The following is a 288,358-nucleotide window of genomic DNA, read 5'->3' as shown; positions in this document are numbered from 1 at the left end:
GAATCCTGTGATTGCTATGTTTCTATGAACTCCTTTTTTTTACAACTGAAAACAAGTCTCAGGGGAATGAATTGACTTTCATAGGATCACACAGATTGAGATCATTAGGAGCAAGATTTGAACTCAGGTTTCTAATACTCTATGCATTACACTACTACATTTTGCTGTCTCTACAACCCATGCAACTACTTTTACCAAATTTGAATATAATTAATCATCCTCCATTGTTGGGCTTCATGAGCTAGAATTCATGCAAACTAAACTTGACAATATGAGCCCTCTGAACCCATGCATAAATAACATTACATAACACAACACAAAACAACATGATATAAATTTGATTTATATACATATATATAATATTATAGTGTTATTCTGCCTCTAAGATTGTATGTGAATAGTTTCTTCTTTTTAGGAATGGGGTAGTGGTTGGAATGTTATTTCATTGGTGTAGGAAACTGCAGGTGAAGAACTTCCTCTACCAAAGCAAATTGGCTACTTACTTGTAACTAGCAGTTTTAAAGCTAGACAGCTTTACAGCTGTTCATAGGTAATATTTTGAATCTATTTTGAAACAATCTACTCTCTCAGGGTCAGTTCTCCTGACCTTCTTGCTCTAGATGTTTTTGGTTTTGTTTTAGTTTAACTTTCTTAAGGTCAGATTCTTCTGTCCCACAACAAGACACATTTCCCTGATCAGCCAGATGGATTCCTGACTTGGGAACAGAACCCTGAAATCAACCCCTTATTGCATCTCTTTCAGGAGATTGGTCCTGATGAAAAAAATCTTCCTAACGTCCTTTGTTTAAGGAGTGAAACTTTTCTACCTCAGGTAATACAGTAACACAAAACAAGACATACAGTAGCATTAGTAGGAATCAAATGAGGGGTAGCTAGGTGGTGCAGTGGATAGAGCACTGGCCCTAGAATCTGGAGAACTTGAGTTCAAATACGGCCTCAGACACTTGACACTTACTAGCTGTGTGACCCTGGGCAAGTCACTTAACCCCAACTGCCTCACAAAAAAAGAAAGAAAGAAAGAAAGAAAGAAAGAAAGAAAGAAAGAAAGAAAGGAATCAAATGGAAAGACACTGAACAGAGGAACGATGGCTGTAGTAGAGTCATAAAGGTGTGGAAAGCTGGCACCAAGTGAGAATCCCCTTGCCTCTCCCCCACTATAGGCCACCCCAGATCTTGGTGCTTAGAGGATCCTAGCAGCAGCTAATGTCAATCAGGATATCCCCTTCTCCAACTTTTTCTTCGCTCTAGGCTACCCCAAATCCCATCCACAAGTTCCTAGACAAAGCTGGTACCAAACAGGACCAACTTTCTCCTTCTCCTTCCTCACCCCATGCTATTGTAAAAACCCACCTCAAATCTTCCTGCCAATATCCTCAAACTCTATTGTCCTCTTAGCCAGACACACACCTTCATCTCCTTCCAAATCCACTAAAAGGAATCCAGAATTTCTATTCCATTCCAACCCTTCTGCTCACTCCCCCATTTCAAATGGTAATTGAACCTTCCATTCTCTTTACCATGAGGGACAGCCACCCCAAAACATGCTAAGGACCCTGTTGCTGCACTCTTAGGATAGCTAGGCCTTTCCATCCACCCCATAGCCACACCCGTCTATGAATGATTTTCCCCCAATTAGAGTGTGAGCTCCTTAAGGATAAGACCCTTTGTGGGGGGGCAGCTAGGTGGCCCAGTGGATAAAACACCATCCTGGATTCAGGAGGACCAAGTTCAAATCCAACCTCAGACACTTGACACTTAACTAGCTGTATGACCCTGAGCAAGTCATTTAACCCTCATTGTCTCACAAAAAAGAATAAGACCCTTTATTTATGTAATTATGTAAAAAAAAAAGAATAAGACCTTTTCTATTTATATTCCAAGTGCTTAGCACAATGCTTGGCACATAGTAAGTTCTTAATGAATGCTTTTTTATTCATTAATTTATATGAAAGAGACAGAGAGCAAGAGAGCAATTATCCCTCATTGATTCATTTAATTATATATTCATTAATTTGGATCCATTATCATTCAAAGCCATGATCCACTGAAAACAGAAATGGTGCTCATGACACCATAATTCCCATTTCCATCTGAACAGCCAAGAAGGCAACATGCAATGGCATCAAAATAGCTTGATCTCAAATCATAGCTCTCCTAATACCTGTGTGACTTTAAGTCATTAAACTGCTTTAAACCCCAGTTTCCTCATTCATGACATGATAAGGTGAGACTACAACCCAACCATTGGCTCCTTCCAAGGAATTTAAAGCTTCCCGGTCATTTCTCTATTTGTGATTCCATGGTATCTAGTATTTAAGTCAGGTGGTTCATCTGTTATCTGGCTATTTCATGAAAAGGTTCACTCATTATTACTCCAGTTAAGCAGGGCACCTAAGCCACCCATCTCTTCATTTCTGCTAGACTCTACTCCAGACTCCTCCATCATGTCCTCCCACATTGGATACCTCCTCTCCAACTCTCCTTTTCAGTTTTCTTTTATGTGTTACATTTCCCTATTACAATGTAAGCTTCTTGAGACTGTGTTTCTGTTTGCTTATAGTTATATTCCCAATGCTTAGCACAAAGTCTAGCACATAGTAAGTGTGTAATAGATGCTTGTTGACTGATTCAGTGTCTCTTCAAAATAAACTGCCTTTGATATGTCAGTGCACTCATGACCTGCTTCAGGTCTCTGTCATATAATCACCCAGGAAGATTTGGTACACTGAAAAATGGAAACTCATTAAGGCCAGGGACTGTCTCACTCTTGTATTTGTATCCAAAGCACCTGACATATAATAGGTGCTTAATAAATACTTTTTAGTTCATTCATTCCTTGTTCTTGGCTTTAGCCCTAGCCATTTATGTGGATTAGGGTGAAAGGATAAGAATTCATTACTATGTGCCAAGCACTGTACACTGTACAAAACTTTACAAAGATTATCTCATTTGATCCTCACAATAACCCTGTGATGTAGGTGCTATTATCATCTCCATTTTCAATGGAGGAAACTGAGGCAGACAGTGCTTAAGTGCCTAGTCCAGGATCACACCCCTAATTAAGTATAGGAGGATGGATCTGAACTCAGGTCTTCCTGACTCATCCACTGTTCTTTCTTAATTACATGTACTAACTTCTGTTCTAATTTCATCCATCTGTATTTTCCTGCTTTTTAAAAACACACTTGAAAATCTCAAAGATGATTGAAATTCCTAGTTTAGAGTATAATAGTTACTAACTACAGAGTTAAGAAAATTATGTGTTCCATTTGAAACTATGCCCAAAGGGGGGCAGCTAGGTGGCGCAATGGATAGAGCACCAGCCCTGGATTCAGGAGGACCTGATTTCAAATCCAACCCCAGACACTTGACACTTACAAACTGTGTGACCCTGGGCAAGTCACTTAACCCCAATTGCCTCACCAAAAAAAAAAAAGAAAGAAAGAAAGAAAGAAAGAGAAAAAGGAAAGAAACTGTGCCCAAAGGGCTATAAAACTGTGCATACCCTTTGATCCAGAAATACCACTACTAGGTCTATATCCCAAAGAGATCATAAAAAAGAGGAAAGGAACCATATGTACAAAAATATTTTTAGCAACTCTTTTTGTAGCAGCAAAGAATTGGAAACTGAGGAGATGCCCAACAACTGGGGAATGGCTGAACAAGTTTTGGTATATGAAGATAATGGAATACTATTGTGCTATAAGAAATGATGAGTGGGCACATGTCAGAAAAACCTGGAAAGACTTGAATGAACTGATGCCAAATGAAGTGAGCAGAACCAGAAGAACATTGTACACAGTAAGAGCAACATTGTGCAATGATCAACTATGATAAACTTAGCTCTTCTCAGCATACAATGATTAAAAACAATTCCAAAAGACTCATGATGGAAAGTACTATCCACATCCTGAGAAAAAACTATAGCATCTGAATGCAGATTGAAGCATACTATTTTCACTTTCTTCTTGTTTTTTTGTTTTTTTCTTTCTCTTGGTGGTTCCCTTTGGTTCTGATTCTTTTTTTTCATAACATGACTAATGCAGAAATATGTTTAACATGATTGTGTGTGTATAACCTATATTAGATTGCTTACTCTCTTGGGGAGAGGGGAGAGAAAAGAGAGATGAAAAATTTGGAACCTAAAATCTTATAAAAATGATTTTTAAAACTATCTTTACATGTAATTGGAAAAAATACGATTAAGTGGGGGTTGAAGTTCTTGGGGGGAAAATTCTTTGTGTTAACATAATAGCTCTTATGATTACCTACAGGAAACTCAATATACATTTATTCAGTATGTATTTATTAAGCATCTACTTTGCATAAGAATTATGATACTTGCTGGGAATAGAAAGAGAAAAGGAATATAACAGCTCTTGCCCTCAAGAAGCATTTATTCTATTTTAACTTTTTTTTGTTTATACTTTTGAAGCAATTTTCACATGGGCAGTTGGGTTAACAAGATCTTCATATATAAGTTACTGTCAAATTGCTGGCCACTGATTTAAATTCTGTGAATGCTAGAAATAATGTTGATCATATCTCTTAGTAGTTAATATCAAATTATGGTACTTTAGTTCCCCAAAATAAACATTACATTAACAATAAATTCTGCTTAGACATATAATGATTTGTGCACGCTCTTTTATTAGTAGTTGTATGGCCTTTATAAACTGATACGAATAGATATGTTGTCAAATATGGCAACAAAAAGAAAAATACAGTATATACTAGCTGAAAATACCAGTTAATTAGTATAATCCTACTGCAGCTTATTTGGCAAATTGTTTAAGTATGTCTCAAGGTTTGTAATCTTTGGGAAATGAGACTTCTTGGAATATCATATGTTCTTGCATTAGTCATCTCCTTCCCTCTAGATTTACATTTCTCCATTGTATCATTCTATGATTAATTATTTTCTGACTCAAACAACTTAAAGTGTTTGTTTCTGGATGGAGTCCAGCACTGGATATAGCACTTCACAGTTTAGTTTATTAAAATTCTTTAACATCTAAGACCAGACTTGTGCTTTAACTATTTTGAGTAACATGATGATCCAGACTAGAAAAATAGCCGGTGAGACCAGTCCAGTGGTTTATTTTCATGATCTGATCTTTTGTTTGACTGCAATGAACAAATATACTGACTCTTTTATTCTCAGAGAGGCATAGATTTTAAAAGCCTGGGGTGACTTTTATGGATACTCACAGGTGATCCTCAACTATTGTTCATTAGAATTTTCTGAGACAGGACAGATTTGGCTAAGTAACTCTGTGGCTATTAGTACTATTGGTAATAAGATCAAAATCATTCAGATCCCCATCAGCTCTCTAATTCAGAAGTAGCTAAGTAACAATTTCTTTTATTTCCATTGAAAAATAAGTATCTTTAGACTTTAACATTTTGTCCCAATTACAGAAGTGTAACTTTTGTTTAAAATAGAATAAGTATAAGCCATAAACTCTTAAGTAATAACTTCTAAAATTTAAGCATTTTAGTTCTTAATACTCCATATTATGAAACTAATACCTCGATTCATGTTTTAAGAGAGGCATTTCCATTTCAGAGTTAAGATTCTGACTTTAAAAGAAAAAGGTTTGTGAAATATTTTTAAATATTGGCCAATCATAGGAGACCAACATTATCTGATTGTCAACATAAAAACTTAAAAGTAGTAGGGCAATATATAAACTTGGCAGACAAAAAAATATATATAGGTAAACTTAATCCAGGAGAGGAGAAGAGAAAGGGGAAGTGCAAAGAAATAGAAACTATTCAGATAATTCCATACAATATGTAAAACAACATATATAACAAAAAAACAGAAAACTGAAACTCAAATTTTCACACAACTAGTAATGATAAGAAGTCCTAAAAGTACCAAGAAATTATGTTTTATGGGGGGAAAACAGTTCATGATATTAATGTAGAAATGTTACCTTGGAGTTCCAAAGGCTTCTGCCTACTTCATGTCAACATAAAATCCTTTATGAGTATAATCTAGAATCTGGAAAGAATTCAACCAAACTCTTAACACCCTGAAAAGTATTTTTTTTCTTTGTACTTAAAAAATTTTATTTTTAATTTATGGAATAAAGCAAGCATTTCCATAACATAGTTTAATTTTTTTTAAAGATGGTTGCATAGGACATCTCTATTATGTACAATTTACTAATCCTTTAAAATACATAATAAAGTTACCATGTAAATTTTTTTCCTTTTTTTCTTCCCTGTGCTCTTGCCCTAGAGATGGCTACCATTAGACATAAATATGTAAAAATCATTATATATGTGCTTCTATTTATCATTTCTTTCTCTGAATATAGATAGCATCTTCCTTCATATGTCTTTTGTAGTTAATTTGGACATACTTTCAAAAAATATATAGTCAAGGGATAGTTTTGACTATGCTCTGAGAAATCAGAAATAATTGTAAAACTTATAATGATCTTTACAGGTTTTTAAGTCTTGATACATAAATTGGAAGTGTGAAATTGAAAATTCTGGGTTTTGTTTGAAGTTTCTTTGACTCTGAAAAGAAAACACATGCATATCACACTTCAGCCTTGTGGTTTCAGTAGAAATGGTATGTACTTTTTTTCTTTCTACCTACTACATACATATCAAATAAATTATAACGAAAGTTTCAAGATAACAAAAAGAGTTTGAAGTCCTACATCATTATACTCTTCTGTCAATCAATATGTAATATGACATTCCAGTACTATATGAGATCTTAAATAAGTTCTTGAGTTTGCTTTAATAGATAGGACAAGATAAGGGCTTATGTGGGAACAGCACAGAACTAGAGTTCAGATTGGTATCACTCAACGTTTTCTCTTCTTCCAAATATCTAATCTTAACTGAGACACTTAGCAATCTGACCCTGGGCAAATATTCTAATAATTCTGAGCTTCAGTTTACTCATCTATAAAATGGTAATAATAAGAAGAACTCACATTTACACAGTGCTTTAAGATCTACAAAGTGGTTTAAAATATCTGAGAGACTGCATGACATAATGGATAGAGATCTGACCTAGAAGACTTAGGTTCAAGTTTTGCCTCTGACACATACTGTCTGTGTGACCCTGAGCAAGTGACCTCTCGGTGCTGTACACAATTCTCAATAATTATATGTCATGGTGAAGGCGCTAACCTTACATTGCTGAGGGAGTCCTCCAGTCCAGAGTTCCCTATATGAATTAAATCAGAGGTATGGTTCTTTTCCACCCTTTCTAGATCACAGAGTCTTGAGGTTCAAAGTTCTAAGTGAAGAGTTGTAAGCCCCTTAATGCCAGGGTCTTTAAGTCATCTTTATATCCCTAGTCTAATACTCTACCTTGCCCCCAATCAGCATTTAATAAATGTATGCTGAACCAAATTTAATTGAAAGCATTTTTATACTCTAAAACATCACAAAGAAGAATGGTATTATTTGTTACTCTTGCCTATTGAATATCATTTGATAAACTGAAAACTGTTGTCTAACTCTGACATATGATCTCCAACTTAAAAAGCCAAGTTGCTATAACAGCAACATTCACATTGTCCAGTTTCTTGAGTTACTCAAAATTAGCTAAATGATCAGAAAAATGATATTATTTTATAAGCACTAACCACAACCTTTCAGCAAGACCATCATTTCCTGTACTCAGTGACTCTGATTTCTAATAATAACTCCAGTGCTATTCTGCTGCTTATGTCTGGCATACTCCTCATTCTTATTTGGGAAGGCATGCTGCCTTCTGCAGCTAAAGAAACAGAAAGTCAGGAGAGCCGACTGAAAGTGCTGGCCCCTCTAGGTTGCTGGAAAGGACCCACTTCTGTATGTGGACAAGGAATGCTCATGCGCAGTGTGGGCAACACCCTACAGACTAAGGAGGAGAAAAAATGAGGAAACTATTCATGGAAAGAATGGAGCAGAGACATCTAACTACATGTTGCTCATATTTACAGCCAGAATCCAAACAGTGGCATACAATTAGAGATGGAAAAGGTCTAGTGATGGCCAAGGCTATACCAGGATGTTCTCCTGTGGTTTTTTTCCCCAGCTTACTGTTAAATCACTAGAAGAAATAAGATTCAACCACGCCTTAGTGCAAGTTGATCCAGTACACTCCAAACTTGACAGAAGCTGGATTAGTGTCAGGCTTAGAGTGACCTCATACTCCACAGTTGAAAGATTTTAGAGCCAAAAACCCAAGGATTTATTTTTTCAGCAAACTTAATTTTGAGTGATTATAATGATATACTGAAGACATAATAAAACAGATACTTCCCTGCATGCAAAATTTTCAAAAGGTGTTCCTTTACTTCAGGGATTATTAATCTGGGGTCTATGCATTTTTAAAATATTTTGACAATTGTATTTCAATATTATTGGTTTCCTTTATAATCCTATGTATCTTATCTCAAACATTTAAAAACATTATTCTTAGAAGCGATGCATAGGCTTCACCAGACTGCTGAAGGGGTCCATGTCACACACAAAAGTTAAGAATTCCTGCTTTGTTTAGTAATTGCAAAATGAACTCATCTTCTGTTCTTCTGCAGTGCAAACTACCTCTTATAATATAGGAGAGTTGGCCAACAAGGGACCAGCTCTGGGAGCCTAACAATAGATTCCATGTAAATGCTTAGGAAACCCATTTCTAGAAATTTGTAATAATGAGGAATCCTGGGTCTCCACTTCAGAACATGCTCAGATATTCTGTGATTATTTCTTGTCGGCTTACTAGTAAAGAAATTTCTTTTAACTGACTTCTGAGCCAGAACTGAGCATGCATATAAAAGTCACCAACTGGTCATGATGAAAATAATGACTACTATAAGCCTCCAGGTATGGAGTAAATTGGAGTACCAGTTGCCTATATACATTCATTATCCTGTCTCAGGACTTCATTATCCCTTTCTTGGGCTATGTGAAGTACCCAAGTACCCAATGATCTCCTTGCCTTTAGCTTGTCCTTTCACCAATCCATGCTGTCGGTAGCTGCCAAAACAACCTTGCTAAAACTTACTTCTGATCATGTCACCCTAACCCCTTCAAAGACTTTCATTGGTCCTTATTACCTCTATGATAAAAACTCCTTAGCTTGTCATCTAAAGCCCTCTTCAACCTAGTTCAAAGCTATCTTTCTGATCATATTTTTAGGCTCCTTGAGGATAGAGATTATTTAATTCCTTGTACTTATATCTTTAGCACCTGGCATAATGCCTAGAACACAGTAGGTGCTTGATAAATACCTGTTGATTTATTTATTGAATTCAGGGCTACTTGGATGTTTAAGTAAGTTAGTTCATATTAGTTCAATTCAATAATTATTAAGCTTCTACCAAGTATAAAGTATTATGTTAGGGATACTAAGTTGAAAAAAACTACCTAATCTCTGGCCTCATGAAGCCTACTGTTTACTAGAGCAGATATTACATATTTAAAGATAAGGGTTTTTTGTTGTTGTTGTCCGGTTGTTTCTTTTGTATCTGACTCTTTATGATTCCATTTGGAGTTTTCTTGGTAAAGATACTGGAGTGGTTTGCCATTTCCTTCTCCAGCTCATTTTATAGATGAAGAGAGTGAGGCAAGTAGGGTTAAGTGACTTGCCCAGGGTAGCACAGTTAATATGCTTCTGAGATTTGAACCCAGGAATATGAGTCTTCCTGACTCTAAGCCTGGCATTCTATCTACTGTGCCACCTAACTGCCCCTATCTTCATTTTATGGATGAGGAAATTGAGGCAGACAGAGGTTAAGTGACTTGCCCAGGGTCACACAGCTAGTAAGTGTTTGAGGTCAGATTGAACTCAAGTCTTTCAGACTCCAGGTCCAGTGCTCTATCCATTATGCCTCCTACCTGCCTCTGAAAATACAGGTAGAGAGAAGGCCTAGGACAAGTCATAAAGGGGCAGAGGCAAAGACAATCATATTTAGGGAGTAAAAGGAAAGTAATGAACCAGTAAAGCAATGGTTAGACAAAAAGAACTGAGAGGGAGGGAGGGGTGCCACAGATACCAAAGGAGGAGAACATATCTAGAAAGAGGATAGTTAGCAGTGTCAAATGCTTCAGAAAGATCAAGGAGGATAAGGATTGAAGAAAAGACTATTAGATTCTCAACTAGGTCACCAGTAATCTTAGAGGGTGCAATTTCAAAAGAGTGTGGACTCTGAAGCCATGCCATGAGGGATCTTCATCAGGATGTTCTATATGGATCTTAAAATCAACATGTTCAAAATGGACTTCATTAAATTTTCCCCTAAACCCAACCTTCCTGCAAACTTCCCCATGCTTCTCTCAGGCATCATCAATCTTCTAGTGACCCAGATTTGCCACCTTGAAATCATTCTTACAAAGTAGAGAATTAGGAAAAACTTTTCGTAGGAAGAGGTACATGGAGCAGTGCTTTGAAGGTGCTCCATGTACCTCTTCCTATGAAAAGTTTTTCCTAATTCTCTACAGTGTAAATATTGTTTTTCAAAATTATTTTGTACTATGAGCCTGTCACATTAAGTAGGTATTTAATAAATATTTGTTGACTGACTATATACTTTTCTGTATCCACTTTGTCCCCAGTGGAAAGTAAGGATTTGCTTGGTTTTGTATTCCTGACATCTGGCACAATGTTAGGCATTCAATAAATGTTTGTTGAATGGATGGTGAGGAAGTAGAGGCAGTGAATATAGATGACTGTACAGACAACTAAATTCCTAGGAATTTTTCAGCAGAAAGAAAGAGGCAATATAGGACAATAATTTGAGAGGATCTCAGAGTCAAGGGAAAATTTTGTAAGGTTAATAGAGACTTTGAATACTTTTATAGACAGCAAAGAAGGAATTAGTAGAAAGGAAGAGATGATAGACTTTTAGAGAGGGAAAGGAGAGCACCAGCTGAGGCAAACTTCCTTTCTCTGATAGTCGTATGGGCTGTGTCTCTTTAGCTGTGGGCTCCAGAATCTCTGGGTGGTATTTCCCCAATCACTGTCATTACTAAGACATTTCTAGTATAACTTCAGTGCCAATATAGCCCTGAATGGCTAGCTGAGCAAAGTAAATGACAAGAAGAGGAAAGAAGTTTGGTACCAAGGTCAAGGAGAACAGAAAAAAAGAAAGAGAGGGGAGAGGGAGAAAGTGAGAGAGTAGTTAATGGGTTCAGCAGAGCCCCAAGGTTCCTAATGGGGATGTTACTCTGGCTTTAGCTTGAGTAACACTAAGGGTCTTCTCCCTCTCCCTTATTCTTATAGTTACATAAGACTTTGTCATGTTGAAGTGACACCTTTCCAGTGCCTTGAAAAGATGGTAGGAAACACCAAGCTGGGAGTGCACCAAGGAGAATTTGAGTTTCTGGGACCATGGAGAAGGAAGCTGGTCCTGATATGTATAACTACTCACCCAGTAGCTATACATAGGAAAACAACTGACACGTGTACAATGCACCCCAGTTCCTGAGTGGCCATCCTGCCACTAATGATTGTGTTATTTCCTCCTCCCTTCCGGGAGGAGACAGAAGGAAAGTTTATGAAGGATGCACATATGCTGATTCCCTCACCTACAATTCAGGATGCGAAGGCAGCTGAAGTTTGGACTTCCTCAAGGGGAATGGAGAAGACTGAAGTTTATGGACAATATAAAAGTAAGGGGTGAAAAAAAACAGTTGGGTTCCTTATGCCTGCTGCTTTTCCCCAGGCAGACTTTTGTTTACTATATTATGCATCTTGAGTGATTTGTTAATACATCGAAAAGGAGAGTGGTTCCAAAGAGGAGAGGATGAGGCAAAAGTGAATTAGAACCTACAGTAACAAAAAAAGGCAAGGCTGGGGATATTGTGGTACCAAGATCCTATCCCCATACTTGTAGTATTTGTTTATTCTCTTTAATTCTCAATAAATCGATGTTTAGTAAAGTAGAGAGATTGTTTACAGACAGCATCTGGATTCTTAAGGAAAGGTACAATTTGAGGTTAAATTCATTAGCCTTTCACAATTATCTGAGATCCCTAAGATTCCACAAAACAGTACCTTCTTATTCGGTTAAATCTCATACAAGTAGCACCCTGCCTCCTCCACTGTGGGAGGTCTGGTGATCCATGTTGCAACCAATAGAAGACAAGGAGCCCTTTCTTAAACATTTGTCATGGGCTCATACAACACTGTGCTAGAATACCAGTGTTGGGCAATGTGTGGGAAAATACTACTTCAGGCCAGAGGTTTCCTGTCTTATAAATTGTCAGATGATCTCAAATTCCATTCATTTATTTATTTATTTCCTCTATCTATCTGTTTATTCATCCATCCATCCATCCATTCATTTACCCATTTATTTATTTGCTTGTTCATTCATTCATTTACATATTTGTTCGTTTGTTTGTTTATTAAGTGATGCCACTTTCAAGGGAAAAATGCAAGGATATTTTCTTTCATCAAAAGATGGGATCCTGCATCCTAGCCTTTATTCCCTATTTTGTCTTTTCTGGTGGGAAATTCACTCCCCACACTGGCCAATACAGTCTGGCACACAGAAATAGTTTTGGCATGAAACTAAATTTTACTCTACTGTGAGGGAATTTCATAGTATAAATTCTCTTCAGTTGAGGAATAAAAGTATAGTTTCAGACTATTCAGATTAGCTCAGGTTTAAAGCATTTAATTAGTCTATTGTCTCTACAAGTGACAATTTAGGTTTAAAAGTACTTGATCTTCTATGCTAATCATCCTCCTTCCAGGTGTCACCTACTATCACTTTCTGCTCCCTTAAAAACATGCTGTTTGGTTCCCAAATCACCAGTCTAACCAAGATCCCTGACTCTGGTCCTTCGAAGTCCTAGCTTCTCACTGTGGGGACCAATTTTTAATTGGGGGGTGCTAGCTAAGCAGCTCGCCGCAATATTGGGGCAAGAAAGGAGACCGACAGCCTCCCTCAAAACAGAGCAGGATTTATTTAACAAGAACGAACTTCAAAAAAAAACCCAACAACACACAAACAGGATCAGTAGGATCAAGGGAAAGGAAATAAAATGGGGAAAGGGAAATTATACAACCTGAAAAGATACCACCACCCAGGAATCAGCTGAGAATACGCAGCAGAACTCCTGTCACCTTCCAGCATCCAGCTAGCATGCCCCATTCTCCTCTCCCAATCCCAGAAAACCTCCATACATCCCCAGCCAATTGGTTGGCCACTCTGACAGTCACATGATTGCCCTCACTAGGCTTCCAATCATTATAATTTTGCCAGGCTCATGTAGGTGTCAGCGAGTGGTGATGATGTGAGGTGCCAGTGCCATGGCGACGGCTACAACCAGTGGGTAGAGCACCATGCCATTTACGGAACCCTGGAGACCAGACTGAGGTTTTTTTTTTTTTAATTCTAGCCAAAAGATGGGGTCATAAAAACCTCAAATAGCAATTAATTCTTTACATCACCAATATTCCAATTTTTAAAAGTTGAATGTACGATGACTTTATGAGCCACAAATTAGGCAAAGTAAGCAAGTACAAATGAAGTTGAGTATTAAAATTAAGTAGAATTTCCAGCAAAGTTAATTTTGTACTGTAATGTGGGAAAATTATTGGATTTAGAGTAAACAAAACTACCCTCAGATCCTTGCTCGGGCACTTACCACCTGTGGGATACTGAATTACTTAGCTTCTCTGAGATTTCTTTTCCTCAACTCCAAAATTGAGTTATTAGATAATCTCTGGGGTCCCTTCTAGTTCTAAATCTGTGATCCTATGATATGCATTAGCATTGTTTTGTTGTGATTACTAATTATTTTGTATGTTATACATAGAAATAAATTTGGTTGTGTGGGTCTGATTTCATCAGTGTGGAAGAACTCCCTTTGTAGAAATTTTCTCCAATAACGGAGGGCAGAAGGGCAATACATCTACAATTAAGGAATGAATGGAAAATCATTATTATTTTCTATGTGCCAAGTACTAGGTTAAGTGATGAGGATACATATACAAGAAGCAAAAAAGTCCCTGTCCTCAAGGAGCTTAGGGGAAGACAATATAGAGGAGGGGTGATGACCAGAGAGGTATGTTTTGGTTTGAGAAGTCACAAGATAAGTGATTGACACATCCTTTCCAGGAATACTGATATTAATGAATTACTTTTTCCAGAACTGGAGGTAGAGGGGTAGAGAGGTAGTGAAAGAAAGCTGATATCCATAGGCAGGGGATGGAGGAAGATGGGCAAAAATCGGTATGCTAGGTCTGTGTTAGATTAGCTATGGAGAACTCTCATTACTTAGGAGCCCAGGGACTCAGGATCAGAGCTGGAGAGCTTCACAACTGTGTCAGACTGCTCATAGTTTGCCTGAGGCCATGAAAGGTTAAACGACTTACCTGTGAATACAGAGCAATTAATTGTGTTAGAGGCAAGACTAGGACTAATGTCTTCTTGGGTCCAAGGCCCAGCCTTCTATCCACAACAGTCATTTCCCATAAATGAAAAAGATTAATATTATTTTAACAAAGTCAAACCAATCCTTTCTGATATTAACTAAGAAAAGAGGTGTCCCCCATCAAGATATGAAAATCTTTTTTTTTCTGTAGTATAATAATCTTATTAAAGCAGATTCAAGAAGTTTCCTTCCCTGTTGTCTAGCACCAGGGGAATGGAAATTTGTGGGGGAAGGGTTTTGGGAAGGAGATAAAAAGTAATTTTGGAACACTGGTCCCTGCGGAGACAGAACTAGGGGAGGTGGGGAGGTGTTTCAGTAGGAGGGTTTAGACAAAAGGAAGCATTAAAGCACTGAGCCATGGGTAGTGGTACTGGGGGAGAAGTGGGGAGGGTGATGTTGAGGGCAGAAGGGAAATTTGTAGAAGAGGGAAAAAGAAAGATAAATTTTACTTATTTTGAAATTTTGCTTATATAGCCTTTACCTTTCAGTGGGAAGGAGTATACTGGGTGTAATGAAATAAATTGAGGGGTTTATGCTTGCTGTAGCTATACTTTGTCTTTTCTATCTTACACAATTAATGTGGTAAAAGAAATAAAACAATTGTCTTATACTTGCTATCTGTATGGTACATTAAGTGTCTTTTCTAGAAGAGATCTAATTCCCTAAAAGAGAATTAATACCAATTATCCGAATTTTAGGGAAACCCTAAGCTTTGATGTAGAAATTTCCCTGGAGTTACTCGAGTAAAAAGTAAAAAGCCAGTGAGAGAAAATCCTGAACCCTCTCTTAGGCCCCCTTGGGATGAACCCAGATATATATGAGGCCAAATTTAGGGTACATATCTATGATATAAATCATCAGGTCTTCTCACCTACCCACCCCCCATTTACTCATCCTTCCTTCTATGGTCTGATTGAATGGAAGGGGATATAAGATAAAGGACAAATTTGCCAGTGAGCTGGATCTGTGATGATGCTGAGAACAGGCCACCCAGGCTCCAACAAAAAGAAGCCAAGTCCAAGGTAGTTTATGCTTTAGTGTAATTTAGTGTAACGACTTCCCACCAGCTCCCTTTTCTGGTCACAGAGGAGATTCCTTTTCAGGTATGGGTTTAATAAATGGACACTGAAATTCCTTCCCACTCCAAATTCTATAATTGTCTATGCAGTATATTCCTGTTATTCTTAACCTCTTCACCTTAAATTCACCATCTTTAATTTCCCATGCTGATCTCTCCTTATCTTCTCGTTTTATTTACTGGCGTTTCATGTCTATCAATCATTCTTATGATGGTGGTGTCCTTTTCATGAAGGCACTTAGCATCTCCTGAATGTCTTCAACACACATCTGTATCTCCAAAGTAACTTCTATTAACCCATTTTTTAAAAAAATGCATAAGAGCTCCACATTTAAATATGAAAAAACTCGGATTTTTATCCAGAATTTTCTCCCCCAAATTCATAATCACTATTTTATGAAGGAAATTTTAAATTATGGTACAATGAAGAAATTTAAATTGTGTTATGTCGTCGACATAGAAAAGAATGGGTGGTAGAAAGGATTAGGTTCCTGGTGCCCATGAGACAAAAGGAAAAGAATGTACCAAGAAGTGTTCCTGGGGGGGTTGTTTCAATTCAACTCGATAAATATATATTAACCACCAACCATTTGGGATTACAAAGTCAAGAGGAAAACAGAACAAGTCTTTGGCCTCATAGAGCTCACACTCAACTATGAGGGTAAAATGTACACAAGTATGTAAATAAAAAAGCATATACAAAGTAATTCAAAATGGAAAGAATGCCAATAACTAGGTCAAGAAAGGTCTTGTGTAGGAGGTGGCACCTGAGGTGGGGTTTAATATAAGGTGGAGATGAGAATGGAGTGCATTCCAGTCCTACCAACCACTTGTACAATGGTAGGTGGAGTAGAAAAATGGAAAGCCATTGTTGGGAACAACAAGGAAGATAGTTTAACTAGAACAGTAAAGTGAAATAAGACAGGAAAGCTAGATTGGAGAAGGCTTTAAATACCAACCTGAGAATTTTCTATTTTATTTATAAGGCAATGGGGGACTATTAAAGATAGCAAATCCTGTGACTAGAATCTATCACCACAAAGTTTACCCTGCTATTGAAATCCTATTGGATATTATAGATAATTTAGACCACTTACACAAGACAGTGGATTGTATAGCCTTCTATTGACAGAATTATTTTGCATTTGAATATCAAATATGTAAATGCAGAATACAGAGCATTTAAAATTCTGTTTGACATTTTTATCAATGACTTGGTCAAAGGCATAGATGGCATGCCTACCAAATTTGCCAATGATAAAGCTGGGAGAGGGGTAGCTAACACACTAAAAAGTTGTCAGGAACCCAAAATATCTCGAAAGGCTACAGCATTGGGCTGAATCTGCATTCCATAGGAATAAATGGAAGCTTTATTCAGCCTCACAAGTACAAGATGGAGGAAACATAGTTAGACAACAGTTGATATTAAAATGTTTGAAAGTTTAAGTGGACTGCAAGCTCAGTATGAGTCAGTAGCATATCATGGCAGCCAAAAAAGCTAATGAGATCTCCGGTTGCATTAAGACAGGCATAGCTTCCAAGAATACAGAGATGAGAGTTTCACTGTACTCTGCCCTTGTCAGACCTCCTCTGGAGTATTGTATTCAATTCTAAGTACCACCATTTAAGTTGGATATTGAGAAGTTGGAAAGTGCCTAGGGGAAGGCAACATTATGGTGAAGGATTTTCATTCCACATCATATCAGTCAGTTAATAAACACTTATTAAGTATTTATTATGTGTCAGCCACTGTGCTAGTCACTGAGAATACAAATAAGGAAAAGAAAGATACTTGCTCTCAACAAGCTTACAATCTAATGGGGGGGAGACAACATACAAAAGGAAGCTGAAAAGAGGAAAGTAGGGGAATGTCGGGGAAGGAGGTACTGTGAGAAAATAATTATTAATAATCAATATGGGGGGCAGCTAGGTGGGGCAGTGGATAGAGCACTGGCCCTGGAGTCAGGAGAACCTGAGTTCAAATCCAGCCCCAGACACTTAACACTTACTGGCTGTGTAACCCTGGGCAAGTCACTTAATCCCAATTGCTTCACACACACACACACACACACACACACACACACACACACACACACACACACACACAAATCAATATGGGGAACTCCAGATTCCTTTTTGTGTTACATTGTGCCAGCCAGACTCACTGTCCCCCTCAAGACCATACCCAGATAGAAGCAAGAATGCTGGTTCAGTCTGGGTGGGGTTGGAATTATTTGGATTGATTACCATATATAGAGATATTGTTTGGAATCAAGGGAGTCCTGACCTGATGTAATCCACCTTTAATTATGTGAACCAATTAGATTTGATTATCAAAAACGGATTAAAAACCTGAAAAAGTAGCCATGTAGTCTCTTTGGACCATGATAGGCTAGGGAGCCTACTTTGTTATTCCCTTACTGGTAGAGATTGATAAATTGATAATAATCTTACCCAAAAATGTGTGTCTCTCACAATTATTTTCACCATCACAGTACCCTGCCTGTGGGAATATGGCAAAGTCTAATCCAAGGAGTGTATCTTATAGGAAATGAAAAGTTGTTGCCCTAGCATCCCTCTTTTTTTTGTTTTGTTTTGGGTTTTTTTTTGGGGGGGGCAATGGGGGTTAAGTGACTTGCCCAGGGTCACACAGCAAGTAAGTGTCAAGTGTCTGAGGCTGGATTTGAACTCAGGTACTCCTGAATCCAGGGCCAGTGCTTTATCCACTGTCCCACCTAGCTGCCCCAGGATCCCTCTTAAAGGATGCTTTGAGAGGAGTTCTTTGTTCTGCCCTTCAATCCTCTAATCAGAGGGGCAGAAGGTACAGATGATATTGAAGAGGTGAAAGGACCAAAGCTAATGTAATCTTACAGAATTATGAGTCTCCTGGTGATGAGGTTTTCTGAGAGCATCATCATGGTAGAGTTCAGTCCAAGGAGCGCATGTGATAGGAAATGAATTGACGGATCCAAGGAAATGGACATGTCAGCCTGAAAAAAAGACTAAAGGGGACATGACAGCTGTCTTCAAGTATGGTCTCATGTGAAGGAGGGATTAGACTTAATCTGTTGTCTATAAAGGGCAAAATCAGGAGCAATGGATGGGCATCATAAAGAAGTCAATGCTCTTCTTGACTTTTTAACTTATTATGTGTTTGTTAATGGCCCTACCTTTCACCTAGCTGCATCTAGTCAAAATCTCAGTCATCTTTGACTCCTCTCAACATTCTTCCATCCATAATCCAATCAGGTATCAAGTTTTATTAATACAACCTCCACAATATCTCCTGTAGCCATTCCCTCCCTCCATATGGCCAGTCTTCCTGCTCAGTGTCCCAGGGGCAATCTAACCTGCACTCTATTGCCAGATTAATCTTCCCAGTGGACAAATACGATCAAGTCACTACACCACTTAAAAAAAACAAGAACAAAAACAAAAAACCTCGATGGCTACAATTTGCATGCCAAATACAGTCTAAATGCTTACCCCAGTACATAGTGCTCTCCACAGTCTCCACTATGTTTTCAGTCTTATCTAATGGTCCTACCCTTCACATACTCTAGGCTCCATTAATCAGTACTAGTCAATAACCCAGAATCATGTTCTTAGCCTTCCCTCTTCTGTGCTTTTTACCTATGCCTGCAATGCCCATTTCTTCCATCAACAACCTCAGCTGCAGCAGATTGAACCTGATGGCTCCTGATCATTCAACTTTTCAGTCTCTGAAAAAAAAAAATCTTTCGGATAGTAGTAGAGGAAAAATATACATACACATATTCAAGTACACTGATGTGAACACTTAGACCTGCTGGTTAGCTCAGAGTAAGTACTTTGTTTTCCCCCTAAAACTATATTTGCTGATCTAATTAAAGAGGATAAAAAATGAAGGAGGGGAGTTTTGATATAATTTATTTTAAATGACCTAGTAAGCACTGAAAGATGAGAAAAAAGGGTTGGATTTTTTGTTGTTTTTTTTACAATTCAAAAGTTAACATGGTAGTACTGGGTAAAACATGAAACTGAATTAAACTTTAAAATACAAACATATGATCATGTTACTAAACTTGAACTTCCACCTGTTTTGTGATATTATGAAAGGACTCAGTGGTGGAAGAGTATATTTCCTAATAAATTTAAGGGAAGAAGAATTTGTGTCTGAACTTGTTGAGGTATGAAGTCCTCCTTTCTTCATGCTTAGTTGTACTCTCAAAGTTTTAAAAAAGGGCACAATACATCAAGAGAGACACCGTGGCATAATGGAAAGAACATTGGACTTGGATTTAGAAGACTGTTCCAAATATAGATCTAAATAATTGGAAAAATATTGTTTAGGGTAGGCTAAATCAATATAATAAAAATGAAAATACTGCCTAAATTAATTTATTAATTTAGTACCACACCAAACCAGCAAAGGATTACTTTATAGAGCTGGAAAAAATAATCACAAAAGATCAAGAATCTCAAGGGAGGTAGGGAGGGCCTAGCAGTACCAGGTCTTAAACTATATCACAAAACTGTAATTGTTAAAGTAATTTGGTACTAGTTAAGAAACTGAAAGGTTGATTAATGAAACAGATTACATACACAATATAGTAAAGTAAAAGAGCACAGTAGTTTGATAGACTCAAAGACCTAACTATTAGGGTAAGTACTCACTACCAAGCAAAAACTATCAAGAAAACTGGAAAACAATCTGGTAGAAACTAGGTGTAGACCATCATCTCATGAATATTAAATATAAAAAGTGGTATCATATATAAATTAGAAGAGCAAGGAAGAAATTATCATATCTATGGATATGGGGAAAAGGTCATGGTCAAAGGATAAGAGAAGATCACAGAAAGTAAAATGGAGAATTTTGATTACATAAAATGAAAAAGGTTTTGCAAAACAAAACCAAATCTGCTAAAATTAGAAGAGAAGCAGGTAAATAAGGAAAAGATTTGCAAGTTTATGTGATAAAAGACTCATTTCTACTATATATGTTTATATATCAATTATATGTTAAATGAATATATTTTTATGTATAAATATTTCAAACGAGCCATTTCCCAATTGATAAATGGTCAAATGACAGTAATAGGCCATTTGCAAAGGAAGAAATCCAAACTATCAATAACCATATGAAAAAAAGTTTTAAAACACTAATAGAGGGGCAGCTAGGTGGTGTAGTGGATAAAGCAACTGCCCTGGATTCAGAAGGACCCGAGTTCAAATCCAACTCAGACACTTGATACTTACTAGCTGTGTGACCCTGGGCAAGTCACTTAACCCACATGGCCCTGCAAAAAACAACAAAAAACAACAAAACACTAATAGAGAAATGGAAATTAAAACAATGCTGAGGCTTTACCTCACACCCATCAGATTTGTAAAGTTGAAAAAAAAATGACATGCTGGAGGTGTTGTGGGAAAAAGATACAACATCCTTCAGAGCAGGCCCAGGTATATTGATGTACTGTTGGTAGAACTGAGAACTGGCCCACCTATTCTGGAAAACAATTTGGAATCATACCTCCAAAGTACTAAACTGTGTATACCTTGTGAGCCAGTGATACCATTGCTAAGTCTATAGACTTATAGACACTGTAGAGATCAAAGATAGAGGGGGAAAGCTCATTTGTACAGAACTATTTATAGCAACTCTTTTTGTAGCAGCAAAGAGCTAGCAAAGATCCATTACCACTTATAGACAAAAAAATGCATAAAGGGCATGAACTACTGATCTCAGGGCAGTAGAATTATTTACTTGTATGAAACCTAGTAGCACACATATGCATGCAAATATAGGTTTCAGTAAATTAATACATCTACACACTAATACCAAAATTTGCAGAAAGGCCTGGAAAGACATGTATGAAATGATATATAGTGAAGTGAGCAGAACCAAGAGAACATTTTACACAGAGACAGCAATATTATTTGATGAAGAACTGTGAATGACTCGACTATTCTCAACAATACAATGATCCAAGACAATCCCAAAAGACTATTGATGAAACATACTATCTACCTCCAAAGAAAGAACTGATATTGATGGAACAGACTGAAGCATGCTATTTTTCACTCTTTCATTTTTTTTCTTTTTCTTTTTTTAAGTGAGGCAATTGGGGTTAAGTGACTTGCCCAGGGTCACACAGCTAGTAAGTGTTAAGTGTTTGAGGCCAGATTTGAACTCAGGTACTCCTGACTCCAGGGCCGGTGCTCTATCCACTGCGCCACCTAGCCGCCCCCATTTTTTTTTCCTTTTAATCAAGTTTTCTTGTACAAAATGACAAATATGGTAATGTTTTACATAATCTTGCCGCATCAGGGAGGGGGAAGGGAGAGGAGATATAAAAATTGCAACCCAAAACTATAAATAAAAATGTTTATTACAATAAAACGTTTTATAGAAAAACACATAGTTCTTTTAGAGATCTCAACAGTTTTCAAGGGTGCAAATGACTACTAAATATAAATATTTAGCTTTAATTTCTCCCCTGAACTTCCTGCTAGAGATCTTCTCTTGGATGTCCAGTATTTGTCACAAAATCAACACATCCAAAATAGAACTTATTTCTCCCCTTCCCAAACTTCTTTATTTCTGTTGGGGAAACATACTCCCAGTCATCTAAATTCTCACCACAGAGCCATCTGTGATCCTTCCATCTCCTTCATATTCAATCCACTGCCAAAGCAGCTCTGTCTCCTATAGCCTTGACTTTGCACAGAGCTATACTGTATTTCCTCATTACAGTCCTCCCTTCAAAGTTCTGATGAAGTGCTGCCTCTTCCATGAAGCCTTTCCTGATCCTGTCTTCCTACTCCCTGATCTGGTTGGTGCCCTTCCCTCCAAAATTTCTTTTTATATGCTTATCTGTCTACATACTGTCTCTCACTACAGAAGGGAAACTCCTCAGTGGCAGATAACAGGGACCGTTTCTTTTTGTCTTTGTTTTCTGAGTGCCTTGAATTTAACAAGTGCCTATTGATTCTACCTGCACCCCTCTCTCCACTTACAGATCAACTATTCTAATTCTAGACCTTATTACCTCTTTGTTGGGCTACTGCAATGCCCTCCTAATTGGTCTCCAGTATTCTAATCTCTTTTCCCTTCAATCCACCCTAAATATAGCAGCTAAAATGATCTTAAAACACAACTGACTTTGTCACTCTCTTGCCTTAGGAAAAAACATATATTCCTCAGTCTGGCATTTAAGACCCTCCACAAATCTGATTCCCACCTACTTTTCTAGCTTTACTTCATACCACTCCCCTTCAAGAAGTCTGTTCTTTGAATTCTCCAGCTTTCATACATTACTCATTCTTACCATGCCCTTTTCCATGTCTAGTATATATGCTTCAACACTTCCCTTCTCAAAAGCTTTCTTCTTCCCTTCACAGCTCAGTTCAGATACCACTTCGCCCTTCATGATGGTCTCCCTGATTCCCTCGGATTGTTAGTTTTCTCTTCCTCCATTCTTCTTTGTCTCAGACTTATTCATGTACATCCTGTGTCTCCACAGTAGGCCTTGCACTTTAGGCCCATGACTTTCCCATTTTTTGTCTTTTGGTCCCCAAGGCCTTGAATGTAGTAGACACTTAAAATGGTTGCTTGAATCAAAAGTGCTAAGTAGTTGAAGGAGCACCATATTCAGTAATATGCCCTTGGTCAATCAATCATAACATACAGGTTAACACAATATATGTAACACTAGATAATTCTATTTTGCCAACATTAAGTTATATTTTACTCATTATTTGAAAAATGAAAATCTTTCAGATTCTGAAAGGTCACACTTCATATAGAGAAATTTAAATCTAGTTGTCAAATAGCAACAATAACCAACCTGAGGTTGAACGTAAATTTATTATTTCCTATTTTTAACTGAACAAATTAAAAACAAATGTTATAGTTGAATGTCACATGTCAATTGAGCAGGAATCGAAAAGTTTTTTTTTTTAAACATGGCTAGCTAAAAGGGTCAATTTGTTTCATAACTGAATAAACTATAAGGTTTTCCTATGCTGTTAGTATTGTTGCTAATTTTGTATAACAGTACAATCGTCTTTAAATCCAAGGATCCATGTTCTGGTGGCTTTACCACTAGGACATATTTTTGGAAATGCCATTTTTTCTCTTCTAATAATAGCTGATATTTAAGAAGCTAAGGTTTGCAAAGCACCTTGTATACATTTTCTCAATTGTTCCTCAGACAAGTCTCCCCATTTAATGGTGAAAGAAACTGCTACTTGCACATTTGGTTACTTATTACACATGAGATTAGAACCTACATCTTTCTAAGACCAAGTATTGGGCTCCAATCATTACACCAATGCTAATTTCAAGGAGTAAAAGTAATTCTCACCACATTAGGGCAAAGAAGTAGATTTCATTCTGCCAGTGCCGTTAAAATTCCCATCTTTTGATGCATTCAAGCAAATGCAGCCACATTTCTTTTTGTAGGATTGGTTCAAACTGGGCTGCAAAGCATACTCACCCCACCCCCCTCCATCTTCTTAAAGTCTATAGTTTAGATTCTGCCCAAGAAGGCCACAACTTTCCAAACAGCCGAATCTTTGGTTTAACCAGATGGCATCATGCAATATGTTTTGAGTAACTGGGTTTCTATATGACCTTGGTATTCAGTTTCAATGCCTTTATCTAAAATGTGCCCAGCCCGTCCAGAAGTTTCATAGTGAATACTATTTCCTTTCTTTTTAATTAGCCTAAGGCTTTACAAAAATTTCTTTGGGCTGAGAGGAGAGAGGTAGATCAGAATAACGGGGATACAGACCTGTTTTTTCTTGGAGTCAATCAACAAAGTATTTGTCAAGCGCTTGCATTTTGCACTCCTGCTCCTAGGGGTTTATATTCTAATGGGAGGGGCAGGGGGAGACAAGTACATAACACACAACATAACTACAACATTAATGCACACAAAATGGTTAAACACAAGGTAGTTTGGGAGGGGCGCGCGAGCAGTTGCTGCCTCTGGCCTCAGTTTCCCCATCCTGCCTAAGGGCTGGAGGAGGCCTGGGAGAGCTTGGTCTAACCCACGCCAAGTGCCTTTATTTACCCAGATTAAAAGGCCCTCCCAAGTCTTCCTCTCATTTTTTAAAATTCCAGACCCTCTGCCCGGTCTCTCCTAATTCAGACAGTGCCACGGAGGCGACGGAGGCTTGGCCCTGGGCCCGGCTGGGCCGCTGGGGGTGCCCCCGTCCCGGGGCTGAGAAGGGCGGGCGGGACCCGAAGGGGTCCGAGGCCCCAGAAGCCTCGCTTCAGCTCGTTCACCTGGAGGGAACCCAGCCGGCTCTCACAGACAGGGAAACTGAGGCCGGGAGGCGCGATGCGGAGAGCGGCCGCTCCCTCCTGGCCCTCCCGCCTCTTCCTTTGTGCTCCCTCCCCCGCCCGCTGGCTCCTCCTGGTCCTCCTCCTCAGCTGCCGGCGGAGCGGCTGACGCGGCCCGGGAGGAATGCGTTTCCGGAGGGAGCGCGGGGCTGGGTCCGCGCGGGGAGGGGGAGAGCGGAGGAGGCAGCGACCAGAAGGGGGACGAAAGGAGGCGGGAGGAGGGAGGGAGAGGAGAATGGGGATTGGCTGCTCGGAGGAGGAGGGCGATGCCCGGGGGGAGGGGCCTCGTGCCCCGGCCGCCGCGGCGGCTTCCTGAGTGGGAGGCGGCCGAGGGAGGGGTTCGCCCTTCCGCCCGCCCTGAAGGAGGAGCCGGAGCTGGAGCCCGAACGGTTGCCACCGCCCGCCCGCCCTCCGGGAGAGCCGGGGAAGCAGCTCGGAGCGGCCGCGGCAACGAGAGAGCCAGGCCGGGCCCGGAGCACGCGGCCCGCCGCCCGAGCGTGCGCGCCTCACAGAGCCCCGCGCGGACGGCGGCGAGGTGAGCGGAACCCCGGAGCCGGGGGGCGGCGGGGCGCGGCGGCGCGTGCGGCGGCCCCAGCGTCCCGGCTGGGGCCGGATCCAGGGAAAGGCAGCCCCGGCCCGGCCCCGCTCTTTGTGTCGGGACGGAGCGGGCGCGGTGGGGGTGGGGACTGCCGGGCCTCCTCCGCATAAGGCAAGGAATTCCTGCCCTGGGGCCAGAGGGGAGTCAGCCGGGCGCCGGGGCCGGATCGGTCCTAGCCTCGGCGCCTCGCGCCTCGCCCTCCGGGATGCTCGCCCCCCGCCCTCCTCCGGGCGCTCGTCCCCTCCTCCTTCCCCTCCCCCTCCCCCCACTTTCTCCCTGGCCTTTTCCTCTCCCACTTTGCTTCCTTGCAGGCTCCTCTCCAGCCCCTCTCCCCTGCTCCTCCTCCTCCCTCTTTTCCCCTACTTTTCCCCACTTTCTCCCTCTTCTGCTTCTCCTCTACTTCTCCCTCTTTTCTTCTACTTTTCCCCACTCTCTCCTTTCTGGTTACTTCTTCCCCACCTTCTCCCTCTTTCCTTCTGCTCCTCCCCCATCTTCTCCCCCTCCCCCGTCTTTTCCTTTATTGAACCCCCCCCCACTTTTCTTTTGGTCTTTTCCTCTCTCTCACCTCCGCCCCCCTTTTCTTCCCGTCTCCTCCAGCTCCCACATCATCTCCCAGTCTACTCCTTGGTTCCACGCCCATCCGTACCCCCCACCTCCCCGTTTTTTCCTCTTCCTCTTTCTTCACCTCCACTTCCCTTGGACCAGAACTCTTGTCAAACCCCCATGTGCCCTGCCTAGGGAATGGAGCCGCTGCGTCATTGGCCCCGGGCTAGAAGGAACGGGACACTCGCCTCCGCCTTTCTTGCGCTGGGATGTGTCCCCGGGCCGGGCCGGGTTGTAGGTGTCACTTTTGTGGCATCGAGAAGGCGGTTCGCTATGAGCATACTGTACAGAAAGAGGCTTGCCATTTCTAGAGATCTTTCTGCATTGACAGTTCTACGGTTCTGTTACTTACTGGTCTAACTGGACACCCTCGGGATTTAAAGTAGGGTTTTTTGGATAGGCTCAGGTGAGACCTGAAGTACAATGGATTATTATCGAAGGACTTTTTTTCTACTTGATATTTCTGTGAACTCGGTGGCTCTGTTGCCTTTTAAAGCTTGAAGTTTAAGCAGCCTTAGATCTTCTTGCTATACTTTTCATTGTCTCATGCTTTTATGATTTAGGAAGTTCTTCAGCCAAGAAAATGTTGGCAATGTTGGGGAAATGTTTCTTTTTTGTTTTTGTTTTTTACCATGGGCCCTGAGTGTGTGTGGCTATGTATATAATGGGTACAGGACTAACCCTGCCACATAAAAAGTTGGTAGGTACATGAATATAAGCAACAACTTGGGCATATTTCCCCCAAATTATTTAGGTCTTTGTGTCAGAACACAAACTTTGCTAAACTATAGGCGATATTTAAATGCATACTTTTGTAGCAATAATAGATTGTTATAACCAAGATTTTTGTAGCACTAAATTTTATTTTGTTTTTGGTTCTGGTCTGTGATTTCATCAGTGTGGGGACATCCTCCACTGAAGCAAATCAGCAACTTCTCTGTAACATAATCTTAAAGTGTTATATGGGCACTGAGACTATTAAGTGACTTGTCTGTAATTGCTGAGCCAGTATGTGTCTGAGGCTGGACTTGAACCCACGTCTTCCTGAAGACAAAGCTGTTCTAGCTCTCTGCACTATTTATTCCATATTGCCTTTCCAATATCGAACTATACGGGAGTATGGAGATTTAACTCTGCTACTAGCTAGTTGTGTTACTTGGGTCACAAGGTTTTCATCCATAAAATTAAGTTGGACTATATGATCTCTAAGGATGATCTTATTTGTATACAAATCTTATTTCATTCTCCCACTCACCCCCCCCATAGGTTATAAATTCCTAAAATTGAGAACAGCTTATTGTATTCTCAGTGTAATCTATTCATTTGTTGTCAATTGTATGGCAACCAAAATTGCATACTTAAAAGTCACAAAATTTGACAACCTTTTTTTTTAGTTCCCAATCGGGTTTATGAAATTTCAGTACATCAATTTAAAAAAATATATTAAAGTAATTCTACCATATCTAGTGAAGTTTTCCTGAGTATACATTTTACAAATTAAATTTTTTGAATGGGAGGGAATTAACTGGATTGTTAGTGTTCGTTGTGTTTCAAGACAAAATGATACATTTCTAAAGGGATTTTTACTGGCATTGATTTTTCTGTGATGAAGTCTCTGCACTAATGAATTCAATTCAATAATAAAAATATTAATAACCAAGGCACTTCTAGGCACTGGGACTACACAAAGCAGTCCCCAACTTTAAAAATTTTATTATCTACTGGGAAATGAGGGATAGAATGAATTGAATACATACAAAATGTAGGAAGGAATCTTAGAGATCAGGTAGTCCAAGCTTTTCTTGAAGAAATTGAGAGCCAAAGAGGTTAAATGATTTGCCCAAGATCAGAGAGCTAGTTTATAGACAGGTCTCCTGGCTCCTAGCTCCTAGCTCAGCTCAGCTTCTTAACTTTCACAATTTTGGCCATTTAAAATAATTTTAAATGAATGACTTAAGGAAATGTTTAAAGTAACAAGTTGACAAGTACAGTTATAATAAATACATCCTTTTTTAAAAAACTATGTACTTAGGTTACTTTTTAGGATCCCAGTTAAGCTGATTTCTCTAAGACTTAAACTAATATAGAAATGTCAATGTTTGGTTTTGTTGGAATATAAAGTGGCAGATAGAAAAGCAAAAAATAAATTTAATTTCAAATTAATTTTTAAAATTCAAATAAAAATAATTTCATTTAATTAGAAATGTAGGAGAATACACTTAGTCTTAAAAATCCATAAAGAACACAAGGCTTGCTTCTAAAAATATAGAAATATTGTTAGTACTGTTAACTTTACAGAATAGACACTTGATTTGCCTTGCCATATTTCCCCTTTAAAAGTTTAGGTCATTAGAAATAATATGAGAATTAATAACTATGAATATCACCTAATTTAATTATTATAATAGTCATGTAGATTTCTTCATTCCCTTCTATTATAATCAATCTTGGTCCTCAAAATTACCAATACTGAATGAAAAAAGTAGTTCCATTTCTATGTTCTTAGAATGGTAGATGAAAGGGGCAACCTGCTTGTTTTACTGAGGCAACTGAATCTGCTGATTGAACTGTTAATTTATAGGTATTTGCCCTATAGGAATTGATCTGAAATAATGGACTGATTTCTCTATATGTTCTGAACAAGCCAAAAAATGGAAATGACTTTGTAGTTAGTAACCTGAATCGTTTTAAAATTTGGATCTTGAAGTCAAGAGTTTATATCCAGGGCAGCTAGGTGGCGCAGTGGATAAAGCACCAGCCCTGGATTCAGGAGGACCCGAGTTCAAATATGACCTCAGACACTGGACATTAGCTGGGCAAGTCACTTAACTCTCATTTCCCTGCCTTAAAAAAATGAGAGAGAGAGAGTTTATATCCAGCCTAATTCATGTAGTACTTTCTTTAGATTTAACCCTTAACTTCTCTGCTTGAAATGATTTTTAGCTAAGATTGTTATTTTGTAGAAAATTGGCAAGCTATCAGAATTAGAACTAATCAAATAGTTTCATTTATGGCAACATATTCATGTACATTTAAGCTCCAGTTTAGTTTTGGGACAGTATTCTTTGTTTAAAACACAATATCAAAGGGAAAGCTATTGTACACTGACAAAACTGCTTTATTTTTAGAAGTCATCCCCCAATTTAGGAATGAGAATTTTTCAGCTTCCAAGAAATTAAAAACAAAAGGGGGCAAAAAAAAAGACACTCTGGATGCACAAAACAATAGTCTCTCAAATCAAATCAAGATCCAGATTTAGTAGTTAGCTAAGGAATACAAAATGTACATATAGAGGAAGTACCTTGTGGAAATACCAGAAAGAGAGAGAACTGAGTAGCTAAGGTACTTTGAAGGCCTTCCACCAGGTAGGCAGAAGCCTTGATGGCTGTTAGCCCTTTTCCCTACATTATCCATTTCTTTCACTTTTTCTTTTTTGATAGTCAAGAAGTAGAGTCCAAATTAGAACAATTGGGTTTATGATGCTTAAGGGTTTCTACTACTGCTCACACTGTGGCACTGTCTAATGCTATAAATATTTTCTTTTTTCCTTCTTTTTTTTTAGAAAAGCATCTTAGAAACACTAATTTGAATATGTATACATAAACAAGATATTAAGTAACTCAAAATGAAACCTTAACATTCAAACTATTGACATTTTTATTAGAAAAATTGATACAGATTTCAAGAAAATTACAATACTAATTCTCTGCTCCATGGATAATTTTGTTGTCTTTATTTTTGTTTATATGATCATATCTGACTTCATTTTCAAAAAAATTCCCATTATCTTTTCATTAAAATCTTTACATTTACTTTTAATATGCTATGATTTTTATCCATTTCCCAGTTATTGGATATTTTGATTGTTTATAGTTTTTTACTTTTATAACCTTAAAAATCTGTGAATTTTTTTTTTATATGTAGTAACCTTTTTCTTTTAATTTCTTTTTGTTAATACTCTTAGGTTATTGTCCACTCTTAGGTTATTGGCCCAGAAATGGAATCAGTGAGTCAGAGCCTATAATGAGTTGTGTGAAGAAAATATAAGTCTTCTAGTTTAACAAATTCTGTGGAAAAAAATTTTATGAAGTTTCACTTAAGAAGAGAATAAACTGCTTTCCATAATTAGATCTGTAGTTCAATAAAGCATATATTAAGTGCTTAGCATATGCTAGGCATTCTGCTAAGTGCTAGAGATACATATAGTAGCAAACAAGACAGTCCCTGTTTCTCAAAGATCTCAGTTTACTTCTTACAACCATGTCATTCCTAGAATCCAAATAACTTATACCAGTACTTTTATACTACATTAACTTTTTTTTCTTTAAGGCAGGGTAGTGAGGGTTAAGTGACTTGCCCAAGGTCACACAGCTAGTATCAAGTGTCAGGTTAAATTTGAACTCAGGTCCTCCTGAATCAAGGGCCAGTGCTTTATCCACTGCGCCACCTAGCTGCCCCTACTACATTAACTTTTATAGTATTAATTATATACTTAGAGTGCATACAAGATGTTCCTCACACTTTAGAAAGAATGTTTCTCAAGAACTGTTGGGGATCAAAGTAATAACTCAGGTTTATAAAGCGTTTTGTTCACAACAACCTCAAAAGAGAAGTAATGCAAGTATTGTCATTTTACATATGAAAAAATGAAGAAAAGACATAGAATGTCTTGGCCTAGCTCACCTACCCAGCTAGGTATGTCAACCAGAACCCTGGGTCCTCCTGCTCTATGACTAATGCTCTTTCCACTCTACCAGAAACCATGTAGATTACAATCTAACTGAACACTTTTTAACTGAAAAATAAGTAGGTCTAACTATATTTCAATAAACAACATGTAGCATGCAGTCTATATTTTTAGTCTGTAGAAAGAAGTTAAACCTTGGGTGAATATCTGAAAAATAAAAGCACAAGAGAACATGTCATCACACTTGAAAGGTCAATGTTTTCAACTCTTGCCTCATAGAAAAATGTGGTTATTAAATAATTTCTCAAGATCTCTCCTTTTGGGCAAAACAGTATCACTTATAAGCTTACATCAAAGTCCTTTAAGTTTAATTAATGGCAATCAGTTTGACAATGTATATGCTTTAATAAGGTTATATTTTCACACAGTATTCTGCCTTAGCTTGCTAAGTGTATTGGGCATTTTAATTTAGTAAAATCTTGAAATACCATAGGGGGAGTGTGTAGTATTTTAAAGTTTTGACTTTATAGAACATAATATGTTTCTGAAACATTATGTATCATTGAGAACTACCATCAGAATTCATTTGAAATAGCCCTCCACTTAGTCAGAGGAAAATAGAGGAAATATTCCTGAAGCTTGTGCTTAGGATTTTTTTTCCTCCCCATCTCTTATTCCCTCTTCATCCTCCAGAGCTCTTGCTCAGAACTGCCCACTTCATTCAGACCTCAAGACCAGTCCAGAATAAGAGTCTTCTTCTCCTAAACTCCATCCTTACAACTTTCCTTTCAGTTTCATCTGTGGCTCCTTCAGCCCTAGTACCATCTTAGCCTCATACCTTACATTTCCCTCCCTCTACGCCCACCCTGAGAAATGCATGGTCCTACTCTTAACTCCAGAGTTCTGTCCTATACCATAATCAATGAAGGGAATGGCCAGAATAACCTGGGCATGGGTTTATTCTAATATATAAATAAATCTTTAACCCTTTACATGCCAAGGCAAGGTTTGAGAATTTCTCTTGCTGTGGATTACTGTCCTCCAGAAGTATTGATCATTCACTAAAACATGTATAACTTGACTTCTACTTTTATTGATTCATGATGATCTCATTGGCATGGCTATTCCCTCCACTGATATAGATCAAAGCTTTGTAAACTGTGAGTTGTGATCCCATTATGGGGTCATGCAACTGAATGTGGGGATTGCAAAAAATTTGGCAAAGTAAAAGGTTATGTGTATCTTTTATATACCTATATACCCAGGGTCATGTAACAATTTCTCGGGCAAAAAGGGGTCGTGAGTGGGAAAAGTTTAAGAAGCCCTGATACAGATAATAATCCATAAGTGCCTTTTCATCCTCTAGGGTAGATTTTTGTCCATATTTTTCCTTGGATCAATAGCAGGCTAACAGAATAGATGTGCTTCTTCTGGTTCTTTTAATTATTTATCACAGAATAAAGACCTACAGACCACAGGAAGCACAGCTTTCTGGTATTAAAAGCAAGTGCTTTTTGGTTAAAAATAATGATGGCAAAAGGTAGAACTTAGATGGCAGAGGAGTACTAAAAAGTACAACACAAAATTCCTCCATAATACTCCTCTAAATAGCTATAGAAAAGTTCACCAAACCAAATCCTGATAGGGAAATACAAGAAAAAGTCACAGTGAGTTATTTTTCCAGTCCAGATCAATAAGGAGACAGAAGTCTATGGAGACAGGGTCTGGCCAGCAGTATGGGACCCTATATGTGGACCATTCCAGCACCCAGGTATTAAAAGGACAAGAAGCTACCCTTGATCTTTACCAGGACCTTGTGTAGGAAATGGGAACAGGTGCCAACTAGTGGTCTTGTTGCTTACTACCAATTTCTGAGTCATAGATCTAGGGTAGACTGAAGAGGGTATCTGTGCCCAGGGGTGACATTCCAGAGAAGGAGTGGTTGCAGGTCCTAAGCTGTGTACCAAGTATGGAACAAGTGCAGAAGCAAGGAGCAGTTTAACTATATGGCTCAGACCTCAGCAGCAGTGGGGCCCAAATTCTGGTTCGTTCTAAAGCCAGAAGAATAGCTAGAGTAGGAATAACAGACCAAAAAAAAAGTCTATAGTCCCATTACTCTGAACCAGCAGAGTTTTCTAGCTGGCTCATTAGTGGCTGAGTACAGTAGCAGTCTATTAATACTCCAAAGAAGATAACCCCATAGGTCTGTTGCTCAGACCTACACCAGTGGGCAGTGATCAGATTTGAAATGAAAGCTCTGGAAGGAGGAAATTTAAAAAGATAAGAGAACTATGGAAGAAAGGATTGGAACTTAGAATAAGAGATATAAAACATTGCCCAATCAACAAATTCCCTGTAAATTAAAATGGACCAAATAGAACTAATAAAGGCATGAGATGACAAATATTAAAACAGTATGAAAAAATAGAAGAAAATGTAAGATCTTATAGCAAAAACAACTGACCTAGAAAACAGATTGAAGATAGAATATTTAAGGGTCATTGTACTACCTAAAAGTCATGACCAAAAAAAGAGCCTAGACATCATGTTTAAAAGAAATCATGAAATAAAACTGCTCAGAACTCTTAAAACTAGAAGGCATGGTGGAAATAGAATCCATCCATCGCCTCCTGAAAGAAACCTAAAATGAAAGCACCCAGAAACATTGTAGCCAAAATCCAGAGGTTCAGATCAAAGAAAAGATATCACAAGCTACCTGAAAAAGAAAAAAAATTCAAGAATTGTGAATGAGTTAGTAGCCATCACTCTAGAGGAACAGAGAACTTGGAATGCATATTTCAGAAGGCAAAGGGTATAGACTTTAAAAAAAAGAATAACTTGGGGCAGCTAGGTGGCACAGTGGATAGAGCGCCGGCCCTGGAGTCAGGAGTACCTGAGTTCAGATCTGGCCTCAGACACTTAACACTTACTAGCTGTGTGACCCTGGGCAAGTCACTTAACCCCAATTGCCTCACTAAAAAACAAAACAAAACAAAACAAAAAGAATAACTTGCTCAGCAAAACTGAGTATAATTCTAATGTGAAGAAATGCTACATGGTTTCCCCTCTGAAGCTTATTGTCTTGGGTCATAGAGGAAATTTAATTAGAAGGCTTGAGTGGTTCTGTTCTATATTCATGATTTTAAAAGAAGAATGGAAAGGGAAGAGATGATAGTAAGGTTCAGATCTTAGCTATTCCCTCTACCCCTTCCTCCTTTTATGTATAGACTAATACTTGATTACATGAGATAATTTTCCCTAACCTCACTGTCATTTGAACTGGTTAAGGGAAGGAAGAATACATTCCTACATACACACATATGGACACATGTGGGTTCAGAATTTTACTCAACAGGGAAATAGGAGGGGAAAGGGGGAATTAGAGGGAGAGTAAATTAAAGGAGAAATAGCAAAACAAACTCTAAGGGTATGTGTGTCTGTGTGACTGTGTGTATGCATACATATATACGTATATGTATATCCATATAGCTCTTTTATCAGTAGCAAAGAATTGGAAACTGAGGGAGTGTTCATCAGCCGGGGAATGGCTGAACAAGTGATGGAATATAAATATGCTATAATAAATGTTGAAGGGAATGATTTCAGAGAAACCTGTAAAGACTTGTTTGAACCGATGCAGAGTGAAGTGAACAAAACCAGGAGAACAGTTTATACAAAGAAAACAATGTTGTAAAGTCAAATAACTTTGAAATTCCTGGAAACTTTGATCAGTATAATGACCATCTAGGATTTCAGAATACTATGAGTATTAACATACTACTCTCTCCGGAGGACCTGAGTTCAAATCCGGCCTCAGACATTTGATACTTACTAGCTCTATGACCCTGGGCAAGTCACTTAACCCTTATTGCCCTGCAAAAAAACCCCAAAAACCAAAACAAAAAAAACCCCAACATACTACTATCCACCTGACAGAAGTGAAAGATTCATAGTGCAAAATGAGATTTTTTTAAACTTTCTTAATTAGTGGGGCAGGGGAAAGGAAAAAGGGATTTTTGCTGATAGTGAATGGCAGCTTACAGTCTAGCTCAAAGGAAAGAATAAATGCATAGGGAATGGCTTCTAATGTAGGCTTTATGGAAGGAAAAATTTCAAAATAATTAGAACTCTCCAAAAGTGAAAAGACTTAACCTTGAGAGGTAGCAACTTCCTTTAAGAAGGTCTTCATCAAAATGCTGGTTAACCATTTGTCAGGTATATTATGGTAAAAGGGATTTTTATTTCAGAATTTCTTGGGCTAAATGATTCCTGGGGTCTCTGTCTGAGATTCTAAGATTTTTGAATGTGCTCTTTAATTTTAGTGAGTTAATGCTAATGTCCAGTTTTTTATTGCCCTCATTTGTATAGTCATGGTGACTGTATATTATTATTCTTTTGATTATGCTTTCTTGACTCGGATACCCAACATTTAGCAAATATGTGTAATAATTTCTACTGTAAACTGACTGAAATAAGTTTATGATCTCATCAATGTCGATGTTCTTCTAATGATGCATATTCCAATCTATCTGCGCCTGCCTATCTACCTATGCCTTCCTATAAGTTCACCTGGGAATAGTGATCCACTAGGATGCTAATAATGTTTTTTTTCTCCTTTTTTCTGATATCTTGTGGATAACAGTGGAGCATAAGTTAGTCTCTCTTGTTCTCATTGTCCTATCTTCTTTTTGAACATATTTTTTCATGACACTCTTTACTCTAGTTCTTTTTACTTTATTGTATATTGCCACCTATTTACACTTTTAACATGCCTCTCAATTTTAATTTTTCAGAGATTGTAGTATTAAGTGAATTGGAGTCATATAGCAACTGTAGAATTTTAGTATTAAAAAATATGGGCCTTTGTTTCAAGAAGTTTGAGGTTATTTTAAAAAAAAAAGTTTCCCATAGATAACCCAGCCTGATCTCCTCCTTCTGTTTAATTCTGAGCCCAATTTGTTGAAGATATGTGTGTACTGATGAACTAGTTCTTTTCATGGTCACTATAACAGCACATCAAGGATTAAGCATTCATTCATCTGATGGGTTTGTTTTTGTTTTTGGTGTGGGATTTTTTAGGTATTAAGAAGGTCCAAAACTTCTTCCATCATCTTTGGTATTGTCCCTTTCAGATTCATTATGAATAGATTTTTCATCACCCTCACATTTATCACTTTCAGCTTAGATCTTGTCTAGCTACACTTCCTTTAATCTTGCTGCATTTCCTTTTTTGATTCTGACTAGTTTTACTGCAGTTATTCCCTTCTGCTTTATTAGGAAATACTACTCATAATCTTTTACTATCCTCAGTAAGATTTTATAAATGAGTTTTAGTTTGTGTTTTCTGTAACTACTATAGCTTTCCACTTTGGAAGTAAGTTGACTGTCTGCTGAGGCACTTTTTAGAATTTTGGCCTATCTATATGAAGTTATTATAAGTATTTATGTCATCTGATCATAATCCATTTTACATTGTCAATGTGTTTAAATAGGACAGGTTGTAGTTATTTTAATTGTATACTATTTCTTAGTGTTGTTCTAGTCTGACCACATCAAAGCCTGAAGGAAGTAAAGGGACTTGCCCAGGGTCATGCAGATAACTAATGGAATAGCTAGGATTGAATTTAGATTTTTTTAACTCTAAATTCAGTGCTCTTTCTGCTTCCCCATGATGTCTTTTCTAATTTTCATTTTTGTTTTTATAGTTTTGTACTAATTTTGACTTTTTCTTTAACAAGTCAGTGGTCTGACTATAAAATCAGTAATGAATGGTTTTGTTTGTGAAAATTTAATCAATTTCAATTTTTTTAAATGCTATTCAGTGTTCTCCATTTATTTATGTTTTTTCCCTTCAAAGAAAATATTCATTATGTGTAAGCATTTGCCTTCTGAAATCTAGAAGTCTTTGGCCTCTTTCATACTTTATTTCTTTTTTTTGTTTTGATTTGTTATTGCAGGCCAATGAGGGTTAAGTGACTTGCCTAGGGTCACACAGCTAGTTAAGTATCAAGTGCCTGAGGCTGGATTTGAACTCAGGTCCTCCTGAATCCAAGGCCAGTGCTTTATCCACTGCGCCACCTAGCTGCCCCATACTTTATTTTTAATCTATATTTTTCACCATATTTTCTCCATCCACACCTATTCTCAATCTTTGCATTGGTGTCACCAAGTAGCAATGTTGATTTAATTTGGAGGGGTTATTGAATTCTTTGTAGAATTTCTTTATTTCATCCTTTACAATAGATCTTGGTATATAAGTTACAGTTATTTTCTCAGTAGTGTTTTTGTTAATATTTATTTTTGAGTACTGCAATATGAGATGGTCAACTGTGCAATGATATGATGTTTCTTCTTGTCTTTGTACACATGATAAAACCATCTGCTTACTCCTTTGCCTCACAAGGAGAAAATACTATTTCCAAAGTACTACATTTACAACTAATTTGCTATGATAGGAATATACCGCCCTTCCTCTTCCCCCAATCTGTTCCATCCTTGCCTGTCTTTTAAAGTGCAGCTCAATTGCTACCCATTCCAGGAATCCTTTTCTGATTCTCTTCATTGATAATGACCTTCCATCTTCAGCACTTGCACCACTTTTATACTTACATATTTTTTATTATTTTTGTGTCTCATATGACTGTAAATAGATTGTAAACTGAGGTAGGGGGAGCTGTGTCTTATAAACTGTCTTTTAAACTTTGTATCTTACACAGAACCTAGCACAGTGCTTAATAAATGTTTGTTGAATTGAATTTCATATTATAAATTAAAGAGGATTTTGTGGGTTGGCCTAAGAACCTAACCATTACATATAGTATTTATTTTGGAAAATTATGAATTCCATATCTTATTTTTAAATGAACTTTAAAACAGTTTTTTCATCAATTGAGGACTGACTATAATGTGGTCTACTTGTCATTAGCATATGGAAGCAAAGATTGAAAATAAGTTGGAACTAGAGGTGTTTGAGAAGACGATAAATACCTTGGCCATTGTTTTCATAAGATTTAGAACTAGAAGGGACCTAAGAGGTTCTTGCCCAAGCCTGCGTCCCCTTGATGGCAAATCCAGGGCTTTTCCAGCCATTCCATGTTACTGAAATTTGTTTTTGTTTGTGGGTTGTTCCTGAAGAGGCCGTGACATCTGTCGTGACTTGCGCTGAATGGTTTTTTGGTGTTGTTTTTTTTAAGTGAGGGGCTGTGCAGGGTCACCAACCTCACTCTCTCCTCCAGAGCCATCTGGATCCAGTGGCCAGTTATATATCAGGGCTACTGGAGATGGCCCTGGATGTTCTTTAAGGCAATTAGGGTTAAGTGACTTTCCCAGGGTCACACAGCTAGTGAGTGTCTGAGGTGACATTTGAACTGAGGTCCTCCCAACTTCAGGGCCACTGCTCTATCCATCTGTGCCACCTAGCTGCCCACTGAAATTAGTAAAGGGTGGCCAGTGTGCGATAGTGGAAGGAATGCTGCCCTGGGAGTATGACCTGTTCATTGTTGGACCTTGGCTAAGTTACTTACTCTCTTTCATGGAGCCACAGTGACATCTTTAAGATAAAGAGTTGGAACTATTAACTTTCATGTCCTTCCCATGAAAGAGTTAAAGAAATTTATCTACATCTTTTTTTTTTTTCCCCAGCTAATTAGGAAGACCCATTAGAGGAGGTGGGCTTTCTCAGGCTCTTAAATTTCTTAGACTTCTTATTCCTGAGAGTTACATAAGGATATAAGATACATGATCTAAGGGAGAGGACTTCTTGATTCTCTCATTTTCTCATAAATCAAGCAAGAAAACTTTGCTGCTGAAGGGAAAAAAATTGGCAGCTTTGCATAAATTATGCAGATAGATGATAGTTTACATTGACTTTCTGTCTTTTATTGCTTTCCTAGATTAGATATGGGGGACCTGAAGCCTTCAGCTTGAATTTGTTTGGCTTTTTGGGCAAGGGCCAAGAGAGCCGATCCCATTTATACCTGTAATTTCAAAAGTACAATCTGGCTTTATAAGTTACATAGGGTCTGGAGCTATAAAAAGGACTATAGTGAGCGTCTACTCACCCCCTTCCTTCCCTCCCTGCATTTACAGATGAGAAAATTGAAACCTAGAAAGGTTTAAGAAACTTGCTCAACATTACATAGGAAGTATCAAAAAGAATCAGGATTTGAATTCTTGTTTTAACTCCATTCACTTACTGATTCCTTTTAATGACAGTATTCAAAAATGCCACAAGATGGTGATATTAAGCCTTAAAAGTCAAATAAAGTAAAACCTTTTTCTTAAAATGATTTTAAACACTAGGCATGAATCCCAGATAAAACCATAGGATACAGAAGCAATTTATTTTCTGTCTTCCAATTCCTTTTCTATGTCCTTAAGAAATTTTGTTCTTTTGGTGGTTTTATATACATGTGCACATAGGGATATGTGGATTTACTTCTTTCTCTGCAAAAGTCAGCTGTAACATTTCCCAATTTTTCCAGAACAGGGTTTTTTTTGGGGGGGGGGAGGGGAGGAGAAAGAGCAGGGCAGGGTAACAAGTTACCAGTGAAAATGAAGGGGAAAAAATAATTTCAAGATGCTTCCAAAGGTTACATAGAAATCAAGAAACTTTTATAACATAGTCTGTTCTTATCTACAAATTATTTAGACCAGCATCAACATCCTTTGGAACTTGTGCCATCTCCAAGGCACAGCATAGGAGATGATAAATGAGTAACACTGAATGGACCATCTCTTTGAAATATTGGAGAAAATGCAGGATTTCAAATGAGAAGTTTTACATTTGGATGGCCTTGCCACTTGTTAGGAAATAGGCAGACATGGTTAAGTAACTTGCCCAGGGTCACACAGCTGGTAAGTGTCTGAGACTGAATTTGAACTCAGAAAAATTTCTGACTCCTGGCTCAGTGCTCTATCCATTGTGCCACCTAACCACTTAGCCCTTAATTTAGGTCACATCTGCTGTGTTATATCACATAGTTACATATGATAACTGTCCATCTCTCTGCCATGCCATTGTACCACAGGCTTCCCTTTTCACCTCTTGCTCTGGGAATAGTAAAAATAACAGTCATTCCTCGAAAGGACATGTCAATCCATTGCTCTTTGATTCACAATCCTTTCTGTGACTTCCCAGACCAAAACAGGTTTTCTCTTATTAAATATAAATTCCTTAAAAACAGAGACTACCTTGCTTTTTGTATTTGTTGCTCCAAAACTTAACACAATGCCTGGCACACAGTGAACAGAAATACTTTCATTTATTCATGCAGACAAATTCAAATAAGTTATTGAATTGGGGTTGAATGGATGAAGAAAGAATGCATATGATTCATTAAAAATTCTCTTTCATTGGAAATAAGTGGATGCAAAGTGATTAAGAGCATTGACTATGAATAATCACTAACATTCAGAAAAACAAATGTAAATCACTTAATTTAACATAGCATTGTACCTAATTAGCTTATTAGAACTTTCATGTATTAATTTATTGATAGTTTATTTTACATAATCTTTTCTATTTAAGCTATTATGAAAATCAGTGTTGTTAAGAAGCACCCATTTCTTTTCTTTTTTTTTTTTTGGGGGGGGGGGCAATGGGGGTTAAGTGACTTGCCCAGGGTCACACAGCTAGTAAGTGTCTGAGGCCGGATTTGAACTCAGGCACTCCCGAATCCAGGGCCAGTGCTTTATCCACTGCGCCACTTAGCCGCCCCCCCCATTTCTTTTTTTTTTTAAAGATTTTAATTGCTATCTTTTGTTTTTGTAAAAACAAAAGTTCCTGCAAACAAATACCTTATATTTTATTAGGGGGTATATACAAAATAAATGCATAGTGGTTGGGGGTGGGATCCCTGGCAACTGGCAGAATCAGGAAAGTTCTTGTGAAGGAGGTGGCACTTGCTGAACCTTGAAGGGAGCTAGAGTTTCAAGAGGCAGAAACAAGAGGAAAAAGTATTTTCAACATGGGAGGCAGCTTCTTCCTGCAAAGTAATTGAGGCATGAGATGGAATGTTGCCTTCTAGGATGTCAAGTATACTTCTTTGGCTGGACCTTAGAGTATGTAAAAAGGCGTGATGTATAATTAGCTGGAATTATAGGCTGGAAGCAGTTTGTGAAAGGTTTTAAATGACAAACAGAAGAGGTTTTGTTTTATGTAACAACAATGGAGAGCCACCAAAGAATCAATTACAGAGGAATGATATGGTCACACCTGCTCTGTAGGAATATCAATTTGGCAGGTGCAAGGAAACCAATGAGGAGGCTATTTTAGTAGTCCAGGAGAGAAGTGAGAAAAGCCCAAACTTGGCCATTGATTGTATGGGAAGGGGGAGCAAGCAGTGACTGAGGGAGAGTAAAGAGTGTAAGGATGAGTCCTAGGCTTCAAACCTGAATGGCTGGCAGAATGGTGGTACCCTCAAAAGAAATAGGCAATTTAGAAGGAGGGATAAGCTTAGGGGGCAAGATAACAAGCAATGTCTTGGACATACAGTTTGAAATGCCATAGGACATCTCGGTAGATGTGATGCCAGCAAGTAATTGGATACGTAGTCAAGTCAAGAGATGAGGGATGAATCTGGGAATTATCTGCATAGAGATGAAAGAATCTTATGGGGAACTGATGAGATCAGTGGGCAAGAGAATATATAGAAAGAAGAGTAAAGGGCCCAAAACATCTCAAGAACATTTAACCTGGAAGAGAAAAAAGATCTGGGGAAAATGATCTCTTCAAGTACTTGATATGCTCCCATAGGAAGAGGGATTTTATTTTTTCTGTTTGGCCTCAGAGGTTGAAACTTGGAAGATGTAAAGAAAAACCATTTAACACTAAACTACCCAGTGGGGCTTTAGCAAATAGTGGGCTTCAAGCAAACGGGGAAATGTGCAATGTATACTGGATGAGATTGAGGCAAAGATCCCTTCCAAATAAAAGATTCTGTGTTTCTCTGATTCCCCTGGGTTTTTCAACTCAGGTTTAAAGGTTTAGTCTGTGAAATTCTGAGTTTTACAGCATGGGAAAGAATGACTTAAGTTTTAGAAATTTACTTTTTTTTTTTTTTTTGGTGAGGCACTTGGGATTAAGTGACTTGCCCAGAGTCACACAGCTAGTGTCAAGTGTCTGAGGTCGGATTTGAACTCAGGTCCTCCTGAATCCAGGGCAAGTGCTCTATCCACTTCGCCACCTAGCTGCCCCTAGAAATTTACTTTTATACTTCAAAGGTGCTAGTTAATCATTAACTGACAGTTACACTGACATGCAAAAGTCACCTAATATTTGTTCCCAGAGACAACAGCATCAACCCATTCTACAATACTAAAAGGTGGGTTTGTAAAGAGTTTTGAGAAATTGTCTTGTCCCCCGCCAATCAATCTAAGATTTTTGCTTAACAGGATCTTAGTTGAGCAACATATAGGGGGAACAAAGACAAAAACAATTCCCCTCCCCAAAAATCTAAAGAATGGAGGAAAACCCTAAAACATAATAATCAAACTACCGAACAATTCATCAATATCACAAAGATCAATGTTAACAGTTTAAGTTGATGCCAACAGCTTAAGCCAATAGAAAGTTATAACATGAACATACCCAGCATAGAGCCTAATGGCACTTTTATAACTCCTTTATTCTTATACAGTTTTCTCCATCTGCCTCTCTCTGCTCCCCTTTACATCACTTCTGCCACACTTCCTCCCACCCGTGCTGTTAACCACCACCAGTTTTTCTTCTACAGGTCCCTCTCTGCCTCAATCTGTTTCCTCTACATCCATCTCCAAATCCTCTGTACATTTTCACCTATGTGCACATATATGTGTATACCTGTCTGAGTATATGTATCTATTTGGGTTTCTCTGTTCTTGCCTTTCTTTTATGTTTTTGTATCCTTTTTTAGTCAAAATTCAATTGCTTTTATTTCTTTGACTTCTTCCTCTTGGTTTTTTAAACTTTTAATTGATAATTATTAATGCTGTGCTACAATAAATCAGTCCTGTTATTCAGTATTTGTTTTATGTTTAGAATAAAGTGAATAGGAAGGAACCTCAGGCTACTACTTAGTAAGCTAAAGACAATATAGTCAATGAGTTGTACCTTTACAGAGTATGAGAAAAAAAATAATAAAGATTAGTAGTCTTGCCTAAAGTTTCTCTGGAATGTTAAGGGCTAAAATTCTAGCTAAACTGTCTAAAATATCTAATGAGTGGTCGCCAATAAATTATAAGCTTTAGCAAGAGTTAGACTTTTAAGCATTTATTAAGGAGAATAAGAATTTGGTAAAGAGAGAGAAAAAGGCCTAGATTCCTATCTATTAAAGGGAGAGCACATTTCTAGCTCCCTTCTCCGCCAGAGTCCAGAGGAAAGAGAGCGAGACTGAGCGCCAGTCTCTTCCTTCCTCCTCCCACTAGCCCGCGTCACTTCCTGACTCCTGGTCTTGCCCTCAAAGACCTTCCCTTCATGGGCAGAACTCCTCTACAGTAAGTATCCAGCAGGTGGCGTTATTCCAATCGTTACAGGAAGTTAATTTTATTTACAAAGTTATTAATGCATAGCTAGTCTAATATACCAATGGACATGAGAGAAGCCAGTAAACAAAGAATGTTTATATAAGTATATTTTATTTCATTGTAGAAATTCTAGCAAATGTGAAAAGCTTAAATTGCTTTAAATAACATTTTCTGCCATGGGGAACTTTGGGGGGGGGGAGGCGGGGCAATGAGGGTTAAGTGACTTGCCCAGCGTCACACAGCTAGTAAGTGTCAAGTGTCAGGTCTGATTTGAAATCAGGTCCTCCTGAATCCACTGCGCCACCTAGCTGCCCCTGCCATGGGGAACTTTTAACAATTCAGGACCAGCATTAATTTATCCTGGGTAAAAAGGCTTTATAGAGTTGAAAGAGAAATCAAAACATACCATTTCAAGTTCTGTGTTAGTATTTCCATTCCACTCTCAAAAAAAAAAAAATTCAGGACCAGCATTAATTTATTCTAGGTAAAAAGGCTTTAGAGTTGAATGCAAAATCAAAACTTACCATTTCAAGTTCTGTTAGTATTTCCATTCCACTCTCAAAAAAAAAAATCACAGCTTCTTATTTTAAGACCTGACTAAGTCATTCCTAGTTGAGTTGTTGCAGTGATGTCCAACTCTTCATGACACCAGTTGGGATTTTCTTGGCAGAGATATTGGAGTGGTTTGCTATTTTCTTTTCCAGCTCATTTTAGAGAAGAGGACACTGAGGCAAAAAGGGTCAAGTGACTTGCCCAGGGTCACACAGCTGGTAAGTGTCTGAGGTCAGATTTGAACTCATGAAAATGAGTTTTTCTGACTCTTGGCCCATTGCACTACCTATCTGCCTGCCCTCCCAGTTGAGGAAGATTTTAAAAGTTGTTGTTAGTCCTTTGTTTTTGAAGAGGACCATTGAGATTACAGGTTATATCTTGACTTTCACATGAATTGGATTTAAGTGAAGCAGAGCTTCACAAAGTTCTCAGCCTTACTTTGTCTTCCGGAGTCATAGAGGTCCAGTGGCAAAACAAAGTCAATACAACTGGTGATGGCCCTGGATGCAGTGGATGACCTTGGTGTCTTGGGTGTCCAAGCAGGCTCTAAGTGCTACACAGCACCTGCTTCAGCTGCTTTAATAGCTGTCAAAACAAGTTGTTCATATTCAACCATTCCACTAGGGTGGAAGTCTTCACATGCTTGGGGTAGACACCTTCCTAACTTGCTGATGGGTTCGAGACCTGTTGGTTACTCTCAACCTGGTTTAGCCCATCTGCTGAGACAGTTTTACTGGGGTGTAGCTACTGCATGTGCTACAGCTTCTTGGAGCCACAGGTGAGAGTTGGGTGAAGGCGGACTCCAAAGGTGAACTTATTGTAGTATCACAGGATCACAAAATTTAGAATTGGCAGGAGACTGGGACCATCAAGCTGAGAAAAGGGAGTGCCACAGTGCACAAAGCACTGGATTCAGGAAGACCCATCTTCCTGTATTGAAATCTGGCCTCAGACACTTGCTGGCTGTGTACAAACACTCCAGAGTTTCTCCCAAATGCTGTCAGTGATTGAATATATGCATCAGGTGGAACAAGAGACATGTATCTGAAAAGTTGCAGGTATCCCAAATCATCTTAAGTACAGCAAGAGCACTTGGTATTTAAAGGAATCCTATAGTGAATCCCATATCATTTTAGAGATGGTTAACTAGGATAGTGAAAGGCCTCAAGATGATGTTGTGGGACCGTTGTTTGAAGGAATGGAGGATAAGATTGAAGGATGGGAAGGGAGACATAACAGCACTCTTAAAAGTTTTGGAAATTTTGTCATGGGGAAGGATTAGGTGTAGAAAAAAGCCTATTGTGTGAGTGAAGAGTAGAAATAGGAGTCATAAGGATTGAGGAGTTTAAGTTACTGGGAGAACAGGATGTTAGAAATGTAATATTTAAAGCCATGTGAAGTGTTATTATTTCCATTTTACAAATAAAGAAACTGAGGGCAACAAAGAGTAAGTGATTTGCCTTTAGTTATGCAGCAATAGGTGTTGGAGCTTGAACTTGTGAGTGTTTTTGTCTCATACATATTGCTGTCTTCTTTCCCTGTCCCCTTCCTATCATTTCAACCGTCTGCTTCAGAATAAGAATTTAAAAGATTGTTCTTTAGACATATATACCTGGCCAGGAAAATGATTCTTTCCTTCTAGTCAGCAAACTAACCAACTGTTAGAAGCCAAGTTTTCATTAGCTTTTCTCAGCACTTGCAAGTGCTGAGAAAAGCTAATGAAAACTTGGCTTCTAACAGGAACCTGTCTTCACTGGCAGGGATTTTCAAATTTAAACATTTTCTGGGGTGTTTGAGGGCTCTGTAAAGTTGATTTCAAAGAGCTAAATATTCACTGTAGACTAGGGAGAGGCACTGGAGTAATAAGCGTAGTACATTTTCTATTGTGCACTTAAAAAGCTTTCCTTTAGTCGTATTCACTGGAATCTGAGGAGTGAAAAGGAGCTGTACAGAAGAAACATTGGCCACTCCATATATGGAGCAAATATTTGTTCTGTTTGCTTTAGGTGGAAGCACAGTCAGAAACCTCATCCATCACAGCATTGCATTTCCTCAGGAACTTTCATGGTCCAGGCCATTTTATCATAGCTCAGGAGCTGATGTCACCTTTTTTTATGGATTGTGTTCCTTAGCCTAAAAGGATCTTGGACACGTCAGACCTTTCAGGCAGTCCTTAAAAGGTGAACTTTTGGCCAGTTGTGTCTAAGGAATGACCATCAGTAGTGCTCTGTAACTGAACAGTACTAAGGCACAGTGCTTTTAGGGATGCCTGTGGACATAGCAGAGTCGAGATTGTTTCATTTGTGCTTCACAGTGCATGGCACTTAATAAATGCTTGTCAGATGATTTATGTGGGAGAGACTCACCTGACAACTCAGGAGTTGTCAAACTATCTGCACAGCAAGAATCTGAATTGGAGCAAAAGCAAAACTTGATATAATCTTGGAAAGCCAAAGGATTGGAGAAGTGCATCCAAACCACCGGGGAACAATTCAGAGCATTGTGAATGATTCTATTAGGACTGTTCACGAAATTAAAGGCAGATTGCAGAGGCCCAGCAAGCTCAGGGGGAGCCTCCAGGCTATTCAGACCAAGGTAAAATAGTAATGGATTATCAGAATTTACATAAGCACGTAAATAAGCCTTTCATCTTCCTATCTGGAGTGGGGGAAGGGTTATAGTGCCTGAGCTCTCCAGAGCCCTTTGTTCTGGTGCTAAACTTGTAGAAAGGCCCAGTGGAAAGATCATTAATTCCAGAGTAAGAGGACCTGGGTTCAAATTTGCCTTCTGACACTTATTGCCTGTGTGACTTTGGACAAGTAATAATAATGATAATGATAGAATTTATATAGCTTCTACTGTGTACCAGGCACTATGCCTTACAAATATCTTTACAAATATCTCATTTGATTCTCACAACTATCCTGGAGGTCAAGCACTGAGACAAAAGACTTTCCTAGGGTCACAGAACTGAGAAGTGATTGAGACTGACTTTTCTTTTTTTTTTTTAAATTGTAATTAATTTATTTTGGGCTTTTCCTTCTGACCTAATGGCTGCACCCACAATGAGCCACCCAGTTGCTTGATTCACTTCACCTCCTTGAGCTTGAGCTTCAGTTTCCTTATCTGCAAAATGAGGCTGGCTCGGGATCTCTGAGATCCCAGGCAACTCTGTGCCCATCCCATTATCATTTTACACAGTAACAAAACAGGTCTAGAAGCTCAGGGGCCTGGGCTCCTTGTCCCATTATTTGCTTTTTTGTGTTTCTAGGACATGAGGAGGCAGATGTCCTTAGCCAGGAAGAAGCAGTCATAATCTTAGAGATGAAGAATCACAAGGCAGACTTCATTCATTCCTCAGAGGCTAGGACAGAAGGACTAATAGTTGACTTTTTCTCTCTCCCGGAATTGAAATACTTAAAAAAGTAGGCAATTGAAACACTTAGAATATTATATTCATCTTAAATTTCAAGTTTGCCCACTCAGAATTGTACTTTCAAATAATTCAGACAAATAATTGTTTTCAGTTAATCTGCCCTTTGGGTATGTTGTGATTTCCAGGTTTTTGATCACTGTGTTACAGAGAGAAGGAATTTGACCATTTTTAAGCCCGATTTCTTTTCCATGCTGTTACTGTGTTTTGACTAATGAATGTTAAGTAACTTATTTTTATGAATAGGTGTTTTTTTATTCTTCATTTAGAAATGTTTAGGAGCAGAAATTAGGTTCTTTCCATATGTGTGTAGAGGTACCAAATAGTTTTTTAATAGCCTTCAAAATCTTGATGGAGAGTAGTCAACAATTCTCTGTTTAACAATCATCTTAAAAAAAAAAGTAATACATGTTAGCTCTGAATTCATCACAAATTTGTCCTGTCATTGAAACAACAAAAAATACTTGTTTATATAACTTAAAACTAATCATGGAAGTCTTCTCTAACTTTTTGGGAAGAATAAAAATATGGGAATCGATGGGAGATATAGTGGAATGGAAGATGTTAAAATTTTATTTTAGTCTACTTTAATACTTAAATTGTGTACATTTTATTTTCCAGATGAGTTTACAACTAATTTTCTGGGTTGGACTGGTCAGTTGCTCAATTTGTCAAGTATTTGCCCAAACAGGTAAGCTGATCTATTCTTTATGTCTCTCTGATAATGAACACTAGACTTTTTTCCTCTTCTTTTTCTCCTTCCTGCCTGACTGCTCTGTCACTTCACTTTCTCCTGATTGTCAATTAGCCAGACTTTTATTGACTGGCCTTCTTCTTAGCTCTCAGCCTTTCCTTCGCTCCATTTGTGACATACTAAGGGACTTGAATATTTCAGTCTTTTCCATTTCTCTCATGATAAAGTGGAAAGCATACTGTCTCTGGAGTCAGAGGATCTAGGTTCAAATTTCACTTCTAGTACCAACCTCTTTTTACTTGCACAGTAAAAAAGGTCACTTCTAGCTCTAAATTCATGACCACAAGACTCTAGCTTATTCATTCAGATAACTGAATTCCTAATAGCTCAACCATTGCTTCATTAATCCAATATTCTCTCCCTCTATCGTAAACTAACTAGCCAGAGTGCTTCCTAGCCTCGCCCAGCACAAATCTAGAGGCACTATGATGTAGTAGAAAGCATACTGGCTCTGAAATGTGTGAAAATAAGGAAATAAAAAAGCATTTATTAAACACTTACTATACACCAGTGCTGGGCATACAAATACAAGTAGAGAGGCAGTCCCTGCCTCCAAGGAGCTCACATTTCATTTCATTTCATTTATTTTTGCAGGGCAATGAGGGGTAAGTGACTTGCCCAGGGTCACACAGTTAATAAGTGTCAAGTGTCTAAGGCCAGATCAGATTCAGATCCTCCTGAATCCAGGGCCAGTGCTTTATCCACTGTGCCACTAGCTACCCCCAGAGGAGCTTACATTTTACTGAAGAAGACAATACATGGTGAAGACATAAGAGGAGCAGGGAGAAATGAAGGCATGGCTACCCTGGACAGCCTTCTTAAATTGGAGCTTAGGGAAGGCACCAGCCAATCAGAATGAAGTTTCTGGGACATAGCAAATAATGTCCAGGAGTGCAGCCTGGAGAGGAATCGTGTATGTGGAGGATATTAGGATAAAACACTAAAATGGCAAGAAAGTAAGAAAGAAATGTGGAAAGAATGTGTATTCAGGAGGAGCTGTCTATGCAAGAGAGGAAAACAGCTTTACAAGAGAAAAAAGAATTACATCAACTAGTTACTCAAAATGTAGGTCAGAGAAAATAGGGGGTGTTTGTACACCTAAGAGTAGGAAAGTAGAGACCTGGAATATGCCCATGTCCACAGATAAGATTAGAAATTCAAATCTGTGACTATAAGTATGGTTTATTTGGAATTTTTAAATATCCCTTTTCTGCATACACACGCGTGCACGCACACACACACCCCACCTCTCTGTAGAGGATTTTAAAAGCAAAATAAACCACACTTATAATTATGGAAAGCCAGCATTTCTTTCATTAAGATAAACTTCCCAAGGCTTACTTTACTTATAGAATCACTTATTTGAAAACAGTTTTTCTAGCAGGCGAAAAGTTGAATCTGTTTTATAAAGTGTAACATACCACTGAACACTTGAGCAATAGTAACCTTCTGGGGCAAAATATGTCAGACTAACCAATGGGAATTCTTTGAGGAGACAGTGTAAAAATTTGGATACAAGCCTCTCATCAGGGGCTTTTTAAAAAATTAATTTATCAAAGAAAGGATTGAGGAGTGGCATTGGTTTGTTTACTCATAGGAACAAGGATCATAAGACTGATAGGATTGTAGATTTAGATGTGACAAATACAATCTGTGAACAAAGACAACTGACAGTGACTACATCTGACAACATATGCAGTATTTTGTTCCTGTAATCCCCCTCTTTCCAAAAGGAAGCAATCATATTTTATTATCTGTTCTCCAGGACCAAGATTGATTAATTCAGTTACTCAGAGTTCAGCTACCATTTAGTGTTCTTTTAATTTACATTATTGTAGTTATTGCATATTTTTTTCTTCTGGTTCTATTGACTTCATCCTGCATCAATTTACATGTTTCCTCAATTCATTTCCTCCTATGCCAACCATTTTTCTCTGAATTATTCACATTTTGTCATTTATTATATTCCTATGCCACAGTTTTTTCATCTAGTACTCAATATCCAATCCTCAGTCAGTGGGCACCCCGATTTTTCTAGGTCTTTGCTACCACAAATAGTGTTGCTATGAGTATTTTGGTACCTCAGGACCTTTGTTTCTTTTTTTGACCTCTTTGGGGTCTGTGCCTACTTCTTCTGGAAGAATGTATTCTTAAGGCAGCAGGTGTCTGTAAGTACCTCTTTAGTGTCTTAATCCTGAACCAAGTTTTTTTCTATCTTCTGTGCCAATCTTCTCACAGAATGAAGCTGCTAAGTATCAGTGTATATGCTCATTGGGTTTGGAGGATCTTAGTTCTTAAAATAATTTCTCTACCTCTTTGGACACTGAGACAGGTAATGCACATAAAAGGCACTTATCTTCGTGCTGTTCTTTTTGCTTATATTCATCACTACGATGAGATGAACAAGTATCCAATGAAATAATATTTTTTTCCTTCTTTGGGTATACAATGAAACCAGCTCCACCACTTCCTCTATATTGTCACAGAAACAAATCTGCGAAGCTTTCCTACGTGTTTGTTTTTCTCAGGTTTTGACAAGATCCTACTGTTTGCTTATTATTTTTTTAAAAATCTGAAACTAAATTCTGCTTTAAAGACTCTGCTCTCTAGCACAGTGGTTCTTAGGCATATGTTCAGATCATACAGGACTTCCTGATAAATGCGTCAACGGAGATAACTTTGTTTAGTAATTCCCCAGTTATCCAAGGAAAAAAAAGCAGAGAGGTGCTGGCCAGGGTCCACACTGAAACAGGATTTATTAGAGATGGTGATTTCTTTCCCTGTCCCCCCATATTAGCATTATTTTTATTGTTGCTATTAATGACACAGAGAATTTGAGACTCTTAGTTGGAAGATACCTCAGTGACTATTTAGTTCAACCCTGTGCTTGAAAGCAAATCCTTAATACAACCTACTCACTCAACAAGGGATTGTCCAACCTTTGCTTGAAGAGGTAGGTCCACTGAGGTAGAGTTCCCTACTTCCTGAGGAAGGCCACTCTACTCTGGGGAAGCTTAATTTAACATTAATTATTAGAAGGCTGGATGGACCCAAGATGTCATTGATTTGAAAGTTTCATCTTGAAACCTATCCATACCTTTTTATCCTATGTGCTCCTAGAAGTTCACAGCAGGGAGTCATCCCAAGGCTCTTTTTTTTTTTCTAATAATAGTCATTTTTTATTTAAAGTTTTGAATTCTAAATTCTATCTTTTCTTCCATCTCTCCTCTTCCCCCTTCCTGAGGTAGTAAGCAAATGGATAGAGGTTATACTTGTGCAATTATGTAAAACATTACCATATCAGTAATTGTGTATAAGAAAACTTGAATAAAAGAAAAATAATGAATGAAAGTGAAGTAGCATGTTTCAGTCTGTGTTTAGTCAATATCAGTTCTTTCTTTGGAGGTGGATAGTATGCTTCATTATTAGTCCTTTGGGATTGTCTTAGATCATTGCTTTGCTGAGAACAATTAAGTCATTCACAGTTCTTCATCAAACAATATTACTGTCGCTGTTTACAATGTTCTCCCAGTTCTGCTCACTTCATACAAGTCTTTCCAGGCCTTTCTGAAATGAGGTGGTGATTTCCTATAGATACCTACTTGTAAATGATGATGAATTCTTGAAGTATCAAAAGACTTCCTGGGGCGGCTAGGTGGCGCAGTGGATAGAGCACCGGCCCTGGAGTCAGGAGTACTTGAGTTCAAATCTGGCCTCAGACACTTAACACTTACTAGCTGTGTGACCCTGGGCAAGTCACTTAACCCCAATTGCCTCACTAAAAAAAAAAAAAAAAAAAGACTTTCTAGGGCAGCTAGGTGGCACAGTAGATAGAGTACTGGCCCTGGGATCAGGAGGACCTGAGTTTAAATCCGGCCTTAGACACTTAACACTCACTAGCTGTGTGACCCTAGGCAAGTCACCCCAATTGCCTCACCAGAAAAAAAAAAAGACTTCCTAAGTGAAATCAAGGATCATTTATGAGACACTGGCAAAGGACCACCCAGCATGGCATATGCTCCCATTAAAGAGTGCTCTGTGCCCAGTGAGCAAAGCCGGATTGCAGTAGCTCAAAGGAAATGTGAGATGTGCAGATTTAGAGACATCTCCACTCCAAAGATTCTTATGGACTATTTGTGCCCAACTTATGGTCAGACCTTCAGAGCTCATATTGGTGTGATCAGCCACAGCTGGGCACATGCACCCAACATAGTGATATCATTTTGGTTCTTTCTGAGGACAAAGGACAACAACCAGCCCAGTGCCTGGCACATAGGTGCTCTGTAGAAGCTTATTCCCTTATCCCTCCTCTCCCTCCTCATAGTAGCCAAAACCTGAAAACTAAAGGAGTGTTCACTTATTACAGAATGGCTAAATAAATTGTGGTATATGAATGTAATAGAATACTTTTGTGCCATAAGAAAGGGGGAAAAAATAGACCTTTTCTGAGATATTGTGAAGACCTGTGATCTTATGCAGAGTGAAATGAATAGTTTACACAGTGGCATTACAGGGAAAAACAAACTTGACTTCTAAAACTGATTAGTGTAATAAACCATAAGCCCAGAAGACTAAAATTAATCACACCACCACCTCCTTCCAAAGAGGTGATGGACTTAAAATTCCAGAATGAAGAATGCATTTATGAACATGACCAGTGTCGGAATGGGATGCTGGACAATATTGTGTGTCTTAAAGTTTTTTGTTTGGAGCTTCAGTGGAAGGAAAAGATAATAAAACTTAGAGAGCTTTGTGATTTTTTTTTTGTGGGGGGGGGGGAGGCTGGGCAATGAGGGTTAAGTGACTTTCCCAGGGTCACCAGCTAGTGTCAAGTGTCTGAGGCTAAATTTGAACTCAGGTCCTCCTGAGTCCAGGGCCGGTGCTCTATCCACTGCGCCACCTAGCTGCCCCCTTAGCTTTGTGATTTTTAAGGGCTTGTATTCATTATTCCTTGTTCCAGGATTTTATTGAATTTTCTTCCTTTTGGAATCTTTAGTGTTTCAGCCTTTTTCTTTGTATTCCCTGTTAGTCATTTCCTGATTCTTCCCCCTTTGTCCTGGTCAGGATCCCCCCAGGACTGGACTTGGTTGCTCCTTCAAGCTCCTCACATGGACATAACAGCTTGGATACCTGTGCATAAGATCTGCCATGTAGCCTGATCTCCCTGTTCTAGTCCCTCCTTAAGCTTTCTCTCTTTCTTTCTGTGTGTCAATATCCTATGCAAAAAAAGTCATTTTTTTTTTTTTCAGAGTGGGAGGACTCTGGGGAGGGTGTTTTGGAAAAATCTTCAGCCTTGGAGATCCAGAGGCAGAAGGCAGCACACGTTGTGCCCCTCTCTCTTATTTTAACCTGGTCCCCTTCAACATACACACTTTTCCCAGTGTGGCCGAGTAGGGTCAGCATCTGTCCATGTAGATCTAGGGGAGCAGGCAAGGAGCATGGTACAGGAGGAGACTGCAGCATGGATCCAGGCCCAGGCTTTCTACTCAGCTTGTATTTCCCTACCTGGAGGCAGAGGCAGAGGCTGATGGAGGCCTTAGGGATTGGCATTTTCTACTTTATGTTGTCAGATTTCACTTTTTTTGTTCTGGATTTAGTTGTACTTGCTCAATATCTGACATAATTCTTTGGGGGAGTAAGGGGACTGAAAGTTAGTAGGGCCTGGGGAAAGTATCCAAGTTCACTATCACATTGTGACAAATATCAATGTGAACTAAATTCATTTTATTAGAAAAGCATACGATCATAGATCTTGAGCCTGAGGAAATTCAGAGACCATCTAATTTAAGCTCCTTATTTTATAGGTAAGGAAAATGCGGTCCAGGGAGTAAACATCAGAATTGGGATTTGAACCCAGATCTAACTGCAGAGACAAGAGTAGTCTTTCCACTGTTCCATGCATAATCAACATTACTATAGCTTATATTTTATAATACTTTAAATTGAAATAACTCGGGTGTGGTGGGGTTTTTTTGACAGGTGGAAATGACTGCTTAAAAGCAAATGCAAAATCATGTGGAGAATGTATACAAGCAGGACCAAATTGTGGATGGTGCACAAATTCCGTAAGTAATATGTATATGGGTTTTGAGATGAATTATAGTACTTTCATATATATTCATTATGCTCAGTTTTAAAATTTTTCTTTTTGTCTTGATTGCTTTGTTGGGGGAACAGGGAGGCAGGTTCCTACCACCATATTCCTTACATGAACATTGTAAATCTCTCTGTTCCAGGTTTGTTACTCATAGCTTTTCTTAGATTCGTGTGCCTCTAGAATGACATCCATTCCCTGTATCTTTTGAATATGCTTTCTGTTCTTCAAAATGGTTCATATCTAATATATAATACCTGCCCTTCTAACGAAGTTGTGCACTCTCAGAAGTTCCCAACTTGGCCAGCAAAATTACCCATAAAAATATGTATCCATATCTGGTCAGTTAATTAAGTTTTCATAGAGCAATTTGTTTAGATCTCAGCTTTGCCCCATCATTTTCTATATTGCTTTATACTTTGTACATGGCATATCCCACTCAGATAAATATAAAGCTACAAAGGGAAGAACCTTTTCATTTTTTTAACTTTATATTGCTAGTACCTAACACAAACATTTTACACAAAGTAGATGTTTGATAAATGTTTGTTGAATTTTAACTACCTAAGCTAATGGGAATATATAGCCCAAGCAGCACAAAACCCAAGATTCACTTGTATTTGATTTTGAAATGCTTTAGATGCTTTGACTTTTGTTACAAATAGAATGGTCTTAATTACATTTGATTTGATTTAATTGAAAGTTTATTTTCGTTTTCTGAATATGCAACAACTAATAATGAGAGAATCAAGGCAGAAGTGGGGTGAAGCAGTAGGGGAAAGTTCAAGGGTTGACCATGTAGAGATAGACTATATTACACAAGCAGATTACACCAGACTGCATGCTCTGACTGTTGTAAACATAGCCACTAAATAACTGAAAGTATTTTCTTACCCTTAGCTCCACTTGGTTAAACTGGGGACAACAAGGAAGATAGAGAATGCTGCAATTTTCTCTAACCAGTCATCCCAGTATACTTGTGAGCATGGAGTTTGGTTTTCAACTGTGCTGGCTATAAAAGACTACTTCTGAAGCAGCAGTCCTTATTTTCTAAACCTCCAGCTATCCTAGGCATGGATAATTGGAAACTGCCCAGAACCCTCTCCCCACCCCCCACCCCCTTTTAGGAGCAGTTGTGCCGACCAGCTGTTGATCATTCAGAATGATGGTTTAAGAACTGAGCACACTGACACAGCTTACTTTTTTAAGTAACCCGTCTTTTTAGGATGTAGATTATCTGTAGAACAGGGAAATCTGGAGTTGGAGATTAGCTCTGCCAAATTATTTCTGAATTAATTCACACTTGGCTGTTGCTGATGATATTAAATCATGTTTCAAAGAAGAAGGGTTAAAGATATTGTCACATGAGCTCTGTGTACAGTCTTAAGACTTTTGCATGATGGTCAGTGTTTTGAAAAGCTTACTTCACTAGTGTGCTTTTTTTGTTGTGGAGGATAGTTTTAGTATTATAATGCCTAGAAGAGTGGAGGTTTGGTTTAGCTGACCTTCTGTTTTTTTAATTATGTGGATATTCTTAAACCATCTCTTCTGTCAAGTGCTATTTATATTCAGGTTCTGCCTCTCCCACAAACAAGCTTGTGAAGGCTAATCTATTTTGCCTTTCCTGTTTTCTGTGATATCTTGGCCTCACTGAACCTTATGCAATATGATATATTTTATGGATATTTAACAAATATTCTTAATGGGATGAGGATAATGATAATCAAAGCTAACATTTATATAGCTTACTATGTGCCAAGCACTGTGCTAAGTGCTTTATACTTAGTCTCATTTGATCCCCTCAAAACCCCTGATAAATAAGGTGCTATTATCCCCCTTTTATAGTTGAGGAAACTGAGGCAAACAGGTTGATTTGTCCAGAGTCATACAGCTAGTAAATGTCAGAGGCCAGAACCAAAATCAAGTCTTCTTGACTACAGGCCCAGAATTCTTTCTGTTGTGCCACCTAGCTGGCCCATTGAATTTTCAGGTATTAGGAAACAATGAATCTAAAATTTCTCTAGGGTCTATATTTCTAGAAAATAGAGAATGGGGATAGGATTGTTAAAACATGAGCCAGCCTTTGGAATAATATTCTTTAATTCCTATTTCCTATGGAATGACTACAGTCATTTTCCCTTTTTTTAAGGAAAAAAAGGTTTTAATGATTTTTTAAAATAGTGCTGTCATTTCCCAGTCCCACCTACCAAATTAGATATTTTTTTATGTCTGTCTGACATTATGTGCCTCATTTAACACCTCTGTTAATTGTTTCTCTGCTGAGAGGAGGGTAGGTCTCTTCATCAGTCTTCTGGAGCCAAGATTGCTCAGTGCATTGGCCTGAGTTCTGATGTCTTTTCCTGTTGCTTTTTAAAAAAAAAATTATTGTTGTTGCACAAGTATATTCTCTTGGTTCTGCTTATTTAACTTCTTTTTGGTTCACCTAAGATTTCTCAAGGTTTTCTGAATTTTTCATTTTCATTCAAGTTATTTTCTCTACTTTAAAGTACAAGTACTTATATCTGGGGAGGGGAAACTTGTTTGAAAACCAGAGAATTAAGTAAATACCTATAAAGTGTTGAATATTTTGTGTAATGAACAATTTTGCAGCTTGTTATTTTATCATAATTTCTTATGTATTTGTATATGATTTAGTCATTTTTACAAGAAGGAATGCCTACTTCTGCCCGGTGTGATGATTTAGAAGCATTAGAAAAGAAAGGCTGCCGTCCACAGGACATAGAAAATCCTAGAGGCGACAAAACTATCCGGAAAAATAAAAATGTGACAAATCGCAGTAAAGGTACAGCAGAAAAACTCCAGCCTGAAGATATTACCCAGATCCAACCACAGCAGCTAATCTTGAAGTTACGCTCAGGTACGTGAGTCTTTAATTCCAATGTCATTAAGATTCTCATTGTAGTCCCAATTTCACAGGTGCTGTTGAGTACTGATTTTTATAAAGTGACTTGGCATTCACTTACAAAGAACATATTGAATTTTAGGAAGTAAATCATTTTTAGCAGATTCAGTAAAGAGATATCAGTAGCTCCTTAATTTAATACTTCAGAAGAATTCTATTTTATCAGTAGTGCTAGTGCTCATGCTCCAGTGAAATAGATCACCTCTCCTTTAGATACAGCCCTACCACCATGCCCTTTTTTTTTTTTTTTTTTTTTTTTTTTTGTGGGGCAGTGAGGGTTAAGTGACTTGCTCAGGGTCGCACAGCTAGTAAGTTTCAAGTGTCTGAGGCTGGATTTGAACTCAGGTCCTCCTGAATCCAGGGCCGGTGCTTTATCCACTGCGCCACCTAGTCACCTACTGTGACAAAAAAATGTTGTCATTCACTAAATTAGTTTACTGGACTTATCAGAGCTTGTGTTCTGCTGATAAAACTCCCCCCTCCCCCCAAAACAAACAAACAAACTAAAAACCTTGGGCTATCTTCATACCACAGTGAGGTGTCCAACTCTGTAGATAGGGCAGTATATAGACATTACAGGAAAGGTATAAAAGGAATGAATGCGTTTTCCCTCAGGGAGCTTGTGGTTACTAAGTACTAACTGTCCTGTCACAGTCATTATCTTAAGATGTGTTTTCTAAACAATGTGTCACTATGTAAAATCTGATGGCAAGATAATAGGGACATTTTTAGGAAATAAAATGAAGTAGAGCTAATACTTGGCATCTATTATTTTGTTGTAATCCTATTTAAATATCTGTATTAGTCAGTCAGTGACAGTATTAAAACCATAAACTTTCAGTAGTGTGAGATTTAAAATTTGATATATGAGCATTAAACTCCCCCTTTTAACTTTTCCCTTATATATATATATATCTCCCAGACCATTAAGAAAAGAAGCCTCTGAGCTTTAATCAGTGAGGGATTAGTTTTTATTGCTTGGGAATTAATTAGACAAACAAAAGGTGATGCCAATTAGGGAAATAGGAAAGTAGAAATACAAATGAATAATCTTAGATCTAAGCTTAGTCTATTTTCCTTTATAAAACTCACCGAATCCCAAACTGCCTGTCAGGCCGAGAACCAGCACTTGTGCGCCCTGCCACAGCTAAGTTTAAAAATAGAGAGAGCCCACTTCCATTCCTCCCTCAGTTTTTAAACTGGCGTCCCAGAAGTTGGTGCCCTCAGATACAGCGTGCTTGGCCAGCTCTCCAAGCAGCAGCAGGCACACGACCCTTTGTCGCAGTCTTCTCCCCAAAAGGGCAGTCCTTCAAAAGCCACTTCAGTAGCATGCGCTCAACTCTCAAATGATTCAGCTAAAACTTCTGTTTTTTTTACCACAGTAGATATAGTAATATATTAGATATGAAGTGAATGTAATGTTGATCAAATTATTTTTCTTTTTCTTGTTGTTATACTTTGGGTTTCTAGTAAGTTAATTTGATTTCTTTTTCCAACATTTGTCTTATTAGGAGAACCACAGACATTTGCATTGAAGTTCAAGAGAGCTGAAGATTATCCTATTGACCTCTATTATCTTATGGATCTCTCTTACTCCATGAAAGATGACTTGGAGAATGTGAAGAGTCTTGGAACAGATCTGATGTATGAAATGAAGAGAATCACTTCTGATTTCCGCATTGGTAAGAGTGTTGGGAAAAAGAAACAAACAATTTGATTTTAATTCCACCACATAGAAAAAATGCTTTTCATAGCACAGCTACAAAATCTTCCCTATTCTTTTTTTTTGGGGGGGGGGGCAGGGCAATGAGGGTTAATTGACTTGCCCAGGGTCACACAGCTAGTAGGTGTCAAGTGTCTGAGGCTGGATTTGAACTGAGGTCCTCCTGAATCCAGGGCTGGTGCTTTATCCACTGTGCCCCCTAGCTGCCCTGTACAAAATCTTAAAAATGAGCAAATAGATGTTTTCTTTCCCCAAGACCAAAATCCACTTTACCATCATGCTCAGAATTCTTACCTACCAGACGCCAAACTCATTTCAGACCCAGTCTTCCATTTCACAGAAATCTCATTTTGGATTTGTCCATATTTTCCACAACACATTTACAACTCATTTCATGTCTTCCTTAGATCCTTACCTCCTTGTACATACTACTGGTGCACCATATCTTGAAATTGACATATATCTTTTAGAAATCTCACAATGGCTGTTTCAAAAGACTAATGTGTACTCTCTCTCTCGCTCTGGCTCTCTCTTTTAAAAAAAAATTTATTTATTGAGGAAATGCTATTCTTTCAAAAAATTTGTCCTGCTTAAAAATCTGAAGAAGTGGGTATGGGAGTGGGGCTAAGCTGAGAAAATTTGGAACTAGCTATCCATTTCTTGCTTCGTATACCAAGCATTATTGATACACACAAGAGCTAAACTAAAGCTCTTTGTGATGAGAAGATAAAGATTTTTCCTGGTTTTCTTGAGTTGTCTTTTCAAAGTGTTTAGACTCAGAACATCACACATACCCATATTATAATTTTAGTGCAGAAACATATTTCACAGTCAGTACACTAGGAAAACAAAGGTGTTGGGGTTTTGTTTTTTTTATTATGGCATAGAAATGCTGACTTTAATTTTTAAAAAGTTATTGCTGGTAATAGAAAGTTTTAAACCCACAAATTATCATTTTTCAATAGGATTCGGATCCTTTGTGGAGAAAACTGTGATGCCGTATATTAGTACAACACCAGCTAAACTCAGGAACCCTTGCACCGGCGACCAGAATTGTACCAGTCCCTTTAGCTACAAAAATGTGCTCAATCTCACAGATAAAGGGGAAGTGTTTAATGAGCTTGTAGGAAAACAGCACATTTCTGGCAATTTGGATTCTCCAGAAGGGGGATTTGATGCAATCATGCAGGTTGCAGTTTGTGGAGTAAGTAGTTAATTCTTTACAGTTGGTTATTATCCCATTATCAGTCAGCAGAAATAATAAACATATACCCATATCATACTTTAGCCTTCCAGAATTGTATAGTTTAATACCATATAGATACTAAGTCAGAAAAGCATTATTATAGTAAGAATTATAATTATTATTATAATTATGCTTATGAGAGGAAAAAGTTTGAAGTCCTCAGTACATAGCGTTTCAAAAATCTGTTTTTCAGTAATTTTGAAACAATAGAGGAAACCAGCCAAGAATTCTGATTCTTGGGCTCATGTCCTCTCCCCCCTCTTCCATTTTTAAAAAAATAGTTGGCCCAGGCGTTCTGATATTGTGGTGCTCCTTCTTTTCTGGCTTTGTGGTATCAAAGGAGCTTTGGAAGAACAAAAGCTTTGGGACAATCCCTAAGATTAATTTGTATTTGTGCGTGCATATGTGTGTGTGTGTGTGTGTGTGTGTGTGTGTGTGTACTATAAGAAGGAATGATGGTACAAAATAACATTTCATACCTAATATGTTAGTAAATCAATAAAATCTAATTTTAATCTTTTTATATGTTATGTGTGTACCTGTTAGTGTATTTAGTAATGTAAAACTCTGGATGGTTTATATTTTAAATGGTTATAATTTATCCCAGAAGATTAATTTTTTCAGTTAGCATTTACTTATAGATGTCCACAAGGGCACTACATTACATTCATCACTTGGGGTCTATGTTGGGCAAGGGACTAGCAACAGCGTTAGAGTTGACCATAGGCAAAATTTTGAAATTGATGAATTTTGCCTTTAATACATTCCACTTTTCTTCCCTTTGTTCTCCATTCCCACCTTCTATACTACCTCTTCTAGAAGCCTAGTATGTATCCCTTCCTGCTCTCAGTCAGCTAAAGTGTTCATTAAGATATGGTTCCATTCCTCGTGACCCCATTCATAAATCTTTGTACTTCCCAGGGGGACTCTTTACTGTTAGTCTCATTTAGGGTGATAAATGCAGAAATACTATGGCTACAAAACTAAAATGGGAGTGCATTTATGTCTTAAAAGTTGTGAGGAACCTCAGAAATTATTGAATCAATTCCTTAATCCATAGTGGTGACTGCACTTATATCTCTTATTTCCTTCCCAAAGAACAGTGCTGTCTATTGTCAACTTCCCTCAGACATAGGAGAGTTAAAGACTCCCTAAATGGGAACAGTCTTCCCCTTTAAGGAATTCATACTCTGATTTTCTAATTAGGAAATAAGCTGAGATAGATTTATTCAGCAGATCAGGAAAAATATATGAATGGAATAATTAACCCTATGAAGAAGTCCTGAATCAGTAATTATTCTAGTAGGTTAGAACATAAATAGGATGCATCGAAAAAAAAATTCCTAGAAAATGTAGGTTTTGAATTATAAGCTCTAAAGAAAAGAGTGACAGTTTAGGTAGAGGAAGAAATGTGAATTATAGTTTGAGGACAGAATATGAGGGAGGCATAAGGCCTGATGAACCTTAAAGGATAGTTCACAATCAGAGATAAAGAAAATTGTACAGAGTTAGGTCCTGGGGTTAAAGAGGGCATTCCTTTTTGATGGTGTTAGACTTTTTTTTGATCATCTTTTAGATATAAGAGGATAGGAAAGGCACCCAGAAATGATGGGGAAAGAGTACCATAGAATTGGAAAAGAAACTAAAAGAACTGAAAGTTTAGTATATTGGGTTATTTTTCGTTTTATCTTTAACATGCCTTTTTTCTTTCTAAGTCATTAATTGGCTGGAGAAATGTTACACGACTATTGGTTTTTTCTACTGATGCTGGGTTTCACTTTGCTGGAGATGGTAAACTCGGTGGAATTGTTTTACCAAATGATGGACGATGTCACCTAGAAAATAATGTGTACACAATGAGCCATTATTATGTGAGTACTAAATTCCTTATCTATTAGATTTGTTGACATTCTATTAAAGAGTGTTTGCAAGTATTGTGGGCAACTAAGTTGTGGGGGGTTTGGGGGTTTGGGGTTTTATTATTTTGGTAGGTACTCAGGAAAGCTAGTATTACTGTTTTTAAACATGTGGCTTTATATCCACTTCCGCCCAGACAGTCATGCTGAGCTTAATTAAAGAAGATGCTTGCTACTCCTTCTCCACTTTCATTTATTCACTTGTAGACTACTGTCATGTGGAGTATAATAGAAAGAATTTTGCTTTTCCTTTTTTATCTCAGTCCAGAACTTGCTAATTATTTTGGATAGTATGTTTAACTGTAACATGAATTCATATTATACTCTCACCTCCTCACTCTGAATGTTGCTAACTACTGTTTAAGACTCATAGCTTAAGAAAACAGAGTATTTTGTCTGTTTTATGTTTCCTCTGATTTTCTCTTAATCTTTGAGTCACCTTTAAGAGGTGAAGTTTTTGTCCATATTTTTAGTGGACCGTTTGTGTTTTCATGTGCTTCTCCTTGTTCCTGCATATTGCAAATTATTTGTTACTTTGAAGTTTAGAAAACTTCATAGCTTCTTTATTATTAACTTTTCATGGATGTGGAGCGGCTTTTTAAAAGATATTTGTTTTTGTGATATAGTCATGTGAAATGAGAGGCCCTAAGCATTGGTCCATCATATAGCCATTCATTTTTTTAGATAGTTTCTCTGAAATTAATGGTTCATACTCCCCAAAGCCTTCCATTGATTGAGAAAATGGTTCTGAAGAATCAAAGGAATGCTGTAATTGTCATTCTTTATCAGTATTTCAGAAGATCTGTTATTTTGCTTTGGTTAGGGCTACTCCTTTCATTGACATATATCACAACTACTCTGTATTTTAGTAGATAGCTTCATAATATACTGTGGCCAAACCACCTGGCGGCCTACTTTGTACTGCTATCATTCTCTGTACTCATGTGGGTCAGTCTTGGAATGAGAGGCACACAATTGGTTGCCAGATCAGATCTCGAAACCCTTCTGACTAAGTATGGGACCAGCTGGGGCTTTTACTCCATTGACATTTAGCCTTTGAGAAGCTTCGGAGCAGGAGTTTAGTGGAAAGGTTCTGTCTCACCCAGTGCAAACTGATACAAAGGCTATGAATGTTAGAGTGCCCATGACATTCATGGTATATTTGAGTTGGGCAGGATCCTAAGAGATCATCTAATCTTCACTAGCACGTTATATTTCTGATTCTTTGGAATGCATATTAGAGAATTTTTTACAATAACCTACATTGAGCCGATAAGCTTTATCATACCAATAATTTCTAAGTTTCAAAAATTATTGGAAAACCAGTATGGATCATTAGATTATACTTACATATTAACCAAATACTGATCCTTTATTTTCTAGGATTATCCTTCTATCGCTCACCTTGTCCAAAAACTCAGTGAAAATAACATTCAGACAATTTTTGCAGTTACAGAAGAATTTCAAGCTGTTTACAAGGTAAATATAGAGTGGTTATCTTTACTTTATATAAGTTAAAACAAGGTATACATGCATAGATGTTTATTTTTGAATGAAAAAGCAAAAAGACGTGTAAATTGTAGGAAAGTACTCTTAAGGCAGACTGGGTAAAGTTGCAAGTTATATTAATCATCTTTTTAAAAATTCTTTATATCTGGCTCCCAAATATTTAGGCTATTCATCTAATGAATTCACCCTGGCATGTAGTATTCCAAAATTTAGTATGTATTCAAAACAGGTGTTATATATTTTTAGTACAATGTGTTTATGCTTTACATGTGTTTCATATTTTACATTCTCTTTGTAAAGGAACTGAAGAATTTGATCCCCAAGTCAGCGGTAGGAACATTGTCTGCAAATTCCAGCAATGTAATTCAGTTGATCATTGATGCATACAATGTAAGTAATTGAAATTAATTTGTCTTCATACCCATTTACAGTATGTCATTTCAAAAAAGAATTTTCACTCATCTCCTGTGTATAACTTAGCAAGTCTATAGACTGTGGAAAATTGAGAAGCTGAAAAAAAATTATAATCTCCTGGGCTTCATCAGTATTTCCTTAGCCTAACTAGCAAAAAAAATGGACAAAAATGTCTTCTTTCGAGTCATCCCTAGGAAAAAATAAAACTGAATATTTTTTTTCTTTCGTTTTTTTTTTTTTTTGGTGAGGCAATTGGGGTTAAGTGACTTGCCCAGGGTCACACAGCTAGTAAGTATTAAGTGTCTGAGGCCGGATTTGAACTCAGGTACTCCTGAATCTGGGGCCAGTGCTCTATCCACTGCGCCAGCTAGCTGCCCCAAAACTGAATATTTAAAGATTGGTCTTGTTGCTGTTACCCAGATACTAGAAAATACAACTTTCATTCATGTTCAAGCTTTGTTTCAGAGGATGCTTGCCTTCAGCTTGAGACAAAATTCACTTCCTGACTCCATTGAAAGGAGACCATGGAAGGGATCTTTGTCCAGTTTTCCTTTGCTATTTACAGAGGACAGAGCTCCCTGTTTCAAAGAATCATTGTTTATGTCTCACCTGTACCTTTAGATTTTGCCTTTGGAAGAGGGTTGCTTCAAAAATGGAAGAAAAATAATTTTCTCCTTTTATGGTTCTGTTTACATTCTAGCTCACCATGTTCTCAAGGACATAATAAACATGGTTCCTTTACAAATACTTGTTAATTAATTCATAATCATTGACAGAAAACAACAATAAAATAGAAATTATACTCTTTCAAGGAATCCCATTCAGTTGGATGTTGAAATAACTTATGAAAGAGGATTATTTTTGTGAACCAAAGTCCAATAAATTGAATAGATTTAGATTTTTTCACTTATAGATTAGAATTTATTTTTTGGCTAAAATTCATCTTTATTTTAGTCTCTATCTTCAGAAGTCATTTTGGAAAACAGCAAATTGCCAGAAGGAGTAACAATAAATTATAAATCTTACTGCAAGAATGGAGTGAATGGCACTGGAGAAAATGGAAGAAAATGTTCTAATATTTCCATTGGTGATGAGGTAGGTGAGAATCACTCACTTAAAGTCGGGTATTGGGTAGGGGATAAGGCAGACAGCAGTGATGTAGCTATTTATTCCTTACCTTATAGGTTCAGTTCGAGATTAGCATCACCTCCAACAAATGCCCTAAGAAGGACACAGAAACCATCAAAATTAAGCCTCTAGGTTTCACCGAAGAAGTAGAGATTATGCTCCAGTTTATCTGTGAATGTGAGTGCCAGAGTGAAGGCCTTCCAAATAGTCCAGAGTGTCATGAGGGAAATGGAACATTTGAATGTGGTGCCTGCCGGTAAGCAGAGGCCTGATCACGGGGTGGGGTATACATGTTTCTTGAAAGGAGGATATTTCTCATTTTTGTCTTTGTATCTCTGGTACTTTGCATATAATCAGTACTTAATAAGTGCTTGTTGAACTGAATTTGCTTGTTGAATTATTACTTTTTTTTTTTTTTTGGTGAGGCAATTGGGGTTAAGTGACTTGCCCAAGGTCACACAGCTAGTACTTGTCAAGTGTCTGAGGCCGGATTTGAACTCAGGTCCTCCTGAATCCAGGGCCGGTGCTTTATCCACTGCACCACCTAGCTGCCTCTGAATTATTACTTATAAAGCTTTAATAGCCCTCTGCCTATTTCCAGAAAACATAAAGAAAACCCCTCAGTGACAATAAATACTTTAATTGGCAAGGAAAAAATACTGCTACAGATAAACCAATTAAACAATAAAACTCTGTGTTATAGTTTTTATATCTTTTCCAGCTTTTTGAAAAATTGCATTTCATTCAAAACAAAAGGCTATGGGGAGAAGCTGAAGATTTATTTTGGGGTAGAAATTAGTATTTTCTCTCATAAAATAGTAAGTTTATTTTTTTAAGCCAAATATATATGTATATACTTATACTAATGAAAAGGAGGCAATAATTTTCTTTTTAATTTCATTTTCAAACTTATTAGATGTTTCTCAAATTAAAAAGGTAAAACTCTTAGGAAAATGAACATACACTGAAATCAGTCTTTATCTTTAAAATATAAGACATTGGAAGCATCAGTAAATCATCAAGCATTTATTAAGTACCTAATAGATGCCAGACATTGTATTAGGTGAAATTAGGTGAAATAATCGTCACTCATAAAGATCTTATACATTCTATTGGGGAAAACAACAAGCACATAGAAAAGAAAATAAAGAGAATACAGAGTAATTGTGGGGGAAGGGCACCACTAGCTGTGAGAAGGATGAGAAAAAGCTTCATGTAGATGGTGATGCTTTAGCTACTCTTTTTTTTTTTTTTTTGGTAGGGCTATGGGGGTTATGTGACTTGCCCAGGGTCACACAGCTAGGAAGTGTCAAGTGTCTGAGGCCAGATTTGAACTCAGGTACTCCTGAATTCAGGGCCGGTGCTTTATCCACTGCGCCACCTAGCTGCCCCCGCTTTAGCTACTCTTGAAGGAAGACTGGGGCGGTGGGGGGAGCATCACAGGCATAGGGAGCCTTCAGTACAAAGGCATGGGATAGAGATGGAGTGTGGTCTGTAAGGAAGAGAAAGGCTTGTTTGCCTAGATCACAGTGTGTGGGAAGGACATCAGTTTTGTTCTAAACTACAAATGTAAGCTGAAAAATAGAAAGAAAAAAATTGCTCTTTTACAATCTATACTATCTTTTATAATCTTGAATATGTTATAAATGCACTTTAAATTTTCAGAAATAAGGTATCTTGTTTCCAGTGACCTATAGGTATTAGAAATTTATTATTTATTATAATATTACTTATTTATAGCAGGCAGTCACTTAAACATAAAATTGTCTTACTTAGGAAATTTCCTTTTTCCTTTTCATATTTACCACTGCATTATGATCAAAACTTCCAGTGGTTTTGAGCTTTGGTGGTCTGAAAATATATATTGTTTGATTTTGTTTTCTGTCTGAGTTTAAAATGCTGATACATTCTAAATTTGGTTTCCTTCAGGACCAAGAGTAAAGACCTGTGTTTATAAGACAGGTCTAAAAAAGAGAGGATCTTTGTTATCCAAAGTTACTGTTAGTGTTATTTCCCACCACTATAATTTCCATTATCATCAGGACTTCTACATAACTCATTTTTAATACTTTTTTTAAAGAATTTTTTTGTTTAATAGTATTTAATCATTGATTATTGCTCTTCATTTAGGTGCAACGAGGGACGTGTTGGTAGACATTGTGAATGTAGTACAGATGAAGTAAATAGTGAAGACATGGATGCTTACTGCAGGAAAGAAAATAGTTCTGAAATTTGCAGCAACAATGGAGAATGTGTCTGTGGACAGTGTGTTTGTAGGAAGAGGGATAATACAAATGAAATTTATTCTGGCAAATTCTGTGAATGTGACAATTTCAACTGTGATAGATCCAACGGATTAATTTGTGGAGGTAAGAATGAGTTTTGAAATTGTACTGTATACTTGGTGAAGAAGTGGTAGGTTCTTCAGAATAAATGTAGCTTTCTGCATTGGTGAATAACTTACTGGCTGATTTCCTCTATAAGGAGGCATGGATAGAGATTTTTAAAGTGCCTATGAAAATGTGATATTATAATGTGAAATATCAAATTTTGAATTTCAGGAAATGGTGTTTGCAAGTGTCGAGTGTGTGAGTGTAACCCCAATTACACTGGCAGTGCCTGTGATTGCTCTTTGGATACAACTTCATGTATGGCATCAAATGGGCAGATCTGCAATGGCCGAGGAGAATGCATATGTGGCTCCTGTAAATGCACCGATTCTAAATTCCAAGGGGCAACTTGTGAAATGTGTCAGACTTGCCTTGGTGTCTGTGCTGAGCACAAGTGAGTGTTTCTTAATAACTGTTAGCTCTCCATGGATTCTATCACACGCTAAGCCGGCCTCATTCTTATCACTTGGAATAAAAGGTATACAGTTCTAAGTGTGACTAAATGTTAGATCCTGTAGAAGACCAATCTAGAATGTTTATCTAAAGTATTCTTCTTAAATTATTTCCCTCTAATTTACATGTAAAGTAACAGAATAACAATGTTAGCATTTTGATTCCTTTTCCCATTCAATCAATACAGCTATTTAAACTGAATTTAACTCTTTTTACTTATACTCATAAGCTGAAAACTAACTTTTCAGATTGAGCTAGGTGATCATGTCTGCCAACAGTCTGGCAGCCATGTAACCCATGATCCCCTTTTAAAAGTTTGCATCATTGGCTTCCTTCTAGACAAATGTTACTTTGCTGGTCAAGGAACCTACCTCTGGATGTTGTAGTGCCTACCTCTTTTAATGCTCCTTTTCAGATTAAGCTACTATTTTTAAAATTCAGAAATTTTAAATTAATTATTATAGTTTTACATGTTTGGGAAATTATTTCAAACATATTTAAAATATTACAAATTTGTCTCCACAGAGAATGTGTTCAGTGCAGAGCTTTTGATAAAGGAGAAAAAAAAGACACATGTGCAGAAGTTTGTCCAGACTTCAACATTACCAAAGTAAAAAGTCGAGAAGACTTACCCCAGCCTGGCCAGCGGGAGGCCCTGTCCCACTGTAAGGAGAAGGATGTTGATGACTGCTGGTTCTATTTTACATATTCAGTTAGTGGAAACAGTGATGTTGTTGTTCATGTGGTGGAGACACCAGGTATGAATTCCATGGTTTCAGAAGGTCTTCTTCATTGCCTTTCATCATATTTGTCCTTCATCATATTTCTCAGTATTCAGAAAAGATTCCCAAAACCTAGCTTGAAGGGGATTTGTAAGAATTTTTTGAACAATGTACAGTTAGAAATAAATTGTAGGGCAGCTAGGTGGTGCAGTGGATAAAGCACCAGCCCTGTATTCAGGAGGACCTGAGTTCAAATCTAACATTGAGTTCAAATCTTGACACTTACTAGCTATGTGACCCTGGGCAAGTCACTTAACCCTCACTGCCCCACCAAAAAAAAAAAAAAGAAAGAAATTGTACTTGATTTACAAAATAACAAAACTTATTATGACAGCTTAAATAGGAAAAGGAAATCTTACATAAAATATATTTAGACCAAAATTTGACCCTGACTTATCAGAAAGAAAACCCTATGCATTATGTTGCAAATATGTTATGAAGGACCATTATGAATGATTTTTAACATTTTTTTTTTGAGAGTAGTATGCTGGAGTTTATTTAATAATTTTTTTTGCGGGCTAGTAAGCGTCAAGTGCCTGAGGTCACATTGGAATGGAGGTCCTCCTGAATTCAGGGCCAGTGCTTTATCCACTGCACAACCTACCTGCCCTGGACACAGTTTAGATGATTCCAATTTTGTTGGCAACATCCAAAGCATCATAGACTAGAGCCAGTCGGACACAGGCCTTCTTCTCTCCATTGGCCAGATCAGTGTGTTGACCTTGGCCACATCGATGTCATAAAGCTTCTTTACAGCTCGCTTCATCTGATGCTTGTTGGCCTTGACATCCACAGTGAAGACGAGGGTGGTGGCATCCTCTGTCTCTTCAGAGCAGACTCAGTGGTCAAGGGAAACTTAATGTTGGCACAGTGGGCAAGCTTGTTTCTCCTCGGGGCACTTTTCTGAGGGTATTTGGGCTGCCTTCAGAGCCTTAGAGTCTTGGGTTGCCGGAAGGTGAGAGATGTTCGGATCTTCTTCTTTTTGTGGCTGTGCTGTCTTCTTGGCCTTGGCTTCCGTCTTGGGGGGAACAACCACTTCCTTCGGCGCCATCTTGGGGAAAAGGCAATTTTTAACATTCTTAACTCGTCTCCATTCCATGTGTGGAAAAGCCCCACTCCCTTCCATGCCCCAAACAGGAAGGCGCCATTGTTAGTGTGCCCTGGCACCAGCATTGATTAGACTGGTCTCATTCTACCTTTCTGTCCATACTATATTGCTAAGTATGCATGCTCAGATATGGGCTGGGGACTGGGAGAAGGGGGATAAATATTATTAGATAAATTAGATAAATCTTATTATTAGATACAGAGGAAAACTCTCCTATTCAACCACTTGAATGTTTCAACCCCATTGTTACAAATTCTCATCCTAAGAAAGAGATTAAAATTCAGACAAGGGATTCATTTAGCAATCAAACACTACTGAAAATTTTGCCATAGTGTGCAATTTCCTACATTTTCTTAGCCCAATAGAACAATTAAAATTAAGAAGGATGAGTCTGTCGGAGGAGTTTCTATTAGTGATGCGTCTCTTTCTGTAAAGATTTTTCATTGTATTTTCATGTCAGCATAATATCACTGCCTTTTTAATCTGGCCTGTTCTCACCTTGCAGAGTGCCCCACTGGCCCGGACATCATCCCAATTGTAGCTGGGGTGGTTGCAGGAATCGTGCTCATTGGCCTTGCGTTATTGCTGATTTGGAAGTTGCTGATGATCATTCATGACAGAAGAGAATTTGCTAAATTTGAAAAGGAGAAAATGAATGCAAAATGGGACACGGTGAGTTGAAAAACAAATCAGAAAACAGTGCTATTCATAAATGGAATCTTAATATCTCTAAAATTGTACTTTACATATTTTGGTGTTTTAAATATGTATTTTATTCCTTTTAAAAAAATCCAGAACTTTAAGGACAATTTATATTTAGAAGTGACCAAAGAATACATTGTATTATAATAAACAATGAAAGTATGTCTTCTGATTTTTATTGACCAAGTATGCATTTGATTTCTAAGTTATCTTATATTGTACTATGTAATAATACCTTTTTTTGAAAATGCCTAGCATTGAGTACATTAAAATTAAGAGGGATGAATGTGTGTTGAGTAGTATTCTCAGAGATCTATCTTTTCTAGGGGGAGGAATAAACAAAATTGGGTTTTGATGCAGACCATATGGAAAAATTACTTATTTATGTTCAGGAAGATGCTTATATATTTGAAGGTCTAGGAGGAAAGTGGCTATCTGGTCTTTCAGGCCTGCATTCAGAGCATTGGGTGGGGAAAGGGGTTAAATCGACATCTGCCTTGACCTTCTTCCTCTGCGGAATATGCAGCCATCAGTTATAGAGGGTTATAATGTAATTTGCATTTCATTATATGTTAGAGGGTTGTTTTTTCTTATTCTCACTTTCTTCTGTGTGTGTGTGTGTGTATAGAGAGAGAGAGAGACTTTTCTTTTTGTGGTATTTGAGATTATCACTTCATTTTCTTATTGTTGAAATCATTAGAAATTGACTTTTTTTCACTTCAGCAAGAAAATCCGATTTACAAGAGTCCTATTAATAATTTCAAGAATCCAAACTATGGACGTAAAGCTGGTCTCTAAATTTCCGTTCGTATTTTCTCTCCATTTCTGCCTTTTCTCTGCATGTGAAATTGATTCTGACTTTCATTGCACTGCGTGTCGTCCCATCACTCTTCAGGCCTTCGCCAGCGTGGCTTTAATGGTCCTGCTTCCTTTCTTTTGCCCTTTTTGTAAGGTGTGTGTGTGTGCCAAAAAGTTCTCACAGCCTTTATTCCTAATTGCAAATTATAATTTAAAGGCCAATAATATTACCTTATGTAAATGAAACCATAGAATTTAGAAGGGAGCTTCACGTAGTTCTACGCCCTTATTTTACAGATAGGGGCAGCCAGGTGGCCAGTGGATAAAGCAGTAGGCCTGGAGTCAGGAAGGCCTGAGTTCAAATCTGCCCTCAGACACTTAACAGCTGTCATTTAACCTCTGTTTAACTCAATTCCCTTGTCCGTAAAATGGGGACAATAATAGCACTTACCTTTCATAGTTGTTTTGAGGATCAAATGAGATATTTGTAAAGTACTTAGCACCATACCTAGCACATTGTAAGCACTATATGAATGTTAAATATTATTATTATATAAAAATTAAGGTGAAAGAGTCAAGATTTTAACCCAGGCCCTCTGAATCCAAATGCATTGAATTTCTTTCCACCATTATAACAAGGGCTGCATTCAGAAAGAAAGCCTGAATTTTTTAGGTGGTGTTGTCTCTTTTTAGCTATAGAACATTTCTTTGAGTTTGACATCGTTTTTTAAAAAATGTCAAGTTGGAAGTCTTCCGTTGGAAGTGCTTGTTGGAAAGGAACCTTAATGATAATAATTTGAAAACTTTGTATTTGTATATATATGGTTGAGATGAGTCTCATTTGACACATTCTTTAAAGGCAGGCAGGACCAAAGAAAACTCTTTTAGTGAATTTATTTTTCATCTGGCTGGCATATTTACCAAATAGAGTGCTTTTAATGTAAGATTTCAAAATTCCTGAATATCCATAGCTTGCTTTACACAGTATTAACTTTATAAGCCATGAATAGAAGTTATCTTGAGGATCTCACAATCTGTTGAGAAAGAAAACATGCAAATTATTGTACAAACAAGCTATATATACAAGATAAATTGAAAATCAACCAACAGAGGGAATTAAGGATTGGGAAAGACTTCCTGTAGAAGGTTGGATTTTATCCAGGAAACAGATGAGGAGGAAGAGCATTCTGGGCATGGGACAGCCAAGGAAAATGTCCAGAGTCAGGTGATGGAGAATTTGATGTGAGGAACAGCAAGGAAACCAGTGTCACCAGATAGCAGAGTCACATGGTGGGGCATAAACGTGTAAGAAAAGTAGGAAAGGGGAAGGAGGGAGGTATTGAGAGTTCTGAATACCAAACAGAACATAGGATTTTATGTTTTATCTTGAATGTGACAGGAAGCCATTGGAGTTTATTGAGAGAACAGTGACACGGTTGGCCGACATAGGAAGATTCCTTTGACAGACAACGAAGTGGAGAATGGGTACAATAGGCAGGAATGCCAACCAGCAAGTTATTGCATGAGAGTTGAGGCAGGGTCAGAGGAGAGAAGGGGACATATGCAAGAGGAGTATTGAAGGTAACATTGGCAGCCTTGGCAAAAAGTTGGATGTGTGGAGTGAGAGGGAGGGAGGAGTTGAGGGTGATACCTAGATTTTTAAGCCTAGAAGAATGGTGGTGCCTTTGACAACAACAGGGAACTTTGGAAAGGAAAAGATAATGAGTTTGGTTTTCTTATTTAATCTTCATAATCACCATGGGAGATAGGTCAAGGGGTAGTTGTTATCTCCACTTAGGGAGAAATGGGCCACAGAAAAGCTGTGTTGCAAAGCCAAGTTAATAAATGCCCAAGAACTAGAATCAAAATGAAAACTTGAGCCTAGTGGCTACTAGTTCAGGGGTCTTTTGATACTGCCTATTTGAAAGGACAACAAAGATAAGTAACAGTGCTGAACAAAGATAAGGCTTTTTGTTCTAACTGCAGTACAAAGAGTACTTAGGTCCCTTCAAAATTACTGTTACACAGTAACTTTTTTCCTCTTTAAATCTTGTAATCCTTTGATTAAGCAGCAAGCATGTCACTCTTTTAGGCCAGACAGTGCTTAAAACAAAACCAAAGGAATGGGAGTGGAAGAAGATGGGCAAAGTATCTACATAATATGCTAAGCACACAATAACAAGACATTTCATGATAGACATTTGTCATGTTACTACTGAAGCTAAGATTTCCCTGTTATGTGCTCTAATGTATATAATAATCAAAGTATAGCATATCCCTCAGATACAGTATCTTGGCCCAAGATGTAGGTGTTCAGACCTTGCACATTGTTCATGCCTCTTCCCTGTCTTTTCCCCCAACCTATTTAAAAAAATCAGTTAGGGGGCAGCTAGGTGGTGCAGTGGATAAAGCACCAGCCCTGGATTCAGGAGGACCTGAGTTCAAATGTGGCCTCAGACACTTGACACTTACTGGCTGTGTGACCTTGGGCAAGTCACTTAACCCTCATTGCCCTGCCCCCCCCCCAAATCAGTTAGCAAAGACTTGCAGAGAAGAAGTGATCTACCAATGGAATCACAAATAGTAAATAGTAGAGCTGTGACTTGAACCCAGACTCTCTTATTCCAGTGCCAGTGTTCTTTCCACTTCACACTCCCTCTTATATTCAAGGACAGACAAGGTATTTTGTCATACAGTATTAGATCTGTTGAAAACTTGTAACCAGATGAGAAAAACATTTGATGTGGCAGCCACTGAGGCATGTAAACAGTTTTCATATTTGTACCCCCCTTTGATGGTATTTTGTACTATAGTGAGTTATTGATTTACCTATGGAATGATAGAAATTATCATTTAATAAATTCTTAAGAATTTTTCACCAGGTACATTAAAGTACCACCTTGTAAAAAATAATTATTTCCTAGGTGTTTCTTCAGTTCATGAACCAGTTTTAGAATTTTTCAAATGACTAATCTTGGTAGTAGAGATTTCTTTTCAAGTCCATAAATTTAAATTTTCTTTTTACAAAGTACTACTTTTGTTAGACTCCTGCTGGCTCACATACGACTGTTAGTTTGAAAAAAAGCATCATGCTGGGACTTAGGAAAACTAAATCACTAACCAACATTGTTCACTCGAGGAAAATCACCAAATTCCTCTAGAACTTAGATTCTGAGGGTCTTCAGATCAGATTTAGAGCTAGAAGGGACTGGATTTAGAATACTTAGTAGTCAATACACAAATTAAGACAAAATTGTTTAAAATACTCAGTCTGTAAAATTTCAGAGCTCTATGGTTTTCTTGATTTGTTAATGAAGTCTCAGCAAGTTACTGTAACAAGATATTCCTAGATGTCATTTCTCCGAGCAGTAGGAGCAACAGTAGAAACTAGTCGGGAACATCAAACAAGAGAAGAGGGTATTGTGAAACACTTTGTACTTGTGGGGCCAGGCTGCCAAGGAAGCATTGAGTGCTTTGAGAGAGTAGTGAAGCTTCAGGAGAACCATGTAGTATGAAGATTCATTGTTAACCAAGACACAAATGTCTAAGGCTTGGGGGAAGCTGAGGTCACTAATTCCACCTGTATTTAGACTATATTTAGATAGGAAAACAATGTAAATCAACCCAGATGGCTGATGTAACTGCCCTTCACTTACCTATTCAAAGAAAAAGCCACCAAGGTGATATTTCATTCAAGATGAGAATCTTTTAGTAGATTGCCAAGAATCTTTGGTTTAATTTTTGTGATATTAACACCTCACTCACCATTCCTACCCTTCTTCTTTCCTTTCTACCTAACAGAAACTAGTCTGAGTTATTTTAGTTTCCTTTGAATTAAAACCAGGCCTAATGGTTTCATTTGGACAGGCATGTGCTCTTAGTTTAATTTGACCCGCTAACTTTGCATGTTACCTTTTTTGCTTATTTGGCTTTACCTTGAAATTACTCACTGAAATGTTTGACTATACAATGAATTTTTCTCATAAGGTAAGGTTTTCCATTAAGCTGTTCCATTTGAGCCCATCAATATGATCCAAACAAGATTTCACTTTTTTATGAGAAATTATGTCAAATGACCAATATATGGAAAACTCACGAATGCAAACTCCTTTTCATTCCTTGTATGTAAATACATACTATAATAACCAATAATAAAATTATTATAAATGGGCTGGAAGCACCTACAAAATCAGTTTTTTGCTTTGTGGTCTGCCATTTTTAAAAGCTAGTATATTCATACTGCTGAACTATATTTTTCTCTTTTTTATTAAAAGAGATTTTAATAATATTTTTTATTATTTAAATATCTCCTGTATCTCTCACCTTTTCTGTCTCAGAGAGCCATCTATTATGACAATGTTTTTAAAAAAAGAAAAGAGGAAGAGGGGGAACATCATTGTAAACTCATTACATTAGAAAAAAATCTGACAGTATATTCAGCATTCCGCACCAATGGCCCCTATGCCTCTTCACAGAATGGGAAGGGGGATCAAATTGCCTATTTGGGATCAACCTTTGAAACTTATTTTTTTTAAATGAATCATCATAACTTAGGTTTATGTAATGTTTTTATCCAAAAGATCTCAAAATGCTTAAAATGGGATATTATGTTTATTTTCACAACATCTCTGTAAGAAAAGGCAACCAACCACTCTCCTTTTTTTTTTTTTGGTGGGACAGTGAGGGTTAAGTGACTTGCCCAGGGTCACACAGCTAGTAAGTGTCAAGGGTCTGAGGTCGGATTTAAACTCAGGTCCTCTTGAATCCAGGGCTGGTGCTTTATTCACTGTACCACCTAGCTGCCACCCACTCTCCTTATTTACAAGAGGAAGAATAAGAGTAGAACAAATTTAAATGAATTACCCAAATTAGTTTGATAAAATTTGTGGTAAAATCAACAGTACTACTTTGGTTTCCTAATTCCCACTGTGTAAATTCCTGCCCAACTCCATAATGTCTTTGTTAAATGTAAAGAATAATACTTTTACAGGACCTTATCAAAATACATGGTTTGTCTCTGGATGTCTGTGTGACATCAGATTAAGTCAGTTGAGTTACTGGGTTTATTTCATAGTCCACTACAGACAATTTTGATGACAGTATACAATGTATATTATATATATGGAATACATTACTATCTCCTTTATTATTTTCCTATGCATCTAGTAAATTCCCAACTTCCTGTGTAGTTACATGATATGTGTCATCTTGCAGATAATTGTCACCAAAAAAGACCTGCATAAACACTTCACTGATATAGGTAGTTTACTATGTAGGCTTTGAAAATGTATGTGTGGTTTTAGATCTATTACCAGGATATTAAGTAATACATTGTTGCCATATTAAAAATGAAACCTTAAATGAATTTATGAAAAATGATACAATTATCTTTTTACTCACCTTTCATAATTCTGTGACATTACTTATTGAATCACTCTCTATGATTTTTATATGTAGATTTACCCTAAAATCTTTTGAACTCTCTAAACATATTGGGGAACTCCCTTACTGTCCCCCCACCCCCCAAAAGGAGAGTTCTTACCATGGAGATGGAGGAACCAAGTGATACTTTAGATGTCTTAACAATCATTCACTCAACAAAGTGAGTGCTTCCTATGAGTAGGATTCTGTGTTCAGTAATAGAGTAAGCAGTAATACTCAGGCAAACTGCAGAAGAATCATGCTTTCCTTCAAGTCATACATAAAAGTGGCCACTGACAAAATAGAGGTAGGAGATACATTCCTTATGGAAGAGTGAATGAAGCTTGAATGTGTTTGAAGTAACACTGATATGTTTGAATGCCTTTTTTCTAATTGATCTTTTTTTTTTTAAAACCACTGTACCTTTACTTCAAAAGCTCAACCCACCCACCCCCAACAAAACCCTCCCTTGAAACAAAGGAACAGTTAAGATAAATCAAACACAGATGACTAGAATGCATCATTCTATGTCATTGTCTGTCTCGTTATTAGGAGGAATTAGAAGTGTGTTTCATCATTAGCCCACTGGAATCAAAAATTGTCATTACATTAATCCGAATTCGGATATCTGTTAGTGTTCTTTATATTTTTGTGATCCTTATGTATTGTTCCACTGTTTTTGCTACTTTCTTTGTTCTGCATCAGTTTGTGCCTCTTACCAACAAGTTTCTTTGAATTCTTCACATTTATTAGTTCCATTCTGTAGCTTGAGAACCTTTTTATTCAGCCAACAGAGAAAAGCTTTGGGTCTATTGTGATCTTTTATTAAGGAAAAATTCAAAAGGCAAAATGGATATAGTAACTTACTTTATGGTAGTTTTTATGTGTTTTACTTTACAATATGACTAATTTATTTTTCCCCCTTTCTTTTTAGGGTGAAAATCCAATTTACAAGAGTGCAGTGACAACCGTGGTCAACCCTAAGTATGAGGGCAAATGAACATGCTTATGCAAGTCTACAACCTTGTCAACAGGAGCAGTTTGTTGTATTTTCACAGTAAAATAGCTTTAAGGCAATACTGTAGTGGTTTTACTAACTCATTACATGGATGTTTTCCTATGCAGGTTTTGAAAATGTACAGTATGTATAATTTTTTGCAAATAGAGTTATAATCAGTGCCATGGACTTGCACTTGAGGTAGGATCTTGATCCTAGTCAGCTGAGGTCACATTGTGCCTTTTTGACCTTTTCCCTCTTGAGCTATAGATAATAACCTAGAGGTTGTTAGTAAATATAGGCTACTGCTAAGAATAATTTGAGAGGGAAATGGTTAAAGTAATCAGCATGATGAGGTCTATCCATTAAGTATTAAATGGAATTTTAGCTTTACAAAAATATCAGGGCTTGAGTTTGCAAATACATTGAATCCAAAGTAATTGCTTATCCTATTAGCTTAGTTAGAAATACTGCTTTTAAAATGATCTTACTGAGGTTTGCGTGTGAGACACCTCTGATTGATTACATTGCTGGAACTTAAGCAAATTGAAAATTAAACATGTAAAAAGTTTTTAAAATATTTGATTAGTATTTTCCTACTCTCTACAGGAGGACTAAAAAATGTGGAATGAATTGAAAGTATTAGGAGTGGGGGAATTAGCTTTAAACCAATCTATTGCCGTTTTCAAGGGTTACTAGTCTCTTGTAACTTTTATGCCTTTATTTGTAAATTCAAGCCAGGGCCTATAATACTGCAAACTATCCTGCAAAACAGTCCTTGAAAAATATTATTTACATAAAGGCCTTAATTCATGTGGTATCTGCTGACTGGGGACTTTTTAGTTTAAAATGCTTCTATTTTATTTTATTTTGTTGAAAGCCTGGTGCTTTTGGTCACCGTTTCTAATCTTTTAATGTATTTGATTACCATTTTTGTAAAATTTTGTATTGACACTTTTCTTTTGCCACCTGAGCTGTAAATTCTGCCTTTTCAGCAAACACAAGAGGTTTTACTGTGATGCATAGGACGATCCTAGCTCTACTCTCTTATTTTCAACAAGTGCCATAACAGAGCATTGTACATTTGCCTCTGGCCATTTGAATTGCCCATCTTGTTCCCTCCTAGTCACATCCTTGTTTTAAGTGCCTTTTTGTTTAACAGTTGTTCACTTTTTACAGTGCTATTGAAGTTATTTATTGAATAAAAATGCCTAAAATAACCAAATTAGATTTGTTCTCTTTGTATTATATATGTTCCTTTCTCTCCTCTACCCCAAAACTTTTGACAAGTTAATCATGGAGGTGGGGAGGTTAATGCATAAGGATGCAGACTAATTTTCTAAAAATGTTGGTGTGAGGGTCCTCCAGAATAATGAGTTCCTCATTGGTTGTTTCATAAGCGTTGTGTAGGCCTGGGGCGGGGGAAGAAAGGAGCAGCACTTAAAGATGGAATAGATGCACCCCCAAAAGGAGGAAGAGCCCCTTGGACCCTGCAACAACTCTGATAACCCTTTGCAAGGTATACAAATGGAGCACCTTGAGGAAGAGAGGAAATGGGGAGAGAACCCTGAAGACAGAAGACTCGGCAAATGGGAATAGTGAGCCCATGTGTCCAGGAATATTATAGAAGACATTCCTGGCATTGGATGGGAGGAAAGGATTCTTTCCATTTCTGAGATTCTTTATAGCAGCTGTTCTGTATCCAACTGTCTTCCTTTCCTTAAGTGCAGCCCACTTGGCTGATGTTAACAGGGCATACTGTTCATGAAGTATGGCATAAGAAGTCCTGGTGAAGGGCTCAGAAAATCTGAGCAGGTGATTGATAAAAGGAATCCCACACTATTGGCAATGGAGCATGTGGCAAAAGATGTCACTGAAAAGCCCTTTCTGGCTGTCTTACCAACTAGTTCTCCCTAATCATGTTTGTTAAATATTAATTTCTTTGCCTATTTTTTATTTGTAGGCTTATCAAACACTAATCTTTTTACACATTTGTATCCATTCATTTGGTATGTTTCTCTTTTTTTTCCTCCCCAACACAAATAGTCTTGATGCTTTATATGTTACGTATGGTAGATAAATTGCACCTCACAGATTGGTATTTTGTTTCCTTATTTTTCTATGTAAATGTTATGATTTTGTTTAATTCTTGAATCTTCTCCTTATTTTTTAAATTTTTCATTAAAATACAAATTAATTTGGGAAATGTAGTTTTTTACAATATTCGCTTGACCTATGAACATTGAATGTTAGTTATTTAGATCCTCCTTTGTTTTGGGTAATGTGATTTTATAGATGTACTCAAACAAGTCCTGTACATTCCTATTTAAGTTAATTCCCAAATACTTCATAGTTTCTATTGTTATATCTTCATTATTTTGTATCTTTATTAATAAGAATGTATATGATTTATGGGTTAATCTTATGTTCTGCAACTCTCTCTCTTGATTTTCAGGTTTAGATAATTGGGTTTTCAAGACTATCCAGTCATCTACAAACAGTAACATTTTGCCCCTTTATTTCCCATACTAATCCCTCTAATTATATTCTTACTATAGTTGATAGAATTTCTAGTAGTAGGTCAAATAAAAATGGCAAGTTGAGGAATCCTTGCTTTGTACTTTTTTATTGGAAATGCTTTTAAAGTTTTTCCAGTCCATATTGTATTGATTCTGGACTTGGGGTAGATAATCTTTTATGTGTTGAGAGGAAAATTCCTCTATTGTTCTTTTTAGGGTCTTTATCATAAATAAATGTTTTATCAAATTTTATCAAAGGCTTTTTCCTGTATCAATTGATATATTTTCAGATTTTGGAATGATATATTTTATTATTACTTATGTTTCTGACATGAATTAGCATTGCAAGTTTATTTCAGCTAATGCTAAATCATTTTCTTAAATATAGCTTCCTAGCCTCATGTACTAAGTAATCTTGTGGGAAAGGCTTCATGTTTTGGGCAGGGGGTGGGGGGTGGGGGTAAAGCTGGGTCAGCTTCAGTGGATGGACAGTAAGTATGCTGTGCTCCTCCATCAGGTCTTGTGTCTCAGCTGTGTGGGGAGCTGGGAATGGCCTGGGATCAGCCTAAATAGTGGTGGCTGGTCTTGTGCTTCATGTAAATGGAAGGGATGTGTCCTGAGCTTATTTAAAAAGGACAGGGTCCTGTCCTCATAAAAATATCGGTCGGATCATGTGCTTCAGCAGGTGGGCCAAGCTAGAAGCCTTGCTGAAAATAGGTCTCCTGTCTCAGCTACCTGAGTTTGGCTGCAAATGGATGTAGAGAGTGAGTCAGATGATTTGGCCCAGGTCCTAGCAGTTGCAAGGTTGCCTTGGGGTCCCGGTCAGCACGTAAGAGGGAGGAACTCCTGATGATCCCTTGAGGAGCAGAGGACATGTAGAAGATGAGCACGATGTAGGTTTGTAATAAATGGATGGTCAACCAGTGGTGGGCCCATGACCAGTTCTGATGACCAGCTGGGTGCAGGATTAGGCAGGTGATCAGCATCTGAAGGACACTGGTCAGCCAATAGGTTCCATGTGTGTTCTGGTGCTGAGCACAACACTTACATTGCCATAGCGATTATATGTGGATGTTTTTCTAGTGTTGCTTTCCTCACTCCATGTACATTTTCCTGTTTCCCTGAATTATGCCTATGTGCCATTCATTATGGAACAGTAACAGTCTGTTACATTTAAATACCACAGCTAATTCAGCCATTGCCCACTTCTGAGACACACCTTTAAGGTGTTTTTGTTATTACAAATAATGTTGCTATGTATGTTTTTTTACATATGTATGGATGGACAGTACACTATGCTGCTCCATCAGGCCTTGTATCTCAGCTGGGTGGGGAGTTGGGAAGGGCCTGGGATCTGCCTCAATAGTGGTGGCCGGTCTTGTGCTTCATGTAAATGGAATGCAGGTCTGACCTAGTCATCCCCTACTAAATAAGTGCTAATGGTTTCCTAATGTTTCTAGGATCAAATATAAACTAGAATATCCTGTTTCGATTTTAAGCCTCTTACAACCTAGCCTCAGCCTTCCTTCCTAACCATATTATGCATTACTCCCCTTCCCAAATCCAGCCAGACTGGCCACCTCATTTTGTTCTCACACTTTGGGCTTTCGTGCTGGCTGTCCCCATACCCGGAAGGTGCTCCTGCCTCCCCTCTACTTCTTAGAATCTTGTTTAGTGAACATTTTTGCTCAAGGAAGCAAGACTAACGTGTCTTAGTCACCAACCGTGCGGCTGTTTGCCTGCGCACAAGTTCTGCACACCCTTGAAGTGACTGGGCAGGAGACCGTGGCCCAGATCAAAGGCCCATGTGGCCTACCCTACAGGGCATTGCTCCCGAGGATCAGGTCCTGCTTCCAGGTGGCTCCCCACCAGAAAATTAAGCCATCTCGGGCAGTATGGGGTAGTAGAGGCACTGTCCACTCTGGAAGTGGCTGGCCAACTGCTAGGAGGTAAAGGCCATGGCTGTCTGGGCCAAGCTGGAATAGTGAGGGATTAGACTCCCAAAGTAGTGGCTGAGGTGGGGGAGGAGGAGGAGGAGGAGGAAAAGGAGGGAGGGTCAAGAGGAGGCTGCAGTACAACCCAAGCTTTGTCAACATAGTGCCCACCTTTGACAAGAAGGGATCCAACGCCAACTCCCTGGTAGTTTCCATCAATCCCCAATAAAGCTGCCATGACTATGCCAATACCATCCCTCCCACACCCCAGTCTACCTTGAATCGTTTTTGTCTTTCTCATACTTCGGACTCTGCATACTGTCTCTCCAAAAGAACGTGAACTCCCTGGGGACAGAGTATTCATTTTTGTCAGAGCATCCCCAGCATCTAGCACAGTGTTCTAGTATCCAGCACATCACAAGCACTTAATCAGTTCTTATGAACTTACTGATTAACTCTTGGACCCTCCACAATTACCATGAGTGATTCAGATACTCCAGGCCGTATCAGAAGGATGTTACCTTCCTAGCAATCCCAAGTTGATCTTCCTTCTGTAGAAGGGGTGATGGAGTTCAAATCTTTCTGTAGGTCTCTGGGGTGATAACATGACTTGCACTCAGTGGAGTAAGGGAATGAGACATACAAATAATTACACTGCAAGGTAAAACATGGTAGATACCATGATAGGATCATAAATTTCGACCCGGAAGGGATCTTAGAGGTCATTGAGGCCCTAATCAGAATGTCAGTGTTGTCTACCTTGCATTCTCTTCCAAGAAAAGTTCAAATGACAGACTAGAGGGACTCCATTAGACACTGAAGGAAAGTGAGACTTGATATAGAGAGGGCGAGTTACATTATTTATAGGCTACTATGATTATATTTTCTTCCTTTTTTCTGCGGAGTGAAAAAAAAAAGGCTATTCTGTACCAAATAAGCATTGTTGCTTTGAGAGCTTGTGTGAGTCAGTGCTCTTTTTTACCCATATCTGTGGAACCCTGAACATGAGCTATAGTCACAGCTACTTTCTTAGATTTCTCAGGAATAACTAGATTGGGAGAAGGAGTTACAGTCAAGAAGAAAGAGATTTTGAGAGTTGGGGCAGAGCTAGGATATCGGCTACTTGTTTATAGACAGAATTGTTATTTCTCTAACAAGGATATTTGAGAAAACAGACCTGGCATAAAGGGAAAGTGGCAGCTTTTTTCTATAGTCTCAGAATAATAAATATTACCATTATATTTTTCTTTAGATAAAGAACAAATTAATTTTCAAAAATGTCATTTGGAAGCCTAGGTAAGGCTTCTTTTTGTCCCCACCTGAGTATGATGCAGTACACTTTATGGGGTAAAAAAAAAACAACAAAAACAAAACAAAAACCCAGGAAAAAAAATGCTTCCACATCCCTGGCATCAGGAGTTCCTGAAGCACTGATTGATGGCTTTCCCTTTTTAAGGATTTCCTTTTTTCTTCTAAATGATTATCCCCACCATTTAATACCATTGTTTTCAATGACTGTTTCCACTTAGCCTGTGAACTCTTTCAAACAAAAATCCATGGGTTTCATAGTTCTCAGTTTAGGAGGGTGCTCTGCAAATGCAAATCGAGAATTTAATAAGTAGCATGTGAACAAAATTGGGCTTCTGATTTGTGTTTTTTCCTCCTCAAAAAAAGGGCGATAGTCCTAAGAATTCAACACAAGTTTCATTTGATTGATAACTTGACACTGAAAATAGTGGCTCTTCCCAAGATAGGTTTTCTCAGATCTTCTTTCACAATCACATCTAAAAGCTTTTGTTTAATAGTTTATACTTCATCAGAATACAGCAAATCTAGTGATATAAGCTAAGAAGAATTATCATTTGAATGGCTTTTTAACTGTCGTACGTCTTGGCTTGTGTGGCATGAAAATTTTTCCTGGAGGTAAATTGTGATCCTAAAAATAAAGCAAGAGGTAGGTAGTTGTGATTTTTGAAAATCCAAAACTCCAGTATTTACAAACATTTAAGTGACTTATTGCTCAGTGGGCAAATGCACTGGTGAATTGGGCAATGTTTCCTGGGGTTTTGCAAAGTTCTAAGTGAACTTCCACTCTCAACAATATATAACTCCCTTCTTTGGAAGCTACTCAATTCAAATGTTCCTGTTGGATGTGAATGCTGATAGATGGAAAATTAACTACTTTCACCTTGTAGGTAATCACAAATCTGCCAAATGGGCTACCTAATGTAGAACTGGTCAGTAACTCCTTTAAAGTCCTATGAACAAGTGCCATGTCAAGCAAAATTCCTGTAGATCCCCTGCAATCTACTACCTTCTGATGTTCTCCTGGACACTTTTATTGGTATAATAAATATAAACCTTATCAGATTGTATAATTATCTAATTTTTGTAGCTATTTGCTCCTTTTCTTTGTGCTATGATATAAGTAAGGGGTCTACTATCATTCAATAGCTTGTCTTCGAATGGTGCCTAGAAGCTACTTGCATTTATTTAGAAGGTGCTCTCCAAGTGTTTCATGAATGAATGAATTTCCTTGATAGAGAGCTCTGGATTAAGAGCTATCTTCTAAATTACTTTTTTTTCTTCTGGAAATAGAGAAGGAAAACTGACCTTTATGCTCACTGATAATCTAAATTTTCCTTTTTAATAAAGGCCAGATTAACCTGGACCTTTTTAGTCTGGGAGCTGAGGGGGTTACCTCTAGCCATCAACTGTTTTGTCTTTATTTCATTTTTTTCTCCTATCTTCTTAGCCTTAATCTTCGTGTGCTAATTATTCATGGCCTTTCCCTTTCTAAATACTCTCAAATGACCCTGCTACAATGCATGTGAAGTTGTCCCAAATGTCATTTAGAAGAGGCAGTTGTACAGTGTGGTGTCAGAAACTGAGGCAGGCAGAGGTTGTACTAGCAAATCCATAAGAGAGAAGCCTGGCTCATGTGGCAAATAAGCCACTTCAGCACCACTCCCCACCCCCACCTGGCATTCATTATACTGTGCTGCACTAAAAACTTGTTTTGTAAAAAGAATGATGGGGGCAGCTCTGATGTTTGTGGTGAGGTGTCCACCCCTTTGTAGTCTGGGTGCATAAACTCAGTGTGGAAATGTCTCCCACTATTATTCTCTAAAAAGCTAAAGTTTTTAGAGACTTTTTCTGGAGGCATTGAAAGGTAAAGTGACATGGTCACACAGCTAGGCTATATCCGTGGTGGTATTTGAATCTCTAGCCAATAGCTGTCTCCCAAAAGAATGATAGGGGAAAGCATGACATTACTCAAATTCTGAACTTCCCCCCCCCCACCCCCAGCCCTGCACCTTCCTCTCACCTACACCCTCCCCCACAACAGACACATTTTTTTTTTTTGGTCTCGGCCTTTGGCTTAGTTGTACCCCCTAGTCCTCCTAGTTCTAGTTTTGTTAAATGCATTTACATTTTTCTTAGGAAGGAGGGTTTTTTATCGTTATGGGAGATACACAGAGACACACATATATACCCACACAAGAAATTACTAAAAATAATAATTTACTTGCTTTAGAATGTTATATCTCATAATGGATGCATAATTTTCTTCCTGAGACTAAATGTCAAGCAAGAGAACAAATTAAACAAGGATTAGTTATAAACCCATTAACAATGCACATAAAGACAAGGCTTAAATTCTAATTATTCTTGAGAATAGTTAGAATTTAAGCCTTGTCTTCTTCCCATATTTGATTGTAGAAGGCATCAATGGTCTTCCAAGGTTGGATAGAATTTGTTCTGCTCTATAATGTAACATGAACATATCAACTGGTGGCAATGAATACACACCCACGTATTTACATAATTGCTTGGGACCTAAGTAATACTTCAAAACGTAACTATTAAATGTCTAAAAGAGTGTTAAGTCCAAAAAAAAATCTAGCTTGTATTCACCATAAAACTATATAAAAGCCATTTTAAAATGTGGGCAATTTATATTTCATTGATTATACCTACTCCAGAAAAATAGTTGAAGTGGAAAATGTTTTTTAAAACTTGACTTAGAAATACATTTTTTAATTCTTTGCAAAAATCAAGTGAGGTATTTTCACAAGTTATCGCCATCTACTTACCTGCATTTTTGGCACTGGCGAAATGGTCCAAGCATTGACAACACGCATAAACCCTATAAAAGGAACATTTTTCATTTCTTTTGTAACAATGTAATTTTAACATTTCAGAAATGTAAACTAAAAGGAAAGTCATTTCTAAGCTTTAATACTGGATCACAGGGCCAGGTAAGTGATCCTACAGTGGACAGAGACCTGGACCTGGAGTCAGGAAGACCCAAATTAAAATCCTATCTCAAATATTTGCTGACTGGGCAACCCTGGAGAAGGCATTTAACTTCTCTCTGCCTCAGTTTCCTCCTCAGTAAATTGGGGCTATAATAGCACTTAACCTCCCAGGGTTGTTGTGAGTATAAAGTAAGACACGTGTAAAACATTTTGCAAACCTTCAATGTATTATATAAATGCTAGCCATCAATATCACCATGCTTAATGATGAGTATGCAGTGAAGTGTGATGGAAAAGAGCACTGTCTCTGGACACAGAGGGCCTGGGTTCAAAACTCCTACCTCTGAAGCTTACTCCCTATATGATCTAATTAGTTCACTTCTCTGGGCCTAAGTTTCCTCATTTGTAAAATGGGGAGAGAAAAGTTGAGCCAGATGCCATCGGATGCACCTTCAGCTCTACATCTAACTCTACAATGATAATATGAATATAGTACAATACAAAAATCTTGGGGAGGATGCTTAGGGATCACATAACCACTTAGCAACAACACTAAAAGCTATAATCCAAACTCTCCGACAGACTTCCCACTCCACTGTTTCCTCCCTTCTGAACTTCAGTATTAATTCTATAAATAGATTTATATGTATGTGTGAACATCCATCATTCTTTTGATCATAATACTTAGTCTTGCTCCAATGTAATTTCACCATTGTTACTGCTAATCTCACATGTGACTGTAGCTGTACTCACCATTTTCTATCCATCCATTCCCTTAACTCTTCAGAGTCCGGCTTCCTTCATCTATCTTTTGAAACTGAGCTCTCCAGACTGATCCAGGACATCTTTCCAAATCTAAAGACCTTTATAATTCTTGCTCCATCTTGACCTTTCTAGAGCATATGACATTGTTAACCTCCCACTATATTTTAAAGTTTCTTTTGTCTTCACGTGTAGAGCCCTGCATTTCTCATATTCTCCTCAACACCTCTGTGGGTGTGCTACAGGCTCTGATTTAGGGGTGTATGTGTGTATATATACATATACATATATGCACACACATTACATGTGTATGTATATGTATATATGTACGTTTGCATATTTTTTTCACCAATTCATCCAGTCTCAGGGTTTCCCTCTGTGCACATGACTATCAAATCTGCTGGCCATAAACTGTCATTTGTGCTACCATTTTTATTTGCAAATTGCACATTTTGTATCCAATTGGATGTCCCACTGTAATCTCAAACTCAATCTGTCCCAAAGTAAAATAATCAACTCCGCACTAAAACTGAGTGGGCCATACTGCCTCACTTTATTTATCTATGAATATGTTGTATCCCCATAGTAGAATGTAAATTTCTTGAAGGCAAAGGCTGTCTCACTTGTATAATGGTATCCCTAATGCCTAGCACATAGTAGGTATTTAATAAATAAATGCTCACTGATTGGTTCTTCTTCCAAAGTACACATTTCTTTTGGCATTACCACCATTCTTCCTGGGTATCCATCAAGAAACCTTGGGGTCATTTCAGTTCTCCTTCTTGTTTATGATGTACATAATCTGCACCAAGTACTGTCATTTATTCCCTTGAAATGTCTCTAAGATTAGTTCCTTCCCTTCTGTTCTCATGGCTACCACCCTACTCCAAGCCTCCATCATCTCATGACAGGTTATTTTACCAGTCTCCTAAGTGGTCTTCCTACCTGTTCTCTTTTACTCAGTTCTTCTCTTCCATTATGTTTAATTCTTTTTCCCCCATGTCCTTTTTTATCCCTTGACAGGATCCCTCTTTATTTATTTTGTTTGTTTGTTTTAACCACAGTGAGTTAAAACATACATATAATTGACATAATCTTAAGAACTCAGGTCACTTTCATGTGTTAATGAGGCACTGGAATAGGACTTTGTGGAGGATATTTCAAATTGAGAAGAATGTCTTAACTCCCTAAAGGTTAGGAATTAGTGTATTTTATAAGCAAAATTATTTTGCTACAATAAGGAAATTTGCTTCCAAATGTGAAACCTCAATATGCCAATAAAAAAGTTTAGTTTTTAAGGGTTAAATTTTCAAGTTGGTTGATGCTTTGTATTACTGATAAAGTCTAACCAAAAAATAATTCTGCCCGAATTATATGATTCAATGAAAAGTATCATAAAGGGACTGGAAAAAACACACAACCTAGATGAAAATAGGTTGATCGAAATACTAATGCTTCAGATTACATGACTTAGTTTAAAATTTTCATTAGTATATTTACCAGCAATATGTGAAGCAGTATTCTGTTAATAACAAATTAAATGTAATTACCTGGGTATATCTCCTTTTTTCTATTAAAGGGACTGGTCACAGAAGTAAAATATCTCTCTTGCTGACTCTGTAACTTGGATGATAATTCACTTTCCTTTTCTGCTTATATTAAAAATAAGCACAATGTCATCATAATAAAAGAGAAAAACATTAAACCAGTAACTGGGAAGAATGCTCAAATAAGACTTTAATTCCTTTGCAATTAATAGTCCCCTTTTTACTATTTCCAATATATCTCATGCTTTTAAATTCTCTTCAATAATTACAACTCTAAAGAATTATATTGATAGTAATTTTAAAAACAGAAAAAAGCCAAAATATATCTATGTATGATGAAGACAATGCCGTGCACAATCCGAATATTTATTACATAAATTAAGTAATCAAAAATTTCTAGCCCTGAGTAGTATAAAAAATGCTGTATAATTTGAAAGACATTCAAATTAAGATAATGGAGCATTCTAAAGGTTGGAAATGGGGATAAAATGGTCTGCATGATCCCATAAAAAGAACTGCAGAACAGTTCAGAAGAGCACAGTGCTATAACCATTTTGAGCTATGTAGCAACAATTCTTTTCTTTTTTAAATAATATCTTATTTTTCCCTCAATTACATGTAAAAACCATTTTTAACATTCAGGTTTTTAAAAATTTTCAGTTCCAAATTCTATTCTTCCTTCCCTCTCCTCCCCACTCCTTGAGACAGTAAGTAATCTGATATATTAGTCATTTTGTGGAAGAAAACTCGAACCAAAAAAAAATGAAAGGAGAGTGAAAAATAGTGTGCTTCAATCTGCATTGAGACTCCACCAGTTCTTTCCTGGGAGGTGGATAGCATTTTTCATCATAAGCCCTTAGGAACTGTTTTGGATTACTGTATTGCTGAGAATAGCTAAGGCATTCACGGTTGATCATTGCATAATATAACTATTACTGTGTACAATGTTCTCCTGGTTCTGTTCACTTCACTATACATCTGTTCTTGTAATTCTTTTTCAGGTATTTCTGAAACCATTCAGCTTGTCGTTTCTTATAGCACAATATTCCACTACAATTGTATGCCACAACTTTTTCAGCCATTCCCCAATAGACATCCCCTCAATTTCTATAGCAACAATTAGCACAGTATATCTCTAATTTTATGTTTAGCCTATTAATCTAAATGGGGCACCTAGGTGGCACAATTGACAGAGTGCCAAGCCTGGAATCAAGACAACTCATCTTCCCGAGTTCAAATCTAGCCTCAGACACTTAGTAGCTGTGTGACCCTGGACAAGTCACTTCACCCTGTTTGCCTCAATTTCCACATCCCTAAAATGAGCTGGAGAAGGAAATGGCAAACCAATGCAGTATCTTTGCCAAAAAAAAAAACCCCACCTAAATAGGGTCACAAAAAATCAGGCAAAATTGAAAAACAACTGAACAACATTAATCTGAATGAATAATAAAGGACCAAACTGAAAAGTAAAATGCATTTTGCTGAATGACATGGCAGAGCATTTCTTTCTGTTAGGAGACAAATTTCCCATCAAGATGTTAAAATCTATAGCATAGATAAAAATCTATCTAACCCTTCACTTATTCAAGGCAAATAAAATATTTATATCACAATTTCTAAAACTCATAGAATAGAAATTTGAGTAGATTAAACACTCATAGATTCAGTGGCTTCTAAGAAAGAAGACTCCTGACAACTTTTTGTATTAACCAGTGCCTAGTCATTTAAATTGTGGTACATCAGTTGCTTCTCCTCCTCAGCTTTGGTGAATATTGTTTGGTTATTTCACTACTAGCAACAGAGAGTGTGGTGTGGTGGGCTATGACATGGAGGAGGAGACCTAAATTAAAGTCATAATAACGGAGGTGAAACAGTAGCATGTATGACCCCATATAGCAGATAACACAAAAATCATTTTATGTGGGATGATTAAAACAGTGTTTTGGTATCAGATTCACTTTCTCAGTTGTGTTCTACTCAGGCTAACATTTAAATCAACTTCATTTATTGATGACACTCTGCCTGGAGAGTAGCCAGAGGCAAGCCGAGTGTGTGTTAGGTGATAGGCACAGGTAAGCCACCTGATCAAAAGCCAACCTTCATCAATTCTGCTACCACATATCTATCTGGGTGAACAGTTTGGTGAGCAAGGCAGTTAAAACCAATTTATTATTGGCAAAATGGGTTGTGTTTTTTTTAAGATTATCTCAATTTAAAGTATCTGTACCACTCTTATATCCTATTACCACAAAAGGCAGCAGTCCCCAACCTATGAAGAGGTTATGTTATAGACATTGGTTTTTAAGACCACTTAAGTCTTGGAACACATTTGGGGGGGGGGGCAATGAGGGTTAAGTGACTTGCCCAAGGTCACACAGCTAGTAAGTGTCAAGTGTCTGAAGCCGGATTTGAACTCAGGTCCTCCTGACTCCAGGGTGAGTGCTCTATCCACTGTGCAACCTAGTTGCCCCTGGAACACATTTTCTCATAGCAATAATGGTATTTACAAAGGTTAGTTTACCAAGTCAGCCCACGAAGCCTATTTAACCCATAATGAAGCATGCCGAGTATCACAATGTTTCCATTGGAGAAAGTGTTCAGAGGCCTATTTGAGAGGCCAAAAACAAATATCCTCATGCACTGGGAGAGAGGCTGAGTGACTGACTGGTGCCCTTCTTCATGAGGGAGCGTTTCCAATGTTAGGAAAGAAGAGGACAGAGAAGGGGAAGGAATGCCAGTGGGCAGAAACAGCCAGCCAAAGAGAATCCCTGCCTGGGGCAATCCTTCAGACAGGACGATGATATTGATATTGATGATATTGAGAACCAAAAGGGACCATAAAGATAAAGGAGGCCTGTAATTCAGAGGCACATGAGCCCATGCGCTGTGTTCTTCAGAAGGCCAGAGGTTGGGGAAGACAGGAAATTAGAATCTCCTTGAAATTCTTTTGTTTGTTTTGTTTTTGTTTTGTTTTGTTTTGTTTTGAAGGTTTGTTTATATAAGATTTCAAATTTCAAATTTTTCTCCCTCCCTCCCCTCCCTCCCCCTCTCTCCTAGACAGCAGGCAATCTGATATAGGTTAAATATACATATTAACATTAAACATATTTCTGCATTAGTCATGTTATATGGGAAGGATCATAGCACAAAGGAAAAACCTGAAATCAGAAAACCAACAGCATTAAAAACAAAAGAAATAGTATGGTCAATCAGCATCCATATCCCACAGTTCCTTTTTTTTCCCCTGGATTTGGAGAGCCTTTTCATCATGAGTCCTTTGGAACATTCTTGTTCCATTGGAATTGGTGAGAAGAATCTAATCTATCACAGTTGGTCCACACATAGTGTTGATGACATTGTGTATAATATTCTTCTGGTTCTGCTCATCTCACTCATCATCAGTTCATGCAAATCCTTCCAGGTTTCTCTGAACTTCACCTGGTCATCATTTCTTACAGCACAATAGAATTACATTACATTCATATACCACAACTTGTTCAGCCATTCCCCAATTGATGGACATCCCCTCAATTTCCAATTCCTTGCCACCACAAAAAAAGCAGCTATAAATATTTTTGTACATGTGGGTCCTTTTCCCTTTTTTATGATCTCTTTGGGAAAAAGACCCAAGAGTAGTATTGCTGGGTCAAAGGGTATGCACAGCTTTATAGCTCTTTGGGCATAATTCCAAATTGCTCTCCAGAATGGTTGAATCAGTTCACAGCTCCACCAATAATGCATTAGTGTTCCAATTTTCCCACAGCTTCTCCAACATTTATTATTTTCCTTTTTTGTCATTTTAGCCAATCTGATTGGTGTCAGGTGGTACCTTAGAGTTATTTTAATTTGCATCTCTCTAATCAATAGTGATTTAGAGGGGCAGCTAGATGGCACAGTGGATAGAGCACCGGCCCTGGAGTCAGGAGTACCTGAGTTCAAATCCGGCCTCAGACACTTAACACTTACTAGCTGTGTGACCCTGGGCAAGTCACTTAACCCCAATTTCCTTACTAAAAAACAAAAACAAAATGGTGATTTAGAACATTTTTTCATATGGGGATAGCTTTGATTTCTTCATCAGAAAACTGCCTGTTCATATCCTTAGACCATTTCTCAATTGGGGAATGACTTGGATTCATATAAATTTGATTTAGTTCCCTATATATTTTAGAAATGAGGCCTTTATCAGAAGTACTGGCCATAAAGATTGTTTCCCAGCTTTCTGTATGCCTTCTAATTTTGGATGTATTGCTTCTGTTTGTACAAAAACTTTTTAATTTAATGTAATCAGTCATCTATTTTGCATTTAATAATATTCTCTATCTCTTGTTTGGTCATAAACTGCTCTCCTTTCCAAAGATCTGAAAGGTAGACTATTCCTTTTTCTCCTAATTTACCTATGGTATCACCTCTTATGTCTAAATCATGTACCCATTTTGACCTTATTTTAGTATAAGGTGTCAAATGTTGGTCTATGCCTAATTTCTGCCATATTATCTCCCAGTTTTCCCAGCAATTTTTGTCAAATACTGAATTCGTATCCCAGAAGCTGGGGTCTTTGGGTTTATCAAACAGTATATTGCTAATGTCATTTACTACTGGGTCTCCTGTGTCTAGCCTATTCCATTGGTCCTCCACTCTATTTTTTAGCCAGTACCAGATAGTTTTGATGACTGTCGCTTTATAGTAGAGCTCCAGGTTTGGTACAGCTAACCCACCTTCCTTTGATTTTTTTTTCATTATTTTCCTTGATATTCTTGACTTTTTGTTTTTCCAGATGAATTTTGTTATTATTTTTTCTAGCTGTATAAAATAATTTTTAGGTAGTCTGATTGGTATGGCACTGAATAAGTACATTAATTTAGGTAGAATTGTCATTTTTATTATATTAGCTCTGCCTATCCATGAGCAATTGATATCTTTCCAATTATTTAGATCTGATTTGATTTGTGTGAAGAGTGTTTGGTAGTTGTGTTCATAGAGCTCCTGGGTTTGTCTTGGCAAGTAGACTCCCAAGTATTTTATATTATCTACCGTTACTTTAAATGGAATTTCTCTTTCTATCTCTTGCTGCTGGACTTTGTTGGTCATGTATAGAAATGCTGATGATTTATGTGGATTTATTTTATATCCTGCTACTTTGCTAAAGTTGTTAATTGTTTCCAGTAATTTTTGAGTTGATTCTCTAGGATTCTTTAAGTATACCATCATATCATCTGCAAAGAGTGATAGTTTTGTTTCCTCCTTGCCTATTCTGATTCCTTTAATTCCTTTCTCTTCTCTGATTGCTAAAGCTAACATTTCTAGGACAATATTAAATAATAGGGGTGATAATGGACATCCCTGTTTCACCCCTGATCTTATTGGGAAGGCCTCTAACTTATCTCCATTACATATAATGCTTGCTGATGGTTTTAGGTAGATACTGCTTATTATTTTAAGGAAAGCTCCACCTATTCCTAAGCTCTCTAGTGTTTTTATTAGGAATGGGTGCTGTATTTTGTCAAAAGCTTTCTCTGCATCTATTGAGATAATAATATGATTTTGGTTAGTTTTCTTATTGATATGGTTGATTATGTTGATAGTTTTCCTAATATTGAACCAGTCCTGTATTCCTGGTATAAATCCCACCTGGTCATAGTGTATTATCCTGGTGATCACTTGCTGTAATCTCCTTGCTAATGTGATGAAATAATGAGATTTAGCAGATACTCTAAGACCCACCTGGAGATTAATCTAGACTGATTAAATCAAGTGAGAGTGATTAGCTGCTGATTAGCCTACTTCAAGTTAACTGGATTGTAATCACACCTTGAGAACACCTTCAGGACCAATGGATTTGGATGATGCCAACCAATCAGCTTGAAGCAGTAAGGACTGCCTCTGTTCCAGACCTATAAACAGCTTCCACAATCAGTTTGCTGGAGAGAGTTCCTGATTAAAGCAGGCTCGTGGAGGATGACTTCAGGAAGAACCCAACCAGGCTGGAACTCTAGGCTAGGTAGGACTTTTTTTTTCTTCTGAACTCCTTGTGAATACCTCTATGCTTTAATAAATGTTTAATGCCCAAAGACTGGTGCCGAAGCTTCTAATTTAAGGTGACCACAATTTAGATTTTAAACATCACACTAATATCTTATTTAAGATTTTAGCATCAATATTCATTAGGGAAATTGGTCTATAATTTTCTTTCTCTGTTTTGGCTCTGCCTGGTTTTGGTATGACCACCATATTTGTGTCATAAAACGAATTTGGTAGAACTCCACCTATTTTTCCAAATAATTTGTATAATATTGGAATTAATTGCTCTTTAAATGTTTGGTAGAATTCACCTGTAAACCCATGTGGCCCTGGGGATTTTTTCTTAGGGAGTTCATTAATGGCTTGTTCAATTTCTTTTTCTAATATGGGCTTATTTAAGGAGTTTATTTCCTCTTCAGTTAACCTGGGCAGTTTGTATTTTTGTAAATATTTATCCATTTCATTTAGATTGTCAAATTTATTGGCATACAGTTGGGCAAAATAGTTCCTAATTATTGCTTTAATTTCTTCTTCATTGGTGGTAAGATCACCCTTTTCATTTTTGATACTGTAATTTGGTTTTCTTCTTTCTTTTTTTAAAATCAAATTAACCAGTGGTTTATCTATTTTATTGGTTTTTTCATATTTTATTTTGTTTTTTTTCTAGCAACAAACATTTATTTTATTTTTTTTCCCAGTTACATGTAAGGGTAGTTTTCAACATTCATTTTCATAAGATTTAGAGTTCCAAATTTTTCTCCCTCCCTTCCTCCCTTTCCTCCCCCCTCCACAAGACCACAACCAGGTTATATATGTACAATCCACAAGTGTTCTTTTTATCAGTTCTTTCTATGGAGGTGGATAGTAAACTTCGTCATTAGTCCCTTGGGATTGTCTTGAATCATTGCATTGCTGAGAGTAGTTAAGTCATTCACAATTGCTCACTGAACAATACTGCTGCCACTATGCACAATGTCCTCCCAGCTCTGCTCACTTCACTATACATCAGTTCATGAGTCTTTCCAGGTTTTTCTGGGATCATCCTGTTTGTCATTTCCTATAGCACATGACCATTCCACCACATATACCACAGCTTCTTCAGTCATTCCTCAATTGATGGACATTCCCTTGATTCTCAATTCTTAGCCACCACAAAGAGTTGCTATAAATATTTTTTGTACAATTTCCTTTCCTTTTCTCTTTTTCATGATTACTATTGTTAACTGTTTCCCTTCCATCCTATTCCATTCCCCATGATATTTATTCTATTATCCATCTTTTTTCATCCTATCCCTCTTCAAAAGGGATTTACTTCTGCCTGTCCCCTCCCCCAATCTGCCCTTCCTTCTTTTGCCCCCCTCTCTTTATCCCCTTCCCCTCCTATTTTCCTGCAGGGTTAGAGAGATTACTCCACCCATCTGGGTGTGTGTGTTAATTCCTCCTTGAGGCAACTCTGATGAGTTTAAGGTCTTTGAGCCTATTCTGATGAATGTAAAATTCATTTACTCCCATCTCTTCTCCCACTCCATAAGCCTTTTCCTGTTTCTTTCATGTAGGATTTCACCTCTGCCCTTCCCCCTCCCCTAGTGCATTCCCCTCACCCCTCAATTTAACCCTAAAGATGTTATCATGGGGCAGCTAGGTGACACAGTGGACAAAGTATCCACCCTGGACCCAGGGGGATCCCAGTTAAAACCCAGCCTCAGACATAAGACAGTCACCCACTTCACAACCCCAGGTATGTCCCCCAACTCCAATTTTTTTATGGTTCTCTAGGGTCTTGTATTTGAAAGTCAAATTTGCCATTCAGTTCTGGTCTTTTCATCATGAAGACCTGAAAGTTTTCTTTTTCATTAAAGTCCCATTTTTTCCTCTGAAAGATTATGATCAGTTTTGCTGGGTAGGTATTCTTGGTTGTAATCTTAATTCCTTTGCCCTCTGGAATATCATATTCCATGACCTCTGGCCCTTTAATGTAGAAGCTTCTAGATCTTGTTCTATCCTGACTGGGGCTCCGTAGTACTTGAATTCTTTCTTTTTGGCAGCTTTCAATATTTCCTCTGTGACCTGAGAGCTCTGAAATTTGGCTATAATATTCCTAGGAGTTTTCCTTTTGGGATCTCTTTCTGGAGGTGATCGGTGGATTCTTTCAATTTCTATTTTAGCTTCAGCTTCTAGAATATCAGGGCAATTTTCCCTGAGAATATCTTGGAAGATGATGTTTAAGCTCTTTCCTTGATCATGGTTTTCAGGATAGACTAATAATTCTCAAATTATCTCTCCTGGACCTATTTTCCAGGTCAGCAGTTTTTCCCAGAAGATATTTTACATTGCCCTCTATTTTTTTATTCATTTGGATTTGCTTTATTGTGTCTTGGTTTCTCATAAAGTCACTGGCTTCCATTTGTTCAATCCTAATTCTTAGGCAATTATTTTCATCATAGAGTTTTTGTACCTCCTTTTCCATCTGGCCAATTTGACTTTTCAAGCTGTTGACTTTTTTCTCATGTCTTTCCTGCATCATCCTCATTTCTCTTTCCATTTTTTTCTCTGCCTCTCTAGCTTTATCTTCAAAGTCCTTTTTGAGCTATGGCCTGAGACCAATTAATATTTTTCTTGGAAGCTTTAGATATGGGAGCCCTGACATTGACATCTTCCTCTGAGGGTGCACCTCGATCTTCCTTGTCACTGAAGAAACTTTCTATGGTCCTCACCTTTCTCTGTCTGCTCATCTTTCCTTTCTTTTACTTGACTTTTAGCTCCTTAAAGTTGAGCACTGTTTCCAGGCTGCAGTATCCCAAGCTTCAGAAGTCCCAGGTGGTATGATTTAAGGAGGAGCAGGTTCTTCACTTGCCTGGCTTGTTCCCTAGTCCGCAGATGACCCCAGACCAACTTGCTAATCAAACAGCTTTGTGTGTTGTGGTTGTCAGCTCCAACGAGCCTGTGCCCCTGTCCGACCTGGGCCACTGCTATTCAAGCCTACCTGCTGGTTCCCAGCAGGGGTGAAAAATCCAAGTTCTGCCTTAGTACCATCATAGACCCATGTAGCCCCCCCCCCCCTCACCAGACTGTGAGCTTAGTTCCAGATGACACTGGTGCTTCAGCTGATTCAGAGGCTCTAGGGGTTTCCTTTTCTGGTGAGACCTTCCTGGGACTGAATCTGTGTCAGGGTTACTGTGGGGTTGGGCTCCATTCTTGTCTCAGCACAGCAGATCCCTCCTTCTGACCTTCCCAAGGTGTTCTTGGTTAGATGATTTCAGCACAATCTTCTATGGGTTTTGCTGCTCCAAGCATTGTCCTATGGCATTATTTCGATGTTTTTGGAGCGATTCTGTCATGAGTTCAAAAGCTCACTGCCTTTCCTCCACCATCTTGACTCCGCCCCCCCGCTGGAATACGAATCTCCCGCAATTCTAAGACACCTCCACCCTCCAAATCACTGCCCTTTTACTCCCTCCTCTTTCTTCCTCTAGCCCAAAGGATTGGCTTGTCTGCTTCCAAGGTCCTCTCCTGCTACTCCAGAGAAAAGAACGGATCCAAGACCCCAAAGTCCCCATCCTCTCTGATCTCTGAAGGCATTACATAGATCTTGATGTTTTTTCTCAGTTTTTATAACTTAGCCAGTGGGAAACAGAAAGGGAATTTAAAGGTTTTCTTTGTGCATTTTTAGTGGGTATAGGAGGGCAAGGTAAACACAGGTTTAAAAGTGGTCCTGAATATAGAGAATCTCTGCATTTCAGAGGAAAAACCAGACTCACAGTTAACAGAGCGAGTGAGGTGACATCGCAAATGAGACCAGCCCTGGAACCAGGCAGGGTAGCAATAGTTTTTGAGAAAACAGATGAATGCTGAGAGATTGGGTGGGTATGGGGAAGGAAAGTGTGCTGAGGGGTCCTAGGCAGAAGCAGAATCCAGAAAGGTAAAAAAAAAAAATAGAGAATCCCTAGGGATCCCTGGGGTGTCCCAGCTGGGGTGGCCATTTCAAAGGGACACATGTAAGTGATATGGGCCTAAGTCAGACACTGCATTTATGGTAACTAACATATTTTTCTTCAACTAAATCCCTTTCTACTATATCTCAATAGACATTAAAATATTGTTTTTCTAAATTACCTGCAGAGAATTTACTTAATGGAGGAAAATGCCTGGTCCTGAAGCAGTTCTTTCTGTCCAGTGGAGGCGTTTTCACTTGCAGCTTTAAACCAAAGCTCATTAAGGAGGAAGTCTGCTTTTTTTCCATTGGAAAAAATTGCTCTACAGCTTCAAGTGGAAAAATAGGTGAAACGAGACATTCAGTTCCGTTACGGCACACACAGCTACATAGTTTTTTTCTAAAAGGAGTGTTGAGCAGGAGGAGAGAAGAGAGCCATTAGCAAGGGGCTGGCTGCATATTGCCCCTCATTTGGCCTGCCTATGGCCTGCCTATTTGGTCTTACCTGTGCAACGATAAAGACCAGCTGGGCCAGGATCTAGCTTCAGGCTCATGGGTTGAAAGAGAACTGGGGCTAATCAGAGTGCACAGTGGGCTCTGCCTCTTCCATCCAAGGGAGCCAGTGAGGAGGAAGGGCACAGGGTCACAGACAGTGGGGCCATACACAAGTACAACTGGCCTCCTCTTTATTACCTAAGTCAAAGAAAACATGGCGTTCTCTGAAATGACTCCCCTTCACTCTTTTTTTTTTTTTTTTTTGGTGAGGCAACTGGGGTTAAGTGACTTGCCCAGGGTCACACAGCTAGTAAGTATTAAGTGTCTGAGGCCCGCTATCCTCCTGATTCCAGGGCTGGTGTTCCATCTACTGTGCCACCTAGCTGCCCCTACCCCTTCACTCTTTAAGCCCACAGATTCCTGGGGGTTTTTTTCCCTTGTTGAACAAGAAAGTGCATATCAGCACGACTGGAATATGGAAAAGGACCCGAAGGGATACACTGTAAACTCAAATACAGAGGATGACACAGAGGATGATTCTTCAGTCATACAGTACATCAATGAGCTTACAAATGCTCCTTTCCAGTCCACAGCAGCTTTGATAGATATTTACCTTTCTTAGGAAATGGAGATAGAGTGATCTTTTTTGCAGGGCATGTCTTTGGTGCTGAGGCACGTTTTCCCTGACCTTCTCTTCCATCTTCCAACATATCTGCATTGACAAGTAAAGGCAAAAGCAAGGTTGTGGGGCATCTTCTTCTCTTTGGCCCTGTCCATCCATAACATTCTCTGCACCACTGACTTGTACTCTTTTTTTTTGTTTTTGTTTTTTTTGTTTTTAGTGAGGCAATTAGGGTTAAGTGACTTGCCCAGGGTCACACAGCTAGTAAGTGTTAAGTGTCTGAGGCCAGATTTGAACTCAGGTCCTCCTGACTCCAGGGCTGGTGCTCTATCCACTGCGCCACCTAGCTGCCCCTGACTTGTACTCTTTACCTTCTAAAACACCCTCCCTCCTTCCCTCATCCCATTGGCTGTGTGACTTTTCCTGTCTTCACTTACCCTTTGCTTGTGGAGCCTTTGCTATGATCTCCTTCCCCATGATCTCATGGAACCTCATCAAAACTATACTGGGGACACTTTAGTTTGGTTGCTCACTCTGCTGTGCCAGAGCCAATGACAGATGAGGGGGAGGATAGCCGTCCCTCTAACACTGTCCCTAGAGAACGGTGCAAGGGAATGCCATGTTAATGTCATGAGGCTGTACTTGGAGTCAGGAGGACCTGAATTCAAATCCTGCCTCAAGACGCTCACCAGATGTTTGACTCTGGACAAGTTATTTGATTTCTCTTAGCTTTGGCTTCCTCATCTGTAAAATGGGAATAATCATAATCTCTATCACAGGGTGGTTGAGAGGATCTAATGATATGACATTATCTGCAATCTTTACTGAAACCCTTGGTTCAGTAATACTGTGAACATAATCCACTTGCAAGAAGGGATATGAGTCTTTATACTGAGTGGTACAATTGAAGAATTTTCCCAAGGTTTTTGGATGGGGCATAGGAGGCAAGGAGAGTGAGAAAGTCCTCCCAAATAGGCCAGAGCAGGCCCCTTTATGACTTGAGTCTCTGACCCAAAGGTTATTACACTTGTATTATCAATAACTTTGTAACAGCTTCATTAATCCTGACCTTTATTCAAAGGCTCTATTTTATCCCTGATGCAAAAATGTTTTCCTTCTCTTTGCCTATAATGCTTTCTTTTTTTTTTTTATAATTTTTTTTTTTTTGCAGGCAACGGAGGTAAAGTGACTTGCCCACGGTCACACAGCTAGTAAGTGTCAAGTGTCTAAGGCCGGATTTGAACTCAGGTACTCCTGAATCCAGGGCCGGTGCTTAACCACTGCGCCATCTAGCTGCCCCCCTGTAATGCTTTCTTAATGCACTCATCTCTTGCCATCTTCCACTCTTCCTATTCCCTTTGAAGTTGTTCTACTGTTGTGAATAAATTAAATGGATATCCCACTTTTACGTGGTGGTGATTATCATTCCACTAAGGAGGGCTTGATGTCCAAGTCTGTCCAAGTCTTGATGTCCAATCAATTTTGCAAGGAGTCACACTAAGCAGCACAGAAGTTGGGGTGACAGGCAGGAAATGAAAGAACCAACCTGAAAATATTATCTTTCTCTCTCCCTCTCTCTCTCTCTCTCTCTCTCTCTCTCTCTCACACACACACACACACACACACACACACACACACCTTATCTCATTTATATAGGGCCTACTATGTGCCAAGCACAGTGCTAAGCACTTTACAAATAGTATCTCCTCTATTCAGAGGACTTTCTAAGTCTGTATATCTAGGCAAGTTCTCTCCTCTGAGTTCCTGTCTCAGATCATCACTGCCCGAGGGACATCTCTACTTGGAGATCCCATTGGTATCTCAAACTCAATCTAAGATGAAAATCACCATCTTTCCTGTTAAAGCTGACCCTCCTCTAAATTTGCTATTTCTGGTGAGACTACCACCATCCTTTCAGTGATCCAAGTTCTCAATACCTAACTCTTCCTTACTCCCCACCCCAGTATCAACTGCCAAGTCTTGTCAATTCTACCTTCACATTATTTCTTGCATCATCATCTCTCCACTTTTGTTGTTCAGTTCTTTCAGTCATGTCTGACTCTTCATGACCCCACTTGTAGTTTTCTTGTCAAAGATACTGGAGTGGTTTGCCATTTCCATCTCCAGCTCATTTTACAAATGAGAAACTGAGGCAAACAGGGTTAAGTGACTTGCTCAGGGTCATACAGATAGTAAGTGTCTGAGGCCAGTTTTGAACTCAGGTCTTCCTGACTCCAGGCCTGGAGCTCTATCTACTTTGCCACCTAGCTTCCCCCTAGCTCGATTTACATGACCAAAACCCTTATTCAAGCCCAAATCACATATTTCCTAGCCTATCCTTCTAATTAATATCCCTTCTTCCAGACTATCTGTCCTCCAATCCATTGCTCACACACCTGCCAAAATAATATAAGATAGAATAGGAGAGTAGAAGGATAGCACAGTAACCAGACTGAGTAAAGGGATAAAGCAGAGTCTTGTTCTGTTTTGCTATTGAGGACATAGCATATTTGCATGCTGTTGGAAAGGAACCTGTGAGAAAAGACTGAAGATACAGAACAGATTGCTGGGGCTAGATTTGGAGCAGACAGAAGGATATCTGATCAAGGGAACAAAGAGAATTAGCCTCTAGGATGGGGAAGCGTGGGTACTGACACAAAGGAGTAGAGGCAGAAGAGGAAGAATTGTGAAAATGTTTTGTAGAGCTTTGGCACTGTAATGGACAGATGTTGAATTGGAGAAGGGAAATGTAGAGGACTTAGAGAGACCTTGGATATACAGAGAATCATCCTCATGGCAAACTTATTCTTTCCTAATCTCTGTAATCGCACTCCCTCAATCCTTGTCCAGCCACTCTGTCTCACATACACCATGAACCCCGCCCTTCCCCCTCTATTGTAAAGTTTTGTTATTTCTACACACTCTATGATCCAGATACATCGGTCTACTTGCTGTTCCACACTAATCATTGACCATTACTCTTTCTTACCAAACTTCTTTCTTTGTGGAAGAGGCTCTTGGGACACATCCATCTGTGATAATTTTGAACTATCTGTTTTGTCCTTTAGTAAATCTATATTTCCAAAGAGATAAAGAAGATATAATTCAATGCTTTAAAAAGTCCATGCCTTCATTGGTGGGAGTACTTGCTAGTCCAATACAGATGGAACCCCTCCTTGCTTTATTAGAGAGCTTTCATGAATTGTTTTTGCCTAAACAGTTACTTTAATTATAATGTATCAAAGTTATAACTGTACACGTTCTAAATTCTGTATTCCTGAATCTATTTAACTTATTTGAATTTGTGCTACAATTTGTGTCTCCCTATCTGACTCCTTCACTACTGCCCACAATCATTCCCATGTCTCCCCCATTCTCAAAAAACCCTCACTTGCTCCTATATCAATTAACCATCATGCTATATCTCTTCTACCTTTTGTTGCTAAACTCCTTGGAAAGACTGTCTACAATAAATGCCTCCCTTTTCTCGCCTCTCACTCCCTTCTTAATTCCCTAAAATCAAGCTTCCAATCTCATCATTTAACCACTCAGTGAATTTCCTAATTGTCAAATTCGCTGGCCTTCTCTACAACTTTATTCTTTTGAACTCTTTGTAGCCTTTGACACTGTTATCATCATCTTTTGCTTGATGCTCCCTTCTCTCTAGATTCTCCTGGTTCTCCTCTTACCTATCTGATCGCCCCTTCACAGTATCCTTTGTTAGGACTTAATCCGGGTCACATCTGATAACAGGGCTCTGTCCTAAGTCTTCTTCTCTTTTTCCTCTCCCTTCCTCTTCACTTGGTGATCTCATTAACTTTAATTATTATTTCTATTATCATCTATTATCCTAACAGAATTTAAAAATATATTTTCTTATATTTAAGGAGCGATTGTTAGATTTATTTATTTCATGGTTTAATGAGGGTTAAGTGACTTGTCCAGGGTCACACAGCTAGTGTCGTGTCTGATCCGGATTTGAACCCAGGTCCTCCTGAACCCAGGGCCGGTGCTCTATCCACTGCACCACTCAGGCGCCCCATATGTTTATGATTCTCAAACCCACTTTGCAACTTCTCTGAATGTACCTTTTTTTCTCCTCCAAAACTGCCCCCCCCACCCCCACCCCGGTGCAGGTTCTTATCCCTTCACATCTGGACTCCTGCCTTAGCCTGCTGGTAGATCTGCCTGCCACAGGTCTGCCCCAACTTCAGTCCATCCTGCATTCAGCTGCCAAAGAGATTTCCCTAAACTGCCAGTTGCCCCTTCAGTAAGCTCCAGTGGCTCTCTATCACCTCCAGGATCAAATACAAAACCCTGTTTGGCATTCAAAGCCCTTCTTACAATTCACACCCCTCCAGTGCTCTTTGATACAGAGATCCAGCTGTGAGTCTCCATCTCTGGACTCTAGGCCTTTTCTCTGGCTGTTGTTCATGCCTAGAATGCTCTCTCTCCCTCATTGCCACCTCCTGGCCTCCCTGGTTTCCTTTAAGTCCCAGCTAAAACCCCATTTGCCATTCCCTATTCATTGCAGGACCTTCAGTCTGTTAATTATTTCCTATTTACCTATAGCTTGTTTGTACCTATGTGTCTGCTTATTGTTTCTGCCATTAAATTGAGAGACCCTCAAGAGCAGGAACTGTCTTTCTGCCTATTTTTATATTCTCTCTTCTTAGCACAGTGTCTAGCTTGTAATGGGTGCTTAAGAAATGCTTACTGACAATCTCTCTCTTACCAGACATTTTATTTTGTTGAAGAGGTTTTGGGGAAGGCTCAGGCTTTGGTGAAACATCTGTCCATGCTGGAGTTGAACTAACTTGTTTTGTGTCCTTTGATAAATCATCTATGCTTATCTCTAAAGGGATTTAAAAAGAGATGTAATTCATTACTTTACAAGATCCATCCATGACTTCATTGGGCCAGTATAGTGCCCATCCCTCCTTGCCTTCGTAGACAGCCTTCAGGAGTTACTATTGCCTAAACAGTTATTTCAATCATAAATTATTCAGGTTACATCTGGAGATGTTCTATACATTGTCTTCCTGAATGTGCTTAATTTATTTGATTAGTGTAACATTTGTTTTTGTATATTTCTTATCACCACCTCCTAGATTATGTATCTATAGGTGTTCTACAGAGATAATCTTACCAATTTTCACTTAAACACGAATCACAACACTTGTTGAAGACCAGGAGTGGTCATAAAAGCCTAGTGTTTGAAGGAACCAAAAACTAGACATCCTTTATATGCAATGCTTCCCCCTACCTTTCAGTAGTACTTCTGTTCTTATGCCACTATAATGGAAGGAGACAGTCCAGATATGGGAGGTAATAGTTTCACTCTGCTCTGTTCTGCCCTTGTCGGAGTGCAGTTCAAGGATCTGTATTTTAAAAGGGTATTTTAAACCATGCCATATAAAGTATGCTGGAAGGAATTGGAGCTATTAGCGTCATGAAAAGATGACTTGGTGGGAACATCCTAGTTATCATCAAGTATGTGAAGGACTGCTTTATGGAACAGTATTTAGGTATTCTGTGTGGCCCAGGGAACAAACCTAAAGCCGGTGGGTGCAATGTATGGGTTTGCAGATTTTAGCTCAATATAGTTCTGATTTAGGCCTAAAACAGAACTATTGAAAAGTGAACAGATATGTCAGCCAGGATTTACACATCCAGGCAGGAATTAACTAACTGACCTCTACATTATGAACCACATTTAAGATTTTGTGAAGCTGACAAACCTAGGTCTAGAATCTCGTTCTCTAGTTTTTTTTCACGGGTTCCATCTCTTGATATATTATAAGTTCTTTAATGAAAAGAACTCTGCTTTATCTTCTCCCCCCCCCCAATATTGGTTAATTAATTATTCAGGGAAAAAGCCACTACTGTTTGTTGTTGTTGTTTTTTTCATTATTAGTTGACAAAAGCAATATACTTTTCATTCATTTTAACTTCTAGGTCTTTTTCTGCCACCCTCACCTGTAAATGAATTTCAGAATTCTACCATTGTAATTCCTACTTACCAACTACTTTGTCTAGGTCTAATTGTTGTATTAGACTTGTAATTGCAATCACATCTGAAAGTCTTGAAGGTTCTTTATCAGCTATAATGAAAAAAAAAAAGGAAATTAGTATTTTCAGATATGACACAAAATTATTTGCTGATTATCTACAAACTTTTTAACTTCTATGTGAAAGCATGTATGTATACACAGAGACCATGACACTAATTGGCCCCTAATAAAACTGCATTACTTGTATTTTTATGAAACCAACTAATGATATTAAGTCCAGTTAGCTCCTAATGCATGTTCCCAGCTTTGTTTTCATTTTGTGAAATTTAGGATTAGGATAAAGGAACCATTCTCTAGGGAGCAGAGTCATGAGTTAGTAGCTGAACACAAGGACCATAGAACAAAAGCAAAGGGAATGAAAGGCATACAGTTTCTACTGGCCAACCTGTACAGTGTAAGGTAAGAACCATCTATGGTTCAGGGACACAAAATATGATAATGTATCTGATGGCCTAAGGGAAGTTTTGAGAACTGCTCTTTTCAGTGACAGAAGGGGAAAAGGCCTCATGAAATTTCAAGAAACTTCAGGTTGGGGTGAAAGCACACAAAGGGAAAAAAAGAATATATTTTAATTGTGAATTCATTGGTTCTATGAATTTGGCAATTTTGGAATTTGGAGATTAAGGTTTTAGTTGACCCATTTTATGCCTGGCCAACATAGAATGATGAGATTAAAGCCTTAAATTAATTGTGTAGAAGGGTCAGAGGAATTTGCTAAATTAGCAAAAACATGCTTTCTAAATTTTCTATTTTTATTCATTATAATTCTTTGCATGTTTAACTGGTTAAATATGGATTTGGTGGATTATATAATGTGATGGAAACCTGGATTTAAAAAGATCAAAATTGAATATATTCCATCATTTGGAGTTTAGGTTAGCAGTGATAAAGGATAGATTGCCATTAATGGGCATGGGTGTCCCATTTCAAAGCTGATACCTAATGAATTTTTTTTTGGCGGGGCAGTGAGGGTTAAGTGACTTGCCCAAGGTCACACAGCTAGTAAGTGTCAAGTGTCTGAGGCTAGATTTGAACTCAGGTCCTCCTGAATCCAGAGCCAGTGCTTTATCCACTGCACCACCTAGCTGCCCCCTGTACCTATTGAATTTGATGTCATTCTCTGTGGTAGATTTCTAGATGCATCCACAACAAACTTTCAAATTGCAAGATGCCAACATGGAATAGTTATTCCATATGAATGATCTGAACACCCACACCTGGAATGCAATGCAATTCTTTGATAGAAAAAAAATATCTAAACATATCTAATGTGCAAGTGCTTTCTTCCTTATTTATCAATTTATTTATTTTCTCCTCTTAAAAATATGTAACTATCTAGCCATAGTCCCTCTAATATTTCTAAGCTGTAAATAGATGATATTCTGTGCTAATGTATCACCTAAAACACACCAAAACCAGATATATTCTCTATTTTATTTCAGTGTTTGCTAGGCTATGAAACCCATGAGAGCAGTATTGTAAAAAGATTTTTACCTATGATTTGTGGACTCAGAGAGATATGGGAAAGAAAGGCCTTGTCGAAGTTCCTCCTCTTTTTCTAAGGTTATTCCAAACCAAAGGAAAATATCATGATTTAACAAAAAAAATTGGTACTCATTTATGCACCAAAGAACAAACTTTTGCATAATACATTTTTTGTTTTGTTTTTTGGGGGTTTTTTGCAGGGCAATGGGGGTTAAGTGACTTGCCCAGGGTCACACAGCTAGTGTCAAGTGTCTGAGCCTGGATATGAACTCAGGTTCTCCTGAATCCAGGGCTGGTGCTTTATCCACTGTGCCACCCTACTTAATACATTTTTAAACTATTTAAAATTTTATTAATATCATATTTACTACTTATTGTGTCAGATTGACTATCTTGGTCTTCCAACTCTGGCAAAAAGCTTTGACCTTCAAACTGAACCATTTTCTTGGCTACAAGAAATATTGAACCTTAGTCAGTTGAATAGGAAGAAAAAAACCTGTCTAGGCACATCTGCTGTGAAAACTGGAGATGGATTAGGTGTTTCACCCCTTGTTTATATTTTCTCAAAATCTATAACCAAGTACTCAGCCATGATCCCTCTAATGTTTCTAAGACAATAGACAATATTCCATGAGTTCTATGAATCACCTAAAATGGGTATATTACCATTTTCTTTCAAGATTTCCTAGGCTTTCAGAGGCAAAGCAAATCTATGGGAGCAATGTTGTGAGAAAGATTTTCACTTGTGATATCTGAAATCAGAGATAGTTGTAACCTGGTAAAGAACCATTGTCACACTTCCTTCCATCTTTCTAAGGCTATTCCAAACCATAGGAAAATATTAAGGTTTAATAAAAGATACGATTGGTACTAGTTTATGCACCAAAGAATAAATTTCTGCTTACTATATTTTAAACTTTTTAGAATTTTATTGATATCCTACTTACTGATTCTGTCAGGTTGAACATCTTGCCTTTTCATCCCTGGCCTTCTTTGGCCTTCAAACCTCACCACCTATTTCCTCATCTATAAAAAATAGCCACTTTCTTCATTCAACAGGAAAAAATCCAATCTAAATCCACCATGAAAACTGTGGGGAAGAATGGAGTGTTTTCCTATTCATTTATCAATTAGTTATTTTCTCCTTGTAAAATATATACCTGAGTACTCAGTCACAGACCCTCTAATATTTCTAAGTTGGGAATAGATTAAATTCTATGTTATCATGATGCACTAGCACAGAACAAAGTGTTCTGAGAGAACAAGATACAGCTATAAAGTATTAAGATTAAATTCGGTTTTTTTTCAGTTCCAGATCTCTCTCCTTCCCTCCTCCCATGTTCCCGCCATTTAAAAGGCAAGAAAGATAAAGCCCGTTACAAATATAAAGTCATGCAAAAAAATTCAGCAATAGCCATATTCTCCCCTAAAAATAAGAAAAAAGGGAAAAAATAAGTTTCAATCCGTATTTTGAACTCATCAGTTCTCTGTCTGCAGGTGGATAACAGTATTCATAAAGAATTCTTTAGAACTGCAATGGGTCATTGTGCTGATCAGAGTAAACAAGTCTTTTCACAGTTGAATATCTTAATATCACTGTCACTGTAAATTGTTCATCTGGTTCTGTTCACTTTACTTTCCATCAGTTCATATAAGCCTTTCCAGTTTTTCCTGAAACCATCCCCATCATCATTTCTTATAGCACAATAGTATTCCATCACATTCATGTACCGTAACTTATTCAGCAAATCCCCAATTGATAAGCATCCTCTCAGTTTCCAATTCTTTGTAACTACAAAAAGAGCTGTTATAAATATTTTGTACATAAATTCTTTTCCTCTTTCTTTGATCTCTCTGGTGTATAGACCTAGACATGGTATTACTAGGTCAAAGGGTATGCACAATCTTATGGCTCTTTGGGCATAGTTCCAAATTGTTCTCCAGAATGTCTGGGCCAGTTCACAACTATACCAACAGTATATTAGTATACCTTTATTTCCACATCTCTTCTATCATTTGTCATTTTCCTTTTCGGTCACCTTAAACTCTGATTAGTAACAGGTCATATCAGTGTGAATTAGAGCATTTTTTCATATGTGACTATTAATAGTTTCAATTTCTTCCTCTGAAAATCCTGTTCATATCCCTTGGCCGTTTATTAGGTGGGGAATGGATCTAATTCTTATAAATTTGGCTCAATCCCCTATATATTTGAGAAATGAGACCTCTATCAGAGAAACTTGCTGCAGATTTTCTTGCTTTTCTTCTTATTTTAGCTGTATTATATTATCCAGTTAAATGTCTTTAATGTAGTTTGTAGAATGGATCTCATTATTTCATACTCATGACTGGAAAGCAAACCTATCTGAAAATTCCATTTTTGTCTTCCTCAGATCTTTAAAGTCAAAGGCAAAGTGTAATGATGTTTTAAAAATCAAGCATGTATATATGTATAAACCAAAAGAAAAACTCCCTTTACTTAATATAATTTTTAAATCATTAAACAATTGGTGAATATGGTACTGAACACTGAAAATGTCACCCTAGTCAGTGTACCTTGTTTCACCTTGATCTAGGACACCTGACTAAATCTAACCCTGCAGTCTTCCCCTCAATCCTTCCACAAGTACAAAATTAGAAGTTTGTAATCTATTCAACAGAGAAAAACTCTTAAAATATATCCTGTCAGAATTTTACAAAATTTTAGAAAATATAGAATATTTCCTTATTTTAAATTGTGAGCCTCATAGGCAACTTAACAATAAAGCAATGAAGATTTTCATGGGTAGCTTGAGGAATGACTGATTATAGTCAATAGCTGAGGAACAGTCACATTTTTTCTACATTTCTCAGGGCATTTTCCATCATGGTAAACCTTAAAGATTAAAATTCATTTTTATCAATCAAAGGACTGTAGAATTTAAGAATATTTAAAGGGGGTATTTGTTAATTGCCTACATCATTTTGGGCAAACTTACTTGTTTCACCTTTATATAGTTTTTTAGAGTTTGCCTGTAGATCCCCAGGCAAAGAACTTCTGTCTTTGACCTTTCCCTTTTCCTGAACTACAAATGAGATGCTTTTAGTTCATTCAACAAAGGGAAACTATTTTAACATGATGGAAAAGACTGAGACATTTATTTCCTCATTTTATTAGTCTATCTTTTTGCCATCTGAAAACATATAATTGAGCACCCAATAAGGTCCATCATAACTTTTTTTAAAATTTATTTATTTCCGTTACATGTAAAGATAGTTCTCAACTTTTGTTTATACGAGCTTTCCAATTTCATATTTTTCTCCCTCCCTCCCCTCCCTCCCCCCTCCCCTAGACAGCAGGTAATTTGATATAAGGTTATATATATAATAACATTAATCCTATTCCTGCATTAGTCACGTTATAAGAGAAAAATCAGAGCAATGATGAAAAACCTCAAAATAGAAAAAACAACAGCACCAAAAACAAAAGAAATAGTATGGTTCATTCCGCATCTATACTCCACAGTTTTTTTTTTTCTTGGATTTGGAGATCCTCTTCTATCATGAGTTCCCTGGAACTCTTCTGTACCATTGCATTGGTGAGAAGAATATAGTCCATCACAGTAGATCAACACTCAATGTTGATGATACGGTGTACAATGTTCTTCTGGTTCTGCTCATCTCACTCATCATGAGCCCATGCAAGACCCCCCAGGTTTCTCTGAATTCCTCCTGCTCATCGTTTCTTACAGCACAATAGTATTCCATTGTATTCATATACCACAACTTGTCCAGCCATTCCCCAATTGATGGGCATCCCCTCAACTTCCAATTCCTTGCCACCACATAAAGAGTAGCTATAAATATTTTTGTACATGTAGGTCCCTTTCCCCTTTCCATGATTTCTTTGGGAAAAAGACCCCAAAGTGGTATTGCTGGGTCAAAGGGTATGGACAGCTTTATCGCCCTTTGGACATAATTCCAAATTGCTCTCCAGAATGGTTGGATCAGTTCACGGCTCCACCAACAATGAATTAGTGTTCCAATTTTCCCACAGCTTCTCCAACATTTATTATCTTCCTTTTTGTCATTTTAGCCAATCTGATAGGTGTCAGGTGGTACCTCAGAGTTGTTTTAATTGGCATCTCTCTAATCATTAGAGATTTAGAACATTTTTTCATATGGGAACAGATAGCTTTGGTTTCTTCATCAGAAAACTGCCTGTTCATATCCTTTGACCATTTCTCAATTGGGGAATGACTTGGATTCTTATAAATTTGATTTAGTTCCCTATATATTTTAGAGATGAGGCCTTTATCAGAAGTACTGGCCTCAAAAATTGTTTCCCAGCTTTCTGCCTCCCTTCTAATTTTGGATGCATTGCTTCTGTTTGTACAGAAATTTTTTAATTTAATATAATCAAAATCATCCATTTTGCATTTTATAATATACTCTATCTCTTGTTTGGTCAAAAACTGTTTTCCTTTCCAAAGATCTGATAGGTACACTATTCCTTTCTCTCCTAATTTACCTATGGTATCACCTCTTATGTCTAAATTGTGTATCCATTTTGACCTTATTTTAGTATAAGGTGTAAGATGTTGGTCTATGCCTAATTTCTGCCATACTATCTTCCAGTTTTCCCAGCAGTTTTTGTCAAATACTGAGTTCCTATCCCAGAAGCTGGAGTCTTTGGGTTTATCAAACACTACATTACTAGTGTCATTTACTACTGCATTTCCTGAGCCTAGCCTATTTCATTGATCTACCACTCTATTTTTTAGCCAGTACCAGATAATTTTGATGACTGCCGCTTTATAGTAAAGCTCCAGGTTTGGTACTGCTAACCCACCTTCCTGTGAATTTTTTTTTTCATTATTTCCCTGGATATTCTTGATTTTTTGTTTTTCCAGATGAATTTTGTTATTATTTTTTCTAGCTGTATAAAATAATTTTTAGGTAGTCTGATTGGTATGGCACTGAATAAGTAAATCAATTTAGGCAGTATTGTCATTTTTACTATATTAGCTCTGCCTATCCATGAGCAATTGATATCTTTCCAATTATTTAGATCTGATTTGATTTGTGTGAAGAGTGTTTGGTAGTTGTGTTCATAGAGTTCCTGGGTTTGTCTTGGCAAGTAGACTCCCAGGTATTTTATATTATCTACCGTTACTTTAAATGGAATTTCTCTTTCTATCTCTTGCTGCTGGACTTTGTTGGTCATGTATAGAAATGCTGATGATTTATGTGGATTTATTTTATATCCTGCTACTTTGCTAAAGTTGTTAATTGTTTCAAGTAATTTTTGAGTTGATTCTCTAGGATTCTTTAAGTATACCATCATATCATCTGCAAAGAGTGATAGTTTTGTTTCCTCCTTGCCTATTCTGATTCCTTTAATTCCTTTCTCTTCTCTGATTGCTAAAGCTAACATTTCTAGGACAATATTAAATAATAGGGGTGATAATGGACATCCCTGTTTCACCCCTGATCTTATTGGGAAGGCCTCTAATTTATTTCCATTGCATATAATACTTGCTGATGGCTTTAAGTAGATACTGTTTATTATTTTAAGGAAAGTTCCACCTATTCCTAAACTCTCTAGTGTTTTTATTAGGAATGGGTGCTGTATTTTGTCAAAAGCTTTCTCTGCATCTATTGAGATAATCATATGATTTTGGTTGGTTTTCTTATTGATGTGGTTGATTATGTTAATAGTTTTCCTAATGTTGAACCAGCCCTGCATTCCTGGTATAAATCCCACCTGGTCCATCATAACTTTTTAAAGTTATGAATACCTATAATGAGAGCCAACGTGGAGCATTAGACAGAACAATTACCCTGGAGTTAGAAAGACGTCAATTCTATTCCTGCCTCTGCCTAGTACTGGTGAAAGATGTGGGAGCATTTATTTAGCATTTCCAATGTACCAGGCACTATGCTAAGCACTTTACAAATAGTATCTAATTTGATTTTTACAACAGGACCCTGTGAAGTAGGTGCTATTATCATCCCCATTTTACAGTTGAGGAAACTGAGGCAGAGAGAGGTTAAGTGAATTGCAAGGATTGTAAAGCCAGTGTGTATCTGAGGCTGGATTTATACTCAAATCTTCTGGACTGCAGGCTTAGTGGTCCATCCATTAGGCCACCTGGCTGCTTTGGGCCAGGTACTGCTTCTGTACCACTACCTCTCAGTGTCCCAGGCAACTCTCTAAAATTCCAAGTTCTATAACAGTTATGGCTCTGTCCTATTAGAGGGATCTTCCTCACCAGGGGCTCCCTACATCTAAGAAATCACAGGCCTGGACAAAAAAAAATAGATGATTATTCTATATGATCAAGCATGCAAGACTTGATGACAATCTTTATAAGGAACATTTTCTTCATGGTTCAGTCTGATAACGTTCAGGCCATACCTGAGGGACATATTGGATTCCCAATTTTCTATTTTTTTTCTAGGCTGTCAAAGACCAAGGTAAATCTTAAAGATAAAACAATGATAAGATTTTGACAAATTTTAAGCTAAAAAACAAATTTTCTCTTAATATAATTTGGAAACATTGAATAATATTATACTTACTAAATAAATCAGCTTGGCTTGGAGATAAGTCAGGCAAAGCAATTTTCTTTTTAACATCCTCTTCATGTACTATAAGATTAGATACTTTTCGTCAATTTGATAATGAAAAAGCTATTTAAATAGGCCTACTGTGAAAAATGTAGAAATGGATAAAACATTTCTCTTTTTTTATTTAATCAATTTGTTTGTATTCTCTTTGGAAAATACAAAATTCAGTACTCAGGAAGGTTCACTCTGATCATTTTAGTGTGAGTAGATGACTGCATTATAGGTATACTGAAAATGAAGACTAAGCATAGACAACAAAGTAAGGAGAAGTATTTTCATGTGTCTGATGAAGTCATATAGCAAATGCTGGAGGATTTTCAATTCTAGTAACAGGATATCTAGATATCTATTGGAGTTCTGTCTCTGACAAAGCAGAACAACCAATAAGCTCTGGCCCTCCCTTACTTATAACTTCATTATTCAAAATATGAAGGGAAATGATGAGCAAAACAGTTATTCTGGACCTGATTCTAACCAAGAACTAATTGCTGATAAGGATACCTGGAGAGGAAGTTTCCACTCTAATCTTGGTTTTCATAATAGAAGAGAGAAAAGGATACTCTAATAATGTACCACAAATTTTTAGAGAATAGATTCTCGAGAGTTCAAAGAAAGGCTTTCTAGAATTTCATGGAAAATCTATAAGAGAGGCGGAACCAAGATGGTGGCATAGAAGCAGCAACCCAACTGAACTCTGACAACATTCCCCTCCAAACAATTTTAATGTAACTCTGGAGCAACAGAGCCAACACAAGGTCAGAGTGAGACATTTTTCCACCCGAAGACAACTTTAGGAGTTTGGCAGGAGAGGTCTGTAACCCTGGGGTGGTGGCCAGCCTGGAGCACACACTGAGGCTCTAACAGAGCAGCTTCAGGGGCCCTCAGTCCAGAGATAGTAAGGGGGCTGGACAACTCTGTTGCCCATACAGAATTCTAGGTCAAAGTTCTGATTCTCACTTCTGGGTCTCAGTTCCAGGGAGGAGAAGAGCACTTATGGTTGATCACAAGGGAACAGGGCCCCTGGTGGCAGTTCCAAAAGAGAAAGGAACACTAGCACTTATGGCTGCAGGAAAGCAGAGGATCTGATCACACTTCCAGGGCATAGAGGAACACTAGCACTTGCAGCTTCAGGGGAGTTGGGGCCCTTCCTGGGTAAAGACCAGAACACAGACCAGAAGAGCAGTGACCATACCTCTCCCAGGATCATACCACCCTGGAAGCACCAAAAACTTGGAGACCCCAGAAATAGCTCTGAAAAGAGTAGCACAAAAAAACCTGAAGCTTGGGACAGCGACCCCCTCACTCTCAGGTGATCAAAGCCCAACTTCAACATAAAGTTCAAAATCAAGAAATAGGTTGGAAAAATGAACAAACAACAAAAAAAGGGAACTTCACCAAAAAAAGCTAATATGGTGGTAGGGAAGACAAAGAACAAACTCAAAAGAAAACAACAATATGAAAACAGGAGCAAAGCCTCAAAGAAAAATTCAAACTGGACACAAGCCCAATAAAAATCCCTAGAAGCATTAAAGAGTAGTAGAGGAAATTGGGAAAAGAAATGAGAGTAATGCAAGAAAATTATGAAAAGAAAATTAATAGCTTGGTAAAAGAGGCACAAATACTGAAGAAAATAACACCTTAAAAAACAGAATTGGCCAACTGGTAAAAGAAGCATAATGATAAAAAGACTCCATAAAAAGCAGAACTGACCAAATAGAATAAAAAGGTATGAAAGTTAACTGAAGAAATTATTCCTTAAAAATTATAATTGAGCAAGTGGAATCTAATGACATCAAGAAACAATAAAACGGGACAGCTAGGTGGCACAAACACTTAACACTTACTAGCTGTGTGACTCTGGGCAAGTCACTTAACCCCCAATTGCCTCACTAAAAAAAAAAAGAAACAATAAAACAAAATCCAAAAAATAAAAACGTAGAAGAAAACATGAAATATCTCATCAGAATAACACTTAACTGGAATACAGATCAAAGAGAGATAATTTAAGAATTATTGGACTTCCTGAAAGCCATGATCAAAGAAAAGAGCTTACACATTTTATTTTGAGAGATTATCAAGGAAAACTTTCCCAATACTTTAGATCCAGATGGTAAAATAGAAATGGGAAAAATCTACCAATCACGTCCTAAAAGAGATCCCAAAATGAAAACTTTCAGGAATATTATAGCCAAATTCCAGAGCTCCTGGGTCAAGGAGAAAATATTGCAAGCAGCCAGAAAAAAAAATTCAAATATCATAAAGCCATAGTCAGGATCACACAAGATTTGGCAGCTTCCACTTTAAAGGAGTAGAAGGCTTGGATTATGATATTCCAGAAACAAAGGAGCTAAGAATGACTTACAAGGAAATGACCTACCCAGCAAAACTAAGTATGATCCTTCACAGGGAAAAAATGCACATTTAATGAAATATAAGACTTTCAAACATTACTGATAAAAAGAGCCCAGAGCTGAATGGAAAATATGGCATCCAAACATAAGACTTAAGTATAAAAAGGTAAACATGAAAAAAAAATCAGAAACAACTCACTAAGGTTAAACTGTTTACATTCCCATATAGGAAGGAGATACATGTAACTCCTAAGAACTTTATCATTACTAAGGCAATTAGATGGAGAAAACAGAAGTTGATTATGTTGGTATTATCAAAAAAATAAAGGGGTGAGAAAGAAGAATTCACTGAGAGAAAGGGAAAGGGAGAGGAAGAATGGGAAAAATAATCATAGATAAAAGAGGTATTCAAGGAAACGTTTTTATAGTGGAGGGAAAATGGGAAAGGTGGTGAGCAATGATTAAATCTTGCTCTCATTAGAATTGGTTCGAAAAAAGAAAAAAACACCTACATATTCAGCTGGGTATAGAAATCTCTCTTACCCAAAAGGGAAGGAGAAGGAGATAAGAGAAAGCAGAATAGGAAAGGGGAACAATGATAAAAGGAAGGACTGATTAAGGCAGGCAGTGGTCAGATACAAAACAGACTTTTGAAGAGGATCAGGGTAAAAATGAGGAGGAGAAACAGAAGAAAATAGGATGGAGGGAAATATACAATTAATCATAACTGTGAATGTGAATGGGATGAAATAATCTATAAAATGTAAGCAGATAGCAGAATAGATAAGAATACAGAATCTAACAGTATGTTGTTTACAAGAAATATACTTGAAACTTGAGCAGTATCTATTATACTTCAGCTGAAGAAAAAAAAGACAGGGATAGCAATCATGATCTCAGACAAAGAAAAAGCAAAAATAGACCTAACTTAAAAAAGATAATCAGGGAAACTACATTTTGTTAAAAGGCATCATAGATAATGAAGAAATACCAAAAATTTTTACAGCAAGTTTCTCAAAGATATTAAAAATCAGAGACAAAATAAGGGTTAACAACAGAGTTGACTCATCAGATATCAATAAAAAACAAGCTCTTGATTAAAGACTTAATATTATTGTACTTACAACTGATAATTTCTATTTGATCATCTTCACTTTCTTGAGCTTCCGTTGGTCTGTTTGGTGCCAATTTTAGGTCCACAGGAAAAGGACATCCATCATTAACTTCAACAATTTCTTGATTTATAAAATTGATAATAAAAACTGATATTTATACATTTCAAAATTTGGAATTTTACAAACATCATCCCATGTGACTTTCATGAGAACACTATGAAGTAAGTGCTACAAAATGTCTAATGTTAATTTTATAGCTAGGGAAACAGAGTCTCAGAGACACTAAGGGACTTGCCCAAGACCACATGGCTAATTAAGCTTTTCTTGACTCACATCCATTCATTTGTCCACTGTACTATGCTATTTCATCCTTAGGGAACACTTTTAAAGTTTATTTATTAGGGGAAAGTTAACATCTACTACAAAAACTCCAGAAAAGAACAAAAACTTTTTTCTTATTATATTAATTTATCTTTCACTTCCAAAATATTTAACTGAATTCCCAGCAATATTTGTTCCCTGTACATTTAAAAAACTCATCCTTTACCACTGCACAGTAATCTTTTTATTTCTCTCTGATTGAGATTCTATCACGATCCAATCTAGTCCAAATATTTATTAAGTATCTATTATGTGTAATGAAATTTAATATATTGACTATTCCAAACATAGTGCTTAAATTAGGTGCAATTAGCATATTCAGGAGAAAAAATATATTTAAACATATTTTGGAAAGTCTAGAAAAAGAAAAGATACTTCTTTTATCTTTTACACATCTCTTGCTTTTTTTGCTCCTAAATACATAAAAGATTGCTCAGCACGGTTCTCTGTAGTTCCTCAATCTTGTGAGTAATCAATCATACTGCAATGGCAACAAACAAGGCTCATCTGTAAAATATGGGAATTGGGACTGACAGAAGTAAGATGGAAGAATAAGAACTCTGCATCCCCTTCATCATCTTAAGAAAGCAAGAAATGATAAAAAGTTTTTTTAAAAATTGTAACTAAAAGAAAAGAAAGGAAAGAAGTCCTAATTAGGAAATCCTTCCTGGGAAAATCTAAGAAACTGTAAAATGAACAAACAAAGAAAGGTACCTCACATAATAAATATAGTAAAGAAATACTTTAGGGGAAATGATTGCCAGGGGAAATGTCCAGAAGAAGACAATAATTCTTAAGTAATTATTATTAGAAACTCAGAAAAAAACCGAATAGCCAGAGATAAGTAACAGAATTAGAATTCTTAATGAAAAATTTAAAAGAATTGATGGTTTAGAACACAAGCTAGAGGGGAGGGAGGGGAGGGAGGGGAGGGAGGGAGAAAAATCTGAAATTGTAAAGCATGTATAAACAAAAGTTGAGAACTATCTTTACATGTAACGGAAAAAATAAAATACCTCATACATTAAAAAAAAAAAAAGAACACAAGCTAGAAAATTTAACAAAGCAATGACTACCCTAAAGAACAGGAGGAAGATGGATCTCAAAAATGCAATAATGCAACAAAAATTATTAGAGCAAGGTCAAAGATGCAAAATTAGAAACTCAACACTGCTTCTAAAGTCACAGGATCAGGAACAGGTAGGTAGCATAGTGGATAGAGCACCAGACCCAGAGTCAGGAGGACCTGTGCTCGAATACAGCCTCGAACACTAGTTCTGTGACCCTGGGCAAGTCACTTAGCCCTGGTTACCTCAAAAAAAAAAAAAAAGAAAGAAAGAAAGAAAGAGAGAGAGAGAGAGAGAGAGAGAGAGAGAGAGAGAGAGAGAGAGAGAGAGAGAGAAGAAAAAGAAAGTCATGGGATCACAAATTTAGGGCTGAAAGAGATAAACTGAAGCCCAGGGAGAACAAGTAACTTGCTTGAGGTCGCACAAATAGCATCAGAAACAGGAATAGAAGCTAGGTTCTCTGACTGTAGAGCAAGTATATTTTCCCTGTAAGCCAGGGCTCAGAAAGAAAACTGAAGAAACATTGGCTTCTCTAAAAAACAAGATGAAACAAATAATCGTACTTAAGGAAATCGAGGAAGAAAATTTAATCAAAGGGCATAATACAGATCAATAGAATTCATATGATGATAACAGAGAGGTACTCATTTAACTCACCAAGAAATGTGGTACTCAAGCCCCAGAGTAACCATGTTAAAGAAAAAATATTGTAAGTAGCAAGGAAACAGTGGTTCGTAAATAAAGGAACTCTAGTCAGAATTGAGCAAAACTGCTCACCAACAGGGAAAGGGTGGTGGAAAAGTTGGACTAAGATATATAAACACATACATACATACATACATGCACAAATATATATACATACAGGGGGAAAACTGACTTCTAAGCACTTCTTTCAGGGAGAAAACTGATTTGGGAAGTGGCTCACTCAGCCTCCTCTCTGCTCTGATTGGAGGGCTGGAGAAGAGAGTACCAAATTCCTCCCAGTGTCTCAGTAGTTGCCTCTTACCTGCCATGGGCTGTTTTAAACATCGCTTCTTTGAGAAGGCATTCAGTAGACCCACTGGCTGCACTAACTCCTAATTTTACTCCAAGAAATATTGAGGCTGTACTCACCTCCATCATATTCTTCCCCCTCCACATGATCCAGATAGAGAGGTGATACTTCTCTGTGATTCAGAAAAACCTAGAGAATGTTTTTAAGAGCTTTTTTCTTGCCTTCATCACAAGCAGTACCTCTTCCCAATTTCCCTATTACAGATAAGGAAACCATCCATCATTTCCCCAGTTTCCAGATGCAAAACCCTGGAACCATTTAAAATTTTCTTTCCTTCATTCTCTAAACTTGATATAACATTCTGTCACCATGTCTGCCCAATGGAGGCAGCTAGGTGGCACAGTGGATAAAGCATGGGCCCTGGATTCAGAAGGATCTGAGTTCAAATCCAACCTCAGACACTTAACATTTACTAGCTGTGACCCTGGGCAAGTCACTTAACCCTCATTGCCCTGCAAAAACCAAAAATAAAACAAAACAAAAAAGCATGTTTGCCCAATTCTTTCTCTTTAATGTCTTTAGACTTTGTCTTTTCCTGTTTTCACTGCTACCAAAAGTTTTATTGGTGTTTATAACTTTATGCTGCATTACTGTGACAACATCCTAGTTGGGACCCTTGACTCCAACATCTCCCCATTCTAATCCTCCCTAACAAAGCTGTTAAAATAATCTTCCCCAAATAATATTTTTGATGTTATTTCATTGATCAAGAATCTAAGGGGGACCCTACTACTTCATATTGAATCCAAATTTCTCATGGCTTAGCAGTCCTTTCAGTCTCATATCTCAGACTGAAAGTCCTAGGCATTTCCAACATGCCTTCTCTAATCCCTCTACAACCTTACTAAACCTGTTTGCTGTTAACTCTCCTGCATTTACTTGCCATCCTTGGCATGTGACTTTCTCCCTTTGTCCATGTCATTTTCCTCATTTGGAACACCCTCTCCCCTATTCTCTGATAATTTATATTCTTTAATTTCTTTCAAATCAGATTCAAAAGACTCCCCCAGGAAACTTAAATTGAATTCTCTCTATTCAACCCCTTTCACACAATTATTCATTAGCTCTTCAGTACCTTAGTCTAATTGTGGACAATGCTATTATTCACTTTATGATATTCTGCTTTCTAAATGTTCTTAAGTCATTTCCAATGTATATATGTTTTTGTTTCTAAAACTAGATTTAATATCATCAAGGGTAGGAACCATATTTTCTATTTATATCCTTTCTTATCCTTCCACTGAATCATTCAGCAAACTCATTAATGCCCACTCAGTCACAGAATTGCTTCATAATATAATGACGTGACTGATACTTAACTCAAATGGAAAACAGGTAGTAGTCTATGGAAGAAAGCAAGCATAAATAACTAAGTAATTTTGAAATACAGGTAGGGAATGAGTGTATATATCTAGTGTACATAGATGAAATATGAAAATGATGAATTTTTCAGATTAAGAGTTTGTCTATTTCAAAAGAAGATCCTGATGTGAATGGGTTGTGTATTAATTCATCACAAAAAATAAAACTTTGGAGAGCTGAAACATTTTCTAAAATTTCAAAAATGTATCAATAGTCAAATATCTACTACTTTGGCATTATTCTTACTGGATTCTACAAAAGTCTGTTCAATCTTGTTTTCTAGAATAGCCAAATCAGTTGATCCTTAACAAAAGAAAGAAAACAATTAGTCGGTTCTTTACATATATACATATATATGTGTATGTGTATATATATATATGTATAATATTATATATTATGGATGTGTTTATAATATGTTTTTCTTATTCTAATATGTCCATAATTTAAATTGACAAGTTTAAATTGATTTGTGCAGAATTTAAATTGATAAAATAAAAGGGCTGGGGATGGATTGAGCATACTACCAAAAAGAAGGCATTAAAAATTATTCTATGAAGTATAGATTTAATAATTTTTCTTAAGATACTAGGTTTGTCTTTCAAGTGTTTAGGGGGCAGCTAGGTGGTGCAGTGGATAGAGCACGGGCCCTGGATTCAAGAGGACCTGAGTTCAAATCCAGCCCCAGACACTTGACACTAGCCTAGCTGTGTGACCCTGGGCAAGACACTTAACCCCAACTGCCTCACCAAACAACAACAACAAAGAAAAGATACTAGGTTTGTATTAAGCATACAATACTGTACTAATCTGTTTCTCTTAAAATGAAAGTGTCAGCTGTATAAAATGCAAAATAAATCACACACTGTATAACCATGCATATTAAATCAACCTTTCAGATACATTTTTAAAACCTATTCTTTTTTTGTGGAGCAATGAGGGTTAAATTTAGAACCTATTCTTAACAATTTTCCATATTTCACCTTCAAATCACAAAAATTTCCTTTTCTCACACATAATATACCTAGATTTACAAAGACATTCTAAATGGTTGTAACCCTATGTACATTCACCAGGATTATGTGTATCATAATGCTTGGAAAAGTACAGAAAAGACTAAAAGGAATGATATAGCCCCAGCAATTGTGGCTACAATAGATTTATCAATCTCAACACCTTTTTTCCCTTGCTCAAGTTAATTTTTTTTACTCATCATTACTGAGTGAATGAAGCTAATCTTTATATCTGATGTAGAGATAATTTAATTACAGACCGTATCCAGTTTCATCTGTTCATAATATTAAGTATTAAAATCATTTCAATTTCATTCCATTCCAATTCAACTTAATTTTCTACTATGTTCAAAGTGCTTATTAGGTTGGGACTAGAATCTCTTACTTTCCTTTAACATTCTACTTATTCAGTTTTCTTGTGGAAGACCTTAATTTTATGTAATGTGCATATATGTATACATATGCATGTAGAAATGTAGAAATATATATGTATATATGTATGTGTATCTAAGTGTTAACTAGCTAATAAGTCATTTATTACCAGAATGCCCTCCAACCTAGATTTACATTTGTACCATGAACAGTATTCATTTTGTAAAGTAGAGAGAAATGTGATTACCTTGAGGGTCTTTTTTGAGGGAAGAGTCCATGCTGCAATATGAGGCTTTCATAACACCACCAACAAAAAAATTTCAGATTAGGTATGCTAAATAATATTAACTAATGCTATAATTTATAGAACAACAGTACATAAAAGATATAAATTTGAAATATATAGTTTATAATGTAGTACATATACATGCTATAACATAATATATAAATTATATAAAACCTTAAAATACATATTATGCTTCAGTTTTCAAAGCATATGTATTATCTTTTTTGAGCTTTACAATAATCCTGTGAGGGAGGCAGGGCAGATATGATTATCTATATTTTATGGTGAAGAAATAAGACTCATAGAGGTTAAATAACTTGCCCAAGATGACTTAGCTCAGTGGCAGGGTCAGCATAAGCCCCAAGAAAGACCCAGTTACTCTTTGCTAAGCAAAGTGAGGATGGAGTCAGCGTTGAGACAGCTTGTCCTGGCTCTTCTATGTTACCATTTCACCTTGAGCAAGTTATGAAGTTTGCTATGTTGATGGACTCTTCTTTTCACTTGAACACTTAGAGGCCATTAACTGGCCCAGTTTCAATATTGTTGTGTATCAGGGAATAGGGAGGCCCGAGGAGAGGGAGAGATGGAGGGGATGGTCAGTGGAACAGTCAGAACACACAGTGTTTATCGACTAAGTTCTCCATCTTATATAGGCATGGTTAATGGAGGCCCAAAATAAGTACAATAGTAAGATCAAAGATCATTGATCACAGTTCACCATAACAGATATAATAATGAAAAATTTTGATAATTACCAAAATGGGACACAGAGCCATGATATGAGCGTGTGCTCTACCAACAAAAAGATTATAACTCACTGAGGGCTCAGATAATTAGCATTTTTAGCAATTAATCACTTGGGTTTTTTAGACATAATACCATTGCACACTTAGTAGACTACAGCATAGTATAAACATAACTTTTAAATGCACTGGAAAACCAGAAAAATTGTGTGACTTGCTTTACTGCAAAATTCACTTTATTGTGGTAGTCTGGAACTGAACCCGCAATATCTCCAAGGTATGCTTGTAACAGGGATAAGTGTAAAGATCTACAAGTGGGTTCAAAATTCAACTACATAAGTACAAGGATGGGGAAGCATGGTTAGAAAAGTTCCTATACAATCTGAGGTCTTAATATTTACATAAATATAATAAGGGGCAGCTGAGTGACATAGTGGATAGAAAGCTGGGCCTAGAGTCAGAAAGAATAGAGTTCAAATCTAGCTTCAGATATTTACTATGTGACCCTGGACAAGTCACTTAACCTCAGAGTGTCTGAGTTTCCTCAACTTTACAATGGAGATAAGAACAGGACCTACCCTGCAGAGCTGTTGTAAGGATTAAGTAGATAATATTTGTAAAGCACATAGCATAATGCCTGACACACAGCAGCCAAAGATGTTGGTTAATTTTTTTTTCTGGCGGGGCAATGAGGGTTAAGTGACTTGCCCAGGGTCACACAGCTAGTAAGTGTCAAGTGTCTCAGGTACTCCTGAATCCAGGGCTGGTACTTTATCCATTGTGCCACCTAGCTGCCCCCAATGTTGGTTAATATTATTCTAGGCTATACTAAGGAGGACATAGTGTCTGAAATGAGGGTGGTAATAGTTCTGGTATCCTTTGGCCTGGTCAGACCATATTTAGAGTACTGTGTCCAGTTCTGGGTACCACATTTTAGGAAGGAAATGGATACGCTGGAGGACATCTAGAAGATAGCAATGGTGCAAGGACCAGAACATATGGCATACCAGGGTCAGCTGAAGGAAGTGAGGAAGTTTAGCCTGGAGAAAAGAAAAGATACAATATCAAGGGGCCAAGGATGGAAGTTTCAGAAAGGTCTCTTTGATATACGTAAGTAATTTCAACTGAGAGATGTCCAAAAGTGGAAGGGGCTAGCTTGGGAGGTGATGTGTTCTCCTTCATGGAGATCTTTAATTCATATATTGTGTGATGATGTGTGGGACCTGTTGAGCTATGCAACCCCTTCCAGTTCTCACATTCCCTGAATCTATATACCCAGGCGGTCTTCTCAGCAAGTTATACTCCTCCCAATGGGCTTCCTCTTTTCACATTCCTTCTTTGCCCTTACCACTAACCAACTTTGTTTCACGCCTTTGTTTTCACACCCTCCCTACCTTTAGTTGCACACAAAAGTCTGGTGGAGGTGATGTCATCACATACTCACAACCTATGAAACCAAAGACTCCATACGGCTCAGGGAGGGCAACCTCCACTATACCTATAGGTGATTATAATAGAATAACACCCTTCTTCTATCACTTAGGCAACCACTATTTGGCAAGTTGTTCCTCTAAAGATGCGATGGTTAGAAGGTAGTAAGAAACATTTTGTAATAAGAGGCTAATAATGAAACTTCTTCCCCTCCAGCTCTCAAAAAAAATCAGTCAGTCCATCAGCCTATCTGTTTCTGCCCCTAAATTTAACTTCTTGACTACTAAGTGCTCCTGGTTCAAGACCTCGTGGACATGGAGATTTCTGAAAACTCTGTGGCTATGATGATGCACAATTAAGATCCATTTCCTTTGACTGAAAGCACTTGTAGATTCAGAACAATATTGAGGTGTGTTTTTTACCCCTTGATTTTCTCCATTCCCAGTCATATTAGGTGTCACTCTTCACACTGTAAGCACCATGATTTTGGGCTTTTGCTTTAGGTTATGTCACTGTCAGCCATCACCTCCTGCTAGGCTCCAAGTTGGTACTAATGCCCCAATACCATAGTTATGGAATCTCTTAGTACCCATAGAGATGGACACTTTACTACCTGGTATCACAGTCCCCAGTCCCAGAGGATTACTGATATTCACTAACTTGGCCTAAGAATCTGAAGGTGCAGAAGTTCTCAGAGATGAAACTGCAGAAGAGGTTCATCTGCCATCTCTGTTGTAATCCAAGGGTTACCACCCATCTCTATGGGATTTCAGGGTAGTCATGTTAAAGGGAAAGAGAACCTGCTCCAAAAATGATACCAGATATATCAGTGTCCAAGATAGAAAGCAAGTTGTGATGGGAGTTTTGATAAATAGAAAAAAGTAGAATACCTTTATCATGATTACTAGAACCTCAATGCAATAACTGGGACTACACTTCCTACCCTTTATATCTGTCTAAACTTGCTGACTCCAATTATTACATTTATCAGTTTGGATTGTTGGAGAGCATGAAATTTATTCATAAACAGCAGAGTCATGAAAAGACTACTCTGAACATGTGGTCATGTCTTTTAGGGCATGCGTTACCCTCATGTTCTTTCGTAAGTTCACAAATTCAATCTTTCAGGACCTCTTTGATCACGGAGTGGTCGTCTAGACAATACACCTTACAACTGCCTCCATCTTGGTTTATCAGAACTCCCATCACAACTTGATTTCTATCTTGGACACTGATATGTCTGCCATCATTTTCAGAGCCGGTTCTCTTTCCCTTTAACATGACTACTTCTTCCAAATGTTATCACCAATAGAAATAAACTGGAAGGTTTTCACTCAAGACCCATTAGGGATAGGGTAGGCACCACCTGAAATCCCATATAAACTATAATCATATAAACTAACCCTAGGAATATTGAACCACTCCAAAGTATCTGGAAATGCAAATCTGAAGGGTGTTATTCTTCAGCTCATTTCATTGTACTTATCTTCTGTGTCTTGGGTAGCAACAATACATGAATAAATGTCTAATCTTGAAAACTGCAGCACAGGAACACTTTCTAACCTGAAGGTGAAAAATGTGTACCAGCCAGGCATTCTAGTTCTGATCTGCCAGAAATAAATGGCAGGGCACACATATCCAAGTTAAACAGTCTATGCTCCAATCAGTAAAACCACCTTGCCCCAAACTGGGTCAATCTAAATAAAAAGAGCCCAAACCACATCACTGGTTAAGTGTATTAGGAAGAGGGAAAGTTTGGGAGAGTGGTGGGGAGGAGACTATAGCTGTCCTCAAGTCACTGGAAAACAGTGGGTGAAAAAAGGCAAAACTAGGAGCAATGGGTAGAGGGGTAGGGGGAGGTGTTTTAATTTGATTACAACTGTCCAAAACTGAAATAATCTAAGGAAATATTGAGTTACCCAATTAGAGAGCCTCTGAAGTCTCATTCAACATCTTCTATGCACCTGTGTTATGTTTCTCCAACCCCAATCTAGATCCCATGTTCTCTTAGAAGGCATTTGATGGATAATGATGGATAATGACGGGGGGCAGCTAGGTGGTGCAGTGGATAAAGCACTGGCTCTGGATTCAGGAGGACCTGAGTTCAAATCCAGCCTCAGACACTTAACACTTACTAGCTGTGTGACTCTGGGCAAGTCACTTAACCCCCATTGCCCCACAAAAACACACACACACACACAAAATGATGGGCAATGACAGCTCAGACCATTTTGACCTTCAAAATATTGTCATCTGGGATTTTTGGTGGTTATACGTTTGGCACAATGATCAATAGATATGTGTGTTATGTAGTAGAGATCATTAGACATGGAGTCAGGATGAATTGAGTTCAAATTCCTCTTCCAAAATTGTGAAGTGTGCAAGCCACTTGGCCTTTTTAAGTCCCAGTTACCTCTTCTGTAAAATAGTGATAACACTAATTGTAATACCTCATAGGGCTGCAATGAGGCTCAAAGGAGATGATGAATTTTTAACAGCTGCCATTTGACATACAGACCTGCATCCTGTGAGCTTCTTAATAAAGAGTATATGTGGGGCGGCTAGGTGGCGCAGTGGATAAAGCACCGGCCCTGGATTCAGGAGTACCTGAGTTCAAATCCGGCCTCAGACACTTAACACTTACTAGCTGTGTGACCCTAGGCAAGTCACTTAACCCCAATTGCCTCACTAAAAAAAATAAACTTTATAAAAAGAGTATATGCAAGTACACACCTCTGAATGGTCCCCAGGAGTTGCCACCTAACCCTCAGGGATTGGCTGCTCTATTGAAGATTGGCTACTGGGCAGGATGAGCCTCCTACATCCTTTGGCCAGCCTCACATATATGGTATATTCTCCTCTAAGAAGTTGTAATACTTGAGTCAGTTGCTCAAATGGTGCTGCAGATCTAAGCTCAAGTGAAATGCCTATGTAGCCATCCCACAAAGTAGTTTATATTTTAAGTATCAGCCTCTCAAGAAAGTAGGATAGGAATATTTGATTAATGTTTTGTTACTCTAAATAAATGTCATTGCATGCTTATGAGTCTTTTGTGTTTTAACTAATTCTTCTGTGATGGAGGGAATAGTTATCCTATTTAGCCGTGACCAATTGTATATTGAATGCCGTTCTAGAAGGATCCCCATTATAGACGGTACCCTTTTGGACAGACGCTAGACATGAGTCAGACCTGTGCTTTAATACTCATTCTGAAAATAAGAGAAGCATCTAACGACCTCTAAGATACCCTCTAGGGCCAGGTCAGGCTCTCTACCCTAGGACATGAACCTGGTCCATTTCATTCCAGAGCTGGGGTCTCTTGGTGAGAAGAAAGGGCTCTGCCCTCAGGCTTGTGGATTGTTTTTATGTGTGCATATATATTATAAACATACACATATATGTGTGTCTCTGTATATAGATATGTATAAAAAATTGATCGTTTTTTCCCTAGTTCGGCCATTTTGACTTCTTGGTCCTAACCTATGTTTCCAATATAGTTTCTGCCATCACTTATGCATCCTATGTAGAGAGTTATTTTCCAACTTTAAAAGTGCCATATCAACATTAACTATTATTATAATATCCATATAGGTCCTACTCTGATGCCTCTTCAAGGTATGGAGATGACCCTTGCTCAAAGGTTATGACAGTGAAATGCAAACTCTGGGAGATAATACCATTCTGGAAAATTTTCAAGAATAGTATTAATATCAGTCTTTCTAAGGACCAGCCTAATTAAACTTGCAGAAACTCATCAATAGTATAATTGCCACTAAATTTGAAGAAACTCATAAATGGTATACTGACCACTGAATTTTTTGGCCATGGCAACCCATGAAACAGTGAAAAATTAAAAAGAGTCCCCAGCTGAGTACAGCCCTCTTCCACTTCTGCAATGATGGAGACAGAATGGATGAAAAGAGGGCATAAAGTGCTAAGAATCACACAGTTTTTAGGCCACCTATAAGTTTTAACTTTAGGTAATCTAAATGTCCAGTGATCAAGTGGACATACTTCTAAAACAACTAAATATTCTCAGAATAAATTAAATCAGAAAACAAAAGTTGGGATAAAAAGGAAGAATAACTCACATATTTTTCTACATGAGGCAAATAAATAATGGACTTGGCATGCCCAAAGGAGATAATGAAACATAAATTCATGGGGCACTAGGTCACCTTGTATTGCAGTGCTCATTATGAGCATTTGTAAAAAGACCATTATGAAGATAAAGTTTGTATTTGTTGCCAGGAGATAAAGAAAAAAAATTTTAACTTCTACTTTAATCAATAAGACTTTCCAAATTAAATCAACATATACTTTAATATTTGGTGACTTCAATAAAAAAGGTGGGAATAGAGGATTATAGATACTGTATTGGAAAATATGTCTCAGAACTGCTACGTGAAAATGACCAAACTTACAGAAGCCTTATACCTATATATCAAGAGTAATTTCTTTAAGAAAAGTTAAGGGGTTCTAGATGTGATGAGTTTGGACTACTACTACAAAAAAATGAAATGATCCTCCTGTTGCTTCTTTCTTCATGGTGTATCAGTTCATACAAGTTTTCCAATGTTTTCGAGGGAAACCTTGTTGAAGGTTTCATAATGAGGGAACTAGAAACTTTCACACACATACACAAACAAAAAATTGCAGAAGAGACCACACTAACACAATTGACTAAAATACATGGAAAATTCAATATTGATGTATGTCATTTACTGACTATAATAAGCATTTGATTCTACAGAACAAAATGCTATATTAAAGACTCTTCAACAAGTAGACAGACAGGAAATTACTGTAAATGATTACAAAAATTAGGCATGTTCACATCAGATATATATATACACACACATACACAAATATTATATATTATATATACATACATATGTATATATAGCCAAACCACTGACTTGCTAGAGCAAAGATAAATATCAACAGTTACAAGAAAAAATAGAAATGAGATGATGGTATTAAATTAAAACTCCAACCAGAGCTCTTTAAATAAGCTACTGATGCTCCTTAAACAGGAAATGAATAAAAGATATTGACATAGACCATCTAGATGTACAATGGTAGACCAGAATGGGACTGTAACCTATTACTCCACAGAAAAATGTAAACCACTGTAAGTAAATGTAAACACCAAAAAAAGCTCTAAGTATCCAAAGGAAAAATTTGCATGGGACCCTGGGCCATCCTTGGCACCATGCCTTCTTTGTTCCGTTTCTACATATGGATTCATCACACCATTTTGTCCTCCTGCTGCAGAGGAATGAGTCTCATAAGTAAACTCCCTCAAACAACCCAATTAACCTAACAAACCCTAATAAACCTACATATTTACAACAAAATAGGCATGGCCCCCTCTTTCTTCAGTATCTCAGCATTGGCTTGGAGGGTCTGCATCCCTACAGTTGGTATATCAAGGCAAAACAGATGAATCCCCCTGTAGGATAGTCTTACAAATCTTGTGTCGTTACACAATGAGATCCAAAACCAGAGTGAGAGGTAGCACCCTTAGAGACCTGCTTTTCACTGATGATGCCGCACTTGCCTGTCACTCAGAATGTGAATTGCAGACCTTGATGAATCGCTTCTCCCAAGCTTGCACGGACTTTGGCCTAACCATTAATCTTTTTTTTTTTGGTGAGGCAATTGGGGTTAAGTGACTTGCCCAGGGTCACACAGCTAGTAAGTGTCTGAGGCCAGATTTGAACTCAGGCACTCCTGAACCCAGGGCCGGTGCTTATCCACTGTGCCATCTAGCTGCCCCACCATTAATCTTAAAAAGATGAAAGTCATGTGTCAGAGTGCTATGTCACCTCCATTAATACGCATCGGTAGCTACCAGTTGGATGTCCTAAGCCAATTCTCGTATCTTGGCTCTATTATCAGTGACAATTTGTTGCTTGATTCTGAGATCAATCAGAGGATTGGGAAAGCTACTTCAAACATGTCTAAGCTTGCCAAGCGTGTCTGGGCCAACAGTAAACTGACAAGATGAACCAAATTTGCCGTCTATAGAGCATGTGTCCTGAGTACCTTACTGTATGGCAGCAAAACATGGACTATACACACTAGACAAGAAAAGAAGCTTAACAGCTTCCACATGCACTGCCTTCGACACATCCTTGACATATCTTGGTCAGATAGGATCACCAACGCAGAAGTGCTCCAACGTGCATCTACACACTACTGAAACAAAGACGGCTGGGCTGGCTCGGTCATGTGCACCACATGCAAGATGGGCACATTCCTAAAGACCTAACTCTATGGCAAGTTAGCCTCAGGCCAAAGACCTGCTGGACACCCCCAGCTTCACTACAGAGATGTCTGCAAGCGAGACTTGAGGGCTCTGGGAATAGACACGGGCAGCTGGGAGGAGATGGCCAAGGACCGCGCCCGATGGAGTTCAGTACTCAGGAGCAGCTTGCACGCAGCTGAGATGGACCTCCAAGCTCTGGAGGAAGAAAAACGAATGAGACGCAGGAACTGTCGGGCAACAGAGAGCGCAGTTTTCTGATGTCCTCATTGCGGCAGGAGCTGCGGCTCCCATATTGGACTGCACAGCCACACTGGCCTGTGGCTCTTCAAGGTCGTCAGCGACTAGAGGAAGCCTACTACACTATCACTACTTTGTAAGGAAGTTTAACTGACATGAATCAATCACCACAATGAGGTAACTAAAAGACTTAGAAACCACTTCAGCTAATAAATTCCTTGCCAAGTGGAGAGCTATAGATCCAGGGTTAACACTGTTTTAAAATGTAGATTATTTGTAAAATCATAGAGAGGACGGTGAAAGATAAGCAGTATTGTTTCATATAATAATAAGGGGTAGACGGAAAGAAATATTTGCAAAAAGCTTGAGAAGAGATTCAATTAATCCAGATGACCCTGAGAATATTTAAGGATGAAATTTTAAGTATCACTGCAAATGGATGAAAAAGGAAAAAAGGGAAATATGATTTTAAAAATCTGTGAATATTTCTGTAGTGAACTACATAAAAAACAAAGAATGGAACACTTTCTAATATCACAGTCCCTGATATTCTAGCCCCAAGACAACAAATCATACTCCCATTAGCAGACATTACTGCCTGCAAATTTGCATACAACTTTCTGGGAGAAGTAGTACTAAAAATTTTCTCTCAAAGAGTGGAACACTTAGCCTATAAACATTGAAGGAATGTGAAGGTCTTACAGAGATGGCTCTTATAGAAGAGAAAGCAAAAAGAAGTGAGACCAAGTAAACAGTGAGAAGGGCTATACTGGAAGGTAACCAATAGGCCTCAAATCCTGATAGGGGGATGTCTACCCTAAGCATGTGAAGCTGTCCCTCAGTATAATGGGTGGATAAAAATAATTTCTACTGACAGCTATGAGGGTGGCTGAAGCAGGTGCTATAGAGCCCTTAGAGCTTGGTCAGACATCAAAGATACCAAGGTCACCGACTTCATCCTGAACCATCGCTACTTGTCCTGATTTTTGTCCTGCCACTAGATTTTGATGACTCTGGAAGAGTGAGACTGACAACTTTGTCCAACTCTGTCTCATTTAAATTCAATCCATATCAGTCAAGAAATCACACCAGAATGTCATTTATCCTCTTCAAAATGAAAGATGAACAACTGGAGGTCACACAATTTATAGTGTGTTGAGAGAGTGTCAAGATTTTTCAAAGGGAGGATACCAAACACTTGGGGAAAAAACATCACCACCACCACAACTGTTATTTTCCCTCAATCTTAATTCAAAAGACAAAAAATTGAATAAAAACATTGTGTATCCTATGTATATCTTATTTTAGTTGTTTGTATGTAGTCTCCCCATTGAGTTCCTTAAAAGTAGGGTCTGGTTTTTTGCTGTCCTTTGGATCCTCAGCATTTAGCACAATAGTGGGCACTTAAATGCTTGTTAATTGACTGACTAGATTAATAACCATCAATCCATATGCCTTCTTTCCCAGCTATACCATATTTTTATGAGAATAATCAATGCAGTTAAGGAAGATATCTTTTCTGTAAGTTTTATTGATATATTTGTTTTACACACTAGTCATTCTCAATATAAACAGCCCCTTGCCATTGCATCCTCTTGTGGGGGAAAACCTGACAGAATGACCATGTCTGGTAGTGTATGGAACTTTTTGCCCTGGCAGACCTAAACCTTTATGCTGACATATACATATCATCTGGCCTCCGGGACCAAGATTGGTCACTGTAATTAGGTTATGTTTAGCTGTCTTTCAGTGTTATTTTTGCTTACATGAAGGGAATAAAAGGTTTTCCCAATCAATATTGAAGAGGAGACCACAGTGGTACAACTGATCAAAAGTATGGAATATACGAGATCTCACTGTGATTATTGTCTATTGACTATGAGAAAGCATTGAATTGCACTCAATAGAATCTCATGATAAAGACTCTCCAACAAAATGTCTCCTAGGCATATGTCAAAATCACGTAAGATTCTATTCAAGATGTAACACAATCCACAAGTATTGAGTAACAATTAGACTGCATAGTTCTCAAAGAGTCTACATTCCACTAGAGAGATACAACACATTCACAGATAAGCAAATATAGGATATGTACAAGATAAATTTATAAAGTAACTGGGTTCGGGGATAACAACTGGGAGGGATTAAAAGGTCACTGGGAGGAAGTGGTACTTGAGCTGGGTCATGAAGGGAGCTAAAGGCTGCAAGAGTTGAAGGTGAGACTGTTTTGGTTCTGTAGTCCAATGATTACTAATATCGAGTGAGGCGTAAAACAAGGAGATCTATGTTCACCAAAGGTCACTGTCATGAAGGATGTTTAACCAAAAGTCCAAGTCAAAGAATGATTTTCCCTCTATATGGCAATATCCTACAGCTGTTCCTGTTTGTAGGCAACATTCCTCTAATTGCACCAAGCCTTAGAATACTGCAAAGCCTATCCATTGAGATCCACAATCACACAAGAATTCAGCCTAACATCTACCTAAGTGAATGAAGCATATTTGTTATCCAGACTGTGATACATGGCAGAGTGGGGATTTGAACCCAGGTCCTGAAAACTCAGTTTTCTTTCTCCTACATCCTCTGGTTTAATAACATGCCTGCTATATTTTGGCTGATTGTTTAAAAACAGATATATTAAATAACTTTCAAAATACTTTAACAATATGCAAACTTTAATTTGCTTATTATCTAAAGTATCTCATATTGGAACGTTTCTTTTTGATGGCATGATACACTAGTATAGTATTCCCTTGGCTAGGATTGGAATAGACATATCCCATACCTTTACCTTGAAAGTTATTACCAGGTTTTTTACTAATGGATATATTACTTCATAATCTTTAGATCCCCAGGTATCCCACTGAACACCTTAAAAATAAAATTATAATTTGAAAAGCATTTTTTATTCATATGGAATATGAACATATGAACATATTTTAAAATTAAATATACTTGTATATTTACTCAAGATGCTTAAGTGTGGTCTGTAATTCATAGCAGAGTGAGTATTATTATGATGCTAATGTAAATTATTCTAATAGTTGTTTAGTTGGTTTTGACTCTTTATGATCCACATGGGGTTTTCTTGGCAAAGATACTGAAATGGTTTGCCGTTTCCTTCTCCAGTGGATTAAGGCAAACAAAGGTTAAGTGTCTTGCCTAGGTGGGATTTGAACTAAGGTCTTCATGACTTCAGGCCCAGAATTCTATCTAATGAGCCACCTAGCTGCCTCCCTTCTCATAATGAGTGCTAACCCAAAGTGGAAAGGACTAAGGAGGTAATAGGCTCCCTCGGCTGGGAGGCCTTCCAAGTCAAGGCTTGTTGTAGACTATGTCGAGGGGCTTCCTGATCACATGTGCATCAGACTCGATGGCCTCTCTGGGAGTCTACATTCTACCATACCTTAGATGAATCACTCTCAGCCACTTTTTGTCCAGGATGAGGAGAGAGCGGTTGAGTGACAGGAATTTCCGGTGCAAGTGACAGCAGCGTTTTCTCACTTTGGGTGAAAGATCTTTTTTCCCTTTTAACAGCTTTACAAGAATGCACTGTTCTTCCTTTGGTGGATAATGGATCATCATTCTCCTCAAGGATTGCCTGGGACGGCTCTTCTGTAACTGCGGATGCTTTCCGTGCTTGATGTGCATTCTTACCCTCTAAGAGAGCAATGCTAGCAAAGGCACTTCTCTGCACTTTAGAATTACAAAACATCTACTGTTAGCTAAGAAAACACGAAGGAAAATATGCTTATTTTAGCCTAAAGAAAAACCTTCATGGTATTCTAAATCTCCTGAATAAGATGAGAATAGGCATTGGGGCAGCTGCTGCTCAGGTTACCACTAGATTCTGAAGCTGTCATTGAGTTGCCCTGAAACCTACACTGAGCCTATTCCCTCTGGCATGGTATATTGCTCCCACCTCTGTAACCTGGGCAGGGTCATTCCTCTCCCTTTTGCTCCCTTCTTCATCACCTGGTTGTCAGGGATTTGGGGGCTCCAAGAGGTTTAGGTGGGTCCTTCCCTCACTCTGTATTCCAGTCTGTCCCACACTAAGGTGGTCAACCCCAAGTACCATGTAAGAAATTTAGACCCCACCCTTTCAACCAGCACCCACTGGGGCCAATCAGACCCTGGAAACTCTGTATAAGGAATTCCCCATCTCTTCCCAACCCCAACTTTTCCTTGCCTTTGAACAGCCATTCCAGCTCATACACACACACATCCATGAATACACACCTTCAAAGCACCAGCGTCTGCCTGTTTTAATATCTATAGTTTCCATCTGTAGTCTTACAATCCTCATCACCCCCCAGTCACACATCATCCAAGGTCAGGCCTAGAACAGCCACTGCACCTACTATCCACTAGCCCAGTTACAGAATCCAGTAGCTAATTGGCTGACAATGTACATTCCTATGCATCTTGCTAGTTATCTGAACCCAACAACCATTTCAAGCCAGATTGGGAAATTCCCTTCAGAAGAGGTAATTAGGCATATTGAGTGAGTGAGGTTGTGTAAGAATTGTCTTCTCATGAAGCACCATCCCCTGCACCTGGCAACCAGGTCTTCCCTTTCTTAGGTCATGAATGTGTGTCTCTTGTTCCTGGTCAGGGTCCAGGAACCTGGGTCTTGTCTACTAGGTTCCACTGAAAGTGGAATTTCCCTACAGGGTCTTGCTGGTCTTTTTGTATGAGGGAGACTGGAGGGATTCTGAAATTAATTTTGTAATTCATCAGAAGTTGATAAGCAAGACAGGAATGGTCCACAAGCTAAACTTTAGACTTTTTCTGAAATTTATGCCTCTAAGGATCTACCCATATTTACTAGTGGAAGCATGTTATTATGGAAAGGAGAACCTGTCACAGAAGCCTTCTTAGGAATTTTTCCATTAATCCTTCCCAGTTTCCAAAGTGCAGACACAATCCCTATCCTAACCCCCTCAAAACTATCGTAATTACTATTTTTCCAGTAAATTTTAAATTGTTTGTGTTAATTGGAAGCAGTGTTACAGAAATTCATTAAAAACAAAAATAAGCAAGTATTCTTTGTCTATATAGTTTGGTTCTGAGTGGGGAGATAGGGCAGAGGAGAAGGGAAAATTTAGGTGATCTAAAAGAAATCAATAAAATCTACTTAAAAAATAAATGTAACCCTTGGACCCAGCAATATCACACCTAGGTCTGTATCCCAAAGAGATCATAAAAAAAGGAAAAGGACCCACACGTACAAAAATATTTATAGCAGCTCTTTTTGTGGTGGCAAAGAATTGGACATTGAGGGGCTGCCCATCAATTGGGGGATGGCTAAACAAGTTGTGATATATGAATGTAAGGGAATACTATTGTGTTTGTAAGAAATGATGAGCAGGCAGATTTCAGAAAAACCTGGACTTACATGAAATGATGCTGAGTGAAGTGAGCAGAACCAGGAGAACATTGTACACAGTAACAGCAACATTGTGTGATGTTCACCTATGATAGACTTATCTCTTCTCAGCTATACAATGATCCAAGACAATTCCAAAAGATTCATGATGGAAAATGCTATACACATCCAAAAAAAGAACTGTGGGATCTGAATGCAGATCAAAGCATACTATTTTCATTTTTTTCTTTCTTGAGGTTTTTCCCTTTTGTTCTGATTCTTCTTTCATACACAACATGACTAACATGGAAATATGTTTAACAGGATTATAAATATATAACCTATATCAGATTGGTTGGTTTTGGGGAGGGGGAGGGAAAGGAGGGAGAAAAATTTGGAACTCAAAATCTTATAAAAACAAATGTTGAAAACTATCTTTATGTGTAACTGGGAAAAAAATTATTAAGATTTTAAAATAAATAAATAAATGTAAGGTGATACCATTTGGGGAGCAAAAATTAAGCTGCACCAATACAAGATGGGAAGCATTTAATTGCACAAGAAATACACAAGAAAAAATTACTAGTCATAATGGAAAAGACAATAATTAGTCACTCCTTTTTACAATATATCCCAGGCTCCAACAGAAATGTGTAAATGAGAGCAAAAACTGTAGGAAGCATTTGACAGTATTCCTGTTACACTCAGAAATGGTCAGATTTTTTTCTGGAGTGTTGTATTCATCTTTGGAGGAGTCAGTAACAGCCAAAAAAGATAATGAAAGGGTTAGAAAGGGAAATGATTAAAATAACTGCTATTATCTAACCTATTTTAAAAAAGATTGAGGGACTACTTAGAATCTTCAACAATGTGCTTAATTCTTAGGGCAGTGTGTTAAACAGTTGTTCTCCATCTCTCCTGAAAATGGACCAATAAGACTGAGGTTAAATTATACCATAAGGAAAGTATGCTACACATAATGAGAATTTCCTAACAGTAAGAATTATTATACACTCAAATGGATTATTTAGGGAGATGGTGGAATCTCCTCTGGGGTTTTAAAAACATTACAGATTTTCATTTGTAGAGAATAATACTTGTTAAAAAGGTGGAAAGTCATCAAAGGTGTATTGTCATCTTATTACTTGTTATTGTTTGTTCTTCATTTTTGAAGAGGACCATGACATCAGGGTGATGTCATGACTTGCAGTGAATTGGATTTAAGTGAGGGAGGGCTGTGCAAAGTCACCAACCTCACTTTTTCCTCCCGAGCCATCTATCTGGGTCCAGTCGCAAGATATACAGCAGGACAACTAGCGATGGCCCTGGATGTTTAAGGCAATTGAGGTTACGTGACTTGGCCAGGGTCACATAGTTTATAAGTGTTTGAGAGCAGATTTGAACTCATGTCCTCCCAACTTTGGGGCCAGTGCTCTATCCACTGTGCCACTTAGCTGCCCCTCATCCTATTACTGTATATATTTCTAAGCCCTTTCTATTTTAAAGAGCTAAACCAAGAACCCACATAAAGTGAAGTCCCTAGATGGGCTTCAGCTGTGGAAGGTGTGAAGCTGGATAGAAACTGAACATTTATCCAAAACCAGATGTGTCTTTTCTAGGATGTTTTCATAGCTGTCAAATATCCTTTTAGAAATTCTTCCCTTTTAGATAATTTGATAAAGTATATTTACATATATATGTGTGTGTGTGTACATAAAGGTATATATGTATGGATAGATATGGATAGATTATATATGTGGATATGTGTCAATATATCTGTATGTGTATATACACATATGTGGGTACACACACACACACACACACACATCTGCCAGGGGGGTGGAAATACAAAGTGTTACATCTTGTTGGCCATGAAGACCATTTCTTTTGTGTGTGTGTGAGGCAATTGGGGTTAAGTGACTTGCTAGTAAGCTAGTAAGTGTCAAGTGTCTGAGGCCGGATTTGAACTCAGGTCCTCCTGACTCCAGGGCCAGTGCTCTATCCACTGTGCCACCTAGCTGCCCCCATGAAGACCATTTCTAAGGCATGAAAGAGTCAGGTTCTGCAACCATGGGAGAAGTCCCCACACCAATTAACTAATGGATTCTTGAAGTACTAAAGGATATGTCGTATGCAACCTTTGGCTGTTAGAAATCAATTTGAGTTTGTTTAAATCTCTGCCAGTAACTTATTCTCTATGACCAAATAAATTGCTAAATGTTGTAAAGCTTAAACAATTGTACTTTATTGTACAGCAACACCACTCATCTTTGAGGTGGGGCTCTCCTTACTTCGTTCCCTTCCATTCTCTGTAGGTTTGGAAGACTTTCCAAAGTACTTCAGAAATTCTATTAGGATCTAAAGAGTAACCCAAAATGAATTTTTGTGTTATTGTGCTTAAATTTTCTGAAATTTTATCTTATTTAGTAATATTCAATTGTTCTATCAAGGGCTATAAATGAATATTGCCTAGGAACTCTGAAATAATTTACCTGAATAAGACTAATCAACATAAACTTAATAAAATATTGCAATGACAAACTATTCATGAAATGCTGTAGTTCCTTCTATATCTGGCATCCTTCACCTTTTACTTCTCATCTTCCTGTATTATGGTTTCCTCCAATTTGCCCCAATCCCATCATTTCCAATAAAATATCCAGTTGTGACTTAAAAATTCTACAGAAATTTGTTAAGTGCTGGTAATGGAAGCAACTTACACTCTTGGCAATCTTTTCACCATCCTAACTCCACATGAAAACATTTCTAAGCACTCATAAAATGAAGGAGAGATCGCTGTTCAGTGCAATCTCACTACAACCTTACAGTGCCTTACAATGATTTCATGATGAAATTCAGAGAAATGATTATGTTGATTATGTTGAAGCCATTTTTACATGGACATAATGCACAGGGTATTTTAAAAGCACTTTTGAAATAGCTACTGTACTAAAGGTTTTGGTTATTCAAGCTGCCAGGCAGCCACCAAACGTGAAAGATCATATGCCTAACAAATTCAGTGGTGTCAATTTTCACTGCTAAAATGGCATCTCTACAAAGTAGTGCATCATGATCTCAAGTCTATCCTTATGGAAAATCTACATCCTACAGATGTAGTGAAGTCAAGGTTTTCATCTCCACTAATTTCAAAGAAAATACTTCACTTTGGTTACAGAAACTGACTTCAGTGGTGTGTGATGCCCTATCACTAGGTAATTGTGAATTCTCCAATATTTTATTTATTATATATAATACATAGTATATATTTGTATGTTATTTATTTATTATATTTAGGCAACAGTTAAATGTCTCTATGACTAATGCTTGTTTAACATATTATTTCTAATGCCTATGAATTGTTTTCTTTATCTTTCTACCTGTTGACTTTAAGGCTGGCACAGAATGCAAGGCAAATGACAAGAAATGCATTCATAAAATAAACTTCATTATGATGAGTGAATAAATCCAGGTCTTATTTTTTTTCTTGAGACCAGAATAGCATATGATTTATTAAAATATAAATAATCCATAAGTCACTGAGAAAAGCATTTCTCAAATTCTGACCATGATCAGTAGAATGATCATCACTTAATTCTCATCAAACCTAATTAGGTCAGCAATTTTTGAACTTTTGAAGATGAATATTATACATAGAAATGAATATTCCTTAGTATCTGTTTTTCTTTTTGTGTGTGTGTGGTTTTTTGGGGTTTTTTTGGTGGGGCAATTGGGGTTAAGTGACTTGCCCAGGGTCACACAGCTAGTAAGTGTTAAAGTGTCTGAGGCTGGATTTGAACTCAGGTCCTCCTGAATCCAGGGCCAGTGCTCTATCCACTGCGCCACCTAGCTGCCCAGTATCTGTTTTTCTGACAACTTCCCCATCCACATAGTAATTATAAAGCCAAAAATCCTCTTAAGTCCTCTAAAGATAATGTATAAATTCTTAAGATATATCAATGCTTAATTATTTAAACTAACAGTTGGAAGCACTGACACAGAGAATATTTGTGGAATAGCAAAACCTCTCAGTGGCAAGATTTCCTAATATTCTGATATAGTCAGCTTGGTAACTTAGAAGTGTGATAGTGATGACATTTTTATAGATTCATAAACCAGTAGGCATCTGAAGAGAAGGATATAAATGAAAGGGCTGAGTGTTTAGCTGCATTGGGTGAGGAGGAAAAAAGTAAAGAGGGTTACAAAGTGTAGGGATATACCTAATTGAGGGGATGCCTATGAGAGTCTGTGTATTTTAGGGGGTGGAGTTTGAGAATAAGTCAAAGGGAAAAATTCACAAAACAAATACTAATATTGAATAAAAGAGTATAAGAAGACATGAGTACAGGAAGACAGAAATAAAGAGCAATATGCACTGGAAGGATTACACATATCACTGAGATCTTTGACCCACTAACATGTACTCTCCAAGTCATTTTTCTTGGCAGGCAGTCCAAAGAGGTATTTGCAATTCAAGTGAATTTCTACAGTTTCTTTCTTTCTTTCTTTTTTTGGTGAGGCAATTGGGGTTAAATGACTTGCCCAGGGTCACACAGCTAATAAGTGTTAAGTGTCTGAGGTTGGATTTGAACTCAGGTCCTTCTGACTCCAGGGCCGGTGCTCTATCCACTGCGCCATCTAGCTGCCCCCAATTTCTTTTTAAAATTCAGTTTTTATACTGACTACTTCACTTCAGTCTCAGTAAGAAGCCAAGAAGGTTCTTCTCTTCGATATTATTTTTAAAAATTTAGCTGTTTTTAAAATCTTCACATCTTTGTATTCTCTGATTAAGAGCTCCCTCCCCAAGTAAATGACCATGGCAAGGTAGGTGATGGTGTAATTCAGAACATTTAAAAGCCATGATCTACTACCATCCTTTATGTTTGATGAGGAGATAGAAAGATGTGTGAGGGGGGAAATGGGAAAGCTAATGAAAATATTTTTTTTACCTTTCTCCTGTTGTTTTGGTATTTGCGGCCTGCAAAAAAATCAATACAAATAGAGTGAATTTTTTGAACTAAAAGGGCTCCTAAAACAATCTCATCTGTCCTACTGTTCCAAGAAAGTTCACACAGCTATTTAGGGAACTAGGCAGGTACAGAACCTTTATAATTTCCTACACACCACACTGCTTCACTGAATGGTTAGTGAACGTGACAGATGTTGTCAGATTCTTCTATTAGGTAATCCTAGTTATATTAGGCCCCGTTTGGAAACGATATCAACTCATTCAGGCTACAAAAGTACTATTTAATAAAAGTACCAAAAAATACAAAATAAAAATAAATAAAAGTACCTCTGTCCATGTATTGTTGACTCTAAATTGTTACTCATGGGAAATCTTCGAACTTTCTGTAATGGGGATGGCTATCAGAACTCTGATTTCCAATTAAATGTTCTTATCTCCTCTGTTGATTCTTACCATGTAGTTCAGGGGAACTAAAAGGAAAGATTTTAAGTCCCCTTTACAAATGCTAGTTCAGCCACCAAGAAAAGTCTCAAATATCCTATTATTCCATCTCTCCCAAACCCTACTAACTTTGTTTCACCCTCATCACAACCTCTAGTCCTCTATTATAGAGGGAACCCTTTAGGCCCAATTTGGCTTCATTTGCCTCTTTACCTGAACCCCATGGTCAACTATTTCAACAATGCTCTAACATCCTAGAATTTCTTTCTTTCTTGACAACCTACCAATAATGAAACCTTGCAACTCAGCAGAAAAACTGCCTAGTATGATCATCAACTGACAGACAACTCTTTCATGAATCAAACTCCCAAAAGCATCAAGGCAACATAGTGAAATCAAATCAAATTTAGATTAAATTTATCTTTTGAACCACTTTGCTTCCCCTTCAACATCAACTGCCTGAGGCCTGCCTCATATTTAAGTTCAGATGAGTAAAATTATATTTGATGGTCAACATACCCCTGGACTAATGCTATGTAGATCATCTTCTACTTTCTTTCAGCAAATAGAGAGGGCCAGGGAGAACTGTTGGCTTTTGTCCTGCATTGCTGTATTCAGATCACTGCAATCATGCAATTAAGGAAAAGGTATAGAGAAAACAATAGTCCATTTTATTTATTGTTTATTATCAAAAACTGTCTTGAACCTAGAGTCTTTCCTTCAACCAAGAATCTCTCATGTATATGTTAAAGTCATATAAGATTTCTTTATAAATGCAGAGATAATTTTGTTTAATGACTCTCTGAGTTAATTATTAATATTAAGAAAGGTATAAAACAAGGAGACATGTTCATTCCTATTATGGAAGATGCCTTGCATAAGTTCCCAATAGAAAAAAGATTCTCCATAGTTTATGAGAACCTCCTGATGCCCCTATTTATAGGCTGTAATTGGACTCAGCCCATTACAGAGCTTCTTCATTTAGATACATGATTATGCAAAAAAAAATCTGCCTAACAATCTATTGAGGAAACTGTTTGGGGAAAAAAAACGAATTGGAATAATTAGTGTCCAGACTGTAGGAGGTAATTGTTCTTTTATACTTTGCCATGGATAACACCACACCTGAAGTACTGCACCCTCTTCTGGGCACCACATTTTAGGAAGGGCATTTGGCACATCCAGACAAAGATGATCATGAGAGAGGACTGGGACCAATGCCATATTTAGTCTGGAAAAAAAGAATTATGAAGGGAAGTTTGTTGACTTTTGTCAGGGATAATGTGGAGGAGATTGCAGTAGACTATAATCTACTTCTTGGGTGGGAGCAGCACTTTAAAATCATTTTTGCTTCTATATTCCCAATGCATAGCATATTGCTTTGAACATAGCAGACCACTAATGAATGTTTGTTGAACTTAACTTTAGTACAGAATTGGCCCAGATGACCTTTGAAGTCCTGTCAAACACTAAGATTCTGTGATACCTACAATTAGGGTCAATTTAATTAAAAATTTAAAAGGGACTTGTCATGGGCAGAGCATGGTTTGTTTGTTTTGTTTAGTTGTTTTTTCAGTTGTGTCCAACTCTCTTCATGACCCATTTAGATTTTTCTTGTCAAAGATGCTGTAGTGGTTTGCCATTTCCTTCTCCGGTTTATTTTACAGATGAGGAAACTGAGGCAAACAAGTTCAGATGACATGTTCAGGGTCATACAGCTAGTTGTCTAAGGCTGGATATGAATTCAGGTCTTCTGACTCCAGGTTCAGTTCTCTAGCCACTGCACCACCTAGCTGCCTAAGCATGATGCTAGGTGCAACACAAGTTTAGGTTACAGATAGGATCATAAACTTAGAGCTGGAAGAGACCTTAGAGGTCATTTAACCTAACCCCTCCCCCATTTAATAAATAAGGAAACTGAGGTCAAATGAGGTTAAGTGACTTAACCAGGGTCACACTGCTAAGTGTCTAAGATGGAATTTGAACCCAGGTCTCCATAACTAAGTCCAAAACTCTATCCATTGTATCATATTGCCTCAAACTGTATTTGCCCAGATGAACATTTACTATTGTCTATAAATGGGGCATGATACAAATACAGATAAATAAGGGTCAAAATAACCCATGGAGACATGAGAGAAACTTAGACTACATAGAGTTTAGTCGGGAGCAGGGGAGGGCTACAGGGAGAGGGGAAGGTCAGTATCTACTTCTCAAGGCAACAGAAAGAGCAATTAGAGAGGTTGGGGAAATGGGAGAATATGCTGTTTCAAAGCCCACATGAGGAAAGATTAATCAGAATGAGCAAGTGATCTGTAAGGTCAGTACCAACTTGTCAGGGCAGGGATTACAGAAGAATTCATTAAGGCAGTGGTAAAATGAAGAGGGTAGACTAGAGGATCTAGTCCCTTCCAACAGCAAGGTCCTATAATTCAGGCAACAGTGAAGTTTTTAAACAAGGAAGTACAATCGCCAGATCAAAGTAGAAAGAAGAAATGTTAGGCAGGGATGTGAAGGATGATCTGTAGAAAGAGAAAAAGAAAGGTGGGAAGACCTGTTAGAAGTCTATTGCAATAATCCAAGCAGGCACAATTAAGTTTTATAGAGGTAGCGTAGGGTGGAATAGAAAGGAGCATAATGATGTGAGGAATATTGCAAGGACAGCATCTAAAGAAGTGGATAACTGACCAGATATAAGAGATGAGAGAGGGGAAAGAATTTAGGATAATCCTAATATTGCAAACATGAAAAATTTGGTGAAGGGTGGTATCCACGAAATAGTGAAATCAAAGGGAATAAATAACTTCAAAGGATAATGAACATGTTGTATTTGAAATGTCAGTCTGCATCCAGTAGAGAGGTTCTACAGGCAGTTGAAGATGGGAGTGTAATGATCGGAATGATGCCACCTGCTGGAGACTTACTGTAGCAAAGCTTTGCCATGAGGAGAAGGCCTTTGAGGGCAAGCCATGAGGTCAAGGTCCTTGGCATCAGAAAGTGATGTTTGCTCATGGGTTCTGTCTATCAAGGCTACCAGCCAATCAACTTGAGGAGCCTCCCATTTCTGGGAGGAGGACAGGAAGGAGGAAGCAGACGCTGGTGGGACTATGCTCCCACTTTGGCTTCAAGACATGGCATGGTGGCAGGGAACTTCAGAAGTGGGAGATTAGGAAGGCTAGGATTGCCAGGTTATAAGAAATCTCTTCTCAATCTTTTTCTTTCTTTTACTATCTTTTAATAAACCCTTAAAAAAATTCTAAACTCATTTATCAGTGATTTTAGTCAGTTTCCCCCCCAAAACTGGGGGGGGCAGATTAGAACCCACATTTAGAATTTTAAATTACACAGGAGTATGAAGATTCGTAAATAGCTTAGAGCTGTTGATATGGGTTTGGAGGTAAACCACATGGAAATGGCAATTAAAAAGGGGAAGAGGTAAGTGGAAGTATATGATATTATCAAAAGAGAGATAAATGAGGGCAGCTAGGTGGCGCAGTGGATAAAGCCCCGGATTCAGGAGGACCTGAGTTCAAACCCGACCATGACACTTGACACTTAATAGCTGTGTGACCCTGGGCAAGTCACTTAACCTTTATTGCCCTGCAAAAAAAAAGAAAGAAATAAAGAGAGAGAGAGATTAAAGATGAAAAGTTAGTGAAAGAAACAGACAAAGCAATGAGGAATAAAGTCAATAACTTAATAAAGGCATTAGATTTGGTGATAAAGTCACTGCTGACCTTTGAGAGCAATTTCAGTAGAATTGAGGAGATAGTCAAATTACAAAGGGTTAAGGAGAGAGAGGATGTTAAAGAAGTTGAAGAACTGGATATAGATTTTGTTTTCAAGAATTTTGGCCACAAAGGGGAAAAAGAATGACAGGATAACTAGACACATTAAGAAGGAAAACTTTTAGAATTAGATAAACTGATAATGTTTATTGACAAATGGAAAAGTGCTAGTGGAGAAGACATTAAGGATGAATGAGACAAAAATGATTCCTAAAGCGAGGTCCTGAAGGAAGAACAGATGTAGAAAGATTAGTCATATCAAGGAGTTGGGGTACCTCTTCGTCTGTCACCAGAAAGAAAGGAGTAGGCAGTGAAGCTAAGAATTTTTAAGACTGGAGAAAGGGAATTAAGGAAACTATAATCATATGGCCTCATTCTTTTTATCAGAATAAGAGGCTAAATCATCTGGTTAGGGTTTAAGAAGGGAAGAAAACATTTAGAAATATACCTGTAGCGGCAGCTAGGTGGCTCAGTGGACATAGCACCGGCCCTGGAGTCAGGAGTACCTGAGTTCAAATCCAGCCTCAGACACTTAACACTTACTAGCTGTGTGACCTTGGGCGAGTCACTTAACCCCAACTGCCTCTCAAAAAAAAAAAAAAAGAAGTATACCTACAGAATATGTAGCAGAGAGTTAATCAGTCAATAAAACTTAGCAACAGATTGGATTTTTGGCTATCATGGGCCACAAACATAGGATGCCTGAGTTAACCCCATACTATTACACCACCACCTAGGACTATTGTGAACCAAGAAGTTCTTAGAGTAGACCTGGGATAGTTTGAATTGCCCCTAGGTGGAATAATCTGGGACCCAGCTATGGAGCCTTTGGGCGTGGAGGCTATAAAGACAGCTCTAAGACTTGGGCAAGGTGCCCCTGAAACCCCAGGAAACTTACTTGCCAATTGCTTTTATTACTTTTTTTTTTTTTGTGGGGCAGTGAGGGTTAAGTGACTTGCCCAGGGTCACACAGCTAGTGTCAAGTGTCTGAGGCAGGATTTGAACTCAGTTCCTCCTGAATCCAGAACCAGTGCTTTATCCACTGCGCCACCTAGCTGCCCGGCCAATTGCTTTAATCTCCTTGTCAGCAGCTTTTATATTCCTTTGGACTGTTTCTTCACCACCTTGTGGATTGCTTTTAGCCAGGGTTTATTGAATATATTCTTATTAAAGAATTGCTTACCTGATCCCTCAGGTTCTGAGTGATTTACTTGGAAAGATGGAAGATGTAGAAACATGACTGAGACACTGACAATGGAGGAAAATGAGGACAGCAGGGGAGATGGCCTGAAGTGGGGAATATCACCATCTCAAGCTTTCAGCTTTTTTCCCCATGCTGTTTTCAAAGCTAGTTCGGCAACGGGGGGGGGGGGGGGGGGGGGGGGGGGGGGGGGGGCTGTAAATTTTTGGTGCTTCGAAGGTTGTGTAAGCCAAGGAGAGCTGTGGTCACTGCTCTCCTGGTCTTATTTTGGTCCTTACACAGGAAGGGTCCCCCCTCCCTTGCAACTGCAAGTGCTAGTGCTCCTCTCTCTGCCCTGGAACTGTGACCAGGAAATAAGGTCCCTGCTCCCTTGAGACTGCAAGTGTGCCTTTCTGCCCTGGAATGCAACTTAGAACTGGGTAATGGGCAACAGAGTTGTCAAATGGTGCCCATTACTGCACCCAGTGTTGGCACAGGTACCCCATATAATCTCTTTCTGTCCAAGTGTTCAATCCCCTTACTGTGTTGCTTCACCTGTGTTGCCACTCTCATTTTCAAGGCCCACAGATGGTATCATCACTGCATTGTGCTCCTGGCAGCACCTACTCCTGTGACACAGACCTTTCCTTCCAACCTCCTAAGGTATCTTGGGCTGGAAAAATGTCTCCCCCTGACCTTTTGTTTACTATGCTTCTCTAGAATTAAATTTGATGCATTATTTTAAAATTGCTTGGAGGAGAATGTTGGGAGAGTTTGGCTTGATGGCCTCTACTCTGCCTCCCTCTGTTCAGCCTCTGGATTTGGAATAGGCTTCTGAATGAAAAGAACATTGTAGAGTCCACTTATGAGTAAGAGATATCGAAGGACAAGGGGGCAGCTAGATGGTGCAGTGAATAAAGCACCAGCCTAGGATTCAGGAGGACCTGAGTTTGAATCTGGCCTCAGACACTTGACACTTACTAGCTGTGTGACTTTGGGCAAGCCACTTAACCCTCACTGTCCTGCGCAGAGAGAGAGAGAGAGAGAGAGAGAGAGAGAGAGAGAGAGAGAGAGAGAGAAAGAGAGATCCAAGGACTTCCACTGAAGCCAAAAGATAAAAGCCTAGAAAAACTAACATGCCTAGTGAAGCTGTGTCTGGTATCATCCAGCAAAATCTATATGTGTAGCAAGGCAACAGCTGGCACAGATAGGAAGTAATTAGCAGGAACTGTGTCCTCTTGTGAACTTAAAGGCCAACACAACAATAAAGGCTCGTGAATTCTGGTAGACCTCTCTGAGAGAACAATCATGTGAGTCAGGAGGTATTCCCAGGGGCGACAAAAACAAATTTGTCAAGCCCTGACTACAAGCCCTTTTCCAGCTTTGACTTACCTGCCTCCCCCTTTCTATTTCAAATGGGACAGTAACAAAGGATAAGCATGGATGGTGATGTGAATCACAGATATTATTATTTTCTTTCTGCCCACCCCCACTCCAAATCTACTCATCTTCCAAACTTCTTCATTACTGTCAAGGGCAACATCATCCTTCTAGTCCCCTGGGTTTTCACAACCTTAGTGTCATCTGGACTCTTCATTTTCCCTCACCCCCATATCCAAATACTCAACCAGTTGTCAGATCATGTCATTTCTAGCAGGTAAAACAATGTGATCCCCCTACTCAATAAACTCCAGTGGCTACCTACTGATTTTAGGAACAAATATTATTTCATTTTTGGGGCAGCTAGGTGGCGCAGTGGATAGAGCACTGGCCCTGGAGTCAGGATGACCTGAGTTCAAATTTGGCCTCAGACACTTGACACTAGCTGTGTGACCCTGGACAAGTCACTTAACCCCAATTGCCTCACCAAAAAAAAATATATTATTTCATTTTTAATCTCATCCTCTTAAATTTTTGTGCTTCATTTTATGAAATTATTAGTATAACAGTACATGCATATATTTGATAAGTAAATATACACATTGTTGGTACATGTTCAAAAATTTTTTACTAATGCAATCAAAAAGTTTGGAGACTCCTTGTTTGGAATATCACCTGAGCTCAGGGGACTGTAGTTCTCAAATGATTTCACTGGCACTCAAAAACTGCTATTCTGACATAAAAATAGGAGTGGTGAGGGTAAAATTAGGGGCACAAAAGATCAAATAGAATAAATAAGAATAAAGTATGCAATAATATGAAAACACATTTTTCCCTGTACCTGTGATGTTTTTTTTGTTTTGGCTTTTTTTCCTTTTTTTGACTCTCCTTTCCCTTTTTTACCTTTCTTGGATTTTTTAGAAATTATGCTTTCATTATCATTTCCACCTTCTTTTGTTAGTTCAGTATGTGATGCTTCAAGATCTTTCTTTACTTTTTCAACTTCCTGTTAAAAAATGATTAGCAATGATTAGAAAGCTTTTTGTTCAGTTCCTCAGCTCTATTCACATGTCTCAACCTCACCATGCCCATCCACATGAAACTTGTATTTTGAAGTTCACATTTGCCTTGAAAACATGGCCATTACCTAAGAGCTATCTGAAACTACTTTATTTTCTCTCTTAATATCAAAGCAAATGGAAGAATGAAAATAGAGAGAAGAAACCCAGAAATTTGTTGCTGGGGCTACCAGCACTAACATGAAACATTTGCTACAATGCAGTTGATGAATTTGCCAAGATTATCCTAATCTAGAATAATCTAGGATAGGAGATATGACTCCTTTGCTTCTGCCATTATTACAACTGACATGTCCCCTAAGTAAATAACAGTGTTTATTTATTACTAGGCCTGCAAATAATTTCTTTGAAATGGAAAGTTCAAAGATGAAAGAAGAAATATTTGCACCAAAAGAATTGAGATCTATTCTATCAAAAATGGAAAAGTGATATGGAAATTTAACTGATGCTGAGAGACAGATTATTATGTAATGAATATTTAATATATAAAATGATACTATTTTCAAAAATATGTAGTCATTAAATAATAGAATAAGATATTCCTGTTTTGACACAAAAGATGTCAATAAAGTCCTTTATAAACATTTTTTATTTTGCAAACTATATCAAAGTGCCATGCTAGCCTTTACCTGTAAAGCATCTTTCAATTGCTCCTGAAGAAATCTGTTCTCACTTTCCAGAGAAATTACTACTTTCTATAAAACAATAAGAAAATATTTACTTTTCTTCTCTATGTTCATAGTTACTTTAGAACACTTAAAAAACCATTACATTTTAGGGGTTTTTTAGACATGAGAAAAATTTTAAATCATCTAATTTTTCTTTAATTGACCATTTTTATTCTTTAGAAAATATTATCATTACTATATTTTACAGTTAAAACAAGAGTTGTAGTCCTTAACTATCACAGAAAGTTCTGGTGACATCACGTAATTGCAATAATGGAAGGCATTAGGAGAGGTTTATTTATCTAATCTAGAAATTACTATTGTCATACTCACAAGAACTCATCATACCCCTGCCCTGTGTTTGAGATTTGACATCTGTCTAAACATCAAGGGACAAGCAAAAAACAATGACAAAGAGCTAGGTCAAGATCCCTAACATTGCATGACCCCAGGCAAATCACTTCATCACTCCCTCAGAGGTACTGGCAATGGCACATCTACAGTGTGTGTGTTTTCCAATATTATATGTGTCCATATAGTCTGGCTCATAGGGAGGAGGCACGAATAGATATTTCTATAGTATCCTTGAATCATTCCTCTCCATGGAGACTTGGAATCCTACCAGGCAGAGAGCCAGAGATTGGAACCACAAGGCTGACCATTCTGCTCTCCTCAGCGAAGAGGAACCAGGCTAGAATGATGATGATAGATAGATAGATAGATAGATAGATAGATAGATAGATAGATAGATAGATAGATAGATAGATAGATAGATAGATAGATAGACAGACACACATACATATACATGTTTTCCATAAATATTACTAATCTACGGGAAGTAATTTTTATATTCAAGCCTCATTCCTGTCTTTTAAAAAAATAAGTCTGTTTATTCCTAACATTCTTAAATTTTTTTTTATTTCCAAATTCTTTCTCCCATTCTTCCTCCATCCATTGAGAAGGAAAGAAATGTGATATAAATATTATATGTGAAATTATGTAAAATATTTCCATATCATCCATATTTTGACAGCAACGTAGTTCAGTGAAGAACTGTGACCGACAACTATTCTCAGCAATACAATGATCCAAGACAATCCCAAAGGACTAATGATGAAGAATACTATCCATTTCCAAAGAAAGAACTGTTATTGATGGTGTGAGAAAATAGGTAGTTGTCTCCGGTCAATGTGAATGTAACAGTCAGTCATACTCCTCCTGACCTGTTTGTAGGACAAAGGTCTCAGATCCCCTCCTCCCCCTCAGGTTAACAAAATCACATGGTTCAAGGAGCCTTGGTCTCAATAAGGTCTGCTCCAGAGTTGTGTCCATATAAGGAAGAATAAGGTCCACTCCTGAGTTACACCCATACAAGGAAGAGGGGTGGGAATACTGAGTTCTGATTAGCTAGTTTTTGCTCGTAGATTGTAACCCTTGAGTAATGGGACCAGTGATGAAAAAGGGGAGGGTCCATTCGAATTTGGGACTAGGGTATAAAACAGGGCCTGTGAGCCCCCTTTTGGGGCACCCTCTAGCTGCACACTAGGATGCCTCCTCATGAGAAGGAAATAAAGAGCCTTTGTCACTTCACTGCTGAGTTCCCGAGAATTATTGAGAAGGGGATGGATTTTTCCCTCACAGATGGAATACAGACTGAAGCATGCTATTTTTAACTTTCTTTTTTTTCTTTTGAGTCTTATACAAAATGATTATTATGGTAATTTTTTACATAACTGCACATGTATAACCTATATCTTATTGCTTATTGCCTCAGGGAAGGGAGAAGGGAGGAAGGGAAGGATAGAATTTGAAATTCGAAACTTTAAATAAAAACATTTTATTTTGTTTTTTTTAAAAGTACAAGACTATCACCAAGCACAAGAGGGAACAGCACTGATATTTGGGGTCAGGGCTAATGTAATTTTTTAAGCCAAATGTAATTTTTGTGAACATTACAATTTCTCAAATTTAAAGTCATATTGTGTTTCTGTGATGTATAAAACCTAAATGTATGGTCGCCTTAAATTAGAAGTTTTAGCAACAGTCTTTGGGCATTAAGCATTTTTTTTTAGTGAGGCAATTGGGGTTAAGTGACTTGCCCAGGGTCACACAGCTATTAGGTGTCAAGTGTCTGAGGCTGGATTTGAACTCAGGTACTCCTGAATCCAGGGCTTGTGCTTTATCCACTGCGCCACCTAGCCCCCCCCCCCCCCCCCCCCCCCGCCACATTAAGCATTTATTAAAGCATACTAGGTATTAGTAAAAGGAGAACATGTGGAGTTCAGAAAGTTAAGAAAAGGCCTATCTAGCCTAGAGTTCCAGCCTGGTCTGGTTCTTCCTCAAGTCCTCCACTGAGCCTGCTTCAACCATGAACTGCCTGAGCAAACTGAGTGTGGAAGCTTTTATAGGTTTGGAGGAGAGGCAGTCCTTTCACACTGCTTCAAGCTGATTGGTTAGCATCATCCAAAACCATTGGTTCACTGGACTTGAAGGTAGTCTTGTGTTGAGTTCAAATCCTTAGCTTTTGAGAACAATACCTACTTAAGGGCTGGCCAGGTGTGGTTACAATATAATTAACTTTAAGTAGGCTAATCAGCAAAGTCAATCACTCTCAATTAATTCAATCTGTTTAGATTAATCTCCAGGTGGGGCCTTTGAATATCTGCCAAATTCTATTATTTTCTCACATCTCACACAAATTTTTGTAAAGAAACTTAAATGACAGCTATCAAAATATGATGAAATGCAAAAAATCCTTTTATATTTATATAACAAAATTAGTTTAGAGAACTATCCCCCAACACCAGTATTAAAAAGAAGTTTCAATGTATTTTGAAAAAATATAACAAGTGGGACTTGATTTTTAATTCATACAGCTTCTTCAGTAAGCCAGCTACAACTAAAAAATTAAGTATTTTTAAAAGCAAAATACATTATCAGTTATCTGTATGTAAATCATTCATGATTTATTTCTAGCTGTCACTGAGCATACTTCAAGGATATCTCAGTTCACCCACCAACTGCTATGTGAAAGAAATGAATGCAAAATATTTAAACATCTCCTTAAACTAAACATAATTAAGGAAATATGCTTTTATAAAACTGAAAAAAAAAAGCCACATCATGCAGTTTGAAGGCAGAAATACATAGTACAAAAGTGAATATGTATTACCTGAGCTTGAAACAAGTCTTCCTTTAATTTAGCAGCATCAGAACTTGTTAAAATTAGAGAAGATCTCTTCGAAGGGCTATAATTATAAATATGTTTAAATAATCATTTTGTTTATTTTTAGACAAGGATTTAGAAAGCAAAAACATTTAAATGTCAATGTATAAACAAATATTATTTTATAATGTTTACTAATGAAAAATATATCTTTCTTTGATCAATAAAATAATGGTTTAGAAAAAAAATACTTTCCACTAAAGTCCAACTCCAAAGCTTTGACTCTGGGTTTTCAAAGGCTATCCAGTAGAAGACAAGCTTTGGTAGGTCTTTCTAACCTGTAGCAGCTTTAAGTGTAGACCCAGTGACAAGCCCAGATGGTTGTTGTTTAAGCTAGCCTAGTTAAGTTTAGAAAGACTCACCACCAGGTTGGCTATAGGATGTTGCATTTTTTTCAGTCATAACTCAATAGAGAAGTTTGAGTATTTTTTCAAAAATGTGTTATACCCTTTGTTTTTATATCACCTTAATTTCCACACATATCCTTCCTTTCTCCCCTCAAAAAACTATCCTTTAATTTTTTAAAATTTATTTTAAAAAGAATTTTTTAAAGAGCTCAGCAAAACTAGTCAACAAATCAATTGAATATGACAAAATGCAATGATCTACACCCATTGTCCTCCATCTCTGCAAAAAAGGTAGAAAGGTGCATTTTCTTATCTCTTCTTCAGGGATAATATTGGTCATTATAATTATACAGCATCTAATTTAATATATTTCACTATTTAAATATTGTAGTCATTGTGTATATTGTTCATTCAATTCATGAAAATCAACATTTATTAGGTGCCAACCATGTGCCAGAAACAGTGCTAAGCTCTGCAGATACAAAAAAAGGCAAAAGGTGGTCTCTACCCTCAAGGGGCTCACAATCTGATGAGGAAGACAACAAGCAAACAAATATATATACATAAACACATATACAGGATAAATAGGAAATAGTTAACAGGGAGAAATCATTAGAATTAAGAAGGATTGGAAAAAGCTTCTAGTAGAAGGTAGGGTTTTAGTTGGGCCTTGAAGGAGGTCAGGAGGGAGAGATGAGGAGGGAGCGCATTTCTTCCTACCTGTTTTGTGGTGGCGGTGGGCTGGATAGGAGAGGGGTAACAGGCAGAATCACTACTATGGGGACCCCATCAGCCAGCCCCTGAGACTCTCTATGTGCTCGCTGCAGCTGGCATGTGAAATCAGTTTGTATTAGGGATGATGAATACAAGTTCTAAGTATTAAAAATTCTCTACTATGAATTCACAAGGGTTAAAACTTGTTGAAGGGCTCTGGCTTATCTTGTGGAGTCAGCTGTAATTCCTTCCTTTCTTTTTAAGTTTTAGAACTGAAGAAGTTTGTATAAAGCAGCCATTCAGACATATTGTTGGTCACATTGATAGAAAGGTTTTGATCTGTGTAAACAGGATGATAGAGGGAGAGGAAGCATTTTTGCCTAGCTCACCCAGCATACCTCCTCTACAACAACGTAGAAAACACCCCAGATCTGGAACACCACAAGCAAGTCAGAGTAAGTCATTATTCTAACCTAGGGCTCCTCAGAGAGTAGACAGAGGTCTGCCGATACTAGGAAGGGGCTAGATTAGATGATAGTGGGGGTAATAGCAGGAACCATTTTAGTGCCCAAAGACAGAAAGGGAGACAAAACAGAGAGCTAGGGCAGGAAGCACTAGGATGGAAAGAGATCCCATGTCATCCTTGAAATAGGGCTTGGTGCAAGAAGGATGCCATCTGGCAACTCTGGCAACCATTATCTGGTTCCCAGTCCCAGATCCAGAGCAAAAAGGAGAGATCAAGAACAACCTCGGGGTCTAAGTACTGAGCAAAGAACTCTGAAAATGTAGCCATGTTGCTCTGAGCCTAAGAACAAAGCCTGATTCAGTTCCAGCCTTCAGGCCAGTGTTTAAGCCTGCAGTGGAATGTAATGGAATTTATTAATTTGATCATTGACAATGCTATGCTAAGGTTTTGTAAAAATACAGCAATTCAAACAGTTAAAGAAGAGAATCCAGCTTTCCAGACCAGAGTCCAGAATCCAGTTTTTCCAGACCAGAATCCAGACCAGAGTCCAGAATCCAGTTTCCTCCTGATGACATCTTACCACTTCAAGAAGACAAGAGAACTCAGAGACTTTATATGTTTTGTTAGTTTTTACTATCTCCTTTCTGTTATAATATACACTATCTGTAACATGTACTCTCTGCAGAGGCTCTCCCTTTGCAAGACTAATGTCAAAGCGTCGGTTCATGAGGACAAAAAAATCGCCCCTCTGGACAAAACTTTCCTCTCTTCCTTTTCTATATTGTTGTTCACATATTATTAGTTAGCAATAGTTATTATATTCTTTTTACTGTTCCATCAAGGAAATATTTTGTTTCTTGAGGAACAAAAGGGGGGAATGTGGTAAAAAGTTTTAACAGTCGGTTAGATAATGGAGAGACGCCAGTTTTTTTTAAGACCACCCTTTTGGGGAGGAGACCAACAGCATGAGCTACGCACACCAGTTCGCCTGCGACGCAGGCCAGATTGCCTGCTGAGCACTCGACTTCCGGGGTGCGAGCTTAAAAGGCAAGGAGAGAACGGAAGTGGGGCTTTTTTCCTGCTCCGCTGGTCTCCTGGCTGCACTGCACAGACAGACGCGGACTGGAGTTTGACTCGGCCCGGCTCTCAGTTAACAGCACGCGCTTGACTAGGTCTCTCTCCCCAAAGGTGGCCTTCGGTTTTTTGGTGAGTTTTATACAGAATATAGACTAAGCCTAGACTTAAGACGATTTGTATTGTATTTCTACTTTCCTATCCTTCTAATCAACATCACCTTGTGACTACCATACAATAAAAGGTCTATCTAGAAAACCAGAAGCTTCTTCCATTTACTAGTCTGGGAGATAAATTAAGGTTAAGGTTAAGTAGGGTAGATTTATGATCTAATATTCAATTTTAATCTCACAGGAATAACCAGGGCAGGAGACCAGAGCAAAGGGAAGGCAGCAAGTTCAGTCACTCTAAAACTGTAGAGCCTCCCAGTGAGCAAACTGTGACCGAGTCCAGCAGTGTCTACTGAAATACAACTATACATGTGCCAAACCCGAGTCAGCAATTTACAGAGATCTGACTAGGAAGACATGTAAGAGACCTCACCCTGGGTAACACCACTCTGGCAGCACTGAAAACTTACTGGACCTCAAAGTGTGCTGAGAACACAACAGAAGGAGAGTACTGAATTAAAGTATTCCTAGAGTATTTTAGGAGTATTGAATATTTAAAAAAATAAATAACATTTGGACTAACTACATTGAAAGCAATGAGGTCAATAATGAAAACTTATATGAGTAGTTTTTAGATATTTTGCAAAAAGTTAAGAGCCACCCACCAATTCTTAATTTTTGTTTTAGTACAAAAGAATGGAAGTTTCTTAACCACAATTGTTATTGTTATTTAGTTGCTCAGTCATTTCTGACTCTTTGTGAACCCATTGATCATAATGGCACACCAAGCCAGGACCTTCTATCTTCCACTATCCCAAAGGCTGTCTGAGCTCATAGTCATTGTTTCCATGACACTATCTATCCATCTTATCCTCTGCCATTCCCTTTTCCAACATCAAGGTCTTTTCCAATGAGTCCCATCTTCTCATAAAGTGGCCAAAGTATTGAAGCTTCAGCATTTGACCTTCCAGTGATTAGCCTGAATTGATTTATTTAAGTCTTCTCCAGCACCACAATTCAAAAGTGCTGATTTTGCAGCTCTCGGCTTTCCATATAGTCCCAACCCTCATTGCCATTCACTGCTACTGGAAAAACCATAGCACTGACTATATGGTCCTTTGTTGTCAAGATGGTGTCTCTGCTTTTTAGCATGCTGTGCGTATTTTCCAGAGCTTTCCTTTCAAGGAGCAAGCATCACATAATTTCATGGCTGCAGTTACCATCTGCAGTGATTTTTGAGCCCAAGTATATAAAATCTAACACTGCAGGAAGTGATGGAACCAGTTGCCAAGATCTTAGGTTGTTGTTTTTTTGTTTTCTGTTGAGCTTCAAGCCAGTTTTTACATTCTCCTCTTCCACCCTCATCAAGAGGCTTCTTAATACTTCTTCACTTTCTACCATCAGAATGGTATAGTCTGCATATCTAAGATTGTTTCCCCAGCAATCTTACTTCCGGCTTTTAATTCATTCAGACTGGCCTTTCTCATGATGTACCCTGCATATAAGTTAAACATTTAAGGTGACAATATATAGCTTTATTATATTCCTTTTCCCATCTTAAACCAATCAGTTGTTCCATGTTCAGTTCTAACTGTTGCTTCTTGGTCCACATACAAGTTTCTCAGGAGACATGTAAGATGATCTTGTACTTTACCATAACTTTAAAAAAATTTGGACTTATTTCCTCTTTATGAGAGAGAGAGAGAGAGAGAGAGAGAGAGAGAGAGAGAGCATGACAGAGACAGATAGCTCGGAGAAGAAATGCAAAGGTGTGTAAGGAAAAAAAAAACAAAGAACCAGGGGCAGCTAGGTGGTGCAGTGGATAGAGCACCTGCCCTGAATTCCAGAGGACCTGAGTTCAAATCTGGCCTCAGACATTTGACATGTTCTAGCTGTGTGACCCTAGGCAAGTCACTTAACCCTCATTGCCCTGCAAAAAAACAAAACACAAAAAACCAAAGAACCATATAAGAAAGAAAGGATTTTTAAAAAAAGATAATACATGGGAGACATCCAGTGTAAAAGTTGTCAGAAAACAGGAGATGGAATATTGTGTATGAGAAGTAGTAAGAATACCAATTTGGCTAGACCACAGAGTAATGAGGCTGGAACAATAGGTTGGGGTAAGACTGTGACAGGCTTTAAATATCAAACAGTAGAGAAAGGGAACAACATGGTCAAAACTGCTCTTAAGAAAAAACAATTGGGGGGCAGCTAGATGGCGCAGTGGATAAAGCACCAGCCCTGAATTCAGGAGGACCTGACTTCAAATACAGCCTCAGACACTTGACACTTACTAGCTGTGTGACCCTGGGCAAGTCATTTAACCCTCATTGCCAGAAAGAAAGAAAGAAAGAAAGAAAGAAAGAAAGAAAGAAAGAAAGAAAGAAAGAAAGAAAGAAAGAAAGAAAGAAAGAAAGAAAGAAAGAAAGAAAGAAAGAAAGAAAGAAAGAAAGAAAGAAAGAAAGAAAGAAAGAAAGGAAGGAAGGAAGGAAGGAAGGAAGGAAGGAAGGAAGGAAGGAAGGAAGGAAGGAAGGAAGAAAGAAAGAAAGAAAGGAAGAAAGGAAGAAAGGAAGAAAGGAAGAAAGGAAGAAAGGAAGAAAGGAAGAAAGGAAGAAAGAAAGAAAGAAAGAAAGAAAGAAAGAAAGAAAGAAAGAAAGAAAGAAAGAAAGAAAGAAAGAAAGAAAGAAAGAAAGAAAGAGAAAGAAAGAAAGAAAGAAAGAAAGAAAGAAAGAAAGAAAGAAAGAAAGAAAGAAAGAAAGAAAGAAAGAAAGAAAGAAAGAAAGAAAGAAAGAAAACTTGGCAGTTGGATGGAGAATGGATTATAGAGGGAAGGGACTCACGGCCAGGAAACCAATTAGGAAGCAATAATCTAAGCAAGAGGTAAAGGAGATTGAGAAAAAGAGTGGTAACTGTCTACTTGAAGGGAACATATGAGGCAGACATGGAGATAAAAGGATAACTATTTGGCAACTGACTCAATACCTGGATTAAGGAGGGTGAGGAATCAAAGATAGTGGGAATGTTTCAAACTTGTGAGCCCAAAAGGATGGTGATAGCCTCAACAGAAAAAGGAAAGTTTGTTAGAGGAATGGGTTTGAAATGGGAGGAAGAGAAATTCTTCTGTTTTTAGATATGTTACATTTGAAATATCTATGAAGATATACAATTTCAAATGTCTAATAGGCAGCTGGTGATGTGAGAGAGCCTGCAGCTGGATAGATCTGGGAATCATCTGCATAGAGATGATACTTAACCACAATGAAACTTGGAATAAAAAGAGAGGAAGGATGTAGAGAAGAGAACCCAGGAAAGAAGCTTGGAGCATTCTACAGTTAGAGAAGTATAATATGGAGGACAGGGACAGCTAGGTGGCACAAAGGATAGAAGTGCCCAGCCTGGACTCAGGAAGCCTTATCTTGATAAATTCAAATCTGGCCTCAGACACTTACTATATAAGCTATATGACTGCAGACAAGTCACTTAATCCTGTTTCCCTCAGTTACCTCATCTGTAAAAAGAGTTGGGGGGTGGGAATGGAGGAGGAAGAGAAGTTGGAACACAATTTTTTTAAAAAATGATGTTAAAATTTGTTTTTACATATATTTTGGAAAATAAAATTCTATTCAATAAAAAAAAAAAGAGTTGGAGAAAGAAATGGCAAACCACTCCTGGATCTTTGCCAAGAAAACCCATATGGGGTCAAGAAGAGTTGAACATGACTGAAATGACTGAACAATGGATGATGAGTCAGCAAAGGAAACTAAAAAAGAATGGTCAGACAGATAAAAGAACCAAGAGAATGTACTGTCATGAAATTCCTGGGAAGAGAGAGTGTCTAGGAGGAGAAGGTGGTCAACAATGTCAAATTTTGGGGCAGCTAGGTGGCGCAGTGGATAGAGCACCGGCCCTGGAGTCAGGAGTACCTGAGTTCAAATCCGGCCTCAGACACTTAACACTTATTAGCTGTGTGACCCTGGGCAAGTCACTTAACCCTCATTGCCCCGCAAATAAATAAATAAATAACATAAAAATAAAATAACATAAAAACAGAATAGATAGAATGCTGGACCTGGAGTCAAGAAGGGTGAGAACTAAGAAAAAAGGCATTAGATGTGTCAGATTTGGAGTATCACAAGTAACAGCAGAAGCAAGAGGGCTCAGATTGCCTTTTTAAAATCAAAATCAAATTCATATGCTTTATTAGCTAGAGGAGAAAAGTTTTAAATCTGAGATTTAAAATTTAACTATTGAAAATTTAAGTAATACACACCAACATATACAAAATAAACATTTGAGAAAATGAAATAGAAAATTAATAGGAATTAGAATTAGACCTCCATCTGGGGCCAGTGGCAAGATATATTATCAGCATCTGTAGGCACTCGCCAAAGGAATATGCATTTATCTGCAGAAACCTCAGTAAGATTTCTTGAGGTTTACCTGTAAGAAGATTTTTTAAGAACCACTCCTTAAAACTAAATAACTTGATTGACCAACAATAGGGCCCAGCTCAGTCCTTGTTTTGTCGTTTTTTGTTTTTTTGTTTTTGGCCTTTTGAAGGCACAGGGTGGTCCTAAAAATCTTTATCTCTTTAGGTCAAAAACCCTGAGGGTCTTTCTCTGGCCCTTGCCTCCCCTCTTTTCTCTCTCTTTTTTTTTTAAACTAGGTAAAAGAGGCCTTTTACACAAGACATACTTTTAAGTTGAATCTACATTATTAACATTTATCCATCATTCCTTAAGTATAAGCAATCAACAAAACAATAAATCAAGCCCTAATTTGTTGCATTTGCCAATTTCAGATGTAGAAATATTAATATTAAAAATTTAACAGTCAACTCTTAGTCTGAGTCCAACATACATTTGCCCAAAACCTTCTGATCTCCTTCCTTTCAGAATTTGTTCTTTGCTGCTCTTAGGTGGAACATCCGAAGCTGAAACATTTTGACCTTCCAAAGGTAGGGAAAGTGAGCCACTAGAGGTCCTGGTACTGAAATCCATGCTGACTCTGTGAAGAGAAAGTACAGAACAACCAGCTTGACCCAGCATAGCAATGAATCAAAGGAAGCCAAGAGCAAGCTACAGTAACTCACCCATCTATTGGCTTTCCTGGACCAAAGAAATGCTTTGTAGCAGCAGCTGCATTCAATCTGAGCCCACTCTCCCCAGGCACTAGAGCAGTAGAAGGGAAAGTGTGCCCCTGTGTTGGGTGGAAACATTTATACTTCTATTCTGGCTAAATCTTCTCTTTTGTAAAAGCTAATTGTTATTAATCATTAAATCAACCTCTGGGATTAACATTGGGAACATATTACAATGGGCTCTTGGTGCCCATTTAGCTTTAGAGAAGAACCCCATAATCCCTAGATCCCTGAGAAGACTTAACCACCTTGCTCTGAGAACCAAACCTACTAAAGCAGGTGGAAGTTAGAATAGTCCAGAGCAGAGCTGTCAAACATGTAGGCCAAACTGCAGAGATCCTTATTTATGGTTAGTGGCCCCTATTTCTATTTGAGTTTGACAACTTTGGCCCAGAGCAAAGACTTTTTATGGAATAATTATGCTATATTCTGCTGTGCTTACCTTGGAAATCATTATATTGGGGCCATTTTTAAAGTAAAATAATTTAAAAGGCAAATAATTACTATATAGTTTAAAAAAATTCTTCTACCACTTATATCACAGTAATTAAGTGACCCTAAAATTTGAAAAGGGCACGTGGGTAGTGCAGTGGGTAGAGTACTGATCCTGGAGTCAGGCAGACTCATCTACCCGAGTTCAAATATGGCCTCAGACACTACTGTGTCACCCTGGGCAAGTCACTTAACCCTGTTTGTCTCAGTTTCTTCATCTGTAAAATGAGTGAGAGAAGGAAATGTCAAACCCTCCAGTATCTCTGCCAAGAAAACCCCAAATAGGGTCACAGAGAATCAGAAATGACTGAAATGACTGAACAATAAAGTCTGGGGGCGGGGGCGGAAATGCCACCTGCCCTAATCTGTAGGCCATTTTGCATTCTTATTCTTGCTCTCCACAAACAGCTTAAAATGCCTTTTCTGCATTTTTCATACAAGAAGCCCCAATTCATAATAGGCTTTAGCTTTCTTAAGACTATTAATTCTTTGTGGTTTTCATTGGTTATGTGTCCATCTTTTTTTTCATAAGCTCAGTTTATCAAGAGGCAAATGTGATACAGTGACTAGAGAGCCACATGGGTATGTGCATAGACATATATGTTTGTATATGAATATACACGAATGTGACCACATACATGTACCCATATGTAACATATATATACTTATACTGTCTGCACTTGTATGGGGCATATGTATGCATGCATGCTTTAACCTGTTTATTTATAAAATGTCCTTTTCCTTCCAAAGTTCCAGTCTTTATTTGGAAGAAAAATAAAGACACTCACTTCTTAGGCCTCCAAATTCTTCAATATCCTAGAAATACTTTCTGGGTTTCTCCTGGTAGCATTCCTTACTAAATTAATTGCTAGAAAAGGATAGCAATTGGCAGGTTTGACAGATCTTGGCAGGCTGTTCATCACTTCCTAGTTATCTGCTCCAAGAATGTAGCACACCTCATTAGCTCCTAGTACAGTGCCGGGCCTATAGTAGGCATCTGATAAATACTTGTTGACTGATTAAATGATTGGCAAAATCAGGTTCACAAATAGTTACCTCCATTCCCTTCATGACAGACTCAGTAGCTACAAAAAACATTATAATTACAAATTATATCATTATATATTACATTAACATGGCAATATATTAGTAATAGCAATAGCATTTTAACATGCTTTAAGGTTTGCGAAGCACTTTACCAATATTACCTCATTTAACCCTTATAGCAGCCTAGGAGGTGCTGAGGCTATATCTGAACTCAAGCCTTCCTGACTCCAGATCTAGAGCTCTATACCCAGTACCACACAGCTGCCCCTTATTTCATGAATCCCTATTCTCTGAGAGATTCCATGTTAATCCCTGGGAATGAAAAGATGAAATAAGATACAGTCAAAAGTTTGTAATCAAATCTCCACTACAACAAACCTCTTTGTTCAAGAGTCATTAACAGGTTTCTTCAGACTCTGTTCCCAAGTACAGCAGAATGCCCCTTCAGGTGGAGTAGAAAGAGCACTGGAATGGAAGCCAAGAGGCAAGAGTTCTAATCTGTCTCTGCTCTTACCTGCGACCTTGGGCAAGCAACTCATTTACATTTCTCTTTGTTCATATGTCTAAAGAACGGATTCAAACACGTGATTCCTATGTTAGGTGATCCACTGGATAGAGTAGAGGGTTTGAAGTTAGGAAGACCTGAGTTTAAATATAGCCTCAGATATTTACTAGATTTGTGACCCTGGGCAAGCTGCTTAATCCGTTTGCCTGTTTCTTCATCTGTAAAATGTGGAGAATAACAGCACCTACCTTCCAGGGCACATAGTAGGCATTTAATAAATACTTGTTGATTAATTAATTGATTGGCCATATCAGGTTCATAAATGGCTGCCTCCAAACCCCTCAGGACAGACTCACTACCTACAATTCAACAAACATTATTATTATAAGGAGAGTAAACATTATAAGGATTGAATGAGATAATATTTGCTATATCAATACTAGCTCTATAGTTGTAAAAATTTGTTTATCTTCTATATCATTGGAAGGTCTAGAGACAGAGGACAAAACTGGGGTGATTGAGGAAGCCAAGATTTAGCTCAATATGAGGGAGAACTGAAGAATGCAGATTTCTTGAGGAAAAGACTATCGTTTTTATCTTTATATCACCAGTACAAAGTTACCTAATAATTTTTTGTTGAATTAAATCGAACTATTCAACAGCTAGAGCTCACACCTGCTGCCTATTAGACATCTTGAACTGGATGTCCCAAAGGTATCTTAAACTCAACATGTCCAAAACTGAACTCATTATCCTTCACCTCCCAAACCCTCTCCTCTTCCTAACTTCTTTATTACTGATGCACAACCATCCTTCCACATACCCAAGCTTATAACCTGGGTGTGTCATTGTCGACTTCCAATCAGTTCTCGAGTCCCATCTATTCTTCTTTCATCACATGTCTCCCATGTACCTCCTTATCTCCTCAGCTACTACCACCATCCTAGTACAATCCCTCACCACCTCATGCCTGGACTACCTCAATAGCCTGCTGTTTGTTCTTCCTACCTCAAATTTCTCTCCTTTCCAATTCATCTTCTACTCAGTCATCAAATTGATCTTCCTGCAGCCCAGGTGTGACCATGTCACCTCCTCCCATTCAATAAACCCCAGTAGCTCCCTATTCCTTCCAGGATCAAATAAACAATCTTCTGCTCATCTTTTAAAGCCCTTCATAATCTGCCTCCATCCTACTTTTCAAGTCTTCTTACACCTTATTCTCCTCCTCCTGACACCTTGGTGGTCCTCCTTTGTGACCCTATGGCACTAGCATCCTGGTTATTCTGCACACAGGACACCACTTCCTCTGTCACCTGAGTTGGCACACTTTCCCTCTTCATCTCTGCCTTACAGCATCTCTGCCTTTCTTCAAGCGTCATTTGAAGTCCCACCTTTCACAGGAAGGCTTATCCCTTTTACAAACAAAGGTAAAAACCAGTCTCTGCTCTTAGGAAGCTCACAGTCTGCCTAATGAAGTAGACAACATACAGACAGGAATGTGTGTGAACACATATACATGTGTGTTTATATGCACATGTGTGTAGGCGTCCTAAAAAGTCCTGATATACACATGTATGTGAATATGTGTTTAGTGTTTACACACGTGTATACATGTGTTATATATATGCATGTGTATGTGTGTGCATAAATCTAGATATGTATATCTGTGCATGTCGGTTTGCATGTTGTCTCCTCCATTAGACAGAATGTGAGCTCCAAAAGAACAGATTGGTTTTTGCTTATATTTGTATTCCCAGTGCTTAGCGTATGGTTAAGCGACTAGTTCAATATATGCTGGTTGACTGACTGACTGACTTGCCTACCCAATCTTCTTCGTGATATAGTTTTCTGTCACTTGAGATATTCTAACTGGGGCTGAATGATCACTTCTCAGGAAAGTTGTAGGAGGAATTTATGCAGCAACATTCTATGAGTCCACAAGATGGCAATATTTCCCCAATTTTTTTTCTTTAAGCCGGTGAGGTAGAGTAACTGAGACTGAGTAGCTAACAATGTTGAAATAAAGGAATATACCAGAGGTTAAAAGACAAAGGAAACTGAAAAGCCATAAAGATGATGCTTAACTTGAGGAAAAGAAAAACTTGGGAAATGGCTGCTTCACTCTTTCTTTGAAGAAAGACATCCTTCACAGGAAGTTAAACATGGAACAAAATGAAATACCCTCACTTGGCTGTCCAGAAATAAAATTGGGAGCGCCAATTCTGTGTTTGTTGCTCTGACAGATACATAATAAGGGCAAATTGTTCGATTCAGTTCAATTCAGCAAATATCTATGATAGGCTACAACTAAAATTCTAGAATGGGGGGGGGAGCAAGAGAGGGAGGGGTAGCAGAGAAACTTCCCCTACCCTCAAGGAGTTTATATTTTACTTCTGAATACTGTGAATTCCTTAAGGGCAGAAAGCTGCACCCCCCCCCCCCCCCGCAATGAGGGTTAAGTGACTTGCCCAGGGTCACACAGCTAGTGTCAAGTGTCTGAGGTCAGATTCGAACTCAGGTTCTCCTGAATCCAGGGTCTGTGCTTTAATCACTATGCCACCTAGCTGCCCACTACAGAGGGTTTTTAATTGGAAAAACAATACCTACCCAAGATATAAAACAACTGAGTTACTCTGTTGTTTTATAGGTCCTCCTCAAGGGGACCATGCACCCAGAGCTCCTCAGGAAGTTTTCTAGGAATCCAAGGACATAGTGATTCATTGCTTGGGCCTTTCGGCTACATCTGGCCCTGCAATGGCTCAGAGTTTAAAGGTTTTTGCATTTTAATATGATATGGTAAAACCTGAGTCATCTCTTGGTTGCCCTTCCTGACAGATCTTCTTAAAGAGGCCTTTCCCAGGCCCACCCTCCTCACCTCCAACCCCCCACCCCACTTCTTTTAACTTCCTTTTGACATTACCTTCCATTTAGGTGCAGCTAGAGGGCACAGTGGATAGAGCACTGGCCCTGAAGTTGGAAGGATCAGAGTTCAAATTTCACCTCAAAACACTTCCTAGCTGTGTGACCCTGGGCAAGTTACTTGACCTCAATTGCCTCCAGGGCCATCTTCAGTGGTCCTGATATGTATCTTGCCACTGGACTCAGATGGCTCTGGAGGAGAATAAGGTTGGTGACCTTGCACAGTCCTCCCTCACTTAAATCTAATTCAGTGCAAGTCATGACATCAGCCCAATGTCATGGTCCTGTTCCATAAAGGACAAAACAAAACCAAAACCTTCCATTTATATACCATGTATCTTTTTATATATATATATATATATATATATATATATATATATATATGTATGTATGTATGTATGTATGTATGTATGTATGTGTATATATATATATATGTACTTTCAACATATAACTATAGGCATAATTATTTGCATACTGTTTCCTCCATTAGAATGTGAGCTCCTTGAGGGAAAGGACCATGTTTTTGCCTTTCTTTGCATCCCCAGTGCTTAGAAAAATGTCTTTGGCAAACCAGTATCCCATGGTAGACATGTGCAGGGTTGGGACTTATTAAATAAAAGGTTATGGAAGTCTTCAGTATTGCCAGGGCAGTTTCCATGGTTGGTTTTAGTAGCAGCATTGGCAGATACAGGAATAATTAGCAATGGAAGTGGTAGACTATAGAAACAAAGACTGTCTTCTGAGAATAGTGGTAGACATCTGGCCACAATATGCTTCTCAGTCTTGCAGATAAAACAATATTAACGCATAGCAAAATATAGTAGACACAATAATTGCTCACTGATTTGACTGACAGGTTAGTATTGTGTTCCCACAACTATCATGAAGGTATCTTTAGAACCTAGAATGACTAGCAAGTTAGGGTAAGACTAACCAAAGACGGGGGGGGGGGGGGGGGCAGTCATGAACTGATGCTTAAGAACAGTGAAAATCTGTTGAACCTCAGAGATTTAATCAGTATGGAGAACTGTGGCAACATGCTATTATGAGAAAATAATTATTAATAACAGATTTCTTGGGGGACCCAGGGATCAGTTTCTCAGTGCTTTCTCCCCCCCCCCCCCCATGCCAGAAAGTTCTGCTCTCCTGGTCTGGAACAAACCCAAGGAAACAAAAGAAATGGAGACAGACTCTTCTGTCTAGCTCAGTGAAGGACCATGCCTAGATAATGGACTTTGCCTTAAGCAACCTGAGTGAGGGTCTTCTCCCTGATATCGTCTGTAGATTTCATTTTAATTCAGACCACCCTCACGTCATGTCATTCATCCAATGGAATTGAATGATGCTATCCAATTAGCTTTGATCAGTGTATAATGACCCACCTCTATCAAAAGAGGATAAAACCCTTGAGCACTCCAGGAACTTTCTCTCTCTTGGCTGGAGCTTGGCTCTCTGGCTTGTAGGTCTTCTGAACTCTCTTAGGTATCCTTGGGACCATGTGCTGCCTCTTGGAGCCAGTCTGGTTCTTTGGGGGCTTTTCTCCTGCTCTCCATAATAGCCATGGTGAAGCTCTGTCTACCACGCTGTCAATCCTCTACTGGGTGTGTGTGTGTGTGTGTGTGTGTGTGTGTGTGTGTGTGTGTAGGTGTAGAGATAGAAACATACGTATACATACATATACATATGTACACATATATATTCTTACCTAAAACTGATAGAGCAATATCAATTATTTTTTAAAACACTGTAGAAGCTTTTAGGTAAGTATATGGCAGACATTATCACACTCTTGCTAAGAGGAGCCATCCATAGATAGGCTATTATCTATGGTTACTGGAGTGGATCAGGACATACTCCAGATAGGATTTCCTTAATCAAAGGAGTTCTAATAAAAGATAGAGCCCTAATAAAAAATTTATAGGAAAAAATGTTATTTAAAATTCTTTCTATAATATGTTTCAAATCTCTCTCTTCCTTTCCAATCCTACTGCTACAACCCTAATTCATACCCTTATTACTTTACTCCTGGACTCCTACAATAGCCCTTCGATTGATTTCCCTAACTTCTGTCTTCCCACTCAAATTTCTTAACATAAACTAATATTCACAAAACATTTCCATCAAATTATTACCCTGATCAAAAACTTCAGTGACTCTCTATTGCCTATTGCGTGAAGTTCCTTTACACAGCATTTAAGACTCTCTAGATCTTACCTTTTTTTAATCTTCTTTTACTCCCCTACACAAACACTGCACTCCACCTCTGTGCTTTTGACCAAATTACTGAAATGCCCTCTTCTCTCCTTTCTACCTGCATATCCTTTAAGGCTCAGCTTGTCACACTGAGCTTGTCACGGTCACAACAAATTTAGCAACTAGCAAGGAGAAATGCCTATAAATATTAAGGAAAAAATTTAACAAGAAAAGATTATTCTACAGCTATGGAAAAGAATATCCAAAAAAAGCATATCAAGCTGTAACTCAAACTGACATAACCTGCAAGCCTGAGACTAATTATAAATGGGGGGGGGGGGAATGGACCTCAACAAAGGAGATACATTTCAAGTATTTCTGGGAGGCAAGGAAGCTGAACAGAAAATTTGCCTTGCAGACACCCCAAATAAATATAGAAGGTAAATAAGTATGGCAGGAAGGAAGAAACAAGAAATAAGTAACCAGAGGAAATCAATTTTCTTAAGCTTAGAGATTACTATTTAAAACAAACTAAAAATTAACAATAGGTTAGGAAAAAAGAACAAATAGGAATCATCAAGGGATGTCAAGGAAAAGGGGGGAAGAGAGAAAAGGAGAGAGCAAAGACAGAGATGGATGAAGCAATTAATTGTTGTTATTAAATTATTAAGCACTTAACCTGTGCCAGGCACTGTGCTTAGTGCTCAGACTAAAATGCAAGCCAGCAAAACCTGTTGCTTGTCCTTCATTTTCAAAGAGAACCAATGACATTACAGGGTGATGATTTGACTTGTTCATGAATCTGATTTAAGTGAAGCAGAACTGCACAAAGTCATCAGCCTCACTCTCTCTTCCACAGTCACTGAATTCCAGTGGCTAGACAAAAGTCAGGATTACTGGCAATGGCCCCGAATGCAGTGGATGGCCTTGGTATCTCTGATGTCTGACCAAGCTCTAAGAACTCTAAGCACCTCCTTCTTCTGGTTGGAACAAATTGTGCTCACCTGTCCATTCTGCCAAGGGAAGCCTCCACATGCTAAAGGTAGACAGACATCCATTTAACTCACCAATGTGTTTGAGCTCTATCAGTTACCCTCAACCTGGTCTGGTCTGTCTGCCAAGACAGGTGTGTGGCTATTGCACGAGCTACAGCTTCTTGGAGCCACAGATGAGAGTTGGGTGACAGGTGGACACGAAACGTGATTGAGCAGCCCTGAAAAAAGGCTCAGCAAGCCCTTATACCAAAGGTGACAGTCCTCCTTGAATACCCCACAGACCCCCAAAAGCAAGCAAGATGGTCCAATCCTGAAAGAACTTAGATTCTAATGGCAGAAGAAGAGGTAAACTGGAACACAGGGTCAGGAAATGCAATGGGTCATAAACCAGTCAGTCAGCCAGGAAGCAGGAAGATGGAAATGCCAGGAGACAGAGAAGGTTGGATGTCAAAAGTCTAAGTAAGGCAAACCAGCATGATCTAAATATGTAGGAACTAGAATGGAGCAAAGAAAATAGAACACATGGGATGTTCTTTAGGATTGTATATGTTTCCTATGAATGCATAGCTAAAGTCAAAGAACTGCACATGAGGGAGAATACCTGGTTTGACTCACAAAGGGAGGAAAGGAGGGAAGGAGGGAAGGAGGGAAGGAAGGAAGGAGGGAAGGAAGGAAGGAAGGAAAGAAGGAAGGAAGGAAGGAAGAGGTCCTGAACCATCAAGTCTAAATTCTTCATTAAAAACTCATTCTCGGGGGCAGCTAGATGGCGCAGTGGATAGAGCACCGGCCCTGGATTCAGGAGTACCTGGGTTCAAATCCAGCCTCAGACACTTAACACTTACTAGCTGTGTGACCTTGGGCAAGTCACTTAACCCCAATTGCCTCAAAAAAAAAAAAAAAGAAAGAAAAAAACTCATTCTCAGGGGCAGGTAGGTGGTGCAGTGGATAAAGCACCAGCCCTGGATTCAGGAGGACCTGAGTTCAGATCCAGGCTCAGACAATTAACACTTGCTAGCTGTGTGACCCTGGGCAAGTCACTTAATCCTCACTGCCCTGAAAAAAAAAAATTCATTCTCAGACATATACATCCCATGGTGTGTCAAAAGTGAAATGTGCTGGCTAGAAAGGTAATGTATTCCTTTTCAGTGGTGGTCTTCAAGAAAAGGCTAAAAGACCATGTCATTATGCTGTAGAAAGCATTCTTGTTCAGGTATGGGTTGGCCTGACCACATGGCCCCCAGGGTCCTAACTCTGAAATGCTGTGATTTAGTGATACTACCCCCACAAAAAAATTTTAAAACTGGAAAAGTAATATAGAAACACAATCTAAAATATGAAAAATGTATACATATATGCATATATGGGAATTATTCTATAAAGACATATGACTTATTGACAGTTGGGCAAAATAGCTCCTAATTATTTTGCCCAACTGAATGCCAATAAACTTGACAATCTAAGGGAAATGGATGAAAATTTATAAAAACATAAATTGCCCAAATTAACAGAAGAGAAAATAAAATCCTTAAATAAGCCCATTTGAAAAAAAAAAAAAAAGAAATTGAACAAACCATCAATGAACTGCCTAAGAAAAAATCTTCAGGGCCAGATGGGTTTACAAGGGACCGAAGGGGAGAAGTAATGACTATATCTGAAATGTTAAGGAGGCTTCCAAGTTGTGGCCAATTTGCTGTCACAGATCTGTGAAGCCTGGGAAATACAGAAAAGCATTCCCTGGAAAGACTCTTGATGAATATTCTTATAACAACAGCAAAAAAAGTACTCAAAAATAGGTGTCCTTAACCATAAAGGACATATGAAGAAAGAAGCTATCTGCAGACAGAGAAAGAACTGAAAACCAGAAGTTGTATGGAATAATTTTATATATATATATATATATATATATGTATATGTATACACACACACCTATTTGTGTCTAATGGTAGCCATCTCTAGGACAGGGGGAGGAGGAGGGAGGGAGGGAAAGGAAAAAAAAAAGAAAAAAAAGTACATGATAATTTTATTATATATTTAAAAGGAATAACAAGTTGTATATAACATTTGCAGTTTCGTGTGCAATCATATTTTTATTATATTATGCTATGGAAATGCTTGGGTTGTTCCATAAATGAAACAAAATAAAATGTGATTAAAGAACAAGGATTCTTAACCTTTTTGTGCCATAGCTAGCTGAAATAGGTTTACTTAGCTAGAGCAAGGAGAGAATTTTCAGAGCAGTGAAAAGAGATGCATCAAGGAAATAATTTTGAGTTGAGTGAAGTTTTCTTGCCTCTATGCTGTCCATGATGGTCAGAAGGCCAGGGAATAACTGGAGTATCTAGTGCCCTGGATTCTCTATTTGAGCAATCAGGAAACTAACCTAACCCTTTGGTCCTCTGAGCCAATTAACTCTTTTTTTTTTTTTTTTGGCAGAGCAATGAGGGTTAAGTGATTTGCCCAGGGTTAAACAGCTAGTAAGTGTCAAGTGTCTGGGGCTAGAGTTGAACTCAGGTCCTCCTGAATCCCGGGCCGGTGCTTTATCCACTGCACCATCTAGCTGCCCCACTTTCAGTTCTTTTTAAGAAAAAATAAAAAGCTAGCTTTCATTTGTATGAGGTAAATCCTTAGGATATTGCTCGCCCTGCAAAGCTCATGCCACAAAGACATTAAACATCCTTAGGTACAAAAATATAGCAACATTTTTATGGTAACAAAAAACTGGAATCAAAATGTCTTCTACTAATTAGGGAAGGGCCAAACACATAACAGAATACAAATGTAGTAAGATATTCTTCTGTCTTAAGAAATGATGAAAGGAATGGATTCAGAGAAAACTGGGAAGACTTTATGAACTGATACAGGGTGAAGTGAGCAGAATCAGGAGAACAACTGATGCAATGACTACAACAGTGTAAAAGATAACTCTGAAACACTTAAAAACTCCAATCAAGGCAATGATCAATCATAACTCCAGAAGACTGATAATGAAGCATATTTCCCACCTCTTGGCAAAACAGTAATGAACTAAAGATGCATAATAAATCTTACATATTCAGGTACAGCTAATGGGTAAATTTGTTTTGCTATACTACTCTTATTAGAAAGGCTTATATGGGGGTGGGGAAAATAGAGTTGTGGGGCAGGAATAGGCAAATAGTGATAACTATGTAAAAAAGAAAAAGAAAAGTCTTAATGAAACATTAAAACGAACATGCAGAAGAAAGTAGAAGGAAATCTATAAATGTGACAGGTTTGGTATCATTTTAAATTCAATACATATTTTTCAAAAATATATTCAAAGTTCCTATTTTCATATATATACACACATGCATATATACACATACATATACCCGTACACATATACATATACACGTGTATGTATAAGCATGCATATGTGCATACGCATAGTGCATAAACATAGTATATGTGCATTATGTGCAGTGTCTATGCTCATTATGCGCATAGTATATGCACATGCTGCACATAGTATATGCTATGCAAATGGTATGCACTTATGTGCATTATGTGCATAATGTATTGCACAGTGTATATGCATTATGTGTATATGCTATGAACAGGTCACATACCCAAGGTTAGCCTTAGTTTGTTCATCTTTAAGTTGAGAGAGTTGAACTCAGTGACTTCTAAGGTCCTTCAAGCTCTAAATCTATAAGCCTATGAAGTTTGAAAGAACGTTAGTTGAAGTTCTAATTTAAAGAAAATATTTGTTTATGCAGGGTAAATAAATTACATCCTCCCAAGAAGTAATAAAGGTTGGAAATATAACTAGATTCAGCAAGATGTGAATAAATACAAGGATAACAGATCCATAGCAGGAAATTTAGGGAATGTTTGGAACACTAATGCATTGTTAGTGGAGCTGTGAACAGATCCAGCCATTCTGAAGAATGATTTCGAACTATGCCCAAAGGGCTATGGGGCTATGAATACTCTTTGACCCAATAATACCATTACTATGCCGGTATCCCAAAGAGATCACAAAAACGGGAAAAGGACTCACATGTACAAAAAATATTTATAGCAGCATTCTTTGTGGTAGCAAAGAATTGGAAATTGAGGGAATGTCCATCAATTGGGGAATGGCTGAACAAGTTGTGGTATATGAATGTAATGGAATACTATTGTGCTTTAAGAAATGATGAGCATGGGGCAGCTAGGTGGCACAGTGGATAAAGCACCAGCCCTGGATTCAGGAAGACCTGAATTCAAATCCGGCCCCAGACACTTGACACTACCTGTGTCACCTTGGGCAAGTCACTTAACCTTCAATGGCCCTCAAAAAAAAAAAAAAGAAAGAAAAGAAAAATTAAAAAAAAGAAATGATGAGCAGGCAAACTTCAGAAAAACATGGAAAGACTTAAGTGGACTGATGCTGAGTGAAGTGAGCAGAACCAGTAGAACATTGTACACAGTCACAGCAACACAGCTCTTCTCAGCAATACAATGATCCAAGACAATTCCAAAGGACCCATGACGGAAAATGCTGTCCACATCCAGAAAAAAGAACTGTGGATTCTGATTGTAGATTGAACCATACTATTTCTACTTTTTTGAGGTTATTCCCTTTTGTTCTGATTCTTTCATAATATGACTAATGCAGAAGTATATTTAATGTGATTGTGTATATGTGTGTGTATATATATATATATATATAAAACCTATATCAGATTGCTTTCTGGCTTGGGGAGTAGGAAGGGAAAAGAGAGGGAGAGAAAAATTTGGAACTCAAAATCTTATAAAAACAAATGTTGAAAACTGTCTTTACATGTAACTGGAAAAATTAAATATTATTAAGATTGTTAAAAAGACATATTACTGGGGGCAGCTAGGTGGTGCAGTGGATAGAGCACTGGATTCAGGAGGACATGAGTTCAAATCCGACCTCAGACACTTAACAATTATTAGCTGTGTGACGCTAGGCAAGTCACTTAACCCCAACTGCCTCTCAAAAAAAAAAAAAGACATATGACTAACAGAGAAACAGCTGTAAAGCATTGTTTATAGCACTGATTAATTGCAGAGATATTCAATGTGTATCATTAGGTTGAGCTAATATAGTAAAGATAATAACAGTATCCAAGTTAATCAATAGATTTGGTGCTATACCAGTTAGAAAACGAAAAGATTCATACTCTCAGGTATAATAATACTTTAAAATTATCTGAACTACATGATTCTGAATAAAGAATGGATTACTTCAAGAGACTAGATAACAGTGAACAAAAAACAGACATATACAATAATCTTTTACAGAGGCTAAGCATCAAAAGTCAGTATCGGGGCAGCTAGGTGGCGCAGTGGATAGAGCACCGGCCCTGGATTCAGGAGGACCTGAGTTCAAATCCGGCCTCAGATACTTGACACTTACCAGCTGTGTGACCCTGGGCAAGTCACTTAACCCCAATTGCCTCAAAAAAAAAGTCAGTGTGTATTAAAATATGTATTACATTGGCACTAAGAAACTGCTCACTTGGATCCATGGGGTCTAGAGCACCAAACTCATTCCAGATTCCATATCTAGGCATAAATGAGGTTTGGAATGGGTTCAATTCTAATGGGGGGATCTGCCTTTAATAAGAAGAGTTCTTCTGTTCTTATACTTACTGGCTCATTAAAATGCCTACCTCTTGATCCCAGGATAATTGTGATTATAGTAAATTAGGTTATGGCTCATATTTTGTTGGTTGTTCTTTGAAGAGGACCAAAATGACATTACTATGTTAGAGTCAAGTCAAGTATGAGCTTGGAATGCTTTACCACAGGTCAGGAACGAATAATCAATGTGAACATTTGAGTTGCATTCTCTAAATTCACCTTTGAGCTACTTCAATTCTAATTTGCTCACAGAGCACAGCACCTTCTCTGATGCAGACACACCATGCTGGATGGTCCTGTCTCAGTGTCTCCCATGAGATGCAATCAGTTCCAAAGAGAGACCTTGAGAGTGTCCTTATATCACTTTTTCTGACCACCATGTGAGCACCTGCCTTCTGTGAGTTCTCCATAAAAGTCTTCCAGGCAAGTGTACATTTGGCATTCAAACAACAGAGCTGGCCCATTGGAGTTGTGCTCTCTATGGTAGAGTTTGAATGCTTGGCAGTTTAGCTCAAGAGAGGACCTCAGTGTCTGGTATCTTAGGTTGCCAGGTGATCTTCAGAATCTTCCTAAGGCAATTCAAATGGAAGCGATTGTTTCCTGGCATGGCACTGTACACTGTCCAAGTTTCACAGGCACACAATGAGGTTCGCACAACAGCTCTGCAGACCTTCAATTTGATAGTCAGTCTAATACCTCTTCTCTCCCACATTTACCTTCAGAGCCTCCCAAATGCTGAGCTAGCTCTGGCAATGCATGCATGAACTGCATCATCAATGTGTACACTGCTGGAAAGAATACTGCCTAGGTAAGTGAATCTATCCACAGTATTCAAAACTTCTCCATTTGCTGTAACTGATGGTTCCACATATGGGTGGCTCATATTTAGTGCATTCCAAAAGATGGAGTAAAAGGACATTCAATGTATATGGGATAGATCACACACAGACAGAAAGACACACACACACACACACACACACACACACACACAAATGCGAAACACAGAATCCTTACAATAACAAACTTAAAACCGGATTTCTTAACAACTTATTACTGGTTATTACACTTTGCTGGGAGGCTGATACTCAAACTTCATCAGAATATCAAGTGGTTTCTGAGGTTGCTCTTAGGATAAATTAAAAACTCCTTTGTTGATAATTAAAACCCTTTGTCCTCTGCCTTGAGCCTATTCTTCTACACATAGTATACATCACTACCTCTCACACTCCATAGTCCTATTCCTCACATTCCTCTTCTCTGTGCCAGTGCCCAGACCTGGAATGTCTCCCCTCCTCTCCTCCATCTCTTAGAATCTCTCGCTTCCTTTAAAGCTCAGATCAAGTGCTGCCTCCTACATGATGACTTTCCTGATTCCTCAAGGAGTTTGTACCTGCTTCCTCTTCTGAAATTACCTTGCTTTTACTTTCTATCTACATACATACATACATAAAACATACATACATATATATCCATACACAAGTGTGTGCATGTGTATATGTATAGAGGAAAGAAGGCATTTTGTTTTTATCTTTGTATCTCTAGCACCATTTTTCAGTTGTGTCCAACTCTTTGTGATGCTATTTGGGGTTTTCTTGGCAAAGATACTAGAGTGATTTGCCATTTCCTTCTCCAGCTCATTTTACAGATGAGAAAACCGAGGTGAAGTAACTTGCCCAAGGTCACACAATAAGTACGTGTCTGAGGCCAGATTTGAACTCGAAAGATGAGGTTCTGACTCCAGGCCCAGCACTCTATCTACTGTACCACCTAGCTGCCCATCATGAAATATAGCTGATACTTAACAAATGCCTTTCAATTAACTGGCACCTGCTACCTCAATTTAATAAAGAGGCAGCATGAAATAATGTGTCAGGAGCCAGCCTGGTCGTCAGAAATACCTGGGTACTAATCTTGCCTCTGAGGAAGTCAAGTCACTTCTAGTGGCCCAGTTACCATCTAAGACTCTAAGGTATTGAACCAGGTTCTGAACTTCCTTATACAAGGAGAGTTCTCTATACCAATACAATTAGAGATCTGGTTAAAAAACATTTGCAGTTATTCCTGATGTTTGATAAAACAAATATTAAATACCTATTGTACTTACAGCTCTGTGCAGAGCCCTTGGGAAGATATATAGTTTATGTAAATGCCTACTCACAAGGAACTTGGGGTGGAAAGGGGAGAATCAAGATAAAAACACTAATTACTAGCACATAGAACTGTAATACACAAAATTATATGATGAGTACAATTGCAAGTTATAAAACCAAGCTCTATGTGAAATCTTGTAGGGGAGGCATATACACCAATTGGGGGTTCAGAGAGGGCTTCCTGGAGGAGGTGGCATTTGAATTGGGCTTTAAAGGACATGTAGGGATTCAATAAGCAAAGAGAAGTAAGGAAAAGATTACAGGTCTAGGTAATAATATGAGCCAAGGTCCATAAACCATGGGAGTGCCATGGTCATGGGATACAATATCAGAGTTCAGCTGAAATAAAAAGTACATGCAACTAATGGGAATCCATTTTTTTAAATGATACCTGTCCTTATTTCTTACCTCTCTAGATCTCCTAATTTACTTGAGTCTCTGGATGCTTTTTTTTCTGATTTTTTCCTTTGCAACTCCAAGAGTGTCTTTTCTTTCTGTAGCAACTGCTGCATAATGATAAGGTCAGAACAAATAATCCCAGATTATAGCAAATCCCCATATAGTGCTATGAGGAGAAAAGTCCCCCACCCCACATTTTATACTTATAGAATCAACACAAGACTGGAGGGTAAGGAGGCAATACTGAAGGGACATTTCTTCCTTGGCATTCTTCTGTCTCCTATCTCAAAGACCTTTTACTTTATTTACCCACCCAGACAACTTTCCCATGAACTAAAGGGGTAGAGGCGAAGTCAGGGCTAAGGTACACCTAGGAGGACTGTTCCGTAGTTTAGCCTGATTAATCCAGAAAGTCACTACTCTGTAAGGGTCAATGTCCCTGTCCTGTCCTTCAAACAGAGGTCAAATTTCAACATGTCAGTTCAAGGAATATTAGGCTAGAAATCAAGATATCTGGGCTCTAGTGCTTCCCACCTTAGTAGTAGTGTTTCCCACCTCAATTCAGGATTCATTTCAGAAAGAATTGAATCAAATTTCTTCTGACTTTGGCCCAGTCATTTCCCCTCACTCAGCCCTCTCCTCAAAAGCATCTATTGATTTGCTGTATTACCATTTTACCTTTACCCTGCAGTAATCAGGATCCTTGCATGCCAAATATGATGAAACAACTGACCTAACCACCCAAGAATAATTAGTTAAAACAGGCAGCTATCACATGTCCTACTTCCTCTGGGAGTAGGCACTTTCGCCAGCATTGGCTGACTCCATGGTATCCTGGGGTGTCCTAGAGACACACAGCTACTAAGAGTTTGAGGCCAAATTCAGGTCTCCTTGATGCCAACTCTAGCAATTTACCTACTGCACCTAGGTGTCTCAATAAGCATTTATTAAGCACCTTTTTTTGTTTCAGGAAATGTACTAGGTACTGGAAATGCAAAAAAGGTGTCTCTGGAAAGGAGAAAGGACATGTACACATATAAGTGTATAAAAAATACATACAAAATCAATACAAGGTAATTTTGGGCATGGGGATACACTAGCAGCTGGGGCATTAGCCAAGGCTTCATAGAAGAGGTGACACCTCAACTGAATATTGAAGGAAGCCAAGAATTCCAAAAAACAAAATGAGGAGAAAGGAGGTTCCAGGTCTGTGAAAAGATGGGAGATAAAATAAGAACCATCAAGAAAGACAATTTGTCCATATCACAGAGTTTATGACAGGGAATAATGTGTAATAAGTCTGGAAAGGTAGTTTAGATGCAAATTATGAAGGATTTTTGATGCTCAAAAGTTGAGGTTGTTACCATTATCATTATTATTATTAATTACCATAAGGTGATAGATGCATTTTGTTTACATATCCAATCCAACAAATCTTGTCATTCTTACTTTCACAATATCTCTTGTATACCTCTCCTTCTTTCCACTTACACAATCACCCTTGTACCTTATCACCTTTTGCCTGGACTACTACAGTAGTTTTCTTGTTGCTCTTCCTGCCCTAAGTCTCTTTTTACACCGATCTATCCTTGACTCAGGTGCCCAAAATAATCTTAAAGCTCAGGCCTGATCCCATCACTCTCCCCCATCTAACCACTTCATAATGTCCAGTGGCTCCAGGAATAAATAGAAAATCCTGTTTGGCAGAAGGTAATTGCTTAATAAATACTGAAAAATTTGTTGCCTTAAAATCAACAAGACTTGGGGGGTGAGGGATGAGAGGGTAGGGGGGAAAAAGGGGTGAGATAGACTTGTAATTTCAATGGTTTAGGGGATTCCAGGTGAGAAAATTTCCTCTACCCATTACAGATCAGCTACTGTTCTGCAGCTTATAGTCTTAAGAGAAATTACCTGAGGTACTAAGAGGCTTAGTGATTTAACCAGGGTTGAACAAGCAATATATTTATTAAGTACATTGCCTATGCAAGTCATTAAGACAAATGCTACAAGGGAAAGAGAGTTAACCTCAGTGTTATGAAGATTTGGATTCAAGTCCTATGCCAGCCATATATATATATATATATATATAAAATAGTCCTATATCATGTATTATAAATCATATATATGATGTATTGTATGATATACCCTATGTTGTATCATATATGCATATATGATACACGGCTTGAATCCAAGTCTTCCTAACTCTGAGGTCAGCTCTCTTTTCCCTATAACACATGTGCTAGTGACTTGCATATTGTAGGCATTTAATAAATGTTGAATGAATGAATAAAGGCTATTGCAGATGACAGCAAAATTATTTTAAAGGGTTTTTTTGGTGGGGCAATGGGGGTTAAGTGACTTGCCCAGGTTCACACAGCTAGTGTCAAGTGTCTGAGGCTGGATTTGAACTCAGGTCCTCCTGAATCCAGGGCCGGTGCTTTATCTACTGAGCCACCTAGCTGCCCTTAAAGTGTTTTTTAAAGTTTTGTTGTTGTTGTTCAGTTGTGTCTGACTCTGTGAGCAACCCTGTGGACCCACACCGGTTCTGTCCAAGGGATTTTCTTGGCAAAGATACTGGAGTGGTTTGCCATTTCCTTCTCTGGTGGATTAAGCAAACAAAGGGTCACATATCCTAGTCCAGGGTCACAAAACTGGGAAATGTCTGTAGTTGCATCTGAATTCAGTTTTTCCTGACTCCAGACCCAGTGTTCTATTCACTGAGTCACCTAGCTACCTCCTTTTTTAAGTTTACCTGGATAGTTAATGTTCTATGTCATGATTTTAAAAGCAGAACTGTTTTCAAATACACACGGTAGGGATAACCAAAGACATTTGTCAAAATATCTTTTTGACGCCCTCTTCCCAAATTACTAGTATTTGTTATTATTTTTAAACTCTAAAATCATACTAACCTCTGTTTTTTCTGGACCCTTAATTTTTTTGAGTTCATTCTCTAATATCATTCTTTCTTCTGTTACTATATCTAAATCAGTTTGAATCAACTTGTATTTCTAAAAGCAAATGTTACATTGTTACATAACAATGAAAAATAGATGTATATCTAAAATTATAGGTTATTAAGATAATTAATAATAAATTAATGAGAAAACAAAGGTGTTTAATTTACTATTTTTTAAACAACCAGTTAATTTATCCTCCACATTACCCTTGTTTGGAACACTTGTTACCTAGGTCTATATGTTTTAAATGGAAACATTACATAACATAGGAGTCCTTCAATACTTCAAAAGATCTATGATTTCATTCATGTGGATACTCCCTCCATCAACACATTGCAAAAACCCTGTCCATGAGCAGACTGCTTTCATGGGCTATTCTAACTAAGAAAAAAAATAATCATTTGGTGTCCAGATGTCCTTTGGTCAAGAATCCCTCAATTAGATAAGCTGGTCCTCAGGTTACAGTACATCACTGGGTCCCTAGATGAAGCCTGTTTAACTAGGCTAAACCTTTCAGGGTTTTCACTGTATAGACAATGATTTTGAGAACCCAGGGTCACCTGTACACCATGATGTAACAGAATCTTAGTAGAATATAGCTACATTAAAAATTTTAATAAAATAGTAAATTTGGAGATTGATTTCAAAAATTACCATTTCCATTTAAAACATTAAATCAATGTGTGCCACTGAGAATAAGGGTATCTGAAGAAAACTATAAGGAGAGGAAAGACTATGGTTCTGCATTTTTTGTATCCTATGGAAATCTCACTTGGAAATGTCTCAAAATAACCTCACTGACTTTTTATTCTCATCATATTCAACAGGTTTTGTTGTAATATCTTCAAACTGAAAAAAGTTATTTTTGCCTTGTTCATTTTCAATAGGCTAACATTACTTATTTTATTCATCAGCTTTATCAAGCTGGAAGCATTTAACATAACTCCCCCTCATAAACATAAGTCCCCCTCAAAAAATTATATGTTACCTGTCCACCTTAAAAATGGCCCATATGTGCAGAAGCAGTGAATAAAGAGAACGTGATTATATAATTAAATCATTTTTGTTCTGTTGTTGCATTGGGTTTTTTTGAAGTAGAGTTTGGGAAACGGCTCATTTTCATGCACACGAGTATCATTAGTTAGTCAAAGTATCTTTTCCAAACACCTTTCACCTTTTGAGTCTTTTAAAATGAACATAAGCTGTTCTTAAGAACCCCATTTTCATTCTGTAGCTCCCTGAATCTCAGAGGAGTCTAAGGAAGTCTATGAAACTCTTCTAAAATAGCTCCAATATGAGGAAATTGGACTCAGAAGTCTTTAAGGTCCCTTTGAGCTCTAAATCTATGATCCTATGGTAGCATCGAGGAAGAAATTCAAAATATATTCAGACAGAGATTTCATTTCTTCAAATGAAGTTTCATGAAATAACAGCTAGGAAATATAAGTGGCACTGAGAAGATAATCACATCTTATATCAGCAATGTGTAGTTTCTAATATATGTCATGGAAAAACAGAATTTGCAGCCTAAGAAAAGGAAAAGGAGACAGATCCATGATTAAAGAAGACATTGTAGCAGATTAGAGAAATTTTACATTGGACTTAACATGACATTAACAGTATAACATGCTTTACAAATATTCTGAATATCCTGATTTGGTCAGATCAGAGGTTCATCCATGTGTAAAATTTAGCAAGGTGAGAAATAACTTTTCGTACAATGCTTAAATTTAAATTTCCAAGTGGCTCATTACTATATAATTTACTCTTCCAAATATACTCCAATATAATTATAGGGGATGGGGGGGACAAAAATACCCTATATTGTTGACATACTCAGCTTTTATTGCATTAGAATGTCTGTTGTTACCCTAGTTAATAGCAATAAACTTGTCTCACCAGAACTAGTCACAAATAGAAAAATCTACGAAACAGTACGAAACCCATACATAAGACTACAGTTTTCTAGGGAGTGTGGTTCAAAGTCAACAAATCCACTTGGACTGGTTACCAATCAGGTTTATAAATCACAAGAATCTATAGCTGAATCTTTTAATAATGAGATGTCAAGCCATTCCCAGGAATTCTTCCAAGACAGAACTTACTCCTAAGTTACAGAATCACAGAACCTTGGGGTTTGAAGGAACCTTAGAATCATCTAGTCCAACCCCCTCATTTTACAGAATAGGAAACTGAGCTCTGTTGGTATTTGCTCTGATTATCTTGGGCCACAATTCTAGCACTGTTAGAAAGTACAAACCCAAGATTAGAATTGCAAAAATCTGAAATTTCCTAGAAAAATCAGTTAGGATGGAGAAGTACTATAAAAAACCTCTATCTAAATGTGAAAGAAGAAGCTATCTCAAAGATATACACATAGCTGAATCAAAAGTTTTCACCTTAAGATCTGAACAGGAAGCCTGTTGTTAATTTAAACTTTTGTGAACTCAAACCTTGCATTTGCATCAGATTCTCCTCAATGAGGGAAAAAAGATTATTCAATTTTTTCCTACTTGTGCTTTCCAGGATCCTGCCAACTTCACCCCTTATGCAAGCTTGGAACATCAAACAACATCAAGTAATCGTTCTCTTCACCAATAGAGTCTTATGAAAATGCAATGCTTGAATTGTAGACTCCACTTTTACTGCTCCAACATCTATATTGCCCTCTTGATGGATCTCTACCAACTCACTACCTCTTGTGTTTTATAGCAATTCTAAGAACTGCTGAATTTATCAAGGGCAGGGTGCTGCTGATACATTTACTACAGGAAGCAGACAATTTCAATTTGAAAGTAAAGCATACTTACAAACTCAAGATTATCTAGTTCATTCATTATTCTGGAGAGAAAAAAATAATTTTGTACGTGAGACATATTTTCCAGTAATAATTGTTGCACAAAACCCAAGTTTATATAAAAGTTAATATTCTAAATTAAATTTAAATGTGCTAACATTTAAGTAATTAGGTTTCTTAATCAAATTTGTAGACTATTCTTAGTGTTCTTTTTCTCCTGCTTTCTCCTATTTGCAGCCTAACAAACAAGTAAACTTACTAACACTCCTGATATAATGATGTCAGAGGGTATATAAAACAGTCAATACTTAAATTGGACAATTTTACTACTTCACTGATAAAAGTACTAAAATCATCTATTGGTATATCTTAAGTGTCATATGTGAACTTCAGTGCTATCTCCCATTATCTTTCAATAACTAAAGTTGGTTTATTGGTATGTGTGTCTGGATTTGTTAAAACAGTATATTAAACTCCAAGTCATTAATTTGGTCCCTGTGTGTTCCAGTTAGGAGGACATGGTTACATACTGCACTTCTAACTTCTTGGTCAATTGTGTTGATCACATACAGAGTACAGGGAACACAGTATTGGATTAACTCCAACAACTACCTGCATGATGGTCACTTTCCACCCTCTGAATTTCTCCTTTTCCACTTATGTTCCTATTTGACACTGATCAGTCTCCTTTGAATCCTAGACAAACCTTCTCGTTGCCTGACCTCCAAAGGTGAGATCTACATCTTCTCGTAAGTTCTTTCTAAACTCCTACTTTGCTCTGAGATATTTTGCACCTGACCATAGGGGGAAAATGTCAGAAGGGTACTTCCAGTATTCTTCTCTCCATTTATCCTTCCTTTGGGGTATGAAACCAAAGAAATAGTGAATGATTCACTATATGGGGCATTGTTTTTTATTTCTGCCTGAACATTTCCTGGTTGTTTTATTGAAGGGACTTTCCATATTCCCAGTACTTCTGTATCTAGGGTTGGGTGACAAATTGGCAATTTGGGTTGCCTATGCAGGGACTGCTGTGACTATATCCACAAAGGCAAGAGACTAACAAACTATAACTGCTGTTATGTATCTTTCCAATAACCACATCAATAAATTCCTTGCATAGTTACTTAATGCATTTCTTTGGGTTTTTTTTGTTTTTTGTTTTGTTTTGTTTTGTTTTTTTGGTGAGGCAATTGGGGTTAAGTGACTTGCCCAGGGTCACACAGCTAGTAAGTGTTAAGTGTCTGAGGCCGGATTTGAACTCAGGTCCTCCTGACTCCAGGGCCAGTGCTCTATCCACTGCACCACCTAGCTGCCTCACTTAATGCATTTCTTAATGCAGAACACAAAACTGATTGGTCACACTCAGAATGAAAACACAAAATATAACTCAGACAGGTATTTCTTTTTTCATCCCAAGCCTATGAAACTAGCAAAAAGAAGTCTCTTCAAAGGCAAAGGAAACATAAAACCTGAAGCCTCTGGGAAATGTATGCCTGCACACATTTTCTAGCTTCACCAAGGAGCACTGATTGTTAACGCTAGTCACTTCTAGGGAGCCTTGGAAACCTGCCTATTATACTTAAACTGCATTTTCACACAATGTACCAGATAAAATCTGACCAAGGGGAAAATACAGTAGACTTAGGTGCCTCTTTTAACCTAGAATAAGTTTGTATTTCTGTTTACAGCTGTCATATCACACTATAATGATTACACTTTAAGCTTACAATCCACTAACTTCCAGATCTTTTCTTTTTCATGAGAACTTTTTCTTACTCACAGAATCACAGAATTTGAAAGTTGGAAGGAACTTCATCAGCCACCTAGTCCAATATACACACAAAAGAATCACCACTATAGAATAACTAACAAGTGGTCCCTATAGTCTTTAAAAAAAAAAAAAACTAAGGAAGAGGAAACTGCTTCCTCTTGATTTCTACTTGCAGAAGTAATTTTTCTCTAATCTTCCTTTCCTTTCCCTCCCTAGTATATTCCTCTTCTCTTCTCTTTCAATTCTTTTCTTATGATCATAAAGACACAACAGAATCAACTAGGCCTTTTAATTAGAAACCCTCTATGTCCTGAGTAAGTTATTCTTGGCTGTAAACCTACATTCTTTGCCTTACAGAATATATATCATATTACAAGTTCTGTGCTCCTTAGTAGTGGTGGCTACTAAATCATGTGTGATCCTGACTGCATTTCCTTGAATTCTTTTACTGCTTGCAGTACTTCTTCATTGAGTTGGAAACTATGGATCTTGGCTATCACATTCCTGAGAGTTTTCATTCTGGGATTTCTTTCTACTTTCACTTTGTCCTCTGGGATATCCAAGAGTGGAAAATTTGGCTAGCACCATTTGTGAAGAGGGAAGTGTTTTTACATGAGCTTTTACACTGGCAGTCTAGAGAAAAAATCTCAGATTTTCTGGACCCAGGAGAAGCAATTACCTGTGAGACAGCACTGCTGACTCATCTCTACAGGATTTTGTTTTAGAATGTCTTTTCACCTTGGACGCTCATTCCACCCATGGGCTACCTCTCACACTTCTCTCACACTGGAAGTACTCTCTGTTCCTGTGATCTCTCCCTCTGACTGGCTGGTTCCTCCCAGAACCTCCAATTTAAGGCAGTGACCCAGACCAACAATCTCTTTATTGCTTCTCTAGGCTATACTACTGAGTTGCAGGACATTCTCCACCATTTCTTTCCCTTCCCCATTCCCTTCACTGATTTTCAGCTTCTTTTTATATTTTCAGATTCTCCCATTAGATAAGACTATTTGTATTTTTTCATACTTCCAGCCCTTAAAACAGTGTCTAGCACTTAGTAAATGCTTATTGACTCATTGGTTCTTCAAGATCTAGGCAGTTCATGACTTTTTGAAATATAATATCTGTTCTTTTTTCAGTCATGAATTTCAGATAGTACACTGGCTCTTTTTTTAATCTGCACATTAGTCATGTTGTGAAAGAATCACAACAAAGAGAAAAAATACAAAAAAGAAGAAACAAACAACAACAACAAAACAACAAAAGTGAAAATAGTATGCTTCAGTCTGCATTCAGACTCCATAGTTCTTTTTCTGAATGTGGAGAGCATTTTCCACGAGTCTTTTGGAATTGCTTGGATCATCGTATTGCTGAAAAGAGCCAAGTCTATCACAGTTGATCATCACACAAGGTTGCTGTTACTGTGTACAATGTTCTCTTTGTTCTGCTCATTTTATTCAGCATCAGTTCATGTAATATGTCTTTCCAGGTTTTTCTGAAATCTGCTTGCTCATCATTTCTTACACGACAACAGTATTCCATTACATTCTTATACAACAACTTGTTCAGCCATCCCCTCCATTTCCAACTCATTGCTACCACAAAAAGAGCTGCTTTAAATATTTTTGTACATGTGGGTCCTTTTCCCTTTTTTACACTCTCTTTTGGATAAAGATCCAGTAGTGTTATTACTGGGTCAAAGAGTATGCACAGTTTTATAGCTTTTTGGCATGGTTTCAAATTGCTCTACAAAATGGTTGGATCAGGTCACAACTCCACCAATAATGCATTAGTATTCCAATTTTCCCACATCTTCTCCAACATTTATCATTTTCCTTTGCTGTCATAGTAGCAAACTGGATATGTATGAGGTAGTACTTAAGAGTTTTAATTTTCATTTCTCAAATCAATAGTGATTGAGAACATTTTTTCATATGACTATAAATAGCTTTAATTTCTTCATCTGAATACTGCCTATCCATAACCTTTGGCCATTTGTCAAGTGGAGAATGATTTGTATTCTTATAAATTTGATTTGGTTCTTTATATATTTTAGAAATTAGGCCTTTATGGGCTAATTTCTAATATATAATTATATTATTTATATAAATAATATATATGTTATATATTTTAGATATATTTTATATCTAAAATATAAAAGCTAATATTGGCTATAAAATTATTTCCCAGATTTCTGCTTTCCTTCTAATCTTGGTTATATTGGTTCTGTTTCTGCAAAAACTTTTAAATTTTAATGTAAATCAAAATGATCCATTTTGCATTTCATAATGTTCTCTATCTCATCATTGGTCATAAATTCTTCCCCTCTCCATAAATATGACAAGTAAATTATTTCTTCCTTTTCTAATCTATGGTATCACCCTTTAATGTTGAGATCATGTACCCATTTTGACTTTACTTTGGTATAAGATGTAAAATGTTAGTCTACACCTAGTTTCTGCCATACTATATTCCAGTTTCCCAAGCAGTTTTTTGTCAAATAGGGAGTTCTTATCTGGGAGGCTGGAGTCTGGTTTATCAAACAGGAGATTTTTGCTATATTCATTTACCACTATTTTGTGTGCCTAACCTATTCCACTGATCTACCTCTCTATTTCTTAGCCACTACCACATAATTTTGATGGTTGCTGCTTTATAATATAGTTAGATCTGGTACAGTGAGGCCACCTTCCTTTGCATTTTTTTTCATTAATACCTTTGATATTCTTGACATTTTGTTCTTCCAAATGAATTTTGTTATTATTTTGTCTAGCTCTATGAAATAATTTTTTGTAGTCGGGTATGGCACTGAATAACTAAATTAATTTAGGTAGAATTTTTTATTAAATTACCTCAGCTTACTCATGAGCAATTGATATTTTTTCATTTGTTTAAATCTGATTTTTTTCTGTGAAAAGTCTTTTGTAATTGTGTTTAGAGTTCCTGGGTTTATCTTGTAATTTATATTGTCTACAGTTACTTTAAATGGAATTTCTCTTGCTGATGATCTATGTGGATTTATATTATATCCTGCAACTTTGCTAAAGTTGTTAATTGTTTCAAGTAATTTTTAATTTTTTTTTGGGGGGGGGGCTGGGCAATTGGGGTTAAGTGACTTGCCTAGGGTCACACAGCTAGTAAGTGTTAAGTGTCTGAGGCCGGATTTGAACTCAGGTCCTCCTGAATCCAGGGCCAGTGCTCTATCCACTGTGCCACCTAGCTGCCCCCCTCAAGTAGTTTTTTAGTTGATTCTTTAGGATTCTCTAAGTATACCATCATATCATCTACAAAGAGTGATAGTTTTGTTTCTTCCTTGCCTATTCTAATTCCTTCAATTTCTTTTTCTTCTCTTATTGCTAAGGCTAACATTCCTTGTACAATATTGAATAATAGTGGTGATAGTGGGTATCTCTGTTTCACCCCAATCATATTGGGAATGCTTATAACTTGTCCCCATTACATATAATGCTTGCTGATGGTTTTAGATAGTTACTGTTTATCATCTTAAGGAAAACTCCATTTATTCCTATGCTCTCTAGTGTTTTTATTATGAATGTTTTAAATTTTAATTACAATAGTGTTTTTCATTTTTAAAGTGTTTTTAACATGAACATTTTGTCAAGAACTTTCTCTGTATCTATTGAGATAATTATTTCAATCAGTTTTGTTATTGATGTGGTCGATTATGTTGATAGTTTTCCTAATATTGAAGCAGCCCTGTATTCCTGGTATAAATATCACCTGGTCATAGTGTATTATCCTGGTGATATTTTGCTAAGATTCCATTTGGAATTTTTGCATCAATATTCATTAGGGAAATTGGTCTATAATTTTTTGCACTTCCTGGTTTAAGTATTGGCACCATATTTATCACATAAAAGGAATTTTGTGGGATTCCTTCTTCATCTATTTTTCCAAATAGTTTGTATAGTATTACAATTGGTTTTTTGCAGGGCAATGAGGGTTAAATGACTTGCCCAGAGTCACACCGTTAGTAAGTGTCAAGTGTCTGAGGCTGAATTTTAACTCAGGTCCTCCTGAATCTAGAGTCAGTCCTTTATCCACTGCATCACCAAGCTGCCCCACAGAATTGTTCTTTAAATGTTTGGTAGAATTCACTTGTAAATTCATCTGGCCCTGCAGATTTTTTTCCTTAGGGAGTTTGTCAATGGTTTGTTCAATTTCTTTTTCTAAAATGGGATTATTTAAGGATTTGATTTCCTCTTCTGTTAATCTGGGCAATTTATAACTTTGTAGATATTCATCTATTTCTTTAAGATTGTCAAATTTATCAGCATATAGTTAAGCAAAATAGCTCCTAATTACTGATTTAATTTCCTCTTCACTGGGGGTGAATTCACCCTTTTCATTTTTTGATACTGGTGACTTGGTTTTCTTCTTTTAAAAGAAAAATCAAATTAACCAAAGGTTTATCTATTTTATTGGTTTTAACCAGCTCTTAGTTTTATTTATTAATTCTATAGTTTTCATACACTTAATTTTATTAATCTCTCCTTTCATTTTCAGAATTTCTAATTTGATATTTAAGTGAGGGCTTTTAATTTGTTCTTTTTCTAGTTTTTTTAGTTTGTTGATTAGTTCATTCATAGCCCAATTCATTGATTTCCTCTTTCTCTATTTTATGCATGTAGGTATTTAGAGATGTAAAATTTCCCCTAAAAACGGCTTTGGCCACATCTCATAAGTTTTGGTATATTGTCTTATTATTGTCATTCTCTTTGGTGAAATTATTGATTATTTCTATGATCTGTTGTGTGACCCACTCATTTGTAGGAAGAGATTATTTAGTTTCCAAATAATTTTTGGTCTATCTTTCCATGGTCCTTTATTACACATAATTTTTATTGCATCATAATCTGAAACAGATGCATTTACTATTTCTGCCTTTCTGCATTTGACTGTGAGGTTTTTATGCCCTAATATATGATCAATAGGTGTAGGTGCCATATACCACTGAGAAAAAGGGATATTCCTTTCTATCCCTATTCAGTTTTCTCTAGAGGTCTCTTATATTTACTTTTTCTAAAATTCTGTTCACCTCCTTAACTTCTTCCTTATTTATTCTATGGTTAGATTTATCTAGTTCTGATAGGGGGAGGTTGAGGTACCCCACTAATACAGTTTTGCTGTCTATTTCTTACCATAACTTACAACTTTTTCTTTGAGAATTTGGATGCTATACCACTTGGTGCATATGTTTAGTATTATCATTATTTCGTTGTCTATAGTACCTTTTAGCAAGATGTAGTTTCCTTCCTTATCTCTTTTAATTAGATCTATTTTGGCTTTTGCTTTATCTGAGATAAGGACTGCTACCCCTGATTTTTTTTACTTCAGCTGAAGTCTTACCTTTACTCTGTGTGTATCTCTCTGCTTCGAATCCTCACCCCACCCTTCTTTTCCTCTATTGTAGTAAAGTCTTTTGTGCCTCCTCATGTGAAGTGATTTACCTCATTCTGTCTCCCTGGACCTCTTCTCCCAGTATAATCTTTTTTTCTCACCCTTTAAGGTTTTGGGTTTTTTAAAATATCATCACATCAAAATCAATTTATATGCAAACTCTGTATATGTGTACTTCTATCTGCCTAAATAGAGATACTATTCTCAAGAGTTAAAAGTATCTTCTTCCCATGTGGGAATGTAAACATTTTAAACTTATTGAATAAAATGTTTTGTTTTGGGGTTTTTCCCTTTTTATGCTTCTCTTGAGTCTTGTATTTGAAGTTCTGGACTTCTGTTGAAGTTCTGGACTTTTCATTAGGAAAGTTTTAAAGTCCCCTATTTTGTTGAATGCCCATTTTCTCCCCTGAAAGATCATGATTAATTTTACTGGGTAGCACATTCTTGGTTGTAATCCTAGTTCCTTTGCCCTCCAAAATATTATATTCCAAGCCCTCCAATTGTTTAATGTTGAAGCTACCAGGTCCTGTGTAATCCTGATTGTTGCTCTTTGATATTTAAACTGTTTCTTTCTGGCTGTTTGCAGTATTTTCTCCTTTACCTGCTAATTCTGGAATTTGGCTACAGTAGCTTTTGCACCTCCTTTTCCATTTGTCCAACTGTATTTTTAAGGAGTTATTTTCTTTTTCCAAGTTACTGACTCTCTCCTGCATAATTCTCATTTCCCAATTTTTCTTCTACCTCTCTTATTTGATTTATAAAATCCTTTTTGAGCTCTTCCAAGAGGGCTTTTTGGTCTTGAGACCAATTCCTTTTCCCTTCTGAGGCTTCAAATGTAGGTGTTTTGACAGTGTTGTCCTCTTTTGTGTTTGTGTTTTGGTCTTCCCTGTCACCAGAGTAGCTTTCTATGGTCAGGATTTTCTGTTCCTTATTCATATTTTAGCCTATTTCATGCCTTTTAAAGTTGAGTAGTCCATTGATTCTTAAGTTTTCTCCTGTTTTCTAGGCCAGTTGTTTTTGCTATGAGATGCCTTACATTTTCGTCTCTTCGTTCCAATCTTTTGACTTTGTTTTAATATTTCTTATTAATTCATGAAATTATTAGCTTCTCTTTGGTTCATTCGAATTTTCAGGGAGTTTAACTGCTTAGCCAAGGTTTTTGTATCTCCTCTGCTGAAACTGTTAATTTACTTATCAATCCTTTCTTCCATAGCTCTCATTTCTTTTCCAATTTTTTCTTTAGAGTGCTACTTCATTTATAAAAAACATTTAAGCTCTTAAAAAAAGAAAAAAACTCTTGCTTCATCTCTTTTGTAAATTCTAGCTGAATTTATGTCCAAGCTATGTTTTTGAGACTTCTAAATGTTTTAGAATCACTTTCTTCTCCTTGGCCTATGTCTAGAGTATCCATCCACCATAATAGCTTTTATGATGGGATTCTTGTTTTATTTGTTCATTCTTCTAGCCTACTTTCTGACTTCAGACTTTCTGTTAGGGCCAGGCTCTGCACACTTTGGAGGTGAAGGTCTGGTCTGGTCATGCTGCTATTTTTTAAAAATATTGCCTACTGTGTTATCCCCAAGATCCCTGGGACAGTTCAGGATGAGCACTTGCAAGCTGTCAGTGCTCCCAAAGTGGTCTGATCTAGGAAAAAGTCTAAATGCCTCCCCCTGTTTAAGTCCAGTAACTTTATGACCTGGTCTTAGGTCTAAAGAAGAGTAGAGTGCTACTGGATTCAACTATTAATCAGCCAGTTCTTCTGATTCAGAGCGACAAAACTACAAGCTCCACTTTGGTCTGGAATTCCTGGCCTTATTTTTCCTCTGCACACTTCACACTGGGCTAGAAGCTGGAACTGAAAATTTGCTCAATTCTTAGGGTCAGAGCCACATCACTGCTACTTGCACAGCCCCAGTTCTGCCACCCCTGGGCACATATCTCAATCTACTCAATCTGTGACCCAGAAGTCTATAAAGGGCAACAATGCTAACCAGTTGTAACACGTTCTAGCACTCTGCACACAATGCCCTTGTGTGGATTTGAGACTTCCTCTTGCCCTGGTGTACAACTTCTCCCTGTGCTATAGTGCTCCATGTGTACTCCTGACCAGACCCAGTCCTTAGTGTCCACAGACCTCTCAATCTCCGTATGCCACCCTGGACTAGAAGTTACTGTAACTGATTTGCCCATTAATATTCTATTTGATGTGTTCTATCAGTTTGGGGAGTTTCCACAAGGGGGCTCACTGTACTTACTCTTCTCTGCTACTCTACCATGTTGGTTCTGTTCCAAGGCTATCTCCTGACTGTCAAACTGGAAGGTGTTCTCCCAGATGACTGAATCTGATGGAGTCAATTATTCATTGCTTTTCCCTTTATCCACTAATTTAGGATACAATAAAATTATCTTAGATTTATCTGGCACCATCATTACAATGCAAATAACCAGGGGGAAGCTAGGTGGCGCAGTGGATAAAGCACTGGCCCTGGATTCAGAAGGACCTGACTTCAAATCCGGCCTCAGACACTTGACACTTACTAGCTGTGTGACCCTGGGCAAGTCACTTAACCCTCATTGCCCCGCAAACAAAACAAAAAATAGACAAAAACCCCACAAATAACCAATAAGCAATTTTTAAACGAAAGAAACACTTGTTAGTAACCAGTTTTGACCATGAGTAGGCAATAATAAAGCAAAAAGGGGAGAAACACCAACTTCAGCCATTCTCCTCTTTTCTGTTCACTCTCTCCAAATATCTCTCTAGTCTCTCTCCAGAAAGATTTAAAAATTGCTGCTGCAGAGGAAACTCTGCCATCAGTTCTGATCTCTTCTCTAGGAAGAAAGATAGCCCTAATGGTCTTTAGCAACTTTGTTCCCTTTGAAAGACATCCAATCCAAGCCTTTCCTGAATGGCTGTTATATAAGTTAACCCCACCAGACTCTACTTTTCTTGTTTAGAAAAAAAAATAGATACAATATTTACAGCATCCATTCTCCAAAGCCTTTTTTGTTTGTGGCAGTTTTTATTGGTTTTGAGCTTTTAAATTTTCAACTCAAATAAAATCAAATGAGATGAATATTTCCATACAAAGCTGAAAAACAGGATCATACATGAAGCCATGAATTGATATTATGAACATCTTGTTTTATCTTTAAGGATATGATAAACACAAAAATTTTTATCTTCAAAGCTGACCCGCTTGTCTGTGTTTTCCAATGACCTTCATCCTTTTCTCTTTTGTGCATTTTCAAATTCTTCAATGACCTTTTTTCTTACTTTTCATTTTTTACTTTAGTAATCCTATTGCTAAACCCCTATGTCCTAAACTGAAAGAATAACAAAATAAAATCATTGTATCATATAAGTATAGCTAGGAAAAAAAAATCCCACACTGGCTATGTCTGAAAATATAGATTTCATTCTGTACCCTGATTTCATCACCTCTCTGTCAGGAGGTAGATGGAGTATTTTATCACTAGTCCTTTGGAATCATGGCTGGTTTGTGCCTTAATCAGAGTTCTTAAGGATTTCAAAGTTGTTTTCTTTACAATATTGTTAATGTAGAAAATATTTCCAGGGTCTGCTCATTTCATTCTGCATCACTTCATTCAAATCATCCTAGTTTTGTGTGAAATCTCTTTAACTATTTCTTACATCATAATTATATTTTATTACATTCTGTGGTGTAACAATATCCTAATGCCCCCACCTCCATTTCCATGTAAGGTAGGGCTAGATTGTCCTTAAAAGGTATTTAAACAATCCCTGAAACTTGACTGGGTATGAGGACTAATGCCTCAGGGTTCAGATATCACTTCTTAGCCACCTATGCAAAAAACATTCACAAGGAGCTTCATTTATTATCTGAGTTTTGTTAAGTAGTCTATGATGGGCAACTTAGAGATATGATAGTTTCACTGCTGAATCAACCCAAGATATCACTGAAGCATCCTTTGCCTGATATGCTTAAGTATATCTCCTATTGTTAATGGTTGAATGGCCTACAAATGTCTCATTTCATGACAAGATCAGACCTAAACTACTAGAGGATATAGCCCAGCATAGATATACCCAGAAATAATCACGTCAATTTATTCAGCTATTCCACAATTGATAAGCACTCCCTAAGTCTCCAGTTCTTTGCAACTACAAATAACCTGACTCCTTCCTACCTCTCCAGTCTTTTAACACCTTACAGCCTCTCCAAATACTCTTTAATTCAGGACTACTGGCCTCCTTAGTGCTCCTCACACAAGATGCTGCATCTTCTTATTCCAAATGTCCTCACTGGTTGTCACTTAGGTCCAAAACATTCTCCCTCCCTCTTTACCTCTGCTGCCTGAATTTCTCAGCTTCCTTCAAGTTTCAGCTAAAATCCTACCTTCTATAAGAAGCCTTTTGCTTAATTTTAGTGCCTTCCCTCTGAGACCACCTCCAACTTATCTTACCTATTATATCTTATTTGTGCATGTTTATTGGTATGTTGTCTCTCCCATTAGCCTGTGAGCTCCTTGGCAACAGGGACTGTTTTTTTACCTTTCTTTGTATCCCCAGTGCTGAGCTCAAAAATGCTTGATGCTTATCTGTAAAATGAAGAGATTGAACTAACTGTTCTCTAAGGTCCATTGCAGCCCTAGATCTATGATCTGTGGCATGTTAACAAATTGGGCATTATTCTACCATTCAAAATGACAAATATAGGGGCAGCTAGGTGGTGCAGTGGATAAAGCACTGGCCTTGGATTCAGGGGAACCTGAGTTCAAATCCAGCCTCAGACACTTGACACTTACTAGCTGTGTGACCCTGGGCAAGTCATTTAACTCATTGCCCCGCAAAAAAAAAAAAAAAATTACAAATATAATGTATGCGTTTAGAGAAGCCTCTCTAGCTATAGTAAAATAGAAATCATAATGATTTATATACATTAATTACAGCTAGGCAAAAGTTACATTTATAAAATCATAAAGTATCTGAAGAGGTTATAGTTTGTTATTTTTGTTGCTGTTCATGTTTTTTTATTATAAGACTGATCTAATCTAGGAGAGAATGGGAATGAAAAAGATGCTACAAATACAGTTGAAATTACCAATCAGAAAAAAACTTTTAGTTATTTGAATAATGCTTACCGTTGCAACTTAGTTGCCTGTTTTTCAAATATTTTAAACATTTCTTGAAACTGAAGATCCTTTGATTCAGTAGATTCTGAGGGGGAAATAATGAAAACCAAAAAAGTTTAAAGGCTTAATAAATGTCATATCTCATGAGAAGAGGGGGCTGAACCCTCTTACTTAGTTCACTTGGTATCAATATGAACAAAACCAGACAAATGGGCAAAGAAAATGGTATGTGCAAAAAGATATTCATTAAGGAATGCTTATGACTAATCTATTGATATGGCATAAGGGAAAAGTCTGGAATGCTAATGAAGTATTATAATGTTTGATGCTGAAAGATCAAATGTCTTGTAGAAGAAATCTGACATCCAAGCCTAATTAATGATTGAAGCTCTAAATGTATCAAGGCCAAAGTAAGAGGCACAGTGCCTAGCACATAGTAGGCACTTAATGTTTGTTGATTGATTGATGCTGCTTTAAAGGAGAAGGGACAGTAGGATCTAAATTGTTAGCTGTTAATAAAATTCATTCTTTCAAGAGCCTATATTCCTTTTTTATTATTTCTTTTTATTTAATTTTTTTTTTGCGGGGCAATGAGGGTTAAGTGATTTTTCCAAGGCCACACAGTAGTAAGAAGAGCCTATCTTCTTTTCCCTGCTGCTGTTCTCTAGCCAAGGGGGAGAAACCTGTCAGATGATGACCTCAGGTACATGATAGCCAGCAGATCTGAGGATAAATGAACTCATAAGCAGATTTCCACAGTGATTTATCCGATTTGGATTGATTTATTAACTTCCTTATATAATCCCACAAACACAAACAAATGAAGGCTCTCCAGAGCTGTCCATTCCTACCGGTGTTTGCCTGAAATGGGAAATGCTACCAAGTCACTAAGACTCACACATGAATACTGACTCAATCATTGGAAGCTTATGCAAGACTATTGACATCAGCATTTCACCATCCTTAATATTATGGGAATTCCATTCCATGTTATACACAGTGTGAGAGTTTGTGTGCCTTCTGTAGGTTTTACCTGAATGTCTTACTGGATGAATGAAGACCTTTGGTGGGGGGTTTTGTTAGTTCACATTTGACAGTGAGCAGCATTCAGTCAATAATCAAGAAAGGTGTCCTAGGCATTTACTATCGGTCAGGCACTATGCTAAGCACTGGGGATACAATGAAAGGCCAAAACACGGCCCCTGCCCTCAAAGAGCTCCCATTCTAAGGGTGATACAACATATAAAAATAGCATACAAAATATATATGGGTAGGAGTGAACCACAATCTCTTAGATAAGATATTAGCAGTAGCAGGGGCAGGGGACCCGGAAAAGTCTCTAGAAGGTGAGATTTGAGCTTAGTCTTAAAGGAAGTCAGAGAAACCAAGAGGCAGAGGTGAGAAGGGGGAGCACTGTGGGCTTGGGGGATAGCCAGGGAAAAGGTACAAAGTCTGGAGAAAGACTATCACATGAAGGAACAGTAAGAAGGCCAGTATTACTGAATGGTAGAGTATGCAGAAGGGAAGAAAGTATAAAAGGCTGGAAGGAAGGGGCCAGGTCATGATGGGTTGTAAAAATCCAAACAGAGGATATTACTTTTAATCCTGGGTAATAGGGAGCCATTTGAATTTATTCATGAGAAAGTGACATAATCAGATCTGCATTTCAAGAAGATCACATTGACTGCTTAGTGGAAGATGAAGTGAAGTGGGAAGAGACTTGAGGAAGGAAGATTCAATAGGTAAATCCTATTACAATACTCTAGGCTTTAAATGAAGGCTTAAAACAGGGAGGCGTCTGTAACTGAAGAGGATATATTGAAGAGATGTTGCAAAGATAGAAATGACAAGATCTGGCAACAGATGAATACAAAAGATTAAGTGCTAATGTTTCCCAGCAGAAGGGACTAGGGATCTGGCTTGATACATATTAGGTAGAAAAGAAAAGGTACCCTCACAAACCTGACCCACTGACCAAGAGGACTTGCTAGAAATATACAATCCTCAATAATCCTCAAATCAAGGCAAAGAATGTGGTGCTCTGCCTTTGCTATGTTACTTATAGGTCTTGCACAAATTAGAATAATTCCCCATTTCAAAACCTCTTTAATAACCAGAGAATTACTCCTAGATGCAACTAGTGTAACCCTAGGTAGCTAAGGATTAAAAAAAAACAAACCCTAAGACATGCAGTAGACTCTGTCTTCAGGGAAACTGCCTACGTATATATCTGGTAATGATCCTATCTTTGCCTTGGCTTAAGTCTAGTAATTAACCACTCCATATTAGTTTCATAATATCCTTATGGACAAGATAGAGAGAACTGGGCTAGGAGAGAGTACAATTAGGTGTATTTGGAACTTGAAAGACCAGACCCAAAGAAGAATCTAGAAGACAACTTTGCCAAGGATTTATAATCAGGTATAGGGTAGATTAGACATCTATCTGGTCAATATCCACTCTGAAACTCAATGATTATATGATTTATTAAACATTGAATAGAAAGGGATTATTAGAAAGTATATTATAAATGAATTATCTGAGCAGAATGGGCCCTAAGAAGCCATCAAGGGCCACTTATAACTGATCAAGAATGCCATCTATATCCAAGTTCCTATTACTACAAATAAGGAAACTGAGAATCAGAATGATCATGTAACTTGCCAAAGGTCCCATAACTAGTAAATGGCAAAACTAGTGTCCTGACTCACAGAGGTCAGAATCATATTGTCTTAAGCAAATAATTTAAAATACTGGGGTACTATTTTCTAAAGATATGGGGTTTTTAATAAGTCTAATTTTTACCTATCTTAAAGGACTATTCATTAAACCACAAAGTGCTATACAGAGGTGAGTTGTTATTATTATTGGTACTGCAATTACTACAATTAACATGGTAGCAAACTACAGAGCTAAGAAAGCTAGGTGTCGAAGAGGATACAGTGCTGAGCCTGAAGTCAGGAATATTCCTCTTCTTGAGTTCAACATGGCTTTAGACACTTACTAGCTGTGTGACCCTGGACAAGCCACTTATCTCTGTTTTTGCCTAGTTCCTCCATCTGTAAAATGAGCTGGAGAAGGAAATAGCAAACCACACTAGTATCTTTGCCAAGAAAACCCCAATCACGAAGAGTCAGACATAATGGAAACAACCAAAAAACAAAATATAGAGCAAAGTGTATTCAATGAACCATAATTAGCACAGTGATACAATTTTAAACTCACTTGTTAAAAACACATTATCTGCAATCTCCATGATATTTTCTATGAACTCATCATTTTCAAAATTTGCTCCAAAGTCTGAAAGAAAATGAAATGAAATTTTCAACATTTTGCTACTATTTATAATTTTCTAATCATAATTATAGATATAGGGAAGGGATGTGTGATTTTCTGTTACAGGAAACTCCCAGGCAAAGTAACCCTCTCCGCCAATGAAGGTCAGCAGCTTCTCTAGGACTTATAGCTTTAGACAAGTGCCCCAACCACTGGGAAATTAAAAGACTTGCCCAGCTTCAAGGCTAGGCCTCTATCCACTACACCATACTACTCCTCTTGAAGAGTACATAAAAGAAATAGAAGACATGGTCCTTATCCTCATAGAGTTTATACTCTATTTGGAAAGACAAGATTAATACATATGAAGCAAAGACTAGTACAGGACAACATATGTCTGAGTGTCTGAGAGATCATAATGGGGTATGTAAAGAAGGGAGACTTCATAGAGGAAGTGAAACCCTCAAGGATGTATAATATTTGGATAGGCAGATAAAAGGGAAAGAGACATTTTAAAGAGAAAAGGCACTATGAACAAAAAAAGCAAGGCAAAGGAGTAATATACATGGCCTCTATTCCATTTTTGGAAATGGTACCCTAGAAAGTGTCCCATGGCTTCTGTGTCACTGCACCCTCTTGATTCTCCTGTCTAATAGATCCTTTACAGACTCATTTGCTGGATCATCATTCATCTCCTGACCCCTAACCATTATCCCCCAAGGGCCTGGTCCTGGGTCCATTTCTCTACTCTCTCTACTTCTCTACACTGGTGATCTCATCATCTCCAATGGGATCAATTATTATCTCTATACAAATAATTTCCAATTTTATGTATTGATTATTAATCTCTCTCCTGAATTCTACTGCCATATTACCAATTGTCTGATGGATATTGTTAACTGAATGTTCCATTGTCATCCCAAACTTCTTATGTCAAATACCCTAAGTCCTTTCATTCTAAGCCTAGTCCTCTTCCAATCTCGATTTCTACTGAACACACTCCCGTCCTTCTAGTGTAGGCCTTCAACATCTCTGAACTGGACTACTAGGATAGCCTTCTAATTAATAATACTAGTCAACATTTATGTAACATTTACTATGGCATTGTATTACTAAGTGCTTTACAATTTGATCCTCACAACAACCCTGGGAAGGAGGTACTATTATTCTCTACGTTTTAAAGATGAGTAAACTGTGGCAAACAGAGGTAAAGTGACTTGTTACACAGCCACTAATGTGAACTCAGGTCTTCCTGGCTCTATGTACTCCATTAATTGGTCAGTTAATTAATTGGTCTCCTTGTTTCCAATCTCATCCCCTACACAGCTGTCAGAATAATCATCCTAAAGTAGAGGTTTGACCATGTCACTCCATGCTAATAAACAAAAATAATAAAACAAAAACAAAATACCTTCAAAGACTCACTATTGACTAGTGCATATAATAAAGCTATTCAGCATGCCAGTTAAGGCCCTCTGTAATGAGGTTTTTGTTTTTGTTTTTTCAGGGCAATGGGGGTTAAGTGGCTTGCCCAGAGTCACACAGCTAGTAAGTGTCATATGTCTGAGGTTGGATTTGAACTCAGGTACTCCTGAATCCAGGACCGGTGCTTTATCCACTGCGCCACCTAGCCGCCCCCTGTAATGAGGTTTTAATCTGCCTTTATGGCTTTATTTAATATTAGTCTTCCTCAAACACTCTACATTCTAGTAAAACTATTCATTTTTACCTGAATTTAACATCTAATCTCTTGCCTCAGTGTATTTGAATAATGTCCCCATGCCCAAAATATACTCCTCATCTCTGCCTCTCAGAATCTTTATCGCCCTTCAAGGCTCACAGCTCACGTACCACCTTCTCTGTGAAATCTTCCTCAATCTCCCAGTTGTTAACACATATTCCCCCATCAAAGTCTCACTTATTCTCTTATTTAAGGCCTTCACCATGCTCCTAGTCACTATCCTACTCAACATGAAAGGTCCAGAGCTAAACATTCCATGGAACTTGATGCTTCTCGGTGGCTGGGCAAAATTGCTTACAAAGTATCCTAAGCTAATATTTTCAGAGAATAGATGGACTTCTGTCCTTTGGGTCTTTCTTGTTATCAATGGATGTGTGCATTGAAATACCAACCCAATAAGAAAATATCTCTTGGGCCCTGACCTTTCACAAACACTGAGTCTTCCCTGAACTTACTGTTTCCTGAGCTCTAATCGTGTGACTTTGGTTTAATGATGCTCACAGACACTATAAGCGGCATTTCCTTTTGGCACTGGAACAAGGAACATCTACCAAGTAGGGGTAAAATGTTGCTGCCACCACAAACCAGATCTAATACCAAAACCCCCAAACCATTCCCCAGTCCAATACCATAAATTCAAGAACAATGGCTTGAGTTCACCAGCAAGGGAACCTCGCCCACATGGGCAGAGAGACCCTAAAGGAACAAAAGGACAAAGCTTACATTGGTCTTGATATGGATAGAGCACTGGTGCTGGATTCAGGAGTACCTGAGTTCAAATCCGCCCTTAGACACTTGACACTTACTAGCTGTGTGACCCTGGGCAAGTCACTTAACTCCAATTGCCTCACCAAAAAAACACCAAAAACCAACAAAACAAAAATTGGTCTCAATATAGGCAGGAGATGAATTGGATGACTATTATTGGTGGCGGGACGGGGGAGGAGAGCCTTTTCTCAGGGTAGGAGTAAGGGAGATGGTATCCTTTGATTGGACAAGCTTATTGCTAGGGGCTAGTAACAGGAAAGGCTATTCTTCAGATCTTGTAATCACCCCCTGATAAGACTGTCCTTGATGTTTCGATAGTAAAGAAGGTCACAGACAGGGTGGTGGTTGCAATACAAACAGGGTCGAGGGCAAGATAAAAGAAATGCAGACAAAATATATTTGCTTTAGCTTTCTCTGCAACCCCAAATTTCCCCCTTTGAGACTACTGATATACTCACCATTTTTTTAACGATTCCCAAATCAGTTATCAGTCCAAGTGGAAATGATAAGCAGTTTAGAGAATAGAGAATAGGTTCATAACACATGGAGAACTAATAAAACAAGCAAAATTATAATAGGATGGGGGCAGCTAGGTGACACAGTGGATAGAGCACCGGCCCTGGATTCAGGAGGACCTGAGTTCAAATCCAGCCTCAGACACTTGACACTTACTAGCTGTGTGACCCTGGGCAAGTCACTTAACCCCAATTGCCTCACCTAAAAAAAAAAATTATAATAGGATGAATAAAAAAATCCAGAGTAGGGGTATCAAGTCCCTTGGCAGTGTCCATGACAGGGGAGTTTCTTTTTTCTAGTTGTGTTAGCAGAATACTAAGCAATCTGTCTGGTACTCCCCCTAGCACTTCTGGCCAGGAGCAGAGAAGAGCAATAGGCACATGAGGGGGCACATGACAGGGCACATGATTACAATGCGATTGGAGAGACAAACCAAGCTCAATTCATTAGACACTGACTGTATCTTGCCTGTGGCGGGGTCTATTGTGAGATGCCACTCCTGATTCCTGCAGATGGACTTCAAGTCTTTCATGTTAGCCTTTGGTACATTTTTTCAAAGGAGTTAATGATTGTAATTGCTATGGGAGATTTGTGAAAGGCTTAATTCCTCCTGACTTCTTTGCCTACAAATATAGGCATTCCCTCTGAGGCTTTATTTTCCCTTTGTCTTTTGAGTAGTTTTAAATTTCTGATTTCATAGTGCTGATTTTTCTAATTTAACCTTTTGATATAAAACTATTGTCATAAATGCTATGTTATACATATCTATTATTGATTTAAAATGGAAGGGGCTGCAAAGGAGGAGATAGTAAGCGGCTAGGATTGCTACATAGAAAGCAAGACAGAGGTCCCATCCTTCTGTCTAAAATAGTAGAGTTATGTTTACTAAGGGCTCCAAAAAAAAAAAAAAGATTTCTGATTTGTAAATTTTGGTAAATTCCCTAAAAGGCAGAATTTAACTCTATCTGGGGTTTTCTGTGCTTAGGCTAAGTAACATGCTACTTTGCCAGGGTTTTCTGGTGAGGCATGTGAATGTGTGTACCATGTAGTTTGCTTTCCATTATTTTTTTTTTCCATAAGCATGCTCAGGGGAGCTTTTCAGTGACTGAAAAGTCTTCCTATTATGTGATTTAATGACTGCCATCGTTACTCTGCTGTCAAAGGATCCCTAAAGTTCTGCTTCTAGTAGGGAATTTAGGGAGCAATCTTACTTAAAGTTTTGGTATAATTTGATTAATGCAGATCAGAAGTAAATTTTGTAATCAGAAATACAGACAAAAAGGCATGCTTCTCTAATACTTAAAAAATTAAATAAATATTCAACTCTAAAACATTATAAGTATATAAATTTGGGCTTGTAATTCTTTTTACAACATTCTACAGTAATTTACCACTCTAATTTTATATAAAAATAAGTACTTATCATAGGAAAAGAAAGGCATATTAGATATTTTAGAACTTTTACTAATGATTTTACTATAAATTAATATTCAAAATGTTTTAAAAGCAATATTAATGAAAAATCATCACCTTCAATCATCTTCTTTACATCTTCATAAATTTGGGATGTTTCTAATTGGCTGTCCCTGTCAAAGTTTACCACAATGAAACCTAATTTAATATGTATTAAATATTAAGAGTTGAAGTTACATTTAACTGTGCTTACTGTTCAGTCTAAGAAGTATTATGAAAATCTGATTACAAAAGAGAAAAATCACAATGTTTTATGAGAATTGTTAGATAATAATTTTTCCAAAAATAATCAAATGAGAAAAAGTAAAGTTTAGTAGAGGTATAAAACCAAATGGCTAATCTAAATTGTAAGTCAAAAACAAGAACAGGAACAAAATAAACAATGGCAAATGTGAAGTGAATGGCAACAGAATACTTTTTGTCAGGGAATAATTTCGATAACACTTGAAATCCAAAATTAAAACTCAAAAAATATTGGCAAGTTCATGTGTTATAAATCAAGGATTTGAATACACAAGCAACCCAAGCTTTTTTGTCCCTTTGCCCCTAGTTCTTTGTAAGTTAATGGGAAAGGGGAGTTTGAGTTGCCAGTCAATAAGAATCAAGAAAATCTGAGTTTGCTCTACTTGTTAAGCCTTTTTCTTTTTTTTTTTTTGACTCATTCCTTCATAACTTCTACTAGTAGGGAGTCTATAATAAGTGTCCTCCCTCCCCAGAAATTTATGGACCATTTGACAGTAGAAAGGAAATATTTTATGTAAGTTTGATGTAATGTAGCTGTTCATTAAAGTAAATTCTAAATGGGTAAATAACCAATCAAGAGATGAACAGAGAAGAAATAGAACAGAAAAGGGCACATTACAAAACATTTATTAATTCATTCATTTATTCAATTAATATTTATTGAGTACATACTATTTGCACAGTCTTCTTTTGGGTACTGTAGGAAATAGCAAAAAGGTACACAGTTGCTACCCTAAGAACTTATACTTTCACTAGGAAGACAATATATACACATGGAAAGTTAATAATAATGAACAGTACATGGCTAAGTGCCAAACTAGATGGGACAATTAAGAGTGAACATGAGAAAAGTCAATAGGAGTCAAAAAGAAAGGAAAAGGATACTTTTGAGGTAAGTACTTAAAAGACAAAAAACAAAAAGCCTCAATAAGAATCTCAGAAGTCAGGAGTTTTAACTAAGTTAAGCCAAGCAGAACACTTAAGTAGAACTGTTCAGAAAAGTTATGAGGAATCTGTCTGGAGAATGTAAGCAAACTGTCTTGCTTCCTTAACATCTTCAGAAGACATTTAGTGAGTATCTTAAGCATACTCACACGTAAAGGGGGTTGGGAGAGCCAAGAGATGAATAGTGAAAGATCAAAGGAGAGAGAGAAGTCACAAAGGAAAAGAACCAGGAGGAAAGAATACCATAAAGTCTAAAAGAGAAGAGAATATCTAAGAGATGGGAATGATCAACACTGTCAAATCTGCAGAAAGGACAAGGAGGATAAGAAATGGTAAAATGCTATCAAATTGAAGAGAGGCTTAAGGCCTGAATACCAGATTAATTCAATAATCCAAGTAGTGGAGATGGAAAATAGTAAGGATCTAATGTAAGTAACAGTAATATGAATGAAAAGGAGGGAATGGATAGGAGAGAAATTTGGCATTTCTTATGGTTTTGTTGATCGGGGTGTTTACTAGGTGAATATTCTGCTTGTTTTGTCATGAATGCCTCAGATGTCTCTCTTTTGAATGTTCACTCTTTTTTGAGAATGAGTAGTCTCAAATTTGATGGGTATACCATTTTGGGTTACAGAATGAGTTCCTTCGGCTTTTCAGAATATATTATTCCAAGGGCAGCTAGGTGGCGCAGTGGATAAAGCACTGGCGCTGGATTCAGGAGGACCTGAGTTCAAATGTAGCCTCAGACACTTGATACTTACTAGCTTTATGACCCTGGGCAAGTCACTTAATGCTCTTTGCCCTGCCCCCCCCCCCAAAAAGAATATACTATTCCATTTTCTTCTTCAGTTTTTAGTGGGTACAGAATAATCATGTATTATTTATTTAGCTTTTATCTGAAGGCCTTCCTCTTGCCTGCTTGAGAAATTTATTGTTCTTGAAATTGCTAAATTTAACCACTCTGTATCTTGGAATTTGAAGTATAAAGTTTTTATTATTGTTGTTGTTGAGACAATTCTGTAGATATTTTTTATTGGTGCTTTGTTTTCTGTACTCGGAAGTTTTAATTTAATTTGGGAGGGGGGGTGGGACAATTGGGGTTAAGTGACTTGCCCAGGGTCACACAGCTAGTAAGTGTCAAGTGTCTGAGGCCAGATTTGAACTCAGGTACTCCTGAATCCAGGGCCGGTGCTTTATCCACTGCACCACCTAGCTGCCCCCCCGAGACCATGTAACCTTTTAAGGTTGCCTTTTGTTTCTTTTCTGCCAGATTTTCTTTCACTGAAATGCTTTTTGTATTCCAAATCTGTTCACCTCTCACTTCTTTGGAAAAACTCTCTACTATGCATTTATGTTTTCTAATCTATTGAGTTTTTCTTATTTCTTAATTGAGATTTATAAATCCTGACATATATTAAATGATTATTAATTTTACTTCACCCTTGAACTATGCTGGAAATTTTTGTTGTTGTTCCATGCTGTCTTAGGATTCCATAATGTGCATTTTGTGTTTTATTAGGAATTTGTTAACTTTCCTTTTTGCTATATTTGTTGAGAAGTGTTTATATTCTCTTTCAACAACTAGCACTCGTCTTTCCTTTTAGCCTTTGGATTTTCTTTCTCTATTTATCTCCTTAAGTTCTGGGTTTTTATTATATTTCTAGCCTGGGTTACTTACTAGGTGATGCCATTTATAAAAATATGAAAGTTAGGAGAAGGAAGTTTGATAGAAGAGTTTCAAAATGTGGATGTACCCAAAAGATTTGAAAATGAAGGTCTGTAACAAGGTGGGAGGGGATCAGGTATAGATATAAACATTTAGTAGAATCTTCATATAGGTGATAATTGAATATATGAGAGTTTGTGAATAGGGCCAAGAGAAATATCTGCATTTAGAAAGCCAGAAGAACTAAGAAAGGAGACCAAAATTAGTGAATTGGGAGGAATATTAGGGTTAATGAAATGTCACAGAAACTAAAGGGAAGCTTTTTAAAAAGGAGTTGGTCAACAGTACCAAATGATGCAAAGAAGTTAAAACAAAAAGGTAAGGAATGAAGATTTTTCCATTAGATATTCATTGATGATCTTTTAGAAAACTGTTTAAATAGATAGACTGGGGGAAAGATGCCAGATTTCAGGCACTTAAAGAGCAAGTCAAAGTTAAAGAAATTAAGTCAGTGAGTGTGGATTAATTTTTCAAAAAGTTTTGTGGTAAAAGCAAAGTGAGGGACAGAATGATGCAGGAGGATCAACAAAAGGCTTATTTTAGATTAGCAGAGATTTGAAAATGTTTAGAGAACAAGGGATTGAAGTTGCAAAAGTGGAAGGAGATAATTGATGGAACTAGTTTTTGGAGGAGGCAAAAAGTAATGGAATCAAGGGTACAAGCTGAGGGATTAGCCTTGATAAGTAAGGACATATCTTCCTTTGAAACAGAAGAGGAGAAATAGATGAAAAGACATCATTTCAGCCTTTTCAGCCTGAGTTTCAGTAAAGTAGGATTGTGTTGGCAGCACGATGACAGGTTTGTGCCTGGACAGGAAGTAAATACTCAGTGACACTCATTGAAAGCTGATTTCTACACATATTCACAGTGGAGTGGGGGGGGGGGGGATACTGGCCCATGATCACAGAGGCAGGGCTCAAATAGGCACATGTCTTAACTATCCTATTAGAGTTGCAAACTCTGTAAATGCTGGGTCTGTGTCTTATTCCTATTTATATCATCCAGAACATCTTGTACATTGTAGGCACTCAATAAATATTTGCTGAACAAATGAGATTACTAAAAAAAATAGGAAAGTTAAAGCCCAGGTGAGCTAAGATGGTATGAATTTGTGGTAGAACACATCATTATAGTTATGTGACTGTTTTCTATCAACTCTTATAGCCCAGAAACAAGAGTGGAAAAACTAAGCAATGAGAGGGGTGGGCGAGTGGGGAAATGTTGGGGAGAGGGGAGGCACAGTCAAGTGTTGAAAGTTCTACATAGAAGCAACTCTAGATAGAGAAGATACAGCAAGCTGAGCATGTCTAGTTGACCTAACTGACCTCCAGATTCACTGTGTTTATAGCTCTTTCCCAACTTCAGCACTAACTGTACCTCTCCTCTTCATGGTCCTAACAATGATATTTACAGTCACTTACTGCTTCTGTTTTGCAGCTACAGCTCTTCGGGTAACCTTCGGCACAGTACCAAGGCAATTCCTTAATTGTTCAAGTTTTTGCAAACGTTCTATGACTTGGCCAATACTTGAAGATACTGCTTTATCTGGCAAAGGAAGCTCCCAGTCCGAAACATTTTGTTCTTTAACTAACTAAAATAATAAAATGTGAATTAGATACTTTCAAGTTACTACACCTGGGGTTCTCCCCCCAAATATTTTATTAACCAAAACAAAAGTATTCTTGGAATACTATTCTTACATTTATCAAAGCCAAATGTGCCACAAGAGCACATTTAAGTGAGTTTAAAACTAAGATTGTTATTAGACAAGCATTTTAAAAAGGAAAATGACAAGATCAAGTGAGTGCTTCCCTGTATACTTGTTCCCCTCTGGTCAAACAGCATCAAAATGATATACTACTTCTAACATAAGAAAACAAAAGAGAATATATGAAAACAGATCAATCTTTAGTCTCCATATTATTTTCCTAACAATGTTTACATAACCGATATAACAGTAATAAAGAAACACAAATTAAAGTACTGGCAAGTGGTAATAAATTTGCTTACCCAAAATTCTTTTTGAGAATCTCTTCACTCTGACAACCTGTAGCTGGATAGCCTACAGATAAGCCACTTAAAATAACTAGATGCCAAATCATGCCAAATCACTCCTCATCCAGTTAACACTCATTCTGGATAGCTAACAGTGGAACCCTAGAGGGCAGACTCACAGAGCAGGGCTGGAGAACCCTATCCCTAATTTGTTGACCATCATTTGACTGCTAGCCTAAGACAAAGCCCGTGCTTTGCAAACTCTTCCATGAGTCATGTGTTTCCTATTACATGGCTAGAAACTGAGGAAAAATTAGATGAAATTAATTTAGTCATAGTTTTGTGCTGCAAGCTATGTGCAAAGAAATGTATTAGACACTGTATGGGATACAAAGGTAGATAGCAACAAGGAGGTCTTCTGCCCTCAAGAAGCAGTTGAGAAGACATGACAAACAAATGAAAAGTTAATCATATAAGAGGTAGATATTTCAAGTTAAAAATTTCAAGTTTCAAATTATTTTTTACTTAAAATTTATGCTACCAAAATTTCTGGTTAAAATTGCTATGTGAGGGGCAGCTAGGTGGCACAGTGGATAGAGCACCGGCCCTGGAGTCAGGAGGACCTGAGTTCAAATCTGCCCTCAGACACTTAACACTTACTAGCTGTGTGACCCTGGGAAAGTCACTTAACCTCAACCCTCACCAAAAAAAAAAAAAATTAGGAAAAAAAAATAACCATGTGAAAAGTTAAGAGAAACCCAATAGGGGAAGCTAGGTGGTACAGTGGATAGAACATAGGCCCTGGATTCAGGAGTACCTGAGTTCAAATCCAGCCTCGGACACTTGACACTTACTAGCTGTGTCACTTAACCCCAATTGCCTCACCCAAAAAAAAGAGAGAGAGAGAGAGAGAGAGAGAAACCCAATGCTCTCAAAAATGGTCCAGCAAATATTTAAAAGCAATCAAAAGGACAAAAGAAATACAGCAGCAAGGTCTTCCATCCAACTGTGATGAAATAATGGGATTTAGCAGATACTCAAAGATCCACCTGGAGATTAATCTATACTGATTGAATCAAGTGAGAGTGATTGACTGCTAATTAAGCCTACTTCAAGTTAACTGGATTGTAAATTTTGCGAGTACTGCAAAAAACAAGGACATTTCTTGAGGGAATGTAGAACTAGAAAACAAGACCTTAATTGGACAATGACCGAGAGCCTTGAGGAATTCTCTGGGGGAAATCGAAATAATTTTGGAAACTTTTATCAGAAAGGAAACAACCAGAGTAATTATAGGCCTTATTACAGGCAGAATCAAAATGGATATAAATCTTTTCAGGGGGATACAAAGAGACAGTATCAGAATAACCGTAGACCCTATCAGGGAGGGAGTTCCTGATTAAAGCAGGCTCGTGGAGGAGGACTTCAGGAAGAACCCAACCAGGCTGAAACTCTAGACTAGACTGAAGCTGAAGCTTCTAATTTAAGGTGACCACAATTTAGATTTTAAACATCACACAATTGAGGACTGCACAAGGGGATGGCCAACATACTGCAAGCAGTCCAAGAGAAGATGCAATAGGAGAGGCAAAAGCATCTGCAAGCTCAGGTCAAACAGTCTATGGGGTCTATTAGCAGAACTCAACAAGAGAGCTAGAATCTCACCTACTCTCACAGGGCCAGAAGCCTAGGGTGCTGTGAGAGAGCATGGTTTATGTGCAATTATCAGAACTTGAGGCCTATAGAATCTCAGAGCAGCAGTGGATTGGGGGGCAGCACCCACAAGTCAAGGCAAGATATACCTTAAAGAACTAAAAGTTGGATATAGTGCCGCAACTTAACAGCCTGTCATGCATGTTGGTCTGAAGCCAGTATGATTTCCTACAAATGACTAGAGTCTCTCAGGATCATGGTACGAAACAGCACTGACTCCCAGTCAGAGATTGTGGGGAAAAAAAAAGAAATAGAGAAGGGCTGAAGCCAATAGATAGAATGGGCTACAAGAAGAGGAGGCAGAAACCAGAGATCAAGGCAAAAGCGTTGGTCTGATGCCATTCATTCCATCCAGAATGTCTGGCAGTGGCATTCAGACTACAGGAAGGGAGATGGCAGAGGAAAGGCAGTAAGGTCTTAGAACTCACGACATGATCGCTCCAAAAAACCTCCAAATTATGCCATAGGTCAATTCCTGGAGCAGCACAACCCAAAAAAGAATGGGCTGAGATCATTTTCTAGCCAAAAACAGCTTAGAAGGTTGGAAGGAGGGGGGCACTGTGCTGGGATGGGAGAGGAGTCCAACCCTGAGGACAGAGATCCAGTTCCAGGCAGGCCTTGCCAGAGAAAGAGACCCCCACCCCCCACCCCAGAGCCTCTGAATCAGCTGTAGTGCCAGCATCTTCTGGAACTAAGCTCATGGTCTGGTGAAAGGGCTGAGTGGTTGGCAGGGGGAAGATTATAGGGGTCTCTTCTGGCGCTGAGACAGAACTTGGGTGTTTCACCCCTGCTGGGAACCAGGAAGTAGGCTTGAGTGATAGTGGACCAGGTAGGGGAGGGGTACAGCCTCCTCAGAGCTAACAACCACAGTACACAAAGTTTTGCTGCCTAGTTAATTAGCAAATTGGCCTGGGGTTATCTAAGGACCAGAGAACAGATCAGGTGAGTGAAGAACCTGTCCCTTCTTAAATCATATCACCTGGGACCCCCTGAAGGTCGGGACAGTGCAGTCTGAAAACAATGCCCCACTTTAAGAAGGAGTTAAAAGTCAAGGAGTAAAAGACAGGCAAGATGAGCAGACAGAGAAAGTTGAAGACCACAGAAAGTTTCTTTAGTGACAAGGAAAGATCGAGATGCACCCTCAGAAGAGGATAGCAATGTCAGGGCTCCTACATCCAAAGCTTCCAAGAAAAATATGAATTGGTCTCAGGCCATAGAGGTACTCAAAAAGGAATTTGAAGAAAAAGTAAGAGAGGAAGAGGAAAAAATGGAAAGAGAAATGAGTCATGAAAGAGGGTCATGAAAAAATAGTCAACAGCTTGAAAAGCCAAACTGGCCAAATGGAAAAGGAGGTACAAAAGCTCTCTGAAGATAATCATTGCTTCCAAATTAGGTCTGAGCAAATAGAAGCTAATGACTTTATGAGAAATCAAAACACAATAAAACAAATCCAAATGAATAAAAAAAATAGAGGGTGATGTGAAATATCTCCTTGGAAAAACAACTGACCTGGAAAACAGATCCAGGAGAGAGAATTTTAAAATTATGGGACTACCTGAAATCCATGATCAAGGAAAGAGCTTAGACATCATCTTCCAGGAAATTGTCAAAGAAAATTGCTCTGCTATTCTAGAAGCAGAAGGTAAAATAGAAATTGAAAGGATCCACTGATCACCTCCTGAAAGAGATCCCCAAAGGAAAACTCCCAGGGATAGTATAGCCAAATTCCTCAGCTCCCAGGTCAAGGAGAAAATATTGCAAGCTGCCAAAAAAGAAAGAATTCAAGTACTGTGGAGCCCCAGTCAGGATAGCACAAGATCTAGCAGCTTCTACATTAAAGGATTAGAGGGCATGGGTAAGGAGCTAAAATTCTAGCTAGAATGTCTAAAATCGAATGAGTGGTTGCCTTAAATTAGAAGCTTTAGCAAGAGTTTAGACCTTTAAGCATTTATTAAGGTGCGTTAGAATCTAGTGACCAGAAAGAAAGAGGCCAAGATTCATTCATCTACCTATCTAAGGGAGCCAACATCTCTGCTCCAGCCAAGCCAAGCCAAGGTTTCAGGTGAAAAAGACCTCGCTCACCCCTTTCTCTTCCCAGAAGCCTCTTATGAAACAGGAAACAGGGCCATACACACACACACACACACACACAGATCCAAGTGAATTGGTTGGCAGCCCTGATTGACACAGCTAATAGGCGGCTCTACAGATGCAAGTTCTGGACACTAGCCAATTTCCGGACGCTAAAATCACATGGCTTCCAAAGCACATGCTCTCTCCTCATGGGGGAGCCTCCCTGCAATATCTCTCCAGGGGGAGGGGGGGAGTCATTCCAATTCTCACACATGGAATATGATATTCCAGAGGCAAAAGAAATTGGGATTACAATCAAGAATCACCTATCCAGCAAAACTGCATATAATCTTTCAGGGGGGAAAATGGGACTTCAATGAAAAAGAGGACTTTCAGATATTTGTGATGAAAAGACCTAAAAAGAACAGAAAATTTGACTTTCAACTACAAGACCCTAGAGAAGCATAAAAAGGTAAACAGGAAAAAGGAAATTAAGAGGGATGTTAAAAGGTTGAGAAAATAATACATCTAACTCATAAGAACTTTCTCAGTATTAGGGCAGATAATAGAAATAAATTTAGACAGAGGGCACAGGTGGAAATTGATTATGAAGGAATGATATCTGGGGCAGCTAAGTGGTGCAGTAGATAGAGCACCAACCCTGGAGTCAGGAGGACCTGAGTTCAAATCTGGCCTCAGACACCTGACACTTAACTAGTTGTGTGACCCTGGACAAGTCACTTAACCCCAATTGCCTCACACACAAAAAAAAATTAAATGAAGGGATGGTATCTGTACAGCATTTTTTTTTGTTTATCTTTTTTTGGTGGGGTGGTTGGAGTTGGGTAACATGCCTGTAGTCAAGCAGTGGGTGAGTGTCTTGTGTCTAAGGCCAGATTTGGGCTGGGGTCCTCCTGGGTCCAGGGTGGGTGCCTTGTCCACTGTGTCACTTAGCTCCCCCATGATGACATCTTTAGGGTAAAATTGAGGGATGAGAGGAATGCACTGAGGGAGGGGGAAAGGAAGAGGTAAAATGGGGTGAAATCCCACATGAAAAAAACAGTAAAGGGCTTATGGAGTGGGGGGAGAGATGGGGGAGGAGCGGAGTAGTGAATGAGCCTTACAGTCATCAGAATTGGCTCAAAGACCTCAGTCTCATCAGAATTAGCTCAAGGAGGGAATAACATACACACTCAATTGGGTGGAGTAATCTATCTAAGCAGGGCAGTGAATGAGCCTTACACTCATCAAAACTGGCTCAGACTTCAGGAAGGATAGACTCAAGCATTGCATTTTTACCCCATCCAGGAATGGGGGAAAGAGAATATAAGAGTGGTAGAGCTGGGCCCTAACATAAAGTTCAAACCCAAAACTGAGTCTGGAGAAACAAGCAAATACAAGAAAATCCCAAACACAATGAGAAATACAATGGGTTAATAGAAACCTAAGGGAATAATTCACAAGAGAGTAATCCCACAGTAAGGAGAAGAAGACCCTCAGAGAAAGAAATGACTGGGCCATAAGGATTCCAAGAATTCTTGGCAAAATGAAGAGACTGAAAATAAGGTTAAAACTTTTTAAAAATGGAAGAATAAATAGGTTAAAACAAAAAATATGGGGTAGCTAGGTGGTGCAGTGGATAGAGCACCAGCCCTGGAGTCAGGAGGACCTGAGTTCAAATCCAGCCTCAAACACTTGACACTTACTAGCTGTGTGACCCTGAGAAAGTCACTTAACCCAACTGCCCCACCAAAAAAAAAAAAAAAAAGGAAAACCTCACCAAAATAGTGGACTTCACCAAAAATAGAACAAAGTAAATAGAATTCAATAATTCCGTGAGACAACAAAAAATATTTGAATAAAGCTGAAAGACTAAAAAAATAGAAGACTATGTAAGGTATCTATTATCAAAAACAACTAATCTGAAAAACAGGTCAAGGAAAAGCAGAGAAGCTTTAAAACTTACATGTTAAATTTATTATACATTTAAAAGGAAAAGCAAGATGTTCATAAAAGAGATTCTTGGGGGCAGCTAGGTGGCGCAGTGGATAGAGCACCGGCTCTGGAGTCAGGAGGACCTGAGTTCAAATCCGACCTCAGACACTTAACACTTACTAGCTGTGTGACCCTGGACAAGTCACTTAACCCCAATTGCCTCACTTAAAAAAAAAAAGAGAGAGAGATTCTCAGATTTATATACAAACCTCTTTATGTTCCAATCTATATGTGGAAACACTCATTTTATTTGGAATTTGTTAAGTTCAGAATTAAAACAAGTTAATTAAACAAATTAAAACAAAGAAAGAAAAGGCTATGTGTGCTTGATGCTTCTATATGCTCTCCTTTCACCCTCTTCTAAATCCTCTGCAATCTGGCTTCTGACCTCATCATTCAGGTGAAACTGCTCTTCCCAAAATTATCAATAATTTCTTCATCTTGTGGCTTTTCTCAGTCCTCAACCATCCTGACTTCTCTGGCACATTGTTGGTTGCCTTATTCTCCTGGATACTCTCCTTTCTGTTTTGTTTCTGTCATAATATTGCTCTCTCTTGGTTCTCCTCCTTATACTCATCTGGCATGGATGTGACTGTAGTCAACAGATCATAAAGGACAGACCAAGAAGTTGAAAGAATATAAAAAACAGACTGTATATGTCCAACTGGCTCTTGGGCTTTTTTGCTAGATCTTCATCCAAGTTATCCCCACTAACTGTAGATGTTGCCCAAAGCTCTGTCCTTGGTCCTGTTCTTGTGTGGCCATCAGTTCTCAGATTAAATTGTCATCTCTAAATATATGATTCCCAGATCTAGATACACAGTCATAGTTTCTCTCCCAAACTCCTGCATCAACAGATGTCTATTAGATATTTGAACTGGATGTCCCACATTGTAGGCATCTCAAACTCAACATGTCCAATACAGAGCTATTTTTCTTTCCTCCCCACTCCCAACCTCCCCTTTTCTGAATTCCCCTATTGTTGTTTAGGACAGGCTCCCAGTCACCGAGATTTGCATCCTCAGTACCATCCCCAATCAGTTGCCAAATCTTGTCATTCTCTAAAGAATCAACAAACCATTAACAACATTTAAATTACATGTTTCAATATTTTTATTTGTTATTTCATCTTTAGTTACAAGAGATACTCCAGTGTTTCCTCAATTGGACTGCAAGCTCCTAGAGGAAAGAAGTAGACAATGTCCTATCTATGTTCTGTAATGATTTATTTTCTCTCTGATCCACAGGGGGTAGGGGCTGAGAGAGAGGAACTTTTTAAAAAAATGTTTCCCAGTTTAAAAAAATATTTTCCCTATAAGATTTGTTTTGGGGTTTTTTTGGTTTGTTTTTGGTGAGGCAATGAGGGTTAAGTGACTTGCCCAAGGTCACACAGCTAGTAAGTGTCAAGTGTCTGAGACTGGATTTGAACTCAGGTCCTCCTGAATCCAGGGCCAGTGCTTTATCCACTGCACCACCTAGCTGTGCCCCCCCATAAGATTTAAATACTTAAAAAGCTTTTCTCAATAAATGTCTCCTCTATGCTACATATATAATCATAGGTAAACATTAAATTCCATTTCTACAAATATCTCAAAAATATTAAGTATGGTAAGAAATATTGTTTGCATTGTTAATTAATATGTAAATATGAAAGAAAGAATATATTTTGTTAGTTAATGCCTCCAGAGCAAAAAACCCACTGAAAACAAAGTTGAAAAAAATGTTACTATATAACAGTAACATATGACCAAAGAGTATTAAAGAAATCTTCATTGATTATAATAAATTTGGTTAAGGGATCTCCATATACCTAGGCTTTTTAGTGTTCAAAAATTAAACCAAATATCATCTTAATCATTTAAAGTGACTATATTTACCTCTTCCACATGATAGACCTCTTTTTGAAACCACTTTGAGAGAAAAAAAGAATATTAATTACTACCATGTTAAAATTCCATCTTGAAACAAAATATCAATATAAGTAAACTATGTGTCTTTGTCTATACACTGAAGTATGTATCCCAGAGAGATTATAGCTTCCCTGATTTTAATCCGAATTCCAAACCACCCCAGATAGGCAACAAACTACAGGGACAGCAGATAAGTAAAAAAATATACAGGAAAGTCTGATAATCTTCATTTTGTTAAAAAGCCTTCCCAGACACAATGTGGAAATTCTTGCCCCTTCCCCACCAGGAAAAACAATTCTCCTGGTCCAGACCTCCAGAAATCAAGCTCCCCATCACCTTGGGAGAATTATTCCACAGGTGAGTGCCCTAATTTCATCAATCAATCTTACCCATTTAGCCAGAAAACCAGGGTCTACTCAGCAAAGGCATCTTGTTATGTCCTGCACCACTAACCTTCCACCCCCACCCCCCTAACCCCTGCACTTCTCCATCTAGCACTGGATACAGCTATCAAATGAACACTATCACTGCAACTGTCAAGGGCATGAAAATTAACTGTTCATGTTTTCACTCATAATCTCTGTCACTCCCCAGGCCAAAACTTCTTTGCCTGGCTCCCAATTCCCCTGCACATGCTATATCCCTATATAAAAATATAACCTCCTTGAGGGCAAGGACTATATCATATTTTAATTTTCATCATATTTCTATCCCCAATGCCTGCTTACCACCAGGTGGTACATAGTAAGTATTTAAATACTTGTTTAGCCATTTATTCATTTATATATAATCCTACTTTATATACTTACCTTTGTGGATTTTTTTAACAAATATTTTTTTACTTTTTTTTATAAATATAGTCATATAAATGTTTTATAAAAGTCTTGTAAATACCAGAAACAACTCTCATAATTACCTTAAAAAGAGATTCCAATATCTGGAAAATAAAAGCACATGATCAATAAATGTGATTACAACACCAATCTTCAAAATGTAAAATATATGATATTGTATTTATTTCAAGTGTATAACAATTCTCTTATTAATGAAAAGCTACCTTGTCATGACAATGTGACTTTACATCTAGCTTTCTGAATAATAATAATAACAGTTGTTATAAAGAAATTTAATATTTGAAAAATATTTATCAATATCTTATTTGACTCTTGCAATAAGCCTGGAAGGCAAGTACCACTATTATCACCATTTTACAGATGAGAAAACTGAGGCAGTGAGGATTAAGTGACTTTCCCAGTATCACACAGCCAATATGGATCTGACACCAGATTTGAACTCCAAGCTTTCAGACTCCAGTTCCACTGCTCTATCCAATGCAAAGCTAGAATTAGAATTTGGGTTCTCTGGACTGAAATCCAGAACCTTTTCTACTATATTGTACTTTTCCTCTCCAATTCATTTTTCACGTAGCTGCCAAAATAATGTTTCAAATAATAAACATATCTAACGATATCACTTACCTACTCAAAAACCTCCAGTGCTTTTCCACTGAATATAAGACAAATAGAAACTCTTTATTCTGACATTTTTTTTTCTGTGTTATCTGGCTTTAGCCTACATTTAATAGTCTCTATTCCATGCAAATTGGACTACCAATTTTTCTGCCATCTCCCTCTACCTTATCCTGCATCCTTGAATCTTCATTGGTTATCAACCACGCCTACAGTGCAATTCCACAGCAACTGTTTAAATCTGTTTCTTCCTTCAAGAGTCAGAGGGTCAGCTTGTGTACCATCTTGTCCTAATTCCACCAGATGACCACTCCACCCCAAGTGGACACCACACTTTCTACTTTATACCCTACTTATCTGTAAGAATTTTTTCCTCCATTAGACTAGGAATCTCTTAGATTGGAGTTCCTGAATCAGTTATGCAATCAGTCAACAATCATTTCTTTTTTTTGGTTTTTTGGTTTTTGTTTTTGTTTTAGTGAGACAATTGGGGTTAAGTGACTTGCCCAGGGTCACACAGCTAGTCAGTGTTAAGTGTCTGAGGCCGGATTTGAACTCAGGTACTCCTGAATCCAGGGCCGGTGCTTTATCCACTGCGCCATCTAGCTGCCCCAACAATCATTTCTTAAATGCTTACTATGTGCCAGGCACAGTTCTAAGCCTTGGGATAGAAAGGAAAGTAAGAAAAAGTCCCTGCCTACACATATTTCATTTATTTATTTATTCATTTAGATTTGCAGGGCAATCAGGGTTAAGTGACTTGCCCAAGGTCACACAGCTAGTAAGTGTCAAGTGTCTGATGCTATATTTGAACTCAGGTCCTCTTGGCTCCAGGGCTGGTGCTCTATCCACCCAGCTACCCTCTACATACATTTTAATAAAGAAGACAACATGTAGGTAATATGAGATAGAGAGAGAGAGAGAGAGAGGGAGAGTAGTTGGAAAGTAATCTGAAAGAGGAAGGTGTGAACATCTGGGGGATTCAGGAAAGGCCTCCACAAAGGGAGAACTTGAGCTGAATCTTGAATGAAGAAAGGGAAACCAAGAGACTGAGGTAAAGGGGAATGTACAAAAACAGGAACTGGAGGGTCATGCAGAAGGAACTGCAAGTAGGGGCCAGTGTAGCTGGATGGGATAGTTTGAGGAAGGGATTATGATAGAAGAACACTAGACAAATGGGAAGGAAACACATTATGAGGATCTTTTAATGACAAACAGAGGAGTTTAAATTAGAGCCTAGAGCTAACAGGAAGTCACTGAACTTCATTGAACATCGTCAGAATTATGCATTAAAAAAGTCAACTTGGTACATGATTTAGACATAAAGGGTAATATCACAGGCAACTTAGGAGAGAAAGGAATAGTTTACCTCTCAGATCTATGGAGAGGAAAACAATTTATGACCAAACAAGTGTTAGAGGATAATATGAAATTCAAAATGGATGATTTTGATTACATTAATTATTTTTTTGCATGGCAATTGGGTTTAAGTGACTTGCCCAGGGTCACACAGCTAGTAAGTGTCTGAGGCCGGATTTGAACTCAGGTACTCCTGAATCCAGGGCTGGTGCTTTATCCACTGCGCCACCTAGCTGCCCCCGATTACATTAAATTTAAAAGGTTTTGTACAAACAGAAGCAATGCAGCCAAAATTAGAAGGGAGGCAGAAAGGTGGGAAACTATTTTTACAGCCAGTGTTTCTGATAAAGACCTCATTTCTAAAATATATAGGGAACTAAATCAAATTTATAAGAATACAAGCCATTCCCCGACTGACTGCCAAAGGATATGAACAGGCATTTTTCAGATGAAGAAATCAAAGGTATCTATACCATATGAAAAATGCTCAAAATCACTATTGGTTAGAGAAATGCAAATTAAAACAACTCTGAGGTACTACCTCACAACTATCAGATTGGCTAATATGACAAAAAAAGGAAAATAATAAATGTTAGAGAAGCTGTGAAAAAAACTGGATTGTTGGTGGAATTGTGAACTGATTCAGCCATTCTGGAGAATAATTTTGAACTATGCCCAAAGGGCTATGGGGCTGTGCATACCCTTTGATCCAGTAATACCACCACTAGGTCTATATCCCAAAGAGATCATAAAAAAGGGAAAAGGACCCACATGTACAAAAATATTTATAGCAGCTCTCTTTCTGGTAGCAAAGCATTGGAAATTGAGGGAATACCCATCAAGTGGGGAATGGCTGAACAAGTTGTGGTATGTGAATGTAATGGAATACTACTGTGCTATAAGAAATGATGAGCAGGCAGATTTCAAAAAAACCTGGAAAGATTTAAGTGGGCTGATGCTGAGTGAAGTGAGCAGAACCAGGAGAACATTGTACACAGTGACAGCAACATTGTGTGATGATCAACTGTGATAGACTTAACTCTTCACAGCAATACAATGATCCAAGACAACTCCAAAGGACTCATGATAGAAAATGTTCTCCACAACCAGAAAAAAGAACTGTAGATTCTGAATGCAGACTGAACCATACTGTTTCTACTTTTTTGGGGGGTTTTGGTTTTGGTGGGTTTTTTGGAGGTTTTTCCCTTTTGTTCTGATTCTTCTTTCACATCACCAATACAGAAATATGTTTAATGTGATGGTACATATATAACCTATATCAGATTGCTTTCTGTCTTGGGGAGGGAGAAAAATTAGGAACTAAAAATCTCATGAAAACAAATGTGGAAAACTATCTTTATATGTAACTGGAAAATAAAATACTTTTATGTTAAAAAAAAAAGTCAACTCAGCAGCTGACTGTAAGAGGAATCATTGTATTTACATTTTCTAAAGTAAATTTAAGATGTTTTCATTCTTTGTAATTTACAAAGGATAAATACCTGTTGTTCTTCTTTAACTGCTTCTTCAAGCTGTTTTGCAAGAGATGTACATAATAATAAGAATGAAGTCATATCTTCTGCTTCTGTCTGAAAGAAAGTTAATAAAGAAATATGACTTTAATTTCAGTCTCCATAAATAGAGGCAGGGAGGTGGTGAGAGGCAGCTAGGTAATACAATGAATAGAATGTCAGACTTATAGTCAAGAAGACCAGAGTTCAAATCTGGCCCCAGATACTTCCTAACTCTGTGACCCTGAGCAAGTCACTTAACCTGTCTGCCTGCTTCATCATCTGTAAAATGGGGATAATCATAGCATTTATCTCCCAGAGTTGTGGAGAAGATCAAATGAGATATTTGTAAAGCACATTACTTGGCACATAGTATGCATCATATGAACGTTAATTATTATTATTACTCTATTTATTTACTTACATTTATTTATATCATACTATACCTTTTAAAATATCATAAGCATAATGTCAAGGATCTACTATTTGGTTCTGGGAGTAAATACAGACTAATACTAACTTCTGTCATCACAAATACTTGGGTGAGGATCCAGTTAACTGACACTTCCCAGATCCTATAGCTGGCAAACTCCTTTTTACCCTGTAACTGTTAGAGTTATGGAGCTGAAGTTCCGCTAAAGAGTTCTGGTTTGTACAGAACACAAAAGGCAGTATGGAAGAGTGGCTAGAGAGCCAGCTTTGGGCAGGTCCTTCCCACAAAACTTCTGATTATGTGGTCTTAACTTCCCTGGACGTAAGTAAAATGGGGGGGGGGGGGTTAGACAGCCCCTTCCAACTCTAGATCTGTGACCCTATGATTTCTCTCCTCAAGCCTTCCATACCTTCCCTGCCCCTCTATCTCTCAGCAGCAGAACTTGCCTTATGCTTTACCAAGAAAATAAGAGAGTGTTTGCCATTCTCTCTTCCTCTACATCTCAAACCCCCCAAACATAATCCCTCATTCACTCCTACTTTTACTCCCGTCTCTTATGAAGCTGTGACATTCTTGCCAAGGCTACCCTCGATCCCATCCCATCCCATCTTATGCAGCAGACTGCCCCAACAATTATCCCCTTTTTATCTAACATTCAATTTTTCCCTAGATGCCATTTCCTTCCTTGGCCTACAAACATGCCCAAATCTTCTCCATCCTTGGTCACGGGAATACTTCTCTAACCTAAACCATCCTGTATCTCTCTTACCTTTCACTACAACCAAACTTCTAGAAAATCCATCTATGCTCAGTATCCAAATTGACCCTTCTCTCAGTGACTTTTCACTCCTCTGAACTTTCAACTGAATCCCTGAACTGAAACTGCTCTCAATTGACCAATGATCTAATAATTGTCATATATGAACTTTTTCTCAGCTCTCATCCTTCTTAACTTCCATTCTGCATTTGAAACCCTCTGAGTAATAAAGTACAATCCAGCCATGCTTGTGTGCTAAACTCCTTATGCCATAGTTATATGACTGGGGTGAACTGAAATGCAATAAGGAAAGGAAGAAGATGGAGTTTTTCCAACTGAAAATACCTTTTATTAGGTCAGTTTATGTTATTGCCAGGATACTCAGGGATGAACTGTTTGATTAGAAATCCTCATACCTGCATTGGCAACAACATTTTTGGGAATGTGTGCATCTCTGTACTGAGCCCTGGCACAGAACACCATAGACCTAACAATAACTACATTTAATAGTCTTAAGTATGAATAACCCCAGTCACTTTGATTTGGTGGTGGAAGGAGAGCCCCAATGCTGTACAGAGGATCAATGCCTCCTAACAGTATCTGAGAATGCTTTTCTATTTAGTACATAAAGGTTCAACAGAAGAACCATGAGTGATTTTCAAGGTCAATTTGTATCACCTACAATGTTGCAGCAACTTGATAGCATGCTCTTGAAGTTATCTGTGCTTGAAGAGTACTTTCTATGCTGCAGTGGGTTAGAGGGACATAGGACTAACCTGGGAAGCGCTCTGACATCGTGTGCCCCTTATGCCCAAAAAGAGTTTGGTATTTTCCCCAGAACAACCTCTGGTGTTAGAATAAGAGAGAAAAGGGAAAAGGGGAAGGAAAAAAGTGATAGGAGGAGGAAAGAGAGAGGGAGGGAGAGAGAGATCAATAACATATTGTTTGCTATATTTTAAGCACTGTGCTAAACACTGAATATACAAATGCAAGATAGAACACATAACTTCTAGAGTGAGTCCAGAGCTGGGTTACAAATAGCATCAGGTGCTTGTCTAAGAGTGACCCTGGCTCATTAGATCTATATAGCACTTTAGATTTACAATGCACCTTATATACCGCATCTCACTTATAAGTGTACTTCACCAGTGCTTTAGAAATTTGTAATTAGGTGGCATCTTCTCAGCTGTTTCCCCAGTACTATTATGATGTTGCACACAAGCATGAGAGCTCATTACATTTTTTTTCCTGGGAGAGGCAATTGGGGTTAAGTGACTTGCCCAGGGTCACACAGCTAGTTAAGTGTCAAGTGTCTGAGGTCAAATTTGAACTCAGGTCCTCCTGACTCCAGGGCCAGTGCTCTATCCACTGCGCCACCTAGCTGCCCCAAGCTCATTACATATTTAGAAATCCTTACCTACACATGCACAATTCTTAGAACTTGGATCACCTATTTTCTTTTTATTGATCATGCAAAATAGGTCAAGCTAAAACATAAGATTTTTTAAGTAAATGGTAATTACTTATACATGACATGATAATAGCTTATATTTATATGGTGCTAAAAAGCTTATGAGATACTTTTTTCACAAACAAATCTATAAGGTAGGCAGCATTAAATTTTATTATCTCCATTAGACAGATAAAGAAACTGAGGCATAAAGAGGCTAAAGTGGCTTGCTCAAGATTACACTGCTAGCAAATGGCACAGCCAAGACTCAAACTCAAGTCTTTTCACTTTAAGTGCACTTTTTACAATTCTGTGTTGCACATCATATGAGAACCTTAAATTATTTAATTTCAAGGCTTTCAGTCTGCAAAATTAACTAATGTCCTATTTTATCAATTTTGTTCATTTGAAGTTCTATTAAAATTATTTGCCAAAAATGAATAATGTTTACAGACTGGAAAATCTTTGTGAAGGTAAAACAAAGAGTTCTATGAACAGTATAAGTGAGGAAATTTGCCACATGAAGAGATGTATGGAGAACATATGGCATAGGGCACAGCAGGAAAGAAATGAAAATAAAATGGAATCATTAGAGAAAGAAAACAATTGATTGGTCTGGGTAGATCAGGAGTAGGCAAATGATTAAGGAGAGTGAGAGCTGTACGTGTCTGCAGAATTGATACACCCACTTTAACCAAATCTTAAAGACAGTGCTCATGTTTTTACATTTGAGAGGAAAAACCATTGTCTAAGGAACCCTTTAACTCAAAAAACTTGACAAATATTTTTAACTCCCATTGTCCACCTCTCCACAGACCTGTCCTCTTAGTAAAGGCAACCAACTTTCTGGATCTTTCTGAATACCAAATCAGGACCTTCCCTGAGACCCACATAAGCTAATGGTTCAATTATCTGAGAGGATTCTGACTCCTTTAGAGACCAAGGGATTACGAATGGACTTCAAAGGTCATCTGGTCCAACCTATAACTAAACTATCCCTGAAAAGTATCATCTGGCCTTTGCGTGAAGACTCCTAGTGAAAGGAAACTCACTATGTCCCTTAGCAACCCTGAACTTTTTGGAGTAACCCTAAAATTGTTAGAAGTTTCTTCTTTCTTTTTTGTTTTTGTTTTTGTTTTTTTGCGGGGCAATGGGGGTTAAGTGACTTGCCCAGGGTCACACAGCTAGTAAGTGTCTGAGGCCGGATTTGAACTCAGGTACTCCTGAATCCAGGGCCGGTGCTTTATCCACTGCACCACCTAGCCGCCCCTAGAAGTTTCTTCTTGAGCTGAAGTCTGCCTCTCTGCAGTGCTGACTCTTTGCTACTAGGTTTGCCCTCTGAGGTAAAACAAAGCTGAATCCCTCTTCTACATGAAGGACCTTCAAGTATCTGAAGACATTTATGTCCAAAGACTGACTTTCAATAGTAAATTGATTAAATTCTATTTCATGGGGGCAGCTAGGTGGCACAGTGGATGGAGCACCAGCCCGGGATTCAGGAGGACCTGAGTTCAAATCCAGTCTCAGACACCTGACACTTACTAACTGTGTGACCCTGGGCAAGTCACTTAACCCTCATTGCCCCACTCCCCCCCAAAAAAAAGAAAGAAAGAAAGAAAAAGAAATTCTACTTCACCTTCTTTGACATTCAAAAATGACTTACACACTTAATAAAAGCAAAAAGGTCAATAAAATCATAATCACAGAAACAGAGTGTTAAAAAAAATCTTAGAAGTCATTTAGTTCAACATACATCAAAGCATGAATCCTAAGAATCAGACAATGTACCACAACACATTGAGTATTAGACTCAAGATCAGAAAACCCATATGAACTCACTCAGGGAGAGGTAACTAAGACCTGAGTATTTTTTATTGTTTTTTTGTTGTTGTTTTTATGTAATGTGTATATGTACATCTATCTCTCTTCCTTTAACATCCTTCCCCTCCCCTCACTCAAGAGAGCCATTTATTTTTTAAAAGGAGAGAAAAAAATTAGCAAAATTAATCAATACATCTAAAAATGCTGATGTTATATGCAATTTTCATGCCTATGGACCTCCACTTTTGCAAAGGAGTTGAAAGTGGTGTCTTCTCATATCTCTTCTTTGGGGCCAAGCTTGGTCATTATATTTTTTTCCTTTTTTTTTTTTTTGTGGGACAATGAGGGTTAAGTGACTTGCCCAGGGTCACACAGCTGGTAAGTGTCAAGTGTCTGAGACTGGATTTGAACTCAGGTACTCCTGAATCCAGGACCAGTGCTTTATCCACTGTACCACCTAACTGCCCCCTTGGTCATTGTATTTTTGCAACATCTGGTTTAGATTCTGTGATTTTTTTTTCCTTTTTATATTGTTTAGTTATTGTGTTTCCTGGCTGTGTTTACTTCCCTTTGTATCAGTTCATAGAAGTTCATGCTTCAAGTTTATCACTTTTGGTTATTTCTTACAGCACAGTACTATTCCACTACATTCATGTACTACAGTTTGTTTAGCCATTCCTCTACTGATGGTCATCTACTTTGTTTCCCATTTACTACTACAAATGTGTGTATATGGAGCTTTTATGTCAGTGACCTCATTAGGATATATGCCTAGCAGAGGAATTTCTGAGTCAAAGGGTATGGATATGTTATCCACTTTTTTTGCATAATTCCAAACTGATTTTCAAAATGGTACTATGAATTCATAGCTCCATCACCAATGTATTATTGTGTCTGTCTTAACACAACCCTTCCGACATGGATTATTCTCATTTTTTGTCATCTTTACCAATCTGTTGGGTGTGTTTTAATGTATATTTCTCTTATTAGTGATTTAGAGCATTATTTCATACAGTTAAAAGTTTGCAATTCTTTTAAGAAATGTTTGTTCATATCTTTTGATCATTTATCTATTGGGGAATGGCTTTTGGTCTTTTATATTTTTGTCAGCTCTCTATATTTTGGATATCAAACTCTTATCATAGATATTAGATATGAAGATTATTTTTTCCATTTGATTACTTCCCTTCTCCTAGCTGCATTTATTTGTGCAAAAGTTTTCCAATATCATGCAATCAAAATTATCTATTTTATTTTTTGTAACTGCATCTGCCCTTTCACCCACTATCTCTAGCAGTTCTTTATCGCTTTGCACCTCCAATAAAACAGGCTTATCATAGATGTGCCTGGACTGCCTCCATTCCTGTACTGTAAAGCCCTGGATAATCTGGCTCATATTGTTTCAAGGATGGGAGCTACAGAATCACAGGGTACTGACCTCAGTTGATCTATACAAAGCAGGTCACAGATTCGCAGAATTAGAAGAAGCCTTGGATGTTTTTGTCTACCTCACTTGGCATCAACGCCACATTTGCCTCAAGGAATTTCTTGTGATGCCTCCTTTCTCTATTACCGCAAAAAGTGTATTTGATGTAATTGTTGGTTTTTAAATGTCTGATAAAATTCACTTGCAAATATTTCTGGCCCTGGTTTTCTTTTCTCTTTAGGAATTCATTTATTGCTTGATCAATTTCTCTGAGTTTGGGTCACTTTTTGTTTTCAGTATTCTCTGATGAGCCATAGAACACTATAGTCTCTGAAGAACTGAAACTTCAAAAAAGGCAATAAAAAATAAAGAAGACTTCTGTCTTCCTGTCTTCCCACCCCTTTTCTCTCTCCAAGCATAATGAATCACAACTGGATCTATGATCTGATCATTGTGGGTATTCTTTCCAACAATGCAGATTACAACACATTCCTACCTAATCATGCCGTGCAACATTTGTCCATGTCCTCCCAATGTTCTGGATGGGAGAGGAGGAAGTCATCCTTGCTTTCTCTGAAGATTTGAGTACACTGATGACCACTGGTTATCCCTTATTTTCACACCATGTAACCAGACTATGTTCTTTGTTCATTTGTTCTATATGTATGAACATTCTGCTTTTCCTCCATGCTTTCTCATTTATTCTGTTACTGACCACTAATGCACTTTGCCATTATTTTTCTTTTTGAATGATGCTCAATTTCAGTTCTTCAAGAAATGAGTCTTTGTTTCAGAAATAAATTTGAGGGGCAGCTAGGTAGCACAATGGATAGATCACTGGCCCTGGATTCGGGAGGACCTGAATTCAAATCCAGCCTCAGACATTTAAAAAAAAAACTTACTAACTGTGTGACGCTGGGCAAGTCACTTAACCCCAATTGCCTCACCATAAATAGATAGATAGATAGATAGCTAAATAAATAAATTTTAGGTCATTAAAATAATTTGCAGTTTCTCAAAGGCAATACAGTCCATGTACCTCCTCCTTTCTAATCAATTCTAAACTCATTTTCCATTTGCTACAGTGTACTGATGCATGAGTTCTATAAGTTGTCAATTCAATACTATGTCATATTCTGGACAACAGATGTTCTTCACCTGCTTGGGTTTTCCTACATAGATAGGTTGAACTTTTTTGAATGATTGTGCATCTCACTTAGAAAGCTCTACAATGTCCTGAGACTTGATGCAATCAGTACAATATCATCTGCAAACAGGAGCATGTGGAGAACCTTACCATATTGAGAGAATCTCTATTTAACATGGACTACGCACTGGATCACCAGTGCTAAAAAGGGCAAATTCCTTTGACCACAGGACAACAAACAAATAAAAGATATAAAAGAACTTCAAGTATTTTAAATCAAATGTTTTATCATCATTAGTCTCTAACATCACAATGACATATGCTTACAGAGGATGAAGAAATGACACTGAAAGAAATAAAGATGGAAAAGCAGACAACTAATCCAAACAAACTGTAACGATTGGAATGACGCCACCTGCTGGAGACTTACTGTAGAAAAGCTGCGCCATGAGGTGAAAGTCTCTGAGGGCAAGACCATGCGTCTTTTCTTTGGCGTCAGGAAGTGACATTTGCTGGTGGGAGGAAGAAGGGGGAGCTGGGCGCTCTGACTCGCTCTTTTCTGTGGACTCTGGCGGAGAGCGGAACTAGAAATGCACTCCCCCTTTAATAGATAGATGAATGTAGGCCTTTCTCTCTCTCTTTACCAAATTCTTATTCTCCTTAATAAATGCTTAAAAGTCTAACTCTTGCTAAAGCTTATAATTTATTGGTGACCACTCATTAGATATTTTAGACACACTAGCTAGAATTTTAGCCCTTAACAAAACACAGAGGTCCATGCTCAAACTAAAACAATTTTTAAGACACTGAAGAACTGAGTCTCAAGATATCTGAAGAAAGGGGAAATATCAAAGGGATGAAAAAATCTTAGACACCATTACCAAAAAGAAGCAACCAAGAAAATATCACTACCAACCCATTTGTCTATTTTCACATCTTTTTAACATTCTTGAGTATTATTCACTCATAAATAATTCACTCCTGCTTTGCATGGTGTTGAATGAAGCTAGAGAAAATCATGAAACCATGCTGCCTGGTTCTACCACAAATTTGTTAGTTAATCTCAACTGGGTTATCACTGCAGTAAAGCTATACTTTTATACCTATTTAATCAACTATGCCTATCACCAAAGCAGTTTTTCTGAATGTTTTCATTCCTCCTCAAATTTCCTATGGCCTATAACCCTTTACCCTCTCATCATATTTCATATTCCTCAGATATGAAAAAGTTGAGGACATTCACCCAGAGTTCCTTCTTTCCTCCTCTTCATTTCACATCACCTTCTATATTGTCCTTCACCCCTTTCAGAAAAAAGGTTGCCCTTCTCAAGAACTCAAACTCCTAAAATAAGTAATCCAATTCTATCCCATCTTCTATACTTTTTTTTTTTTTTTGGTGAGGCAATTGGGGTTGTGACTTGCCCAGGGTCACAGAGCTAGTAAGTGTCAAGTGTCTGAGGCCGAATTTGAACTCCGGTCCTCCTGAATCCAGGGCTGGTGCTCTATCCACTGCACACTGAGCTACCTAGCTGCCCCATCCCATCCTCTCTAGCAGATTGCCCCTCTATTAACCCCACCCTCTCCCTTTAACTTTAGTCTCTCCCTATCTACTTGTTTCTTCCCTGCTGACTACAAATATGTCTATGTCTTCCCCAGCCTCATAAAAACCCTCACTCGATTTGACTATCTCCACTGGCTATCATCCCATATTTATTCTCCCTTTTGTGGCTAAATTATGGAGAAGGTAATCTACAACTGATGTCTCTATTTCCTTTCCTCTCATTCTTCTTAACTCTCTGAAGTCTGACTTCAAACCTCATTATTCATCATTCACTCAAGATGGCAGCAAGGTTATGAAGTGGGCCTGGAGACAGGAAGATCAAAGTTCAAATCCAGCCTCAGACACCAGCTGTGTGACCCTAGGAAAATTACTAATCCTGTTGGCCTCAGTTTCCTCAACTGTAAAATAGGGCTAACAGCACCTACCTCACAGGGTTGTTGTGATGATCAAATGAGATACTATTAGTAAAGTATTTAGCACAGTGCCTGGCACATAGTAAGCACTACATAAATGCTTATTCCCTTCCCACACACACATATCAGTGTTTGAATAAACTTCTCCTGAGGCATCCAATTTATCAGAAATATTAAGTTCCCCTCTCTCCATTCTATCCATAAAATATTTGGGGGTACATTTCCCTATATTTTGTTTTTTAAAGTCCTTAGTTCTATTTTTTATTCCCCCAGTGACCATAAGAGGTGACAGGATTCCAAAGGTATGAGAGTCTCTTCTTCTTCTTCAGGAAGTAAACACTTGATAGATAATAACTTGGCCTTTTCAAACTGTTCAAATTTCCTTATATTTCTAAGTTCCTTTTGTTCATTGAGTTTGTCTTTTAAAGTTGCTGCTCAGCATTAATTTTCTCAACAAGAATGTTTTAAAGTCATAGATTGTTAAAAGTCCTTTTTTCTGTATAGGATTATAGATTTGTAGGAATAAACATTCGTACTTATTCTTAGCTACGGGCCCTTTATCTTTGACTTACAATGTATAATAATCCATTCCCTGCCTTCCTTTCTCATATTTGATTCTAGCTGAAGCTCCTTTGCAAATGATCTGTTTCTTTTTGGTCACTCTCTGGATTTGGAGTCTTAGGATCTAAGTTCAGGGGCAGCTAGGTGGCACAGTGGATAAAGCACCGGCCCTGGATTCAGGAGGACCTGAGTTCAAATCCAGCCTCAGACATTTGGCACTTACTAGCTATGTGACCCTGGGTAAGTGCTTTATCCACTGAAGGCCAGTGTTTTATCCACTGTGCCACCTAGTTGCCCCCTCAAACTCAAGGTAATTACAGAAGACCAAGACATTTCAATTAAATCAATCAAGGGGCCCAAAATGTATTCATAAGGTGTTAACTATAAGGGTGGTATCAGTTTTAATGTGAAACCAAGGCCCATCTAAGCCCAAATCCCTTTATCATATAAGAACTCTAGTAACAAAACAAGAGGCATTAAGGAGTTCTCTTACAACCCCATAATGTGTGAATAAATGCTTGATCAAGTCAAGGAGATGATAGGCCTTTGGCTATTGGACAAAAGGTCACTTATGTTACACAGAAAACATCATGTGATCAGTTAAATCAGGTATGACCCTGGGTCTATGTATAAAAATAGCAAACCAGTCTTAGAATCAGTAAGATTTGTTTAAACATTACAAAGTAATCATTGGTTATCACACTTCCTTACACTTAAAATCTTATGGCATTCTAGACCTGTTGACTGATTTAAATGAGGTCTAAAGCCTTTTGTAATAAAACTGACTGAGGTGGGAAAGGTAGGAGTAATACTTACCTCCAAGTTAAACATTTACTATTCTCAGCAAATCACCTAGAATACTTTTGGTAAAATCCACAGTGCCAAATTCTGGATAGTTTTATTTTGCTTGGAGAAGCTCAAGACTTTACATTGCCTTATCTAAAGAATCTCACAGAAGTGCATGTGGCACAATTCACAACTGCCAAATCAACATTCTTCCATACTTCCAAATATATGGTGACACAACTTGTCAAAAAGGTGTTAACAAAATTCTCAAAGGTTGCCACCTATCTGCCTCAGTGTTTGAGGGCTTAAAAAGGGCTTCCTCAACACAATTATTTTTTTTTTAAATCAAGAGAAAATCAAGCTTCCCTTCTCAGAGAAAGTCTGGTGCCTGCAGAGCTCTCAGATCATAAGCAATTCTCCATTCAAGTATTAGAGATGTAAAGTCAACTGGGAAGTCATACCCTTACCTGCATGTTTAACAATAGTAATCTCAGGGGCACCTACATGGCACAGTGGATAAAGCACTGGCCCTGGATTCAGGAGGACCTGAGTTCAAATCTGCCCTCAGACACTTAACACTTACTTAGCTGTGTGACCCTGGGCAAGTCACTTAACCCTCACTGCCCAGGCAAAACAAAACAAGACAAAAACAAAAAAAAACCCCAGTAATCTCCTGGCACCTGGAGGAAGTAGGGCACTTTCCCTCTCCTCACACAAAGGGGTTCCTTTGTTTTAGGCTCAGTAGAGTCCAAGTGCTACAACAAACTGGTGCTGGATCCAGAGGTACCAGGTCAGTTTCCCTTTACCTGTCCCACTAAGAAGGCCCTCTGCTCGGGACACATGTGTACAGGCTGAATTTATTCCTAAAAAATTTTCTCTGGGTCCCTGCAACAGAGGACACCCTAAATTTATCTAGGGGTTCATGAAGTACATTAGGAATCCAATAGAAAACCCAAGCTAACATCTTACAAGGACAAGCAAAATAGTCATGGGAACTTGACCTATGCTTTCATTGACATAGAAATTCCCAGATGAGGAAATTCCTCTACCCATGCAGGCAGGCACCTTCTCTGCAATTTATAGGCAGAGTTGGCTGAGGCACTAGAGGTTAAGTGACATGCTCAGGGTCACACAGTCAGTATAGATCAGAGACTAGAATTGAATCCAGGCCTTTCTAGCTCCAGTGGCAACTTCTGAAATTAAGTAGACTAACTTTAAAAGAAACAAACCCCCCCACACACACAAAAAAAAACTTTTTTAGGGCTTCCAAAAAGAAGTTAGGATTTAGAGCGGCTAGGGCAGCTAGCAAAACTAATCCTGTAGTCCTGCAGGCCATAATGAATTCAGACTGGACTCCTATCACAATAAGGGATACAAAATCCACACTTCTCTTATTAGCTGAAATACTCATTATGGGTACATTAATACAATATATAAAAGTACATAAGCATTGACGCAAGCAAAAACCATCATAGAGTAACTTGTCTCATGGGTAAAGGGAAAAGTATATTCCTGAAAACTAGGGTGTCCAAGAAAAAGAGATCCAGATGAAGAACTTCTCGATGCAAAGATGGCAGAGGAAGGGCAGTGACTCAGCTGAGCTCTCTCCAAAACCCCTCCAAATACCTTTAAATAATGCCATAAGATAATTCCTGAAGCAAGAGAACCCTCAAAAGGACAGGGTGAAATAATTTTTCAGCCAAAGACAACTTAGAAGTTTGGCAAGAAAAGTCAGTTGTAACTGGGTGAGAGTAGAGCACAGTGCAGCACAGGCCACACCAGAACAGACCAGGCACCAACAAACCAGGAGCAGGCCTTGGGAACCATTGAATCAGTAGCTCCAGGGGCTGCTTCTGGAACTCTCAGCCCACAGACAGTAAGGGGGTCGAACAACTGATCAAAAGGAGATCACAGGGGTCTCTGCTGGCACTGGGGGCAAGACTCTGTTGCTTTGCTCATACTCAGATCTGGCTTGCTGTCCAGGGTGGCAGCCCCAGGGCAGGGAGGAACACTAGAACACCAGAACTTGCTGCTACAGTGGAGCAAGGAACCTCCTCAGTTTCAGGGCAGAAAAGAGGGCTTGGGGTCACCCACAGACCAGAGGACAAGGCCAGGAGAGTAGCAAGCATACCTCTCCTTAGACAATACCACCCTGGAAGAACTGAAAACTTACAGGTCCCTAGAACTATCTTTGAAAACAGCTGCACAAAACACCTAAAGCTTGGGACAACGCACCCTCCATCATGGAAACAGAGCCCTACTTTTAAAAGGAATAAAAAAATCAAGAAATAGGCTAGGAAAATGAGCAAACAACAGAAAAAAATCTGACTATAGAAAGTTACTATGGTGACAAAGTAGATTAAAACACACTTAGAATAAGATAACAAAGTTAAAGCTCCTACATCCAGAGCCTCCAAGAAAAATATGAATTGGTCCCATGCCATGGGAGGGCTCAAAAAGGACTTTGAAAATAAAGTAAGAGAAGTAGAGGAAGCCAGAAGCCAGGAGTCGCTGCAGTTTCCTGCTTCAACAGTGCTTGAACGGAACCCGCTGCTCGATTCCTGGCCGGAGCTGCCCTTAGCCACCTCTCCACCTTCACCTCCACTAACCAACACTTCTCTGTCCTACCGTTTGAGGAGGAGCAGCCGTCCGCCTCAGCCGCCCCGGCCGTCGCCGCCACTGCCACCCCAGCCTCAGCCGCTGCACAGCCACCTCCTCGTCTAAGCCGCCTCCACCATCTCCGCTGCCATGACAACCTCGTCTCCCTCTCAGGTGCGACAGAACTGCCACCAGGACTCTGAGGCCACCATCAACCGGCAGATCAACCTGGAGCTCTACACCTCCTACGTCTACCTGTCTATGTCTTACTACTTCGACCGAGATGACGTGGCCCTGAAGAACTTTGCCAGGCATTTCCTGCACCAGTCCCACGAGGAGCGGGAGCACGCTGAGAAGCTGATGAAGCTGCAGAACCAACGCGGTGACCGCATCTTCCTGCAGGACATCAAGAAACCAGACCTCCATGACTGGGAGAGCGGACTGAACGCAATGGAGTGTGCTCTGCACTTGGAAAAAAATGTCAATCAGTCAGTACTGGAACTGCACAAGCTGGCAACTGACAAAAATGACCCCCATTTATGTGATTTCATCGAAACCCACTACCTGGACGAACAGGTAAAGTCCATCAAACAACTGGGTGATAACGTAACCAACCTGTGCAAAATGGGGGCCCCAATTCTGGCATGGCGGAATATCTTTTTGACAAGCACACCCTTGGAGACAGTGACAACAAGAGCTAAGCCACACGCCTGGCTTCCCCCACACCTGGGAACTGTGGGTGCCACTCCTCCTGTCTTTCAGTGCATACATATTTTGGTTATCTGATCTTTTCATAATCTGTACCAAAAAACTACCACCATTTACATCCCAATAAAGTGACTTGGTACTGATGAAAAAAAAAAGGAGAAGTAGAGGAAAAATTGAGAAGAGAAATGAGAGTGATGCAAGAAAATCATGAAAAAAAAATGTCAACATCTTAGTAAAGGAGACACCAAAAAAATACTGAAGAAAATAACACCTTTTGTTATTTAACAGACTAGGCCAAATGGTAAAAGAGGTACAAAAAGCCAATAAGGAGAAGAATGCCTTGAAAAACAGAATTGGCCAAATGGAAAAGGAGGTGTAAAAGCTCACTGAAGAAAATAATCCCTTAAAAATTGGGATTAAGCAAATGGAAGTTAATGACTTCATGATAAATCAAGAACCAATAAAACAGATGAAGAACTTCATTAGTGGGTCCCTACAAATGCAAAAGGCACAGAGATATACCCCAGATCCAATATTAAAACTTATTTTGGGTTACTCTCCCAATTTACATTCCCAGGTTGGGTCTCCAGAAGGGTAAACTTGTGGAATTATGATTCTAACATGATAGCCCCATCAGTTAATGGTCCCATTAACAATCTGGCACTCAATTAGATTTTAATAAAGGCATTTTACTTAGGTGGTGTAGTCAAGACAGAACACATTTATAACATGCCTACTCTGTGCTATATAATGTGGTACTATGCGTTTACAACAGTAAAAACACTGGCATACAAAATATCCAAAAAAAACCCCTGGGATGTACTCTCCAACAAATACATATAGAATCCACTAAGAGGTCATATTACAATAGTAGTGAGACACATGTATAGTATACATGTGTAAGCAAAGGGATAAGTCGTAAAATGTGGCACTTTATGGTCTGAAAATTCTTTCTTGAGCCCATAGCTGGCATTCTTCTCTGGTGCCAGGGATCACACTGCTTTCTCCCTCTGGTGGCTATTTTTTTCTGCATCTGTGTCTGTCCTTAGTGTGTCCTTTACACTCTCAGTTGAATATGTTGTCTCCTATTGGTATAATCTCTTTCATAGCATGGGTGTGGGGGGACGGGAGTACAAGGGGAGGATAAAGTCCCAAAACTGTCATTCTTACCCCTCTTCCCCCACATCAATCATTTCTCAGGAGGCTGTAATTTTTTTTCTTCCCATTTCTGGCTCCAAATCTCTTTTTTTTTTAATATTTTTTTAAATTAATAAAGTATTTTTTCCCGTTACATGTAAAGTTAGTTCTTAACTTTTGTTTATACAAGCTTTCCAATTTCAGATTTTTCTCCTTCCCTCCCCTCCCTCCCCCCCTCCCCTAGACAGCAGGTAATCTGATATAGGTTATATATGTATACCTATAATAACATTAAACATATTTCTGCATTGGTCATGTTATAGGAGAAAAATCAGAGCAATGACGAAAAACCTCAAAATAGAAAAACATCAGCACCAAAAACAAAAGAAATAGTATGGTTCATTCAGCATCTATACTCCACAGTTCTTCTTTTTTTTTTTCCTTGGATTTGGAGATCCTCTTCTATCATGAGTTCCCTGGAACTCTTCTGTACCATTGCATTGGTGAGAAGAATATAGTCCATCACAGTAGATCAACACTCAATGTTGATGATACTGTGTACAATGTTCTTTTCGTTCTGCTCATCTCATCATCAGCCTCTAAATCTCACTGATAACTACTCAACTGAAAATCTTTCACCAATAAATAGACTCCTTGATTCCCTGCCTGGTCTGTTGCTTTTATGAATGGGTCTCCGGGTAAGTCTGTTTTTCTTAGTCAACCAAAACATGTTTCCTGTGTATCAACTGCCTTTGATCCAATGACTAAAGCCCTATAATCCTCTTGACTTGATTAAGGACTTATTTATACACTGGAGAATTATAGTAAAATTCTTTAATACCTATTAAGTTATGACTGGGATTCTCATCTGATAAAAGGATAAGGGCATAGGTAACTCCTTTTATACATTAAACATGTGTGATCACCCTTACACTTACCTTGTGACTAAAATTCTGAGACTGTTAGTTTTTTTTGTCAGGACCTTCTACTACTACACTGAGTTGTGAGGTAACCCCCAAGTAGTTTTTCTTTGTTCAGGGGGTTTTGGATATTGGAAATCATATTTCTGGATATATCATCATAATTTTTCTCTCATGGTGCCCTGGAGATTCTACATATTTTTGTTTTGCCCACTGCTTCTAATATTTCTGGGCAATTTTATGATTTCTTAAAATATGGCATCTAAGTTTGGGGTTTCATCACACTGTTCAAGAAGCCTGATTCTTAAGTTATCTTTCTGAAAACTATTTTTACATTAGCTTGTTTTGTCTTTTGATTTTGCTTTAATACGTTTTGCTATATTACTTAATTTTGTCTTTCACTTCCTCCACTAATTTTTTTAGGATGTCTATTAGTTCAATAAGGTTTTCTAGATTATTTTCTGTTTATTTTCCTTGCATTTTTACCAAAAAAATAAATTTTATTCCTTATATGATTTACTTTCAATCCTTTTATTAGGTCTTCCAACCACTCTTAGGATTCTTGGGGGCAATATTGGCCTTTTCTAGCATTCCATTTATTTTTGCCAATTACTATCATGCTATTAAATTTTATCCTGGGATTCTATTAGCCTATAGCATTTTTATTTTTGCGGGGCAATGAGGGTTAAGTGACTTGCCTAGGGTCACACAGCTAGTAAGTATGTCAAGTGTCTGAGGTCGGATTTGAACTCAGGTCCTCCTGAATCCAAGAGGCCAGTGCTTTATCTACTGCGCTACCTAGTTGCCCAGTCCATAGCATTTTTTCAATGGATTAGGTTCTACTTTGGCTGTTCTTTCCCTGTGTTTCCTTGCTGTTTTTCTCCCATATATAGTCTTATGAATCCTGTTAAAGAGTGGAAGATTCTGGGGCAGCTAGGTGGCACAGTGGATAAAGCACTAGCCCTGGATTCAGGAGTTAAGATGCAACCTCAGACACTTGATACTAGCTGTGTGACCCTGGGCAAGTCACTTAACCCTCATTGCCCCGCAAAAACAAAAAATGAAGGATTGGAAGACTGCAGGTGATTCACTGCTGAGGGGCAAACCCAATGGAGATAACTGACAAAGGTCTGTCCCATATCCTGTTACTTCCATATTATCTCACCTCTTTAGTAACTGGAACTACTGGGATACAGAGCCCTCACCTCAAAGGTATGAACTAAGGAAGGGTAACAAAGACAATACAGAGTCCCCAACCCTCCCTTAGTGTCTAAGTACAGCAAGCAGGCAGCCAGCAGTAGCCATACAGAGTGCCTATCCTTTATCACAAAATGCTTACACTTTTAGCTTACAGCCCTCAAAACAGAGATCTGGAGTTGGGACATGAAGAAATCATGTAGTCTTCAGCTCTCAGTCCAGAGCTCTCACTCTTCATTATGAGAAATAGAGGGGAGGAATAGAATGTAATTAAGATTAGTATACAGGGAGTTAATAGCAGCCATGCAGATACTTCATTCAACCTTGGAGAGAAGAGGGGCTATACTGAGGATGGCAACCAGGCAAGATATAGAGCTAATAGAACTGCCTTCACTGATTCTTAGTTTTATCTGGTAATTACCTTATAAAGATTACTTTAAATTCCCTTTTCACTAGTTGATCTTTTTCTTTTTTTAGGCATATTTCTTACTGTTTTTTAAAATGAAGCTAGATTTCTCCAGAACCTTTCATTACAACATTTTGATAGAAACACTTTCACTCCCTCAAATAATTTTCAAATAAATTTTTCCATCAATGCCTCCCCTATCTTGTAAATTGTGCAATTGAAAAAAAAAACCACTTAAATGATCCATACTTATCCCCATAAAATTTCATTTTATTTAAATGGCCTATCAATCTGACCTTTTAAGGTTTTTTTGAAATCTTCTCTATGATCCAAATTGTTGACTATCTCTTCCAGTCTAGTGTTCTTTCCAAGATTGATAAGAATGGCATCTATAACTTCACTGAAATCACTGATCAGGGCAGCTAGGTGGCGCAGTGGATAGAGCACTGGCCCTGAAGTCAGGAGTACCTGAGTTCAAATCCGGCCTCAGACATTTGACACTTACTAGCTGTGTGACCCTGGGCAAGTCACTTAACCCCAATTGCCTCACTTTAAAAAAAATTCATTTAACTCACCTGCCTTCTAAAATGTGTTGGTCAGAAATGGATGCTTAACACTTACTAGCTGTGTTACCCTGGGCAAGTCACTTAACCCCAATTGCCTCACTAAAAAAAAAAAAAGAAAGAAATCACTGATAAAAACGTTGATCGTAACCAAATAGGACAGATCTCTGAGACATTACACTAGACATACATACCAAAAGACTAATAAGCAACCAGTGGAAAGGGAAGTAAAATGGTGGACCCAGGGGGGCAGTCTCTGAAAGGCAGCTGGGGGGTATAAAGAAGGCACTGAAAGACATAATCATCTAGCTAACCAGAAAATCTTGTCACAGGGCATCATAAGAAATCCTGGTAGATAATATCCCTGAAGTATTGCCTGGGTAGCCAGTGGATCCTGGATAAATCAGTCCATCCCTCTAGACCTGAATGACTTTAGAGACATAGATCATTGAAATCTACATATGGTAAAGGACAGTTTCACCAGGACATCTCCTGGCCAGAATTAGCACTACCAAATTTTCTAGCATGGCTAATGTTACAGGTGTTCTGAGCCATTATTTCTGTTAATGCTCTGCCAACAAAGGTTATATATACATACAGGTGGAGGTTCTTCTCCTTCTGGCCTTGGTACTCTCTCTGCTAACCGATCTTCTTCAATGTTAAATCCATAAGTTTCTTCTAAAGAAGAAGAAATCTGCAAACAAAAACAATAATAATAACATGATTACAAAATTTAATATCAATTAAAACATACCTAACACAGAAACATAACTAACAAAGATGCATAAGCAGTTATCTATTCCAGTGTCACATAGTTAATTCTCTCCAGTGACATACTTCATATTTAATATAATCATCTAAGTTACTAAAAGATATTAATTTCAGCTTAGTCTATTTCATTACATCCATACCACTGACCCTCAAACACTTTCTGATTTTGTATCTATCAAGTAAGAAAGCAAGCATTTATTAATTCCTACTGTGTGCAAGGCACTATGCTAGGCAATGAGGATACTAAAACAAAAATGAGACCTTTCCTGCCCTCAAGTAGTTTAGAATTTTATCCCCAGATAAAATGTATCTGTGTAACGACTGGAATGACACCACCTGCTGGAGACTTACTGTAGGAAAGCTCCACCATGAGAAGTCCTCTGAGGGCAAGGCCATGCGGCTTTTCTTTGGTGTCAGGAAGTGACATTTGCTTGTAGGAGGAAGAGGGGGCGAGGCAGACGACTCTGGTGGAGAGTGGAGAGCAAAATGCGCTCTCCCTTTAATAGATAGATGAATCTAGGCCTTTCTCTTTACCAAATTGTTATTCTCCTTAATAAATGCTTAAAAGTCTAACTCTTGCTAAAGCTTATAATTTATTGGCGACCACTTATTAGATATTTTAGTCAGTATAGCTAGAATTTTAGATCCTTACATCTGTATTCTACCTACAATTCCAAAGGAACTAACCAAATGAACCAAGTTTTGGGTTTTTTTTAAATACATGGAAAATAGAACAGGATCTCTAAAAAGCAAAAGTTAGTAAAACAAATTCAATAATCAAAGAGTAGAATTGTAATTGTTTTAAAGAGCTTCTTACCTCCTGAAGATGTTTAGTAACTTGCCTAACAATTTGCTCATCATCTAAAGCATTCTCTGTATTTTCAGATGGAATTGCAATGGCATGTTTTAGCATTGATTCTCCTACGGGGGGAGGAGCAAGGATCATTAATTCATTTTCATTGATAAATTTTGTGCTACTTTTTTTCCTTGCTTTAGCAAATCCTGCTGAAAGAGTTGAAACTTTTTTAGAAGCTAATTCTGAATTTTCCGTGCCCAGAGAAAAAGTTGCGATTTTAGCTCTTGATGACTTCATTTTGGTATCTTCCAAAGTTTAGATGGAAGGTTCTTCTTCCTGTGAAAAGAAGATTAAAATAATCAGAGAAAACTGTTTGATTACTAAGAAGCCATCGTCTTCTTAATGTACTATACTATAAATTATATTCTTAATTCAATGACTCAGATTATCCCAAAATCTCAGTTATTTACCCTGGGTATAAATTAAGCAGCTCTGAATTAATTTTTTCAGAGCAGCAGGATACACATTAGTAATGAATCATAATATGCCCAGCAAAAGTGCTTAATCTACTTTTAAAAAACTGTATTAAGGATCGGTAGAATATGGTTTAATGAATTTTGGAAGCCTTTGTGCACGTGTGTGTGTGTGTGTGTGTGTGTGTGTGTGTGCGCGCGCGTGCGTGTGTATAATCTGAAGTTGAAAACTTCTATAATTGGAGAGAGGAAGGAGAGGTAAAAGGATTCCAGATTAAGGAACACCTAAAACACACCACATACCTTATGAATATTACATAACTAATAGCTAGCCACTCTGCTTAGTGCTTTACAAATATTATCTCATTTGATCCTCATAACAACCCTGAGAGACAGGTGCTATTATTATCCCCATTTTACAGATTAGGAAACTGAGGCAAAGAGAGGTTAAGTGACTTGCCCAGAGTCAAAGAGCTACTGTCAGAGACTGAATTTGAACTCAGGTTTTTCCAACTACAGGCCAGTACTCTATCCACTGAAACATATACATAGATGTGTGTATGTGTGTATATATGTGTATATATGTGTATATATGTAAATATATACTTAGCACTGTACAACACACTATGTAAGGTCAAAGTTGCCCAATTTAACCACTTCTAATTCTGTATACGTCTCAGCATTCCTTTTCTCCCTACCTCAGAAGCATGAACCTGTACCTAATTAGCAAGAAGGTAAAGAGTATCCCTTCTCAAGAAAATTCTAGAGCTAAAGAAGTCAATTATTATATTAGTTGACCTCATGTACTAGAAAGCAAATGAAGAGTAAAACTTTCAGGTTTTCAAAAGAAGATACAAAGAGACATAAGTCAGGTATTCTCCTTCCACTTTTATAGTTCTTTGTTAGGAAGTCTGAGTCAAAACTGTTTTCTCTGAAACTTCTATCTAATGATCTTGGTTACTCAATGTGGGACTAAGAACATGTCTAATTCATCTACGTTAGTAGTAGCCTTCAAATATTGTAAGACAGACCATATTCCCTAAGTCTTCTCTTCTCCCGGCTAAAAATTTCTAGTTCCTTCAATGACTCCCAAAATATTTACACTAAATTAGGGGTTCTTGACTAGGGGAGTCTATGAACTTTTTAAAAAACATTTTGCTAACTCTTTTTCAACATAAGTATTATAGACATACAAGTAGAAAGAATCCACAGGAATTATACAAGGAAAACTTTTAAGATTCAACCCTCCTTCATAACTGTATATATTTTATTTTTTGCAGGACAATGAAGGTTAAGTTACTCGCCCAGGGCCATACAGCTATTAAGTGTCAAGTGTCTGAGGCTGGATTTGAACTCAGGTCCTTTTGAATCCAGGGCCAGTGCTTTCTGCAATGCACCTCCTACCTGCCCCTGTATTTGAATTTAGTCATTAAAAAAAGAACATTTTTCTGAGGATTCCATAGGCTTCTTCATACAGTCAAAAAAGGTTTAAAAAATTTAAAAATAATAAATAATTTTTAAATTGATGTCAAAATTTACGTTTACATGTATTTTGAAAAATAAAAGTCTAAATTCTGGTAACACACACAAAATTTTTTTTAAGGTTAAGAACATGTGCATTGAATGAATACTTTCTGATTTTCACAGTGCTTTTCTCAAAATAACTCCATAAGGGAGTAGAAGCACCATGATCCCCTTATTACAGATAAAGAAATTGAGTCTCAGAGATGCTTCTTGTGGTCACATGATGTAAAACGCTCCAGAAAACATTTAAAATTAATTAGGAATAAGTTGTTTACTAGAGAGAGAAGTTAGAAGGGAGGATATGGGGTATAGTGAAGGAAAAAGGATAAATACAAAAACCACAATAATAACCAAGAAGAGGTCACTGAGTAGGGGACACATTCTAAACTATATGCAAAATGAAATTTCAGGAGGTATGAAATGACCCTAGACAAAAAGTACCCAGTAAAATAAATTTATTTAGTTTCATGTAAATTTGTCTATGCCATCAACATGTTGGGCCCACTTAAATGAGCAGGTAGACTACAAAGGGAACACCATAAAAGGTTAAACTAATGTAGACTAATTCAATTTAATGAACAGCATTGTACTGCTGGCACTGAACAGTTTTAGATACCAAATGCATCACTTTTCAACTAGATTATACTTTCTACATTTTCAATATATCTATAAACACAAAGATAAAGAACTGAAGTGTCTGAGGCCGGATTTGAACTCAGGTACTCCTGACTCCAGGGCCGGTGCTCTATCCACTGTGCCACCTAGCTGCCCCCCAAGAAATCATTTTTTAAAACTTTTACAGAATTATCAAAAACAAATGATAAAATACAAACAGAAAGAATCCACAGGAACCTCACAAGGAAAACCTTAAGATTCAACTCTCCTAAATACATTATAATTAAACTCTACAAAAACAAGACCACTATCTTGCAAGTTGCAAGAAAAAATAAAGCTATAACCTGATAAGTGGCATAAATCAGAATTATAAAAGGTTTTTCAAGTGAGACCAGAAACTACTGAAGAAACTGCAACGGATATTAAGAAGAATTAAACTTAAGTCACAAAGCTAAAATGAGAATCTAACAAAACAGTACATTGTTTTGAGGGTAAGAGAGAGAGATTTGCAAAACATTGTGACTTTGAAAATTCACAAATAATTTGCAAAAACATTCACAAAGGCATTCAAAGAAAATTTTGAAAACCAGTCAGGCCTAGAGACAAAAAAGCAAATATTTAAATTTACACTTATCAAAGAAAGATATATAAGTTGATAAATATGGGGGAAGCTAGGTGGCTCAGCGGATAAAGCATGGACCCTGGATTCAGGAGGACCTGCGTTCAAATCCGGCCTCAAACACTTGACACATACTAGCTGTGTGACCCTGGGCAAGTCACTTAACCCTCATTGCCCTGCAAAAAAAAAAAAAAAAGATAAATATGAAGAATCTAACCTTTTTTGCCTGGTAGACCAACAGGTCTGATGAAGCCTGCTTGATCCCCCTTCTCTGAATGTTTTTAAAAGAATAAAATACATATGATTACAAAGGAAGCCAAGTATAATGAAATAAGATGTATTTTTTCCCATCCAAGTTCATGGACTTCCTTAAATCTTATGCCAAGTTACCCTTCTTTTAGAGTATTATACTGACTAAACCACTATGCAGACCTGTTAGATGAACCAAAAAAAAAAAAAAAAAAGGTGGGAAACAGGGAAATTTAATCCCAAAAGGAATATAGTATTTTTGATAGTAAAGAAAAAGAAGACATTTAACCAGGGAGTTCAGTGGTCTTCTGAATTAAATGATTAGAAGACGTAGCTCCTGAATTAGCTGTAATGGAATACTACATATAGTGGGCAATTTTGTAGGTCAGGATATGTTTGTGTTAGGAATTCTCTGGATGTGGAAGATCAAGGGAAACCTGGATTCTGCTTCCAGGTAAGAGGAATGTTTGGTGAGGATCGTCATGGTTTTATAAACTGTTTCTATAGTTTGCATTCTTAGTTTTACTAATGAGAATATAGCTATGATTTAGCAAAGTAAGTATTTGACAGATCTTGATGGAATGAAAATTGGGTATTTATATGGTTCTAACTGGAGATAATTAGATCTATTTCATCAGCTAGGGGGAGTCAATGGCTCAATCGATGAGTTGGTGTTCAATGATACCATAAGCATTTTTAAGCACCTACTATATGCCAGAGACTATGCTAAGTGCTAGTAATAGCAAGACAAAAACTACACAGTCCTTGCCCCCAAAGAGCTTATATTCTAATTATGTAGATATGTCCAAATATAAGCATAAAAAATATAGACACCTGATTCAAGAATGATTCCAATGTCAAAAAGAAGTCTTTTTCTAACCTATTAAATTCTGCAACAAATAAGGTCTTACGAAAGAGAAGTGCTATAAAGAGTATCATCTAAGAAATGTATGAGTGAAATAGATGCTGATCATTTGGCAAAAGCAAAATAAGACCAATGAATTGACAATCTGCATACTCCACTTGTATCCTCAAAATATCAAGGGGTAACTTGGGTTAGCTCCCTAAGGTATGACAGCCTAATAGGCCAAGAATGGACAAGAGTAGAAGAGGATGAAAAGACATGAATGGAAGGAATACAAAGTGAGATTATAGAGACCATTTGAGTATTTACAAAGAATGCAATAGGATCATAAAGAATAAATTGAGAATTCCAATGCTGTCCGAGGAGCCAGTAATGACAGAGAAGTAAAATTACCACTGTGTACCTTGATCAGGCTAATTCAGGAGCAAGTGGTTAGAACTGTCAGGAAGCTAAAATGGAATGGGGAATTTCAAACATTTGTGTAAAAGCTGTATAAGGTGCAAAGTGGAGAGTCTGAAAGGCCATTTTTGACACAGACTGAGATCAAGGTAGATTTGTGATGAAACAACATTCTGGGGGGCATGAGTATAACACTGAGGAGTGCCAGAAATGGAAAATGGTGGATATGGTGGGGAAGAAGGTTATTGTAACATATGGTGTGATTTCCAAAAGGGAACTGCCTGAAATGAGGATGGTTAGCACAAACTACTTTTGGCTTGGTAGCTAGCCTGGTGATAAATAAGGTAGCACTAGAACCCTTCCTCTGATTAAGGAAAAATATACTTTATAACCAAGGGGGCCAAAAAGGGTATGAGGAAATTGACTGATGAACCTAGGACTAGGAAAGATAGACAGCTATACATTCCAAAAGAATAGGAATAGGCCTTTTGGTGGTAAACTTCCGAATAAAACTATTTTACATGGTCTGGGAAGTGTTTTGGTGGCCAGAACTAAAGAGGAATGTTTGTAATGGGCAGGAATGGATGGGTTTCTAACTACATTTTGAATGGAAAAACACCAAAGATTGTGGAGTATTTACAAAGAGTACAGATGGGATTGGAAATGGCCAAAATCCCCAATTGCCTTTGAGCTCCTGGGCAGACCTTAGGACTGGTCGCAAGAAAACTAGTCTGTTTCTCTACACTCAAGATGAGAGACCCTTCCTGTTGTCACACCACTCTACCAATGATACCAAAGGAAAGGAAGATGTGACTGTCACAGCTTGAGCAATGATGACTCTTCTATTGGTGGAAGAGTTCCCAATATCTTCAAGCTGAGGTACCACAATGTAATTCAGTTTCAATTTAAATGCTATTATCATAGTCATAACTGTTCTCAAGGGCACTGAGGGTTAAGTGAGTAACTCATGGTCACACAGCTAATATGTGGTCAGAGGGGGGCTTGAAATCACCAATGACTATAAGTATATCTGATAGTGAAGGAAAGAGAATAAATAGTTATGAGGAAAGGATCAGCTCTAATCCACTTATCCCTAGTCCCCATTAACAATTACGCTCGCCCCTAAAATAAGTTGCATGGGGATGATCAGCTTGAAAGTTCAGTCACCTTTTCCATTTTAGGGGGAAGTGGAATATTCTATTCTATCAGCGCCCCTTTTGTGGATAGAGGGAGAGGGTAGTTCCCCTGATGAGACACGAAGAAAAGGGTGGGGGGGCCAAACGGAGGAAGGATAAGAGGTGAAAAGCATGGGGAGGGGAAGAGGGGAGGAGGAAGGGAAAGAAAGAGAATGGAGGAAAATGGGAAGGAGGAAAGTGAGAAGGGAGGAAAAAGGGGAAGAGGAGAGGGAGAAGAGGGGGGAATGGGAAGAGATGGGAAGGGGGGGTAAGAGGAAAGGAGAAGGGGGAGACGGAAGCTGGATTAAGGGGGAAGGTATGAATTGAAGTTCTTCTCTAGAAAGTGAAGGAGAGAGGATGGAGGAGGGAGAGGGGAGGGGGAAGAGAGGATCGGAGGAGGGCGAGAGGATGGGGAGGGGCCGGGACAACGGTCCCCCGGGAGCTCTCCTCCAGCCCCGCCCGGCCAGGCATCGCGCCTCACCACGCGGGAGGTGCCCCACCGGCACCTCAAGGTTTATACCTGTTAGAGATTGTTTGAGCTCAAGTAACACTGCCGGGTGGGCGTCTTATGGTTTAGGCGGTGGAAGAAGCCGGATTTCAGGGGGCGATGCTCTTCTGAGGGTGCTGGTGATTTAGGGGCCTATCTAGCCCGCCCAAAGGCGGGCTCCCGCTACCCTCCACGCCCGGGCCCTGGCGGTCATCTGCGCAGGCAAGGGCCCCCGCAGTGAGGCTAACAACGGCTCCCAGCGCTCCGCGCGCACGCGTGCCACGGCCTAAGGCACTCCTTACCCAGGCGCCGTAAGGGGGCGGGGGGAAGAGAACCGGCGGATCTCGCGCCGGGCGTGCGGGGGAGGGGGCGGAGCTCACGCCCGGAGTCTCGCGCCTCGCGGCGGCTCGCGCAAGTGCAGATTGCGCTTCTGGCCTCCCAGCAAAACAGCGCAGGGACTTCCCATACTTTTGATCCTATAAGAGAACAGAGGAGCAATTGTGGGCCCCCTCGCCCTTCCAGCGGTTTGAGCTGGCTTAGCCGACGACCTTTGGACCCACGCACATAAAACGTGGTAGAAACGAAGAAGGCGGGAAGAGGGTTACAGAGGAAGCGGCCTGCTGGGCCCCAGAAGAAGGAACGTCTCCGCTGCTGGCACGCCCCCTACAGGAAGACAGGAAGTGATTGGGCGGAACCCGCCCTTTCCCTTCCCCCGCCCCCACCAACTTCCTATTACTAAAGCTCCAATCCGAGCGCGCCCCTCCTCTACTGCAGACGCCGGTCGCTGCCTTTAAGGCCAGGCTTCTGAGCCCAGAGGCCTTCAACTTTTTTTTAACCATTATTATAACTACATCTCAGTATTTTTGGTTTCCTTTGTAATCCTATGTATTTTATGCATTAAAAAAATTAATCACAAGAAGGGGGGCTAGGGGCCAGCTAGGTGGCACAGTGGATAAAGCACCCCCCAGGGAGTCAGGAGGACCTGAGTTCAAATTCGGCCTCAGACACTTAACACTTACTAGCTGTGTGACCCTGGGAAAGTCACCTAACCCTCAGTGCCCTGCCAAAAAAAAAAAAAAAAAAAGGGGGTCTCTAAGATTAGCAACCCCTGTTCTGGTCTAACATTTAGTCCACAATATGGCTCCTAACAGCCTTTCTAATTTTATTTCATAGTCCCCATTTTTAGTCTTGGTGTCTATTCCTTGTAAGCAAGGACACCTCTGTGTCTTTACACAGCTGGTCTTTGATGGCTGGAAGAAGCCCCATCCCTGCTTCCTTCTCCTGCATGAAGCCTTTCCTGACCACTGACCCCTGACCCCTAACCCCTGACCCCATCTCTGCCTTTTAGAATGACTTTGTTTTTACTTACTGGTCCTCATCTGTAAAAGGAGCTGGAGAAGGAAATGGCAAAATACTCTAGTACCTTTGCCGATATTAATAAAAACAACATAAGAAAGTGAAGGTCTTTAATGTTGGAGTTGCAACTGGAGATACCACACAAAGCACGTGCTGCTACACAAAGGATGGGGTTGTGAACAGGGTCTATATAGGGTGCCAATGGGACAGGGAAAGTGAAGAGACTGCCCTAGGGAGGGTCAGGTATCTCATAGTTTCACCAGGTAAGTTCTTTTGCATGATGGCCTTGTTAAGGGCTAAAATTCTAGCTAAACTGTCTAAAATATCTAATGAGTGGTCGCCAATAAATTATAAGCTTTAGCAAGAATTAGACTTTTAAGCATTTATTAAGGAGAATAAGAATTTGGTAAAGAGAGAAGAAAAGGCCTAGATTCCTATCTATTAAAGGGAGAGCACATTTCTAGCTCCGCTCTCCACCAGAGTCCAAAGGAAAAGAGCGAGAGTCAGAGCGCCGGGCTCTTCCTTCTTCTTCCCACTAGCCCATGTCACTTCCTGACGCCAAAGAAAAGACTCCTGGTCTTGCCCTCAAAGACCTTCGCTTCATGGGGAGCTTTTCTACAGTAAGTCTCCAGCAGGTGGCGTCTATTCCAATCATTACAAACTAAAGTCCAGGAAGACACCTTGGGAATCTCTGAAAAGAGAAGAATTTTACAGAATAATCAGAAGTTAGAATGATAACGGAGGGGGAGGGCCAGCCCCAAGCAATTTTTTTGGCTAGATGGAGTTCTGTCAGTTCTCAGCCAATTGTGTTTGTCATTAAGAAAACCCCAAAGGGGCAGCTAGGTGGCACAGTGGATAGAGCACCAGCCCTGGATTCAGGAGGACCTGAGTTCAAATCCAGCCTCAGACACTTAACAATTACTAGTTGTGTGACCCTAAGCAAGTCACTTAACCCCAATTGCCTTACCAAAAAAAAAAAAAAAGGAAAGAAAGAAAAGAAAACCCCAAATGGGGCTACCAGGAGTTGGACCAGACAACCATTCAGGTTGTATCACCAGGTACCATCATCACCATCACCACCGCAACCACCATCATCACCATCCTCTCTAGTCTTTATAATAGTCCTTTAAGGTAGGCAAACCAGTTTGCACATGTTATCTCATTAGATCCTCACAACTAAAGGTGAAGCTAATGATGTAGCATTTAACTCGCAAGGATGTTGTGAAGATTAAAAGATATATTCATAAAGTGCTTTGCAAACAAAGTACAAAACAAATACTAGCTGTTGTTTCAGTGGTTTTTCAGTCCTGTGTGATTCTTTGTGACCCCATTTGGGGTTTTCTTGGCAAAGACACTGGAATGGTTTGCCATTTCCCTTTTCAGCTCATTTTACAGATGAGGAAACTGAGGCAAACAGGGTTAAGCAGCTTGACCACGGTCACACAGCTAGTGTCTGAGGCCAGATTTGAACTCAAGAAGATGGGTCATCCTGACACCAGGCCCAGCACTCTCTACTGTGCCCAGTACTTGCCCCAACTATTGTTATTAACATGTTTTTGTAAGTGAGCAAAGAGAGATTAAGTGGTTTACCCAAGGTCACACACCTAGTAAAGAAGGCTGAATTTGAAGTGAGATCTTTCTGACTTCAAGTCCAGGTCTCTATCCAGTGTATAACCTAGCTGCCTTCTGGGGAAGGGGCCCTGGTTTGGTCCTATTGTAGTTTTTTGCTTGTAGCACCTAGTACTTGATACAATCCCTTACACAGAGTAGGTGGTAGTCACTTAAAGGTTTATTTAATTGAATTGTTGAATGAGGTGGGGCCATACATGGGCAGCACCTAGCTAAATTCCTCCTCAGCCCTTCCACTTGCAAATCTCTCAGGCCTGGCAGCTGGTGCCACTTTTCCTAGGCCTGGAGCCTCCAAGAAGAGCGTGAGATGCAAAATCAATCAAATTCAATTGAAGTCACTTTTTTTTTTTTCTTAAGAAAGGTTTGGGGCAGCTAGGTGGCACAGTGGATAGAGCACCGGCCCTGGATTCAAGAGGAACCGAGTTCAAATGTGGACTCAGACACTTGACACGTATTAGCTGTGTGACCCTGGGCAAGTCACTTAACCCTTATTGCCCTGCAATAAATAAATAAATAGAGAGATAGATAGATAGATAGATGGATAGATGGATAGACAGATAGATAAATGAATGAGTGAGTGAGTGAATAAATAAATAAATAGAAAAATGAATGAGTGAATGAATGAATGGTGAGAAGGCTGAGCCATACCAGTCTGGGAGACAGGTGCCTTTATTATCCCCATTTTTCAGTTGAGGAAACCAAGACAAATAGGTTAAGTGACTTGCCCCCACTCACCCAGTAGATATGTGAAATCTGATTCAAAATCACGTCTTCCTGACTCTAGGCCCAACACTCTATTCACTGTACCACCAACTGTTAGTATAAATAACACCATATATTCAACTTTCTAAAAATACACACATATTTTTACACACATATTTTTAACACAAGTAAATTAAGAGACAGTTACTTTAATTATAGAAAAGTATCACCAGAGTTCCTATAATACATTAATGTGTATACAATTCAATGTGTAGAAATTCAGTTTATCACTTTTCAGAAATATACTACATAAATGGAAAGAGATTTATATGTAAATAATGAAGTCCCACAAAATGTAGCTTATTGTAATCAAGAAAATGTATCTGAGGAGGTGTGTTTATAGCTGGATTATGAGGGAAGTGAGGAACACGGGTCTGTAAAGATGACTGGGAGAATGGTGAGCATAAAGGATAAATAGGTAGAAAAAACCAAATCACATTGAGGGGATGGCAAGTAGATTTGGTGGCTAAAGCAAACTCTTCATGAAATTGAGTGGGTGTACAGTACTCAAGGCCAAAATATGAAATATCTACATGTATATAGAGCGCTTTGTTTTCAAACGTATATTTTACTTTTTACATATATTATCTCATTTTATCCTCATAGCAACCAAGGAAGGTATGGAGGTCAGTAATTATGCTCTTCATGTTTACAGATGAATGATTCTGCCTTGTGCACAATTCAACCTTTGAGCCACGTGGCTGTACAAGGAGCACTTATACATTCTGGTGCCCAGCATTCTGGGGGCTCCGCTTTCAAGAGTTCCACTGGCTCAAAGTTTCATTCAGCAACCAGGCTTTATGAAAAATTTCCCAGTCAATTCCAAGGGACAAATCAAATTTTACAGGAGGGAAATCTATGATTACATGAATAGAAAACTAAAAAATAAGCCAACCACTAGATAGAAATATTTTAAGTTTTATTAGGGAGAACCAAGGGAAGTATTTTTAAGGTAGTATTAAGAGAAGAAATATAATTTCTTCACCACCACCACCACACACACACACACACACACACACACACACACACTACAAAATGGCTTTAAGATCTAGGAATTAGTCTAGCATTGAGGGAGAGGATGACAAAAATAGAGTATAAAGGAGGAAATGAGCAATGGGGTCTCTCAACCAAAGACTGACCGTATCCTATGAAGACAGACTGGTTCTAAAGCCCAAAGAACATCATTAGGTAAGTCTGGAAAAGTGCAGAATGAATGTCTGAGATAAAAAACAATTTGGAAAGAAAAATGTGGTTTTTATATATATGTAATGTTATTTTGTTTTCCAGTCTCTCTGTGGAAAGGTGGGTTAAGGTGGGAACAGGGTCCTTGAGGTCTGGCATTGAATAACCCTTCTTAAGTGATTGGTGAGTTAGTTGGTATAAAAGGAAAAAACAACAACAACAACATTCTGCACTATATCTAACCAAAGTGTCTGCCAAACTAACATTTTTACTGAAATGTAAACTAGGTCTGTTCTCTTGGGTCAAGCTCTGTATTTCCTTAATTAGATGGGTAGCAAGAAAAGCACTGTCAGGTCTAGAAATCCTATAAATGTGTCCTCAAAAAGTATTATGTAGAAAAATATCACATAAGAATAAATACAAATCCATGACTCGTAGACACATACCTTAAAAAAATGTTTTCTTATTTGAGAGTGCCCTCTGGCTGTGGTTGTAACGGTATTCACTGCCAATCATTTTTACTTTCTGCATTTTAATAAAAGTTTAACTGAAGCATAATAATTCTCTTATCAGGAAATTATTTGTCTGAAAGAGATTTCAAGGAACTACCTTGTCCACTTTTCTCTTTTTATGGAGAATGACTTCTAATCCATCCTAAGCATACAATTAGCTAATGTTTAATGAACATTAATAGATTCCATGGCCTCCTATAATAACTGTTCAATTCCTTGTCCATTTCTAAATAATTACAGTGCTAAAAAAAAGACTTATTAAAGCACCAAAAGATTTTTCATTATATTATTCTCCCTATATCTGTACAACAGCAACTGATACAAATCAATGTCTATAAACATTCATAGATCAGGGAGCTTTGGAGATTGGAAAGGGTCATAGAAGCTATCTAATTCAATTTCTTCCCAATGCATAAATTTCTTCTATCCCAACCCAGACACATAGTCAGCTTTTGCTCAAATGCCTTCAACAATGAGAAGCTTACTTTATGAGCCAGTGTATTCCACTGTTGGACAATTTCATTTATTTATTTATTAAAACAGCTTTTTATTTATTAAATCAAATGATGCTGCCCTATAATTTCTCTTTGGTGCTATTTTTATCTTCTAAAACAAAACACAGTAAATCAAGTCTTACTATATTATAGGCCCTGGCTATCTAAAGACAGTTATGTTCTTTAATCTTCTCTTCTGACAAAACATCTCCTTATTTCCTGGCATGGCGTGGTTTCCAGATGCCTTGCCATACTACTTCCTGCCTGTCCCTCCCCTCCCCAATACTGTCTCATTTGTCAAAGTTCTTTTTCCCCACTTTACAAAGCAAGAAGCCAATGCCCAAAGAAGTTATTTGCCTGAGATCACATGACTGAGCCAATAAATGGCCACACCAAGACTCACATCCAGGACTCCTGTGTTCATATCCAAATGGAATCAATACCTCAAATTTGCCTCATTTCTTAAAATATGGTACTTAGAATTGAACACATGTTCCAGATGTGCCTGTCCTCTATCATTTTTTTTAACCTTTTTTTTTTTTGGTGAGGCAATTGGGGTTAAGTGACTTGCCCAGGGTCACACAGCTAATAAGTGTTAAGTGTCTGAGGCTGGATTTGAACTCAAGTCCTCCTGAATCCAGGACCAGTGATCTATCCATTGCGCCACCTAGCTGCCCCTGTCCTCTATCATTTTACCTACCCTGCTTTGTATCATGACTTCGTATCATCTGTCAATTTGATAATCATCTCTCCTAAATCTCCATTCAAAACACTGATATATGGGACAGAAAGAGGGAAAGAAGGACCTTATGCCACTGGTCCGAAGACCTCATTCTAAGCTTTTGTACAAATGATGTGAATTAACATTCTTTTCAGATAATCGTTGTCAACCCAACTGTGAGCTTCTTTATCATTATAACTAGGATTTATATAGGAATTTATATTTTTAATCTCATTTGATCTTTAAAATAATCCTGGGAGGTAGGTGCTTTTATTATCCCCATTTTACAGATGAGGAAACTGAGGCAGACAGAGGTTAAGCTACTTGCCCAGAGTCGCACAAGTAGTAAGTGTCTGAGGCAGGATTCAAACTCAGGTTCTTGATTTTAATTTTCACACTCTATCCGTTGTGCCACCTTTTTATCTTTGCTATCATCTAACTTGCACTTTGAGATTTTATCCAAAAGAATATAATTGAGAACTTTGCCAAATACTTTTCTAAAATCAATATATACTATGTCTGAAAGATTCTCTTAATCTACCAATCTAGTAACCTTATAAAAAATGGAAATGAGTTTAACTGATATGAGGGTTTTTTTAATCAAACATGTATTGGCTTCTAGCAATGAATGGCTTAATTCTCTTATCTAAATGCTCACAAATAATCAGTTTAATCATCCTAGAATTTTTTTGAGAATTAACATCATTTATAAGTCCACAGCTTCAAGAATCTACCCTTTCCCCATTTAAAATAGAAATTTTGTACATCTCTAGTCTTTTTTTGGAGAGGAGAAGAGGAATTCTTATATATTTTTTCAAATTACATGTAAAACCAATTTTTAACATTCATTTGGGGGGGGGGGGTGAGGCAATTGCAGTTAAGTGACTTGCCCAGGGTCACACAGCTAGTAATTGTTACGTTTCTGAGGCCGGATTTGAACTCAGGTCCTCCTGAATCCAGGACCGGTGCTCTATCCACTGCACCACCTAGCTGCCCCAACATTCATTTTTTAAAAATTTTGAATTCCAAATTCTTCCCTCTCTCTCCCTTCCCTCACCCTTTCTTAAGAAAGCAAACAACTTGATATGTTATACATATGTAGTCCCATATTAGCCATGTTGCAAAAGAAAACACAAGACCAAAAAAAAAAAAAGAAAACAGCAAAAATAAAGGTTTTTTTTTAAAGTATGCTTTAAACTGCCTTCAGACTTTATTAGTTCTTTCTCTGAAAGTGAATAGCATTTTTCATCATAAATCCTTTGGAACTGGCTTGGATTATTGTATTGCTGAGAATAGCTGTCATTCACAGTTGATCATAATATAGTCTTGCTGTTACTGTGTACAATGTTCTTTTGGTTCTGTTCATTTCACTTTGCATCAGTTCATATAAGACTCCCCAGGTTTTTCTGAAACCATCTTGCTCATCATTTCTTATAGCACAATAATATTCCATTACAATCATACACCACAACTTGTTCAGCCATTTCTCAATTGATGGGAGTCCCCTCAATCTCTAATTCTTTGCCACCACAAAAAGAATTGCTATAAATATTTTTGTACACATAGATCCTTTTCCTTTCTCTTTGATGTCACTGGGATACAGAACTAGTATTGGTATTGATGGGTGAAAAGTTTTATAGCCCTTTGGACATAGTTCCAAATTGCTCTCCAGAATGGTTAGATCAGTTCACAATGCCACCAACAGTACTTTAGTGTCCCAATTTTTCCACATCCCCTCCAATGTTTGTAATTTTCTCTTCCTGTTACATTAGCCAATATGATAGGTATAAGTTGATACCTTAGAGTTGTTTTAATTTGCATTTCTCTGATCAATAGTGATTTAGAGCATTTTTCATATTACTATAAATAGCTTTGCTTTTTTTTAAACTGCTAATTCATACGTTTTGCCATTTATCAATTTTAATACTATTCAAAAAAGGGGGACAGCTAATCGGCATAGTGGCTAGAGCAGCAGCTCAAAAGTCAGGAGGACCAGAGTTCAAATCTTACCTCAGACACTTACTAGTTTTGTGACCTTCGGCAAGTCACTTAACCCCAAATTCCTCAACGCCCCCCCAAATTAAACTAGACTTTATTTTTTAAAAACAGGAGGGGGTGCAATTAGTTGGTACAGGCCCTGTGGTCAGGAGGACTTTAGTTCAAATCCTGCCTCAGACACTTACTAGCTGTGTTAGCCTGGGCAAGTCACTTAACCCCAATTGCCTCAAAAAGAAAAAAGAAAGTTATAAAAGTATGTTTTCATTTGTATTCAGACTTCATTGCTTTTTCTGAATGTGGATGGCATTTTTCATCATAAATCTTTTGGAATTCCCTATTTATCAGTTGGGGAATGACTCATATGTCTATAAATTTGACTCAATTTTCTATATATTTGGATATCTAGTCTTCTTGTAACTCTCATGTTCTCTATGATTTCTGAAACGTCATCACCTCAACAATGTTTCATAGATCATCTATCTCTAAATTTCAGAAAACTGGGACATAAATCATCAAGGCCTGGAGTCTTAAATTCACTTATTAATTGCAGAAGCATTCTTACTATCACTTTGCCTACCTGGTATGCTAATTTCTTCTTAATACTGTTTTTTATATCATTTTCTTCTATATTCTATTGTGTTCCTTTTTGAAGCCCATGTTTCATTGGGAGATTTTTTTAATCTTGTGGAAGAACACATAAAGAGTTTTAATACAGAATTATAGATGAGGGAACCTGAAGAAAGAGAAATGAGACAGGAAAGCTTTTCAGGGAACTTTGGACATAGTGAGATAGTCCAGGCACATAATAATGAGGGCCTGGTAGTAACAGTGGGGACAAATAGGAAGGGCTGAATCTGAGAATATAGGGACCATACATTGCTCATGTTTATATCTCTGGTCCCTAGCACTGTGCTCTGTGTATAATAGGCACTAAGCAGCACCTATCTCCCAAAGTTGTTGTGAGGACCACATGAGATAACATGTACTATAAAGTGCTCTGCAGACCTTAACACCCTACAGATGTTAGCAATCGTCATCATCGTCATTAAATAAATGTTTACCAAGTTCGATTTAAGTGAACTGAATTGCTGTGAGAAATATAAGCTGCTATTAGACTTCTTTCAAGAAAACAAGTATCAGAACCACTCCTGCGTTTAGTTTCATCCTACCCTAGGTCCCCTTTTATCAATATCTATTTCTACAACCACAACTTTAGCACATAAAAAGCCAACAACAACTTGATGATCATACTCTGCCTTAGGTATTTGCTAGCTGAGTGAATCTAGGCAAGTCATTTACCTCTCAGAGCTCAATTCTCTCCTCTGTTTAATGAGTATTATAATAGTAGCACTTAATTACAGAGTTGTTGATTGGATCATATAAGTTAATGTATGCAAAGTACTTTCTAAACCTTAAGGTATAGCTAAATGTCAGCTGTTATTTCTTAGAATAGCCCTGGACCATCAATGAAAAGTTGTATTATGTCCTAGATCCTCTGCTTAAGAGAACAGAAAAATGTCTTTTAAAAATAATTTTTATGGGTTTTTTATTATTTCTTTTTTTTTTTTTGGTGGAGCAATGAGGGTTAAGTGACTTGCTCAGGGTCACACAGCTAGTAAGAGTCAAGCTGGATTTGAACTCAGGCCCTCCTGAATCCAGGGTCAGTGCTTTATCTACTGCACCACCTCGCTGCTCTATCATTTTTAATAGTTGAAATTCAAAGGTTCTACCACTTACAATTGTTAGTCTCCTATGTAGCTATGCTCTTCTTCCTCCCCACTCCCTGCCCCAGAGACACAGAATACCTTGGACTCTTTATCACCAGGATTTGGTAAAGTTTAATGTGCAGCCTACCAAGGCAAGAGCCAATGCAGGCTCTGAGCTCAACTCAGTGATTGTATAACCTACAGTGGTATGAACTACACCACCCAAAAGCCTACACAAGCCAGCAAGTGCTACCTTATCCTTTCTTCAGTACTTGGCCAACTCTCCCTTAGTTATATAACTCCCCTATTTCCATCTTCTGTGTCTGTGTAATTTGCAATTAACATAGTATCTGCCCTTGGAAATGGAAATCCTCCATGGTAAAAGGTTCTTCAACCTTTCCACTCCATTACTATACTTGAGCCACAGTGTTTTCTCTTCATCTTGTTTCCTGTGTCCCAGCTGTAACTTGTCCAAGTTCTGGTCCAAGTTATCCTTCAGATCTTTTCTTCAAATGTTCAGTTCTCAGCCCATTAAGACATACTTCTCACGTATTACATTTGACACACTTCCCAGTGAACACTTCCTATGTGTCTAATGGGCCCTATTTCAATTCTAACAAAAGCCTTAAGCCTTAGCTAAGGTGGTGCAGTGATAGAGTAGTGGGCCTGGAATCAGGAAGACTCATCTTCCTGAGTTCAAATCTAGTCACAGACACTTACTAACTGACCCTGGGCAAGTCATTTAACCCTGTTTGCCTCAGTTTCCTCATCTGTAAAATGAGCTGGAGTAGGAAATAGCAAATCACTCCAGTATCTTTGCCAAGAAAACTACAAAAGATATCCCAAAGAGTCAGACACAACTGAAATGACTGAATAAACAGCATCTGACAAGTTCAATCCAGAAGATGTCTGAGTATCTGAAGTTTTACGATTGTAGGGGCCAAATTTAATATGTAGAGAGTTACTTGGGTGGCATGCTGTAATATTGGGGTTCAGAAAATCATGAGGGATCTCTAGGTCCAAAACTTCCTCCCCTCTGAACTGCCTTTTTAGATATTTCTCCCAGGCCAATAAGAAAGGAGCTTGACAGCCTCTTTTCCACAAACGAATCAGGTTTTATTAATGAGAATAAAATACACAACAAAGGTGAAATTAATGAAGTCAAGGACAAGGGAATAGGGAAAAAGGAAAATGGATAATCCACCTAACTCTAACAAAAGCCTATACAATCCCCAAACTTGATTCCAATTCAGCTAATTCAAAGAGCTGGGTTCGTTTATTAACTCACCACCTCTGGTCCATAACTTCAATAGGAAACAGCTATGTAGCCAGGGCCCACAGGACAAACTGCCTCCTGTAGCTCACCGACCGGAAAAAAGAGTCTGAGCTCCCCTCAGCGAGCATTTACCCCCCCCTCCCCCAAAAGGGGAGGTCCTTCAAACTCGATCAGAGAGTGGTTTCTCCCACTGACATCAGCAGCATACGTCACTCAGGACAGGCCAGGTGTGGCCCATCCCAATCAGTCTGCCAAATTCTATTATTTACCACACTGTTTCAGGAAGAACCATTTTAATATTATGAGAATGATATTGAAATAATTTGTGTTCAGTCTGATAGAGATCCTAGGACACTTTAGGTCAGCATGATAATAATGTCTTGAGGCATAAATATATCTCTTGGGGCAGCTAGGTGGTGCAGTGGATAAAGCACTAGCCCTGGATTCAGGAGGACCTGAGTTCAAATCTGGCCTCAGACACTTGACACCTGCTAGCTGTGTGACCCTGGGCAAGTCACTTAACCCCCATTGCCCTGCAAAAAAACCCCAAAAACAAAACAAACAAAATAAATATCTATATCTATATATCTCTATATATAGATAGATATATATAGATATATCTTTATGTGTCATATCATGCCCCAGGATTTAAAAATCTATGAATGGGGGGGCAGCTAGGTGGTGCAGTGGATAAAGCACCAGCCCTGGATTCAGGAGGACCTGAGTTCAAATCCGGCCTCAGACATTTGACACTTACTAGCTGTGTGACCCTGGGCAAGTCACTTAACCCCCATTGCCCTGCAAAAAAACCCCAACAGCAACAACAACAAAAATCTATGAATGGAGCATAGTCTTCAAAACAATAAAAGGAACATCAATCATATTCATATATATACACATACATAAATATACACACATGTGTATATATATTTCTATAACAGATATGATAATTCTCTCTGCAAAATAGACAAGGGGTAATACTAAAAAACTCGTGTTATAAAAGTGATACTAGGTTTATGACTTGGTTAATTTGAGCCATGCTTCATTTGATTTGCAAGTCATGCCTTTAGAATGTCTCATTTGTTGTTCAGTTGGCACCAGCTATGGGGAGTGGCCAGTTCTCTAAGGGCATGGAATTTCTGAGGCAGTGCATGACAGGAGAAGAGCAGGAGTGAGATCTGAGTCAGATTTCATTCATTTAATTCCTGGCTGCACTGTTTTACAGAGGGGCAACATCAGTCTAATCTCTTACTGTACCTACCTCACTCATAAAACGAGGAGGTTAGATCATAATCTAACCAGGAGGTGATCCCTAAGGTCACTAAGGAGGTTCCAACAACTCACAATTCTCGGGTTTCTAGGGAGAACCCTGGTGAGTAGCTGTTCCTATTAACACTATTAGTTCATGAGCTCCCACGGGTGTCTTTTCTATTAACAAATCAGCCAAGATAACTACATTGACTTGTAACAAAAACATTTACTAAACAGAAGCCAAAGCAAGAATAATGATGATATATACTCAAGAGGTACTCACAGCTGCTTTAATAGGCTAGGCTATAGGGGCCTTCACCCCACCCCACCTGACTTTTGGAATCATCTCAAAGTAGTCCTGCCTTCATCATAGCCATCAACCGGGGAGAGAGAGTGAGTGAGAGACAGAGACAGAGACAGAGACACAGAGAGACACAGACACAGACAGACACAGAGAGATCATCCCTTTTGTATGCACACCCAGTTCTGGTCCAGAACCCTCTGACCCTTTAGGTCTTCTAGCTCTACAGCCAATTAGGAGGCTTTTTTTTTCATCACACTGTACCAACCTCTGAGTCACCATGGCTGGAAGTAAGCTAACCCCATGATTTCTTGGAATTGAATTCCACTTCCAGTATTCACTAGGTGTATGATCTTAGGCAAATGACATCTCTGAGCCCCAGTTTCCTTCCTCATCTATAATTGGACATAATAATGTCTGTAGTGCCTGACATGTTTATTTTGAGGATCAGATGAGATAATGGGGTTTTATTCCCTTCTTTGTTTCCTCAGTGCTTACCACAGTGGCTGACACATAATGGATGCTCTTTGCCTTGACTTAATGTATGTAAACTCCTTCTTAACTTGTAAAGTTCATAGTAGGAACTTAAGGAATGCTTGTTGAATTGACTATCCTCTATCATACGCTGTGAGAAGAGCCTCTATCTGTTTCTATCCATCATGTTTCTGCCTGTCAAGATCATTTTGAATCTTGACCCTGTCATCTGTCATTGTACCTAGTAATCTCTTTGGGACACACCCCAATTTGATACCCGTGTCGTCTCTTCATTCCAGTGACTGATAAAAGTGTTGAATGGGATGGGACCAAATCCATCACCACCTTGTTTCTTTGCTCCTGACATTCCTTGTGCCTGGGATCCCTTTCACCCTAATCCATGGCCTTTAAACCTCCACCCCAAACTTACTTTCTCCAGGAAATTTTTACCTTACCCATATTTTTATGGGTCTCTAATTGTGCTTTGTTAAATTATTGGGAGACTAGGCTGAGTTTGCTAAAATATCATTACTTATATATTAATTGCTATTTATATAATAATGGCTATTGTACTCATTTTGGCATTAAGTATTTATTATTAAAGTATATGAAATGTTAGAAGAGGATTGACTGCATGGCAGTTAATACAAGCGAAAAAGCCCCAGTGCCTTATTGTCTCTAAGCAGAGTTCAGAAGCTCTACTACCCACATTGACCTAAGAGGAGATTGAGCACCAAGAGATAGCAGGTCCGAGTCCGGAGCATGAGCCTACTTGCAGTTCTTTGAAAGTTAAGGACTTGATTTGTCTCCATCAATTATTCTTGTTGTCTTTGGTAACTGGGGAGGAGGGGGCGCAGTGGAAATGTTCATCCACATGAATATCGCTGTCTCAGCTAGATTATAAGTGTATGTAGGAAAAGAGTGAGCACTACGTATAGGGAGACCCACCAGTGGTGAGGGCCGTCATCCTGTGGCCCAAGGGCAGGCAGAATAGACATCTTTAGCCTCTTCTACCCCTACCCTTCCCCAAAGGATACTCTTATTCCTGCCAGAAGGGGAAGCCACTCCACTCTCTTCAGAGAAAGGTACTAGCCTAGAATTATATCTATCTGTTCCCTTAAATATATGATCCAGTTTGAGCCAACTTCTGATCACTTAATCATTATTATGGGGGAGGGAGACCCCGGGGTCTATAGCCAAGTCTTTCACACTAAATATCAGTTCCAAAATGAACATGCATAGCAAAACAAATCAGAGAAGGTATACATAGGAGTCTATATACCAGACAATACAGGGAGCAGGAGCTCTCCTTTGGAAAGCAAGATAACTCAGAAAAACAAACTGCATTGTCCTTGATCTCACCCAAGGGGAAACCACTAAAATCCCTAATGTGGCAAGCTGGAGATAGAGACATGATGGAGAATGCCAGGTTCCCACAGTCTTTTCTATCAGCAACCTGAAATGAGGTTGGCTCGTCTTCCCTCTCAAAGCTGGAAGCCAGAAGCACCCAAAGCAACTTGAGGAGTCCTGAAAGTGGACTGCCTTTGGAGAACCCAGAGGTGACTGGCTAAAAACTGAGGCTCTCTAGCCTCTTGCCAACTCTTGCCATCTCTCACTCAGAGCAGGGCCTTCATCTTCACCAATAAGGAGGGAGTCTCATTCCACTGGGATTTGGAACAAGGGTTATATTAATAAAGGGAAGAGACTGTGGCTTGAAATTTTTTTGGACCTACACATACCGTCTATTATACTGCTCTGCATTCCCCATAGTTCTTAATATAGGCACAGCAAGCATTCAAAAATGTTTACTAGTTATATTTTGACAGAACCTGTGATTTCACTGCCATAGGGAGCTCCCTATGGGGAAATTCCCTCCACCAATGCAGACAGCAACTGTTTTACAACTTCCTGTTTTAGAGTTGCCTGGGAGATTATTTAGTGTGTATCAGAGGCAAGGCTTGAACCCAGGTCTGCCTGACTGCCAGACCAGTTATATACACCACATTGCTTTTCATTATTAATGACAATAATGATAATCTGGGTTGGGAGCTGGTAGTAGTGACATGTTAGCTTTCACTATTTAGGAAAGGAGAGATGGAATGCCTCTCAAATGTGTGATAGCCCAAAGATGCAGGTTAGTGTGGATGTGCTTCAGGCTGCTTTCCTAGGGCAAAGGTCCCCAGGGGTAGCAACCAGGAACACTAAAGAAGAGCCAAGGAGGAGAGCTGCTATATGTCACCTCCCTACTCAACCCAGGTGACTGCCCATTGCTTCTATGATCAAGTATAAAATGTTCAGTTTGGCATTTCTTTTTTTTTTTTTTTTTTTTTTTTTTAGTGAGGCAATTGGGGTTAAGTGACTTGCCCAGGGTCACACAGCTAGTAAGTGTTAAGTGTCTGAGGCCGGATTTGAACTCAGGTACTCCTGACTCCAGGGCCGGTGCTCTATCCACTGCGCCATCTAGCTGCCCCTCAGTTTGGCATTTCAAGCTCTACATAACCAGGCCCCTCCCTACCTTTCCAGTTTCCTTATACTTACTTCCATGTACTTTGTGATCCAGAAACACATCTCTTCTTGTTGTCCCTCCAACACAGAACTCCAGCTCCCATCTCTGGACCTTTCCAGTGACTGTGCCCCATTCCCGGAATTCCCTCCCTCCTCGCTTCTGCACATAGGCTTCATAGCTCAAATTCCACTTTTCTTCACACCTCACTGCCTGCCCCACTACTAGTTCCTTCCCTCTGAGATTACTTTTTTATCTCATCTGACATATCTTGTCTGTACACGGTAGTTTGCATGTTCTTTCTGCCATCAGAATATGAGGTTCTTGAGGTTAAAAACCATGCTTAGCACAGTGCCTGGCATGTAACTGCTTAAATCACTTCTAGATTCTATTTATAACAGACATGTGGCTACCTGATATAGATTCTACAGTATCACTTGGCTGCCACATAAAGAGTTCTAAGATCTTTCTATCAAATTTCTTGGATGATGGTTGGGTACCTAAGTTATATAGAGTCTATAATTTTTTTTTCAGGGCAATGATGGTTAAGTGACTTGCCCAGGGTCACACAGCTAGTAAGTGTCAAGTGTCTGAGGCCAGATTTGAACTTAGGTCCTCCTGAATCCAGGGCCAGTACTTTACCCACTGTGCCACCTAGCTTCCCCCGAGTCTATAATTATTATAAACAACTAAAATATATATGCATACATGTGACAAAAGTCATTCCTTAATAAAAGGATATGAACAAAAAATTCTCAAAAGAATTGCAAACTATTTATAACCATATGAAAGAATGTTTCAAATCACTAATAACAAGAGAAATGCAGATCAAAACAACTCAGAGGTTTCACTTCACACTTAGCAAGTTGGCAAAAATGACAAAAGATAGGAATAGTTAACATTGAAAAGGTTGTGACCAGGAAGTCACACTAATACATTATCAGTAGAGCTATGAATTGGTGCAGCCATTCTAGAAAGCAATTTTAAATTATGCAAATAAAGTGGATAAACTATCCAGATCTTATGACACAGAGGTTCCACTTGTGGGTATTATCAGTGACCAAAAGAGGTCATTGTTTAAGGGAAAAGAAAGGCTCCATATATATAACAAAATATTTATAGTAGCATTTTTTGTAGTAGCAAAGAATTGAAAACAAAGTAGATGCACTCTGATTAGAGAATGACTAATTGTGGTGCATGAACATAATGGAATATTATTGTGCTGTAAGAAAGGATAAGTATGATGAATACAAAAAAGCATGGAATGACTTAGATGAAGAGATACAAAGTAAAGTAAACAGAGCCAAGAAAATTATACAAAATGACTCTAAAAATGCAAACAGAACAATCATAACTTTTTAAAATTCTTTATTATAAGAGCTGGCTTTCTGGGAGGAGAGAAAGAGAGAGAGAACTCCTGGGGAAAAACAAAAGATATTAATAAAATATATTTTAAAATAATTCTAAGAAGATAATATTGTTCCAGCTTCTTGTTACTATTAATATCACACATATTCTTTCCTTCATGTTATTCACAAATAACATTACCTCAAAAAGCTGTGAAGAATGGTGGCAAAAGAAACAGTATGCAAAAAGCTTCATGTGAGATCCAATTAAATCAGATCATCCCAAGAGCATTTCAAGGTAAAACTGGAAGAAAACTAATAAACAGATGAAAAATGGAACAAATCTGTCAGAATCTCAGTAAAAAGTTATTTTTATCCTTAATGACAATGGAACCAACACATTTGGAGTCTTAATATTTCAGTTCTTATACCCAAAGGGCTATAGAACTGTGCATACCCTTTGATCCAGCAATAGCACAACTAGGTTTATATCCCAAAGACATCCCCCAAAAAAGAAAAAGACCTATTTGGACAAAAATATTTACAGCAGTTCTTTTTGTGGTGGCTAAGAATTGGAAATCAAAGGAATGCCCATCAATTGGGGAATGACTAAACAAACTGTGGTATACAATGGTGATAGAATATTATTGTTCTATAAGAAATGACAAGCAGGTGGCACAGTGGATAAAGCACTGGCCCTGGATTCAGGAGGACCTGAGTTCAAATCTGGCCTCAGACACTTGACACTTACTAGCTGAGTGACCTTGGGCAAGTCACTTAACCCTCATTGCCCCACAAAACAAAACAAAAAGAAATTACAATCAAGATGATTTCAGAAAGGCCTGGAAAGATTTGTATAAACTGATGTATAGTGAAGTGAGCAGAACCAAGAGAACATTATGCACAGAGACAGCAATATTGTTTGATGAAGAACTGTGAATGACTTAACTATTCTCAACAATACAATGATCCCAAAGACTAATGTTGAAACATATTATCCACCTTCAAAGAAAGAACTGATATTGATAGAACACAGACTAAAGCATGCGATTTTTCACTTTCTCTTATTCAAGTTTTCTTATATGAAATGACTAATATGGTAATGTTTTACATAATTGCACATGTATAACCCATATCTGATTGCTTACTGCTTTGGGAGTGGGGGGAGGGAGGGAAGGAGGGATTAAAAATTAGACCTCAAAACTATAAATAAAACCACTTATTATTTTAAAAACATATAATTGCATATGGTAATGTTTCCATAATAATACATATATAACCCATATCTGCTTGCCACCTCAGGAAGGGGGGAGGGGAGGGAGGAAAGGAGGGATTAAAAATTGGAACCCAAAACTATAAATAAAAACTTTTATTACATTTTTTTAAAAACCATGTAATTCGGGGCAGCTAGGTGGCACAGTGGATAGAGCACTGGCCCTGGAATCAGGAGTACCTGAGTTCAAATCCGGCCTCAGACACCTAACACTTACTAGCTGTGTGACCCTGGGCAAGTCACTTAACCCCAACTGCCTCACCAAAACCTCCCCCCCCAAAAAAAAAACCCATGTAATTGGGGGAAAATAAAATATATTAAGAATTTCTTTTAAAAAAGATTTCAGTTCTTTTTTTGTTTGTTTTTTGTTTTTTTAGTGAGGCAATTGGGGTTAAGTGACTTGCCCAGGGTCACACAGTTAGTAAGTGTTAAGTGTCTGAGGCCGAATTTGAACTCAGGTCCTCCTGACTCCAGGGCCGGTGCTCTATCCACTGTGCCACCCAGCTGCCCCAATTTCAGTTCTAAATATGTCAATACAACAAGTAGAAATGGCACTAAAAAGAAAAAAATGGAGAAAGTGGACTAGACCAAACATACATAGAAGCTAACCATGCAGGAGGCAACATGTTTTAAAAAGTACTGGCAATATCTCAAGCTATTTGGAAGAGAAGAAGACACCAAATGGCTGAAAAGAGGGTATTAATATCAAAAGAGATGATCAAGAAGATATTAATAGGAGGGCGACTAGATAGCACAGTGGATAAAGCACTGACCCTGGATTCAGGAGTACCTGAGTTCAAATTCGGCCTCAGACACTTGACACTTACTAGCTGTGTGACCCTGGGCAAGTCACTTAACCCCCATTGCCCCACAAAAAAAATTAATAGCTTCTCATTTCTATAAAATCTTGATTAGAATAAATTACATATATGTAGCATATTTATTCTCAATCCTTAGACACTTACTAGCTGTGAGACTCCAAGCAAATCATTTGATCTCTATCAGCCTCATTTTCCTCATCTGCAAAATGAGAATAATAATAGCACCTACCTCACAAGGTTATTGTAAGGATCAAATGAAATAACCTGTGTAAAACACTTTGCAAACCTTAAAGTGCTATGTTGACTGCTAGCTATCAGTAATGATAATAGAATGGCAGTAATGAGTTAAGTATCCATGTTTGGCACCTATTTCACATGACTGCCCTCTCCAAATGTCTCTCAAGAATGCTAGTCTTCTTTTTGTGGTTGTTGTTTATTCCATAGTTGTGTTGTGATCCCATTTGGGGTTTTCCTGGCAGAGATACTGGAGTGTTTTGCCATTTCCTTCTCTAGTTCATTTTACAGATGAGGAAACTGAGGCAAACAGGGTTAAGTGACTTGCCCAGGGTCACATATCTAGTAAGTGACTGAGGCCTGAGTTGAACACAGGAAGATGAGTCTTCCTGACTCAACATCCTGCCCTCTATGCATTATGGCACCACCTAGGTGCAAATCTATTCCCCATTTAATTCCTTTCTTCACCCCAACTAAGTAGGAGCAGGTCTCAGCTTAGTCCAGATTCATAGTTCTAGGGTGTTAAAATGTCAGTCTTGGCAGTAATCTCTCTAGGAAAGCATTTTCATTCTTTCTCATTGAATTAGCAAATCTTAGGAGCCTTAGAGTTTTGTACAACCTCTAGACAAATCACTTGCCATGACAACCCAATAAGCCCTTTTTGGAATAGAAGGTGTTGTGCAGGGCACTGACACTGCTTCTTCTCTGGCAAGACCTACAGACTGTCATGTCTTTTCATTTCTCTCCTAGTGTCTTCCATTTTACTCTTTTTTTTTTTTAAATGAGGCAATTGGGGTTAAGTGACTTGCCCAGGGTCACACAGCTAGTAAGTGTTAAGTGTCTGAGGTCGGATTTGAACTCAGGTACTCCTGACTCCAGGGTCAGTGCTCTATCCACTGCGCCACCTAGCTGCCCCCCATTTCACTCTTAATGGCACTTTTTCTCTCTAGCATTTTTACAACTCACACCTTGGGGGCTACCTCATGCTAAAAACTCAGACGTAACTTCCTATGGGGTGAAGTTCCCCAAATCTCTCCCAAATCATGACATCTGTGCCCACACACGTGTGCCCTTTACACATGTAATAGTCACAAGGGGATCTCATTTGTTTTATCATCAACAGACTGTAAAGACTGTGGAATCTGTATTCTCTCCACCATTCAGTCAATCGTGGGTCTGTGAAGATATGAGCTGCTAAAGAAAATTCTCAAGAGCGTCTGTTTCTTTTTTATATTTTCACCAAAGAAGAGAGAGGACCTGACTAAATTTGAGAAATTGTATGGTGTGTTTAAGTATACCAAGCTACTTCCTGAAACAAAAGCCCATCTTTTTTCAACACCAGTATTCTCCCAGTGATTCTATCTAGCTATGAGATATGGAACAGCACAATATCCAAAGAATCAAAATTGCAAGTGATGTGCAAAATGCAGCGTTGTGCACAACAAATAGGCTACACATATATCCATGAGAAGTTGAATGCAGGAAGTGGTATAAAAGGTATCATCCAGGAAATAAGTGATCAGAAAAATAGCTGAACCAGTCATATAGGGATAGTAAATATAACAGCCGGCAAACCCAAATGCTATAGTAGTATCCAAGAAATGTTAAAAGACAAACAAAGATACAAACCTTCCGGTAGATCTTTTTTGATGAATTTGTCAGAGGACATGGTTAAAAGTTGTATCACCACCTATGTATCTTTAGAGAGAGTCTTCACATGAATGAGATTATCATCTCAATTCAGATGATTCCTCGACTCAAAGACCTTGTCCTAATCTCTCTTCTAAACCAAAGTTATGTATCACCATCTCCCTGCTGGAGATCTCCATCTGGATATTCCATCGTCATCTCAAACTCAACATATCCAAAGTGGAACTCATCTTCCCCACTAAACCTGACCTTCCTCCAAATATCTCTATTTCTTTCGAATACACCAACATCCTTCCAGGTCCATAACTCTTTAGTCATCCTTATGACTCTTCATACACCTTTATCCACTACATACAATTAGCTGCCAAGTCTTGTCAATTCTACTTTCCCTATATCTCTTACTTCTATCCCCTTCTCTCCACCTGCATTGCTACCACTGGACTTCAGGTCCTCATCTCTTCTCCCAGGGGATAACAATAATAGTCTCCCAATTGGTCTCCCTAATTCCAATCTCTCCCCTCCCTACTCTTTCCTCCACAAAGCTTTCAAAATAATCTTCCTAAAGCAGTGCTCAAGAAGCATCAGTGGCTCCCTATATCCCTTGGATAAAATATAAACTCTCTAGCTTGATATTTAATGCTCTTCACAGTCTGGCTCAAGTAAAACTCTCTAGATTCATTTTACATTATTCCCTTTCATCTCGTCTATATTATAGCCCAAATTGTCTATTTCCTGTTCCCCAAATTCAGCATTACTTCTCCTACCTCCCTACCTTTCCACAGGTAATCCCACATGCCTGACATATACTCTACCTTTCCCCTTACCTTCTCCTCTTAGAATTCTTAGGTTCCTAATTTAAGCCTTATCCATGTGTTACTTCCTATATTTACAGTTAAGTTTTGTTTCTGTTTTGTTTGTTTGTTTGTTTGTTTTGTGGGGCAATGAGGGTTAAGTGATTTGCCCAGAGTCACACAGCTAGTAAGTGTCAATTCCTCCTGAATCCAGGGGTATCAACTGTGCCACAGCTAGATGACACTTCCTATTTTTAAAAACCCTTTTATGATCCCCCTAATTTTGATTGCTTTTTCACTTCTCATATTATCTTGTATTTGTTTATTGGTACATATGTATGTGTGTATATAATTAGCATGTGTGTTTGTGTGTGAGTGTGTATAACATTTTCTAAGAGAATGTCAGCTCCTTGAGAGCATAAGCTATTTTTTGTTTTATCTTTTATCTCGAGTTCCTAGCATATAGGAGACATTTAACAAACACTTGTTAAATTGAATTGAATGCCATTACTTTGTATTTATTTTGAATTTATATGTATATAATTTATATGTGTATAACTTGTCTTCCCCCCATTAGAATGTAAGCTCTTTGAGGTCAGGGACTGTTTTGCTCTTGTCCCTATATCCTCACTGATGCTAGACATATAGGAGGGGCTTAATAAATGCTTGCTGAATTTATTTGAATGATGAACCCATTGAAATATTATTCTCCTATATTTCTTCCAAATCTCTCCACCATCTTACTTTTTATATATTATTGCACTATCTGAGTAGGTGTAGTTTCCCAAACATTTCAATGTCTAAACACTCATCTTTAGCAACCATTTTAATTGAAAATAATTTGTAAACAATTCACCCATTAATGATATTACCAAACAGTCTAGCCAGCATTTGTCATTTTCCTTCAGAACTTTCTTTGAAAATAAATCATAAATTGCCTGTAACTAAGCTTATTTTTCCCACCACTAAGCTTATGTCACACTATTACATTCTCAGCAACTGAACCACTGTAAAAATGTCTTTCAGAGTCATCTCCAATGACATTACAGTCAAGGCACAGAGAATATGTTCTCTACATATGGGAATTTGGTGATTTCTCTGGATTGTTACTGAACAACAAATCATTCTTGGAATGGTTCCAAGAACTTTTATAAAGGAGACCTACTGGCTTTTCTTTTCTTTTTCTGAGATCTTAAAGAACCAAACAGATGCCACAACTGTTAACTGTGATAATCATACATGTAGGCTCCCAATCAAACTATACAATGCTTGGAAGCCCAAGAAAGGAGATAACTCTCCAGAATGTATGGTAAGAATATGCTCAGGAACAGGAAGCTTAGTAATAACTTCTACAACAAATTTTCATTAGAATCTGGAATCTAGAGTTATGCCTATAAGAACACTTTTTACTTTTCTTTGTCTCACTTCCACCCCTATTTCTGTTCTTTCTGTTAATTTAAAACTTAAATGGAAGACAAATGTTAAAAAATTGCTTTAACGTGTAATTGGGGGAAAAAAATATATATATATATAAACCTCAAGTGCATATGTGGTCTTATCAATTTGAGAATTTTTTCCAATGATACTGATTACAACCCATCTATGCCTGTTCATCCTGGATGATTTTTGAGCATGTCCTCCCAAAAGTTCACTGCAATTGGTCCACCCAATGTGCTTAAGGCCTTCCTTGTTTTCTCCTGACAGAATTTTCCCCACTCCCTAACCCCAATCTCATACGACAGCTATGATTAAGAAAAGAAAACATTTAAAGGACAGAGAGAGGAATGTTAATGGTAACATAGCAGAAGAGAGGGCTGTAGGTAGGGTTTGGATCAGGCAGTTATTGATAAATACATCATCACCCACATGTTACATTACCATTTTAAGCTGGAATAAGAAAATTAAAGCACAGCAGCAAATTTGCATAACACTTTTTACTATGAGGCTGAATCGATTCATGATCATTCAAGGAAAAATTCATGTTATTAAATTAATGATTATAGACATAAATTATCTTTTGGGGGGAAGGGCATACCTAACAGTTACTTTAATTACCTTTTTCACTTTACCATTGGAGAGCTGGCCCATCATTTTTATATTTTTATATTACATTGGCCAAGATTCCATTGGCATTGCTTTTTTTTTTTTTTTTTTAGTGAGGCAATTGGGGTTAAGTGACTTGCCCAGGGTCACACAGCCAGTAAGTGTTAAGTGTCTGAGGCCAGATTTGAACTCAGGTCCTCCTGACTCCAGGGCTAGTGCTCTATCCACTGTGCCACTTAGCTGCCCCAGCATTGCTTTTAATGAAAGTCATATATATGTGATTTCTAGAAATAAAAATACCCTTGCTAGATGTATTAGAAAACAGTGACTAATCATTTGTCTTTTTAAAGGTGTTTTGAGCATTATATATAGATTACAGTTACTATCCATGGAAAACAAAGATGAAACCATTGACTCGTGATATGTAGGGTATGTCATAGAATTTGGTGCTGGAAGGAACTTTAGATATTATCTAGTGCAGCTACCTCATTTTTTGGTGAGGAAACTGGAGCCTACAGATATGAAGCAACTGGCTCATGTTTGCTAAGGTAGTACACTAGCAAAACAGTCATTTGAACCCAATTCTTTCAATTCTCAACCCAATGCCCTTTTCAGGGAAAGGGAAAGGGAATAAGCATTTGTATAACACCTACTATGTGCCAGGCACTGTGCTAAGCACTTTACAAATATTGTCTCTTTTAATTCTCGCAACAGCCCTAAGAGGTAGGTGCTATTATTATTCTCATTTTAGACATGAGGAAACAGAGGCAGACAGAGATTAAGTGGCTTGCACACTGTCAGTGAATGTCTGAAGCCAAACTTGAACTTAGAATGTTGCTGACTTTCAAGGACAGATTCCTACCCACTGCATTACAAACCGTCTCTATGAATATATTTTGAATATTTACATGTGAATACTGTTTATGCTTTTAGGGCTCCTTTGCAGTATCTGCATTTGTGCTGATCCAGGCACAGCTTTTCAATCCTCTTTGTGGAACGTGGCACAGGCTTTTGATGGCTAGCTTGGAAGTGGAGTTTATAATCATGAATAGAATGGCTTTGTTGTTGTTCAGTCATTCAGTCATGCCTGACTCTTTGTGACCTCATGGACCATACCGTCCATGGGGTTTTCTTGGCAAGGAGACTAGAATAGTTTACTATTTCCTTCTCCTATAGATTAAGGCAAACAGAGGTTAAGTGATGTGCCCAGGTTCACACAGTTTAGTAAGTGTTTGAGGCTAGATTTGAATTCAAGTTGTCTTGACTCTAGGCCCAGTGCTCTATCCACTGAGCCACTTAGTTGCCTCCTGGAATGATTTTAAGTGACTCTTAAACATATTTAACTCATGACTCTCAACTTCATCAGCACAATCTCAAGTTGGGGACCTATGGATTCTTTTATACCAAGAGTACCCTCCAACAAGTCTAAATGAAACCCAAGGATGTCTGTCACTCTTGGCCAAGAGGAATCCTGTGGATTGAGTCTCTGCAAGATCTCTTTCTTTATATTTCCTACTGCTGTCACCCTAGTTCAGGTCCTCATCATCTCTTCCCTGCATCATTGCAATAGCCTAATAGGTCTTTACCTCCATTTTTTCTCTCTTCCAATTCGCTCTCCTTTTCAGATAAATGTTCGTTGTGCATAATTTTGATCATGTCATTCCACTACTCAAAGCCAGCTTTTCAATAATTCATCCACTGGCTCTCCTTTAAGAGGAAAACAAGGGATTTGGCAGAGTTGTTTTATTGTGTGTCCAAAGGCAACAAATGCCATTTCATGGGACACACATCATCTCATCCTGTAGTGATCATAAGCAAAAAGGCCACCATAAAGATAGAGTTTATGAGATATCTATTATAGAAGATGAGGAGGAAGAGAAATTCTATAAAGAATGTTGACAGGGTCCTCCAAAACCTCTTCTGACACTTGGTGATTTCAATGTGAAACTAGATAACAGAGCAGAATTGCAAAAGATACCTTGGAAACAAGTTTGAGAAACAAAACAGACCATAGGCTTGTAGACTACTCTAAAATCTTATGCTTATAAATCATGACTGTTTTCTTCATGAAGAGAGTTCAAAAGTGCTGGACATGCTGAGTACTAACATAACAAAAAATGAAAGACTATATCTTAGCAGACACGATATGATTATATGACAATTTGCTGTTCAAATGCAGTTTGACTCTCAGTTAGAACAAAGATTCACGGCCTCAGACCTTAACACTTACTAGCTGTGTGACCCTGGGCAAGTCACTTAACCCCAATTGCCTCACTAAAAAAAAAAAAAAAAAGAACAAAGATTCAAACTAACATTAAATGTAAAGAAAGGCTAAGAATAAGAAAAACGACCTTGCAAACAACTGTGGCAACTTCTTTTTTAAAAAAATTAATTAAATATTTCCCAATTACATTTTGAAAATTTTTTAACATTAATTTTTAAATGTTTAGGTCCAAATTCTTTCCCTCCCTTCCATGCCTCAAGAAGGCAAGCAATATGATATCAATGATACATGTGAAGTCACACACAACATATTTCCATATTAGTCATATTGCAAAATAAAACACATACACACACAAACCAAGGAAAAGAAAGAAAGTGAAAAAAGCATGCTTCATTCTACAATTAGAGTTCATCAGTTCTCTCTCTCTCTGGACATGGATAGTATTTTTCATCCTGGGTCCCTTGGAACTGTCTTGGATCATTGTCTTGATGACACTAGCTAAGTCTTCCAAAGTTGATCATTGTTACAATATTGCTATTACTGTGTAAAATGTTGTCCTGGTTCTGTTCATTTTATTTTACATCAGTTCATATAAAATTTCCCATGTTTTTCTGAAGCCATCTTGCTTGTCATTTCTTATAGCACAATATTATTCCATCACAATCATACACAATAATTTGTTCAGTCATTTTCTAGTTGATGGGCATCTCCTCAATCTCCAATTCTTACCACCATGAAAAGAGCTGCTATAAATATTTTTGTACAAATAAATCCTTTTCCCTTTTCTTTGATCTTTTTGGGATACACACCTAGTAGTAGTATTACTAGGCCAAAGAGTATGCACAGTTTGGGCAGAGTTCCAAATTGTTCTCCAGAATGTTTGAACCAATTCACTACTCTAAAAATAATGCACTAGGGGCAGCTAGGTGGTGCAGTGGATAAAGCACCAGCCCTGGATTCAGGAGGACCTGAGTTCAAATCTGACCTCAGACACTTGACACTTACTAGCTGTGTGACCCTGGGCAAGTCACTTAACCCTCATTGCCCTGCAAAAAAACAAAACAAAACAAAACCAGAAAGAACAACAACAACAAAAGAATGTACTAGACTCCCAATTTTTCCACATTCCCTACAGAATTTGTAATTTTCCTTTCTGTCAAATTAGGTAGTCTGATAGCTGTGAGGTAGTACCTCAGAGTTGCTTTAATTTGCCTATCTTTAATCAGTTGTAATTTAGAGCATTTTTTCATATGATTATTGAAAACTGCCTGTTCATCAATTCAGGAATGCCTCATGTTTTTATATTTGTTGCTTAATTCCATATATATATATATATATATATATATATATATATATATATATATATATATATATATATATATATGTGTGTGTATGTATGTATTTTTGGGGGGTGGGACAATGAGGGTTAAGTGACTTGCCCAGGGTCACACAGCCAGTAAGTGTCAAGTGTCTGAGGCTGGATTTGAACTCAGGTCCTCCTGAATCCAGGGCCAGTGCTTTATCCAATGTGCCACCTGGCTGCCCCAATTCCCTATATATTTTAAAAATAAGGCCTTTATCAGAGAAACTTGTTATAAGTTTCCCCCCAGTTTCTTGATTTCCTTATAATTTTAGCTGCATTAGTTTTGTATGTGCAAAATCATCTTAATTTCATGTAATCAAAATGATCCATTTCACTTCCTCTGATCCTCTCTTTCTTTTGTTTAGTCATAAACTCTTCCCATATGCATAGATCTGACAGGTAAATGTTTCCATGCTCCCCTAATTTACTTATAAAATCATGCTTTATGTTGAAATCATTTATCCATTTTGACCTTATCTTGTTAAGGTGTGAGATCTTGGTCTATGCCTAATTTCTGCCAAACTGCTTTCCAGTTTTTTCAACAATTTTTGTCAAAGAGTGAGTTCTTGCCCCTAAAGCTTGGGTCTTTGGGTTTACCAAACATTAGATTACTATAGTCATTTACTACTGTATATTGTGTATCTAATCTATTCCATCACTCTATTTCTTAGCCAGTACCAGATTGTTTTCATGATTGCTGCTTTGTGATATAATTTGAAATCAGGTTTTGTTTGTTTGTTTGTGGGGCAATGAGGGTTAAGTGACTTGCCCAGTGTCACATAGCTAGTAAGTGTCAAGTGTCTGAGGCCAGATTTGAACTCAGGTCCTCCTGAATCCAGGACCAGTGCTTTATCCACTGCGCCACCAAGCTGCCCCTTAAAATCAGGTTTTACTAGGCTGTTTTCCTTCATTTTTTTTCATTGATTCCCTTGACATTCTTGACCTTTTGTTGTTCCAGAATAATTTTGTTACTATTTTTTTCCAGTTCTATAAAATAATTCTTTGATAGTTTGATTGGTGTAGCACTGAATAAGTTAATAATTAATTTAGGTAGAATTGTCATTTTTAGTATATTGGCTCAGCCTATCTATGAGCAATTAATATTTCTCCAATTGTTAAATCTGTTTTTCTTTGTATGAAAAATGTTTTGTAATTGTGTTCATATAGTCCCTGGGTTTGTCTTTGCAGGTAGACTCACTAGTATTTATAGTGTCTGCAGTTCTCTTTCTATCTCTTCCTCCTAGGTTTTGTTGGCTGTATACAGAAATGTTGATGATTTATGTGGGTTTATTTTATATCCAGCTACTTTGCTAAAGTTATTCATTGTTTCATCTAGTTTTTTTAGTTGATTCTCTGGATTCTCTAAGTAGACTAACATATCTTCTGCAAGGAGTGATAATTTTATTTCCTCACTGCTTTTTCTTCTTCCTTCCATGTCTTTTTCATATCTTATTGTTATAGCTAACATTTCTTTTTAAAAATTTTTTAGTTTTTAATCATAAAAGTATTTTTTTATTTTCTAGTTACATGTAGAGATAGTTTTCAACATTCCTTTTTATAATATTTCTAGTTTTAAATTTTTCTCCCTCCCTCCCTTCCCTCCCCCTTCCCCAAGACAGCAAGCAATCTAATATAAGTTACATATGTACAATCACATTAAACATATTTCTGCATTAGTCATGCTGTGAAAGAAGAATTAGAGCAAAAGGGAAAAACCTCAAAAAACAAAAACAAAAAAAAATAGAAATAGTATGGTTCAATCTGCATCTAGATGCCACAGTTCTTTTTTTTTTTTCTGGATTTGGAGAGCATTTTGCATCATGAGTCCTTTGGAAATATCTTGGACCATTATATCACTGAGAAGTCAAGTCCATCATAGTTGATCAACATACAATGTTGATGTTACTGTGTACAATGTTCTCCTCGTTCTGCTCATCTCACTCATCATCAGTTCATGTAAGTCCTTCCAGGTTTCTCTGAAATCCTCCTGCTCATTGTTTCCCACAGCACAATAGAATTCCATTACATTCATATACCACAACTTGTTCAGCCATTCCCCAACTGATGGGCATCGCCTCAATTTCCAATTCCTTGCCACCACAAAAAGAGCAGCTATAAATATTTTTGTACATGTGGGTCCTTTTCCCTTTTATATGATCTCTTTGGGAAAAAGGCCTAATAGTGGTATTGCTGGGTCAAAGGGTATGCACAGCTTTATAGCCCTTTGGGCACAGTTCCAAATTGCTCTCCAGAGTGGTTGGATCAATTCACAGCTCCTCCAACAATGCATTAGTGTTCCAATTTTCCCACAGCTTCTCCAACATTTATTATATAGCTAACATTTCTAATAAAATACTATATTGAATAATAGTGGTGATAATGGCCATCCTTGCTTCATTCCGATCTTATTGAGAAGATTTCTAGTTTCTTCCCATTACAGATAGTGCTTGCTCTTGATTTTAGATAGATAATACTTATCATTTTAAGGAAAGTTCAAATTATTCCTATGCTTTCTAGTGTTTTTAATAGGAATGGGTGTTATATCAAAAGGTTTTTCTGCATCTGTTAATATATAATATAGATATAATTTTTATTGGTTTTATTATTGATATGGTCAGTTATGCTTATAGTTTTTCTAATACTGAACCAGCCCTGCATTCATGACATAAATTCCCACCTGGTCATAGCATATGATCTTTGTGATATATTGCTATAATCTCCTTACTAGTACTTTATATAAAATTTCTGTATTAATTTTCATGAAGGAAATTGGTTTATAGTGTTCTCTCTCTGTTTTTAGGTGTCAAAACCATATTTGTGTCATAAAAGGAATTTTGTAGAACTCCTTCTTTCCCGGTTTTTTTCAAATACTTTATTAATTGTTCCTTAAATGTTTGGTAGAATTTAGTTATAAATACATCTGGTCCTGGGGATTTTTTATTAGGGAGCTCATTTATGGTTTATTCAATTTCTTGTCCTGATGTAGAGTTATTTAATAATTCTATTTCCTTCTTCAATTAATTTGGGCAATTTATATTTTTGCAAATATTCATACATTTCATTTAGAAGGTCAATTTTACTGGCATATAATTGAGCAAGACAACTCCTAATAATTACTTTAATTTCATCATCATTGATGATATATTCACTCTTTTCATTTTTGATAATTTGGTTTCCTTCTTTCTTTTTTAAAATCAAATTAACCGGGGCAACTAGGTGGCGTAGTGGATAAAGCACTGGCCCTGGATTCAGGAGGACCTGAGTTCAAATGCAGCCTCAGATACTTGACACTTACTAGCTGTGTGCCCCTGGGCAAGTCACTTAATCCTCATTGCCCCACAAAAAAATTTAAAAAAGAAAACTACCCTTACATCTAACTGGAAGAAATAAAATAAATGTTTGTTGTACTGCAAAAAAAAAAGAAAAAAGAAATTGCATGTATGTATATTATGAAATTGTATTTGTTCATGAATAGTGTGTATTAGAGGTACATCTTTGAACCAACTTAGTAATTAAAGACTTAGTTATAAAGATTTTTTAAAAAATCAAATTAACCAATGTTTTATCTATCTTATTGATTTTTTTCCACGAAAAACAGTTCCTAGTTTTATTATTTCAATGGTATTTTTTAGCTTTCAATTTTATTAATCTCTTTTATTTTCAAGATTTCCATTTTAACGTTTAATTGGGAATTTTTCATTTGTTCTTTTCCTAGTTTTTTTAGCTGAATGTTCAGTTTATTTACCTGTTCTTTCTTTTTTATTGATTTACATATTTAAAGATATATTTCCCCCTAAGTACTGCTTTGGCTGCATTCCACAATTTTTGGTATGTTGCCTCATTGCTGTCATTCTCTTTAGTGAAGTTATTGATTGTTTCCATGATTTGTTCTTTGGCCCATTCATTCTTTATAATTACTTAATTAGTTTCCAGTTAATTTTTAATCTATGCTTCTGTTGCCTTTTGGGGTTTTTTTTGTTTTTGTTTTTTTTTGCTGGGCAATGGGGGTTAAGTGACTTGCCCAGGGTCACACAGCTAGTAAGTCAAGTGTCTGAGGCCGGATCTGAACTCAGGTACTCCTGAATCCAGGGCCGGTGCTCTATCCACTGCGCCACCTAGCCGTCCCCCTTCTGTTGCCTTTTATTGAATGCAATTTTACTGCATCTTTGTCTGGAAAGGTTGCATTTGCTATTTCTCATTTTTTTTGTGTATTTGGTTATGAGGTTTTTATGCCCTAATACACAGTTTTTGTGAAGGTGCCATATACAACTGAGGAAAAGATGTATTTCTTTCTATTCCCATTAAGTTTTCTCTAGAGGTCTATCATATCTAACTTTTTAAATATTCTATTCATTTCCTTAACTTCTTATTTATTTTATTGTTTAATTTATCCAGCTCTGACAGGAGAAAGTTGAGGTCCTCTGCTAGTGTACTTTTACTGTCTGTTTCCTCTTGAAATTCATTTAACTTTTCCTTTAAGAATGAGGATGTTCTGCATCCAAGTTTGGTGCATATGTTTAATATTGATATTACTTCATCGTCTATGATGCCTTTTAGCAGGATGTAGTTTCCCTCATTATCTCTTTTAATTAGGTCTATTTTTGCTTTTGCTTTGTCTGAGTTAATAATTGTTTCCCCTGCCTTTTTTTTTTTTACTTCAGCTGAAGCATAATAGATTCTGATCTAACCCCTCATTTTAATTCTGTGTGTATCTCTATGTTTCAGGTGTGTTTCTTGTAAACAACATGTTGTTGGATTCTGGTTTCTAATCCATTCTGCTATACATTTTTGTTTTATGGGTGAATTTATCCCATTTATATTCAAAGTTAAGATTGCTAACTGTATATTTCCCTCCATCCCATTTTCCTCTATTTATGCACTCTCTCTCTCTCTCTCTCCCCCTCCCTCCCTCCCTTTTTCTCTCTCATCCATCCTCAAAAATATGTTTTGCTTCTGACTACTAACCATCCTCCCTTTTATTACCCCACCTTCCTCTTACCCCCTTCCTCCCCTACTTCCCTGTTGGGTAAGATAGATTTCCATACCCAATTGATTGTGTACATATATTTTCTCTCTTTAAACAGATTTGAGATGAAAGTAAGAAAAAGAGTTTCCTTACCCATAAGTTCCTTATACAAATAAAATCACAGGTTCAATCTCTATTGCTATCCCTATTATTATGAACTTGACAAATATCAATAAGCATTAGCATTTCCACATACAGTGAAAAACAAAAAAGGAGGGTTGTCTATAAAACCATAAATCTTTAGTCTATTTTTTTTCTTAAGTAACAAATTCAGCACAGTAGTTCCAAAGCTGTCATCCAAGATTGTATCTCATTTTTAGTAGAAGCTACCAAGTTCTTTGTGTAATGATGTCTGTAGTTCCTTGGTACTTGAACTGTTTATTTGCAGGTACTTGCAGTATTTTTTCTTTAGTGTGGGAACTCTGGGTTTTGGTACTGATATTACTGGGACTTTTCTTTTCAGAAGGTGATTGGTGAATATCTTCTAACTATATTTTCTCCTCTGGTTCTAATAGATCTAGACAGTTTTCATTTATGATTTCTTGAAATATAATGCCCTGACTTTTTAATCATAGTTTTTAGGGAATTCAATGATTCATAAATTATCTGTGCTTGATCTGTTTTCCAGACAAGTTATCAGATATCTTACACTTTCTTCTATTTTTTTAAACTTTGTTCTATATTTCTTGCTGTCTCATGGAGTATTGATTCCTTGCTCCTTTTGGTAGATCTCAAGATTTGCAATAATTTTTTTATATTGGTTGATGTTACATTAGATTTCTCTATCTCTCTAGCTTTAGTTCCTGAATTGGGACTTTGTACCAAACAAATCATGAAGGCCAGGTCCCACCTCTTTCTGTGCTTTTTCATGGGATAGCCTGCCCTACCTCCTCTCCTAATGAGTCTCCTGGGTTTTTTAATCAATCTCTACTTTCTGAAGCTAAGCCTCCCTGGATCTTTGAGGTTCAGAGAGCTGGATCTTCAGGGTCCTCTCTGGTGTTGAGAGAGAATGTCAAGGACTTCAGATCTCCTTCATAAATGTCCTCTATCTCCTCAAACTATCTTGCATTTAGGATCACAGATTTATAGCCAGAAAGGACCTTAGACATTACCTAGTCCAGGGGTTCTTAAGATTTTTTGTGTCAGTCTGGTGAAGCCTATGAACTCTCTGTTTTCAAATGCATAAAATAAAATGCATAGGATTGCAACAGAAACCATCAAAATACAATTTTAAAAGTTCAGGGACACCAAGTTAAGAACTCCTGGTCTTGTCCAACCCCTCTTCATTCTATAGTTTTAGAAACTTACTTTCAAAGAGTTTAATGGCTTGTCTAAGGTCACACAGGTAAATCCACAGCATACCTTCCACTGCTTTCTGTTTACACATTATATCCTCCAAGAGAACAAGAGCACCATGAGAGTAATTGTTGTTTTCCTTTTTGTCTGCATTCCCAGCATCTAGCACAGAGTCTTGAACCTAATTGTTTTTAATATTTTTTAATTGAATCAACCCTATTCTAGAAAAATGAAATGGATGAAAAATGCCTATTGTTCCAATTATGGTCTGCAGTCAGAAAATCAGGTAATTGAGTTTGTTCATTGGTACTTGTGTGTAGGACAGTCACTACAGATAGACCATGAGGTAGGCCCAAAATTGAATCAAAGGAAGGGAGTGGAATAGATCGCAGAGAAATTGTATAGTCCCTCTCCTTAATAGTTTACAGACCGTTAAGAAGGAGACAACATGTATATAGAGAAGTATAATAAAAGGTATAATGTGATGAGAACAAAAGAGAGATCCAGATAAAGTGGCCTATGGAAAATTTGAGGAGAAAGAAAACATTTTAATTTTGGGATTCCCAGCTCCTTTGCTTAAACTGACTGGCAGCAGGCCAGTCTGATTGTAAACCCCTTTTACCATGTGAATCAGAAACCTGAAAGAAAAGATTTGCTTTTTGCATAGTAGTTGGCTATTGATGCACTAAAAGTTGCCTGAAGGGCTTATTTCTCTGGCTGCAAAGTTATAATGAGTCACCTCAGTGGCATTCCAGAAATTACCCTTCAGGACCTCTCCTTCCTTTATTAGCCAATTCAGCCACCAAAATAAAAGTTCCTTCAGGCTTCTAGGATTGTAACACAACTCAGAGGACAGACAAACCATATCCTAGTACCTGTTGCCTGACACTCTTTTGATAAAGGGGAGTTGAATAGTCAGATGCACAGATCTCAGGCTGAATCTGTGACACATCATTTTTGCTTGGATCCCCTTTCGAAGCAGTATAGCTTCAATCATTGCATTTAAATTCAGAGGATGTGGGTTTAACCCCTGTTCTGAACTCAGTTTGTTCATCTATAAATAATGGACTTCAACTAAATAATGTTGATGGTCCCTTGAAGCCGTAAATCTTTAAAAAAATTTTTTTTATTATTTTGAAGATATCAAAGGATCAAACTGGATAGAAAAGTGGACTCAAAGCCAAGAAGAACCTGCCCAGGCTTAAGTTACTTAACTTGTCAGTGTTCTGGGCAACTCAACAAGTCTATGAGTTACAAAAAATAAAATTAAAAAGTGTCACTTTTGGGAGGGGGGTGAAGGGGAGTTTCCTTACTCATGAGCTAAGGAACTCATATGTGTATAAGGATACAAATAAAATGATATGTTCAATCTTTATTACTAATCCTTATTATTATCAACCTGACAAATAGCAATAAGCATGAACATTTCCATATACAATGAAAAACAGAAAGGAAGAATTGTATATGAAACCATAGATCTCTATTATATTTATAGTTTGTGATTTTTTTGAAGTAACAAATTCAACACAACAGTTCCAAAGCTGTCCTCCCTCTCTAAATCTACATATTTAGATTTCCTTTTCATGTATCCTTTGTTATTTGTTGTAGTTCAGTTGTTTCAGTCATGTCCAACTCTTTTGTGACCCTATTTGGGGTTTTCTTGGTAAAGATACTAGAATGGTTTGTCATTTCCTTTTCCAGGTCATTTTACACATGAGGAAATTGAGGCAAATAGGGTTAAGGGGCTTGCCCAGGGTCACACGGCTAGTAAGTGTCTAAGGTCAGATTTGAACTCAGGTTTTCCTGACTACAGGCCCAGTGCTCTATGCACGATGGCGCCACCCAGCTGCCCCCAATCCTTTGAAATAGTCCTAAGCGATTCAGAACTCATTTGTAGAATCACACAGATTGGCCTGCCATATGGGCTCCTGTTCATTTCTCCCAGTGTCTCAATAATCAAGAGTCATACACAACCAAACACAGAAGGAAAAGAAAAAGAAACCCTCCACCCTAGCCAAGCCGCCCCATTGCTCCTCCCAATGTTACTTTGGCACATGGGGCAGTGGGGACGCAATGGATAGAGTGCTGCCCCTGGAGTCAAAAGGACCTGAGTTCAAATCTCACCTCAGACACTTACTAGCTGTGTGACCCTGGGCAAGTCACTTATCCCCAATTGCCTTAAACATCTGGGGCCATCTCCAGTCATCCTGATCTATATCTTGCCACTGGGCCCAGATGGCTCTGGAGGAGGGAGTGAGGCTGGTGACCTGGAACCAACGGGAACGATGGACAAACAACAACAAAAACTTTGACATTAACTCATATTATCTAACATTGTGTAGAGGGTGTCACAAAAGGTCACGTAGATGGACATCTATTACACGCCAATGCTATTTTTCAGCACGGACTCCACCTCTCTCACTCATCTCTAAAATGTGGCCCTAATTGTATCCTTCCACATTTATTCCTGACAGTGAATAATTTGAGTAAATTCCAAAGGTGCCTAAGTTTTAGAATTGACAAAATGCAAAGCAGAGTGGTATGATAGGTATTGTCTCTCTATCACCTATGCTCCTTTACTCACGCATGAAGGTGGAGATTCAGAATGTGGTCATTCATTTAGAAGTCAAAGGGTCAAATTAGCTTGAGAGTCAGTATTCATTATTGGACCCCTACATAAGAGAGGCTCTATTAGCCCAGGCCTGGGCCCCAGTTCCCTCACAAATACACACAGACAAAAGGAACTTCATTCTCCTGGGAACATTTAGGACAACAAGCACAAATTCTGGCCCAGGGCCAAAAGCCTAGACTAGGACAATAGAGAGAACCAGTGTGCATAGCCCATAACACTCTAAATTCTGGGGCAGATCACCTAATCTTGTCAAGCTCAGGTTCTCTAGTAAGTTTAGTCCTGAATGTATATACTGAAGATTCATCTCATATTAATGCTCCCACTGTCACTACTTTACAGAAAATTCTTTGTCATGCTAACCAACCTAGACTAGGGAATCTGTATTTTATGCCATAGGCAATAGTCATTGTTACCCCTGAGACACAGGGATGACTGTCCTATACTACAACAAGGTAAAGGGAGGACTACTACATTGATTTTGTTTATTGCTATTTATATAGCTCAAGAGGATAATTTATCTGAAATTGTGCATACGGAAAAACCCTAAAATGAAACAAAATTCTAAAGCTTGGCTAGTTCAACACCATGAATAATGATCCTACCTATTGTCATGGACTGATGTGTGTGTTAGGAGTTGAGGTTAGGGATGGGGAAGGAGGCTTGAGGAAGCAGGGAGAGGTTTTCATATATCAAGGAACTGTGATTTAGCCAGTGCAAGAACTCTGTCCAAGTCCAGCACTACCTCCATCAGGCCACATACTTCTCAAGTGGTATTTATACATATATGCAAATTTAAAAGCAAAGAAATATTGAAATGGGACTTTGTGTAGTCAGCAAAGCGATCATAATGTGAGTAAACACAGAAATTATTTTTCCTGTGGGCAAAGGGAGTACTTTTCTCGGGTTCTTTTGCATAACAGGAAGCCTATAATGTAAGACTCAGAAAAGAATATATAATCAAGAACAAAGAAGTAAAAGGCAATATCCACAGCAGTAGTTCCTAACCTGGTGTCAGTAAACTTAAAAATGTTTTTGATAGCTGTATTTCAATGTAATTGTGGCTTTTTGTAATGTATATATTTTATAATATAATAATACTTTAAGTAGGAATCCATAGGCTTCACCAGACTGCCACAAGGGTCCATGACACAAAAATAGTTAAGAACCCCTGATAGATAGATGGTGAACCTCATGAGAGTGAGGACCATTTTTAATTTGAATTTTATAACCTTCTCCAACACGTTGGGTGAAAACCCTGTGGCTCATTTGTGGGAGGACTTGGGGAAAGTATTCCATATAATGAGCCTGTGAAGATGGGTTGTGATCTTCACAGTTGGAAGGCCTACCTACAAGATCCTATAAGATCACAGGCCCATTCAATTATTAAGATATTTGTGTCTCCTGAGTGTTGATCTACTGTGATGGACTATATTCTTCTCACCAATGCAATGGCACAGAAGAGTTCCAGGGAACACGTGATGGAAAAGGATCTCTAAATCCAGGAAAAAAAAAAAAAAGAACTGCGGAGTATAGATGCTAAATGAACCATACTATTTCTTTTATTTTTGATGCTGTTGTGGTTTTTTTCTATTTTGAGGTTTTCCATCATTGCTCTGATTTTTTTTCTCTTATAACATGACTAATGAAGAAATAGGATTAATGTTATTATGTGTGTGTATATATATATAACCTATATCAGATTACCTACTGTCTAGGGGAGGGGGGAGGGAGGGGAAGGAGGGAGAAAAATCTGAAATTGTAAAGCTTGTATAAACAAAGGTTGAGAACTATCTTTACATGTAATGGAAAAAAATAAAATACTTTATTAATTAAAAAAAAAACATGGATCAGAAAAAAAAAAAAAGATATTTGTGTCTCCACCAGCACCAAATAGCCTGAGTATCTTATATGCTTGCTGAAGTTAGCCAGATTCACAATCATATTCAAGTAAGTTTTCTTTTCTTTTTTTTTGTTTTGTTTTTTTATGAGGCAGTTGGGGTTAAGTGACTTGCCCAGGGTCACACAGCTAGTGTCAAGTGTCTGAGGTCGGATTTGAACTCAGGTCCTCCTGAATCCAGGGCCGGTGCTTTATCCACTGTGCCACCCTGCTGCCCCCTCAAGTAAGTTTTCTTAAAACTGCTTTGAAGATTCATCTCATATTAATGCTCACAAACTGCTCTGATGAAAGTTTTTTTTAAATGAAAGTGATTAAAAAAAACTGTAATAGATGAATATGACCTGAAGTCATCTCACAAATGAGTACCGAAGAAGTCTTAATGGCATAGCCATTATTGAAATATTGGTGTGTTACAAGGCTCATAATGCATTGCTTTAAAATATATTTTATGAAAAAAAATGTTTTATGATGGCATGAATTTTATCAATCACTTGGCAGGTGATCATCTTTCTATGTGGCAGGCACTGTGTTAGGTTCTGGGAATACAAAGACAAAATCAAATATCTCTGCCCTCAAGGGGCTTACTTCCTCTCAGGGGAAACAGCCTATATAAGTACAAAATACATTTTTAAATAAATATAAGGTAATTCAAGTGGCAGTGGAGGGAGACCCTAACAGCTAGAGAGAATTTGGAAAGGCCTGAGGTTCATAGAAGTGGTCACTGATGTGAGAGCCTTGAAAGAAGCTAAAGATGCTAGGAAGTGGAAGTGAGGAGTTCTCAAAAGCTTTACTTTCTACTTGGATCTCTGGTTGGTGTATTCTGGAATTTTCATTACCAATAATCCTTGTAGAAAGGAGGTTGATACTTCAATTGGTATTGAATGATCTAAAATGGTTTACTGACAACTTGAACAGGGTTCTGGCATCCAACTATGTATTAGTCAGACTTAGCTGTGGAAATTGAAACATTAGCAAATTGATAAGTATCTTCTTAATACTTCAATTTCCAGGGGCAGTGAGGTGGTATAGTGGATAGAACACCAGCCCTGGAGTCAGGAGTTCCTGAGTTCAAATCCAGCCTCAGACACTTAGCTGTGTGACCCTGGGCAAGTCACTTAACCCCAATTGCCTCACCAAAAAAAAAAAAAGAAAAGAAAAGACTACTTCAACTTCCACAATTAAATATATTGATCTCTTGCCCTTTACCTTTTTTTTCCCCCCTTGCTCTCTGGTGTCTTTAGTATGGGCCCAAGAAGTCACTTCTCTGGATTTCCCATAACAGAAGGCCCATAATGCTAAGCCCTGAACATTTTTTTTTTTTTTTGCAGGGCAATGGGGGTTAAATGACTTGCCCAGGGTCACACAGCTAGTAAATGTCAAGTGTCTGAGGCTGCATTTGAACTCAGGTACTCCTGAATACAGGGCTGGTGCTTTATCCACTGCACCACTTAGCCGCCCCCTTTTATTTGTTTTTTAAAGCAGAAACTATATGTAAATGGTTAGCACTGTGACAGAGAAATCCATTTTTTATTTGGCCTTTGTATCTCCCCAGGTACATAACACAGTGTCCTAACTTAATAGAGGTCTAAGAAATGTTTATTGAAGCTGAAAATGGTAACTGATCTGATTCTCTAGTATTGAATGTAAAATTTGGGATATTCGAATATATTTATGCACTATAAAAATCTTTCATTAGTCAGTGGCCACAGTGACCAGTTAATTACTCAAAATAAAAATTAATTTCATGAATTTACTAATTGTTATTTCCTACTCTAACGTTAGCCAGATAGAGCAAGAAAAAGAGAGAGACTGAGAGAGAATCAAGTAAATATTAGCAAAGGTTAGTAGTTCGTTAAATCAGATAATTGACTAAAGTTCTCACTTCATTTTACTAGTGTAACTCTGGTCTTTATGGTCTTGGAAATTTGTTGAATAGTCTCATTTAATTTATGTGTTATATCATAAAGTCAGTGATTGCAATTTGCCAGAAAAAATGGAGAAACCTTCTCAAAATGTAACCCCGAAAACTTAATACAGACAGAAAAAACATGGAATGCAGCTACCTGACACAGAATTGCCAAGTCAACAACAACATCTGATTCATAGAACCCTTTAAAGTGAAAAATTACTCTACATACCTATTTCATTGGAGTCTCCCAGCAACCCTGTGGGTAGATGCCACAGGTATTATGCCCATTTGACACATAATAGAAATTTAGAATCATTTTTTGTACTATAATTTTTCTAGCTACCTTCACTGCACGTTTCAAATGAATAAACACAATGTGCTATAGTGATTTTTGTCATGATTATGTCACCAGATGTCTAAGAAATGTCTCCTACCAAGTTCTATAAAATTATAATGATGTCCATATAATTATATACAATATGTATAACTACAGGCCTCATGGTTCACCATGCCCAGAATATACTAAACTAGGGATATCTATTTTATACATAAGATATGTATATGTATATAAATACACATACAAAGAGCAAAAGATCTCTAGGAAATGGTTTCCATTGAAAGAAAACCTTTGTTCACAGATCACATTTCAAAAGGTCCATTTTCTTCACTGAGTTGCCACCTTGAGGAATTTTTGCTGTGTGGGAATATAAAAGTACATCTCATACTTAGAACCTTAGAATCTGGGTTTCCCAATTCAGCCCATAACACAGTTGCCCACTGTTAGGTTTTTAATCTGAGCCACGTACAAGAGTATTTTCTGAGGCTTTGGTGTGCCTTTGGAAGGAGTAGTACATGCCAGCTCTGAAAAGCAGGGCCTTCAGCTTCTGTTCGTTCACTAGCTGCCCTTTGCCTACAACCTAAGAAGATACACTTCCAAAGAAAGTCCAGGACTTGCCTGTCAGCTAAAGGACAATGTCTAGAGAACACCAGCCTGTCAGTACTTTAAGGAACTGTCCCCTTGAACCTGCATTTGGCTTAAGCCTTTTGAATGTGCTCTTTAACTACCAGAGAGGGATTGTACCACAAGAGCAAGAGGAATCTGCACTGTACAATTCTAGGCAAAACTCTTCACTCTCTTCCTCCCCCACTCCTACCACCCACCGCTTTTTTCAAACAAAGCCTATCCTTGATTAACTGGAAATTTAGGGTACAAATAACTAAAAAACAAAACATTATTTGTACAATATTAATTCACTACCTC

The 288,358-nt window shown here is 38.0% G+C and overlaps 3 protein-coding genes and 1 pseudogene across 4 annotated transcripts; 2 read left to right on the top strand and 2 right to left on the bottom strand.

Moving 5' to 3' along the window:
- Positions 1-25,210: 25,210 nt before the first annotated feature.
- ITGB1 (integrin subunit beta 1) lies at positions 25,211-80,308 on the top strand. 2 transcript variants are annotated; one of them, XM_043965643.1, is made up of 17 exons: positions 25,211-25,374; positions 47,838-47,907; positions 53,950-54,035; positions 56,720-56,942; positions 58,499-58,669; positions 59,676-59,914; positions 61,672-61,827; positions 63,256-63,351; positions 63,682-63,771; positions 64,750-64,890; positions 64,980-65,179; positions 67,054-67,292; positions 67,485-67,707; positions 68,292-68,524; positions 70,162-70,328; positions 71,082-71,162; positions 77,512-80,308. In XM_043965643.1, the coding sequence occupies exons 2-16, from the start codon at positions 47,838-47,840 to the stop codon at positions 71,154-71,156; spliced, it is 2,409 nt and encodes an 802-aa protein (XP_043821578.1). In that variant the 5' UTR covers positions 25,211-25,374; the 3' UTR covers positions 71,157-71,162; positions 77,512-80,308. The 2 variants fall into 2 exon arrangements, with proteins under 2 accessions (XP_043821578.1, XP_043821579.1); XM_043965644.1 differs by lacking the exon at positions 71,082-71,162 and having other exon boundaries at positions 25,213-25,374.
- Positions 80,309-83,794: 3,486 nt separating this feature from the next.
- Positions 83,795-119,968, bottom strand: LOC122727808. Its single transcript, XM_043965645.1, has 12 exons — positions 119,866-119,968; positions 117,314-117,424; positions 113,791-113,859; positions 107,236-107,299; positions 105,691-105,771; positions 104,403-104,522; positions 102,657-102,740; positions 99,659-99,757; positions 98,733-98,879; positions 88,602-88,700; positions 86,125-86,177; positions 83,795-83,963 (listed from the first exon to the last, which is right to left on the bottom strand). The coding sequence occupies exons 3-12, from the start codon at positions 113,854-113,856 to the stop codon at positions 83,886-83,888; spliced, it is 891 nt and encodes a 296-aa protein (XP_043821580.1). The 5' UTR covers positions 113,857-113,859; positions 117,314-117,424; positions 119,866-119,968; the 3' UTR covers positions 83,795-83,885.
- Positions 119,969-139,055: 19,087 nt separating this feature from the next.
- On the bottom strand, positions 139,056-247,059 carry CCDC7 (coiled-coil domain containing 7). Its single transcript, XM_043965647.1, has 20 exons — positions 246,461-247,059; positions 240,043-240,357; positions 239,053-239,148; positions 220,562-220,648; positions 217,148-217,168; positions 216,199-216,231; positions 207,967-208,136; positions 203,689-203,744; positions 199,083-199,157; positions 195,867-195,942; positions 183,558-183,588; positions 180,700-180,798; positions 177,797-177,894; positions 161,192-161,338; positions 153,564-153,639; positions 150,353-150,418; positions 149,486-149,650; positions 142,183-142,325; positions 141,836-141,864; positions 139,056-139,247 (listed from the first exon to the last, which is right to left on the bottom strand). The coding sequence occupies exons 2-18, from the start codon at positions 240,316-240,318 to the stop codon at positions 142,317-142,319; spliced, it is 1,581 nt and encodes a 526-aa protein (XP_043821582.1). The 5' UTR covers positions 240,319-240,357; positions 246,461-247,059; the 3' UTR covers positions 139,056-139,247; positions 141,836-141,864; positions 142,183-142,316.
- Positions 233,662-234,270, top strand: LOC122727809 (annotated as a pseudogene).
- Positions 247,060-288,358: the final 41,299 nt, after the last annotated feature.

This window comes from Dromiciops gliroides, chromosome 5, assembly GCF_019393635.1.
Source record: "Dromiciops gliroides isolate mDroGli1 chromosome 5, mDroGli1.pri, whole genome shotgun sequence".
NCBI lineage: Eukaryota > Metazoa > Chordata > Mammalia > Microbiotheria > Microbiotheriidae > Dromiciops > Dromiciops gliroides.
Note: the sequence above shows the minus strand (reverse complement) of the source record. Positions and strands in the feature narration are given on the sequence as shown.

Coding starts and splice junctions, on each gene's coding strand:
- ITGB1 (XM_043965643.1), top strand. CDS start 47,838: ATGAGTTTACAACTAATTTTCTGGGTTGGACTGGTCAGTTGCTCAATT. Junction 56,943..58,498: donor AATCTTGAAGTTACGCTCAG/GTACGTGAGTCT, acceptor TTGTCTTATTAG/GAGAACCACAGACATTTGCA. Junction 67,708..68,291: donor GGTGTCTGTGCTGAGCACAA/GTGAGTGTTTCT, acceptor TTGTCTCCACAG/AGAATGTGTTCAGTGCAGAG.
- LOC122727808 (XM_043965645.1), bottom strand. CDS start 113,856: ATGAAGAGGATGTTAAAAAGAAAATTGCTTTGCCTGACTTATCTCCAA. Junction 102,741..104,402: donor TCAACAAAATAAAATGTCTG/GTAAGAGAGAGA, acceptor TTGGAAATATAG/ATTTACTAAAGGACAAAACA. Junction 99,758..102,656: donor TCCACAAAGAAAGAAGTTTG/GTAAGAAAGAGT, acceptor TTGTCAATGCAG/ATATGTTGGAAGATGGAAGA.
- CCDC7 (XM_043965647.1), bottom strand. CDS start 240,318: ATGAAGTCATCAAGAGCTAAAATCGCAACTTTTTCTCTGGGCACGGAA. Junction 203,745..207,966: donor GTAGCTGCAAAACAGAAGCA/GTAAGTGACTGT, acceptor AAACTTTGACAG/GGACAGCCAATTAGAAACAT. Junction 150,419..153,563: donor AAGACTTGTTTCAAGCTCAG/GTAATACATATT, acceptor ATTGTTTTATAG/AAAGTAGTAATTTCTCTGGA.